The sequence below is a fragment of the Bacillus rossius genome, chromosome 16 (genome assembly GCF_032445375.1).
Source record: "Bacillus rossius redtenbacheri isolate Brsri chromosome 16, Brsri_v3, whole genome shotgun sequence".
In the NCBI taxonomy this organism is placed as follows: domain Eukaryota; kingdom Metazoa; phylum Arthropoda; class Insecta; order Phasmatodea; family Bacillidae; genus Bacillus; species Bacillus rossius.
Window position 1 is genome coordinate 24,918,491 of NC_086343.1, and position 265,609 is coordinate 25,184,099.

General features: G+C 37.3%; 2 protein-coding genes across 2 annotated transcripts; both read left to right on the forward strand.

Moving 5' to 3' along the window:
• The first annotated feature begins 81,348 nt into the window (after nucleotides 1-81,348).
• Nucleotides 81,349-144,219, forward strand: LOC134540063 (uncharacterized). The gene is made up of 11 exons (XM_063382522.1): nucleotides 81,349-81,457; nucleotides 103,529-103,628; nucleotides 109,346-109,466; nucleotides 118,621-118,831; nucleotides 121,581-121,795; nucleotides 126,038-126,242; nucleotides 131,261-131,454; nucleotides 135,335-135,509; nucleotides 136,411-136,629; nucleotides 139,462-139,686; nucleotides 141,033-144,219. The coding sequence occupies exons 1-11, from the start codon at nucleotides 81,358-81,360 to the stop codon at nucleotides 141,182-141,184; spliced, it is 1,917 nt and encodes a 638-aa protein (XP_063238592.1). The 5' UTR covers nucleotides 81,349-81,357; the 3' UTR covers nucleotides 141,185-144,219.
• A 16,858-nt stretch (nucleotides 144,220-161,077) lies between these two features.
• On the forward strand, nucleotides 161,078-231,594 carry LOC134540332 (uncharacterized). Its single transcript, XM_063382994.1, has 13 exons — nucleotides 161,078-161,144; nucleotides 162,290-162,456; nucleotides 179,126-179,282; nucleotides 181,731-181,824; nucleotides 184,814-184,928; nucleotides 187,169-187,379; nucleotides 190,092-190,264; nucleotides 194,034-194,220; nucleotides 198,491-198,660; nucleotides 201,159-201,366; nucleotides 219,650-219,862; nucleotides 225,516-225,731; nucleotides 230,649-231,594. The coding sequence occupies exons 1-13, from the start codon at nucleotides 161,078-161,080 to the stop codon at nucleotides 230,816-230,818; spliced, it is 2,148 nt and encodes a 715-aa protein (XP_063239064.1). The 3' UTR covers nucleotides 230,819-231,594.
• The last annotated feature ends 34,015 nt before the right edge of the window (nucleotides 231,595-265,609 follow it).

Sequence of the window (265,609 nt, forward strand, 5' to 3'; positions counted from 1 at the left end):
CGTAAGTGATCCTGTAGTAGAATAGAAATTATGTAATAAATATTATGTTTGTAAAAGAACTTGCGGTGTTTAATTCCTCGAACCTGTTACTATTATGTTAAATTGATGTTATATTTAATTTTTTTGCATCATCCTAGATCGTACCAAGGACCTTAGTCGATCTAATTAATCAGTATATTGATCGGAAATTTATTTAATGATTTCTGAACTTTTTCCCGGATATCTAGCATTAAAATTACACATTTCCAATATGGTGGTCTTGATGTCTGATAGGATGGTGGTCGTAGAGGATTTAGAGTCTCTTTACGAATGTTAAACATGGTTTATTTAAATTATTTTTTTTTACATAAGATTTAACATTATTGCAATGATCGGGTATCAAACCGAGGACGGGAACCGATCGAATCAATATGTAAATTAATGAGTGATTTATTTAATGAATTTTGGAACTTTTCCCGAATTTCTAGCTAAATAATAACGGATTTTCAAGATAGCGGCCAAATGACAAGATGGCGGGTGTCACAGTAATAAATGATTACTGCACTCTAGCGGATACGAATTAAACTAACATGTATCGGCGCACTCTAGCCAACGATACAATGATGATGGCTTCCAGCATCGAAGACAAGATGGCGGCCATGACGTCATACTAGATGATGATAAAAAGTGGTGGGAGTCAGTCTGCCAGCACCCACCACGAGGGAAGGATCGGTCGTCATTTTTATTTTTTTGCACTCGTCGGGTTCGAACCGAGGACTCCGAGCTCCGTGTCGAAAAAGTATGCTTTTTAAATATTTTTATTAAATTTTTTTTAATAAATTTTAATTTTTTTTATTAAAATCGGATAATAAATAAAAAAGTTAAAGATGGCGACCGTAACGAAAATTGCAACGGTGACGACATAATCCAAGATGGCGGTCATGGTATCCTTATTCCTAGAAATGGCTTAACTGAGGCTTGAGTTAAGGATGCTTAAGACAGTTTTAGGAATTTTCAGCCGCTGGGATTTTTAAGGACTAAAAACGGGAATTTTTCCCTCGAAACGGGGAATTTTTCCCTCGAAAAGAGAAATTTTTAATTTGTGGAATTTTTTGAGATTTTTTGGCGGAACTTTTTTCCACAGAAATGGAAATTTTGGCGATTTTTGAGGAATTTTGGGCAAATTTTGCCCAATTTTGGCGGATTTTGGCGATTTTTGAGGATCAAATTCAAGGTCAAGGTCAAAGGTCAAGGTCACAACCATCCAAGATGGCCGCCGTGACGTCACAATCCAAGATGGCGGACACCGACACCACCACCACCGCCTGGCGCCTGCGCTCGGACATACATTCGTATACTACTTTTGAACATTATTAGAACAACTGCTTCTTTCATGTCTGCGAGCATTTGAGGTAATAGTAAATGATGCGCCACAGTATTTGCACTGATGCGAAGTACGCTCTTCATTAATTGAAGTATTCAATGCTGATGAAACTTCAACTGATGGTGGAACAGCACATATCGAAGTCTCCTCCAGTGTTGTCATCGCCGTTGCCAACGGGATCTGCACCTTCTCCGTCGTAGCTGTCGTAAAGGTTCCCGTAGACGATGGTACAACCTCCATCGAGTTCGACGTTAAAGTCGGTAAGGATGCCATCGAGTTCGCAAGAACAGGTAAATACGCAACTTATGCACCAGAAGAAACAAACTAGGTGATCCGTACACCGTCGACGTCAGTAACAAACTGAGCGTCCTGCTGTCTAGTACTTTCTTATATACATGCACCGTATGGAATAATACGCTAGTCAAATCAAGAACAATTTACTAAAATACGAGAGTAAAACAACATTAAAAATAGGAGCACCGACAACGAAAAGGCAGCACATTTGGAAGCACCGACAACTAAAAGACAGCACCGCCAACGAAAAGGCAGCACATTTGGAAGCACCGACAACGAAAAGGCAGCACATTTGGGAGCACCGACAACGAAAAGACAGCACATTTGGAAGCACCGACAACGAAAAGGCAGCACAGTTGGAAGCACCGACAACAAAAAGGCAGCACATTTGGAAGCATCGACAACGAAAAGGCAGCACATTTGTCATTAGCACCAATATTCATTGGCTCCAATATTCATTGGTTCCATCAGTATATTGATTCCATCAGTCTAGTGACTCCATCAGTCTAGTGACTCCATCAGTCATTGGATCCTACAGTCATAGGCTCCAACTGTCTTTTCTATCATCAACTCCAAATATATTCGGCTAGAATTCTACGAGTCTAAGAGACTATGAGGCCACAAGGCTACGAGTCTTAAAAAATTTAGCTGGTTACGAGTTATTCATGGCCGCGAGACTGCATGATTAAACGAGCGCATGGCTACGAAACTACATGTCTATGAAGCTACATGGATACAAGTCTACTCGGCTCCAACACGCAATGTACATACAGTACACACAGGAAACTGAATGTACGCACAATACATGCAATTTACGTGCAATAAATGTAATGATCACACAGTACACACAGGAAACGGAACGTACACACAGTACACACAGGAAACGGAACGTACACACAGTACACACAGGAAACGGAACGTACACACAGTACACACAGGAAACGGAACGTACACACAGTACACACAGGAAACGGAACGTACACACAGGAAACGGAACGTACACACAGTACACACAGGAAACGGAACATACACACAGTACACACAGGAAACGGAACGTACACACAATACACACACAGGAAACGGAACGTACACACAGTACACACAGGAAACTGAACGTACACACAGTACACACACAGGAAACGGAACGTACACACAGAACACACAGGAAATTGAACGTACACACAATACACACAGGAAACTAAACGTACACACAGTACACACAGGAAACGGAACGTACACACAGGAAACGGAACGTACACACAGAAAACGGAACGTACACACAGTACACACACAGGAAATGGAACATACACATACAGTAGCGGAAACACAGGCTTAGTTGGAAATCAGAATACAAGATATAAAAACATTAAATTTTTTTACTTTAAATATTTAATTTATTTCTCAACATTACACAAATACAAGTAAAAGAAGCCATTACTGTATGTAGCCAGCTTTCCTCAGTTCTTTGATTATGACTGATATTTCATTGATGCACGATTTTTTTCCTGCACAAAGCGAGCCATGTAGAAGTCTTAGCCGGTCAACCAATATGTTGGTATCTTTCCATGATGTGTAATCAATCTCTTCTACCATTATCTTACATGCTTGTATATTATACATACTTTTAATATCACATTCGTCCCAGTGATCATAATAAGCATTATCAGATTTATTTATTATAACACGTCGTTTCCATCGTTTCGGTCTCAGGACACCTCCACATTCTTCGATCTTGTCAGCTTTAGGTGCTTCATCACAGTCTATGCCTTTGTCAACAGCCTCAGAGTCACTGTAACAATCACTGTAGAAGACATCCTCTTCACCCAGATTACCGTATGAATTCGCTATCAATGATGTCGAAGCATCTTCATCGTCTTCATGCTTCCTTTTTAGGAGTCTATCGTTTTTACAAAGAATGGAGGATCTACTGAATATAGACTTGAATGTATTCTCACTTTTCACGGTGTTGATACTTCCATTAGTTTCAGTCTAGCGAAGCCAACCTTCCTTTGCGATCGATAGTGAGCATTCCGCATCCCGCATTAATGAAATAGATATTATTTACCTGCAAGTAACACGTGGCGACATCTGTTGATAACAGCCAGAACTACTTGCATCAATTTGCTTTGCATTAGATAACTTAACTCTCGCTGATGAAATAATTAAAAATTTATATTTAAGAAATGGTTCTAATTGGAGAAAACTGACAGTTTGTATCTAACATCAGTCACAAAAGCTACCATGGATCATGGTTTGTTATCTGTAGCTGAATCGGAAGGAAGCCGCTGTAGATACTGTTGCAAGGATTTTGTCATGAGAAGGAATGCTAGACGTCATGAGAAGAATGATTGTGCTAGAAACCCACTACGCAACGTGTTAAGCTGTAATCGTTGTAGCAGGTTGTTAAAACGAATTGACAGCTTAAAAAGACATGGTAGAACATGCAAAGTCAAGACTACTTACGGCATAGAGGACACCGATGGATCCACTAGACTAAATAAGAGTAAACTGCATTACGACGATAATTTTCCTTGTCCTGAGAGTGATGGTATTAGCTCACCCGATCGTGAGGAAGAACATAAATTGAAGGATGCTAATGGCTTCGGGAAGACTGAAACTAATGGAAGTATCAACACCGTGAAAAGTGAGAATACATTCAAGTCTATATTCAGTAGATCCTCCATTCTTTGTAAAAACGATAGACTCCTAAAAAGGAAGCATGAAGACGATGAAGACGATGAAGACGCTTCGACATCATTGATAGCGAATTCATACGGTAATCTGGGTGAAGAGGATGTCTTCTACAGTGATTGTTACAGTGACTCTGAGGCTGGTGACAAAGGCATAGACTCTGATGAAGCACCTAAAGCTGACAAGATCGAAGAATGTGGAGGTGTCCTGAGACCGAAACGATGGAAACGACGTGTTATAATAAATAAATCTGATAATGCTTATTATGATCACTGGGACGAATGTGATATTAAAAGTATGTATAATAAACACGCATGTAAGATGATGGTAGAAGAGATTGATTACACATCATGGAAAGATACAAACATATTGGTTGACCGGCTAAGACTTCTAAATGGCTCGCTTTGTGCAGGAAAAAATTCGTGCATCAATGAAATATCAGTCATACTCAAAGAACTGAGGAAAGCTGGCTACATGCAGTAATGGCTTCTTTTACTTGTATTTGTGTAATGTTGAGAAATAGATTAAATATTGAAAGTAAAAAAAATTAATGTTTTTATTTCTTGTATTCTGATTTCCAACTAAGCCTGTGTTTCCGCTACTGTATGTGTGTACGTTCCGTTTCCTGTGTGTAAGTTCCGTTTCCTGTGTGTACTGTGTGTACGTTCCATTTCCTGTGTGTGTACTATGTGTACGTTCCGTTTCCTATGTGTGTACTGTGTGTACGTTCCGTTTCCTGTGTGTACTGTGTGTACGTTCCGTTTCCTGTGTGTACTGTGTGTACGTTCCGTTTCCTGTGTGTACTGTGTGTACGTTCCGTTTCCTGTGTGTACTGTATGTACGTTTCTGTTCCTGTGTGTACTGTGTATACGTTCCGTTTCCTGTGTGTACTGTGTGTACGTTCCGTTTCCTGTGTGTACTGTGTGTACGTTCCGTTTCCTGTGTGTACTGTGTGTACGTTCCGTTTCCTGTGTGTACTGTGTTATCATTACATTTATTGCACGTAAATTGCATGTATTGTGCGTACATTCAGTTTCCTATGTGTACTGTATGTACATTGCGTGTTGGAGCCGAATAGACTTGTATCCATGTAGCTTCATAGACATGTAGTTTCGTAGCCATGCGCTCGTTTAATCATGCAGTCTCGCGGCCATGATTAACTCGTAACCAGCTAGATTTTTTAAGACTCGTAGCCTTGTGGCCTCATACTCTCTTAGACTCGTAGAATTCTAGCCGAATATATTTGGAGTTCATGATAGAAAAGACAGTTGGAGCCTATGACTGTAGGAGCCAATGACTGATGGAGTCACTAGACTGATGGAGTCACTATACTGATGGAATCAATAGACTGATGGAACCAATAAATATTGGAGCCAATGAACATTGGTGCTAATGACAAATGTGCTGCCTTTTCGTTGTCGGTGCTTCCAAATGTGCTGCCTTTTTGTTGTCGGTGCTTCCAACTGTGCTGCCTTTTCGTTGTCGGTGCTTCCAAATGTGCTGTCTTTTCGTTGTCGGTGCTCCCAAATGTGCTGCCTTTTCGTTGTCGGTGCTTCCAAATGTGCTGCCTTTTCGTTGGCGGTGCTGTCTTTTAGTTGTCGGTGCTTCCAAATGTGCTGCCTTTTCGTTGTCGGTGCTCCTATTTTTAATGTTGTTTTGACTCTCGTATTTTAGTAAATTGTTCTTGATTTGACAAGCGTATTATTCCATACGGTGCATGTATATAAGCGAGTACTAGACAGCAGGACGCTCAGTTTGTTACTGACGTCGACGGTGTACGGATCACCTAGTTTGTTTCTTCTGGTACATAAGTTGCGTAATTACCTGTTCTTGCGAACTCGATGGCATCTTTACCGACTTTAACGTCGAACTCGATGGAGGTTGTACCTTCGTCTACGGGAACCTTTACCACAGCTATGACGGAGAAGGTGCAGATCCCGTTGGTAACGGCGATGAAAACACTGGAGGAGACTTCGATATGTGCTGTTCCACCATCAGTTGAAGTTTCATCAGCATTGAATACTTCAATTAATGAAGAGCGTACTTCGCATCAGTGCAAATACTGTGGCGCATCATTTACTATCGCCTCAAATGCTCGCAGACATGAAAGAAGCGGTTGTTCTAATAATGTTCAAAGAATACAATTTCAGTGCAATAAGTGCAATAAACTAATTTCACGTCTCGATAGCTTACATCGTCATTATAAAAAATGCTCCGAGAAAGCTAAGTGCGAGTATAATTAACATGGTTATTTATTTGACTCTTGTGTTGTACCGGCTAATGAGACTATATAAGTGATATGAACTTCATTCCGTCTCTGGCTGCGGTGATGAACGGATCGTATAGACATTTAAAGTCATGTAAAAGGCTTAGTCCGTACAATAAGAAGACTGTTTGAATCGAGAAGTCCAAAAGGCTTTAGTAATTTGTCTGTGTTTTTTGTACTTGTGGTAGTGTAGTATGTATGTAATAAAAGTTTTTTTTAAAGAACTTGTGGTGTTTTTATTTTCTCAAACCTGCCACTTTAGTGGTACTTTTTTAAAATTAAAGTTGTTTTTTTTATCGGCCAGGGATCGAACCAAGGACCTTAGTCGATCTAATTAATCAGTATATTGATTACAAATTTATTTAATGAATTTTGAACTTTTTCCCGAATCTCTAGCATTACAATTATGAATTACCAAAATGGTGGTCTTGATGTCTGAAAGGATGATGGAAGTAGAGGTTTTAGAGTCTCTTTACGAATGAGAACATGGTTTATTGAAATTATTATTTTTTACATAATATTAAACATTATTGCATCGATCGGGTATATAACCGAGTACAGGAATCCATCGAATCAATATGTGAATTAATGAGTGATTTATTTAATGAATTTTGGAACTTTTCCAGAATTTCTAGCGAAATAATTACGGATTTTCAAGATGGCGGCCAAATTTCAAGATGGCGGGTGTCACAGTAATAAATGTTTACTGCACTCTAGCGGGTAAGAATTAAACTAACATGGCGTCAGCGCACTCTAGCCGATGATACAATGATGATGGCTTCCAGCATCGAAGACAAGATGGCGGACATGACGTCATACTACCTGATGGTATATGTGCATTGAAAAAAAGTGGTGGGAGTCAGTCTGCCTGCATCCACTGTGAGGGAAGGATCGGTCGCCATTTTTAATTTTTTTGCCCTCACCGGGTTCGAACCGAGGAGTCCAAACTCCGTGTCGTTAATGTTTGTTTTTTAAATATTTTTTATTAAAATTTTATTAATTTCATTTTTATAAATTTTAAATTTTTTTTCAATAAAATCGGATAATAAATTTAAAGATGGCGGGCGTAACGGAAACTGCAGCGGTGACGTTATAATCCTATAAATGGCTTAACGGTGGCTTGAGTTAAGGATGCTTAAGCCACTTTTAGGAATTTTCAGCCGCTGGGATTTTTAAGGAATAAAAAAGGAAATTTTCCCTCGAAACGGGAATGTTTCCCTCGAAAAGAGAAATTTTTTATTTTTTTAATTTTTTTTCAGATTTTTTGGTGGAATTTTTTTCCACAAAAATGGAAATGTTGAGGAATTTTGGGCAAATTTTGCCCAATTTTGGAGAATTTTGACACATTTTGAAGGTAAAATTCAAGGTCAAGGTCAAAGGTCAAGGTCAAGGTCATCCAAGATGGCCGCCGTGACGTCACAATCCAAGATGGCGGACAGACAATCACAAACCACGCGCCGGCGCCAGGCGCGAACATACTATCCTATACTACTAACACATTCCACTACATTAACATTAAGACATATACTAATAAAATAAATAAACATATACGTATAATGTTAACACAATTAAGCATTTTTAAATATTTTTTTATATATATGATTGATATAAGAGCATGCTGGAAACTGCGATTATGATTTCCTATACATTCTAGGGTTCGTACCCTCTTGGGCAATAAAAAATTAATGAGTTTTTAAGGACCCCTTTAAAGATTTTAAGGATTTAAGATATAAATGAATAACTACAAATATTTAAGTAAAATAAGGCATTATTTTTGAAGTCTCTAGTACATACAATACATGTGATATTACGAATTACAATTTTGGGAACACGAATAGGTACATTGACCTCATCTTCACATGTAAATGGTATAGTAACTAAAATCTAATTATGATGTTCATTTTCAACACAAATTGCACAAATTTTTCTGATAGAATGCAATGAAAAAAAAATATGTGAAAAATAAAACTTTTTTTTTCCACAAATATCTTATGTTGCCTAGATATTTGACAAAGGTATTAGTTTTTCAATTATTTCACTTTCTCTTCTATTTGTTGCACCAGAGATTCAACTAACAATTTTTTATCTTTTGCAGTTTTTCTTAAACTATTAGACTTGCAGCACAGTGTGATTGATCTTGTAAGCTCTGCTGCTTCACTCAACTCATCAGCTGACTTGATAAGTTCATTAATGTCTGCTTCTAAACAATTCTTTCTTTTGAGACCTTCCAAGTCATCTTGTAATTTTCTCTTTCATTCACAAATGACATCTTTTTTTTTTCATTTCCTTCTCGCTGGCAAGATGAGCCATGTACACTTTAGTCTAGCACTACTTGCAGATGCAATCAATTCATTTGAAATTAAAACCTTCGATAATGACAATAAAAAAGGTATATAATACAGCTAAACTTAAGAGCCGATTTTAGAAATATTTTACACAATCCACACTATAATTAACTTAACTTACAACCACTACAGACTACACCTAGCCTATAAGACAAATAAATTATAGCCTACAAAGTTCCAAGTTAATGTAATGTGAATCGGGTGAAGTTAGGTTAGCTACATTAAAAACTATATGGTGAAATTTTTTAAACATTTTATTTCTCACAAAAGTTTGATCATAACTAAGGTGAAAGGTTGGATTGGTAAAGTACATTATTTTTCAATTCTTAAACCACTGAGTTTGGAAAATGCCTTTCTACTTCAGAATTAATGAATTTTTGAAATTATATTGCTTTGTTTTTATTGAATTTCACTCAACACTCTGCCCTAACTTTGCCTTCACCAATACTGAGGGGTAAAAAACTATGTGTAATATCTCAAAATCCCACAAGAAAATAACATTATTATGGTATGTATATGCTCAAAAATAAATTTTGTGGTTGACTGATTCACCACCTTATAGCTAAGTATATTGTCCATAAAAATATTTATAATCCTAAAATATAATTTGATACCTAATAATCGCTAATTTAACAGTTAAAAGCAAAATGGTGAAACAAGCATTTTAAGTTTGAATGTGAGATGCAAAGTATGAAAAATATTACATACGTTTTTATAAACAAAATTTGGTCATGTGGCTCGAAATTAGTCATTTCCTACATGGCATAGGAAAAATGAGAGTTTCGTGACCAATATCTAGGTAACCTACATAAAAGGGCCTAGCAAGCTTAACTAAGTCGTATACCTTGGTAGAAAATACCAATGTAGGATTTCCAGAGAAATTTTAAAAATCACGTGTGATCGTGTGACAACAATAAAATGAAACAATACTGTTCCATGTAGATATTGGAAACGTATCATCATTTAAACCCACTAATTGAATAAACTAAAAAGACCATAATTCAAATTTAAATATATTATTTCTCAGACATAGAACAAATATAAAGTCTATAAAAAGCTAGCTACAAAAAAAATTTCGTACCTTGCATATGTACTTTCCTAAGCACTTTCACCCATTACACCAACATCCAACACTTTGTTACACCGTGCACACATGGCTTTGTGTTTACACTTTTCGTATTCACGCAACCACTCCTTGTACTCCTTTTTCAAAAGCCATGTGACTCTAAAATCACACTTTCCTCCAGGCATTAGAATTCGTATCATAAACTACGTAATGCTGAACACTGAATGACTTTGACTACGGGGTAAGATGACATTTTTGACACAAGTTTAAACATATTTATTCTTAGAATGCAAACTACTGTAAACTAACTAATTTAACATTGTAACATGCGTTTTTACATATAAGGCATGTTATTAAAGGCTTGGTTTGTTGAAAATTACAATTAATAGTTAACTTACATAACTAATTCAGAGTTGGTGTTTTATAAACAATAATCGCACACAAATTTTCCTCCTTCAAAGTTCGAGCAGTCCTCGTGCCACCATGTGTGGCATTTGCAACACTCGATCCAGTCTTCTGATGGAGGATTGACATAAATCTCATCACACACTGGACACTGCACTTCGGATATTTGAGCTGAAGTCATGCCTGTCGAAAGTTGGAGCTTCTTGGATTTTTCTCGAGAATCGAGCTTCAGTTTCTTAGTAACAGTTCCTTTTTTGGCTTCTCTAGACTCTTGTCTTTGTTGCTTCAAACGTTCTTGTTCTATCCTCTGAGCTCTCCTCTGAACCAGAATCGCTTTCATGGGTGAGCTTGTGATGACACTTGCATTTTGCTTATGAGATTATAAAGCTCAGAAAATCAAACAAAAGTTATAAAAGAGTTGTATGTGGATACCACAAAAACCGTATAAAGCACTTGGGGCAAGATGACGAGTCGTCATCTTGCCCCAGTCAACTTGCCCCGATCAGCAATGTTATTAGTATTGGATTTTTTCGCTAGGAAAAAAAATAAAAGGTTAACAATATATAGTGGTTAAGAAAAGTATATAGTCTAAGGTAATAATGTGTGGCATTGAATATCCAAATATCTTACCTGTTTGTCCATGAGATATTACTTCGAAGTTCTTGAAAATTACAATACGTCAGACCAAATGTACGAACATCATCTAACAAACAACTAAATGGTGGCAGCGGCTTCACTGTGCGATTCTTTAGTGCCCACCAGTGTGGAGCGCTAGTAGTGTCTGTTAGGTGGTGCTATCTAGTGCCATGACGTGGAAATAAGTCATTCGTCATCTTGCCCCGCTCGTCAACTTGCCCCGTCCTCCCCTATTATATTATATTCAACGACATTGTCACATCATAGAATCCATATTTTTTGCCATTTTAAATGCCATATTGGATTCTCTTTTTGTCTACATCTTCTCGATGGACTGAAATGTATGTGTAACATACAGTATGTAATCTACAAAGCCACTGTTGCAGTAATGAGCGTGTAAAGGTATAACCAGTATGAAACTCTTGGTTCCATTACCACATACTTCAGAATTTCCTTCGTCATATTCGGGAAGCTATAACTTATCCTCTAGGCCCCATCTATTCATTTTGGCAGCAGACATTTCATTTGGAGTAATTGAAAGATAGTTTCCCATCGTGGATGGTAAGCCAAATACTCTCGTTTTGTTTAGCTTGACACCATTAAAAAAACACATGTTATGTGATTTATTAGGCGAAGAATGATCTTCGTTAAAGTCAGGTAGCATCCATGTGTCTTCTTCAGCATGCCTTTTATATTTTTAAAAGATGGCAAAGTAAGGATGTAAATATATTGGCGTTTTGGTACACTAAAGCATTGCATACTTCCAGTACTTCTTGTACTTTGAGTACGGTCCAAGAAAATATGTCCGGTATCCGTAAAGTTATATGTTCGTGATGCTACCATCAAAAGTTACCATGTCTTGCAAGTTGGTGATATGGTCATCTATACTTATTCATTGAATGACCTATACTGAGAAAAAAAATCATTCTCTTTCAGGTGCATTTAATAATGGCTAGCACACTTGCTTTTGGACATAGAGATCGCCGATTGTGATTATAGTTGCCATGGCATGAATTTTATTGAAACTTCAAATATACAGCATAGCTACGCAAGCAACTCCTAGCAGAGGAATGTGCAACCTTCTGTGATGTAACCCATAATGCACAAAAATAGCAGTCGACACTGTAGTTGACAGTCTGCGGAATTTACAATAAACATGGCGTCCATAATGCACCAACCGTGGCTTTTGGCATCAGACAATAAAAATAGATAAAACTTTATATTATGTGGGGAGAACTTTGGAAAGGGAAAGGGTTGAAAAGAATGGCGTCCCTCTTCACGAGTACACACTGATGTAAATTGTTTTACTGCTGCTGAACCGTAAAATTTGTATGCCCATCGCTTCAAGTTCAGAAGTAAATTGGTGTTCATGTGCCTAAAATCCACAATCGAAATCGCTGGTGAACCACTCTGACGAAGACACAATTTGCGCTCTTTATGATGACAGGAAAGTAAACCAATCTTTGTGGCACTCCCATCATTGTAAATACTGGTCGAATTATTAGTGCAAACTTATTTAGAAAGCTTTTAGGCCCTTTCGTTGAAATATATTCCACTTGCCAAATTGCAGTTTAATAAAATTACATTTAAAAATAATATTTTTAAGGCTAGTGTAGATAATTGTTTTTTTTTTTTTCATGCTGCATTGACATTCAGTTAGAGCCCTAGCATCGTACCTATGGGCCCTGGTTTATTAATTCGAACTTTCATAGCATGTAAGAGAAATTTTTTTTCCGTGTAGGAGACAGTACACATATAGTGTAAAAATTTATTTTATGTATTTTTTATTAATTTAATAAAACCCAACTCGTAACTGTATCTCTGGAACAGTCTCGTCATTTTATGGAAGCTGATATTTCAGTTGTTTTCATCAATAATCGGTGTCGCGTTGTATGTTTGAACATGTACAACATCGACATTGCATATTCCAACTAAACTCCAGAGGCATAACATAGACAGCCTGCAGCTCCAAACTTTGACTTGTCATAGGAAGTTTTTAAACATAACATAATAATTTTATAAAATATATTTTTTTAAATTTATCTTAAACACAAAGTCCGCTATTGATATCTATCAGCAAATGTGCAATTTTTGGAAATTAAGTACAAAGTAGTCTCTTTAAGGTCGTCTACTGGAGGCGGCCAGTTTGTTCCTCATGGATGTAAGGTCAAAGTTGCTTGGATATAATTAAAAAATTATAATTTTCTTAACACGTACACTTTTAAAACCATTATTGTTTAATGTAAAACCTTAAAATATTATATTAAACTTTTGTCCGAAATAATTTTTATATGACAAACAATTATAGCAAGGGGTGGTTAAAACAAGGGATAAAAGAGAAAAAAAATTCATTACTCATTTATTAGGCAAGCTATTAAATACATTAAAATTGTTTGTTAACCTCGAAAATATAATCAAAAACGTTTGCCTAAAACATTTTTTGATACAACCAACCATTGCTACAAAGGGTGGAATAAACAGGGATAAAAACTAGAAAACAATACTTAACTTCCTTAGTAGGCATACCATCAAATCTGTTCAAATAGTTTTAAAATATTGTAATTTTAATCTAATACTTTTGTCGGAAACTATTTTTATAAGAATATAATTTCTACAAGAGGTTCGAAAAGAAACCATAGGTGAAAATAAAACAAATATAATTTCTGAACCATGTAAACTAATAAATCCATTTGTATTTCTTATGAAACCTTAAAATTTTATCTACAACTTTTGTTTGAAATAAATTTTCATACGACAAATAATTATTGCAATAGGTGGAAATAATAGGTGTTGAATAACACAAAAATTCATAATTCTGAAGGCAAAATATAAAATACGATCATATTGTTTGCAAACCGTAAATTGTTATCCCAAACTTTTGTTTGAACAATTTTATAATACAACCAAATATTGTTGTAAAGGGTTAAAAAAAAAAAGGATAGTGACAAATCTAATTCATGACTCCCTTATTAGGTAAACTATAGAATATGTAAAAATTGATTGTAAATCGTCGAAAAATTATCCAAAACTTGGTTAAAAAACAATGGGGTTGTAAAAAATATAAATTAAATTTCCGTACCATGTGCACAATTAAATCATTTTTTTTTTAACTTCATAAATTTGGTCTAAAATTTTGTGTCTAAAGAAGTATTAAATCGTCATCAAGAAACACTAATTTAAATACAATTTGTTTATTTTAGGACACCGAAAATGAAATAAAATTGTTACATTCCAAATACATATATAATTGCAAAATAAAGACCAGCAACACCAAATAATACTTTAAATTATTAATACCTTAAATTGTATTTGATTTTTAATATTACTTTAATTGTTAATAATTTTATTTAACTTATGATTTTATTTTTTGTTTATTATTTATTTGACTTAATTTTTTATAATTTTAACTTTAATTTACTTTAATTTGTTTATGATTTTTTACTTTAATGTACTAACCATTACTGGAAGGGGTGAAAATAACAGTGCCTAAAAGACCAAGAATAAATTTTTTTTTTTAAATGTACACTTCCTAATCAGTATAGCTTTTTTGTATAAAGCCTACACATTTTCTTCAAATATTTTGAATAGACGAAATATTACAGTTGTATTTAAAATTATTTAAACATATTTACTATTGAATTTGTTTCCATTTATTCTAAACAGTTTAAATAATATCCTAAGCCTTGGTCCATAATGTTTGTAATAATGTTTGATGATCAAAAAAATTCACTACTACCTTAGTATGAAAAATCGTTATAAGCTATCCATGCGGGATGATTTTGAGTTAGATACATTCGAAATATTTTCGCTGCATGTAATATGGAAAATATACAGTAAGTTTTTAAAAATATTCCAGAAGTTTTTATAAGTTTGCAGAACATTTCCACAATAAGTTGGTACTTCGAACTCTACCTACGCCTGTAGGCTGTCCCGAAAGGTTTTTTTTTTTTTTGCAAATGCAGTATTTACTTTAATGAACTTATAATCACTGAAATTACCACAGATAGCAAAGATTATTTGCTAATGGAAAGACTGCGATCGATATCGGATAAAAGCTTTTACTAAAGCGCCTATTGATATAAACGATTGGTCTGTCAAGTAACAATGCACTTGGTTAAATATCGTGGGACTGAACTGTGAACTAACATTCAAGTTGGATCTTGTGGTGTCTCGCTGCATGTGTGGAAGGCTAAGGTGGTTTTTGAGTTTTTTTTAATGGTGACATTTTAATAAATGTAACTGTTAGTGTCAAAAAAAGTAAAAATCATAAACTAATATGTTTTAAGGAAGTAATAACTGAAAGTATTATTAGGTATTGCTGGAATTTATTTTGCAATTATATTTGTTTTTGGAATAGAAAAAAAATTTTAACGTTGTCCTTAAACAAATAAATGTTATTTCATTTCGAATTTCTTGATGACGATTTAATGCTTCCTTAAAGTTTTTAGCTTAGAGTGATCCTGCAAAATTTTCTACACCAGTAAATTTATGTAGTTAAAATATTTTTTAAAAAATAGTTGAACAAATGGTATAGTAAAACAATGTTTTGTTAATCATTAAACCTAAGATTAAATTATATTACTGAATATATTACCTTCTTGTGGCAATAAACTTATTAATGGTTTGTATTATTACTTAATTAATAATTATTTATGCTTGGTCAAAACTTTAATAATATAATTATAACCTATGGGATTGAATATTCGGGAAGAAATATAGTAACTTTTATTTCGTATTTGTGTCAGCAGGATTCAATTACGGTAATTAGCAAGAAAAGATTTTTAAGTTTAAAAATGTGAAAAAATTCTACAAAATAGCTTTGACAATGATTAAAATATATAAAGTAATAAAAAATAAAAATTTAAATATTTTGTAGTAGTAAGAAGCAGTATTCAACTCGAATAGGCAACTTTTTATTATTGTATCTGTGCCTGCAAATCTATTCCCTGGACTGAATTATGCAAACAATATTTTAAACTTATAACCATTTATAAATTGGTGGTCTTTATATTAACTACTTTCAATTAAGTTCATTATCTCCTGTAATGTGCATATTATTTGACAACTTATAGACTCTTGCCACTGTGTAGATATTTGGTGTTTGGTGGTTATATATCTAGACAACGCCTCTTTACAAGTTTGGCAGCAGTTTTGGGGTAAACCTTTCCACTGAGATGGTTACGATACTAACCACCACCTGTTCAAGACAGCCAAGTTTGTTATGTTTTTTCCCATTTTTTTAAATTTTATCTATGTCTGTTTTTAAAAAATATTAATATATTAGTGCTAATTGAATTAATGTATTGCTTAATTGGCGACAAGTCAGGATACATTCACTACGGTACAACAGTATATGACAGGTTAATACATCTGTAGTGTAAAAATTGTATAATCATTTGTCAAGAGATGTATTTTTACGTAACTGCTTCATGTTTTTAATGCCTTTCATCTATCAGTTCATTCCAACATAATACATACCTAATGATACACGAGAACATTGATAGAAAATAGCGCTTAGTAAGGTTTGCCATAAATTATATTAGTCTTATAAATACCTATGTTTATTTGTGGTGTCTTTAGTATCAACAATACTTTCAGTACATTTACGTTTTTATATAAAAATTTGAAGGTTATTATATAATTGGTAAGAAGCATACTACTAAACAAAATCCAAAATTACAACTGTTTTTTTGTGGGTGAGTCAGAAGAGTTCTGAATTTATAGATACCTACTAATTTTTGTGTTCATGGGTACAAATCCCACCATTGACAATTTTTCTGCAAATTAATTATGCGCGACATTGTGCATTTATTACGGAAATATGAACAATTTTACAATATCTACATTAATTTAAAAAAAAATAAAGTTTTCCTTTTGGTGCAGTTAGGTCTGCTATTTTTGTTTTTCGTAAAGTTATTTTTGTGCCTTAAACCTATTTTCCAAACAAAAAACCAGTTATTATTGCTACCGTGGATACATTAGTTCGAAATTTTCCTTGGAATTACACTTCACAGTAACTGTAAACTCGCATTTGACATAGGTTGCAAGTAAACTGGTGTTGGTACCAAAGAAGACATGTAATTGAACAAATCAGTACAAAAAGCTGGTACACATTTTTTACAGAAGTATTATATTCAAACATACCAATAATATACGCGTTTACAAAATATCTTTAGATACAATGTTGGAAGTGATGATGTGATCATCGTTAACTTTTTGGTTGTACGTATCTTCAATACTAACTGATGCTATGACCAGTAAATGTAAGAGGTTATGTTTGTAGATTAAGTTTGTGATACAAAATATCAACAGTAATTTCAAAAGTACTTACTTATAAGAAAAGTCTGACGTGCCAGAAGTTTTGGCTAAGTGGTTTTTTGGTGGAATTTTTTGGTTAAGTTGAAGAATCCTCTAAGATTTCTTTATCATAAGTTCGGTTTATTATGACGGAAGTACAATTTAAAAACTAAATATGTAAACGCTGATGTTTCAAGTGGATATCCGATTCGATATTTATGGAATCCGATTCGATATCAATAGAAAAATCGACGCATCCATTAAATGACCTCTTCTTAAATGATTTTAAATCTCAAATTTAAGAGAAGCGCTATATTTTTAAAATGTGGGTCTGTTTTTCGTTATTAGCCGGCACCATAAGGTTTAAAATGAGGGGTAAATAATGAAGTTTGATGACGGAATAAGGAAGATCTCGCGGACCAACAGAAAAACAGGCTAGAGAAATAATATATAAGATATAATGCAGCCAGCTGAATACAGGTGGCTCAAACAGTATTTTCACTTACACGTAAAAACCAGTGCAATTGTGAGACTTCTGAATTTCGATTCTAAAAATAATAATAGTAAGATAATATATGAATGTCGGTAACAAAATCCAAACAAAACTTACGTTAATATTGTTATGATCACCTAGACCTTCAATAAGAACAAATGGACGCAGTGTTGCAAAAAGGAACCATCCTCAGTTTTATATAAAGTGGGTTTTTTTTAATGTTGGAGTCATCAGCTCACCTGGATTTATTTTATGCTAAATAGAACCAAGACTCATGGCAACTTGTTTCTCTTACAATAATGCCTTAAATTTTATGTTTTGTTGGGTTTTCTCCCATGTTCAATTTTACAAGATACACCGAAGGATCTTAGTCATTTTATGATTTTTTTACAAAGCTAAACATTAAACCCTGATTTTTTTTGCAGTTAAGATTTTGGCAATGTGAAAGTTGAACCATGTCATGTGGTTCTTTCTTGTCAAAAATTCATTCATTAATTCGGGGTCTATGTAACATTTGTTTTGCAGTATTGTTTATTTTTGTTATTTATAATACCACGTATCTTGGTTTCTTTTTTCCATTTTTGATGGAAAATTGCAAATAAGAACCATTCCACTTTTTATTAATGTGTCTGAGAATATAATTTTTTAAAATAAAAATAATTGCACACAAAAATTTAAAAACTACAAATTCTTACTTTTAACAAAATTGTACCTCTAACCCATACAGTGCTTCTGAAAATAAAAGTAAACTTATCATTTGAACATCTACATTCCAATATGACGTGGCATGGTTCCTTATTGCATAACTACGTCCGAATAATATATTCTTAAACAGCGAAATATGGGATGATAAATAAAAATGTGTGTATCATAAGGTACTCGCGAAAAACATTGTAACTTTTTTGGTTTCATCTGCTAAAAGTAACTGAAAACATGGCATTTAAATCTTTTTAGCACAATGATATGATTTATACATTTTAACCATGTTAAATAAATCGATTTGTTATATTTTATGGTAAATACATATCGTAAAGATCGAAAAGATAAAGAATATATTTAGAAGGGAGGCACAACAAAGTCGCTAGTATCTACACTTAAGAGTAGACTTACACAACACAATGTTTTTGCTAGGTAAAGAAAGATTAATATTTTATATTAGCCGTTACCAGTAATCAATTGTGCGTACTGTGATAAAAAAATTGGTTGTCTGTAAAGTCAGTTTACGGACGATAGTTCAAAGTGACAACGTCATAACAAAACATTGATGAAATGATTACATACTTTTATGAATAAAATTGAATTATTTTTATTTTAATAATAAAATAATCAATACTTGAAATTATACTAGTAATCAGATTTTTAAAATGCAAGAATAATTCACCTTTTTGCCGAAATTGTTGTTCCAATAAGCAATGAAAACCACATTAACTTTTCACTTCACTTTATAAACAGTCGACGAATCAGTTCAGGTGTAGATGACTTGTAATTAATTTTGAAAACTGGCGTTTAGCTATAAAGTTTAAATATAATTATGAACAAGTTTTCATATAAATAATCTGTAATTAAATATCTATCCTCAATTATATGAATCACCATAATTTTGTAGTCAATTGTAACATAACCTATTATTACTGCATTCGCCGACAGCGTAACGGAACACAGCGTAACGAAACAATGTGCGTAACGGGACACTTTTTCGTGCGTGCAGCCGGTTTTCATTGATTCATTAGACGTTGTCACGTCAAAAATGGAATCAATTCGAAATTTTTTAATTAAAAAAAATATTTATATATTTTGATTCAAATGAATTTGTTTCACACAAAAAATCAAATTATTATTGGTAATTACACGTTAAGCTTAATTTAATCTCAGGTGCGTTTTTTATGTTTCAGCATGAGGTAAAATATGGAACATATATTGACGTGGCAACGTCTAATAAATCGATGAACGTCGACTGCACGCACGAAAAAGTGTCCCATTACGCACATTTTCCCGTTACGTTGAGTCCCGTTACGCTCATTGTACGCTTGCGCCGCATCTATCTCTCTTCCACTCGATTGGAACAACCATCGATTTGACTTTTTCGAGGCACATTAAACTTAAAACACTTCCATTCGTTTCCTACTTTTCCTATCATCGTCCTTTCCTTAACAGAATAACACAGATTGGAAGAAGTTAAATAGCAAACATGTATAAAAGTTATAGTTTAAATAATCTCTTCGATAAAGTAATAAACATATTTGAATTAATGAGTGCAAATAAAAGTAAATTTATCAATTAAATTGTAGATTTCATTTCACTCCTTCTTTGAATCCATACAAAATAGTGAGAATTCAATAAAAATAATTCAATTTTATTCATAAAATTATGCAATCATTAATCAGTGTTTTGTTATGACGTCACGTTAAACTTTCGTCGATAAACCGACTTTGCAGACAACCAATTTTTTTTTACAATAAACCAGTTGTTCATCTCCAACTTCAAAGGCATTGGAAAGCACTGGAGACCATAAGGTGTTTTTACTTTATTTTATTTATTTAAGTACATTTGGTTACAAATAATTTTATTTGTATTGTATCAAATGATTTTGTTTGATGTATTAGTTTTCCGACTCATTTCGGTATGTATGTATAGGTATATTTAATTTCCATTTGCATCGTTTCAGGTTATTTCGGTTATTTCACATTAACATGTTCAAGTAGATAACATTTCCACACATTTCAGTCCTTTCCATTGATTTATTTCGTTACAATTTATGCATTTAATCATTGAAATTCGTTTGTATTAAATTACACTTATTTCGTTATAAATGAGTTCTTTTGATGCTTTTTTTATCTAAGATTTTAATTTAGAAAACTATTTATTTACATAAATGTATTTTTGTTTGCAGATACTTGGTTGGTGTCACAGCAAGATGCAAAAGTACAAATATGTGAAAGTAATTATTTGGATGTGCGTGTTAATTCTTCAGTCTACAGGACATAATATATCTTCGTACATACACCGCACTATAGAGCAAGTTAACCCAGACGTTATATCAGCAGCAGGGGCAGTGTTAAATAATATTTGTGACCGTAATTTTAGATTTATTCAGCTCAAAATAAACAATAAATCTGCAAGCTTTACAGACAATGTAATACGCCAAATAGGAGAGTATTCATCTAATATCACATATTCCCTAAACACAATTATAATAAGCAACCAAATTTTAACTATAAAGACAAATACATTTGGCTCTAGTTCGTTTGTAATTATATCTGATAACGAAAAAGATGACTTCTACAGGATTTCTGGGATTGAAATTAAACATTCAATATATTGGAATAGTAAAGCTTACGTTTTACTCTTTTTAACAAATCGGGTGAAAGGTTCCACCAAGAATATCGAAAATATTCTGAGAATGTTTTGGACGAAACTGGAAATGATTCGCAGCTTCTTTATATACAGTTATTTAAATCAAATGTCACCTAACGCAATTAGTGAGGAAGTGCAGATACTAAGTTTCAACCCATTTGATAAAGGAGGTACGTTTATGCGAAGATCATTAAGAAAAACTGCTAATTGTGTAGATTTATTTGTTAAAACAATGCATGATGCAAATGGATTCCCCATAACTGTTCAAATTCCCGATTTTGCCCCTTATGTGTACAAAAACGTGAATAAAAATGGTGATGTAGTGTATACGGGCGTTTACCACGATGCATTCCAAGTATTAACTAAAAGACACAACTTTACGTTAGTTAAAGAACTTGGAACCAATTCAATAGACGTAACTCAGTGGTCCTTGCCTGACACATATGGAGAGACATATGATTTGTATATGTATCCCGATATTCTGTTTGAAAAGGAGTATTTGAAAAAGGCAACGTATCCTTTTTTGATCAGTCCTTTAGTGTTCGTAGTGCCGGCTGCAGAAAGATTACCTCGCTGGAAAAACGCCATACTACCTTTTTCTTATCCCACCTGGTTAGCATATATATCGTTTATTATTGTTATCATATTTGTCTGCAAGCTAGCGCAAATTATCTTTCATATAACAGAAATTCCACATTTTGACAGCCTTGAAATATATCGCACTATTCAGGTAGGAACATTATTGAACAATCCTCAAACTAGCTCATTGCGCTTATTTCTAACATGCATAATATTTTTTAACATAGTGTTTAATAATGCTTATACTGGTTCATTTCATAGTTACATGATGGTTCCTCAGTATCAACCCGATATTAACACATTCGATGACCTTTTCGCAAAGGACATTATGTTTACTCTTTCATTACGCCAGAATAAAGACATTCAGTACAATACAGATATCATTATTGACTCATTGGAAGAGAATGAACCTCTTAAAAAGTTCATTTTGGAAACAATGGTACCAGTAGAAATGGCAGCTGATGCTATTTACATGGTTAGGGCCCACAGAAATGTTTGCACTGTCACAGAGGCTACTCTTGCTGCATACTATGCAACTCGAGAAGAAAATCTTAAAGATAACCATCCACTTCTTCACATCATGGACGAAAAAATGATGAGTATCTTACTGGCCTTTCCTACCAGAGACATGTTTCCGTTTCTAGAGGAAATTAGTTCAGTCTCTTCGCTGATGTTGGAAATAGGTTTGATCGAAAAGTTCGTTGGAGACTTAATGTCTAGCATAGAAACCCAAAAACAGAAATTTACGAAGGTAGACAATGCAATAGCGCTAAAATGGAAACATTTAGAGTATTATTTTTGTGTTCTTTTATTTGGTACATTTGTTAGTACTGCCGTATTAATAATTGAATTTATTTATCATTTGACTAGTAAACAATGACCAAAAAAATTTCAAAATATTATTTTCATAAATTTGTATATCATCGTAAACTAAATAAAGGTCAAAGAAATACTTAAATTGACATACATATATTTAAAATTAGATATTTAATATTACATAAGTAAAACCTCAATTATCCGTGAACCGATTAACCAGGAATTCGGTTAACCAGGTTCTCAGTTAAAAAATAATAATAATTTGGTGGGAGGGGAGTTGTGGACTAAGCCTGTGAAGTGTAATTCGTAAGTGAAGGGACAAGAAAGGAGTAAAACTAAAACCTACGTATTAAAAGAAATAAAAAACGAATGGACAAAGAAACTGACACACATACATATGTACATATTTCCAGTATTGTCTGTTGATTCAAGGCAAGTTATTCGCTAAACTGCACGTTCCTATGCACATCAAATTAAATAATAAATATTTTATATCGAAAATGTGTTTATGTCTTTACAAATAATTTCATTCATATGTATTTATGGAAAATTAAAAATTGTCAGTAATAGTTGTATATTTGTTTTGTATAAATTACTTAACATATTTTTTGTATTTAAAACCTACATACATTTGAATTCATTTATCTGTGATTTTCTCTCATCCGTGGTGTCCTTCCCCCTAGTGCCCCGGTTAATCAAGGTTCTACTGTAGTAGTCGTACTTTAACACATATATATTTTCATCACAATTAATAGGTTATTTCGAAGGTACATAGAAGACACTTTATTTTTACAAAACGGTTTATAAAATATGATATTGCTTGTCTTTATATTTCTGTCGTCTAAAGAAAAAGTTATTATTATTTTAAAAATATTGTATTCGTAGATTATAACATTTCCACTTGCAAAAATAATGACTTTAACGAGTGTTTATCTAAACTTAAAAATATTGTCCGGAAGAGTAAGAAAAAATTATTTTAATGTGTTTTGATATATTGTTCATTCCAAAGTGAAAATGTACACAATTATTCTATAATACTAGAAAATTTCAGTACGCGTTGGTTTGTTTGAAAGACATCGCTCACACACACCAAATGTTATGTAAAATTTTGTGAAATAAGAATTGTAAATAAAATAACAATTACTTTATAACTGTGCAGTTATATTCTTTATTTTTTGTTTTACATATTTTTTTTATATCATCCCGCCAACATAACGATTTCCTAAATGTAACCATACTCTACGAAATTAATTGCATATACAGTTTAGTGAACGAGCGGCAAATTAATGATTTTATTTACATACTTACAAAATAAACTTATTATTTTCATAGGATTAACAAAAAAAACGCGAACGTATCATCTTGTGTTACTAAAGTAGAATATAAGAGTAATCGCTGGCACAGAAAGCAAGGTCAGGGGTTGGCTTCAGAAGGTGGCCACCTGAGAAGAACACTATATTGTCCTACGAAGAACTCCGATGTCTTGACGCAAAACACAATCTCATGTTCTCGAAAATCCCGCCATTTGGGTTTACACAAAATTCCACTTTTTTTTTTCACCACCATTTTGTTTTCATCTCCAATTGGCCTGCGTCATGTTTTCTTCTGCTAGGAATTCACATGTATTTATTTATGGTTTGTGTTCCTAAGGTGCGCTACTGTCTCTCTACCTTGTGCACGTAAGGTTGATGTTTAAGATTACCTACATGACCGTATTGATATAAATATGTTAAGTACACAGTATTTTTTTTCAAGTTCTGTCATGAGTGAATTAGTTTGAACCATGACAGTTTGAACCTCTGGCTGGAAAACGCCATTCACCACACTGCCGTTGAGACTTACACTAGTATAATATATAAATTACGTATATATAAAGTTAATACATATGTAGACATATAAATATTTTTAATGTGGACGATGGATATAAGTGCATGTTGGTAGCTGCGATCTTGGTTTCCAATAATTGCCACTTAAGAATGTTAAGTGTCGCATATTGAAAATGCCGTCTGCTGAAGTGCACAATCTCCCTATTTGTTACTATAAGGCTTATGTTGCATAAAGGCCTGGCATATATAATCTGCTAGTGTTTATTGTAATATTTTTATTGGTTACCCTTGGACTGCATTAGTATCAATCATCTGTAATGTCAGCCATCTTGTTTACCATACTGAGAATCTATAGGTATGTAAATAACCTAATAAATTCGGAAAAATTCTAAACTTGAGACTTTTATCTACACAAAAACTAAAAAAATTGATCGATTTCGTCCCTTTGATCGATCCTTGGTTGGTAATAAAAATTAAGTTTTGGTAAAACCTATAATTATTTATTGTTTGATTTAAAAAAACTCCTCATTTAATTATTATAGAAATTTAACTTTATAAAGGTGTTTGGGATCAATCACAGATATAAAAAGAAAATAAGATTTTGAAAAATAATTGTTTGATATTCAAAATTCTATGCTGTTAAATGTTTAAAGTATTGCCCATTAGCATTTCTCGATTTCCGCACCTGCTACCTACGAACTAAAGTGAGAAATTGAGATGTGAACCTTTATATTTGACACAAGACCCATAAATGTTTGATTGGGCTTTATCTATGAAATAAAATTTAAAAAAAAGCTTGGAAATAAATTTCAGGCTGCATGTATTCAACAAACAAGTCATTGGAAATTAGCTTGTGGTCCAAATATTTGAGTTAGTAGGTCCTAGGAGTAGGAGGAGTAGGCTGGCTCTGTGACAATGTAAACATTGACTAAGCAAAGATGACAGCCCCCAGGAGACGCTGTCTGCTGGGGGCCGCCATCTTGTCGGCCTGGGAAAGTGTAAACATTGATAATGTAACTTTGACAACCAAACAGCTTCTGCTGGAGGCCACCATTGTTGTTGAAGTTTGTCACCTTAGTTCTATCTTTGGTTGCCAGAGCGCGCCACCGTCGCTTCGAAGGCAGGAGTTGTGTAAAAAAAAAAAGCTGTGCGGCTGGGGTTTGATCCGGGGGACGCAAGAACATCGAAGTTAGAAAGCAGACACCTTACCAACCAGACCACGAGATCAGCTGAGGAGTAGATATATAAATAAGGTATATAAGCTTACATTCTCAGAAGATAAAGTTGGCTTAAAACAAATGTCGCCATACTAGTTGTAAATTGCTTATTTAAATATTATATTTAATACATATATGTTTATTTTATGGGAAGAGAGATAGTATTATTTTTCTTACTAAATGAGCAAGCTTCCAGCTCAGAGAGAATCTTTCCTACACAGCATTTGTATAATAATTTTTTAAATATTATAATTAATGCACATATGCTTATTTTACTTGACGTAGTGGAAGGGAAATTAATAGTCTTTGAACTTTTACTGTTTTTTAATTAACATGAAAAAATATTGTTATGCTTTTTTTGTATATATAATATGTGGGGAATTATAATTGCCCATTGTGTGCCTGGAGTCTCAGCGAACAACACCTGGATGACGCTCTCCTCTGTGGCATTAAAGATGATGGCGTAAGTATGTGGCGCTCCCCCTGGAAACTGTATTTAGACATATCAGTATGGCAGCATTTGTTTTAAGCATACTTGGGGTGGTTTTTTTAGACATAGCAAGTATGAAGTAGTTTTTTTAAGCATACTTTTTCTTTTGGGATTTAGACATAGCTAGTATGACATCGTTTGTTTTAAGCATACTTGGAGTGGGGGGATTTTTAAACATAACTAATATGGCAGCATTTGTTTTAAGCATATTCGGGGTGGGTGGGTTTTTAGACATAGCTAGTATGATGACGTTTGTTTTAAACATACTTTATCTTTTGAGATTTGGACATAGCAGTATGGCAGCATTTGTTTTAAGAATACTTTATCTTTTGAGAACGTAAGCATATATTCCTTATTTATTTCTCTACTCCTTAACTTATCTGGTGGTCTAGTTGGTAGGTGTCTGCTTTCTAACCTCGACGTTCTTACATCCCCCGGATCAAACTCCAACTGCCCAGCTTTTTTGTACACAACTCCTGCCTTCGAACCGACGGTGGCGCACTCTGGCAACCAAAGATAGAACTAAAGTGACAGCCGTCAACTACAATAGTGGCCTCCAGCAGACGCTGTTTGGTAGTCAAGGTTATGTAATCAATGTTTACACTTTCCCAGGCCGACAAGATGGCGGACCTCAGCAGACAGCATCTCCTGGAGACCGCCATCTTTGCTTAGTCAATATATACATTGTCACAGAGCCAGCCTATTCCTCCTTCTCCTAGGATTCGAAAAAAATACCGATAAAACTACCACATCACAAAAAAGACTTTGTTAAGCGGCGGATGACATGACTTGTATTTCAGGGCACGATTTTAGATCACGGCTGGCCATGCTGTATTTGGTTTTGCATTGTCTCCGATAAACACTTGACCGATTCCAGGATAAATAATTACAAATAAAAGCATACCTAATTTTTTCCCTAAATATTTTAATTTGAATTGATGCCTGAGTAGTATGACTTAATTTTGAAAGAATACTTATGTTATAATAAAAAACAATTTAAATAATTAACAGCATTAATAGTCACATGAAAAAATACAAGAATAAAAACTGCAGGCCATGAAAATGCCAGAAAAACATTTTTAAATAAAACTTCCTGCTTGTATACGAGTAGTATGTAATAGCCAGTACTGGCACAGGGTTCAGGGTGAGGTGCCGAGGTGCCGACCACCATATTGGATTGTGACGTCATGGTGGCCATCTTTGATGGTTATGACCTTGACCTTGACCTCGGCAGCCATTTTGGATCTGCCATCTTGGATCTGCCATTTTGTATGACGTCATTTTGTTTTCTCGAACATTCCGGCATTTTGTTTTCCGCCATTTTGAATTATGACGTCACCGTTGCAATTTCCGTTATGGCCACAATCTTTAAAATCTTTCTTTATTATCCGATTTTAATGAAAAAATTTAATAATTTATAAAAAATTTTAATATTAAATTTGAATAAAAACTATTTAAAAAGCATACTTTTTCGACATGGAGCTCTGAGTCCTCGGTTCAAACCCGGTGAGGAAAAAAAACAGATGATGACCGATCCTTCCCTCACAGTGGGTACTGGCAGACTGGCCCCCACCACTTTGTTAATAGCATATATATCGTCAGGTAACATGACATCACATCCGCCATCTTGTCTTCGTTTGCAGGAAGCCATCATCATTGTATTGTCGGCTAGAGTGCGCTGACGCCATGTTAGTTTAATTCTTATCCGCTAGAGTGCAGTAATCATTTATTATTACTGTGACACCTGCCATCTTGTCATTTGGAGTGCCATATTGAAAATCCGTAATTTTAATGCTAGAGATGCGGGAAAAAGTTCAAAATTCATTAAATAAATTGGCAATAAATATAATGATTGATTATTACGACTAAAGTCCTTGGTTAGATCCCTGGCCGATGCAAAACATTTAATTGTATATAAAAAATAATAATTTCAAAAAATCATGATCAAAATCCTAAAAGAGGCTTAAAATCAACTACTACCATCATTCTATAAGCCATTACGACCATCATCTTGGATATTTGTATTTATTGTCTCTTAAATTTATAAAAAATCAATCTTTAATCTACCTATAGGATCGATACTTGGTTCGATCCCTGGCCGATACAAAACAACTTTAATTTAAAAAATACCACAATAATGGCAGGTTTGAGAAAATAAAAACACAGTAAGTTCTATTAAAAAAATTATTACATAAATTATATTCTACTACTACTACGAAAAAAACACAGACAAATTACTAAAGTCTTGAGGTTTTCTCAATTTATTCATCTGCCACCCATGAATTAAAGCTAGGTGGAAAGTCCCACCACTTGACGTAGGACCGCCCATTTCTTCGTTTTATAATAATCTCCACCAAGTTTGTATCGGGATACAACGTAGACTGAATCTCTTCGGCATAGAAGCCACCATGTGGTCCAAATCTTCGAGGTAGTAGGTCCTAGGCTCTGATTCACGAACATGTGTCACACGGAAAAGTTCAGGACTCCAGTACGCAGTGAAACCTTTCTCGAAGATACCTTTCTGCTTGGAGATTCGCATAATGTCACCGACGTTAACTTTACACTTTCGTGGATCTTTCTTCTTCGTGTTGGAAAACACTGTTTGAAGCAGGCGATTGTCCGATATGTCCTTTGGCTTCATTTTCGTAGTAGAATGCACCGTGGAATTATACTCGCTTATTAGTTTCGGCAAGATGTCAAGCCACTTGTAATTTCCGTTAGCCGTGAACTGCCGCCACATCTTGGAACGCAAAGTTCTGTTAAACCTTTCGACAACAGAGGCTTTGACGTTACTAAATGTAGAGTAGTGTCTGATGCCATACTTCTTCATCAAAGCCTTGAAGGTTGCATTGTAGAATTCTTTCCCGAGGTCCGTTTGCAGGTGCGACGGTACATGTCCACCCTGCAAAATATTGTTCATGGCCTTGCCTACATCAGTTGCAGTCTTTGATTTGACAGGTCTAGCCCAAGCGAACTTGCTATAAACATCGATGACTGTCAACATGTACTTGAAACCTTTATTCAATCGGGAATATGGTATCATCTCAACAAGGTCCGCCTGGAATAAATCATCAATTCTACGAACTATGACTTTGCGATGAAGGTATTTCCGTCTAACAGGAGCATGAAGTTCGCAAGCGATTCCGGTTCGACTCATTGTATGTATCCGGCTTCCCTCAGGTCTTCAAGTATGGAGACTATTTCGTTGATGTGCAAATAGTTTCCTACACTAAACTAAGCATGTAGAATTCTAAGGCGATCAACTAATTCATTAGGGTCGTCCCAATATACATAGTCAAATATCTGACCACTTTATAGCTTTTTTAAACCTTCTCCATGTATTGTTAGTTCACTGAAGAAATTAGCGAGAATGTCGACTTTTTCATAATCTTCGTCTTTGTATACACCACTATCTGGATCGTTATCGCGAAAATGTGCATTGGTTAGCATTAGCAGTTTTTGTAATCTTGTAAGTCTTTGTCAGAATATCCTTTTGGCTCCCTGCGAAACAGCAATTCGTACAGACCCGGAGTCCCGCGCGTTTTGAACTCTTCTAGGCGCACAATATTTCCTGGTAGAAAGTCTATTTCTTTAGCACCGAGGAACCACTAATTATGTTTTCTGTACACTCCGTAGGTCGTGTCATTATTCCGGCTCGTAAACGACATCAGGTATGGTCGGACCATTGCATTAACTGGATGTCCCTTTTTCGGTATTTTTTTCTTGTGCATGGACTCTGTACTCGTTAAGTCCTCTTCTTCTCGATCTGGTTCATACTTTCTCTTCTTTACAGTTGGCATTACATCTTCAACTTCTGTCTTCACAATGATGGCTGGTTCTTCCTTGTTTTTAAGTTCGTCGAGTTGACTAGTGATTGATTTAAATATCTCCTAGTTTTCCATCTCACGTGCAAGTCTGGTTCGTCTAGCAAGTAAATATTTTTCACGAACAGACTGTATAGCTCGATGAAGGTCACTGGCCAGGTCCGACATTGTACTGGCTGAAAACTTATTGCAAGACCTCCTTTTATACTTTTTCATTCGTTCGCAGAAACTTCTTGCTTGTGTTTGGCCAAATCCGAATTTGTTGACAAGTGAGATAGTGATGCTTTTAGACTACTTTGAAAAGTCCTCAAATTGTCACGTCTTTGTGCATTCGATACTTCGATCATGTCGCGAAAGCGAGAATCCGAGGCTTCCACACGCTGGTCGATGGCAATGAGATACTCCAGTAATTCCTTTTTCACACTTTCTACCTTTTGAGCCAGTAGTATAATGTATTTGCGGATATCGGAGTCGTGACATACAGTATGTCTGCTCCTAAGACCGAATTTTGAAAGGCTATGACTCATGTTTGATGATAAACTGATCGAAACCTCGTCTGTACCTGCCCTTATATAGAGGCCAGTATTTGACTATAACTAGGAATCCATGTTCGTGTTTTTGCAACACAAGGAGCTGATGTCTTTGGATTCCTGGAATGTCATGTCGGTGTTTACGTGATCGTCATAAGCATGCCGTAAAATAAGTTCGTCCATGCGAAAAAGCACTATGATATTTAAGTTGTCTCGTAGCAGATGTTTTGGAATACGACTGTATGTCTGACCCAGGTAAACGCAGTCTACCTTGGAGTGTCTGCCCATGGAAAAGTACTCTTTTATTATGCCTTGCTTCTCACACATTACATCGTCGAAAACAAACATGGAATTGGCTTTTGTTTCGCTTAGAGGTACCACATCTGCATTATCATTAAATGGAAAATACTCCAGACCATCCACCGATTGTAGAGCCGTAGCAAGGCGCTGGTACTTTGGCTGTTGCAAAGACTTGGAATACAAGTACGTTTTCGATCCTAAGTCCATTTGGTTCCTCCAGTAAACTCAGCAGAACGCACGTTTTGCCGCAGTTAGACGGACCCGCCATTATACAATGTACGGCAGAAAGCAACAGTAAGCCATGTCGTGATTCACGCTCACTAAATACATCGTCTTGCATAACGTGCACGGGCAAACACTTCTTGCTTGACGACTTGCATTGTACTGAAGAAATTGTATAAAATCGAACACATTTATACTTTCTGGTCACTTGTGCATAATGACTCGAAGAGGTAAACACAAAAAACACATCGGTGCAGGACTCGTGAACTCGTTGATAAACAATCTAACATTCGAGCTACTCATTCCCAGCTACAGATTCTGCGGTCCCGGCAATAAACTAGCGAAAATGTTAGCTCGCGGTGATGTGGGCATTAATTATCTCGACGAAAAGTGCAAGCAGCACGATATCGCATATTCATTAAGCAAAGATCTGGAATCCAGACTACGGGCCGACGAGATATTGGCACAGGAAGCCGAAGATATAAGTAAATCGTCGAACGCGGGACTAGGAGAGAAAATCGCAGCCTGGGGCATTTCCAAAATCATGAAGGAAAAGACAAAATTAGGACTGGTTGCTCGTCGAGCCAGCTCCATCGAGTCAAAGACTAACTCACGCCAAGACCAAACGCAGGCGTGCAAAAAGCCAAGCAAAAATTACAGACTCTCGACAAGAAGATTATAGGAGGATTTCCTTCATTGGGTGCTCTCGGCGGCCTCATCGGTGCAATGAGCGGTATAGTGCGGGCAGTCAACACTTCGAAGAATGAGCACAAGCAGTTAAAAGAAGCACAGCGACACAATGCCAGCATGGAAGCCATTGCCATGGGTAAAAAAAGTGGCGCAGGACTCTACTTGCAACCTCAAAAATCAGGTCGAGGCATGATGAAGAAACAAATGATAAAAAATCCTAAGTTATTTGCCGAAACGTTCTCTCACCAATATAGATTTGATCAGGTACGCTCGAAAACTGAAAATAGCACATTTCCGAGGCGTGTTTAAGCGAGATACTTTACCCAGCAAGCCAAAGACATGTGAGCGCACCATAATTAATTTAGATACTTCGGCGGTCGCAGTACTCACTGGGTGGCTTATGTAAAGACTGGAAAAATGGCCGAGTACTACGATAGTTTTGGAAATTTTTATGGACTCCACCAGAACTTAGGTGGTATCTGGGTCAAACCACTACATTGTTCTACAATTACGAAACCGAACAGAAGCCTAATCAAACAAACTGCGGACACTTGTGTCTTCGCTTTTTAACAAACAAAAATTAGCTGACAAATAAAAATTGCTACTTAAAGGTTGTGCAGTGATGATAATTTATTAGTCATGTCGATAACACTTACCTTGACAAGTCACAAATCTGAGCTGCGGGTGGTTCATTTCCCGCCTCTGGATTTAGACGGAGAATGGTGTATCGGACTCGTAGATTTTCAAACGTATAATGCCATACCTAATATCGACGAAGAAAATTGCAAGATCTGCTTCCTGAAAAGCGATGGGACCGCTCATGAAATACAGTTACCTGTTGGCTCTTACGAATTTGACGACATTGCAAATTACATCAGGGATATGTTACCACAGGATGTAGACTTTCAACTGCGTGGAAATCCAAACACTCAAAAAAGCATTCTAACATGCAGTGAAAATGTCGACTTTACGAAACCTGGGACCATAGGTACGATGCTCGGATTCGAATCAAAGGTGTATGATGCAGGAAGAACATACGAATCTACACGTGCAGTAAACATTTTGCCTGTGAATGTCATAAGAATAAACTGTAATTTGGCAAGTGGAACGTATCTCAACGGAAGACTAAGCAACTTGCTGCACGAGTTTTCGCCGATGGTCCCGCCAGGATATAAACTGGTCGAAGTACTGCAAAGTATCATTTACATTCCAGTCGTCGTGAAGTGCGCACACGAAGTCGTCGTCAGAATCGTTGACCAGCGAGAACGATTAGTGAATTTTCAAGACGAAGAAATTACATTACGTCTGCACTTGAAGCGATGAGCATAAAGTTCATAACACCGAACAGTTATAAAAGAAATTGTATTGTCGTGAATAAGAACAGTTCTCTACCAGACATCGGTGCATTAACACCTGACAGCATAAAGTATCTTCTCAGTATTGGACAAGTGCTGAATAAATATGGAAGGCGAAATCCTCAACGTGGAAGATCCGGTCATTTTTGATGACAGCATTACGAAAATGGAATTGCACGAGTACCAGCCTTTCCTGCTCGGACCGTACGCACTACCATCGGAAGTACGCATTGCAGTACAGCAGCAAGATATTTGTACTTTACCTTCGCAGTCATTTCTACGTATAAGAAGCGCGCTGACAAAAGCGGATGGTACGCACCCGACAACGACGTCAATATCCTGCAATGGTATTCTTCACCTAATCGAGCGCATTACATATGTACTCAATGGCGTCGAGGTAGACCAAACGAGAGATGTAGGCATAACATCTGCTATGAAAAATTACCTTTCGCTCACGCCAAATGAACTGTCTGCTGCAATGATGGCCGGTTGGGCTCTCGAGGATGAATATACGCTTCCGGTTTATGCCGAAGGGAAGTTCGAAGTTTGTGTTCCTCTGTCCATGCTTCTTGGATTCGCTGAGGACTACAAGCATATAATCATTAATTCGAAACAAGAGCTCGTACTGCTTCTAGCCAACACGCACATTAATGCAATTGTCGCCGCTGCAGAACACCCTCAAGATGTCTCGCTCACACTACAGTCTATCGAGTGGATGCTGCCCCACATCCAAGTGAGCACCGTTGAACGAGTCAAGATGTTGAAGAACATAGAAAATGGCAAGAACTTCGATGTGCCATTCCGATTCTGGAGCCTGGAAACTTATCCTGGCTTGCCTCATAGTCAGGTATCAATTGGATAGTAAAGTCCAGCTTCGCTACGGATAAACCAAGATACATCATCGTCGGGCTTCAGACCGGAAGACAGCTCAATGCAGGAGTAAGTCGCTCCGTATTCTATAACTGCCAAATACGTAATGTAAAAATATTTTCAAACAGTGAAAGTTATCCGTACGTTGACTTGAACATCAACTTTGAAAGTAGAAGATTTCTTCTCGCATATCAAATGTACACCAAGTTTCAGAAAGCTTACTATGGGCGGAGACAGTCACCGATACTTAGTCCCGTCAGTTTCAAGAACAAGGCTCCGTTAATGGTGTTTGATGTTTCCAAACAGGATGATCGAATAAATCAAACGTTATCGACTGTATGATCGAGATAACGACTAGCGGAAATATTCCACAAAACACCTATGCTTTTTGTCTGATACTTCACGATCGGCTTTAATCGTACAATTGTCAAAACAAACTTGTGAAAATTCTGTCATAAAGACAGTTTCGTTTTCGATGTTAATTTAGTTATGACCAAGCATTGCTAGCGACAAATTGTATTGCAACCTGCAAGGTTTCCAGAGTCAAAATGGATTCGTGCTCAAGGAAATTAGCGTCACCTCCGGAGACAAGACTCGAACTCGCACATTACGACCTCCGTATCCTTGGAAACTACTAGACGAAAAAAGTGAACGTTCGAATGAATGGCTATGTAAATATTATCACGGACTAGAGTGGGACAAAGGTAAAATCCTGTACCACCAAATGAAAAACACACTGCAAGATTTATTATTTAAAAACGAAATAATTTACGTTGCCGGACCTGAACAAAAGAAATGGCTGAGAAAGTTGTGTGATGCACCTGTTGAAATTGTAGACCTACAGACAGACTACAGCTGTCCTTCCCTGCGCAAGCTTAGTGCATTATACGACGTGCAGCCACGTGACAAGTTTGAATGTGTGTGTGCCTGTACAAACTCGCAGTTAATGCAGAAATGGCACACACAGTGTTAGTAGGAGCCTGCATATATAAATGGTGTACATTTGTACATGCCTTCAGTTGACGTTCGACCTGCAAGAATATGTTTACGTTTCATCCTGCTAACGTGTATGTGAGCGTACGACCTAGCTTCAGCAGTGTCGAGTACAGCTACTGGGATTCTGGGTATATACGTACATATACAAAAACCTGTGATGGAGGCGCTCAGCATTGGCGGTTTGCGCACTTTCCTGTGTCCTACGAACCGACTCAGCAGCTGTTAGACTGTTGCGAACCTGGAAACTGTGCCGTCTATCACATGAGACCACACACAACCCTTCCTGCTAGCATCGCTGAGGTAGTCGCCTCGTCTGCACGTGCAACACTAAACATAAGTGTGTTGCAACCTGTTGCGATCTGTGATACTTCTACGCAGACATCCAAACAACGTGTGTCTCGTCGTCGCAATTCAGGCAGTGAATCTGAGACAAAGCCTAGATGCAGACGTGGTCACAGACGTCATCGACCATGTCTTGCCGGAGTTGTCGACGTCGCAGAAGATGACCAGCTGGAAACCTGTGTTCCTGATCCAGTGACCTACAAACCAGTTGGAACCGGAGTCGACGAGGCGGTGCGTGCGGCATTAAAGACTTTGCTTGTGAAAATGCTTGATTCTTTAACCTAATGTGTATTTGTGTAATTTTTTTATAAATAAATGTGTAAAACTTGAACTTGTGTTTATTTTTTCTACAATTTTTAGGTACCTAATAAAAATCATTTTAAATACAAACAATATTTTGACTCATGTAGTATACCAGCAGACCGCGGGTATATAAGCGAGGTTCAGACGACTGTCCCCTCAGATCACCTCTGGCCGCGGTGCAGTACGGACTTGCTCTCTTCAGTAAGTTTCGTGAGATTTAGTTACTGCTCCTATGTCGACCAGGATAGACTGTTTACCATCAGCGGCAGGGACCTCGATGGTAGCAACGATGATGGAGTCGGAGATCCCGATACCGACTGCAGAGGAGACCACGAAACGTGTTGTTCCATCATCAGCTGATGTTTCACCATCTGCATTCCAGACTTCAATCAATGAAGAGCATACATCGCATTAATGCAAATATTGTAGCGCATCTTTTACTATACCTACAAATGCGTGCAGACATGAAAGAAGCAATTGTCAGAATAATGCTCAAAGAATACTGTTTTAGTGTATTAAATGTAATAAACTAATTTCACGTCTTGATAGCTTACATCGTCATTATAAAAATGCTCCGAGAATGTTAAGTGCGAGTATAATGAACATGGTTATTGTTTTGACTCATGTGTTGTACCAGCTAATGAGAATATATAAGTGAGACCCTGGTGATATGAACTTCAGTCTGTCTCCAGCTGCAGTGATGAATGGGTCGGTTAGTTAGACTTGTATAACATAAAAGACCAGTATCTAGCTATTATTGAGAACTTGATGGCATCATTACCACTAAATACACCAACCTGGATGGAAGGTCCACCATCAACAGTGCAGAGCTCGATGACAACGTCGTCTACAGCTCCACCCACTCTCTCAGCACAACAGGGGATTTCGACATGTGCAACATCTTTCGCAGAGCAGAGCTCAAAGGCTTCAGAAGTTAACATTTCAGCAGTGTTACAATGGTTGTCAACAGTGTCATTGCTGAAGGAAGGAGCATCCAACGGTGATCATTCGCCCAACTGCACGTACTGTGAGAAGATCAAAAACTTGAAATTAGGGATTATGTAATACACAATTGTAATAATAATCCTGAACGCATTAAATATCAGTGCAACAGATGTTTAAGCAAGTTTATACTCTATGGAAGTTTAAAACAGCACCTCAGGAATTGTGATAGACTGGCTGTACATTCATCAGAAACAAGCTGTATATTTTGTAACAAAACATTAGCAAATATTCAAAGTGCACAATGACATGAAATATATCACAGTCCTTTTAATGAAGTCGATAATCCGTCTTTGTGTGAAAATTGTGGTGTACCAATATGTCAACCTGATAAACTGAATAGACATTTACGGACATGTAAGGGACTTACTTCGTCCATTGAGAAGACTGTTTGAATGGAGAAATCAACAAAACATTAGTAATTTGTCTGTGTATTTTTTTGTACTTGTAGTAGTAGAATATAATTTATGTAATACTTTTTTTAAATAGAACTTGCTGTGTTTTTATTTTTTCAAACCTGCCACTTTTGTGGTATTTTTTTAAATTAAAGTTGTTTTGTATCGGCCAGGGATCGAACCAAGTATCGATTCTATAGGTATTATAAAGATTGATTTTTTATAAATTTAAGAAACAATAAATACAAATATCCAAGATGATGGTCGTAATGGCTTATAGAATGATGGTAGTAGTTGATTTTAAGCCTCTTTTAGGATTCTGATCATGATTTATTGAAATTATAATTTTTTTTATAAACTTAAATGTTTTGCATCGGCCAGGGATCTAACCAAGGACTTTAGTCGTAATAATCAATCATTATATTTATTGCCAATTTATTTAATGAATTTTGAACTTTTTCCCGCATATCTAGCATTAAAATTACGGATTTTCAAGATGGCGCTCCAAATGACAAGATGGCGGGTGTCACAGTAATTATAAATGATTACTGCACTCTAGCGGATAAGAATTAAACTAACATGGCGTCAGCGCACTCCAGCCGTTGATACAATGATGATGGCTTCCTGCAAACGAAGACAAGATGGTGGACGTGACCTCATGTTACCTGACGATATATGCTTTTAACAAAGTGGTGGGGGCCATTCTGCCAGCACCCACTGTGAGGGAAGGTTCGGTCACCATTTGTTTTTTTGCCCTCACCAGGTTCGAACCGAGGACTCCGAGCTCCGTGTCGAATAAGTATGCTTTTTAAATAGTTTTTATTCAAATTTAATAATTATTTTTTTATAAATTTTAATTTTTTTTCCATTAAAATCGGATAATAAATAAAGATTTTAAAGATGGCGGCCATAACGGAAATTGCGACGGTAACATCATAATTCAAAATGGTGGAGAACAAAATGCCGGAATGTTCGAGAAAACAAAATGACGTCATCCAAGATGGCGGATCCAAGATGGCAGATCCAAAACGGCTGCCGAGGTCAAGGTCAAGGTCACAACCATCCAATATGGGCGCCGTGACATCACAATCCAATATGGTGGTCGGCACCTCGGCCCTCACCCTGAACCCTGTGCCAGTACCGGCTATTACATACTACTTATACGGCATTTTAACTATAGTTTCATCCTGACGATATCCAAACCAGAATCGCCGTAGTAGAAAGTGAATATTCTTGATACCACGATTAATAAGTAGTTATGGTAATAGTTATGATTTAGAAATATTTATTTAACCTAAGTCAATTAAAGCGGTTATAAATTCTCAATTTGGATATTTGCAGTTATTATTTTTATCTTTAATTTTTATAAGGTGAAAGTACATTTTATTGTATTTTAAATGACAATTTAGTGTGTTGATAATATTACTGAATGTTACAATAGTTTATCTTTAAAATAAATCCCAATAATAAAAAAGGGCAAATACTACACGATGTACATTACTATCTATTAACGTTGTAAATATTTTTTTACCTATGATAAACCTTTCATAAATTACTATGTATTATAATAACTTATAATATGCTTGTTTCTTTCACCCTCTCTCATCAGCTTTACCTCACTGACCTCGCACTAAGTAATCATTTTAAAGAAGAAAAGTACAATATAACCTTTCCAATATCTTTGAAATAACCGGAAGTCATATCGATATCAATTACGTGAATTGCTTCTTAAATAAACGGTTGATTATTGTATATGAGGCAATAAAAACTTTATCGCAATCTGTTTTCTAAAATAATATTTTTTTTTATAATTGACACCGAAATATTTAATTCACAAAAATTTGATAACTAGGTAAAACAATTTATTTCTGTAAAGCAGATATAAACTAATGCCAGAAGTATCTTAGATAATATTACATATACTTTCAACTGCCTCATGCTGTTTTTTTCTACATCGAAAACATTTTAAAACATTTTTACGAGTTTAAATACGAAATAAAATTATTCCGCACCCCAATAATAAAATGAAGCAGCTCAGACCTAAACACCTAACTTTTTAAGTTACATTGTTTGGATTGTATCAAAATCAGAAATAAGTTAACACTCATTAAAAAATATCAAAGTATGGGGAACACAAATGCACACAACGCATGAACTCACATGTGCACAAAGACAGCGAACTTATAATCCTAGTTTTTCAGAAAATTCTCAAAAATTCTTTCTGTTTTGGCTCTTATACACAGTTTAAACTCGAAATTTTTGACGTGACATCGTCTAATAAATCGATGAACGCCGGCTGCACGCACAAAAAAGTGTACCGTAACGCACATTGTCCCGTTACGCTGTCCCGTTACGCTCATTGTACGCTTGCGCCGCATCTATATCTCTTCCACTCGATTGGAACAAGTATCGGATTTGACTTTTTCGAGACACATGAAACTTGAAACACTCCCATTCGTTTCCTGCTTTTCCTATCATCGTCCTATCCTTAACAGAATAACACAGATTGGAAGAAGTTAAATAGCAAACATGTATAAAAGTTATAGTTAAAATAATCTGTTCGTTAAAATAATAAACATATTTGAATTAATGAGTGGAAATAAAAGTAAATTTATCAATTAAATTGTAGATTTCATTTCACTCCTTTGTATCCATACAAAATATTGATAATTCAATAAAAATGATTCAATTTTATTCATAAAATTATGCAATTATTTCATCAATGTTTTGTTATGACGTCACGTTAAACTATCGTCCGTAAACCAACTTTACAGACAACCAATTTTTACACGCTTTATATTAGCTTCACCTGTATGTTTGTTTGTATGTTTGTTTGTTTGTATGTATGTTTGTAACCGACTCCTTTGGGTGCGATTTTGACCCACTTTAAACGGCCAGATTTCATTCAAACTTTGTAGATTTATCGAGTACCGATGACAATACACTAATTTGATAAGATAATTCCATTAATCTATTTGCAAAATAATATAATTTGTCAATTTATTGGTAAAATGAAACAAAGATATATATGTAAAGAAAACCATTTCGCTAATGTGTGAACTCTTTTCTTTCAGTTTGTCTTTGGCGCGATATAAACAAAGCCTACTAAATATTGTGACATTTAATTAAATGAACAGTGAGAGTGGGTTATGATTATTGTGAACAATATACTTTCTTGAAGAGAATATTATCTATATTTGTAAAAACACCATATGCATAACCTCAATAGCTACACCTGATAAGCAGATTTTTGAAATTCCACTCGAACACCAACCTGCAAATCTACACCAAGCAGTTACAAATACTCCATACTATGCCAAGGTCAGTAAATCATTAAATAAAATACATCAAACACGGAAAATATGGATAAGTTTGACAGATGATATATCAAAAAACATATTTGGATAGAGAGCAAAACTTACAGTTTAAGTATTTTTACCTGGAAGAAATTGAGGAAAAAAAACACTTTTATAAATAAACCATACTAAAAAGTAGAAAATAAATAATAGTTTAAAAAAACTAAAAAACACGCTTTATATAGAAAACCAAACTAAAAAATAGAAAATAAATTTTAATAAATTTGAATTAAGAATAGTGTAAAATTGTTTTTATGAATATAAATTAATAATGATGTAAATAAGAAAAAAATGTATTTAATTTAAAAAAAAGCGTGGGGTGCTTTTTAAGATATTATAGAAATGATAATCCTTCTACCCATATCTGTTAATAAAATATTTATAACTATTGACACCATGCACCCCAGGCTTTTTTTTTTTAAATTAAATACATTATTTTCTTATTTACATTATTATTAATTTATATTTATAAAAAAAAATTTACACTATTCTTAATTTAAATTTATCAAAATTTATTTTCTATTTTTTAGTTTGGTTTTCTATATAAAGCGTGTTTTTTAGTTTTTTAAACTATTATTTATTTACACTTGGCCTTAGAACAATTGATGGGAAAATTCCGTCTGGGCAGCCCAATTAACTGCCTAACTTTCTGCCCAGCGCGTCAATAGACAGCTGAACTTTTCCCCTGTAACCAAAATTATCCTGGTCAAATCGTCGTCGATTTGCAAACTTTCACTTCCAACATCATCCAACAAAACTGCTCAAATATGTTGGAGGGTTAAAACATTATCTAAAACGTTATAAAATCAGACATTATTGTTTGATGATTCGGATTGTTCGAGTTTCTATCAAATATTTTGTAATTATGCATAGGTAGTGAAGAAGTCCGTTTGACGTTTAATTTTTGATGGAATTTATCAGCCATGATTGTGGCAGCCAAAACGGAAATCGTTTGTGTTTCCAACTCAAGAAATTTTTGTGATGGCCAAGAACACATATAAATACATAATAAGAGATACAAGTGTTTATAAAGGTAAAATAAATTTAATATTGTTAGAATGAATATCATATGTAACAAAGTTTACACGTAAAGAGTACCTAAGTCATGTTGCTTGAAACTTATAAATATCACAGATAAAGATCAATGGATAAAATTTCAAATGTTATTTTGGGCCACCCATGAAAAGCACCCCGTACAAAATAAATAAATTTTCACTGTGGTTTGCCCTTTTTTCAAAAAAGAGAGGTGGAACACGTAACCATACGCTAGGACAGCATCTCTTCACCATAATTGTAATGCTCAATTAATTGTTTTGTAAAAAAAACATTATGCCTATTTATTTTTAAGTTATCCTTCAGTGTATGAGTAACAACCTACCTATATTTATTTTACTAAACTTCAGGCAGAAACGTTAAAAAAAAAATTGCAGGCATGCAAAAAGAAGTAAATTTGGTAAATATGTATTGTACGGATTAGCGCCAAAAAAATCGTACAAATATGAAATAACTTTCATTATGTGCTATCTTACGTCCTCTTTTCAGAACCGCCTGCGGAGATAAAAAATTCCAATTACTTTTGGAGATATCGAATTTTTTAATATTCATTTTTTGGCGATTTTTTTAAAAAAATTTTAAAAATCCGAAAATATCTTTATTCTATGCTCTTTAACTTCCTCTTTTCATTAAAACCGGCGGAGATCAGAAATTCCAAATACTTTAGGAGATATGGATTTTTTTAATTTTCATGTTGTGCACTGATGCGGCGTATAGCGGGAAGCCTACGATTCACACATCCTTCTGGACATACCCGAATACTCACGTTGGCAAGCCTTCTTTTCTTAAAATTAGCAAGAAGTAATTAAAAATACTTTAAAACACTGTGGATGGTTGGTTATATTAGGTAAGTATCGCTACATTAAAAAAACCGTAAAATCATTTTATGGTTGCTTAGCAAATAACTTTTTAATATGTAGCTATCCAGCGCTAGGAAACCGTTTACATGATTTCACAGTATTTTTAATGTAGCTATCCTAACCAAATCAACCATCCACAATGTTTTGAAGTATTTATAATGTAGCTAACATAACCTAATTGACCATTAGTTTTCATGAGTTGCATATTTATTTACAATAAAAAAAAAAACCGAAGATGCACGATCGGGCGTTCGCCTGTTGTCTGTTGAAAGAAGGCTTGCCAACGTGAGTATTCGGGTATGTCCAGAAAGATGAGTGAATCGTAGGCTTCCCGCGTTCACCATTGTTGCTTGTTTACAAGTATGATTTTTTTTTTTTTTTCGCGACGTAGTTGAACGACTACATCACGTAAAAAGAAAATTACGTGAGTTCCTACTGTTCATTCTTTTTCCCGGTTTGTTAGGTCAGATCAGCTACATTATAAATACTTTAAAACTAAACAACCATTAAAATTAATTTTTATTATTTTTAATGTCCGTTCAGTTTCAAAGTATTTATACTGTAGCTGACCTCACCTAATCTACCTTTGTCCCGTTTTGTTAGGTCAGGTCAGTTACATTATAAATACTTAAAACTATACAAGTAAAATTAATTGATATTATTTTTAATTTCCGTTTATTTTGAAGTATTTATCATGTAACTAGCCTTACCTAATGGAAAATTTCCGTTTTTTAAGGCCTTTTCACAATACCGCGATGCGACGCGATCTGGCGACGCGATGTAGCGAAGGCAGCGACGTAAATATATGTCGCCAGCTAGCGCACTTCAAAATAGCGCGACGCGATCGCCATGCAGCTGGCGAAAAAAACCGAACCAGCCTGCACTCTGCTGGGGATATTTTACAACATTGTTGTAAACAAAAGGCTTTTTGCGGCAGTATTCATAATGTTATTATATTTGTACACTGACTGACTGACTGGTAGAAGCATTTAATTATGAATAGGAATCGCGAAGCCCATAATATATTTCTAGCCAAGCATTATTTTTCTCTGTCTGATTACAATGTTTGTTACTAGAAACATCGTACAAACACGGATTTTTCTGAACTTCATCAATCAGACGCTCTTCAATACTCATTTCAATTGAACAAAATCCACGTGTTGTTTACTAACATTACTTAGATGCATCAATACAGCGTTTCTTACCTCTTGTTTTCAGTACTTCTTCTTCTTTACCACAATCTTGTTTCTGATTGGCTGTTATTTCTGACGTCATTAGCGACATCGCCGAAGCGACGAAACAGCCTCGTCTCCAAGTGAGCTGTCGCGCATCGCGGGCGATGTAGTTGTGATTGGCTGGTTTGGTATGACGTCACGTCACGTCGCGTCGCGTCGCGTAGCATCGCGGTATTGTGAAAAGGGCTTTAGGCATTCACGCACACACGGCAAAATATAAAATGGCGTCTGTTGAATGATTACATAGGGCTTGTATTGCAAAATAAGAACGGCGATATCTCCAAAAGTAATTGGAATTTTTTATCTCCGCAGGCGGTTTTGAAAAGAGGACGTAAAAGAGCATATAATGAAAGTTATTTCATATTTGTACGATTTTTTTGGCGCTAATCCGTACAATACATATTTACCGTAAATTTTACTAACATAGTTTCACGTGACCTTTACTAGATTTTAGCAAACTTTAACTTCTTTTAAAAAGAGGCTGAGCTGTAATTTTATATCCATTTAATCAAAAAGCTGATATACCAACAAAAAGAATACTACCTACCCTTATAATATTTTTTTTTTTCACAAGAATCAAACTTACGCTCGTAAGAAATTGCTTTTACTAAATGCCTTAAATACTTTACAAATTTCTTTTTAAAATATTAAAAAAATGATATTATTTAAAAGCATAATTGTATACATTCTAAAAAATATATATTCTAAAGGTCGTGTAAACAATTTCTCCCCGACGTCTCTGGGCGAATCATGACGTCACGAGTATGAATCCTACTATCGTTGAATTGGTGGGAGGGGCGGTGGCAACGCTGACACTTACTTGCATTTTCTGCTGGTGAGCCATTACCTCCTGGCACTGCACGCGACCTCGAACCGAGCGCTTGCAAGCTCGGACCCCAGGCGTAGTGAGGAAGCAGCGGGCTCCAACTTCGAACACACTCGAAACGAAGCGAACACCGATTCTCACCGCAATCCTGCGCGCCATTAAACACTCCCGAACCTCGCAACAGCCATTCGCGGCTGTAGCTTAACTCCCGCGCTACGCCAGACGGTTATCAACTTAAAATTGAGCACGTTACACTTGAAAACGCGGCCTGGAACGGTATTTACGGCACGTGCGCGCACAATCTCCCCCTAGCCCCTGGCGAGCGAGACCAACCGTCTTCTACGCCGCCCGTCTTTGTTTACCTCGCGCGCACAACACACGCAGACAAGTCCAGACACGTCCGCGGAGAGCACGGCTGCCCGGCTGCTAGTCCCCCCGCCCCCGCCGCAACGTGTGTACTGCCACGTCACCGGCGTGGGCGGTCAAACGCAAGTTCAACCTATTTACCTGACTAAAAAATTCACATGAAAACACGTGGCTATAAACACGTCCAACATAAAATAAATACCTATATTTGCGAAAATACATACACAGTCTAAAAGTTCACGAATTAAAAAAAAAATATATATATATATATATATAAATTGATATACTTCCGTTTAACACTTACTAGATCGTTACAGAAAGTCTCTTTATCAGTGTTACCAACTTATACACGAAATATCAAGGTAAAAGTAACTGCCAAAACGTTAAAAAAAAAAAATCTAAATTAAGGAAATACTTACAAAACGATAGAAATGAAATTACATTAAACGCAATTAAAATTAGATTAATTACAGCAAAATTTTAAAAATGCTTCAAAAGAAAAAAAAATAAAGAATGAACTAGTGGACATTAGGTCACAGCTCAAAAGTCTTACCTACAAAGTGTGGACATAGTTACTAGATGGTGTTCGGTGGGACTCCTCCAACGGCACCGTTTCTTAGGGGCCTGCTTCTTGATGTGTGTTGAAGATATCTCGATGACTGTGTTGAATGCTGGTAAGGGTTCAGGGGCGTAGCCAGGAGGGGGGGGGGGGGGGGAGGAATTAGGGGTTCAAACCCTTTATTAATTTCTTATTCATCACTCAAACAAATTTCATATTAAAATTAATACAATTTTTACCATTACAATATTTAAATTTAAGTACCGAAAACTGCTAAAATAGCACTATTTTACACCTTAAAATCCAAATTTTCCCGGGGGAGGACCCCCCGAACCCCCCACTTTAATACGAGAGTGGGGGGGATGCTTCTTAGCACCCCCCATACAAAAATCCTGGCTACGCCACTGTAAGGGTTATTTGGCGAGTGTGCTTGTATCGATGGCTAGGCACAATAGTTTTTGAAAGTAGCATAGAATAGGTGATACTGGCACAGGATTAATGCTGAGGAGCCGAGGAACCAGTGAGCCGATATTCGCCATCTTGGATTGTGCCATTACGGTGGCCATATTGGTGTAAAATTTCTTCAAATTTACTCAAAAATGACTCAAAAATCCTCAAAATTCCTAGAAATTTCCCTATTTTGAGGAAAAAAATCCCATTTTGAGGGAATAATCCCCCCTTTTTTTTTCTCGGAAAATTCTGGAGGCTTAATTTTCCTCACGGAAAGTAAACTTTCCTTTGGGAGGCTTACATTCTTTAAAATGCCAATAAACCAAGCCTCCAAGTCAAGACCTTTGACCCTGACCTTTGACATTAAAAACTCGCCAAAATTGCCAAAACACTCAATATTGGCCAAACATTGGATCAAAATTAGCAAAAACTTCCAGGTTTTAGGAAAACACCCCGTCAAAACTAAAATATCCCTTTTTCGGGGGGAAAAATATTGAGAAACAATTTCCCGTTTAGTCTTCAAATAATGACACAGGCTTGAAATTTCCCCAAAGTGGCTAAAATTCCCCGTTTACTAACCGATATAAGCCGCCGAGTTCATGACCTTGACCATTAGGATGTCAAGACCTTTTTTTAAATTGGTATTTCATCGTTGCAGTTGTTAAGGCCACCATCTTGAAAATCATTAATTATGTTAGAAATACAGGAAAAATTTAAAAAAATTATAAAAAAATAATTATTAAAATTTTAATAAAAATGTTCCGCTGTTTTAATTGTGTTATAAATGTTGCAATTTTCGATACGGTCGCCATCTTAAAAATCTGTACTTATTATGCTAGAAAATGGGGGAAATGTTAAATTAATAAAAATTTATAATTTATAAAATTATAACGAAATAAATTTCGGCATTTTGTAATAATGGAAATTCGTAATTATTATCAGAAAATTTCGGGAAAATTTTTAAAAATTGATTTAAAAATTTAATTAGTAAAATTGTAATAAAAACTATCATGGAGACCTCGGTTCGAACTCGGCGAGCGCAGTCGTGTAAAAATGGCGACGGATCCTTCCTCTACGAAAGTCACAAGCAGACTGACGTCCCACCACTTATGCCAAGGCAAATATTACGTCAGCCATTATGACATGACGGCCATCTTGTTTACATCTGCTTTAAGCAGCCATATTCAATTTGTCTGCTGGATGGGAAAGCCTCCATATTAGGTTAATTTTTACCCGCTAGAGTGCAGCAGTAATTATTTTCCAGGGCATCCACCATCTTGTTGTACGTCTTGACCACCATTGTGAAAAATTGTATTCTTAAAGGTAGAAAATCGGGAACAATTCAAAAAAAAAAAAAATTATCGAAAATTAATTCGTTAATTTACTAATTGACTCGATCAATTGCAGTACTTGCTTCGATCCTTGACTGATGCAAAAATGCTTATTCTAGGTAAAAACCACTTATTTAATAAAAATGTTCAAAATCCTAAAAGCTGTATAAGTTCCTCATCTACCAGCCTCCAGTAAGCCGATATGGACACCATCTTGGAATTTCGTATTTATTGACCTAGAAATGCGAAAAAAATTCCCAAATTTATAAAACAGATCGCTTGTTATATAAATAATGATTCATTAAATTATTTTCATTGGTTATATTCTCGGCCAGTAATAGGACTAAAATTAAAATAAAATCGGTTTTATATTACATTTCGTGGAGTTTATTAATCAATATAACCTACTATAAACCACCCGATAAAATATAACTGTACAACGAAATAAATATGTGTTGTTGCTGTGCCTGCAAAGAAAATATAATTTTTCGATGCATGAAATACCTCCCAACCGGTATGTACAGTATTTACAAAAAGGCTACATGACTACAATACTACGAAGCTACAAGTCTACTAGGCTTCAAGGCTCCAAGGTTAAGAAACTACGAGGCTATAGGACTAAAATACTAACAGACTACGAGGCTACTTACAACGAGTCTTCAGGACTACAAGCATAAGAGGCAACAGGACTATGAGACTACAAGTCTACAAGGCCACAACAAGCTACAAGATTACGAGAATACGACACTACGATACTACGAGAAAACGAAGCTACGAGCCTACGTGGCTAAAGGATTAAAAGACTAAACGTCTACGAAGCTACATGTCTATGAGGCTACATGGCTACGGGGCTACCGAAGACGAGTCTACAAGGGTACAACAGTCTACGAGGCTGAATAGTTATAAGGCATTATGGCTACGAGGTTACACGGCTTAGAGGCTTCAAGGATACGTGTCTACAAGACTGCAACTGGTTACAATATCTCTATTAAACAGCGATAGCTAATTTATCCTACACCAATATCTTATTGCGAGTAGTCCCGATTCTTGCAACAGTTGGAACCACATGCTGTGTTGTTTAGGCAGTCGGTCTTTTATGTGGGATGCGGGATGCTCACCCACGATCGCAAGAGAAGGAGAGCTTCGCTAGACATTAATATGAAGGAAATTCGCCTCACATTTAAATGTTTCTCAGCTTCTGTTCATTCATGGCGACGCTTCTGTTGGTTTTCTCCGTGTGCTCCTAGTTATTCCGGGTCAGACTTCTGCTGACGTTCTCAGAGTGCTTCTGGTTATTTCTAAGAAATAAATATCTGAATGAAAAATGTTTTACCTAGGGAGATAACTAATTTTATTCATGGAGATATTAATAAGTGAATTGCTGTTACTAATTCAACACTAATATAATTCTATCACGTGGAATTTAAAAAAAAATTGGTTGTCTGTAAAGTCGGTTTACGGACGATAGTTTAACGTGACAACGTCATAACAAAACATCATTGAAATGATTGATCCAGAAGAAAAGGAAATATCATATTCGGTCTGAGACTGAGCCGTAATAGGTTTTTGCAACCAAACCATTTAGGCATTAAAAATATTATATTCTTTGAGGAAGAATTTTTTTTTTATTTTTTTTTATCTTACAAAACATTATTGAAATGATTGATCCAGAAGAAAAGGAAATATCATATTCGGTCTGAGACTGAGCCGTAATAGGTTTTTGCAACCAAACCATTTAGGCATTAAAAATATTATATTCTTTGAGGAAGAATTTTTTTTAATTTTTTTTATCTTTTGCATGATAAAATCTACCTCTGCATATTTTTATGAATAAAATTGAATCATTTTTATTGAATTATCACTATTTTTTATGGATACAAAGGAGTGAAATGAAATGTGCAATTGAATTAATAAATTTACTTTTATTTGCATTCATTAATTCAAATATATTTATTACTTTTGAAATGTTGCGTGCGCCGTATTTATTTTTACAAATACAAAAAAAATTTCGCAGCAGCTGGATTTCGAACCCACAATCTTTAGTTCAAGAAATAGGTACGGTAAGCACACGCCCACGAGGCCATGCTAAAGAAATGTAGTTTCAGATGTTATATATATGTTTATCAATTTTTTTCACGGTAGGGGAATAATATTAACACGATTTTATAACAAATACCCATCCCAAATACACCAAACTTATTTATAATGTGTTACAATATTTTTTAAAACATTGTGCAAAAGAACCCGGGTGTAATTTGAATTATTGTGTGTAACTGTAAAACACCATTGCTGGTTCAAAACGTATTTGAATTTTCAACATAAACTTTAAATAACCGTACCGATTGTGCTGAAAATCGGTGGACGATCGTTAAATTACATAATATTAATAATTTCAATGACGAAAATATGATTGAAAAGTCAAATCGATGGTTGTTCCGATCGAGTGGAAGAGAAATGCCACGCATGCGTACAATGAGAAAGAAGAGAGATGCCACGCATGCGTACAATGAGCAAACAGGATACATCCGTAGTGGGACATCCGTAGTGGGACACTTTTTCGTGCGTGCAGCCGGCGTTCATCGATTTATTAGAAGTTGTCACGTCAAAAATAATTACTCAGTAAATTATAATGACTTAAGATGACTAAGAATCTCAATCATGCAAGACGAACTTGCTTCTCCTTGGTGTCTAGCGAAACCCTCCTTTCTATTGCAAACGTGAGTGAGAATCTCGCATTCCACATGTAAAAGCGACTGCCTGCACAACACAGCATGTTGCGCCAACTTTTTCAAGAATGGGGACTACTTGCAACAAGTTATTTGCATGAGATAAATTACCTATCACCACTGAATGGAGATATTCAAGCCAGTTACAGCCTTGTAGACACGTATCCTCGAAGCCTCTTAGCCTTGTAACCTCGTAACCATGTAGTCTCATTGAATTCAGCCTCGTAGACTTGGAGCCATGTAGACTCGTATTCGGTAGCCTCGTAGGCTTGTAACCTCGTAGCCAGGTGGAACCTTTTCGTTGATTGTGCTTCCTCTTTGTCGAATGTGCTTACAATTGTGATTCCTTTACGTTGATAGTGTTTCCAAATATGAATAATCTTCTATGATTTTTCTTCCAATTGTGCTTCCTTTTCTGTGATTGTGCTTCCAATTGTGCTTCCTTTTCTGTGATTGTGCTTCCAATTGTGCTTCCTTTTCGTTGATTGTGCTTTCTTTTCTTTGATTGTGCTTCCGATGTGATTCCTTTTCGTTGATAGTGTTTCCAAATATGAATCATCTTCTATGATTTTTCTTCCAATTGTGCTTCCTTTTCTGTGATTGTGCCTCCAATTGTGCTTCCTTTTCGTTGATTGTGCTTCCATAAGTGCGTCCTTTGGGTAAATTTGTGTTCCTGTGTGTTCATTGTGTGTCCAGTGTGTGTATTATGTGTCTGATATGTGTCTGGTGTGTAATGTGTGTCAATTGTGTATCCGGTGTGACAAATGTGTGTGTGTTCTTGTTTTGTTGAATGTTTGTGTGTGTTATTTTTTTAATTTAATGTATGTGTCGTTTCGTTAAATGTGCATTGCAAAATCTGTAGTTACTGATTTAAAACCTCTTGGTCTTGATAGAAACATTTTTCAGGGTTTATTTTTCCTTTCGTAAGCGTAAAACATGTTACGTTGATCTAATTTAATGTGATTGATTTTATGATAATTTAGGTCTGACAATTCGAAGAGTTTGTCTTAACCTTTTGAAATATGTTATTTTAGGTATCGACGAAGAAGGTCATAAGGCTTGGAAATGTCTGGTCTATAAGACTGACCATGTTATTGACCTGGTCTCGTAATCCGAAGACACTTGGTCTATGCGTATAGTATTTTACATGAACTGGTCGAATGTATTCTAATTATCAAAAAAATTAGACTTCCATGATAAGCATAGCGACAACGTATTTAAATCTTCGGATAGGTATTATGTCTACAGTGGTTTTTCTTAGAGTGAGTGATTAATAAACTCCAGGAAAAGTAGTGGGAAAAATAATATAACATTTATTTTAAGCGTTAGTTATCCTTATCACTGCTCGAGAAACAAACAACGCACGGAAATCTAACACGCCAATAATTTTTTTTAATAAGTGCATTTTTTTGATGAATTTTGGAATATTTGCAAATTTCTAGGTCAATAAATACACATTCTCTTGATGGTGGCGATATCGACTTATTGGAGGCTGATATTTGAGAAACTTAAGCCTCTTTTAGGATTTTCAGCAATTTTTTTTTCAAATTACATTCTTTTATATAATTTTTTTTTACATCGCTCAGTGATCGAAACAAGAATAGGAACCGATCGAATGAATCAGTGTATTAATTGCATAGTTATTGACTGAATTTTGGAATTTTTCACGTATTTATAGTTAATAATTACAAATTTCCAAGATCGCATCCAAATGTCAGGATAATGGGTACATACTACAGTAATAATACATAATCATTGTACTAAAGTAGCTAAATCTTAAACTAACATGGTGGTAATTCTTTCTAGCAGATGAAAACAATATGGTTGCCTCCAGCAGACAGAAACAAGATGGCGGACATGACGTCAGACTAGCTGACGATATATATATACTAGCTGCCCGACACGGCTTCGCATGGTAGTATTAATGGGGGGGAAAATGAGACCAAATCTCTTATTTACAGTTATAATAAATGTCATAAAATGAAAATTAATTAATAGCACCGATGGTTGCCCGACTGTCGAGCACGCAACGTTGTCATGGAGACGAAGTGCCCACTGTTTCCCGGGCTTAAACACCAATCAACATTGATAATCAGTTTATTATTAATTATAAATTATTAAGACCATTAATCGAAATAAAAACTACCCTATCTCTCAAGTTGGAAAAAATTACACATAAATGCCCATTTTCATCGAAATCAGTTGACTTGGTGAAGGGGACCTTTTTAGAAATCATTAAGACCATTAATCGAAATAAAAACTACACTATCTCTCAAGTTGGAAAAAATTACACCTAAATGCCCATTTTCATCGAAATCAGTTGACTTGGTGAAGGGGACCTTTTTAGAAATCAGATGAAGTTAGTAATTGTCTTCTTAATTTGAATAATTTATATCACTTTCAAATCCCGACCGACTTTGTTCTACCAGTGTATAGTTATTTACCTGTATATATCTAAAAATTGGTGGTCTGTATTTAATGATTGATGAGGACTACACTAACAATGAAATAGTCGTTGCCATGGAGACGAATGAAGCATCAACAATGCTACAGCCGTTGCCGTGGTGATTTTCTGCTAACTCATACATACATCACATTAGAAAACTCTAAAATTATCAGATTAAGACCATTAATCGAAATAAAAACTATCCTATCTCTCAAGTTGGAAAAAATTACACATAAATGCCAATTTTCATCGAAATCGGTTAAGTGGTTTAGGAGTACATTGAGGACAAACATTGTGACACGAGATTTATATATATTAAGATATATATATATTGTAACGCCCCTCAAAATTTAATTATTTTAAATTAATTAAAAAGAGCCTCGGAAACTTGCTGGGTAAGAAAAATAAGAAAAATAAAAAAAATTAAGTTATTGACCAGAGTTGGCACGAGGTGGAGAACAAGACAATTTGGAACTCCCTGACACAAGCAACTTGGGAGCTGGTGGATCGTTTAAGGGGAGAAGGTATAGCCTATCATAAATAAATTAACTCTACACAAGTAGCTTGGTCTATAGGTTCCATGTTTTATTTAAAAATGTAAATAATGAATTCTGTTTTCCATTTGATTTGGCATTTATAAGTTTCCCAATTAATGATATTAACAATATACTTAAGTTTTTCGAGAAAGGGCCGGCCCTATATTAGTATAACAACACATACTCAACTTTAACAACAAACAATTACATAAACAAAAATTTATAAGTATCACACCAAAATTTGATTCTTCCAATTATTACATCGATGATTAGTTTTATTCATTCTACATATTCTTGAGGAAAGCACTGTTCGCTGGTAAGCTATTCATTCGATTAATGTAGTTCGTAGCTAGAAAATGGGGGGGAGGGGGGATGTTGATTTTACATTACCACCCGGGTCTTCAAAAGATAACGTCGGTTCGCGGAAACATCTCTTCTAACGTGACCCGCAGTGGAGGTGCAGGACCACGAGCTGGGAGCAATTTGTCTCTCCAGCACTTCGACCCTGTCTGAAACCCAAATCAAATTCAAAACGAATTAGACTTGCTTCCAGACAGTCCTACACCGTCGGCGCAAAAGGCCAACCAACGGGAATGTGGGAAAAAAGGCCGGATAACTCACCAAACAGGGTGTAGAGTTCGGAGCTCACTAGGTGTCTCGCGCCGGCATCAGGATGCCACGCACCGAGAAGACGCGGATGCGCGAACGAAGCCGAAAATTTAAAAAAAAAAATAATTAAAAAAAAAATACTAAAACTTAAAAATTAGAGACATGACTTGAACTAATTACTACTACTGACCGACTACTGAACAAATGGGATCACATCCCTTAGAGCAACTGACTACATCTCTTCTGCACCCGAATTCGCAATTCCCGCGAAAAACCTCCTAGCGCAGAGGACGTCGAGAAGACGTGGTCAGTAGCCGCGATCAGAGGACTGAGTCCACGAGGGCGGACGAGGCTTCTAATTAAAACAGGCGCTAAAGCCCTAGGGAGGAGGGGGGAAGGTTCGGTTCTAAGCCGAAAATCTCCGACGGAGTCCGAGGCGTGCGTGACAAGAACACGACATGCGCGCTCTCTACCGGACCGAAACGAAGGCAACGAACAATCGACTTCTACAGGTCGGGAGGAAGAAGCATAGGGCCATAAGGCGTAGCGGCGCTGCGCTCTGGCGGTGTAAAGGGGAACTAACGGAGGCGGTGAACTGACTCGCCGCCAGGTGTCACGAGCGTAGTCTCAGCTCGCTGGCCACCATGGGTGAAGTTGCTTTTTTCTGCCGCTAGGTTTCGCGGAGGTCTCTTTAGGTCTCTTGGCTAAGTTCATGTCAGGTCACTGCTCCTGGATTTCTCAGAACTAAGGGGGAAGGGTGGGGAAAACAAAAGGCGCAACGAAGCTGGGAACAACCGTCCATGGGCTACGCGTTCGTGACAAGATTTACTACTCTCAGCAGCTCTCTGAGACATAGCAGTTTGCAGCCCAGAAGCTGCTCTATGCAGTTTTGGTCATGCAGGGAATTAAAATTACAAACTCAGGACGTGACTGCAGGCGAGAGAAATTTCAACCGGGCTGACCATGTCCACATTAGACAGCAAAATATCAGATTGGCCCCATGGGAAGGGGCTTCGGTCCACTGGCACAAAGTTTAAATCCGTGGCGTACACCGGCCTAACAAAAAGTAAATCACCCCCATTAACAACCAGATTAATTAAAAAATTTTTAAAATTATAGAAAAAATTAAAAAGGTGACGAAATGCCTAATTTCCGGCAATATATATATATATATATATATATATATATATATACATACACATATATACACCTTGGCATTAGTGGTGGTAAGTCAGTCAGCCGGATGCTTCTGTGGAGGAAGTCTGGTCACTATTTTTTTATATATATATTTACCCTCACCGGGTTCAAACCTAGCACTCAATGATATGAGTGCTCTTTGTAATAATTACTTATTAAATTTAAATTAATTTGTTATTAAATTTTTAATTTTTTCCGAATTTCTAACATAACAATTAAATATTTTCAAAATGGCGACAGTAAAAAAATTGCAACTTTCTAGAATCCAAGATAGCGCCATAACGAAAAATGTAACGATGATGTGAATCACATCCAAGATGGCGGGCATTATGTAACATGCAACATTTCTATAATTAAATATGGCGACCGTAACGAAATGAGCAACAGTGTTTTTTAGTTTATTTATAATAAAATTTTATTCAATAATTTTTTTTATTAATTTTAAAATTTTCCCAATTTCTAAGCAAAAAAATACGGATTTTTCCAAGTTTGTAACGAAAAATGCAACGTTAGTGAGTGGGGCAATTGATTTCACGAGGGTGGAAAGTTCGAGAAAACGAAATGGCTGAATTCAAAATAACGCAATTCAAAATCGCAGAAAGTTCTAGAAAACAAAATGGCGGATTGAAGAGGTCCGCCGGGGCCGTCAAAGTCAAGTTAAAATGTCAAGGTCATCCAAGATGGTCACCGTGACGTAAAAATCCAATATGGCGGACCCCGGTATTGCCACCTCAAGCCAATGCCAGTCCCAAAAAAGGCTTCTCTATACTTCTATGGTCCTTTAGTTATGAACGGGTCCAAACTTCCCGAGATAGTTTCCATACACAAGTATGAAAGGTGTATAAAAATAGGAATGGAATGGTTTTTGAAATTTTAAAGTGGAGGATTTATTTACGTGGGTTATCAAACTGATCGTAAGGATATAAATGTGAAGGAGGGGGAAAGGAAGACGAAGGAGCAAGCAGGAAGAAGTTGGGGGAGGGATGATGAAATATTCATGTATAAAATTAATGGTTTGGATATCGCTGGCATGGTATAGTGTTGCGGTGGAGGGTGGTGAAGTTAGGATTGGGGACCTCTCAGAGGGTGAGAGAGAAAAAGAACAAATGATTTATGACTGTCATTAGCGGGGCAATGCAGAGTAATTACGTAATTGGCACATCCTTTGTAGGTCCAGAATGTAAATTTTCTCAGACTTTCACGGTCTTTGTAGCTTGGTGAATTTATCGTCAAGGACGCGGCTACAACCCAGAAGCCAAGCTACTCCAGAATGTAAATGCTATCAATGTTATCAATGCTACCAAGCATCGAAAAAGATCTGTATTCTGGGCTTTGTCAAGGTTTATTTCGGATTACCATGCAAAACTGAAATTAGCATGGTTAGACCAGGTTCTCACCGGATCTTTGCCACTAGACAACGTATTTCCGTGGCTAGGTCGTTTTGATGGTATTGTCCATCGGAACCTAGGACATGCTACATCGAAAATTTGCACCACATACTTATTCTCAATGGCTTCTGTGCTCAAAAAATGCCATCTGCGATGTATTTCTACACGTATTTTGTGGAGAAGAAGCCCAATCGAATAAATGGAGGAACCCATGTCAAATTGTAAGGTTTTTCAAATTGCTTTATTTCATGGATAACAGGTGTAGAAATAGAAAAAACCCATTATTTGCATTACTTTTGATTTTAATAGAATAGAATTTTAATAAATAATATTATTTTTTATCTGGAAGTTATTACAACCTCACTGATATGTTAAAAGTTTTTAACAATTAAATGGGTAACTATTTAATTCAACCAATTATTAATAAAATATTTTAGATAATGTTTCCTATTTTTACCAACCAAAAATAAAATATAAATACTAAATCAATTTAAATGTTGAATTTATTAAAACTGTAAATTTATGTATAATGTTTGGAATGTTTTGGTTTTTGGATTATTTATAAAATTTCCACTATGGTGTACAAAATTGCCGACCATATAGGTGATTAATAACAGGTCACTCTTGCGGATAACAAACGAAGCAATATTACTAATTTCAGATGAGGTAAGTTAGACTTATATAAAACAACAGTGTCTATAGTAACAAGCATTCAAAACAAATAGGGTGACCGGTGCTCTTAGAAAATGACATGTGCTATATGCAACACTAGTGTTTTATTATCAAGCATTGAAATATAATTTGCAGTTTCCAAAATGCCCTGATAACCATCGCTTATATTTACAAATAATTATAAGTACACATATGTATTAAATTTATACATAGCTTTTTATTTCTTTGACTAGTGTATGCCACAACGGCAGTGCGACGAGAGTTTTTTCCATGCCAGAGGTTCAAACTCTCATGGTTCAAATTAATTCGCTTCTAACACATATAAAAAAAACGTTTAAATACCGTGTTCTTACAAGTTAAATTTCAATACTTTTATGTAGATAATATAGCATAAACCTTACGTGCACAAGTTACACAGACACTAGGACACCTTAGAAACACAGATCACAAAAAGTCCTACATATAACAGAATTCCCAGCAAAATAAAAGAAGATGCTGGCTCCTAGCAGATCAATACAGGATGGTGTTCAAGATGGGGGAATTTTTTGAAATTCAAAATGGCGGAATTTTATAGAGAAAAATTGTGTCTTGAAATAAGGATATCGGAGATAATTTTTTTATTTTTATTTTTTAGTTCGAGGTCGTGTTCGTCCAAGATAACAAACTTCCGAAACCAAAATTGATTAATGACTCCTGTGCCAGAAATTGCAGTTTTATATTTCTTTCCTTATCAATGCTATTTGCGTTTTTTTTTTCTTCGGAATTCCTGCACAGATATAAATATTTTTTTTTTTCAAATTTAAAGAACCACCCATTACACTAAAAATAAGGATATTTATTTAAGAAATCGTGAAGTTGTCCTGTAAATAAAAAGAGAATATGAAAAACAACAACATATAAAGTAATATATATATCATAGTTGTATAGTAATTTTTCTTTTATTTACATGTAATATTAAGCAAAATATATATTTTTAACTACATTTAGTGATGTGCTCTTCGTAACAAAATTTTCTAATAACCTTTGTGTTTGCCTAGAAGATGTTTGCAAACTTTGACATTGGAAAAAATTAATACATCAAAAGAAACATAACATTTCTTAAAAATTAAAATTATAATAATTTTATTAGTTATGTAATCACTCCTTCTAGTCTATCATTTTGCAAGCATAAATACTATAGATTATTTTTAATACATACACTCGTTGATTACTGCAAGTATACAAGGTCTTAACAAAAAACAAAGACTACTTCGTGATATAATATATGTTTGATTAATTAGGTGGGAACCTAATGAAAACAAAAAAAAATATATTGTAAAACAAATGGACATTATTTTAGCAGAAAATGACAACAGTTTCCTATCTGTATATTTCTGCGAACACAAAATAAATTACGAATAACAATAAAGTGCCAAAAATTACATCAACATATATAAATAGTATGTATAATATAATAGCATACTGGCACAACGTTAATCTTATGGGACCACAATTTTGGGTATATTAGTGTGGTGGCTTGTCAATCGTCAGGATCCAGCCAAATTCGGACGTTTTTCCGGAGCTGAAAACTTAAGCAAGCGACACTAGCACAACTGCAACCCAGGGCGCAGAATAGCGGATAAAAAAAAGGTGACAATCCCGAAGATAGTAGAGAACTTCCGATCTTAGGCATCCAGCAAATGAAACTGCCGATCATGGCCAAATCCTGAAGCTTGACAAGCTACTATAAGAATCCTTCTCAAAATCGTGGTAACATAATAATAGCACTGTGCCAGTATGAACTACAATAGACTTCTCATATATTTATACATATGATTGTTTAGGCATAAGAACTTCTAAACAATTACGTTCATCGAGGGCAGACACAAAACAATTCAGTCGCCAAAATCAATTTTTAGAATTACAAATTCTCAATTTACTTGTCTCATTTAAAAACAATAATCAATAAAATATGAATGCAATTTTTCAGAAAATAAATCCCAATAAAATATTAACTGATGATTAAAGAAGACACTAAGAAGAAATAGGCCTTACATAAATCTATAAATTTGAGACTTTACAGAATTAAAAGGAGTATTAAAATTCTACAATATTATTTGAAACCACAGCCAAAGGCGATGTGGTAAGGAGTTCATCTACTCAAATAACACTACGTTAGTCCCCTCCGAAAGACGAGGTCGTGTAGAGTAGTGTTACTCGTCTAGCATGATTCCAGGTCCATTGTTCGCCTCGTTAAAGTAATCGACCAGCGGGTAGGTGGTACTCGCTTAGCTGTCCGGGGCTAAAGTGGCAAGGATCCAAGATGGTCCCCACTCTTCGCTAGTTTCTCAGGGGACGGCTGCAACCCGCACCACTCGTGGCCTAAAGACACACACGCACTAGCGACCACAATCTCAGTGCTGAATAAATCGTTGGCCGAATCCCCAGCAAAACTAAACGCAAAGCTGCGTCGGAATCCAGGTGAAAGAAAGAAATGCCTGTCACGTTATAACAGTTCAGTCACTATGGTAATAATCAGTGACATAGATTCATTACTTCAATAATCAAATGCAATCCACTCCTTGGTCACTCCATGCCTGCCTCACACCCACGCTCGCTCTGACTCTTATTGCCCTTGTCTTCAAACTGTCACTCGCTCAGCGACTCCACCAAGCTGCCTAATAAAAATATACTAAGCGATACGCCACGAAAAATACTACTTGCTCAGCTAGTTAGCCACTCACTACTCGCTCAGTAGCTTAAAGTAGTTTCTCTAAGACTTTACTTCATACGTCGGTCAGCAGCGAAAAAAATTAATTCAACATTCACTAGTATTGTCTGAAGAGCGGCGGGCTCACCAAAATATCACCAAGTTCGACGAGGTGGGCGGCGGGTAGCGTGACGTCAGCTGTGTTGGTGGGAGAGGCGGCGCCTTGTTGCATGTCGTCGTGGCTCCGGGTTGGCTGCCTCGGTGGATGGCCGCGTGTACCCACTCCGCTCGGGAACTGGTCTACTGCAGGCGGCCTCCACGTGGCCAGCACCCGGCCACTGAGCGGTCAAACCGCCTGGACTGTTGTCCCGGGCCTGTCTGGCGCTGAGTGGATGTGCCGCATCAGGCGTACAAGAGGCGCACTGTCCGAGCTAAACTCCTCCAGAGACAGCCGGTGGTATCAGCACGGAGATCAGGCGTGGAACACGAATGTTATAGGAGGATGAAAATCACTTAGCATCAGTATGGAAAAAAACTTTATTTGTAAGTACTTATTATTATTAAATTGTAAAGTCGAACAATGTGTTTATTTATTAAGCTATTTATGATAAAATTACAGTGAAATTAATTTACCCTCAAGAGAGTCTACTACATATAAGAGATATATAAAATGTGCTAATACTTATAAACCTTTAAGTATATAATAAAAAACAGACATTATGAAAACTTAAAGAAGTGTAAAAATTGATTAAATAGAAGAGGTTTTAAAAGTCTGTGAAATCATTATTTTCACATTATATCAACAGTTATGTCGATAAATCATGTCATGAATTAATTCCATTAAAAATATAGCAATACTAACAAATATACCAAATAAAAGAACACAAAAGTAATATTCTAAATGTTTCCATTCAAGCGGAATGGCATTATCCACCTTCATGAATTTCTGTTTTTGGGTGTCTATGCTGGACATTAATTCTCCAATGAACTTATCAAATAAACCGGTTTCCATCACCAGTGTAGCTACTGAGCTAACATCCTCCAGAAACGGAAACTTATCTCTGATTGGAAAGACAAATAACACCGTTAAAATTTTTTCATCCATGATGTGAAGAAGTGGACGGTTATCTTTGAAGTTTTCTTCTCGAGTTGCATAGTATGCCGCAAGATTAGCCTCTGTGGCAGTACATACATTTCTGTGGGCCCTAACCATGTAAATAGCATCAGCTGCCATTTCTACTGGAAACAATGATTCAAAAGCAAACATTTTAAGGGGGTCTTCGTCTTCCATTGAGTAAATAATTTCATTTGCATCGTAATTAATGTCTTTATTATGGCGTATAGCAATAGCAGTCTTCAAGTTAGAAGCAATAAGTTCATCAAAAGTGTTGATATCGGGATAATACTGAGGAACCATCATGTAACTGTGAAATGAACCGGTATATGCGTTATTTAACACTATGTTAAATATTATCAAACCTGTTAAAAACAGACGCAATGAGTTAGTTCGGGGATTGTTCAAAAATGTTCCTACCTGAATAGTGCGGTATATTTCAAGGCTATCAAAATTTTGAATTTCTATAATATGAAAGATAATTTGCACAAGCTTGCAGATACAGATCATAAATATAATAAACGATATATATGCTATCCAGGTGGAAAAAGAAAAAGGTAAAATGGCATTTTTCCATCGAGGCATTCTTTCTGCAGCCGGCACTACGAACACTAATGGACTGTTAACAAAAGGATAAATAGACTTGTGCAACTTCTCTTCAAACAGAAGTTCTAGATACAAATACGAATCATATTTTTCTCCATATGTATCAGGAAGGGACCATTGAGTTTTGTCTATTGAATCTGTTTCAAGATTTTCAACTAACGTAAAGTTGTGTCTTTTAGTAAATACTTTGAATGCATCGTGGAAAACGCCCCCCCAGACAACATCTCCGTTGTCTTCCACTTTTTTGTATACGAAAGGAAACATATCGGTGATTTTAACTGTGATGGGGAATCCCTTTGCATCATGTATTGTCTTTCCAAACACATCTGCACAATCATCAGCAGTATTCAGCGATCTTCGCGTAAATGTACCTCCTTTATCAAATGGATTGAAACTTAGTATTTGAACTTTCTCAATAAGGTCGTTTAGTGATTCATGATTTACATAACTGAATATGAAGAAGCAGTGAATGATTTCCAGTTTTGTCCAGAACATTCTCAGAATATTTTCGATCTTCTTGGTGGAACCTTGCACCCGACTGGTTAAGAAGAGCAAGACGTAAGATTTACTATTCCAAAACTTTGACTCTTTTATTTCAGTTCCAGATACTTTGTAGAAGTCATCTTCATCGTTTTCAGAGATAACAACATATGCACTAGTTCCGAATATGTTTATATTCATATTAAGAAAATGGTTGCTAGTTAAAATAGTGTTAAGGACATAAGTGGAGTTATATGAATACTCTTCTATGTGGCGTATTACATTGTCTGTAATGTTTGTGTATTTATTGTTTATCCTTATCTGAATATTTCTAAAATTACGGTCACAAACGTTATTTAACACTGCCCCTGCTGCTGATATAACGTCTGAGTTAACCGGCTGTAATGTCTGTTGTAAGTATGAAGATATATTTTGTCCTGTTGACTGAAGGATTGACACGCACATCCAAATAATTACTCTCAGATAATTATACTTTTGCATCTTGTTGTGGCTCCAACCAATATCTGCAAACATAAAAACATTTAACAAAAAAAAAAACAATTAACGTAACTTTATTATCTAAATATACACAATGCTAATCCATATTAATATTCTGGCTATGAAAGTATCTATATTTTTATAGTTATAAAATATTTTCATGATTTTTATGTTATCTATGTCATTTGAATTATTAATAATCTATTTTAAATAAATAATGATTTTTTAATGATTTGTATTATTTTATTTCACAGTATTCCTAATTTAATGCTTGTAACTTAAATAAATCAAATTTCATTATATTTACTTTCTAGTCATAACATTGTGTTTTTAAGCGTTATTTATGTGTTCTATCGATTGTAACAAGTGTCTTTTTTTAAATATCTTACTTTCTCATTCGATTTATATATCATGAAATGATTTAATCCAAATATTTAACATATTTTTAATTGTATAAAGTGAATATTTGGTGTTTCAGATAGTTTATTAGTTGTTGAAAAAAATAAATACCCCGTTTAAGTTAACTTTTAGCCGATGAAACCAAATTCCTAATATGTTTTCAGCGAGTAACCTAAACTGTTCCATTTTCATATATAAGCTTAAATTTCACAATTTCGTAATTAATAATTTGTTGTCACTGCAGTTATAGGTTATCATAAATGGAAATAGGTAAATTTTTGTTCTATTCAGTCACCGAAAATAATATCTTAACAAAATGTTATCCTCTCAGGAACAAATTTCAGAATTTACACAGTTGCTGTTGTTTCGGACGTGTGAGGATGCTTAATATACCACTTTTTTTTGGAGGGCTCTGATATGTGAATAGATATTTTACATGCAATGTTTTGCATATGTACACAAATTTTTTCCTTCAATTATTGTTAGAATTTGTCTGGTTTTTTTATTAAATGATCAATAATAAAATAATCAAGTCAAACGAAATAATATTTCTGATACAAACAAAGACCAATTAAATTTAAAAAATAAAATAAACTTCAATAGTTCTACCTCTAAAATTTATAACAAAAAATGTGTATTTTATACATATAAAACTATTGATAGCTAGCAATACATATGTAAATATATCTGTCTCATTCCCTTTACATGTATGGAAATGTTATCCGCTTGGATTTTAAAATAAAACTCTTCATGCGAGGACTTTCAACTACCTAGCACAAGATAAAGTACGGAAGACTACTTGTATGCATTTGTTTGGTCAGACAAGCTGTGAAATCACCTAATAGTTTTTGAGAAAAGGTAATATTTTACAGAAAAAAATTTCTACGTTTCAAAATAACTAGGTACTACATATGAATAACAACTAAATAAATTTAAGTCTCAGTCAGTGGTTTTTAAATACTTACATATTGAAGTTATTTTTTTTACAAATTTAAACATGAAGCAAAATGGTATTTAAATATATTTTGTGTGTAAGTAGGTATTTAACTCAACAAAGGTCTATGGTATGAATTATAGTCTACTGACAAATTCAGCTGCAGTTTAATCACATAAAAATAAGGCGAAAAAAGTGCAGACGTACTGTTCTAAGTGCTTTCCAAGACTGATGTACACCATGTTGCAGTTTAATCAGACATTTTAAGGAAATAAATTTTTTTTATACTTATGTACGCGCGTGAGAAATTACACTGACTTGGCGCATTAAAAAACTAACCATAAATTTGCAAGAAAAATATACTAGGAACCAAATATTAAGATGACTGAATATTATAAACACTGATGGTATTATATAAATTATATCAAATACTTTTTTATAAATACTAAGTATTCAATCCTACATACAGTTAAACCCATCACTGACTTAATGATAGCGTAACGCTGTGAGATAGCGCCTACCCGCAGAATGCAGGGTGTGGCAGAAAGTCTACCACCAGGCGTCTAAGGCCGGGACTCTAAATATAGCCGCACTTGCTGGCTTACACACAGCAACACTTTCATATGTTTTATATCTTTTAAGAAGTAAATTTGAGCTTTTCTTCAAACGATGGCGTTAGAAAATGAGACCTTTTATTTATATTTAATTTGTTAGATTTAATCATTATTTTACTTATATAATTTTAATAATTAACTTCGCAAATCAAGCACATGTTCAACTTATCGCTGAAAATCAGTTTTGATTACGCGAATATGTGTAATGATTCCTTAAAGATTACTAAATGAGAAGATTCACACGCAATGTGGTTTTTCAAGAGAATCTTTATTATAATTTTTTTTAACAAATAGTTTTTATCATTACATATATCAGAAATAGTTTTCATTTCCACTTTTAGAAAAGTTTATTATATTCATCATTTTTCAACGGGCGCCTTACAGATAGTATTAATATAAACACGTTAAAAAAGTATATTATTAATTTTGTAAAAATAGTGATAAATATAAATAAATAAAAAATATTAATAATTCATCCTTTATAAATTTGTTGCAAGGTGAGAGTGCATTGTAAAAATTATCTCTCATAATTTATTTTTCATAACATTCTAAAAGTAGTATAACTTTAATATATACTCTTTTTTTGTATAATTCCGCCCTGTAAACAAAGTCGTAGGCACAGATAGTGTAATGAATAAAAATCTTATTTATATTCAAAGCACCTTCTGACTACTAAACCAAATTAAAACTTTCTTCTCCGATAATTATATTTATTTAAGATAGATTTAAAAGCTGTTTTTTAATTTTAATCTCACTCTAAATCATTTATTAAATCCTGCCAACAAGAGAACAACATAAAAGTTATAGGCTTTCTTCCTATATAATCAATAGTTTAGGGTTTAGAGTAAAGCATTATAGATTATTCCAAACATAAAAAATTACTGTTGTAAAGTCTGAATGAAAATATCTGCTAGTTTTATAACCTTAAAGAGTAAATACTGAAGAAAAACAAATTGTTTATTGAATATAATTTTATATCAAGTTAGATAATACAACAAAACCTGTTTATTCTATACCATTATTTAATCTATCGTTAATAAATATAAAATACCACTATGGCTTTTTTTAACATTGAATACTTTGGGGATTTATTTGTGTAGTTAATTTCAAAACGATCAGTACGTTTAAATTAATAAGAAAGTATAAACACATTATCTAGAAACGCAAATTGAAAAGGAATTTTTTTTCAGAAACCATTAAAATAATTAAATACGTTTTATATTTGACAAAGGAATAAAATTGTAAAACAATACCTAAAAGATATAATAGTAGGACAACACTGTTAAAAATAGTAATGCTTTAAAATGTTTTATGTAAACTTCACTCTTTACTTTTAGACTTTATTAAACTATGTTTAAGCAAATAATTCTATTTAAACAAGTCAAAAGTCACCTTAGCCCTCCACGCATGCAGCGAGAAACCACAAGATCCAACAGGAATGTTAGTTCTCTGTTCAATCCAACTGTATTTAGCGAAGTGCATTGCTGCGTGACATATCATTAATATCAAGAAGCTTTTATATTTATTAAAAACTTTTTTTACCGATATCGATCGCAATACTTTCATTTGAAAATACTCTTAGCCAATAAATTGGAGTAATTGAGCTGCATTTCAGATGAGTAAATACTGCATTCCTAAAATAAATAAAAATAAATAATGCAAACAAGAATTTCACTTGCTCAATTCTGTTTGTACGTATATTTTAAGGACATGATAAATAATAGTTTAGAAAATTTTCAGTATCAAAAACTTTATTAAGTTAACTGAAAGCTTTTAGTTTTCTTTGTATAATTTGTGAGATTAAAACTTTTATTTTATATATTAAAAATATTTTTACAATTTTGTTTTACGTTCCCCCAAAATTGCGATCATTTAAGTAAGATATATAATACAGATTTACAATTACTAACATATTTTAACTCCTAATGAGCTACCTAATTCCGCTGGTATATGGCGGCTGCAGATGAAGGCCGAGACACACTCAACCGCACCACTCAGTACCACTCGGCACCACTCGGCACCACTCGGCACCACTCGGCACCACTCGGCACCACTCGGCACCACTCGGCACTGTCGGTGACGTCGACGATAAACCACTCTTCTCCGCCCCTGATCCGCGTGTCAGCCATGCGGTTCGTCTCACGATTGCATTCAGGATTCTTTCAGAAACTTACGGAGCTGTTTAGTGGAGACGAAATGTTGAAAAGGTTCACAGATAGTGAATTAGGAAAGCAAGCATTTGCTCCAGAAATAGAAAAAAAAAAATGTTAGTTGGAGAAGAAATCATCGCAGAAATCGGCGAAGAATTTGGGTTCACAACGCGTGGAAGAAAAGATGTGTTAAAGAGGATATTTTCTCGCTGGTGCCTCATCTAAAGTGTGATGAGATGAAGATTACTAATATTTTATAATGTCTTTGTCCACATTCTACCAACTGGAACTTAATATTTTAGTGAAACCGAAGAAAAAAGATATAATAACTTTGAGAGTACCATGGGCGATATGTTTAAGGTAAGAGAAAATTCTTGAAATAAAACGTTGGATTACATTAAATCACTGTTCATTTTACACGTGTTACCTAATTATTTAAAAGTAAAAGTACACAAATTCAAGTCCTTATAAAAACCAATATTATTATTTTATTGATTATACTTTTACTTTATCATATTTGTATATATTTACAAAGAATGTTATAAAAATGATTGTTCAGTATTACTTGTTATTTTCCGTTGTAAAAATTATATGACCAGAAGAAGTATAGAAGGTATTAAAACTGATAATATGAATGTTCATTATGATTTGTGGTTTTATCTGCTACTGTAATTTGTGAAGTTGTTAAGGGTGATCGCTGCTGTGCTGATACTCGTGAAGACAACGTCAAGTGTTCAGTGTTGTCATATGTTTAAGTATTGGGGATGTAAAACACTGTGATGATGATAGTGAAGTAGACGTTGAGTAAATCGGCAAAAAAAAATCTTGCTTCGCTACCCGCATTTAAATGTAACTGTCTCAATTCTAATACTTGCACTATATCAACAATCTTTCCGTTTGCTTCTTTCAGAAGAATAGCTTTGCGTGATAAGAGAGTAAGCATGATACACACAAACATTTTTCAAAGCAATCATGAGGACTGCCAACGGAAGTAAAAACAGTTTTTGTCAATTTTTACGAAAAAATATTTTCACGTTAGTAAAATAACTCCTAAATTACTATAAAATTAGGACGAAATGGAAACGCACATTATACTAAGAAATTTTTACCTATGAAATAAAATAATTATGTACAAATAGTTATGTTTTGTTAATCGAATCATCAAGATCAACCGTTCTTGCCACTCTACACTACCTTCTGGGGAATTAAACAAATGTTGGAACTGCTTTCGCACAGCAAATTCTTCTTCTGTAAATCTACCGAGACGGCGGTTAACATTTGAAGATTATGTGTATTCTCCTGTGTCGAAACAGTTATTTAAGTATCTTGAAGAAAATTATAGCTTTCGTTCTTTTGAATGAAGTTGTGCAAGATACATGTTGCTAGTACAGACCTTGCTATGTTATCACGTGATCCTTGAAGCACTCTGCCTAACCGATAGATAAAAATTATATTATCATAAGACAGTTCTCTCCCAGGAAATAACCTCCCGGTGAACTTGTGAGAGAATAAGCTTCATTGCCGACTATAATCATTGGGAGTTCAGTATATGATCCAGGTAATATTTATTTCTCAAACTATTAAGTTTATTTTTTGAGTAGTACTCTTCTAATGTTATAATTAGACCAAATACCACGATCTGAAATTGTTCCAAGGATCAACCAGAGACAGATCACAATACAGTTAGTTTTTTTTTGTAGTTCCAGTAGATACATCCCGACAATTATGGTGATTTTTTATTATAGACTCCTCCTCCAATACCTTGATAGATTGAGGAAATTGACCACTTTACCTATATTCGTTAGCTATAGCGTCCCACCTGTATTCGTTTAGAATTGACATCGCTTTGTATAAAAGTATCTCCACTATTGCCCTGTAGGTATAGCGATCAATAGAAGCAACGAAGTTTTTTTTTCAAATATATATAAAATTTATGGTCTCGAAGTTATCTTCATTAGAATATACGTGAAACAAACATTTTATTTTATGATACATTTCTATTGGTACAGGTAGAGTATTTGAATGTAAAATAAATGTGCTTCTATTTAAGATTAGGTACGTAGGATTCTTCGGAAAAGGAAAACCAAATCTGGACAGACTGGTGCGGAAATCCGAAAGTTTAAGTAAAAAGACACTCTCACATTCTTATTACCTTATCTCAGTGAAAGGTAGGGCCTAACTAGTGTGCCAAAAATAGGCAATGAAGATGTTGAATTAGAGTTTGGTGATGACTCGCAAGACATTTCTATTCAAGGAACATTTCAAGAAAAATTTTCAACAATGTAGAACAGCACACGGAAGGAGAAACATGCTAACATATACTAGTATGGACACAACAATGTGGTCAAACGAATCATCGAATGACCAAACAATTGTCCAAGTACCGGGTAAGAACCTATTGTCTGCAAAAAAAGATATGTTTGCCACACCTTCAGAAACCAAAAGGAAGATTTTTGGTTGTGAAGTGAAACCAAAAGAATTGCCAGCAAGCCAGCTAATGGCCTACATACGAGCAGAGAAACGAGCCTAGAAACAAGAGGCCCCCAGGTCAAAAACAGGTCAACAAGATTCAGAGTTTATGGTTTTTTGTGTGTAATCACGTCTAATCTGAAATCACTCGACGCTTTTCTTCTGAAAGAAGCATACGCTTAGATTTTTGATATAGTAAAAGTATTAGAACAGTGACAGTTACAATTAAATGAGGGTAGCCAAGCAAGATATTTTGTGCCGAACTACTCAACGCCTCCTTCGCTATCATTATCAGAGTTGTTACCATCCTCATTACTTAATCATATGACAATACTATACAGTTGACGTTGCCTACAAGAGTATCACTGCAGTCGCCTTCACCGTTAACAACTTCACAATTTACAACAGCAGATCAAACCACAAACATTATGAACATTCATATTATCAGTTCTAATACCTTCTATACGTCTTCTGGTCACATAACTTTAACAACTAAAAATAACAATTTATACCAAACTCTCTTTGTAAATATATACCAATAGGATAGAGTAAAAGTTAATGTTTAAAATGAGAAATAGTTTACTTTCTAAGGGCTTGGAGAATTTGTGTACCATAAACTTTTAATAATTAGGTCTCCACGTGGAAAATGAACAGTTTATTAGTGTTATCGAACGTTTTATTTCATGTATATTCTTTAACCTTTAACATATTGCCAAAAGTTCTCTTGAAGTTATTTTATCTTCTTCCTTCGGTTTCTCTGAAAGATTAAGTTCCAATTTGTTAGAATGTGGATGATATTATAAAATATTAGTTAATCTTCTTCTCATCGCACTTTAGATGAGGCAGCAGCGAGAAAATCTCCCCTTTAACACATATTTTATTCCACTCGTTGTGTACCCACATTCTTCTCCGATTTCTGCGATGATTTCTTCTCCAACTAACATTTTTTCTATTTCTGGAGCTAATCCTTGCTTTCATAATTTACTATTTGTGAACCTTTTCAACATTTCGTCTCCACGAAACCGCTCCGTAAGTTTCTGAAAGAATCCTGAATGCAATCGTGAGACGGACCGCATGGCTGACACGCGGATCAGGGGCGGACAAGTGTGGTTTCTCGTCTACGTCACCGACAGTAGGCAGACTTGCGGTGCTGAGTGGTGCTGAGTGGTGCTGAGTGGTGCTGAGTTGTGCGGAGTGGTGCGGCGGTGTGTGACTTGGCTTTCACCTGCAGCCGCGTGAGATACAGCACTGAGAATGCGGAAGGAAGCACGCATTCACAGAGTGTTCTCCTAGTAAATTTATATAAACAGCGGAATTTAAGACGATCTTTAGTTGTTAAAATATGTTTTTATTTGTAAAGTGTGCATTATTTTACTTAAATTATTTCAATTCTGGAGGAACGTAAATGAAAATTGAAAAAAAAAAATTGTTCAATTTATAAATAAAAATGAGAATTTCACAAATTATTTTAAAAAATAATTAACTAAACTTAATCACTGTTTTTAAATCTTAGTTATTTCTCAACGATCGTTTTTTCATGTCCTTAAAACATACATACAAACCGAATTAAATAAATGAAATTCTTGGTAGGGTTATTAATATTTCTTTTTTTAATATAAGTAATGTAGACTCAATTACCATAGGTGGCAAAGACTATTTTCAAATGGAAGAATTGCGATAGATATCTGAATAAAATATTTTAATAAAAATAAAAGATTTTTGATATTAATGATACGTCACGCAAAATGCACTTGACTTAATACAGTGGCATTGAACAGAGAAATAACATTCAAGTGGGATCTTGTGGTGTCTCGCTGCATACGTAGAGTGATAAGGTGAATTTTTTTAAATATAATATATTATCCAAACGTTGTTTAATAAAGTCTAAAAATAAAAAAATTAAAGGTTACATAAAAATCTTTAGAAACAGTATTTTTTTTAAGAATTATTAAGTTTTGTTAGATTTTTTTTAAAAAAATTATTTCTTTTTCGAATAGAAAAAAATATTTAATTTTATTTCAAGTAGATATGAAAGATTAATAATTTGCATTTCGATTTGGGTTACTTGATAATACTTTCTTACTGGTTTGCACGAAGTGATCGTTTTGGAATTAATTACACAAATATATCCCCAAAGTATTTAATGTTAAGAAAACCGTAGAGATATTTTATATTTATTAACGGTACCCTAAATAATGGTCTAGTGAAAGCATGTTTTGTTGTATTATTTAACTTGAGATAAAATTATATTAAATAAACATTTGGTTTTTACTTATATCTTTACTCCTTGTGGTAATATACATATCAGTTATTTACATTCTTTCTTTTTCAGAATATTTATTTATGATTGGTATAATCGATGATGTTTTACTTTAAACCTAACCGATTGATTACTTAGAAAGACAGCTTATAACATTTATGTCGTTCACTTGTGAGATACGTTATTTATGTTGTAATTAAAATACTACAAAAAAATATTTGATGTCTATTATGAATAAATATACTTATAAAAGAGTTAAGTTTTGATTTGGTTTAGTAGTGAAAAGGCACTTTTAAATTAAATAGCTATTTTATTCATTATAGTACTATCTGTGCCTGCGATTTTGTTTGCAAAGCGGAAATAAACAAAACAATTTGTTTGTATTAAAATAAAACATATTGAAGTTAAACTAATTTAAGCATGTAATGCAAAAAAATATGAGAGGGAATTTTTACGATGTGCGCTTACCACCTAACGAATATTTAAAGGGTAAAATATTAAAAAATTTGTAGTAATATAATTTTAAACTTGTTTACATTAATACTCGCCGTAAGACACACGTATTAAAATGATTAAACCAATAAACATTTAAGAAACTCGAAATATTTATTAAAATATGAATTTTTTAAAAAAATATTCAAATACAATAATTGAACGAGAAAGGAATATATTTAAAACAGACACACAATACAATTTTTAGAACTCTTATAAAAACGCTTAAAAAACACAATGTTATGACTAGGTAGGAAATGATATAACATTTAATTGATTTAAGTTACAAGTCTGCAATTATGAATACTGTGAAATAAAATAATCCAATCCATTAAAAAACCTTATTTATCAAAATTAATGATTAATAATTCAAATGACATCGATCACAAAACAAAAACACGAAAATGATTTTATAACTTTGAAAAATATAAATACTAACATAGGCGGGCTATTTTTTTGGATTAGCATTGTGTATATTTAGATAATAAAGTTAGGTTGATTGTTTTTTTTTAATGTTTTTATGTTTGCAGATATTGGTTGGAGCCATAACAAGATGCAAAAGTATAAATATCTGAGCGTAATTATTTGGATGTGCGTGTCAATCCTTCAGTCAACAGGACAAAATATATCTTCATACTTACAACAGACACTACAGCCGGTTAACCCAGACGTTATATCAGCAGCAGGGGCAGTGTTAAATAACCTTTGTGACCGTAATTTTAGATATATTCAGATAAGGATAAACAATAAATACACAAACATTACAGATAATGTAATACGCCACATAGAAGAGTATTCATATAACACCAATTATGTCCTTAACACTGTTTTAATTAGCAAACATTTTCTTAATATGAAAAGAAACATATTCGGAACTAGTGCATATGTTGTTATCTCTGGAAACTATGAAGATGACTTCTACAAAGTATCTGGAACTGAAATAAAAGAGTCAAAGTTTTGGAATAGCAAATCTTACGTCTTGCTCTTCTTAACCAGTCGGGTGCAAGGTTCCACCAAGAAGATCGAAAATATTCTGAGAATGTTCTGGACAAAACTAGAAGTCTTTCACTGCTTCTTCATATTCAGATATGTAAATCATGAAATAGATAACGCTCCTATTGAGGAAGTGCAAATACTAAGTTTCAATCCATTTGATAAAGGAGGTACATTTACGCGAAGATCGCTGAATACAGCTGATGATTGTGCAGATGTGTTTGATAAGACAATACATGATGCAAAGGGATTCCCCATTACAATTAAAATCCCCAATATGTTTCCTTTCGTATACAAAAAAGTTGAAGAAAACGGTGATGTTGTGCTTGGGGGCATTTACCAAGACGCATTTAAAGTATTTACTGAAAAATACAACTTTACGTTAGTTGAAGATCTTGGAACCGATTCAATAGACAAAACTCAATGGTCCCTTCCTGATACATATGGGGAGAAATATGATATATATATTTATCCAGACATTCTGTTTGAAGACAAGTTACACAAATCAATTTATCCATTTATTAACAGTGTTTTAGTGTTCGTAGTACCGGCTGCAGAAAAACTGCCTCGCTGGAAAATTGGCATATTACCTTTTTCATATTCCACCTGGATAGCATACATATCATTTATTATATTTATGATCTGTATCTGCAAGCTTGTGCAAATTATCTTTCATACTATAGAAATTCGAAATTTTGATAGCCTTGAAATATACCGCACTATTCAGGTAGGAACATTTTTGAACTATCCCCGAACGAACTCATTGCGTCTGTTTTTAACATGTTTGATAATATTTAACATAGTGTTAAATAACGCATATACCGGTTCATTTCACAGTTACATGATGGTTCCTCAGTATTATTCCGATATCAACACTTTTGATGAACTTATTGCTTCGAACTTGATGACTGCTATTGGTATACGCCAAAATAAAGACATCGAGTACGATGCAAATGAAATTATTTACTCAATGGAAGACGAAGACCCCCTTAAAATGTTTATTTTTGAATCATTGTTTACAGTAGAAATGGAAGCTGATGCTATTTACATGGTTAGGGCCCACAGAAATGTCTGTACTGCCACAGAGGTCACTCTGGCCTCATACTATGCAACTCGAGAAGAAAACTTTAAAGATAACCGTCCACTTCTTCACATCATGGACGAAATAATTTTAAGCATTTTATTAGTCTTTCCAATCAGAGAAAAGTTTCCGTTTCTAGAGGAACTTAGCTCAGTAGCTTCGCTGATGGCGGAAACAGGTTTATCTGATAAGTGCATTGTAGATTTTATGTCCAGCATAGACACCCAAAAACAAAAATTCTTAAAGGTGGATAATGCAATACCGCTTGAATGGAAACATTTAGAATATTATTTTTGTGTCCTGTTAATTGGTATGTTCGTTAGTATTGCCATATTTTTAACGGAATTAATTCATTACTTCATTTTTCGACATAACTTTTAAAATTATTTGATAATTATTATTTTGGCAAATTTTTATAACCTCGTCAGTTCAATCATTTTTTACAATATGTCTATCTTTATAAATATATTTCTTGTGTGCGTGTGTATGTCACTGAACTCCTCCTAGACGGCTGGACCGATTTTGATGAAATTTTTTGTGTGAGTTCATGGGGATTCGAGGATGGTTTAGATTCACAATTGGATATTTTATCTCAATTCTGAGTTAAGAAAAAACTAAAAAAAAAACACGCTTTAAAAGCAAAAAAACTAAGCATTGTTGATAATTAGCCTCCATGACAACGGGCTTTTGCATTGTTGTTGCCTTCTGTGTAAACATGGGAAACGTTTTTGGTAACGGCAGTGGCGTGCCCAAGAGGAGGGGTATGTATAATGAGAAGATAAAAAATGTCCAGCGTAGAAATACTTACCGCCATATCCATATCTCACAAAAAGTACATTTGGGCAGAACAATGTCTGTCAGGTCCGCTAGAAAGATATATAGAGATATATATGTAGAAATATATATAGAGAGATAGAGATATAAATAGAAAGATAGAGAGAGTTATAGAGATATACATAGAGAGATAGAGAATTAGAGAGATAAAGAGAGATGCTTAGTATACGTTTAAAAAATTAAAAAATTGATTGAGGCATTGCAACGCATGCCGGGCATTATCTAGTTTTATATAAAATTGTTAAAAGTTTATAAGTTTTAGCACATTTCTATATAGCTGCTATATGTAGTAGTGACTCTTAGGGTAAATTGAAGTCACTGTAATTTTTAAAAAAATACTGTAATAAATTAACACATTGTTCGACTTTACGATTAAATAATAATAAGTACATAATAATAATAATAATAATAATAATAATAATAATAATAATAATAATAATAATAATAATAATAATTTTTTTTCATATTGATGCTGAGTGATTTTTCATCCTCATATAACTTTCGTGTTCCACGCCTGATCTCCGTGCTGATACCACCGGCTGTCTCTGGAGGAGTTTAGCTCGGACAGTGCGCCTCTTGTACGCCTGATGCGGCACATCCACTCAGCGCCAGACAGGCCCGGGACAACAGTCCAGGCGGTTTGACCGCTCAGTGGCCGGGTGCTGGCCACGTGGAGGCCGCCTGCAGTAGAACAGTTCTCGAGCGGAGTGGGTACAAGCGCCCATCCACCGAGGCAGCCAACCCGGAGCCACGACGACATGCAACAAGGCGCCGCCTCTCCCGCCAACACAGCTGACGTCACGCTACCCGCCGCCCACCTCGTCGGACTGAGTGATATTTTGGTGAGCCCGCCGCTCTTCAGACAATACTAGTGAATTTAGAATTAATGTTCTTCGCTGCTGACCGACGTATGAAGTGAAGTCTTATAGAAACTACTTTAAGCTTCTAAGCGAGTAGTGAGTTGCTAACTAGCTGAGCGAGTAGTATTTTTCGTGCAGTAGTTTAGTGACCAGTTAGGTATTTTTATGAGTCTACTTGGTGAAGTCGCCGAGCGAGTGACCGTTTGAAGACAAGGACTAGTAAGAGTCGGAATGAGAGCTGCTGTGAGGCAGGCATTGAGTGACGAAGGAGTGCATGGCAGTTGATTCTTGACGTAATGAATCTGTGTCACTGATTATTACCATAGTGACTGAACTGTTATTATGCGACAAGCATTTCTTTCTTTCACCAGAACTACGACGCAGCCTTGCGTGAAGTTTTGCTGGGGATTCGGCCAATGAGTTTATTCAGCACTGAGATTGTGGTCGCTAGTGTGTGTGTGTCTTCAGGCCACGGCGCGAGTGGTGCGGGTTGCAGCCGTCCCCTGAGAAACTAGCGAAGAGCGGGGACCATTTTGGATCCTTGCCACTTTAGCCCCGGACAGCTAAGCGAGTACCACCTTCCCGCTTGCCGATTACATCAACGAGGCGAACCACGGACCTTGAATCATGCTAGACGAGTAACATTACTCTACACGGCCTCGTCTTTTGGTGGTGACTAACGTAGTGTTATTTGAGTAGATGAACTCCTTATCACATCGTCTTTGGCGGTGGTTAAAAATAATATTGTAGAATTTTAATACTTTTTCTAATTTTGTATTAAGCCTCAAGTTTATAGGTTTATGTAAGGCCTATTTCGTCTTTGTTTCTTCTTTAATTAACAATTAATATTTGTTTAGGATTTATTCTGAATATTTTCTGAAAATATGCTTTCTATTTAATTTATTATTGTTTTTAAATGAGACAAGTAAAACGAGAATTTGTAACTCTAAATATTGTTTTTGGAGGCTGAATTGTTTTGTGTCTGCCCTCGATGAACGTATTTGTTAATATATTCTTATGCTAAAACAATCATATGTATAAATATATGAGTAGTATATAGTAGTTCGCACTGGCACAACGCTATTCTTATGTTACCACGATTTTGAGGTGGATTCTTGTAGTATCTTGTCAAGCTTCAGGATTTGGCCGTGATGGAACTTTCCATTGCTGGATGCCCAAGATCTTCGGGTTTGACATTTATTTTATCCGTAATCCTGCACAGTTGGGTCTCGGTTGTGATAGTGTCACCTGCTAGGTTCACTACCATCGTGGATAGTCATAATTTTATATTCTTCCCAGTATTGGCTACTTTCACTGTAAAAATCGTTCTATGTTTGTTCTTATGGTGGTTCCTTAACATATATAAAGAAGTTTAGAATACTTTGGAGCTGGGCGGATTCGAACCTACGACCTTCAGATTATCAACTCAGTTCTACGCCCGCTCGGTAACTGTGTCTAAGAATAAATAATTACAACTGTATACCAGAACTAATTTCGAACTTTGATAGTTTGGATCTCGGGACTGAAATACATACTCCTTTGACTGCACGGCACTGGAGAAATTTACTAGACCGAAAATTAAATAAGGTATATATCAAAAAATAACACACATATTTGGACTTGTATGATTTTTTTTAGTTTCATGGAATAATAGTTTTTCTCAGTTTTTTTAAAGACATAGTATTCGAATGAGTAATAAATGCGTTTTGTTTGAAATGTACCTGATTAAAATGAATTATTTTAATTGCATATTTGGTTACAGGTAATCACTAAGTACGGGAAACTCTTAATAAAATTACTTGTCTCATTACGAATCACATGCAGGGAATTTGTTTCTCAGGAATAACCAGAACACTCGGAGAATATCAGCAGAAGTGACGCCAGACATAATCAAGAGCACACGGAGAACATCAATAGCAATCTTGTCAGTGTTAAACTGAAGCACAAGGAGAAAATACGAATATTAAAAAGGAATAATCAAGAGCACATGGAGAAAACCAACATAGATGTTGACAGGAATATTCAAAATCACACGAAGAACATCAACATAAGTCTTGCCAAGAACATAATTGTGAAGAACTAAATTTTTTAGAATAATTTGAGTGATATGTAAGAGTAAATGTGTTTTTTATTATACTGCTTCTAAATATACGCTCTTGAAGACCAGTATGGTCTTAAACCAGTATGCATTGACATCCCTTAATTTAATTCATGCCATTAAAATTAAATTTCGATCTAAGTTTGATTGGATGCTAGCTATCAATAATATTTATGTCGTGTAAATAACTGTGTGATAGATTCCTACATGCTGAGTCAGAAGCTGTTACGTGTCTAATGTTACCATCGGGAGTATATTATCATGAGTAAAAATTATTATTGATATATGCTTACCCTGTAATATAATAAGAAGTTAGTGAAATTTGTGTGGTTCATAAGTAGTATATATATTTTTTCTATTAACATCAATTTAATTTTCATTAAAGTATAATATTTTTAAGTATTTTTATACACATACACATAAAAAATTACAAATATCACAAGAAAGTTTGTGTGTTGTACCACTGTTAATTTAAATGAACACAAACACAATTTACAAGAACATATGACAACCACTTATTGAGATCAATAAAAACATATTTAAAATTATGTTTGTGTTATTCTTACGAGATATAATAACTGTTAGTGGATTCAATATTTACCTTATTAAGTAACTCATCGAATTATTTTATTTTTTTCGAAAAACTTTCCCCACATAAATCCCTTGGTTCGATTTTGCCTACTAACTTAATCCACCTATATTTTATCAGCCTGGAGTTATTTTCCTCAATATTAGGAATATTTTGGTCCTAAAAAAATATATATATAATATTTTTAGGGTCTACTAACCACTAAACGACAAAAAAATAAGTTCAAATTTTTTAGAAGATTTACCATGGTAATGACTGCCATAGGTAATGTTCATACTTATGCTTTGTTAGGCACGTGATTAGAAAAACTTCCGCCACCTAATAAAGCATTAACATACATGCATGTTCTGTACATAGGTTGTTTAACAGTGCAATAAACTAATTTATAAATGGTATTACGTGAAGCATTAAAAATTTTTTTTCATATAGAAAGCATAACAAATCATTCTTCAATTCTCACATTATTGGTAAAATACTTAGATGCATGTTAGGCTTAAGTTAACTATTGATTGTATTTCTTTTTTATATCAAATTACTTCATTAGTTCTGGAATAACTAAATAAACATTAATGCAATTGGAAACTATTTATTTTATAAAAAATGTTCCTGTATAAATGTAACTACAAATATCAAATGCTTTCGATTAGTCACAAAAAATCTAATGATAAAGTTTTACTACCGTACGCCTTTACAACAGAATTTATGAAGTCATTCACGAATACCTGCAGACGCAACATATTTGTTGAAACGGTTCTGATGACAAGCCATTATTTTGATTGAAATATGAAAAAAATAATTTTTTCATTAATGATGCCATAAAATATTTTTGCCATAAAAAGTGCTCATTATAGTGAGTCTTTATTAATGGTTGGAATATTATTAATGTTGTACGTCCGTAAATTGTCAGAAATAATGCCAACCAGGACATTGTTTTCTGCTTGTTACGAAAGTTATTGCTTGTTCTTCGCCAAACAAAAAAAAAGTGCTATACATAGACAAGAGTACTTTCGGAACCTCAAAACACTCCTAGCTAAGCATCGTTTTATTATGGTCTTAGCAGGGTGGATCCAAATAACTACGGTATAATCACAACTTAATTAATGCGTGAAATTTTCGTATCTCTAGCTATATTAATTCTTATAAGGATAGTGTATAGTAAGTACAAAAATATTCATTCATTAAAGATGGTGGACGTAACAAAACATGCAATGTTCAAATTCAAAAATTGTGGAACCCAAGATGGAAGACGAGGTCAAGAACAAAGGTCCAAGGTTTAGGACAAAGGTCAATGTCATCCAATATGGCCGTCGTGGCGTCATAGTTTGTTCGGTCATTGACCCCACTACACACGACACCTTGCTCTTGATCTCTAACCTCCTATTATACACTACTGACCAATTTCAGAGGATAACAAAGGAATAATAGTATATTAAAAACAACCTCTATAGGGTACAAAATTCTGTTTTTTAATTTATAACCCTTTCAAATTCGTGATATCAGCCGAATTCCGTTTAAATGTGCCAAGTTCGAAGGCTTCTAAAATGAATACAAACCTGTGTAAACCCTAAAGCAGATATGCTGAATTGCACACAACAGAGCGAAATTCAAGGTGACGTGTACAATGTTTCTTTAAATGTACAAAATCATTTTAGGTACAGTCATTTGGGGTAACTTTGTACTACTAAATCAACATTATTAATTTAAGTAACAATGTTAAGACACAAAGTTTATTCATGTTTCCTTTAAAATTTCATACATGTTTTGAATACCTACATAACTTCATACATAGTTTAGCAATACTAGATTATGATACAAATAAATAAATAATTTGTGGTACAAAGTTACACTGTCGTTATGGGTATCTTTGTACCACTCTATGAAAAGACATTATAATTATTATTTTTTTTTTAGGTTTTCTAAATTGATTATACATCAAATAAAAATCGAACATATCTATATTGAATACAAAAAATCCAAATGCACACCATTTTAATTTATTCACCCAATGCACTTCAAAATGAAGTACTAACCGAACATGTGCAAAATTAAATTGACAAACCAAGTGTAATAGGAATAAATGACAATGGAATCATTACAAAACTTTAAAAAAAAATTGAGAAACAGGTACTGTGCAAAAGTGTATACTTTAGAACAGATTTTATACATAAAAAAAATTCTTTAAGCCACATTACAAGTCAGCCATCTTTATCGGAGTAAAGGAATTAATGACTGATTTACATCATTCCTCTTTTATTAACCATTTTATTGACAATTTATCAGATTTCTTAACCAAATTCTGTTCCTCAAACCAGATTTTGTCTTCCTTTTTCGTGCCACATTCATGAATTTCCCTATTTCACCATACAGTTAAATTGAAGTGTAGTTGCATCTCCTCGTATTTCTACAGCTGTGACCTTTCCAGGAAAGTAATCTCCTTGATATGAAACAATTACATAATTATATGAAACAATTAAATAATTACTGACAGCAAATTCTTTACCAGCTGCCAGCATTTTGGCAAAATCAGAATCGTCATTATTTGACCCACTTGCACTCGTAATATTAATTAGTAAATCCTCATCTAACTCAATGCCTATGTCAGCGATGCACAATCAGTTAAATGTCAACTTTTATGTATTGTCTTCACAGTTGATCCATAGGTATTACTTCTCCCCCCTCGTGTTTGGGGTCCTTATCTTTGTCACTCTGTACTAGGTTGAGATATTCCTGGTTTCTGGCAGCTTCTCTGTATGGAATAAAATTTTCTGACTTCTCTGACTTTCAGTAGGCACGATAATCCGAAGATAATATTTTTACTCGATGTAATTTACCTTTTTCTTAACGCATTTCTGAAAACGTATTTTTTTTTCATCATTGCTAGTTTTTTTTTCCGTGTCATTCAAAGGAAAAAAACAAAATCCCGAAGTTCGCCGAAGGTGAATATTCGGGCTTGATCGGTTATGGTATTGTACGGGGACGCACCACAACGCCGAAATACCACAACGCCGAAATGCCAAATTGACCACAACGCCGACAGCTAGAAAACTGCTGTGTACCACAACATCGAATCACCACAACGCCGAAATGCACTAACGCCGAAAAATGTCATTGCAGGACTGCCACAAAGGTTAGGTTAGGTTAGACTAGGTTAGGTTAGGCTAGGTTAGGTTAGGCTAGGCTAGGATAGGCTAGGTTAAGTTAGGTTAGGTTATACTACGCTAGGTTAGGTTAGGTTAGGTTTGATTGTGGTATTTCGGCATTCAGGTACATTTAAGAAACACACACACATTCATTCAGTTGTTATTTTGGCGTTGTGGTACACAGCAGTTTTCTAGCTGTCGGCGTTGTGGTCAATTTTTGACATTCGGCGTTATGGTATTTCGGCGTTGTGGTAACGACCCGTATTGTACATAGTAGGCTTGGAGGTCTCGAGAGAGAGGCGCTCGTAGTTCCCTGGACGGCCGCCTAGTTGCGCTGCGTGGCGAGGCGAGGAGTAAGTACACTTCTCCGCCGAGCCGCCAGGAGCGCTGGCGCGCAGTGCTAGTGCGCCAGACCGCCGCCAGGAGCGCTGGCGCCTCCCAGCCCGGAGGAGAGCGCCAGTGGGTCAACAGAGGCCGAACATGGCGGCAGAGGCGGGGCGCACCTGCGCTCTGCGCAGCGCCGTGCTGGTGGCGCTGGTGTCCGTCGTCACCACCATCATCTACCTGACGCCCGTGCCTGGTGAGCGCCCAGCGGGCAGCCAAACATGTAGGGTTACCAGACGTCCGGCAAAAAGGGAAAACATGTCCTCCTTTTTATGTATTTTTTTGCGTCCGGCCGGATTTTCCTTAATGCTCCAAAATGTCCGGCTTTTTTTTTAAAAAGTGAGATAATTCCTGCAGTTACACCCTGAGTAAAGGGCGCGGTGCGCGCTAATACGCTGTCCGCAGAAGTCACCCCACTAGTAAGTAGTTCTATGACAGCTTGACAGGTAGCAGCACATGCAGAAGCACGTGTTTTTAATATGCTGTATTTGCGTAGTTTGTTTGATTCTTTATACTGAAACTGTATTAAATGCCAAAACATTGTAAAATATCGTACTCCATTGTAATTAATTCATGGCTTTTTTAAAAAAAAAAATATTGTCCTCCTTTTTTGTTATCAGTGTCTGGTGACCCTACTAAGATGTACATCAAGCTCTGTCCCTGCCCGAACACGCCCGAATATTCACCTTCGGCCAACCTCGGGTTTATTTATATATATTTATATTTCTCTGTTTATTTTAATGTGGCTATACTAACCTAACTAACCGTCCATAGTGTTTTAAAGTGTTTTAGTGTAGATAACCTAACCGACCACTTTTAATATTTGAATTCATTTTTTCCTGCGCAAAAATAAATAAAATCCCGAGGTTGGCCGAAGGTGAATATTCGGGCGTGTTCGGGCAGGGACAGAACTTGATGTACATCTTAGGATTCTCAGCGCCCAGCGGGCAGCCTGGCCTGCCAAATAACGTGTTAACGCGCCATTTACAAACCACCCGTAGTATTCAAGTGCCATTGCCCTTGTCTGTGCAAGTTTAATTATTTCTTCTGCAACATGCATTTTTTTGGACAGTTTAAATCTTGTATTTTCACGGACGTATTATAAAAACAAAATTGTAGATACAGTATTGTAAGTGGTACAGAGAGTGAAAGGAGTCTTTAAACGTAATATTCCACCAATTTTTTTTTCCTAACCTAAGCTAAAAACTAAGTGTATTGGGAGGGGTCCGGGTTAGGGAGAGACTCTAAGTGCGTCTCAGGCTGAAGCCTATACGCTCTAATCATGCAGAAAGGGGAACATGCATATGTGCTAAGGAGGGGGATTGGCCAGCCATGGCAGCAATTGGCGCCATGACTAACTCCCCTCACTTGTCTATTCTAGACTAAACTAGATAAGTTGGGCCCAGATAAAACCTGCATAGACACAGGGAAAACCCTGGGCACTGACATGCGGGATGCAAAAATTCATGCATCCATAGAAATATACATACCGCTTGAAGTCCCATAGAGGGCCAGTTCGGTGCCTGGCGCGTAGAGGCGAATATACTTGCGATGCGCCAGCCAGCGTCGATCTCTGCGCCTCCGTGCTTTTGCTTGCGCCCTTTGCAGGCGGTCCCCGAACATAAGATTCACTTATCCCGAGTCAGACGCTCGAAAGATCCGCGTCCATTAAGTTGTGAAAATTGCGTTACGTGTGTTACACAAGTAACATTTTCAAATAATTATTATTTTTATTTTCTGCACGTCAAGGGGACCGAAAATAAAATGAAACTTTTGGAATAATACGTAAAATCGTTTTAAGATCATTAAAATTTTATCAACAAATCGATATACATATATATATGTGTATGTGTGAGTGTGAGAATGTCTTTGAAATAATATTGAAGATTTAACTAATATCCCGCGGCTTAGCTCGCACAATTTCTGAGTACGCTAAAATCTCACCATTAAAAATTAAGTTATGTGATTAATTCCAAATATTTTTACTGAATAAATAGACCAAATGAATTTCAGGTGCATACCATATTTATTTCATAAAATACCGTTTAAGAATTAAATTTTTGGATAAGTTATGCGTAGCCCCCCCCCCCCCCCCCATTTTTTAGTATAGATTACTATCTGATTGCAAAACTTCTATTTCAGAGTGTTCGAAGATATATTTTACCTCGATGAAATCACACTTTCCTCCTTTTCATTTCATGAGATAGACAAAAAAATTCTTAAAATCGCACCTAAATTATAATAAACAAAGTTTATGCCATCGTTTACACTGAAACTTTCATGTAATATGGTTAGAGATATTCTTAGAATTAGGAAATAATTTCACCTCATTACAAATACTTTACAATATTGAAGGATATTTGATGCAATCACATCTTTAATTGAAATATAATATACAGATATAAAATTTATTATATACAACGTATTAGTTGACTCTTAGTTTACTTAGTATTACTTAAAATAAATCTCCAAATTTGTTATCCCTTTTATCTTTTCCACAGGGATACCAATGTAAAAATTATGAATTAAGTAAATTAGGCAATGTCTATTAACTAAACAAAAACCAAACGTAACACATTTCTTTCTTTAAACTGCAGATGTTAAATCCAAAACAATTATCATAAAATTATATTAATATAGAGTTAAAAATAATATGGACAATGATTTAATAGATTCCATAACATTCTTATTTTTTAAATAATATTAACCTCTGTTACAACATAAGAGGTGATATTTCGGAAAATGTCGAATAAGAGATGATAGTTTGAGGTACATATATTCATTAAACATTTCCTAGTCTTAAATTATGTTTGATTGGATCAGAATATATTTTTTTTAAATATTGAAAACTATTTTCAAAATGTCATTTTTAAAACGTAGAATTTTGCATGAATGATTTGGTAGGTGTTTCATGTCTGTAAATAATATCACATAACGTTTTTTCAATAAAAAAATCAACAACCATTTCACCCCTTTTACGTCGAATATAAAAATGTTTATAAGGTTAAAACTAATATTAAATCATAATTTATACCTTATTCTGTCTCAGTTTTTTACATTCATCTTATTTTTCTTTGATATATGATTTACTACTTTAAAAACTAATGTGTACCCGTTTCACTGTTTAGGGTCCAAAATAGAAACAATAATAATAGTTTAAAAAACTGAAAAACACGCTTTTATAGAAAATCCAACTAAAAAATAAAAAATAAAATTTAATAAATTTCAATAAAGAATAGCGTAATATTTTATAATAAATATAAATTAAGAATAGTGTAAATTAAAAAAAAAAATATTTTATTTTCAAAAAAGCATAGGGTGCTTCTTAAGATATTATCAAAAAGATAATACTTGTACTCATATATGTCCATGAAATATTTATAACTATTGACACCGTGCACCCCACGTTTTTTTACAATACTTTTTTTTATTTACACTAATCTTAATTCAAATATGTAAAAATTTATTTTATTTTTTTAGTTGGATTTTCTATAAAAGCGTTTTTTTAGTTTTTTAAAACTATTATTTATTATGTAGATTGTTTGGTTGATTCATGGCGAGGTTTTTGTTTTTGAAATAAAATCCAAACATCTAGGCTCCTAAATAACATATATATATATATATATATATATATATATATATAAGATTAAAAGTCACTCTGAAAATAATTTGCTTAATTTTTAGGTTATAATTCAGTTATTGTTTAGAATTAGGTAACTGGAAGAAACTGGCGACAGAATATTATCGCAAAAAATAAAAAATAATAAATTTACTAGTCATTTCTACGTTTGTGTCTACACTAAACAAAAATGGCAATTGGTAATTTCGTGATACCTTGGTTATTTCGTGATATCCTAAATTTATGTGAAAATATGTTCAAAGTGTAACTCATATGCATCAGTTTCGGTACAATTATTTAAATAATTAGAATTAGTGTTTACATAATCGTCACAAAATATGAAACAATACACTGCTTAACCATTCAAAATTATCTCCTCCTAAAACCTTAAATTATTCTTCGTGTTGCTAAGGCTATATAAGTTTTAGGTTAGAAAGAACAAATATGTTTTAAGGTGCTAAAAAATAGCTTAAGATATTTGCTATAAATTCACCAAATTTCAATCTCTTACCTGTTTTGTTAGTTTGTCAAATATTTTTCAAAAACACACTTAGATAGCCTTCCGTAAAACATTAGAAAAATTCATCAACTAACAAAACAACTCACAGAAAACAAATGAACTATTATGGGGAATCCTACGTGAGTTAGTCCGGACACAGACATACCGCGCTATCTAGTCTAGGAAAACAAAAAATCTCTAATCTTGATTATCCTAGTTAGGATAACGGGTCTAACTGTTTAAAATATTAAATTGCCATCGGTCCTTATAAAGTATGCCAAATTTCGAGTTAATCCGACGTTTTGAAGAGGGTCAAAATCATGTTCAAAGTTTCCGTTACATAATATCATATATACGTATGAAGCTAAGAAAAGCGTGTTTAAAAGGTGAAAGAACTCTTCATAATTCATTATTTACGTTATTTATGCTAAGTTTCTTACATACAGCTTTATTTTTATGGAGCTAAGAAATTTTTATGATTAAACATTACTTACTTCCCTTTTCCCGTCCTTAAAAGTAGAAATCCGGAAGAACTTAAAAAAAAAAATACAATTCGTAACTTCATGTGGTTGTTGTTCATTCTACATTTCTAACCCTTAGATCAAGTAAATTCGGAAATATTAATTTTTTATTTACTCCTAACGTTACCCCTTTACACCGCTTAGAGGATGAATCTTGCAATTAAGTGAACTAATATATATATTTTTTTAGTTTATTATTTTTACTATTTATTAACAAAAAACTCTCCAAAACCTTAAAGCGCATCGTGCCCTCTCAGGCTGCCAATGTTGTATCGGAATCGGAATTCTATCTTTACACCCTGCCTTAACTGATAAAAATTCGATTATATACTCCCAACAATCCGTCTCCCTTCCCTACTATTGTCCCTCGATCATCAGGAAATTCGGAACGTCGGTGAAGCAACTGAATACTTCTGGCATATTCTTCACTAGTCTGTACCTGACTCGGCACAATCGATATCCAGACGATGCAAACGCCTTCATTCTTTTTCTTTCTCAGCTCTCGACCTGTCTGGTTAGTACCTGTGAGTTTATTCGGGCATGCTGAATAGAAAAAAAGTTTACTCAACCCCTACTTAGTCCGTGGTTGCTCTAAATGTTTACCATTTTTTGCAGCATACGGCAGTACTTGTTGGTAATGTTTATGACGACGCATTTATTCATTTTCCCCACACTGATTCCCAGCTAGAGTAATAGCATTTATTTATAATGTCCTCAAATATATTTTTGGTCTATGAAAAAACAAACGAAGTATCTTAAGTGTAAGTACATTAATTAACCGTACTTTACGCAATTTAAAGGAAAGATTATTAAATATTATGTGTTATGAAATTAAATAACTAGGACTTGTTTTGCATAATAAAGTCAACGTGTTGGTTAAATTACGATGATATTTGAGGCTTTATCAAGGCGTACTGATGTTCGTTGAACATGAAACATCTACGGCAGAGAGTCGCATGTGTCGTAATGAATTAGAAATGAAACTTTCACCTCTAACATTTTTATTTTACTTTTACACAAGACATACCGTGATAGGACAATCACAAACTAAGACAGACCAAAAGGATGGGTTCTCCGCGTTTAAGAGTTCATCTGCTGCCTGCTAACGTTCCTGGGTCGTGTCAGTTCAACTTACGTCGACGTCCATCGGGTCATAGGCGTCTTAGAAAGATGCGATAGGCGTCCATCGGGTCGTAGGCGTCTTAGAAAGATGCGATAGGCGTCCATCGGGTCGTAGGCGTCTTAGAAAGATGCGATTGGCGTCCATCGGGTCGTAGGCGTCTTAGAAAGACGCGATAGGCGTCCATCGGGTCGTAGGCGTCTTAGAAAGATGCGATAGGCGTCTATAGGGTCGTAGGCGTCTTAGAAAGATGCGATAGGCGTCCATCGGGTCGTAGGCGTCTTAGAAAGATGCGACAGGAGTCCATCGGGTCGTAGGCGTCTTCGAAAGATGCGATAGGCATCCATCGGGTCGTAGGCGTCTTAGAAAGATGCGACAGGAGTCCATCGGGTCGTAGGCGTCTTAGAAAGATGCGACAGGAGTCCATCGGGTCGTAGGCGTCTTAGAAAGATGCAATAGGCGTCCATCGGGTCATAGGCGTCTTAGAAATATGCGATAGGCGTCCATCGGGTCGTAGGCGTCTTAGAAAGATGCGACAGGAGTCCATCGGGTCGTAGGCTTCTTAGAAAGATGCGATAGGCGTCCATCGGGTCGTAGGCGTCTTAGAAAGATGCGATAGGCGTCCATCGGGTCGTAGGCGTCTTAGAAAGATGCGATTGGCGTCCATCGGGTCGTAGGCGTCTTAGAAAGACGCGATAGGCGTCCATCGGGTCGTAGGCGTCTTAGAAAGATGCGATAGGCGTCTATAGGGTCGTAGGCGTCTTAGAAAGATGCGATAGGCGTCCATCGGGTCGTAGGCGTCTTAGAAAGATGCGACAGGAGTCCATCGGGTCGTAGGCGTCTTCGAAAGATGCGATAGGCATCCATCGGGTCGTAGGCGTCTTAGAAAGATGCGACAGGAGTCCATCGGGTCGTAGGCGTCTTCGAAAGATGCGATAGGCGTCCATCGGGTCGTAGGCGTCTTAGAAAGATGCAATAGGCGTCCATCGGGTCGTAGGCGTCTTAGAAAGATGCGATAGGCGTCCATCGGGTCGTAGGCGTCTTAGAAGGATGGAATAGGCGTCCATCGGGTCGTAGGCGTCTTAGAAAGATGCGATAGGCGTCCATCGGGTCGTAGGCGTCTTAGAAAGATGCAATAGGCGTCCATCGGGTCGTAGGCGTCTTAGAAAGATGCGATAGGCGTCCATCGGGTCGTAGGCGTCTTAGAAAGATGCGATAGGCGTCCATCGGGTCGTAGGCGTCTTAGAAAGATGCAATAGGCGTCCATCGGGTCGTAGGCGTCTTAGAAAGATGCGATAGGCGTCCATCGGGTCGTAGGCGTCTTAGAAAGATGCAATAGGCGTCCATCGGGTCATAGGCGTCTTAGAAATATGCGATAGGCGTCCATCGGGTCGTAGGCGTCTTAGAAAGATGCGATAGGCGTCCATCGGGTCGTAGGCGTCTTAGAAAGATGCAATAGGCGTCCATCGGGTCGTAGGCGTCTTAGAAAAATGCGATAGGAGTCCATCGGGTCGTAGGCGTCTTAGAAAGATGCGATAGGTGTCCATCGGGTCGTAGGCGTTTTAGAAAGATGCGATAGGCGTCCATCGGATAGTAGGCGGCTTAGAAAGACGTCTATCGGGTTGGGCACAGTGGCGGCTGAAAAAAGAAAGACGCCGCGTCGAATTTGCGCCGCGTCGAATTTGTCGGTACACGTCTCGCTCGCTCGGCGCCGGACATTGGAGTCCCTGTGTGTGGTCCAGAGCCGCCCCTTCCGAGGACATGAGAGATCTCTTATTCTCAGCCGGCCATGGCGTGAACTGAGGTTGATGCATCATTATTTCAAGCTTTTTTTTTTCTTCCCTTTCGAGGACATGAGAGATCTCTTATTCTCAGCCGGCCATGGCGTGAACTGAGGTTGACGCATCATTATTTCAAGCTTTTTTTTTTTCCATGCGCACTTAGTCTAATTTTTTTAAAAACGAAACGTTATAGGATGTCGACAATTTTGATACACATACACCCCAATCACAGCTCTGCCAGGGCTAAGTCGTGCAGTGTTAGAAATTTTCGCCTTTAACTTACGAAGAGCGCTGGTTACAAGTTATCAAGGAATCTTCCTAATTTACGGCCATTTCCGCGAATTCTTCGGACAATGACTTCACTTACTTTGGACATGAATCCTTACACCAATTTTTTGGTATGTTGGCGAATAATTCAAAAATTTGGTTATTCTATAGGAAGAACCTCTTCTTTTGTCGAAGCGTGTGTTCAACTTTGTTTAGAACGAAACATACAACTCGAAAGTGGAAATACGGCTTAGTTTCTATGAAAATCCTTTTATTTGAGATTACGAATAACTTTTTATTTGAGTTAAATACTTCGTGGAAAAGTCGGTTGTTTTATTGTATTTCTAATGGAAAGCCCCGAGAGCTGACGTTTCGATGGGTTAACGTTGCCTACTCCCATCATTCTTCTGATAACCCCATCAGCGAACTCAAGATTGTATTAGTAAGCTGACTATGCGGTTGGGAGTAGATCATTTGGGTGGGGATGCAAGGGGGCTCCGGGCTCCCTTAGAATTAAGAAACTCCTCACTGAGGGAGGCCTACTTACATTTCCAAAATCGCGACTGTGAAACGGGATTGATACACGTAAACGTCAAAACTATGTTTTATGGCAAACTTTCTTTATATTATAAAGTTTTCTGCTTCTTGCGTGCATATAGGCCAAAATATGGGCAGTATACAGCATAAAAGCACCCTATATAGAAATTACTTGAATCGGTTAAAACCCGCGCGCACAAAATTTCCCCCCCCCCCCTTCCCCCGCGAATTTTCGCGACAAACACTTGCGAATCCTACCGATTTGCACCTTTTACTGTAAGTATATGCTAAGATATGACTGTATACTTGTATATCTGAGAATAATATAGTCAGGAAGTTTTTAAGGCCAGACGGTAGAGACATTTCCTTATGGTCAAACTTCCATCCAAATGTTTCGGTCATGTTTTAGCAAAATTTCTATATTAAAAATAATCGTGATTCATAGTTATGATAGGTTATTTCTCTTCTCCCTTAAAGCTCCTTTAACCTCATAAGTAAATAATTTATATATCGTAACTAAAATATTTACAAAATGTTTTATGGAAATACGCCATTGATTAATTACTCTGTTATAGGGAAAACATTAAATGAATGGATAATAAATATGAGTAGAAAGACCACACACAAATACAAGCCAAATTTAGCCGATGTCAAATTTCAAATGTATAGACAGCACAGAAAATAATGTGGAAGGAATTTTTCGGGTAAAAAAATATCGTGGCACAGGCAAACAAAGTGGACTGACAACGAAAAACTTTTAACGAGAACAGTAGCCTAAATGTAGACAAACAACAACTTTTGATAACAGCGAAAAAACCAACGATGATACAAAAAAAAAAGGAATCTGGACAGCATGATGACGAACACAGTAGACTTGGGAAGCCTTCTTTTCACAGACGAGAGAGCCAAACGCCCGATCGTGCATGTTCGGTTTTTTTTGTTCATTGTAAATAAATATGGCGGTGTTGATAAAATGATACTAATGGTCAATTAGGTTAGGTTAGCTACATTATAAATACTTTAAAACATTGTGGACGGTTGATTTGGTTAGGATAGCTACATTAAAGATACGGGGGAAAAAGCGAGCATGAACTTCGGGGAACTTCGGGTGTGGCTCTCTCGTCTGTGAAACGATGGCTTCCCCAGTAGACTTACCAAGACAAAACAAAGGTGGTTGGTCTATGACATACAGTGAAAACCCACTATCTTCATTAAATTATTTTAATTCGATCTTCCCTAACGCAGGAATCTTTCAAAGAACTTAACTAAAGTACCTAGTTATAATAACCTCACTTAGTGTCTAATGAATGCTTACCCTGCGTTCAGCCATAAAACAAATTGTTCTTAGTAGTATATAAAAGTATGTGCTACGGCAGTGTTCCAGGAGAGGAGCTGAAGAGCAGACCACCATTTTGGATTGTGACATCACGGCAGAAATCTTGGATGAACTTGAAATTTAAAATTTCCCAAAAATTACTCAAATTTGTCAAAATTTTCCCAAAATTCACCAAATTCGTTAAAAATTTCCAGTTTTTAAGGAAAAATTCCCCCAAATATTCTCAAAAATATCAGGAAAATAAAAAATTCTCTATTAAGAGAGAAATATTCACGTTTTGAAGGAAAATTTCCCATATTAGTCCTCAAAAATGCCAGAGACTTGAAAAGTCCGCCATGCGGCTTGAAGGTGGTGGGAAAGTGATTCGGCCAATACATAAAGTAAGGAACCATCGGGATAACAAGGCTGTGAAGACTTAATTTTGGTATCAAGGTGTTATTTATTTCTATTCCAGTGCGTCACCTTGCTCTATCAACATCTGAACTATTCTTATAGTCCGTCATTTTTTATTTTTTTTTTTATTTTTTTTAAGGCAATGGTTTGCGAGCTGTTACACACTAAAATATCATGCAGTGAGCTGAAGTTTTCCAGCCACAAAATGGTGGTCATAACTGTTCTTTCTTGTCGTGAGTTTAAATTTCTTTTCCAACCTTAATTACACTAACGGTTTCTTAGCTTTCGGCGGCAACCAGGAACCGCCAACAAGTTACAAAAAAAAAAGTGTGAAGATATTTACAGCCATTTCACGGCGACAATCATCTTACGAAACCTTGATATTTCCTTAACTTGAAATAACGTTTTTCTAAAGACGGTCAAATTTTCGTCTCCCAACTATATTTGAAATCATGTTTGAGGGATAAAAATTAGACAAAAAAATGGCTTCCAATTTTCTCCATGAACTAAAATTGGTCATGTAACCTCAAATTTATTTTGAATTGTGTCCTATTCTCTGAATTCATTAATTGACTGAGAAAGCTTAAACATCTCAAATTAAATTTTTTTAAATTTAATAATGCTTTACAGAAGGCTGCTGGATGAAAATCTTTGACTTAATACAATCATAATAAATGCATTAACTTTCAAAACGATTGCAAGCTTAAATCACATTCGGTAATTCTCGTTGCACTATAAAATAATTGTTCTACAATATTTAAAAGTAACACACACATCGGTCGTTTTTTCTTTACTTACGCGATTCATTATACCATTTTACCCATATTTTATAACTTGTTTAAACTTCTATGTACTTTCGCCATTGTTATGATTGGTTATGAAAAATGACCGCTATTTCCGTTTCCGCTGGGCACGATTCTGATTGGATGATTCTGTTAACATTTAACCTGAATTAGAAGCTGTACTATTACACGAAATATTTTACAAAAACTCGGGTCATCCAAATCATATATAAAAAAAAACACGGCAGTGCTAATGACGTTTTCGGGGTCGTCATAACACTAAAATTATATTTAACCAACATTATTGGAAAGTTTTTAAAGCATAAGTTTGACAGTATAACAGGACTTCAATATTTCGTTCTGCCCATTTGTATTTTTTTTTTTTTTTTAACTCAGGTATCCATGAGCTTGAATCTACAATTTATTATTTATTCTCTATATATTTACTTTTCGAATTTGCTTGGTTATAGTAGTTTTTGCTTCCCATTTTTTATCGTCTTTTTTATCAACCTAAAAATATTTTATTGCCGATATACCTAATTGTGTCTTCAGTGATATGTGACTTAGTAGTATTTAGAGTAAAGATACTAGTAGCTTATTAGATATACAAGAATAAATTTTACCAGCGGTATAGGTAATTTTTCCTGGCAACCACTGATGTTTTATATGGTTTAAATGATTTTCCAACTTTTTTTACTATTGCTCTGCAGCACAGCTATTCCACGAAAAGTGAAACCAAAGGACTAAACGTAAAATAATTTTGCTCAATATAAACTTATATGTTCTGTGTAAGATAAAAGTACAAAGTTGATACAACTAATCACAAACATTATTGTATATATTTCTCGAGGGTTTTGTTACGTTACTACGTTATGCGACATATTATCTGCATGAAACTTCTCTGTCACCATCATATGTTATTAGCTGTAATGTCTACGCATTGGTTAGCTGTGAAAGAATAGGTTATGTTTCAGGTAGCATGAATCGAGTAGTTTTCTGTGGGACTAAATACAAGAAGAAAAAGCAAAGTTTACGTATCTCTTTTGAGCGTCATTTGTAAACCACTTTCATGTCACGTTCGTTACAATAAACTTGTGAAATTTTTTCTTTTGGCTACTTCATTAGGTTTCCATTATTATAATTTAGATATATAATCGTCTCAAAACTTATAGATAAAATTTTATAAAAATTTTAGATGCTGTTTTTTTAATATAAAAATGTTGGTAACGAACGTGACATATTGCAATTGGTAACTTATATGAAAAGTGTTTATAAGTCAAAACAATTCCAGTTAAAAAATAAAACAATCTTAAAACCGTTGTTATGATTGGTATCTTGTGCTACGCGTTCATAAGTTAATACAAAGCCCCTTTGTTTTGGTTTAAGAAGCATTTATTTGAAAATACATTAATGATAGGTTTGAAAATTACAATTTTTATTTCTAACAAGAGCTTGAATAAGGATCTTAAGTTTTCAGGAAGTTGAGTGTCTCATTGTTCTGTATCATCTTGAATTTGGGTGTTACATTGGACCAATCTCTTTTGTTCCAAAAATGACATTCGTTTCTGCTTCTGTTACTAAATCACAGGCTAGTGTTGTAGCCATGCAGTAATTACCTTTCTCACCAGAATTTTTCGAAGTCACTATTAGATTCTTACATTTAGACAGCAAGTACCATCCAATTACTTATTTCCTCTCTTATTTCAAGCAGTGGGACCACTAAAAGGTTTACTCATGGCAGAGTATGGGAAGAGGTAAATTGAGGATCCAGAAAATTGGGCCTTATACTTTCAGAAAGATCTTGATAGGAAAAAGGAAACTAGAAGAAAATAAAACTTGTCACGTCATACATTTGACAAAAAAAAAATCAAATAGGAAAGAAGAGGGCAGAGGACAGAGCACGGCAGCTAAGTGCACATCACGAAAAAAGATTAGCAGCTACTGCGTGTGATTCTCCGATTTCCAAGTTTAGAATTTGTAAACGACCGCGAATTCTTAATAAGTGAAGACGGCGGTTTCAGCACTGCCATCAAGTCCACGGAAACGCACGGCAGTAGTTAAAGAGCTAGCCAGAAGTACATTTAGCCCTGAAGTATGCAAGATGGTTTTTCCAATACACCCAGATAGCACATCTTTAGTGAGAGACTTTTACAGTTCTTATGAAATAAGTCCCCAAGCTTCTGGAAAAAGAGAATTACTTCCCACATGTCACATTCTTATGAATATAGGTGAAGCATACGCTGAATTTACTGAAAAATACTAAGAAATAAAGTACAAAGGTGTTTACAGCAGCACAGATAATAATTCTGAGGACATCCACATCACGGCAGTTTACCTTCATTAAGCATCCAATATTGTGACATTAAAGTGAATGATATCCAATATATTTATGTTTTAACGGAACTAAAATGTGAAACTGGATAACATCTAAAAAAAAATATGTGGCAGTAACACAAAGTGAGGTTTCTGAGGAGGAGGTTCTAGAAATGTTTATGAAACCATATGGCAAGGGCAAAAAAAAAATACACCATGAATACTCTGGATAAAAAATACATTGCTTTCGAACAAATAAAGAAAAGTTTACCTGCTTCTAACATAACAGCAAGTGAAGGCCGTGTATTTTATGACTTGAAAAATGCAGTGATTTTGTTATAATTTAGTGAACTTTCAACATTCATGAAACATGCCTATGTTATATGTATTTACATGAAATCAAGAGGTTTTTTCAATGATACAAAAATAATATTTAATAATTTATAAGCACAATTAAAAATAATAGTTACATTAACTTGCACCAGATTAGACAAATTTGAAGTAGTTTGTGTAAGTCTCATGACTTTTATTTTTGTGAGTCACGTCCGTTACCAAACACATTAATACATTTTATATATATGTACCTATTTTGTTTTGTTTTAAAAGTTACAAGAGAGATATAAAACTCTGAAATATACATAATCCTCAAATTAAAAATACAATAATATTATTATTTTATAATTTTAATGATAGTAAACCTGTCACGTCCCTTACTTTGGAATGGCTGATTAGTGTTAAATTTTATACCATCTGATCTCCATTTTTCCACCTATTGATACCTCAATAAATTGGTTTCTAAGTATATATCCATTGTTGGACAATAAATTGGTTTCTAAGTATATATCCATTGTTGGATTAATCACTGAAAGATTTTAAATTATGAGTGCTGGTGAAAATTGATTTTGCAAAAGCAAGAAAATTATCCCCGCACATTTCGTGAAAAATTAAAAAATGTTGTATAATTCATACTTATACTTTTTTCTTTGAGTCTGGGTAAAGATGTTCAAACATAAATAACTGCTTTACGCAATTGATCCAAATAGTTTCTGCTATATTTTAGATTGTAACTGACCAACCTTTTACAATTATTAAAGAAATAATAATATTAATTTGGCTAAGTGAGCAAATAATTAGCCAAGGCTCAAACTCAAGGCTTAAGTTATTTTTTTAAAATATATATTATTTACTACTTTTATGTACTTGGCTTTGAAGTGGAAGACTATCTTTAAGATATTAATTGAAAATTTTATTTATTTTAAATTTTACGTAAAAACAATGAAAACGTTAAGTATGTGTCAAAATAATTATTTAGGAAATTTATACCCGACGCCGAAATTTGTAGCGTGAGGTGCACTACACGTAAAAAAAAAAATAATTTCTAACCAATCACATTCGGAACATCTGTGACTTCATCTCGTTAAATTTTCCTATTAGAAAGTTTTCTATTTATTCATGAAAACGAGTGACAAAATATTGTTTTCTATACATGGCTGAACTGTTGCATTAGTAAAAAACCAAAATCATTGTTTGTTAACTTTTTTAGTTTTGGTTTACCAAATTAATTTGTGATATCTGTTAAAACATTTTGTGTACAATTGTTTTCTGAATTAAAGACTAATTTTTATCAAAAGAATCTATTATATGTATAGGAAAATGAAGGGGAAGAAACATTTTACATTTACTTTTGTTTTATTAATTTTCCTTTGTTAGATAATTGCAAGTTCACAGCTAAGCTATATTAGTTTTATTAATGTGTGACACCTTCGTTCTCGGTAGATGGCGATTGGTAAGAGTAATCACGTTAATGGAACGGAAGTCGCATGGAACGTAAATTTGTAACCACGGTGCTGCCATCTGTGGAGGACGGCGCGGAACAAATTTCGCAAAGCCAAAGGAAACTGTAAAGTATTAACTGTTTGGCAAATTAAAAAAAAATATGGGCAGTATTTTAAGAAATTGTCTTTGTTGAAAATCAGGTCCAAAGCCGGGGTTTAATATGTTTCATATTATTTTTATTTTCCCACTTTCATCGGTACTGTTTCATTATATATTTTAAAATTTCGCTCTGAAAATCGAATGACAGTCGATGTAGCTGATCCAGCAACGAATTCTAACGGCGGGTGCGGAAATGCCGCGCGATTCGCGTCAATAAATGTGGTTGAAGACACAATGTGCATACATTAATAACGCTCGGCATCGATTCTAAGAATTAAAAAAATCGAGTTTCGCGTCCGGGTACTGGAAACACGTGAATTCGCTCGTTACCGAGGTTGAATGTTGGCACATCTCTGACGAGTAGTTGAAAAGACTCGCTCGCATATGTTTTTTGACGTGACAACGTCTAATAAATTGATGAACGCCGGCTGCACGCACGAAAACGATGACTCATTGTCCCGTTGCGCTTTGTCCCGTTACGCTCATTGTACGCTTGCGCCGCATCTCTCTCTCTTCCACTCGATTGGAACAACCATCGATTTGACTTTTTCGAGGCACATTAAACTTTGAAACACTCCCATCCGTTTCCTACTTTTCCTATCATCGTCCTATCCTTAACAGAATAACACAGATTGGAAGAAGTTAAATAGCAAACATGTATAAAAGTTATAGTTAAGATAATCTGTTCGTTAAAGTAATAAACATATTTGAATAAATGAGTGCAAATAAAAGTAAATTTATCAATTAAATTGTAAGATTTAATTTCACTCCTTCTTTGTATCCAAAATACAAAATAGTGATAATTCAATAAAAATGATTCAATTTTATTCATAAAAGTATGCAATCATTTCATCAATGTTTTGTAATGACGTTGTCACGTTAAACTATCGTCCGTAAACCGACTTTACAGACAACCAATTTTTTTATATTCATAAACACTGTCGCATCGCGTCTTTCGGCGCAGAGCCGTGTCACGTCAACGTTCACGTAACTTTCAAGTGTCATATGGGAGGTCTCGAGGATAGCCGGCGGCTTCCTACAAGAGAGTGAAAGTACGCGGAAGAAAGTTTGGATATGATGGATCCTTCCCCACTCTTTTCCACTCCTTTTTTTTTTTTTAGAGGTCCAGCGGGTAGGGTACGACTGACTACCCCTTCTCCTTGCCCTTAGCCGTAGTCTGGTAGTTCTACCCCTTCTACCCTCTCCTACGGTCGCCCCCACCACCACTCCTCCCCCCGCCGGACGTAATCGGGCGTGGTCGGACGGCTCGGGGTTTCCGCTCGGACGGACGCAGAGAGTCCACTCGCCCGCCATGGCCAGCTTCAGAACCTGCGCCTTGCGGTCCTCCGTGGTGCTGGCGCTACTGTCGCTCGTCTGCACCGTGCTGTGGTTCACGCCGCTGCCGGGTGAGTGCGCTGCTACCGCCCCGAGCCCAGGGGGGCACCTCCTTAAGGCCCCCCGCCTCGTCAGGGGTGTGTGTGTGTGTCGGCGAGGCGGGATGATAAGCGCGACGCTCGCTGGTGCTTCTAGCGCGGTGTCTCCTCTGGACTGGCGCGCTGTCTTCTCCCAGTGCACAGGACAACTGTGACATTTGAGCGGTGACCGTAACATTATATGGCCGATAAATGAAGATAAAGGTGTAATGCAAGTCCCTTGAGTGCTTTCAAGAATCTGTACCGGTTGTTTTACATCTAAAAATTACTCTGAAAACATGCGTTTTAGCCATTTTAACTCTTCTAGAAATACAGTTTAAAAACATGATCCAAAATTAAAAGTACTTTTCAGCCCTCAGCGAACTCTTAAATGCTTTTCGTAAGCAGACCCCTCTCGGATATCTTGAGTACTTAGTTTTGAAATCGTGTTGTTTTTCCTGAAGCTCTGCGCACCGTGTGTGTGTTCCCGGGTAGGCGGGGCCCTTAAGGCCCCCTGCCTACCCGGGCACACACACGGTGCGCAGAGCTTCAGGAAAAAAAAAGGGGGGGGGGGGGTGTTTTTTCTGTAAAGTCAGTTTACGGACGATAATTTTACGTGATAACGTTATAAGAAAATATTGATGAAAAATTGCATACATTTTAATTTTCAAATATTATTTACAGTTTTTGCAAATATTTGTTTAAATATAATCACGAACAATTAGTTATAAAGCCCGCCTTAACCTGTTTGATGTTATAGAATATTTTCTCGCACGGAGGTTGGCCGGTTCTTGCACGCTCGGCTCAGGCGAAACGTGACAATTTTTCGTGCGTGCAGCCTGGTGTTCATCGATTTATAAGACGTTATTACGTCAAAAACTACGCGATTTCAAAACCACTCAAGATATTCGAGTGGGAGTCTGCTTACGAATAGCATTTGAAGAGTTCGCCAAAAGCCGATTAAGTTTTTTAAACTGTATTTTTAGAAGAGCTGAAATGGCCAAGAACGCATGTTTTCAGGGTAATTTTTAGGCGTGAAACAACAAGTACAGATTCTTGAAAGCACTTAAGGGACTTGCATTACACCTTTACCTTCATTTCTCGGCCATATAATGTTACGGTCACCGCTCAAATTTTACAGTTATCCTGTGCCGACGAGAAAACTGCGTGCCAGTTCAGAGCTTTGCTCTTAGAGGCGATACCTCGCTATAAATACCATCAAGCGTCGCGCTTATCATCCCACCTCACTGACACACAAACACCTCTGATGAGGCGGGCCCCTTAACCCTTCCAGGCTGTTCGTCCGCTAAAGTCGATCATTTAGACACCTCGGTGATTCATGGAGTTCATCAAATCTTGAATGCGTGGGTTAACGTGTGCCTGGTGGGCATCGTACTTCATGGCTATGAAATAAATATACTTTATTTAATTTTTATTAATTATCAAAAAAATGTTATAATTACAGCGTAAGAATAACCCCATACAAAAAACAATAGTAAAGTTAAAATAAAATAATTAAAATAATAGGTATGTCACAGGAATTTACAAACTATGACTGCAAGGTGGTAATATACTAAATTATTTTAATTCTCATATTCAGTCATTCTTTTGCACACAATTTTAAATAAATTCATAATAAAATTGTGTTTTTATGGTTTTTGTAACTTACACTCAAGTATTTTGTGTCAGCCCTAGCATCTACTTGAAAGAATGAAATAATATGGTGTACAGTTTTGGAATAATGATTCGCATTAAGCCTTCCTTTTCAAACTGTTTATTTTTAGTACATCACCAATATAAATTAATAAAAATGAGGTTTTCCTAAAACCATTAGGTTTTGGGAGAACATAACTTGTATTGATTTAACGAATAATGTACTAAAAATTAATAACTTTAACGTGAAGGCTACATACGAGCTCTCAATCCGAAACGGCGTACCATATGATTTCATTATTTCAATTCATGTTAGCACTGACAAAAAATGTTTTATCAAGGTAATAATTTTTTTTTACTAAGATTTGTTTTGTAAAATAACTTTGATATAAACAGTACGTTTACATGACAAATTAAAAAAATTGCAAAAAAAAGGCAATATTAGAATTACATAATTTAGGATACTAACCGCTTTAAGGGTCACGCCTTCCGGGGCACTCATACGGTGCGCAGAGCTTCAGGAAAAACAACGCGATTTGAAAACAGATCAAGATATCCGAGTGGTGTCTGCTTACGAAAATCACTTAATATTACCATGAGATTAGATAAATATATCTTTTTTCCGGGGTTTATTTAAAAATTATAATATTTATAAGAGTATGAATGGCTAAAACGCGTTTTTCGCAAGATAATTTTAAAGTATGAATCTCCCGGTAGAGACCACTAAAGTGACTTGCATTACACATATGATGTTACTGATACAGCTCAGATCTCATAACTAACATGTGCGCGATGTAAATATTGTATGCCATTTCACAGCCATGCGCTTAGAGGCGACACCGCGCTAGAAGCACCAGCGAGTGTTGCACTTAACATCACGCTTCACCGACATAAATACACCCATATTAATCTGTGTGGCGAGAACCGGATAATTTACTGGCCCCAATGGTGTACTGAAACAGATAGGATATTTATCGGCATTTACATGTATAATAAATCCATCGTAAAATTTTGCAAAAAAAAAATAATGAACAGCAGCAATAAATTGTTACAATTAATTAATTAAACAATTGTGGCATTCTATGTTTTACGGTTATTTTGTGAATTAAGATCGTTATATGTGTATTTATTGGTTAAAACATCCTTATAAACTTGTGAAGATATAAAGATTTTTTCCTTGTGATATAGAAATTCTGTTTAATAATAAAATAAAAATTATTTTACAAGTTAGATCATAGTGTTGTAACATTTAACCTTCAAAATAATTTTAAATTTGGCAACATTACTTCACCTTAAACTGAACGCGAGTATTGCACAGCCCTTCAAGTGCTGTCGCTTCTGGGGAAAACTATGAACTTCAGGAGAATTCAAACTTTGCCTTTGTTTCAGGACTGCATGTGTATGCCCACTTGTCGAGATTTTAATACTTTTAACAGCGGAAAACTTAGGAAATGTTTCGTGACTTACCGGGAAACTTGTGAATCTAAGTGCTCCTGGTAACATGATACAGGTCGCAAGTAACTACACAGCATAAAACTTACATAAAGGGCGTAATGTTAAAAAAATAGTTCAGTAAACATTTTCTGCAATAACACCTTATAGGTACATACAGCATAAAATATAATAGATTACATGTAATTTGTTCTTCTTAGAACAAATATTCAATCAATAATATTAAAGTATTAGAAAACTACAAATGTTGTTAGTTCTCAAAAATTATTCATGGATATCAGACATTTAATACGTAATTTAAAAAAACATTGCTCATTTAAATAAAATACTTTTTTTTCTAATCTATTTCCGTTTCTAGAGATTCGTATTTAATTTCAATTTATTAGTAAGAGCTTATATTTGAATTAGGTACATTAATGAAATGATACTTCAGAAATACTGAATTTAAAAAAAATAAAACAATTGAATCATTGATTACTTTCACGTTACTATTGGACAGCACAGTAGCCATTTTAGGAATGGTCATTTGACCATAACTAGGGCCATGCACATTTCGCGAAAAGATTTCCAGACTAGATGAAAGTAAAAAAAAAAAAAAAAAACTGTAGCATCGTCTGAGTTTGGCGATTGGGCGAATTTCTTTCAGGCGCATGTCGATTGGTACAACACCAATCACAGTAGTTCAGCGGGGAAGCAAACACGTCCTGAGTGGCTCGGTCAAACGAGGCAACGACTTCTCTCGCAGACGGCCGCCAATCACAAGGAAGAACCCGCTGGTGCTGGTATACCTTGTTGCAGTCTAACAGGCGGTCAGTTATTTTTTTTTTTCCGCGAAAAATGCCTGCCCCTAACGATAACATTTGTGAACTTAAGTAAAAGAAATAATTTCTCATTACGGCAGCACAAAGCAGTCAGCGTGACCGTGTGAGGCTTGCGGTGTCTCGTCGTTGTTGTTTCCGCACTTGAACCGTTCGAGACAACAGCGAGCACGCGACCTCGGCGCGCGTGTGTTCCAATATGGCGACTTCCTGTCGCGCGGGACGTCTGACGTAACCATCGACCTCTCGAAGAGCGCGCCGTCACAAGCGCATGGCCCTCGGAAGCGGCTGCCCAGCTACGAAGCTGTAGTTGCTTTCACTTTCGCCGGGGAGAAAGTCTCTCACCCGCGCCGCCATGAAGCGGCAAAAAAAACTAAAACCATCGCCCTTTAAACCTTTACGATTACTCTAACACTCCTTGTGTGTGTGTCATTTCCTCTTTGTACTGAAACGCGTGTTCTGCCGCCATGTTGTTTTGTTGGCAAGCAGTAAGCGGTAGTATATATATGAAGAGCGATGGGAACAGGGGGAGTCACCTTTCAACCCTCCACAAAATTCAATTTAAAACATCCTAAAAACACATAAAAATGGAGGAATAACAAAAAAAAATATTATCTGGTCATTGAACGCTTTAAATTTATGTAAAATAAAAATACAATTTTAACCTTTTTTTTTTTTAGCGCTTTTGTGTATTGTGTGTAATTTTTTTTCAACTTTAGTAGGTACTCATACCAACAAAAAAAACTATAGTTTTTTATACTGGCTTTTTAAAACATAAAAAAAAATTTATATTGTATTTTCATTTTTTGTTTGTTTTTGATTTCCAAAATACCGAATCCTCTATTCAACTAAGAGTTATTTAGTACCTTAAATTACAGCATATTTTACATTTTTAAAAATTCAAAATATTCGTGAACAAAACATGTAGAAGTCGATGTAATTTAAAATTTTTTGTATTTGGTTGCTTTCATGTCTCACATAGTCTTGCTATACATACAGATTAAACATAAAGATAAAAGTACTAACTTTGCAAAGCTTAATAAAAACATAATTTAAATAAATTAACGTAATTAGACATATTGTCAATAGAAGGATACAGTTCAGCTTTTAAAACTGAAAAATCTCATTCTGCAGCTCTTTACTAAGTACGTAATTTAAATAACGTAAACATTTATTTGAATACAAGTAATTTATTTGTTTCTATTTTTCCGAAATAATTTATTGAATATTCCTTATTATTTACTTAATACAAACAAGTTTGTTTTAAATTGTGCCCTGACATTTAAAACAAAGTACAGTAATTTTATCAAATTTTCTTGTGCTGGGGATTGATTTAGGTTTTACTAAAAGTACTCATATTCTTATATTCAGACGCTAAGTTAATTTTTATTTTCACATGCTCGTCATTACTGTTATTAAGGTCTATTTCCGTTACTTCTAACCTGAAACTTTCCTTGAATTTGTTTTCCTCCAAAATTTTATTAAATATATTCACTTAGTTTTATATGACGAGTGTAAAAATACAGAACGTTTTTGTAATTATTACCTTTTTTATCACTTGCACTACATTTACACGTATTTTATTACACTTAGATATTAGCTATTGGAATTATTTGTGATGTGATATCATGTAGGTATCGTTTTAAGGTTTACATAAATATTTGTACTAAATAATTTTACATAAATAATTTTACTAAAAACTAGAAAAAAAAATCATTATGACGTGTAAGACCCAGCATTACCTGTTGTAGGTTATTACCAAGTTTTCGCAGACAATTAGGAAGTTACCTGTTTTTCTGTTTTATTTCTTCTATATTTATTGTTTTCAGATGTGGAGTTCGCCTCGTGTGAGAGAACTTGCAAGGACATGGACCTTCCAATGATTTGCAGGATCAAGCTGACGTTTGAAGTCTACCAGACATTAAGCAGGTGAGCGCACAATACTTCACCCTTAAAGTCCATAAAAGGACACGGGCAAGAACCATAATTTCCGGGAATGGTTTTGGAAAAAATATGTCAGATTATTTCGGAAAATATGTTTGAAGAAATGCAACAAAGAATGAATTATATTTTTGTTTATAGATTGTACCTTGCTTTAAAAAAAATGTTTGGAGATTAAATATTTTAAAACATAAAGATACAGAAATATTTTAAGAAGTGTCGAAACAAAAAACCCTAATTATTAAGTCATTATTTCATCAGGATTAAAGTTAAAGGTAAATTGGTTTGTGGATGTCTTTTTTTAAAACATACCCACCTGTTTTGGCGTGTAGATAAAACAATAGTGAGAAAGTTTGTGTCACATGTAAATAACCCGAAAAAATGTAACAGCACAGATGTAAGTTACTCCAAAGAAACAATATCCTTCTTTTAAGGAAGCTGTAAGGAGAAGTCTTTAAAAATATTAAAATTCTTGGAAACGTTTTAAGAGAAAATAATATTTCTACAATGGGTAAATCACAATTGAAAATGTTTAAATGAAATAGATGATCATAAAGACACCCTCATAAGTATGAATCTTAGCGAATACGTATGATTCCAGTATTTTTTTTTATTTTGGACTAATAGAAATTTTATAATTTGGAAATACTCAGATATGTTAAAAAATAAAACCCATCTTAGTTGTAAGGTGCAACTCTAATGCATCATCTAAGAAATTTACAAAACTTTTGAGGTGGGCAACTTAGGTGGTAAATAACCTTGAACACGACATGAAATGAGACTCTAAAGCCTTAGTTATATTGTGAAATTTTACGAATTAGCTCTTTGAGACCATACTCACACAGCGTAGTCACAAGGGCGACTTAATCACAGTTCGCTTGGAGCCAGCGAGTGAACTGTAAGATTCCACTCATTTTATGTTTTCTCGTTTTCCCTGAGTATTCGTAGTTTCGAAAGACCATTGCGACGTAAAAATTTTAAGTAGTAAACAGTTCTGGAATGCATTCATTAGTTTTACAATAAAACTTAAAAATGACCAGTAAAACATAAAATAAGACGCATAAAAATACAACCTCGAGAGAAAAACTAGCGAGTAAGTCAGTGTGACATACTGTGCGTAATCCACACTCACTAACCTAATGAAAAAATGCAAATTTTAGAGAGAATAGTTTTCCAAAGGCTAGTTTCTTTTAATCAAAATTTATTTTTAGTGTTGCATTCCTTCAGATCTAATGCTGAAAATTTTAACGTCATTAATGACACTTGAAAGACTCTTGTGTGAAAATTGGTAGGTTTTCGGAATATTGGAAAATATCTTTTTATATAATACACTGTATGCAAATAAAATTGTTATATTTCTTCAGTTGGTAGTCAGGCAGAAAAAATTTTAATTGACTCTTTTCCAAAAATATATATTTTTTGTTAATATTTTGCGAGAATTCCTAGTTATTTCTGTTTTAAATCGTAGGCGAGTAGCCGAAAGAGTTTGAAAAAAAAAATGTGTTTAGCAACTACTTCTATAATATGGCGGTGCGCACACTTAAATTAATTAATCAAACTTTATAGCATGTTATCATAAAACAGTGAAAACTTTAAACAAGTCATTTCGCACTGTTCTGCTTCTCGTTATTGTGTACTAGTGCTGTTACGAAGCGTGGCTATTGTTTCTTGAGTTGTGAACAGTAAAGATAAATTCAGCGATAATGACAAACAAAAAAAAAAAACAATTGCAGTCAAGTCTATTTACGCTTAGGTGTCGCATGAATTGACTCGTAAAGTTGAAAACCTATTCTACAAGATCGGACATTGTTCCGAGCAACCGCTGGGAAAAATGCAAACAACCGAAGACTGTTTGAGAAAAGCCATATTCAGTTTGTGTTCAACTCGTCAGAGACACATTCACATGCTGAATACGACGCGTGCGAACGTGAATTGGAAGAGTCCCACTATCCCAAGCTGCCGAACCACGTACTGCATTCAATGGTTACGAAACCTATATGCGGATTTTTGTGTCGTTAAAATCTGTGAAACTTGTAAGCCACGTTAGAAATATACGAAGTTCAATATTTGATTGTAATTTGTTTAGTGCATAAACTATATAATCGTTAAAACAAGAGAGCTTTATTTTAATGACATATAATATATTTTTAGATTTTTAGATATTTTTATTTATGTTAAGATTTTATTCTGCCCGATACGTTTCGTAAATATTAAAAGAGAGGTTGCAGTAAAACATTTGGTATTTTCGTAGTTACCGAATGTGTACACTACCACATAAAAAATACGTTATGTTTAGAAATATATAAATTACTAAGTTGTTGTTAGTTTGATTATTGTTAACTTTAAACTATAGTTTAATAAGTTAGACTTACTTAAGAAAATCGTCGGGTATAAAAATTTTATGCTTATTATGATGAAATCACATTATACAATTTTTATTTACCTACTACATTCATATGAATCAAAACTATTTGTGTATAATGGACTAACGGTGCGATAAATACTTTCCGAAAGTGTGTTCATACTTTATGGTTACTGTGTATACCTTAAAAATGTCATGAATATCCGGAATTAAAAAAATCTCATTGTTTTAAATGTAATGAATTTTTTTTTGATATGCGTATGTTATCACTGCAAGTGATCATATGAACACGTGCATGACTTTTAACGTCTATTAAATAATATTCAGCAAATATCTGTGGGCCGAATTTCAGACGAAATATGAAATACGAGAAAGCTATTGCGATTAAATAAAAGTAGAATACTATAATCAATGTCACTTAAAAAAAAAAAAACAATGAAAATTCCAATTTAGGCTGAGTTTTGATCCCTCGAAACTCCTAAGAAAAAATTGCATCGGAAATATTTTTATAGCGACAGATATTAACGTAAACTTTTCGGTGGTTCGGTGGTTTTTTCGGTCGTCCCAATGCCCCGAGAAAGCGTTCTTACTCTCATAACCCCCTCCACTATCCCCACAAACTACACAACAAACCATCACTAAAAGTCGCCCCTAAAAATAAAACAAATTAATAATAATAATTACGCGAATCACACACAAAAACATTTAACTAGTTAAACAATATAATGGTAGTTTTCTATCAGTTATTGTTTATTCGCCTAATTATTGTTATTAATGTGGTTAATATATTTGGGAAAACACATATGGTACTAAATGTATTTGATAAGCTTTCGTAATCAGAGTTACTAACGGCTTCTTGACTTCTGGGCTGTTTAACTGTTATAGTACATCATGCTAGAATTATGGCACTATGTGGTGAAGAGTATGGTACGAAGACGGAGTTCAAGAAGGGAAATTGTAGTACGCTGTAAGTATGTGTTCAAGGGAGAAGTTGTCGATCACCGTTTAATATGGTTACAACAAGGCGCGCCGAAACGTCGTGCAAAACCATTGATTGCACAGACACGTGGCCTTGACTCAGAATCCAAGTTCAACCTAGCAAGTTCAGCCTTTGCTCGGTCTACAGCTGGGTTTATTAACCACGCAACCAACGCAACAGCACAACGACGCTACACGAAACCAACGCAAGAAAATCACAGTCGTTTCTAAAGCACGCAAGACGTCACAACCCTGAAACTTAACATTGAGAAACCGTAGAAAACTAATAATGTCTGCCCTGGGATTCATTCGATAATTCATATTTATCATCAAAACAAAATAGAATAAAAAATTTTTATTGTTGAAAAAGTGTTATTAATTTTTTCACTATGTGAAAGATTAACAAGACTTGTAGACATGAGGTGAATAAGTTTTTAGAACATATCCCTTCAATAAAGGCAGTCAGAGACACCAGCCGAGACGTAAGAAAATAAAGTTGAAAAATCGTTGTGTTGAATTATTCCGTCTTGCGTTGTTTTTAAACCGGTGTTCTAATTTGCGGTTGCTATACATGTTGTGTTGTTGCGGCCTTGCTGTCTTGCTGGTTTGTAAGCCAGGCGCAACGCACACCCTTGGTTGCCCGAATGTTCCCGACAGGTCCTGTGGCTGGACATGTTGTGTTGTTACGGCCTTGCTGTCTTGCAGGTTTGTAAGCCAAGCCCAACGACAACCCTTGGTTTCCCGAATGTTCCTGACAGGTCCTGTGGCTGGACATGTTGTGTTGTTGCGGCCTTGCTGTGTTGCTGGTCTGTAAGCCAGGCCCAACGCGCACCCTCGGTTGCCCGAATGTTCCCAACAGGTCATGCAGCTAGACATGTGTTGTTGCGGCCTTGCTGTCTTGCTGGTTTGTAAGCCAGGCGCAACGCACACCCTTGGTTCCCGAATGTTCCCGACAGGTCGTGCGGCTGGACATGCTGTGTTGTTGCGGCCTTGCTGTCTTGCTGGTTTGTAAGCCAGGCGCAACGCACACCCTTGGTTGCCCGAATGTTCCCGACAGGTCGTGCGGCTGGACATGCTGTGTTGTTGCGGCCTTGCTGTCTTGCTGGTTTGTAAGCCAGGCGCAACGCACACCCTTGGTTGCCCGAATGTTCCCGACAGGTCGTGCGGCTGGACATGCTGTGTTGTTGCGGCCTTGCTGTCTTGCTGGTTTGTAAGCCAGGCGCAACACACACCCTTGGTTGCCCGAATGTTCCCGACAGGTCGTGCGGCTGGACATGCTGTGTTGTTGCGGCCTTGCTGTCTTGCTGGTTTGTAAGCCAGGTGCAACGCACACCCTTGGTTGCCCGAATGTTCCCGACAGGTCGTGCGGCTGGACATGCTGTGTTGTTGCGGCCTTGCTGTCTTGCTGGTTTGTAAGCCAGGCGCAATGCACACCCTTGGTTGCCCTAATGTTCCCGACAGGTCGTGCGGCTGGACATGCTGTGTTGTTGCGACCTTACTGTCTTGCAGGTTTGTAAGCCAAGCCCAACGACAACCCTTGGTTTCCCGAATGTTCCCGACAGGTCCTGCGGCTGGACACGTTGTGTTGTTACGGCCTTGCTGTCTTGCTGGTTTGTAAGCCAGGTCCAACGCACACCCTTGGTTGCCCGAATGTTCCCGACAGGTCCTGTGGCTGGACATGTTGTGTTGTTGCGGCCTTGCTGTCTGCTGGTTTGTAAGCCAGGTCCAACGCACACCCTTGGTTGCCCGAATGTTCCCGATAGGTCCTGCAGCTAGACATGTGTTGTTGTGGCCTTGCTGTCTTGCTGGTTTGCAAGCCAGGCCCAACGCGCACCTTTAGTTGCCCGAATGTTCCTGACAAGTCCTGCGGCGGGACATGTTGTGTTGTTGCGGCCTTGCTGTCTTGCTGGTTTGTAAGCCAGGCCCAACGCGCACCCTCGGTTGCCCGAATGTTCCCGACAGGTCATGCGGCTGGACATGTTGTGTTGTTGTGGCCTTGCTGTCTTGCTGGCTAGTAAGCCAGGCCCAACGCGCGCCCTTGGTTGCCCGAATGTTCCCGACAGGACCTGCGGCTGGACATGTTGTGTTGTTGTGGCCTTGCTGTCTTGCTGGCTAGTAAGCCAGGCCCAACGCGCGCCCTCGGTTGCCCGAATGTTCCCGACAGGACCTGCGGCTGGACATGTTGTGTTGTTGTGGCCTTGCTGTCTTACTGGTTTGTAAGCCAGACAAAACGCGCACACGACTGTTCCCGACGGCTGGACATGTTGTGTTGTTGCGGCCTTGCTGTCTTGCTGGTTTGTAAGCCAGGCCCAACGCACACCATTGGTTGCCCGAATGTTCCGAATGTTCTGAATGTTGCCGGCAGGTCCTGCGGCGACTGCCCGCGCAACTCCAGCGACTGCGACCGCAGATTCTGCATCGCGGCGGACGGGGTGCGCCGGGGGATGCTGGCCGTCAATCGCCAGCTGCCAGGGCCGACCATTCAGGTGAGGCACTCGCCTTCGCCTCAGGTTAACAATAGTCGTGCTCCAACCATCTCTTCATAACTGTTATTCTGCAGGCTGGCCGTCAAGTTAAAATCACTCACTCCTGCGATAAGTCCGGCTCTCAGTTTGGACTGCTCAGCCAGAACTGACAATTTTTGATTGAGCTAAGATCCTCTGCACACACGATCAGTCTAGTTGCTCAGTACGAACCTAACCTAACTTTGCGAACTGACAGTTTGGACTGAACTGAAGCCTCCCCTAAACTCGATCATTCTTGCGGTTGCTACTACTGTTGGATGTGTCGTTTCATCGTGGAATGTCAAATAAACTTTGGGTTGTTGCAATTGCAATGCATGTTTAGTTAGAAAAGGAAAATATGTAGCAAAGTAACCAAAGAGCATGGACAGAGGATATCTACCACGAAGCTCAGCTGATGAACTGGTAGACTGATGGTTTGGACCGCCAGTGTGGACTGGCGAGACGCCGTTCCCACACGCTGCAGTTCGGACTGAGGGTTCTCGAGCCCACAGTTCGGATTAGATTAAAATCCATAAGGATCGTCAGTCCGTCAGTTAAGACTGTTAGTACATCGTCCTTGCTCACACACGTCAGTTCAAACTGATAAGTAGGGGCAAGCATTTTTCGCGAAAAGATCTGAACAATTATTAAACTGCAACAAGGTGTACCCGCACCTGTGGTTTCTTCCTTGTGATTGGCGGCCGTCTGCGAGAGAAGTCGTTGCCTTATCTAGCCGAGCCACTCAGAACGCGTTTGCTTCCGCAATGAATCACTGTGATTGGTTTTGTTACAATAGATATGTACCTGGGAGTAACTCACCCAATCACGAAACACAGACGGTGTTACAGTGTTTTAACTTTCATCTAGTCTCGAAATCTTTTCGCGAAATCTGCATGCCCCTACTGATAAGTTCTAATTGACAGTTCGGACTGATCGTGTATGGGGGCTTAAAGATACTTAATTTTTAATCATGAGTTGTTTGTTAGATCCTACTTTAGGTCACTGGGATTAAAGGAAGCATTACTTGATCATTAAAAGGCGATAAAATAAAAAAGATATATAAAAATTGAAATGGCTCCGGTAAAATTTTAAAAAAAATATTCAAAAAAATACTTAGTCCGAAAAAAATACTTAGTCCGGCTTTGGGCTTGATTTCAGACAGGGAATTTTATAAAAAATACTTCCCATCTTCTTAAAATTAACCAAACAGTTAATATCATTAAGTTTCCATTTGGTTTTGTTAACTTTGGTTCGCGCCATCCGCCACAGAGGTTAGCACCGTTGTTGTTACACTTTTCCGTTCCGTTCGACTTCCGTCACTTTCAAGATTTCACCCACCCACCAAATACCGTATACCGAGGGCTAGGATGTCACACATAAAAAATCTCGATCGATTGCACTCACGGGAAGCCTAAAATGTACATCAAGTTCTGTCCCCGCCCGAACACGCCCGAATATTCACCTTCGGCCAACCTCGGGTTTATTTATATATATATTTATATTTCTCTGTTTATTTTAATGTAGCTATACTAACCTAACTAACCGTCCATAGTGGTTTAAAGTGTTTTAATGTAGCTAACTTAACCGACCACTTTTAATATTTGAATTCATTTTTCCTGCGCAAAAATAAAACAAATCCCGAGGTTGGCCGAAGGTGAATATTCGGGCGTGTTCGGGCAGGGACAGAACTTGATTTACATCTTAGGCTGCTCTTGCACTCACAGTTCGGGTGGCTTCTTCGACGACACCAGGTGAGCGTTCCTTTCCCGACCGCGGGCACTATCTCGTGCAGGAGCTGCAACTACGAGACCAAGGTGCAACCACTTGCAAAGAAGCAATTTGGCGTTATTCAAATAGTTTGAAGCGAAAACAACAGCAGGGCCAACCAACGAAAAGACCGAACGAACCCTCCGTTAAAGCCCCGAAAGGAATTAAAGAAATTAGTGAAAGCATAACTTCCCCGAACCGAATTTTCTAGAGCGGGACCGAAACCAAAAAAATTCAACCGATGTGAGTTTTAAGTTCATGCCCGACTACCAACATCGCCCGTCACACCTCACGCACTGACCTGTAACTCAACTGTCCGAACTCGTATCGACGAAGAAGGAATTAAACTCCTGATCGCGAAAACACAACTCGCTGAACTACCAAAGCGCCTGCGCGAAGAGTGTCGGGGGGCAAAAGGGGTGGAAGGAAGTTGACAAGCGGCGAGGGGAGGTAATTCACGTGGCCGGAAATCGCGGCGAAGCGAGGCGCGCAGTTCAAACAGTTTCTCCCGCCGACGCTGCCGACGGCACAACGCGAACAACCCACATGAACTCAAGTTATCAAGTACATTCCTTAACACGCCCAAAAAATATTTAAAGTTACATATGACTTATTTGCCAATAATTGAATATTCAGCTGAAAACCTCTTTCTTAAATGTAACCTTAACATATTTTCAATCTTAATGCATAAAATTTAAAAAAAGGTAAAAATATATATATATATATATTCAAGAATATTTAAGAAAAAAAGATCTAGAATTTATCAAGCGTAGCCCTTGGCCACAATAGTGATATAAAGAGTATAAATTTTATTCAAATTTGGTTTTAATTTTTTTTTATTTCTGCTGAATACATGCTTCTTTGTTTATTTTGCCAGTTAGAATCCAAACAATTCGCATTTTTTACGTAAGAATTTTTTTTATGGAAGAAAGTATTATTTCATCATAGATTTTATTAAATGTTCATATACCTCTACTACACCTGTTTGAACTCATTTTCATCTGAATATGCTGCTCGCAGAAAACTCTACATTATGGTTCATATTTAAGGCTCGTTCTCACAAAGAATATTTATATACCAGGCGACGGGCCCACCGCACACCTAGTGCAGGGGAATATTAAAATGTATACTATGCTTGCTAAGCCATAGAAGACACACATCACAAGCAGCACAATCCACAATACGTACCGGCTGCGAAAATTATTCCAAGTCCAATTTTCAATTTTGGGGGGTTGCACCTCCCCAATAATAATAGGGAGGCTGTCACGGAACACAATTTAACCCATTGACACTTACAAATTGTCCCGGAGGGGGGGGGGGGTTTGGTCCTCTGGTAATTCCCTGGGACGAGTTGGAATTACGAGCGAAACTTTCATTTTTGATTAACGAGTATGATTCATTCATATGAAATTTCTTTCCTCTAAGCGCTACCGTATATTTTTTTTACAAAGATAACATTCTTGCGTGTTTTGTTTTGGTTTTGATGGAAAGTTTTGTCACCGTTTAGTTACCACATTATTGTGGGGAGCTGTAAAATGCCACACAAGTGAACGACAAACACTTGCTATTCTTTTATACCCATTAAATTACAGTAAGTGAAATTCCGGTTTAAAAAAATTTACCACAGAACAATAATAAAAATTATGCAAGAAAGCTTTCTGGTAGAATTTAAAACGAAAATGCCTTAAATAAGAATGACAGTAAAATAAAATAACCAACATAACGTGTGATACCGAAGCCTTAAACTGATGTAGTTATTTAAACATACTTTTTAACAGGAACGAACCGGATGCCGTTATTAGTGTCAAGAGTCCCTCCATTAGAGTGGCGAAAGTTTCGGACACATTTTACGCAACGTTTTCCTTGTTTTTTTCCTCCTCATTTATCGCGTGACATAAACACCATTGTTTTTGAAGCTCTTATACTTTCTTTGACAGTAGAAAGTTCCTCTCGATATTTATCTCCAAAAAGTTTCACTCAGCACAATATACTAGCAATAACAAAGTGAACTAAGTATTCGTTATAAATCACATTTTGCACCAAATTGAAAAGAGATCTAAAAATAATGTTCCAAACTGGACATAATTTTGCAAACATGCTTAAGTTTAATGAATGGTTAGGTTGATAAATTTGACAGTAGTTATCATCATAAGTCTTGCATTGTACGAGCTTCTTAGCTAAAGTTAATACAAACATTACGTGGCTTGATCCCCAGGATGTCATACCTAAATAAATAAATAAAACAAACTGTTTATAAGTTTAAAAATAATAGAATTTTCTTGCCTGAATCATATTGTTTATATTAAATTATTTTTTTGGTAATTCTATTGTTTTGGCCTTGTTATGTCATTACTGGAGAGAAATCATTTCAATATGGATGAATCCCATTATATATATGTATATATATGTGTATATGTGTATATATATATATATATATATATATATAGAGAGAGAGAGAGAGAGAGAGAGAGAGAGAGAGAGAGATGATTTGTAGAGGGTTAGACAAAATCAATGCGCGTGTTGGTGCATATATTTAGAAAATACATTTAGAGCAAAGAGGCCCTAGTGTTTCCAATTTTTTGTTATTATTATTTTTTAATTTTTCTGAACTTTTACCGAAATTTTACCTCATAACACCTATAGCTCTTTGGTCGCATGTTTTAGACTTGATATTTTTATTTACGCTTGGTCCCTGATGTATCCTTCTTCTAGGGCAAGGCAGCGTTAGATGTAAAAAAAAACTACTAAAGAAGTAGTTATGAACTCATAAAGTCAGAAAAATGGAAACAATAGGCAAAATGCCAACTTAACTTAAATAAAAATAACTAAAAACTTTCAAGGAGGTCAAATGCTTTTGAAAATTACCTTATTGACGTGACGTCTAATAAATCGATGAACGCTGGCCGCACGCACGAAAAAGTGTCCCGTAACGAACATTGTCCCGTTACGCTGTGTCCCGTTACGCACATTGTACGCTTGCGCCGCATCTATCTCTCTTCCACTCGATTGGAACAAGCATCGATTTTACTTTTTCGAGGCACATTAAACTTGAAACACTCCCATTCGTTTCCTACTTTTCCTATCATCGTCCTGTCCTTAACAGAATAAAACAGATTGAAAGAAGTTAAATAGCAAACATGTATAAACGTAATAGTTAAAATAATCTCTTCGTTAAAGTAATAAACATATTTGAATAAATTAGTGCAAATAAAATTAAATTTATCAATTAAATTGTAGATTTTATTTCACTCATTCTTTGTATCCATACAAAATAGTGATAATTCAATAAAAATGATTCAATTTTATTCATAAAAGTATGCAATCATTTCATCAATGTTTTGTTATGACGTTGTCACGTTAAACTATCGTCCGTAAACCGACTTTACAGACAAACAATTTTTGTGGTTTATTAAAACAGTGTACTAAATAAGTATAACACTTATCAGCTTGTGAGTGTGAAACGGAGTTGATGAACGTAAACGTCAAAACCATGTTTTATGGAAATGTTTCTATATATAATTTTTTAAGTTTTCTACTTAGAGAATGCATATAGGCCAACAAGTACCCCATTCAGAGATGACTTTTGTCTGTGAAAATCCACGCGCGAAATACTAGGGAACAACCCCCTTTTTTTCCTCAAGGAATCCTAAAGATTGCGCAAAAATGGCAGACATCCTTAAAAAAATTGGTTGTCTGTAAAGTCGGTTTACGGACGATAGTTTAACGTGAGAACGTCATAACAAAACATTGATGAAATGATTGCATACTTTTATGAATAAAATTGAATCTATTTTTTTGAATTATCACTATTTTGTATGGATACAAAGAAGGAGTGAAATGAAATCTACAATTTAATTGATAATTTTACTTTTATTTGCACTCATTAATTCAAATATGTTTATTACCTTAACGAATAGATATTTTTTAACTATAACTTTTATACATGTTTGCTATTTAATTTCTTCCAATCTGTGTTATTCTGTTAAGGATAGGACGATGATTGGAAAAGTAGGAAACGAATGGGAGTGTTTCAAGTTTAATTTGCCTCGACAAAGTCAAATCGATGGTTGTTCCAATCGAGCGGAAGAGAGATAGATGCGGCGCAAGCGTGCAAGGAGCGTAACGGGACACAGCGTAACGGGACAATGTGCGTTACGGGACACTTTTTCGTGCGTGCAGCCTGCGTTCATCGATTTATTAGACAGTCACGTCAAAATGAACTTATCTTAGACCGCTTAGACTTGGGAGTTATTTGGAAACAGTCTTAGTTTCAGACAGAGAATAATTTAATTAATTGTTAAGTTACGGGTGTGTAGAACATTTCTCCGGCAGTGTACTCCCGACAGTTCGGTTCTGCTGTGTCACCTCGCCTGCTTACACCGCTCTCTCTCTCTCTCTCTCTCGCGATCCGAGGAACAACGGCTGTTTTTCTCCCCTTGCTCTCGTCGACTCTCCTGTTGCCTGCCAGGGGCACACTTCGCCCGTGAAGTGTGTCAGTGTGCCGACTTTAAGCCCGTCAGCATCCGCGCTGGTGCAGAAACCACAGGGCTTCGGCGACGCAGACGCAGTCTTCGCATCGCGTCCGTAGCATCGACGACGACAGTCTGAACTTTCCTGGAGCAGAGTTTTCCCCAAACACCGTGTCACGTGAAGCCTTTGTTGGCAAGATGCAAGAATTCGGCTAGTAAAAAAAAAATTCACAATTTTATTTTTCTATTGAAATACTACGTCAAGGCGTTAAACGTAAGCGGAAGATTAAAAATAAGCCTAAGAGGTAAAAAGTCAAGCAAAGTTTAAGGTCCTTTTTTTTTTTTTTTTGGTAAAGCTGTACGCAAGTACAGGGTATCCATAAAAAGAACGTCCAAGTTTAAATGGTATATTATAACGGTTCAATTTAGACTATTTACAACAACTCATGCACCAAATGTTCAATATGTGCACCTTTAGTTTTGCGGCACACATCCAACCTTAAGTTTGATTCTTCGCCCAATTTGGTTAACACGTCCAGAGTAATGGAAGAAATAGCCTCTTCAATTCTGATTCGCAACTCTGGCAAATCATTAGATAGCGGCGGAACGTACATATAAAAGATCTCCTACAAAGCCCCGAAGAAAAAAAATCGCATGGCGTTATGTCAGGTGAACGTGGAGGCCAGAAAAAAAAGCTCTGTCGTCTCGACCATTACGACCAAACCAACTGTCAGGGACTTCGACGTTCAACCACTCTTATGCAGAGAGGTTTTCCATTCTGTTTCTAAATAAAGTGTTTACATGTTCACCCTCTCTAATGGGGAAAAGAGCCATTCTTTCCCCCTGCAAGTGAGAAAAACAAAGCAGTATTCGCGCATGCGATTATCTAAAACTGTTTGAGTTACTCTGTAATTGTGAGCCAACACTCTTCAACATTATTTCATGTACACACTGTATTTGTTATAAATGTTCAGCACGGTAATTATTTAAACTATGGTGGAATGAATATAGCATTACAGTGTAAAGTTTCTACAAATTAAAAAAAACTACAAGAAAATAAAAACTGATGAGTAACAAAAAAGTGTTAAATTGTAAAAGTGTGGCACCTATTTCAGTAATTTAAGAATTTGGTATCGAGAAAAAATTTTTTGGGAACTTAGTTCTAGTGGAAAAGTGCAAAAACGATTCTGGGCTTTAAAATCAAACTGAAATGCACTAGCAACAAGCAAAGCTCATCATTTAAGATTTTCAAGATGTAACAACTCGACCACAGGGTGAGTGTGAAGCGTGTGTCGGTCGCCCGACCACAGGGTAAGTGTGAAGCGGATGCCGGTCGCCCGACCACAGGGTGAGTGTGAAGCGGATGCCGGTCGCCCGACCACAGGGTGAGTGTGAAGCGTGTGTCGGTCGCCCGACCACAGGGTAAGTGTGAAGCGGATGCCGGTCGCCCGACCAAAGGGTGAGTGTGAAGCGGATGCCGGTCGCCCGACCACAGGGTGAGTGTGAAGCGGGTATCCTGTCGACCGACCACAGGGTGAGTGTGAAGCGGGTATTCTGTCGCCCGACCACAGGGTGAGTGTGAAGCGGGTGTTCTGTCGCTCGACCACAGGGTGTGTGTGAAGCGTGTGTCGGTCGCCCGACCACAGGGTGAGTGTGAAGCGGGTGCCGGTCGCCCGACCACAGGGTGAGTTTCAAGCGGGTGTCGGTCGCCCGACCACAGGGTGAGTGTGAAGCGGGTATCCTGTTGACCGACCACAGGGTGAGTGTTAAGCGGGTGTCGGTCGCTCAACCACAGGGTGAGTATGAAGCGGGTGTCGGTCGCCCGACCACACGGTGAGTGTGAAGCAGGTATTCGGTCGCCCGACCACAGGGTGAGTGTGAAGCGGGTGCCGGTCGCCCGACCACAGGGTGTGTGTGAAGCGGGTGTCGGTCGCCCGACCACAGGGTGAGTGTGAAGCGGGTGTTCGTTCGCCCGACCACAGGGTGAGTGTAAAGCGGGTGTCGGTCGCTCGACCACAGGGTGAGTTTGAAGCGGGTGTCGGTCGCCCGACCAAAGGGTGAGTGTGAAGCGGGTGTCGGTCGCCCGACCACAGGGTGAGTGTGAAGCGGGTGCCGGTCGCCCGACCACAGGGTGAGTGTGAAGCGGGTGTCGGTCGCCCGACCACAGGGTGAGTGTGAAGCGGGTGCCGGTCGCCCGACCACAGGGTGAGTGTAAAGCGGGTGTCGGTATCTCGACCACAGGGTGAGTTTGAAGCGGGTGTCGGTCGCCCGACCACAGGGTGAGTGCGAAGCGGGTGTCGGTCGCCCGACCACAGGGTGAGTTTCAAGCGGGTGCCGGTCGCCCGACCACAGGGTGAGTGTGAAGCGGGTGCCGGTCGCCCGACCACAGGGTGAGTTTCAAGCGGGTGCCGGTCGCTCGACCACAGGGTGAGTGCGAAGCGGGTGTCGGTCGCCCGACCACAGGGTGAGTGTGAAGCGGGTGTTCGTTCGCCCGACCACAGGGTGAGTGTAAAGCGGGTGTCGGTCGCTCGACCACAGGGTGAGTTTGAAGCGGGTGTCGGTCGCCCGACCAAAGGGTGAGTGTGAAGCGGGTGTCGGTCGCCCGACCACAGGGTGAGTGTGAAGCGGGTGTCGGTCGCCCGACCACAGGGTGAGTGCGAAGCGGGTGTTGGTCGCCCGACCACAGGGTGAGTGTGAAGCAGGTGTTCGGTCGCCCGACCACAGGGTGAGTGTGAAGCGGGTGTCGGTCGCCCGACCACAGGGTGAGTGTGAAGCGGGTGCCGGTCGCCCGACCACAGGGTGAGTGTGAAGCGGATGTCGGTCACCCGACCACAGGGTGAGTGTTAAGCGGGTGCCGGTCAGGCTGCGGGCGTGAAGTAGCGGGGGTTTCCGCCCCGCAGGTGTGCCAGAACGACATCCTGCTGGTGGACGTGGTGAACCGCATCCCGGGCCAGGAGCTGGCGGTGCACTGGCGCGGCCAGCCGCAGCGGGAGACGCCGGTGATGGACGGTGTGCCCATGGTGACGCAGTGCCCCATCCCCAGCTACACCACCTTCCAGTACCGCTTCCGCGCCTCGCAGCCCGGCACGCACCTCTGGCACGCCCACACCAGTGAGTGCCGCGAGCCGTCCGTCCATCAGCGGAGACCTTCTGGCCGACCTTCAGTCAGTGGCGTAGCCAGGATTTGTGTATGGGGGGTGTTAAGAAGCATTTCCCTACCCCCCCGCCGTATTAAAGCGGGGTGTCCGGGGGGTCCTCCCCCGCGAAAATTTAGATTTTAAGGTGTAAAATAGTGCTTTTTAAGCAGTTTTGGTACTTAAATTTAAATATTGTAATGGTAAAAATTCTATTAATTTTTAATATGAAATTTGTTTCAGTGATGAATATGAAATTTAATTTAAAGATTTGGTGCTAAGGGGGGGGGGGGGTTGAACCCCTAACCCCCCCCCCCCCCCTGGGTACGCCTCTGCCTTCAGTACCAAGTCCCTGATGCTGAGTTCCTGTATCTGCACCTTCTCACTACGTCACACTTTTTTTGTACAGAAATGCACTTTCAACCGTAAACTTGACCACCGTTTGACGTTCTTTCTAGTGGCATACCAACACTTAGATCTACGACATGTCCAAAAATTCACATATTTTTGGGTGAAAAGTAGTTTAATGAAGAAGTGAGGTACCATTTAAATTTTTTTTAAAACTGCTGTCATGAAAAAATATGGTTCATGAAACACGGTGCTTATGCCTCAGAGATACAGACAGATATACAACGACAGTCCCTTGGAAATAATCGCTGAGAAGGTTAGTTTGAAATGAGATATTCATTTCGGGAAGAGCTTGGGGGATCAACCTATGCTTTAAAACATTATTTCTTTTTTTGTGATTGATAGATTCTAATAATTTATTTTTACTGGGAAAGTTATGTCCCACCATCCTCGTGTTTATGCACTCAAAAATTCAGAATGAGTTAAAACATTTGAACTGATTTAACAAATTCTACCGTGGACTAATATTGATCAAATCATGCTAAGAGATCAGTTGCGACGAGTCACTAATTCCCTTATTGACGTTTCTGCGATATCAAAGGTAAACTCATATGCAAGCCTGAAGATGGAATTTATTTTTAGAACTTTTTTGCCTTATTGTAACTTACTATGCTTCCTTTCTTCTTCTCTCTCTCTCTCCTTTATGCATTTGCCCCTGTAACCACTGGTGTATCGACCTCCTTGGAGTAGTTTCACTTCTCGGTGGGGAAGCCTACATTTCACAGACGGGAGAGCCACATCCGAAGTTCCCCGAAGTTCATGCTCGCTTTTTTTTCCGTTCTATCTCATTGTATAAACCGGTGTGGCATTAAATTTTGCAGTCGATTAGGATAGATTAGCTACATTATAAATACTTTAAAACATTGTGGATGGTTGGTTACATTAGGTAAGTATAGCTACTTTAAAAATACTGTAAAATCATTTTATGATTGCTTAGCAAATAACTTTTTAATATGTAGCTATCCAGCGCTAGGAAACCGTTTACATGATTTCACAGTATTTTTAATGTAGCTATCCTAACCAAATCAACCGTCCACAATGTTTTAAAGTATTTACAATGTAGCTAACCTAACCAAACTGACCATTAGTTACCATGAGTAGAGACATGCAAAATTCGCTGATTCATTTCGCGATAGGCTAGCATCAAACAACTATACCTTCGTACCGCTTCTGCGACTGGCCCACATTTTATCCGGGGAACTGTGAGCCAATGGGAAAACACTAAACCAAGAAAGTGCCTAATTACGGACAGCCTATAGTTGAGACGTCTCACGCGTCAGTAGCCGATGAACAGGTGTCATTTCCGCGAGTATCTAAAGGACCGTGGAGTCTATCCTGGAGGTCAATGAATCCGCGAATTTTGCAGGTTTGTAATCATGAGTTACAATAAACCCGAAGATGCATGATCGGGCGCTTGGCTCTCTCGTCTGCGAAAAGAAGGCTTCCCTACTCGGCGCTAAAAAAAAAAAAAAAAAAATTCAATGAGTTAAAACCTTTCGACTGATTTAACAAATTCTACAATGGACTAAAATTGGTCAAATCATGTTAAGAGATAATTTGCGACGACTCACCGATTCTCTTATTGACATTTCTACGATGTCAAAGGTAGACTCATATTCAAGCCAAAATAGGGATGGTTCCTCAGGACGTTTTTGCCTTATTGAAACTTACTATGCTTCCTTTCTTCTTCTTCTCTCCCTCTCTCTCCTTTATGCATTTGCCCTTGTAACCACTGGTGTATCGACCTCCTTGGAGTAGTTGCACTACTGTTTTCCTTTATTTTTCCTGACATCACTCTCAGTAAAATGTTCGGATGGTTCCTAAACACAGGTCAAGACCGAGAGTCCTCCTGCAGCTTGCTTGAACTGTGACCTCGATCTATCCACCACTGTCTAATCACCTCGCTGTCGAAGAGACGATAAGCCAGGGGCGCAACCATAAGGGGGGGGGATTAGGGGTTCAATCCCCCCCCCCTTAGCACAAAATCTTTAATTAAATTTTTCATGTTAACAATTAATAAAATTTTTACCATTACAATATTTAAATATAAGTACCGGAAACTGCTAAAATAACACTATTTTACACCTTAAAATCCAAATTTTCACGGGGGAGGACCCCCGGACCCCGCCGCTTTAATACGTGTGTGGGGGGGGGGGGGGGGGGCACTCTTCTTAACACCTCCCATACACAAATCCTGGCTACGCCACTGCGATAATCCTAAGTGAAAAAAATTTTCCCCCCATGGATTATTATTGGTACATCAATTTTTTATACATATAAACTTTTTTTTTGTATGGTTCGGGTGTGGTCGCTTGCAGGCTCGCAGATGGTGGACGGGCTGTTCGGGGCGCTGGTGGTGAGGCGACCGCCGACCACGGACCCGCTGAGGCACCTCTACGACGTGGACGACGAGCGCCACCTGGTGGTGATCAGCGACTGGGGGCGCGGCCCCGCGGTGCAGTCTCTCACCGGGGCGCCCGACGACCCCCCTGCCCCTGCCGTCTTGCTGGTCAACGGCCGAGCCGCCGGCCAGGTACGAGTGCCCGGGGTTCGACTCCCAGCTGTGCGACACTTTGCATGGATGTGTGTGGTCAAGTGTAACACAAGGCGGTGCGGCGCGCCTTAACTTCTCCACTTAAAATAAGGCAATAAAAAAAAATTTGTTTGTCCGTAAAGTCGTTTTACGGACGATAGTTTAACGTGACGAAACGTCATAACAAAGCATTGATGAAACGATTGCATACTTTCATGAATAAAAATTCAATCATTTTTTTTATTGAATTATCACTATTTTGTACGGATACAAAGAAGGACTGAAATGAAATCTTACAATTTAATTGATAAATTTACTATTATTCGCACTCATTAATTCAAATATGTTTGTTACTTTAACGAACAGATTATTTTAACTATTTAACTTTTATACATGTTTGCTATTTAACTTCTTCCAATCTGTGTTTATTCTGTTAAGGATAGGACGATGATAGGAAAAGTAGGAAACGAATGGGAGTGTTTCAAGTTTAATGTGCCTCGAAAAAGTCAAACCGTTTGTTGTTCCAATCGAGTGGAAGAGAGATATATGCGGAGCAAGCGTACAATGAGCGTAACGGGACACAACGTAACGGGACAATGTGAGTAACGGGACTTTTTTCATGCTTGCAGTGATTTATTAGACGATTTATTAGACGTTGTCACGTCAAAAAAAATTGAATGCATTTATTAAACTGATGATATGATAAAGAGATACGAATAAATAAAAAAATGGCATATGGCTGTTGGGCGCAAGCACATAGCACTTAAATAAACTTATACATACCGTATTAGGTAGTTTATATTTATGGTATTCATATCTTTCAACGTTCATTATAAATAATGTTGACTGTAGCAAATTCATTTTCTTCAGAGGGTTATTGAAGTTGCAGAAGATTTATTGAAGTGAAACACTTATAACAGATGGTAGAGTGATATCACAATTTTTAAGAGTAATGGAAGTGAAAAGGTAATGGAGTTAACGTATGCTCGAAAGGGGGAAGGGTTTACACAATTAGGAAAACAACTAAGAGAATAGAATAGAGACCTCCAAGTGCGCTAGGAGTAAAAATACGCAGATAGAGTAATATTAAATTTTTATGTCACACAAAATATTTGAAACACGCGAAAAAATGTGCGGGAACAGAATCGAACGGAAAAGTGAATATGTATTTGGTAGAACAAGACTGTATAAAATTTTCAGAGTGCGGAAGGATGTGTATGTGTAGGTAGGAGAGTAAGCAAGTATGTTAGTATGCAAGTATGCTACAGTGGTATTGTGCAAATATGCCGTCGAGCGCATGTGCTGCCATCTTTTGCCGTATAGTAAAGTGAACACTAGAGGTTAACACTCAAGGTTAACTATTGCAAATTAAAAAAAAAACATGGTTTAAAAAGCATGCACTTAGGTTTGTTTGACATACTTTATTTTATTGGCCCATTCTCAAATCTTTTCCTGGACAGTCCTCCTTTGCTATGTAGGTACTTAACTTTTTTTTTGCTTAATACATGCCCCGTATGATAGCCAAGTGTTTTCCCCGCGTATATGCAAGTTTTACCTGGGCCCAACTTGAAATTGTTTTACTGTAGAGGAGAGTTAGTCATGGCATTAATCGCTGCCATGACTGGCCTATGCCCACGATGCATGCTATCCTTCCTGCGTGGTTTGGTAAGGGGCATAAGCCTCAGCCTGAGACGCATTTTTTTTCCCGATCCATACCCTTCCAAACCCTGTACACTCAGAATATGTTAATATAGAAAAAAATCTGTTGTATAGAAGTTTGATTCCAAATAGATCTGTGAGCGCGTCTTTCAGTATAAGCCAGTTATGTGTAAACATCCAACCTGAGTAACATGCAAATTCATGTGCTTATAATATGAAATCCATTCAGGAAATTTAATGTAGAATTATTTAAGATAATCCCGAGGGTAAAAGTTATACTGATGAATTAAATATTTGCTTTTCCAGTAAAATACCAAAGTTCCTAGACACGAATCACACACTTTCTACGCTCGCCGATAGAATTCGCTGCCTGAACCGTAAATGTTCCAGACCACCATCACCAACAAATGGCAGCACGAAGCAAATAGAAATTTTAAACAATTAGGAACAGCTCTGTTAATAGCGAAAAAGAAAAAAAAAAAACTTGAAATTACCTAACTCTGGTATTGGACCTGATTTTCGACCAGTAATTTTATTGAAATACCATCAAACTTGTTTAAATTCATTGAACAGTTATTACTTTAATTTTTTGTCGCACTTTAGAACTTATACTTCAATAGAATTTCTGAGTCATCAACTTGAACCATTTTGAAACACATAATATAACACTAAATATGTTTGTATATATATATTTTTTTACTGAAATCAGTCTGTAAATAAGTGTTACGAACAAACAATGATATTATTTAGCTAATTAAATATTATATGACGATTTAAAAAAATTTATAAAATTCAGTTGCGAGATTTTAAGAAGCGCTCGCTCTACCGCTGTGTACCGAGCCTGTTGATAATTGCAAGAATAATATCTATTATAAACATTGCGATGCTATTTTCTCTTGGGTTATTTGAAAATTTAAAATAATTTTTGCTATGACTATTTTCGTGTACCAAATGTATTCCAGGGTAGTTTCACTATCACAAGTTTCACTAGGCGCACCAATAAGTTTTGGTTTGTACTATGTTGATGAAAGTGACTATATATGGGTGTGTACGTTGCTATACGTGGGTCCGCCATCTTGGGTTACATCCCCGTTCATCGACCTCCATACAATACAATTTTCACGAAATTATTCCTGGTGATCGCCGTAAAAAGAGAGCTAAGTGGGCGTCCATTAAATACGTGAGCCAATCATGGCAATTTTTGGACACCCCCCCCCCCCCCCATCCACACAGAATAAAACGTGTGGTTTTTCAAAATGCATGTTTTCAGTGTAAATACGTAAATTTGTGCTTAATTGCGTTGGATTTATTTATAAAAATCAATCATAATTATCTTGATTATTTTTATTTAAGACAAATTTAGACAAGTATTTAAAGGCAGAACATAGTCTAGAATAATAGTGAGAAAAAATAAATAACACTAAAATACTTAAATAGGAAATACTACTAAAACTCCGTAAAAGAATATTCATTCTAACTCAATCCACGGGGGGGGGGGGGGGGGGGGGAACTCATGTGCGGTCTCGAGAGTGACTCTGTGGCGTTCGCATAAACGCAGATAAAATAATTTAGTGTGGAGAAACATGTTTCACTTAATTCAACCCGGTTTCTCTCGCAATTTTACGCTGTTTCTTATGGAAAAAATAATGTCACCTGGTATTTTTTTGAGATAACCCCTCCCCACTCCCCGGGCTCGTCATCTTGTGTGATTGGTAGAGAGGTGCAAAATTCGCGGATTCATTTCGCGATAGGCAAGCATCAAAAACAACTATACCTTCGTACCGCTTCTGCGATTGGCCCACATTTTATCCGGGGGAACTGTGCGCCAATGGAAAACACTAAACCAAGAAAGTGCCGAATTACGGACAGCATAGTTGAGACGTCTCGCGCGTCAGTAGCCAATGAACAAGTGTCATTTCCGCGAGTATTATTAAAGGACTGTGCAGTCTATCCTGAACGCCTCCTAGCGTGATTTACGGACGCCCTCTGAGGTCTGTACTATCCATGTCTGATGGGAAGATCCCTGGAAGGAATGCGGTTGCCGAGGCTAGCTCTGACGTCTCAACGTCAGACAGACAAGGGAATATGCGCTACTACGGAGAGCGAAAACATTTACTCGCCTCGTACGCAACGTTAAATTTTCCAGTTACACGAAACACGAATCTTATAGAAGAAAACCTGAACAATTATTTACTACCAACGTTAAAAAAGTTATTTTTTGTAAAAGATTAAAAAGAGCGCCGACCAAACTACGGAGCGCTGCTATTTTCATGCTATTGAAACCAAAAAATCGTCATATTGTCTAAAAACTGAGTGCGTTCCGAAGAAGCTGTTATTTTTATACATATGTTTAACTTATCTCTTTTTTTCCCGGTAGAAGCCATTGCTAAAATGAGGTTTATTATTACTATTTAAATTTATCTGTACACTGCTCAGGCGACAAGCGATAACTGGCGCCCACCCCCCTTGTTTCCGGGTAGGGACCGGTTCCTAACCCCAACTCCAACACACCAGTCTTCCCATAAGTCACGTAGGTACTGTACACGTGTAGTAATATCGGATGGTCGTGACGCCTGGATCCAGGGGGCGGAGGACAGCGGCACCACCACCCCGCATGCCAGCTTCAGCGTGCGACAAGGGCTGCGCTACCGCCTGCGCCTCGCCTACACGGGCGGCACCACCGCCTGCCCCGTCGCCGTGACCTTGGACGGCCACCAGCTGCTGGTGGTGGCGCTGGACGGCTCCCCCGTCGCGCCGCGCGCCTTCGCCGAGGTCACCCTGTCCCCGGGTATGCCATACCCTACACACGCTATATCCAACCCATCCACGGCTCTCTGCACAATTACTTCCCTTCCACAATCCCGCATTAAATATCAGTTACATCGATATCGTTTATCGTTCATAAAGCCCTCCCTCAAACTACCCTACACACGCTATATCCAACCCATCCACGGCTCTCTGCACAATTACTTCCCTTCCACAATCCCGCATTAAATATCAGTTACATCGATATCGTTTATCGTTCATAAAGCCCTCCCTCAAACTACCCTACACACGCTATATCCAACCCATCCACGGCTCTCTGCACAATTACTTCCCTTCCACAATCCCGCATTAAATATCAGTTACATCGATATCGTTTATCGTTCATAAAGCCCTCCCTCAAACTACCCTACACACGCTATATCCAACCCATCCACGGCTCTCTGCACAATTACTTCCCTTCCACAATCCCGCATTAAATATCAGTTACATCGATATCGTTTATCGTTCATAAAGCCCTCCCTCAAACTACCCTACACACGCTATATCCAACCCATCCACGGCTCTCTGCACAATTACTTCCCTTCCACAATCCCGCATTAAATATCAGTTACATCGATATCGTTTATCGTTCATAAAGCCCTCCCTCAAACTACCCTACACACGCTATATCCAACCCATCCACGGCTCTCTGCACAATTACTTCCCTTCCACAATCCCGCATTAAATATCAGTTACATCGATATCGTTTATCGTTCATAAAGCCCTCCCTCAAACTACCCTACACACGCTATATCCAACCCATCCACGGCTCTCTGCACAATTACTTCCCTTCCACAATCCCGCATAAAATATCAGTTACATCGATATCGTTTATCGTTCATAAAGCCCTCCCTCAAACTACCCTACACACGCTATATCCAACCCATCCACGGCTCTCTGCACAATTACTTCCCTTCCACAATCCCGCATTAAATATCAGTTACATCGATATCGTTTATCGTTCATAAAGCCCTCCCTCAAACTACCCTACACACGCTATATCCAACCCATCCACGGCTCTCTGCACAATTACTTCCCTTCCACAATCCCGCATTAAATATCAGTTACATCGATATCGTTTATCGTTCATAAAGCCCTCCCTCAAACTACCCTACACACGCTATATCCAACCCATCCACGGCTCTCTGCACAATTACTTACCTTCCACAATCCCGCATTAAATATCAGTTACATCGATATCGTTTATCGTTCATAAAGCCCTCCCTCAAACTACCCTACACACGCTATATCCAACCCATCCACGGCTCTCTGCACAATTACTTCCCTTCCACAATCCCGCATTAAATATCAGTTACATCGATATCGTTTATCGTTCATAAAGCCCTCCCTCAAACTACCCTACACACGCTATATCCAACCCATCCACGGCTCTCTGCACAATTACTTCCCTTCCACAATCCCGCATTAAATATCAGTTACATCGATATCGTTTATCGTTCATAAAGCCCTCCCTCAAACTACCCTACACACGCTATATCCAACCCATCCACGGCTCTCTGCACAATTACTTCCCTTCCACAATCCCGCATTAAATATCAGTTACATCGATATCGTTTATCGTTCATAAAGCCCTCCCTCAAACTACCCTACACACGCTATATCCAACCCATCCACGGCTCTCTGCACAATTACTTCCCTTCCACAATCCCGCATTAAATATCAGTTACATCGATATCGTTTATCGTTCATAAAGCCCTCCCTCAAACTACCCTACACACGCTATATCCAACCCATCCACGGCTCTCTGCACAATTACTTCCCTTCCACAATCCCGCATTAAATATCAGTTACATCGATATCGTTTATCGTTCATAAAGCCCTCCCTCAAACTACCCTACACACGCTATATCCAACCCATCCACGGCTCTCTGCACAATTACTTCCCTTCCACAATCCCGCATTAAATATCAGTTACATCGATATCGTTTATCGTTCATAAAGCCCTCCCTCAAACTACCCTACACACGCTATATCCAACCCATCCACGGCTCTCTGCACAATTACTTCCCTTCCACAATCCCGCATTAAATATCAGTTACATCGATATCGTTTATCGTTCATAAAGCCCTCCCTCAAACTACCCTACACACGCTATATCCAACCCATCCACGGCTCTCTGCACAATTACTTCCCTTCCACAATCCCGCATTAAATATCAGTTACATCGATATCGTTTATCGTTCATAAAGCCCTCCCTCAAACTACCCTACACACGCTATATCCAACCCATCCACGGCTCTCTGCACAATTACTTCCCTTCCACAATCCCGCATTAAATATCAGTTACATCGATATCGTTTATCGTTCATAAAGCCCTCCCTCAAACTACCCTACACACGCTATATCCAACCCATCCACGGCTCTCTGCACAATTACTTCCCTTCCACAATCCCGCATTAAATATCAGTTACATCGATATCGTTTATCGTTCATAAAGCCCTCCCTCAAACTACCCTACACACGCTATATCCAACCCATCCACGGCTCTCTGCACAATTACTTCCCTTCCACAATCCCGCATTAAATATCAGTTACATCGATATCGTTTATCGTTCATAAAGCCCTCCCTCAAACTACCCTACACACACTATCTCCAAAACATCCACCGCTCTCTGCACTATTGCTTCGCTTCCGCAATCCCGTGTCGCAGATCATTTACATCTAAATCGTTTATCGTTCATATAGCCCTCCCTCAAACTACCCTACACAAACTATCTCCAAAACATCCACTGCTCTCTGCACAATTACTTCCTTTCCGCAAACCCGTGTCGCAGATCAGTTACATCGATATAGTTTATCGTTCATATAGCCTTCCTTCAAAATACCCTACACACACTATCTCCAACCCATCCACCGCTCTCTGCACAATTACTTCCCTTCCGCAAACCCGTGTCGCAGATCAGTTACATCGATATAGTTTATCATTCATATAGCCCTCCCTCAAACTACCCTACACACACTATCTCAAACCCATCCACCGCTCTCTGCACAATTACTTCCCTTCCGCAAACCCGTGTCGCAGATCAGTTACATCGATATAGTTTATCATTCATATAGCCCTCCCTCAAACTACCCTACACACACTATCTCCAACCCATCCACCGCTCTCTGCACAATTACTTCCCTTCCGCAAACCCGTGTCGCAGATCAGTTACATCGATATAGTTTATCGTTCATATAGCCCTCCTTCAAACTACCCTACACACACTATCTCCAACCCATCCACCGCTCTCTGCACAATTACTTCCCTTCCACAATCCCGTATTGCAGATAAGTTACATCGATATCTTTTATCGATCATATAACCCTCCCTCCAACTACCCTACACACACTATCTCCAAAACATCCACCGCTCTCTGCACAATTAATTCCCTTCCGCAATCCCGTGTCGCATATCAGTTACATCGATATCTTTTATTGATCATATATCCCTCCCTCAAACTACCATACACACTATCTCCAACCCATCCACCGCTCTCTGCACAATTACTTCCCTTCCACAACCCCGTGTCGCAGATCAGTTACATCGATATCGTTTATCGTTCGTATAACCTCAACACTCCGTGAATTTAACACGTTTACTTCAAGGCCAATTTTGATGTCGTCCGTAGCATGAACTAGGAATATGTAATCATTTTGTATAGGCACAGTTTTAAATTAATCGCTATTTTTTATATCATTTATACATAAGTTTCTTTTTTTTTTGTTGTCCCACATTTTGGCTTTGGTAAAACCTATTTTATGTGTATTTAAGAATTAAGTACAAACAATTAAACTTTTAAAAATTTAATACTACCTACATCACATATTACGTGCATTAGTTCATGTTTTGTTTTGTCATAATAATTGGCACTTCCAGTACTAATTCGCACATATTTATAATCTAAATGTGTTCAATAACCCACCAAAGAGTTCTTTTTGGGTTAATGTTCAATTTACTTTCATCTTAGCTCGAATTCACGTATTTATACAAGTATTAAAAATCAAATCTATGAATAGAAACATTTTTTCCTTCAGGAGAACTCAGTGGTGAATTCTCGATTGTCATATTTTAAAATATAAAATAAACCTCACAAAGCTATCCATATAAACTGAATATTTAACTATTATTGTAACATAGGCTATTACAACCTTAATACGTTGTTTAATGTCTTTCCTTGTGATAACTTATAGAGACAAATGAAATACTTCACGTGTTTAAAAGTCCTCGTTTAGCCGCCAAACAACTAATTACCTGAGTTTAAATGGATTATGTCCTAAATAGTATGTTTTAGACATTTTGTGTTTTTCTAATGAATATAATATAAATTCATAGTTTAACCATAGGTACTTTTTTTTAAATAGTTTACTAAATCTATTAACTATGCATAATGACTTTCAAGAAATTAAAAGCCCATTTAATATTTATGCTCTAGCATGAACTGAAGGCATGTAGCTGTATAATAAACATTTCCGAATTAAACATTTGCATTCGGCCTTTGAATAAAAACTCTTTATTTCCACGATATCATCATTAAATCATTTAAAAATTTGATTTTCCACAAAGACCTGATTTTTTTTTTTATGAATTTAGATAAAAACTATTTTTTATACATGTATGAATTTCATTCTGAAAATAAGAGTTTTAAGACAAACATTACAAACAAGGTAATTCAAGAAAACTTTTAAAAAGTCATTTTATGCCCACATTTTGTACTGAATTAAAATAAAAATCTTGTTTAAGATATTACAAAATTATTAAATATAATTATTGTCGTAAAATGTTTTATAATTTTTTTATATACATATTTATATTTAAAATATTATTTTTATATATTATTTTTTAATCTATTATTTTTATTAAATAATATTAATTACGGGTAAAATAAATACTTATTAATGCATAATGAATTTTTTTAAAAGCCTCATTACTAAACAGATGGGTTAAAAATGTAATTTGCACGCGTGTTTCGAACGCTGAGGTTGGTGTTACTGCGACAGGCGAGCGACTGGACGCCGTGCTCCACGCAAACCAGCCGAACGCCTCCTATTGGCTGAGGGCGAGCACCAATGAGAGGTGCGCGTCCCCGGCGCTGCGCGGGAAAGCCGTCGTGACGTACGAAGGCGCCGACCCAGCGCCGCCCGCCGACATACAGTCCAACTCCGTGGACCAATCAGAGGAGGAAGGGCTCAAGGTAAACAAATAAAAAATCTGTATTCACACAGTTTGAAACTTTTTACGTAATGGAAAGGATGCTTTCCTGTCTCTGTTAATCATAACATGTATTCACGCTAAACACCGTTAAACGTAACACTTTTAAACGGCTTGATTTTTATATTTAAAAAAATAGTTATAGGCATATGCATATATACACAGAATGTCACAGAGTTCAACATCAAGTCGAAAGCCGTTAATACGCCAATTAGTTGCTGGTCTTAATCAAAATGTCAAACTTAAAAAAAATTGTCTCATATTTTGAGATACAGTTATTTTATATAAAAAAATTAAATACATACTTTGTACAAATTTATTATATACTGTACTACAGATTTTAAAAATATGACTCATTTAACAAAATTAGTTGTTTGTAAGCTATTTAAGTTTTTACAATACGAACGATAAATAAAAATATATCATATAACAAAAAGTATAGTAACTTATGTTTGATTTTCTTTTGGAATTATTATCAATATTAGGTGTATATAGTATTGCGCACCAAAAATGTGTCGTTAATAACTTATAACTTGGGTCGGGTTTGGAATTTCGTAGCTTTTAATAAATACCTATAACTCGAAAACTACAATACTATTTTAATTTAGGAGTGTTTGATTTAGAAACGTAATTAATTGACCAAACAACTGATCTTGGATTTACGTTGAGTTTTAGTACTTTATGTATTAATATATTTATTTATATATTTATGTGCACCAGAAGTAAAGGACACTACATCACAAAATAGTAAATTTTTCAGAACACTTTTTTTTAGTTTTTTTTCAAATTTTTCTAAGCATATTTTTTATGAATATGAATTGGTTTACAACATTTTAACAAATTATCTTGGAACTCTAATTAGACTAAGTTTTTGTGTTTCAATCATGCCCATTTTATTTCATAACTTTCGGGTTACAGATGTATATTCATTTCGTAGAAAAATAGACTCCAAGAGCAATTACATCAGTTTTAGTTTTCTGATTAGCCAACAGTTATTTTGAACGCACTAAATTATTAAATTTGCAGGATTTGAAGACCATTGTCTGAATTGTCTATGTTTGTGGACTTAGCCACTTCGGTGTTAAATAAATAATATTAATTTGGGTGCTTACTTTACAAAAGAATATGCATAGGTATAAATTTAAAAAATACAAAAAAAATATATGTATAAAACATTGACGTACCAATAATAATCCAATGGGGAAAAAAAATTTTCACTTGGGCTTATCGTCTCTTCGACAGCGTGGTGATTAGACAGTGGTGGATAGATCGAGGTCACAGTTCAACCAAGCTGCAGAAGGACTCTCGGTCTTGACCTGTATTAAGAAACGATCTCAGCATTTTACTAAGAGTGATGTCAGGAAAAATAAAGGAAAACCGTAATCAAGATGGTCTGACCAGAATCACATCCCAGGTTGCAATTGAAATGCTGTTATAGTTATGTATAACCATTGCTCTGACGTTTATCTCCATCTAAATAATCTTCGTGGTTCTTTGATATCAGGAGCGTACGCATAATTTCATATTTCACATCGGGAAATGTGAAGGTGGGTGTTTAAACCACTTCCTTCGCCCGCGGTTCGCTTCCAAGGTCTGTACATTTGTTGGTGTCAATTCAATGATATATATTTTCAAGGATTTTTTAAAGGGGTAGGGGATTTACTACGCTATTTCTCCCTATGCGTACTCCACTTCTGTTTGTTGAAAGATATACTCAAGAGTTTCGCTCGCCTAAACATGGTTCATGCTTTATAACTAAGGTATGGACAAAAATTGTGAAAAAAATAAGCCAATAAGCCAATAAGAGCCGATGTCAAATGTCACTTGCTTAGACGAAACTGAGAATTCCAAAGAAGGAATTTTGCGAGAGAAAAAATTACAGCAAAGACGAATAATGTGCTTTGGCAACGACGAAAATGTGACAACTAGAACAGTAAATTACAATAAAAAGAAGGAAAAAAGTGAGCCTTTCAGTACTCGACAATGATAATGTAAACATCTGAACACGGTAACGAGCTAACTCATGTGTTCTCATGTTGATCATGATGCAGATAAACTTATAATACGAAACTCGGACAAGAAATTAAACGTAGAATTCTTTAAAATCATGATGAGCGTGATTAATAAACTAATAAATAAAAGTCACTTTTCAATTATATATAAAAAAAACCTGGATGCTAATTAAACACATATTTTCTGCGCCTGCCGCTAAATTTCGCTGCCTGAATCGTGAACGTTGCTGCCATTATCAAACACAGACAGCAATTAGCCACACGAAACAACCGGAAATGTTATACAATTGGAAACAGCTCCGCTAAAACTCCGGCTTACCTTATTTCAGGGAAGGAAATTTATTAAAATACTGTCCATCATGTTAAAATTCACTTAACAGTACTTTGAAGTTTCCGTACACGTTAGAAGTTCACCTTCTATGGCAATACTAAACTATCTTTAAACATTTTAAATAACATATTATTACACTAAGTATATGTTTGTATTTTAGTTTTTGCTTAATCGACTGAAGTCAATCTTTAAATACTTCCAACAAACAAAATTAACCTAAATGATCAGATTCAAAATTTTTATTAATGTATTATTATATTATGATGTTATCTAAAAAAGTAAAACTAGTGACGAGATTTTAACCTCGCCCTTTAGGGCTACTAATCGCACGCTCTACCTCTGTGGTAGAAAGCCTCATGGGAATATGGAAGGATAATACTTAGCCTATTTAGAATCATTGTAGTGCTAGTTTTTTTTAGGTATATTTACCCACACTTGTGATTACTTAATTTTACTATGGCTAATTTAGTTTACCAAATATATTCCAGCGTAGTTTTCACTATCATAAAGTTTTTTTTTTTTATATTCGGCACAGCAATACGATTGTTATGGCCTCCAACGTTAACGAAAGTGACTATATATGGGTTTTGTTTTGCCACACGTGGTTCCACAATATTTGTTTTTAACACATTTCCGTTCATCGACTTACATACCATTCTTTTTTACAACATTACTCCTATCAGACGCTGACTAACGAGAACTTAAGATGTTTACATATCAAAAAAACTACGGACAACACAGCCACACACAGTTACGAAACCAATGGCTTAACCAATAGTTTGGCCGTTGGGTGGAGCGGTTGGTTTAATTTGTAGGAAAATAAAAAATTGTTTAAAAAAATATATAAAAAAATTGTAAATTTTTTGGTTTTAATACTTTGTAATAAAATTATAACTTTAAAGAAGTACTGCGTCATCTTTGGGAACTCATCGTATCCTTCTTCCCCACGACAGGATGAGTTCCGAAAATGTGTTTTCCAGGGCAGGTGCAAAGTAAATTGGCGCCCTAGGCGAAAAACCTTAATTCCCCCCCCCCCCCCCCCCTGGGCACCACAAAAATTTTTTCCTTGCCTCAAAATACATCACGTAACCCTAAGATTTTGTCAACAATCAAATGTAAGCAGGCTTGAGGATTTTTTTTTACTTTTTTTACTTATTACAAATCATAAACAGGTCACCGTTGACTTTAAATAATTACTTATATCAATATAAACATTCCAAACTGTTACAAAAATCCATTTTCATCTAGTTTCAATAATCGTTAAACATATGATATCAGTTGTTACGTGTCGTGCTGCGCCGCCCCCAGCTACTTGGCGCCCTAGGCGGTTTGCCTAGTTCGCCTGTATGGACGCGCCGGCCCTGGTGTTTCCCCCCTTTTTCTTTCCTTTCTGAGCCTAGCACACGCCCTCGGACGAAACCTAACCGACCACCCGGACGACACGATGACGACGGCACGGACGAACGCCGACGACAGTGGAGAGAACGGACAGGTACCTGGACGCGGTGTCCGGCATGCAGTTCCAGAACTCCGTGGACGCGAGCTGCCGGTCGTCCTCGGGAGGCAAGCTGTGCCTGGACGAGATCAAGTCGACGGTCGAGATGCCGGAGGAGCTGTCGGCGCCCCAAGTGGACACCCGGCTCTACCTGTCCTTCGGCTTCAAGCACGTGGTCTCCGTGAGTCCGTCACTGGCCGGTGAGGAACTAGTCTAGCTACCTTACACCGACATACCGAAACTCGAGGTTTTGATGATTGCACAATAAAACTATATCAAATATAAATTTCATATTAAAAATATATATATAGAACAACAATCTGCATTTTGATGAAAAAAAAATATTTTAATCAAAAATAAAAATACTAGTAGGGGAAACAAGGCAGTTTTGCGACTAACACAAAAGGATATTGAAATGAAGTCCAACCCCTGTCTCTCCCAAACCTTCAATTTTAAATTGAAATGGAAAAGAAATCTGGGTAGAAAACAGTTTTGACCCTGGCCGTACAGTACTCTAATTAAAGTTTCTCTTTATTTTTTTTTTAAATTCTCAACTACGCTCTACTTTTAGAGCCCGTCCTACATGAAACCTAACTTATGTTACATATTATGTTATACCCATGTGTATAAACATGAGCACGAAAGTTTGTATAGCAGAAAAAAAATTCGTTTCTCCAAACACACAATAGCCTAGAATGCTAGCGTCGTATGAATAAAATTGTACCTGTCAAATTAACCAAATACTGAAATTATACTGAAATATTCACTTTTGCACCATAACACATAATTTATTTTAATATATTACAGTATAATACAACTGGATGCGCAAACACGAAAAAAAAATTGATTTTTAAAATATTAATAAAACTTTGAGGAACATTTCTCCCGGAAGCAATTTTTCGGTAAAAAAAAAATTAGAGTCTCCAGTTAAATGTAATTGTTATGAAAAACTTTACCATAGAAATATATTTCGTTTTGAATGTTAAGAAATTTTAAACCTCGATACAAACTGGACGCGCAGTAAGGGACAATTACCAGGGGTAGTTTCCTGGAAGTCGCGGCTCGCGCCGCGCGTGACCGTCCCGCCGTCTCTGCTTGCAGTGGCCGCGGGACTGCCAGTGCCGCACGTGAACAACATCAGCTTCACGTACCCGCCGCAGCCACTGGTGTCGCAGCCGCGCGACGCGGCGGCCTCGGGCCTGCTGTGCGACGAGGCCAGCGCGCCGGCCAGCTGCCACGAGCCGTCGGCCGCCTGCGAGTGCGCGCACGTGATCGCCGTCCCCCTGGGCCACTCGGTCGAGATCGTGCTGCTGCACCTGGGTCGGTATATATATCTCTCTCTCTTTCACACACACATGCAGCCGCTGTTTTTTTTTAGGCACACGAACATTGGTTCAAACATGGTATATCAAAATTTTTCACTTGATGCAAGTAGTAAAGTATAGCAGTTCCGGGGCCAAGTTGGGAGCCGGTGTTCGCCATCTTGGATTTTGACCAAAGCGGCCATCTTGGATGACTGTATTTCGACACCCCAATAAAACTTTTGTCTAAAAATTAAAAAAAAAATATAATCGAAATTTTTTTTAAATTATTAAATTATTGTTCTTTAGAGGCAAAAAACACATTTTGAGCTACCATGTGACTGGAACAGCATTGCTAGTATTCCAGGATTAAGCCTTTCACCATTTACGGTGGTTTCTTGTGAAAACCAAGATATTTTCAAATCGTGGACCAAGATTTTTATCGCATTCCAAAAGCGGATGTGTCCACGAATTTTATTTTGGTCAGTTTATTCACAAAATTTGCAATGTAGTGCAGCATTCTAAAAATTGTGAAGTTCTTATTATAACCACAGCATGAGTCACAGAATATTGTCAGTGTCAGTTCTGTTACATCAGGTTCCATGTGGTTGAAAATAATATCCCATAACTTTGAGCAAATGTCATCGGCTCCTTTCTTCCCATGCACTTCTGCATAAGTGTAGAAGATAGCATGACATGTAGAGAGAACATGTATTTTGAACATATAAGATGACAGCTGTCTGACGTAATACACGTCATTCGTTGTTATGTTGAGGACATGCATTTTTTTTAACCAAAATCCATGACAATCACTTCCATTGTCTTATGCTTTTGTGATTCGATTCTTACTACCTTTTCCCGTTTGTAAAATGTGTCTGCCTTCTTGAGATGAAGTTCTTTTTCAAAATTTAACTTCCGAAATTCTAATGTGAGCTGGATGTTGATAGATTCCTTTGAACTCTGTTGGATGCTTTCAATTCTCACAACTAGTTCATTGCATGTACTGCACATATCACACCTAGGACAGACAAAAGCAATGTTGAACTTAGTGTTAAAGATTTATCGATATTTCTCATTAAAATTCTTTTTTATTGGGAAATTGTTCTAGGTACATGGTATTAATTTTTGTCACATTAAGGTCACTAGGTAAATATAAGTTCTAATTTTCTTAAGGCTATAGTGAAAATGTCTTCTTTTGAATGGTTGGATGTGCTTCACGATACAGCTCACTGTCTCTTCCGATAGTCTGTTAGCCTTTATACAATGTTTTCCTCTCTTATCTCAAGGAGCTGAACCTGTTTTTTTAAAGTCCACTTTGCAAAGTTTGCAGACGTTTTAATGTGATTCCATGTAATCGATAAAAAGGCTTTGTAGCAAACCAGCACTTCACTCACCTCGTAATTTCTGACAACTCGCACTTTATATGAGTATGAAAAAGAATGGAAAGCCGCCTCTTCCTCCACTTTTCTTGGACGTTGAACCGGCTTGTATGCAATCAACACACATAGATACAGTGATTTTTCGTCATATGACTTAAATCCATTAAATTTCGTAGCAATACCTTTTCTCTCATCAGTTGTGAGTGTTTTGAAACATTCTAGCTTTTCACAATGACAATCCTCACCTGTTTCGTGGCTACATAACCTCAATTGTTTCTACTACAACTTGCATTCGCCCATATGACTGTCTTTTCCTTGTACAAGTCGATGTTGACGCCTCTCACAACTCATACATATTGTAGGCGACCACAGTAATATCAAAAGATATGTACTGGTACACATAAACTTTTAACTTGCTTCAATAGTGTTGTTTTATGCAGCCCTGAAGAAATGTAAATAAACAATATTTATAGTACCAAGAGCATCCACTTGAGAGCTTAGGTCACTTTGTGCAGTGTTACCAACTTTCATTGACTCATCTTTATACCCTACAACACTGGGACCCTCATCTTTCTTGCTCAGTGCAACAAAACCTTAACTGCCCATAAAGTAAAACACTCACCCTTTTATCCCAATGTGTAACATCGGTCGGAGTGAACATAACTCAAACAGTTCAAAACTTCAGCTATCTGAATTTCATGTAAAAGTGGACCCCTCATACTTTTATTTCTGGACTCTTCATATTTTATTACATTTGTAACGAATGAAAAAAGTGCTTATGTCGAAGACATACCAATGTCATATGAGTACATTAATATTAATATATTTTTGAAAAAGTTTATAAACAATTTTGAAAGTTATTGTTAGTATATTTATTAATATTATAGGTAGGGGTACAGTCTAAAGACATACTTATGTCATAAGATATTAGTCAGTTAAAAATATTATTTAAAAGTGTTTTAGTATAATTAGTTACGATATACAAATGAAAAGTACATATGTTATAGAAACACCAATGCAAAATTATATATAAATACTTTTTTATTAGAGATTATATGGAAATATGGCATAAGGTTACATAATAATTTTTATTTAAACTGCTTTTTTTATAAAATTCTTAATTCATATATATATTTATAAGACTTAAATTTAATTCATTATGTCATGGTGGCCGAGGGTAGAGGCGTATACTTTAAGGCAGAATATTGTCAAAGTTAAGTGCCATCGAGTGAGGTTGTTACTTTAATGGGTGGCCATGAATTTTATAAAACTATAAAAAAATATATTTACGAGAGTTTACTAATCACGAGACTCCCGCTTGGACGCAGCACCGTTGTTAGGTATTTCCGTTCCACACTCACCAAATTACTCCCACGGAATGCGTCATGCCGAGAGCTAAGATGATGATGTTGATAAAGCACGACCCGTGGTGTTGTGTGTTGTGTGCGAGACAGCGTGGCGTGAATGCGCAGGGGACGAGACGAAGCAAGGCCACGTGTTTCACCTGCATGGGCACTCGTTCCGCGTGGTGGGGGCGGCGCAGCTGGCGGCGGCCACCTCGCTGGAGGCGGCCAAGGAGATGGACGCCGCGGGCCAGCTGCTGCGGAGGAACCTGGACGGCAGCCCTGTGCTCAAGGACACAATCACCGTGCCCGAAAAGGGCGTCGTGGCACTGCGGTTCAAGGCCGACAACCCAGGTGACCGCCGATGACATCGCAAGCTTGCTCCATAGATTGGTGATGAATAAAAATCTGTCCCTAGAGAGTCGGTTGGGTGGCTTGATCACCCGCCTCCCACTAAGGCGATAATCCAGGTGACCCTTGATTTGAAAGACATCGCAAGCTTGTTCCATAGATCTTAGAGAAGTGGTTGGGGGCATTTTTACCCGCCTCCCACTAAGATGATAACCCCTGTGACCGCTGATTGATTTTAAAGACATCTGTTCTTAGAGAGGTGGATGGGTGGCTTGTTCATCCGCCTCCCACTAAGACGATAACCCAAGTGGCCGTTTGTTTTAAAGACATCGCGAGCTTGCTCCATAGATTGGTTTTTGATGCAGAGTGATTCTTCTTAAAAGCCCACTTACAAAGTTATGTACATGTGAATGGTGGAAAAAAAATTGAAATTTCAGTAGAAATAAATAATGAATTTCTATTTGCTGGCCCACACACTTATAGAGGTTAATGAAAATCGTATTATCATGGAAAGAACACTTTTTTTACTTTTGTAATGTTGCCCTACTGGCACAAACTATGGTTTTGCTTTCAAAGATACAGATTTCAGTATTATGCAGGTTCAACATTTGTCGTGTTTTAACAGAGCACCAAAATTATTGCTGAAATGTGACAATGAAAATATTACAGCTCACTATAGCACACTACTTTAGAGAGAAATAATATTAAAATTTGAATGAAAGAGAGTAATTTAAAAAATTATTTTTAGTAAGAGTACTTAAATATATATATTATATTTTGTATTATTAAAATTATTATTATACCAGAAAATAAACATTATACACAAAGTGTACATTTTATAAATTGTTAACATTTTCATAAACTGGTTGGATGTTAAAATCACTCGTCTTCTCGGGTACTCGGTGTCTATAGTAACAAACACATCCCACTCGTGTGGTGAGGGTTATGTATTAGTTTCCAACATCATTTCATGACTCAGAATAATGAGCACTGAGTCGATACCTTGTGGTTCGATGTTCAATTTCATGTTATAAGTCCCGCCACCTTAAGCCTCTGTGCCATAACTGTGCAGGGTTTGACACTATGAATCACATACAATTTAACCAAGAAAATTTGGAATTCATGTACCTTTATGGTCACACATATTATGTTCAGTTTTTACAAAATAAAATATTACAAACTGATTTAATATGGTAGCCTTATTTGTGAAACAACTGTTCTTAAAAAAACTGCAATCAGTGGAAAGTCAAAATCCCAAAGTTGCAGTTGCGGCCTAGCCTCGTTGCTGGCTTCTCCCGGCTTGATGCGGCAGGGCCAATGGGAGCATGTTGGGGATGTGGTGTCCGCAGGCTACTGGCTGCTGCACGAGGAGCGCGTGTCCTACTGGATGAACGGCCTGAGCGTGGTCCTGCACGTGGGCCAGGACTGGGACCTGCCTTCGCTGCCCAGCGACTTCCCCACGTGCGGCAGCTGGGTGCTGCCCGATATGTCGCTGATCTGAGGAAACCCGCCATGCCTGTCGTCCCGTCGCCAAGAGGACCCACAGTGGCAGATGGGCCCTGGTCAGGAATGTCTCTCGTGTGAAACGACCCACACCAAAGTCATCCTAGTTCGAGGAATATCAATGGCAGCAGCAGAATCTTGCCCAAGACATCAGTCATAAGACAGAATCCACCATCGGTGTCATCACAACAGAAATAGTTATAAAGGAATATGTGTCCTATCAGATATGTTTCTCATTTTCCCCTATGTTGTCCAGGTTTGAGAAAGTGCTGCCCAAAATATAAGTCATATAAAATAATACATAATTAGGGTTCTTATTGGGACCAGGTGGACAAGTAGTGGCAGATGGGTCCAGTCAGATATATTTTTCACGGGGAGGGACCCTCAGCCAAGTCTTCCTGCCTCGAAAAGTTTTCACCAGGGCAGTTCAATCGTGTTCGAGATGTCCGCTATGTGAGAGAATTCATCATCGGTGTCTTTCGGAAACAGGTGGACCATAATAGCAGATAGTTGGTGTCAGAAATATATCTCATATAAAACTACCGTCAGCAAAGTCTTTGTGCCACATAGAAGTCTCATCGGCGTTCAGTTGGGCCAGAGATGTCCATCATGGGAGAGAATCTATTATCCTCGTCGTCTTGGCATTAGGTGAACTCCATTGTAAATCGTCATCTTGGCATTAAGTGGCATTATTAATTGGCATATAGGTCCTGTGCTTGTATCTCATGTGAAAGGTCCCTCGCCCAAGTTGTCCTAGTTCTAGGAGGATCCAAAGTGGACACTGCGTCCAGTTCGAAATGTTGCTCTTGTTAAAGGACCCAGCTTTCGAGTCATCTCGACATTAGGAGGACTTACAGTTTATAAATATGTCAACAGGGAGATTCAAGTCCTCGCACATGTGTGCTTTAAATATGTTGTTGCCACTGAGAAAATTTTTTATGGTAGTAGTAGACATAATTGCCCTGAAAACTTTACTTCACTTTATACACACCCAGATAAACTGGGCCGAAGGCATAATATGAAACTGTTATAAGTTTTGACTTAGAATTTTTTAATACATATAATTTATTCTGTTACTGAAGTAGATTTCGTGGTCCCTTGTGAACTTTTCTGTTTTATATTTTGCTGGCTATCGTCTGTTCATCTTTTCAGTTGATATAAAATCAGTATTCTGCAACCCATAACCCATCTTTAGTTTATCTTGCAAAATTACAAAGTTATATTGATGATCATCATGGATGATGTTAATAAGAGTATTTTTACAGCTCATTGGTGCGGAAATTAAGTATTTACTGTCAGTGAAAAAATATGGTTCAAATAATAGGTAGCATTGACACATTTTGAAGAGTACAAGGTCTTCGTTTTGTTTGCGACACATTGCAGCAAGTGAATGTTAGCCAATCCATTAATATACAATCATGGATTGCACGAAAAGACGGAGGGACATTTATGAGTCAGATTTTATTGCAATCGTTTAATTAAAATATAAGTAATATTTTGTACCACTCATGTTGGAATTACATAATATTCTAACTTTCCATATCTTTATTCATTCCAGTTTATTTGCTCATCAAAATATTACTTTTTAATTACATAAGTGAACTTCGCAAGACTGAAAAAACATAAAAAAATTATACTTTTTGGTTCTAATACAAACTTAGTTGTCATTTTGTATTTTATGCCGAAACTTTTTTAACATTCCATCTGAATCACTCACTGACATATCGAGTTTATTTATATACATTTATAGATTTATGTTTATGCATTTAGACAAGTTATAGGTAATGTCATCCCGGGGATAACATTACACTGTAATATTTTTTGTAATTTACAAGTAAAGTCCTTAAAAACTCAGTTGCCAACGATATCACTTGTAAAACTTCAATGCAAAGCGTTGAATTTGTAATTTTACAAGACTCTGCCTTGCAGTCTCACAAGTGATATCGTTCGGAACTAAATTTCAAAGAATTTTCCTTGTAGAAGTGCAGAAAATTTTGCCGTGTATAATATATTATGGATAGTTCCACCTAAAAAAAATATGTTGAGATTTCTTAGCACCAGACACACCCACCTCTGGAGTTAATTTTCAATAATTTCGAATCAAACGTTTAGCGAATTCAGCATGTACATGCGTGAAGATTTGGCGAATCGAATTTCCCCTCTAATAATTCTTCCCTTTAAAAAGGGAGATGGTAAAATGCACATTTAAAGTTGCCAGAACTTTAGTGTGTATGTTAAGAAATGTTGTTTAGATTTTACACTTTTGTCATTCCATTTAAATAATCACAGCCTCAAATGTTAAAATTAGGATGAGAGGTATGTTTATTATTTATTCGTAAATTTTGGCATTTATTTTATTGATGGGATCAATTATTGTATGTGCTTAACATGTGTCTTGTACTTGTTCAAAAACATTTATTTAATTACTTTTTATGAACATAAACTTTTTTAAAGTTTCCATAAACATATATTTTAAAATAAGAGAATAAAATATGGAGAAATATTTCCTACGGTTTAAATAATACCATGGATGGTTTGACATTGAAATTTTTTTTTGTGTTAGGGTAAATTGAAAAAAAAAATTTTTCTCTGTGAATTAAGATTTCCCACGTGTCTCTTCTCGTGAATATTTCCCTAAAGTTTCGAAAAATATCGTGGTTTTAAGCGAATGTGATAATGATGTGTAAATTTGTATTAATAAAGTTTTAATTACATTTAAAGGTTCTAAAGTCTTCAGAGAAGTAGATATGTATGAGTTATTTGTTAAACAATGTCCTATATTAATACTATTAGTATAATAATTATGAATTTTCACTTTAAAATAATTGTATTTAAGTTACTTTAGATTTAATATATAATGCTTAAAATTTTATAAGTAGGTTAAACGTGAAATTTTTATAGCTACACATCGTTGTTAATTTTTGAGAATGTTATTATGTATCAAAGGAAGACTGAATTTTTTTAAACTTTAGATGCTGTTGACAGAGTATTTGTTTGGGTCAAATTGACTTTAAATAAATTGTTTACAATAAATGTATTTTTATTTACGTCTGTATAATTATTTTAATTTGTTTGTACTCCTTTTGCAATTTAGTCTTTATCTTATGCGATATTTTTATAAGAAAACAATCACGTAGTAACTGCATGACATAGAAATTGTGTCTTGGAACTAGGAATTGTATGTTTTTTTCCGTTTAAGACAGTGTGCCTACGGAGGTGAGAGGTTTGGCTAGGATTTTTTTTAATGACATGCGGTCCAGGCTAATTAATGTCTAAAAAAAAGTTGCTGGTTGAGGTGGAAATCAGCACAGAGCTTTGAGCTGTGAGTAATTACTCTAATTGTGCCCTCAGGCATGTTATTACCGGGAGGTTGAATGACCTAGCTCTTCCTGAGTCTCTTGACCGTGCTAGAGTGGTTGCGACATAGCTTCTGCTTTTCCTGGGCCTAATGATTAACAAATTTCAAGCATTACAGTTAAAGTATTGTCGTAATCCTAATGATGAACAAATTTCAAGCATTACAGTTAAAGTATTGTCGTAATCCTAATGATGAAAAAATTTCAAGCATTACAGTTAAAGTATTGTCGTAATCCTAATGATGAACAAATTTCAAGCATTACAGTTAAAGTATTGTCGGAACAATATGCAAATAAAATTAACATATCTATTCAAACAAAAGCTTAAACCACCTCAACAAATGTCACATTACACGGTATTTTTTTTATAAACTGAACAGAATTATTCATGTTAAAATACAGACATTTGTAAATTAACACGTTTACCTGAAAACAACTATAACGACAAAATAATATTCCCAGTAGTACTGGGTTCGGATTCGTACTAACGGATATCTGATTTGTGTTCTCCCAGAACCTCCAATAGTTAAAGTTATTTGTAAACTGTTTCCTGAATAGCTTTTCAATGGTAACTGCGCACATTAATAAGACCAACTATATTCCAATTATTCTATATTCGATTATCTCTTCCATGGTTGAAAATTTTTTTTATTTTAATTAAAAATCAATTAAAATATAGAATCATCTGCCAATTTTCGTACGAAATTCTCAGTACTATCTTGAAAACCCTATTTCATATAATCAAAATAGTACTGTGTTTTAGCGAATACAAACTATTTCTTGATGACTGATCCAAAGGAGCCTTTTGTAAAAGTACAGAATTTTTTTCTGTTTATAGTAATTTTACCGACATACTTTTCTTGGAAATCTTTGGACTGGTTTTTTTTGCGTGTTTCGGCGAAGTTCCTAATTATTTTAATATTGTGTTTAAGAGAGTTTATATGCAGGTGTCAATTTCGCTGGGAGTTAACACTGAGAATAATGTATGGTTGTTGGAACAATAGCTAGTAATGCAATTATTGATGTTCATGTTTCTAAACCACCGAGGTTTTAGGCGACACAGGCTGTGGTATAAAGAAAGAACATTGAAAACTACATCACCGCCACTAATTCACAAAAAATACTTGCCTCAAAAATTCTGAATTGATATCACATGGGATACGTTTAAAAAAAGTTTAAATCTTCTAGTGCTTGCATTAACAACTTCACTCACAAGCTTTCATACGGGAAATGGCGTCTTAGCTTTGAATAAAAAATGTGGAATTTTTCTCATTATTTTGATCCAAAAAGCCTCATGGCCCAAAAAGTTCCACCCTTCTACTTAGAATGTACGAAAAATAACTGGGAAATAACGGAAAATTCAAAGATTATAATTTATTTAATTTCATAAATAAATGTGACTGATTTTAAGGTTCAGCAAAAATACAGTAGTGGCAATCAAATACAGGGATCACCACCGCCCCGCCAATAATGAAGGCACATTTTCCCTTTCTCCCCTTTAAATCAACAGTCTCTCTACCCTCAACCCCTCAAAACACACACAAAAAATCGTGTTTTAGTGTCAATATAAAATATAAAATATAAAATACTAAGTTAAATATTGAACTTTATGGATAATTTGAATCACCTAAAAAATTTTTTTTAGATTTTTTATTTATTTTTTCTTATTAAACACCCCCCCTCCCCCACAAGGTTTTTTAAATCCCTCTTCCCCTCCCCTTAAAATTATCAATGGCGCAACTCTTGCCATATATCCCACCATGTGGACGGCTATGGTCGAAAGAGTGGACCATCGCTCATTGACGGACAGAAAGAAGACTTGGAGGAGGTCAGTGCCCGTTTTCCTAACGGTATTATTATTATTTTTTATTTCTCTCCACCTCATGCAGATGCGAGTGTCTGCCGGAGAAAGTAGAACGTTGACGCACTTGCTTTCTTCGTGGTCGTCGACGCCTGTTCCTCGCCATCAGCAGTCGCGTGCACGCGCGTTCTCTACAGTCCGTGCCACGCAACTTGTCTCCAACTCGACACTTCTGGAAAGAAGCAACAACGATCCACGTAGCCTGTGTCTGGTGACGGCCCTGGACTCGGCGGGAAAATTTGAAAAAAAAATAGCTCTTTCAAACATTTTCATCCCAACCTGAAACTTAAAATTTCAACGAAGGTTTTGCTAATTCATCATTACGATATTTTGATGTTCTTTCCTGATAAATCATCCCTCGATTCAGTTTTATAAATGATTGAGATCAAATTTCTGGTACAATCACGTCATTGTACGTGGCAGCGAACCTTTTTAAATTTTTTCAAATACGAAATCATTAATTGAAAACAGGCACTGACCAGCAGATTAAGATGCAAGAAAATAAAACTTTAACTTTCCTTTTCCCATTCATTTCCATATTTTCAGCAGGACACTTGTAGGACAAGTAAAATGAAAATGATAAAACATCTGCACGGGCCCCAATACGCGCGGGACAATGGGAGATTGTCCGTCTTGCCCTGCCCTTTTTCTACCACTTTTTTTTCGGCCAAAATTTATTGCAAGCAACTTAACGTTGTCAGTTTCACAAACAAACCTCACAACTTGCTCCAGGAGTGATGTTTTTGGAATATGGTCAAATTTCTGACTTTTAAAATGAAAAAACAAGACTAAAGAACTTGATAGAAAGTACATTTTTTTATGCCGTTTCAAAATACGGTCACGCTTATAATAATTAATTACGAACAAGAAAACGTCAAACATATGTAGAAGGAGTTGGAATACTATTTTTCCTTACTTTAGTAAACTATAATTTCATAAATTTTAAGATATTTATTTATATACATGTACATCGATGATATTAACGTTAAAATAATTATGAAATGATCTTAACGGTTAATCATTACAGCAAATTCACTAGTTTTATTAAATTCTTTGTTAATTTTTTTAAAAATATATTTATTCATACCACCAGCCTGGTTTAAATTTCCAAATTAAGTCGAAAAACCACAATTTATTTTTATAATTCAGGCTTAAATCAGCATGGTGAATTTATTATTTTGTGTTTCATTACTTAGCGACTTTTCGTTGCATAGAAAGTACGTAAAATTATATTTCTGAAAAAAAAAAAAAAAATGTTATTTCTATGTAACGAAATCAAGTGACTATTGCGACAAAAATAAAAATTGTTTTTCGATCTCGACACGACCTTGCTGCACTGGCTTGCATAGAGGTCTTGGTTGTCTTGGTTCGAAAGGAAAGTTATCTTGCGGCTCTCGAGATGTATGTTAGAGGGTTCCCCCTTCCCCTCCCACCAGCCAATACACCACTCAAGGTGGCCGAGGATGGAGGATGGTGCACGGACCCAATAGCTGACCTCCTTCTCGGAGACGAATAGGCCTTGACATTGTCCCCCTTTAGGCCGTCGCGCGATACCAGTAAGGTGGGAGGCACAGCCGAACAACAGCTGAGGACGAGAGAAGATGGGGAGAGACTACTTCTTTCCGTCTATCCGAACTCTGAAGCTTCCTGTTCAGGACATGACATTACGAAACGGGCAGAAGTAACGATGAGCTACCACCATTTATAAAGCGTATTCCTTACATCGTTTGCAGGAAAATGGCATACCAATTGGTAGAGACCGGAAAAATTCGCGGATTAATTTCGCGATAGGCTAGAATCCAAAAACGTTTGCCTTTTTACCGCATCAGTGATTGGGCAACAGTTTATCTGAATGACGCTCGGCCAATGAAAAACCTTAAACAAAAGAAGTATCGAATCACTAGCGTCCCAGTTAACAGGTATCACGAGTCAGTATCCAATGAGCAGATGTCATTTTCCCGCATGCATAGAGGATCATGGAGTTTATCCTACAGGTCATTTAAATCGCGAATTTTTCCGGTCTCTACTAATTGGTGCCCTGTTCCCAATATTAAAGAGGGGTCAGGCCCAGCCCTCTAGAATTTTTCAGTTTTTTTTTTGCTATAATTATAATCTTTAACTGTTCACCTCAAATTTTGGCATGTCAAGACATAAACCGTATCTCCCAGACATTCTAAACATTTATTTTTTAAATAACACAATTAATAACAGTCTCTAGTCTGTAAGCGCCACGAAGAAAAAAAATTTTTTCTCGCGGGCGAATACGGTTATCACGATAATCACATCAGTTCTCTAGTGTTGAATTCAACGAGTAGCCAAAGCTGAGTCATATGGCATGTCAAACCCACCAAAAAATACCACGGAAGATTTATTGCAAGCAGTACCAAAATAATTGAAATTTCAAGATGTCGAGGCATAATCCCTCTTAATGGAGTAATTTGTAACATAAAAAATCTATAGGTCTACAAAAATTACCCATTCAGAGTTTAATAATATGAAGTATTATCATAACGCATTATTTACATATCATAATTTCCATTTTTTTTAAAAAGCTTACAAAGCATGTTCGTTAATGTTTTCCGTATATTTCCTCACTCTTGGCCGCACTTTCATGTACCTCACATGTTGCTCGTACATGACACGTGTTAATGCAATCCTTTAGGGAACAATGTCCTTTATCCATCCCCTCACGAAAGAAGCTTTTCGTTGTAACCCATTTACAACTGGTCTAATTATTCTGTCAATGTATAAAATAGGACACATTCTGTTAAAAATTTTACATTCAATTTACGACGAACGCTAGTCACAAATTGTCCAGGAATCTTCGTAAATGTACGGTTATCTTCGTAAATTTACGGACACGGATACTTTGAACGTGAATCCAAAAGAAATTTTTTGGTATATTAACAAAATCTTCAAAAAACGTTTTAGTTTACAGCAAGAACTCTCTTCTCTAGACAACGTGTGTGTTCACCTTTGTTTGGAACGAAACGTACAACTCAGGAGTCAAAATATGGCGTAATTTTACCCGAACAATCAGTCAAATTACGACGAACATTTTTGACGTGACGTCTAATAAATTTATCAACGCCGGCTGCACGCACGAAAAAGGATAACTCATTGTCCCGTTACGCACATTGTCCCGCTACGCTCATTGTACGCTTGCGCCGCGTCTATCTCTCTTGCACTCGATTGGAACAACCATCGATTTGACTTTTTCGAGGCACATTAAACTTGAAACACTCCCATTCGTTTCCTACTTTTCCTATCATCGTCCTATTCTTAACAGAATAACACAGATTGGAAGAAGTTAAATAGCAAACATGTTTAAAAGTTATAGTTAAAATAATCTGTTCGTTAAAGTAATAAACATATTAGAATTAATGAGTGCAAATAAAAGTAAATTTATCAATTAAATTGTGGATTTCATTTCACTCCTTCTTTGTATACATACAAAATAGTGATAATTCAATAAAAATGATTCAATTTTATTCATAAAAGTATGCAATCATTTCATCAATTTTTTGTTATGACGTTGTCACGTTAACTATCGTCCGTAAAGATACTTTAGAGACAACCAATTTTTTTTTAGTTAAATTCTTAATGAAAAGTTGTTGAATTTTCTGTAATTTATAACAATGCAAATTTATGAGATGGTTTTCACGCAGAAGATGAATTTTAAGGGTCGTTAACTCCTCGTGAATCATGCTGCATGTTATTAGGTTTTATGGAATTTCCCACTTTTTTTTAATGTACCACGACGTGAATTTTTGTGAACCAATTTTCCTGTGTGATAACTGTGAATTTTGGACTTCCCGATTATTGTTCACACTAAAGGTTTTTCTCGAATAGTGAGGACATGCATGACCTTTACCGATGCAGCCCAGCCAAGGATTGTTGAATTTTATGGCTGCGTTTAGAGATAAACTAGCTGTGAAAGGATGTTTGGAAATTTTCTTTTAAACGTTAACACATCCTGGCAAATCAACCAAAAAATACTTTTTCGGGAGTCATTTGTTTGCGGTTAAAAATTCTTCCAATTTAACTTTATGGTAATTTTCCATAGTTAAACTTTTAATTATTTTACAGTATTGAAAGAATAACTTATATAGAGTTTATAGAGAGTATAAAAATAGCGTCTCGAAAATCTCAAAGGCTAGAGGATGCATAAAAGGACGCTAGCGACTCGTCCTTCCACTAAAGTCTTCATAAACGAATCTGTGAGGCTCCTTAAAACAATTTAAAAAATCAACAAAAATCTGAAAACATTTAGGATGCATGTTTTAAGGATCCTTTAGGGTAAACATAACTTATAACCTTCATAAACTATATCGACCATAACTTAGAATAACTTTCAACCATCATGGCTTACCAAATCACAGCGTACAAATGTAGTAACTTAAAAATTACAAATTAGAGATATAACTTAGAAATGCCACAGCTTAGAAACTCATTACTTAAATTTATCACAAGTGAGAATTAAATTTCTTAGAACTATCAAAAATTATAACCACAAGATTAGAAAATTCTGTATTTCTGGTTTCTAAGTTACATGTTCCTTTTTTTTTAGTTTATAAATTATGACAGCACTCCTATCTCTCTCAGCGCTGTTTGGGCATTTGGCGTCAAGAATTTGGCTGCCACTAAGATCATAAAAATATTTAAAATAAATTTACATAAAAATTCCTATTCTTGCTTTGTTGAGTGTCTTCATGGTAATATTTGTGAAATTATGGTTAAGGATACTGCCGTAAGTATACCTAGTCGTAAAAGTTAATTTGATTTTAATCCCAGAATTTTTTCAATTTGGTCCTCGTACACTGTTAGTAGTAACAGTTTCTTTACGAAATTTTCAATTAAGTATTTACCTAAAATAGACAAAGTGTATTTCATAGATCCATATAACAGTTCCTTCGTGGAAACTGAGCTAGGTTACGACTTCCGAGTATGTTCTGTGGTAAAAAGGTGAAATTCCTTGAAAGGAAGGACAAATATTTTTCTGCAGAATGGCCAGCAATTTTAATTTTTTTTTAATACTCTAATATGATTATCGAGAAAACAAAAATGTTCTGAGTTAGTTAACTAATAAACTTTAGGTAACGAATACTACCGTGAATAACATTTATTTTTCGTGTGACTATGGAGAAAAATTTTGGTATGTATACTTGGCGGTTATAGTTTGAAGTGGCTCGTCTAATAGTTTCAAGGTACACTAGTATTGACGGAATATATTCTACTTGGTTGAAACTGAAAACCAAAACTTATTCACAGTTATATGTAGGGACCGGAAAAATTCGCGGGTTCAATGACCTGTAGGATGAACTCCATTGTTCTACGTACATCGGTAAAATGCCACCCACTCATTGGCTGCTGTCTTGTGAGACGTCCCAACGTAGCAGCCTGTGATTCGATACAGCTTTGGTTGGGTGTTTCTCATTGTCCCAGAGTCCTCTAGGTGAGTTGTGGGCCAATAGCAGAGGCAGCACTGAGGTATAACTATTTGAATTTTGGTCTATCGTTAAATGAATCCGCGAATTTTTCCAGTCTCTAGTTTTATGTTTTAATATGTCAGTTTTAATCACTCTCACATTAAAGATGGGAAGGCCAATTGAGCAGGAAGAGGCAAGCGGTGCCTTAGAGATTACGTGACACGTGGTTTTCAAATAGAGTTGCGTTTGTGAACAGCGCGGAAAACGCAATTCACGACCAGCGCAACACCGTTGCATGTAAAGTGATCTTTCCCCGTGACTGGCAGAGCTGCAGTTGCACAAGCCATCGAGAGCGAGGGACTCTGGACAGTCACGTGACGCGGACAAAGGACCATGAGCGCGCAGGTAACAACAGCAGCGATGGTTCGATAGTTGCCCTCGACTCGGTGACGACGGATCTGCTGAGCTTGTACTTTCTCATTATCTTTGAAAGATTTGTGCAATGGGAGTGTATGACTTGATGTAAGCTTTTGGACATACGCCATTGCTAAGCACATGTACGTCTGTAGAAGAAAACTACAAAAAACCTAAAAGACAAAAACAAAAACACAAATTAAGCAAAAAAATTGCTGTTGTTAATAGGATATAAACACCATATAATATTCCATAACAGGAATATGGTCAACAAACAAAGAAAAACAAAGCAAATTGGACTAAAGGAACGAAAACACCCCCACAAATGATGGCAGCACAAAAATATTGAACCCAAAAAAATTCAGCACAACAGTTGAAACGAGACAAAAAATGACAAAACGAAAAGACGAAACGAACACAATAGTTTTCCAAAACAGAAACAAGCGACGTTTCGGGAACTGCTATCTGCTCCCGTCCTCAGGCAGGTCTCTATCCCATTGACAACAGCAATAATTTTTTTACTTAATTTGTGTTTTTGGTTTTGTCTTTTTGGTTTTTTGTAGTTTTCTTCTACAGACATACATGTGCTTAGCGATGGCGTATGTCCAAAAGCTTACATCAAGTCTTGTACTTTCTCGCTCTCGAATTCGACAACGCATCGTAAAACGCGAAACGCCATCCCGCGTCACATTTTGGACGCCGCAACGTAAACTGCAACATCGTCAACACATTTGCGTGTTTGCGTGTGTTTGCGTGGGTGTTGCGCTATCGCTCTGCGCATGCTACTGGCATTACTTTCAGGGGCTGCGTCACAGTGACTCAGTTTCGAACACAGAGCGGACGGAACAACGTACGGTGCAATTTATCCAAGTTCATCGCCGTAAGGAAGTGTTTTGGGTCTTAAAACAACATAGATATCATGATATAATATTAAAAAAAATTGGTTGAGGCTGTGTCATGGACACGACCGTGTGTTGTTCGTGAATGCGTGTACGTAACAGGTCATACTTTCTATACAAAATATAAAATACGCTATTTTTTATTTTAACACCATATATATTGACTATATTACATTAATGTTATAAATATGCAATCGATAGATTTTGATGAGAACTGACGACTAAAACTCAAAATAACGTCGTAGCTTCTCCGAGTCAAAAGTTATACTAAATGGGAATCTCTAAACGCAAACAAATGACCTCAAAATGGCGGCGCTTCCCCCTCCACCGCGCGCAATGCGTCACATCCTCACTTAGAGTAACGAATTCTTTGATCCTTTAGATATCCAGTGGAGATAATAGATATGTAGCTGCAACACCAAACTGTATCCCCCGATTTTTTTATCATTCGTTTTTCGAATTGACTCCAAATATGGAAGCAATTTTAAAGACGTATTCACGTCCAAAATAAACTAAATATATTCTTGGGACGAACTTGCGGGACATTTTCAAACTACGGCATTCGAATGCAAAAGAAATGTTGACAATATATTTTCAACGTTCAGAAGGAAAAATTGGTTGTCTGTAAAGTCGGTTTACGGACGATAGTTTAACGTGACAACGTCATAAAAAAACATCGATGAAATGATTGCATAGTTTAATGAATAAAATTGAATCATTTTTATTGAATTATCACTATTTTGTATGGATACAAAGAAGGAGTAAAATGAAATCTACAATTTAATTGATAAATATACTTTTATTTGCACTCATTAATTCAAATATGTTTATTACTTTAACGAAGAAGTTAATAAAACTTAAACTTTTATACATGTTTGCTATTTAACTTCTTCCAATCTGTGTTATTCTGTTAAGAATATGACGATGATAGGAAAAGTAGGAAACGAATGGGATTGTTTCAAGTTTAATGTGCCTCGAAAAAGTCAAATCGATGGTTGTTCCAATCGAGTGGAAGAAAGATAGATGCGGCCCAAGCGCACAATGATCGTAACGGGACACAGCGTAACGGAACAATGTGCGTAACGGGACACAGCGTAACGGAACAATGTGCGTAACGGGACATAGCGTAACGGAACAATGTGCGTAACGGGACACGTTTTCGTGCGTGCAGCCGGAGTTCATCGATTTATTAGACGTTGTCACGTCAAAAACGAAAAATTAAAAAGACGCGAGCGTACAGGACCGGGTAAACACAAGTAAGAAATAAGTTGTAATTATAAACTGTGCATTGCCATCACTACACGTACTTATATCACGCCTGTACACCGACACGTTTTCACAAGAACTGAATTGCGAAACTGCGCCTGGTGTTGCAGACGTCTGTTAATTGTCGATGCCCTGTTGCACGAACAGTGTGTGTCACAATCATGTCCTGTTACGATGACAGGTTGCGCTCCGGTGCTGCGTTACGATACGTTTTCGCACGTCTGGACCTACCTTAACAAAGCAGCGTCGCTTGCCGAGAAAAATAAATGCCTTCTCGGAGCGCAGCTTCTTCTCTGACGTACATGCAACAGGGTGTGTCGCAAACTTCATTGCCGTCAAGGAAGTTACGGGCCATGTGGTCCGACTGACACATCCGGGCATAGAACGGCGGGCACAAGGAGAATTCAAAATGTTGGACTTCCGCCCACTACGTCAATATGCAAGGCAGAAAATTCGTAAGCGCATTGGGGTGGAAAATAAATTATTTTACATAACAGCTTCTGTTGACCGAATTAAGAAAAGAAAAAAAAATACAAAATCGGTAGGGTACGTATTGAAACATTACCCACACAATGCTGAATACTTTTCGAAAACCAATTTACAGGGAAAGCAGATTAGCAATATTTGGGAACGTGGTTTACAGGGTAAAATATAAACCGTGTAAATTTACACCGATGTAGTCAGCAACTGCATCGCCATTGATATGGATGTTTTCTTACCACACCATTTATGAGTGTATTTAAACTCGCACAGGTCTGTGTGGTAATCTGTTAGTGGAGGATTTTAAGGGTTATTAAATTTTTTTCAAACAGAAGCTTATAACCAGAAAAAATTGGTTGTCTGTAAGGTCGGTTTACGGACGATAGTTTAACGTGACAACGTCATAACAAAACATTGATGAAATGATTGCATACTTTTATGAATAAAATTGAATCATTTTTATTGAATTATCACTATTTTGTATGGATACAAAGAAGGAGTGAAATGAAATCTACAATTTAATTGATAAATTTACTTTTATTTGCACACATTAATTCAAATATGTTTATTACCTTAACTTAAAGATGATTTTAACTATAACTTTTATACATGTTTGCTATTTAACTTCTTCCAATCTGTGTTATTCTGTTAAGGATAAGACGATGATAGGAAAAGTAGGAAACGAATGGGGGTGTTTCAAGTTTAATTTGCCTCGAAAAAGTCAAATCGATGGTTGTTCCAATCGAGTGGAAGAGAGATAGGTGCGGCGCAAGCGTACAATGAGCGTAACGGGACAATGAGTCATTCTTTTTCGTGCGTGCAGCCGGCGTTCATCGTTTTATTAGACGTTGTAATGTCAAAAATGATCATTTTGAATGGCCTGATGGTGTAAAAGGTTTCGTCGGCGCCTGCAGGGCAGCAGCAAGTCGACCTACATCGCGGCTCGACCCCGCGGCGCGCGGACCGCCGAAGACCGCCCGAAGAACTGGACTGCCTTGGAGCGCCGGCTTTCCCCTTCTGGAGGCGACGACCGCCGCGCCTGGGTCGTTACCACAACGCCGAAATACCATAGCGCCGAATGTCAACATTGACCACAACGCCGACAGCTGGAAAACTGCTGTGTACCACAACGCCGAAATACCATAACGCCGTATGTCAAAATTGACCACAACGCCGACAGCTGGAAAACTGCTGTGTACCACAACGCCGAAATACCATAATGCCGAATGTCAAAATTGACCACAATGCCGACAGATAGAAAAAATACTGTGCACCAAAACGCCGAAATAACAACTGAATGAATTTGTGTGGGTTTCTTGAATGTAACTTAACGCCGAAATACCACAACAAACCAAACCTAACCTAACCTAACCTAACCTAGCGTAATATAACCTAACCTAACTTAACATAGCCTATCCTGGCCTAACCTAACCTGGCCTAACCTAACCTAGTCTAACCTAACCTAGTCTAACCTAACCTAGTCTAACCTAACCTAGTCTAACCTAACCTAGTCTAACCTAACCTAGTTTAACCTAACCTAGTCTAACCTAACCTAGTCTAACCTAACCTAACCTTTGTGGCAGTCTTGCAATGACATTTTTCGGCGTTAGTGTATTTCGGCGTTGTGGTACACAGCATTTTTCTAGCTGTCGGCGTTGTAGTCAATTTGGCATTTCGGCGTTGTGGTATTTCGGCCGCGCCTTCTGCAGCATCGGGTTTTAGCTGACGGGGTTGGTGCTTCCGACGAGCTGTTGAATCGATAGTAGCAATAACAGTCAACAATGGCTCGCACATATGCAAGGTATTCGCCTCTCAAACTGTTAAAATATTGTCACCCATAAATTTACAAAGAAAGAAGTTTACCATTGGATCTTCATAAATTAAACCTTAGCGGGAGCAAAGTTCTCCTTCTTGTGTTATGAATCCACAAGAATAATCTTGGTATAAAAATAATTTATAACGTTCAAAAACTGGTTAATACTCACGCAAAAATAAAAATAATATTTATTTATTTCACGTAACGCGTATTAGAATTCGGTAGATGAATTACGGTGTAGATCCTTTGAAGACCCAGTTATTGGAAATAACTGAGAATTCTTAGTTTATTTGAGGTTAATTCTCAGTTGGAAAGTCCGCAGAGTTACTGTAATGTATGATAGTTAGAGACCGGAAAATTTCGTGAATTCATTTCACGATAGGCTAAAATACAAATCAATATACCTCAGTGCTGCCTCTGTTATTGGTTCACAACTCAGCACCTGGATGACTCTGGGCCAATGAGAAACACCCAACCAAAGCTTTATCGAATCACAGGCTGCTACGCTGGAACGTCTCACAAGAAAGCAGCCAATGAGTGGGTGGCATTTGACCGAGTGTACGTAGAACTATGGAGTTCATCCTACAGGTCATTGAACCCGCATATTTCCGGTCCCTAATGAGTGTACGCGCCAGGTATAGAACTGGCATGTGGTCTCGTCTCGGGTAACGGCGAACCTATTATACTTACAATACTATAGGTTTACAACTTTTCATAACCTAAGAAGTCAATGAAAACTAGCACTTGTCTTAAAAATTTTCCGCTGTCAAAGAAAAAAACACGTGGAAAGCGAAACCATAGAGCGTAACTTGTAAAGAAAACTGCAATGACACTTATATGCAGGGACTTACAATAAATATGGCGACGTTTATGAATGGCGTGATGACACCCTTTACGTGTTGTATAAAACTCAGTTCTATTTTTTTAGGTCATACATTTTTTATACATATTCCACTGCTCATCTACGACTAGGGACCGGAAAATTTCGCGGATTCAATGACCTCTAGGATAGCCTCCATTATCCTCTGCACATCTCAAGTAAACACGCGTGTTCATTGGATACTAAATCGTGAGGCGTCTCCACTGGGTAGCTTGTGATTCGACGCTTCTTTGGTCGATAGTCTCTCATTGGCCCAGAGAGCTCCAGTTAAATTGCGAGCCAATAGAAGAACCAGCAGAATTGTACACATGTTTGAATTTCAGCCTATTACGAAATGAATCCGCGAATATTTCCGGTCTCTATCTATGACTAGAGACCTGCAAAATTCGCGGATTCATTGACCTCTAGGATAGACTCCACAGTCCTTTAAATACTCGCCGAAATGACACCTGTTTATTGGCTACTGACGCGTGAGACGTCTCAACTAGGCTGTCTGTAATTCGGCACTTTCTTGTTTTAGTGTTTCCCATTGGCTCACAGTTCCCCGGATGAAATGTGGGCCAATCGCAGAAGCGGTACGAAGGTATAATTGTTTTGATGCTAGCCTATCGCGAAATGAATCCGCGAAATTTGCATGTCTCTATCTATGACATATTAAAAATAATTTTCTGCAACTGCATCCTGGCTTCGTACGAAGTTAAGTTTCTTAAAAAAAAATTTCCAACTGTCAATATTGACAGAGAAGTTTACCCGCTGACGTCGAATGGTCCGTTCTACAATGGCACGGAAACGGAAACGGAAACGGAGACGGAGACGGATCTCACGAAAGAGACTTCCTACAATTGAAAGCAGACGTAGACCGACCCACACAGATCAGCTCGGCAACGCTGAGCTCTTACGTTTACGTTGCTCCGTGCGGCCAATGGAAGCAGAGTGCACTTGGCGGCCGTGGTAGCCATGTTTGCATACGTTCTAAATACGTTAAGAAATTGTTTCAAGTACAATAATATTTAGTTTCTATTGTTTATTAGTCGTTTATTTTTATTACACACATAAATTCTGACAGTGGTATGCTCTCTAAGCATAGCGTAAATAAATAATATGAATATATTTTAATTAATATTTCATAAACTTTAAAATGCATTCTCATTGGTCGCCATAAGTTTCGTTCCCGTTTATTGTGGAAGCAGCAAACGAGGGGAAGCCTTCTTTTCACATACGAGAGAGCCAAACGCCCGATCGTGCATCTTCGAGTTTTTTTTGTTCATTGTAAATAAATGTGGCGGTGTTGATAAAAGGATTATAATGGTCAATTAGGTTAGGTTAGCTACATTATAAACACTTTAAAACATTGTGGACGGTTGATTTGGTTAGGATAGCTACATTAAAGATACGGAAAAAAACATGAACTTCGGGGAACTTCGGGTTTTGGCTCTCTCGTCTGTGAAAAGAAGGAGACGGTGAAATGGTCCGGGGGATCCGTTTCCGTTTGCGTGATCCGCCTCCTTAATTCCCGCGCCATTATGGAACGGATCTAAGTGCAAGTCTCCCGCCTGATTTTCAGTCTCCTCGAAGCGCGCACGGCGCAACTGCAGGTTTGTGTGAGGGCTAGCCATGACATGTTGCCGCCTGGAAATGAGTTAAAAGTTGTAGGCCCGTAAATACGGTGCTTTCCAGAAAATAATCAAAACCGGGAGTTTTATGTGTATAAATAACACACAGCTTTATTCCTAGCCCCTTTCATTGTTTAAAAAAAAAATTTAAAAAAATCCGGAAACAGAACAAACCATTTTAACTTAAACCTTTTTTCAAACAAATATTTTAATTCCACGGATTTATATTAAGTTCTGTAGACAGTACGTGATCATAGGGAGGCGGAATACTAAACGGGGATCATTGCCTTTAATAATAGATCCACAAATTCCTTCCTATAATCATACCAATTACTGGCATAAAAATATTTAAAAATAATCAATTCTTGATCCTCTGTTATAGCATTTTATAATGATCACGCTCCAATGTGGTACCTCCGAAATGTATAAACTAATTGTACCACTTGGGCGATCGAATATGACCTTGTTTTAACCCTGGGCCATGAACATCAACAACTCTAAGCGTCTACAGTTAGGTATCGTGATTTTGTTGAGCCGAAATAATATTTATTTCTGCAAGCTGTGGCTAGGCCTTAAGCGAGTTTTATTTCCCGCAAGCAAGTAATTTGTAAAGACCTAGACTTCACTGTTTAATTTCGCTGTTGTAACCACCATTATGTTTTTATGTAGAGCTAATACACAGAGAATATACAGCATGTTCCATAATTCAACTTCAAGCCAAGAACCATAGGAAGGCCTATTAATAACGGTTCTGAATCAAAATACCAAAATTCAATAATTGTCATTGTTTTTGAGTTTCAGTAATTTTTTCAAAAGCTTTAAAATTTCCACTTGCACCAAATTATTAGATCGTGCGACTAAAAATTTTTGTTACGGAATCATCTGCCACTAACAATTATAAATATTATCGAAAATAAAACCTATTCATGACTTGTGCGGCCATAATTTTTCAATCGGGTAATACTGACCATACATAGGTGAAACAATACACTATCATGACTTAGTAGTTTTTTGCTTTAATGAGCAATTTTTTTTTAATTCTAATTTATAATAGTAATATTTTTACAGCATGAATATTCAAAGTAATCAGTTAAAAAAAAATTTGCTGCATAAGTCATGCAAAAGATTTGTTTTTTCTAGAAATTTATAGCTTTTTATATTATTATCAACAGTAGGGTAATTCATGATGGCGAAACAAAGATTTTTATTCAGAGTATACTCGCCAGAGATATGTAACATCTAACCTCTGTAATGAACAAATTCATCCGTTCTCATACTGCAAATACACTTATAATATTTTTACGGTATTTAATCCGGGGGAAAACTGGGTTCGTAAGGGATAGACCAATTAGGTTTCTTAAAAGTTTTATAAGTTACTAGTATTTACATTACTAGTAAATAATTGTTCTTAATGTCCGATAACCATTCACTGGACCTTTAGAACTTTACAGACATCGAATGACTTGCGGATAAATATTTTACAGTTCGCACTCATCACTGAAGCTAGGCTCAACAGTGGTTCGCCCCTTACCTCTCGCCTGTCCACACACACAGTCTCGCGCCACTCAGCCGCACTCTCTCGATTCCCGTCGTTCCTCGTCACGCCACTCTTGAGGGAGTTTTCTCACCCTCTTCGCCGATGTCTTGATTCCCTTTCGCTCGCGGAACTCTCCGAACTCTCGGAACTCACTCGGAACTCCAGCGAAGGCCGGAGTCGCCCTTTCATACTAGTTCAGTCGTCTTTCCAGAACCAATGAGAGCGGTAGTGACGAGTCGCGCCATCGTGGGCCGACCCAAACCCCGAACACTCCCGAAAGGTGGCGTCCATTCACGCCACTTCGTGCGGCGGTTCACAGAATTCCCAAGGCCGCTCAGCGATGGATAACAGCGCCGAGGAAGAAGGTTGCGTGGGGGAGTGGGGGAACGGGGGTATCGACGACCCTTGTAATCCGGCCAGGGGACGCGTGTCATGCCTTACGTCATTGCACGGCACGTGACACGGCGCGTGACGTCAGTGGCCGTGCAGGGCCGCCAGCCGGATCCGAACCTGGCGCGTGTGGCGGTCCTGTCTGCGTTAGTAACAGTACGAAACTCTACACAAAATGTAACGTGTTAAATACCAGCGATTTTATTTTTCAATCACATTCCCTGACGCTTATCGCACGTAATTTACGCATCCGCCTCTAGAATGCGTTGCAGGAGCAGATACCTAAATTATTGAATCATTTCATTAGCAGACCGAAATTTTCAAATATTTAATGAAACTCACCGATAAAACAAAAAATAATATTTAAACATTTTTTAAAACCCTTCTCTAAACCTGATTCTCGACGAGGAGTTTCATCTGGTAACAATTCATCAAACAGTAAAAATACTTTAATGTTACCCTTTGGCTTTGTGAACTTGGGTTCGCGCCATGCGCCTAAGATGGCAGCACCGTTCCACGCGAATTCCTCGCGTTCACTAAGATCACTCCTACCAAATGCCGGGAGCTAAGACGTTACACGTCGGAAAGATAATGCACTTTTTTTTCAAAGATGCCAATAATCATATCAGTTTAGTAGGGATCCAGCGCACCCAGAAGGTCAAGTTAAGCGTGCGAGGTCGCTGGTACTCTTCTGGTTGTTACCACAACGCCGAAAGTACAAAAACGCCGAATACCATAACTTCGAATGCCAAACTGACCGCAACGCCGACAGCTAGAAAACTGCAGTGTACCACAACGCCGAAATACAGTAACGCCAAAAAATGTTGCTGCTTGGTGGGGGAGGGGGGGGGGGTGCACAGGAGCAAAATGAAAAACATATGAATGAATTTGTGTGCTAACCTCACCTAACCTTACCTTTGTGGCAGTCCTGCAATGACATTTTTCGGGGTTAATGTATTTCGACGTTGTGGTATTTTGGCTTTGTGGTACACAGCAGTTTTCTAGCTGTCGGCGTTGTAGTCAATTTGGCATTCGGGGTTATTGTACGTTCGGCGTTGTGGTATTTCGGTGTTGTGGTGCATCCCTGTACACTTCTACCACGACTGCGTGGCGACCATCGATCTCGGCGCAGAGCTGCAGACGTGACGTGCGGGTAACGCAGACTTTCCCCGCCAGGATCGCTGGTGTGCGGCGGCTGGAGGAGGGGGTACAGCCAGCAGGGGAGGGGGTACGAGAGACAGAGAAGCAGCAGACGTCACACAGCCGCTAGACGTACCACCAGTGGAACCAGCAGCTACGCCGGAGATTCCGCCAGCTCCGAGCGAGAAGGTGAGTCGATGCAAGGAGAATCGATTTTTTTTTTACGTGTCTCGAATCGGCCGGTTAAAAAAAAAAGTTGCAGTACCACTGGTACCCTTTTTCCCCAGCTGTCACTTGCAAGGTAACGCACATGGTGTTTGTTTACGAAACACTGACAATTACATGAAGTGGTTTACGTCGGTAACGCATCTCTGTGGGACTAATCTGTGACCGCACCGTTCTTATAGTGCTGCGTACTAAATAATGTGTTTTCTAAATGAGAGATAAATACACATTCGTTCTATTTTTTTTGTATTGTTCGAAAAATATATGTTTTAGAACATTGCTGTAAAATTCTTTTTTTCGTACTGTGACATTTAAAAATTTTTATTTGTCTTTTTTTTTTGCCTTTGGAGGTGTGCGAACGAAGACACTTAATTAAGTATTTAATATATCCAAAGTTTGTTCCAAAAAAATATTTTGGCTTGAAGGAGTAATCAAAATGTACTCTATTAGAAATTTATGTTATATTTCAATAACCCACCTGTTTAAGATTTCAAAATAGTAGACTAGGCAGGTAATCGCTTATCTTTATCTTAGTATGTGGAGATGTCAGCAACATTCTTATATTTCTACACGATATTCTGAGAGCAATTGACACTGAATAAGGCGTCCGTTTCACCATCTTAGTCGCAGAAATATGCAAGATAACTTGCATGATATACCTAGCATCCTATTACTAATAAAATCATATTTGGGCCTGTTATTAAAAATATTAGGTCAATATTTGGTAGACATTATAAAATATAACATGCCCACAATTCGGAAATCTTCTTGGTTATTTATGAATTAAAAACATTCAACATATACAATGTTTTTACTTGAGTGATAGCCTTAAACATTCAAGATCAGAAATGTTTTTAACAAATATTTCGTTTTTAATTTATTTTATACACCGTAATATCATGACAAAATTTCACAAAAAAAGCTCTGTGCTCAAAAACCATTCAATTTTTCCGCAAACGACCCAAACTTTACTAAACGTATTAGCCAGTCAGTCAAAATTCCTAAGCTATGTTTTATAATAGTTTTACTCTAAAATTGAGTCACCTTAAACTGATTAAAATTTACTGCTAACACACAAAAAAAGTGTCTAGTGAATTCCATTAGTAGTGTAAACATCTCAATATTTGTAGAGACGCTGTCCATGAAAATGCCCAATGTTTCGGCAAGAGTTGTTGCAGCAGCCACATCCAAGGGTAACTAATTAGTTAATCGCTTCTGAAGATGGCTATATTAAGGCACGCAGAAAAGTCGCTTACACATTCATTTCTACGCATGGAGACCCCATTTCGGAAGCAAAATTACAAAGTCACTATGACCATACTATCTCTCTTACACTGTCTATTGGAGAGGCAAATTTATGTAAACTATAAACGGCGCATATCATCTTAATAAGCATGGTAAAATAAAACAAGATCCAATTATTTCACATTCGATTACCTGTCCGCGGTTTAAAATAAATTATGCTTAAATGAAATATCAGTTGAAATAATTAAAAAAATAAATTGCACAAATTTTCGTAAGAAGCACCCAGTATTGTCTCGGAAAACTTATTTCATGTGTGCAAAAATAATCATAGTCGTGTATTGTACGAAAATTACGATATCTTTCCGGCAGTAACAGCGACGAACTATTTCTCTCGGCAGCTGGTTTCCGAAGGAATATTTTATTTTTTGTGAAAGTAAATTATTTATTTATCTGTTTCATTTGTGTTTAGCTAAGTGTGTAGCAAGGGCCGGAGGGAAGTTGCGCTTGAAAGCGTGTCGAGACGGGGAAGCATTCTTTTCACAGACGAGAGAGCCAAACGCCCGATCGTGCATCTTCGGTTTTTTTTGTTCATTGTAATTAAATATGGTGGTGTTGATAAAAGGAAAGACCATAAACAAGGTAACGGTATTTATTTGTACGCCGCCATATTTTTAGTTTGCCGTGTGTCCGTGAATGTTTATTTTGGACAACTCATGATAACTAATGGTCAATTAGGTTAGGTTAGCTGCATTATAAATACTTAAAAATATTGTGGAAGGTTCATTTGGTTAGGATAGCTACATTAAAGATACTCTGAAATCATGTAAACGTTTTCCTAGCCCTGGATAGCTACAATTTTAAAAAGTTATTTGCTAAGCAACCATAAAATTGTTTTACAGTATTTTTAATGTAGCTATACTTACCTAGTATAACCAACCATCCTTAATGTTTTAAAGTATTTATAATGCAGCTAACCTATCCTAATCGACCGCAAAATTTAATGCCACACCGGTTTATACAATGGGATAGACCGGGGACAAAAAAACGAGCATGAACTTCGGGGAACTTCGGGTGTGGCTCTCTCGTCTGTGAAATAAAGGTTTCCCATCTCGCACGCACGCGACACCGTGTGCGCTCCAGGACATCTTTCTCCGTGTTCACCTCCGCAGCTCGCTTCTCGTTGTGACCTCCTTGGTCGCCAAGGCCATCTGGGCGCAGGGAGAGGGAAAAGTTGAGGGGGGGGGGGGGGGGGGACTAATGGCGAGCTCACGAACACGCGCGGCAAAATATTCTCGCCGCGAAAACTAAAGCATTCGTCAGTTCCAAAGAGAGAAAATATTGATGCGTGTGCTTGTGCGCGCTCGCGCGCTTTAGATGTTACCACTTACTCGACGTAACACAAAACTAACTGTAATGATTATATAGAGACCTGCAAAATTTGTGGATTCATTCGGTGATAGGCTAGAATTCAAACACATATACCTCTTAGATAATTTTGCTATTGGCTTACTCTTCATCTGGACGAATCTCAACCAGTCATAAACCCTCAAGCAAAGAAGGATGAAATCACAGACAAACAAGTTGAAACGTCTTACAAGTCGGCAGCCAATGAACTTGCGTTATTTGCCCAAGTGTGCAGGGGTATGTGCAGTCTATCCTGAAGGCCATCGAAACCGCGAATTTTGCAGGTCTCTAATGATTAATAAAATGACTGGAGTCATATTATAGATACTGTTGATAAATATAAATTAAATTATTAAAAAAAATAATGAATAATCAGTGTTAATTATTTATACAAACACGTGTCCAGTAAAATAATCTAGATTAATTTTAATTAATAATGAAAATAAATAATACACACGGCAACATTTCCTTGCTTATATAAATACACTCGAAAATACACTTAAAATTTTATGAACACAATGTTTATAACTTATACTAAGAATATCAACCACTTTAATATACGATTTAAAAGCAAAATAATTTTGATTTCTGTGTAGCCTTTTCATCTTATAAATTTTTGGTGCATACTAGTCGTGTATCGTGCAAATTAATTCTTATCATGTCTTCATAACACGCTGAAGAAGTATAACCTCACTTTTATGTAAATACACTTGAAAATACACAATCGCAGTTTATTTCACTAATATTCACAATAGTATTTTTCATGGTATGGGCCAATATTCCACATCAATCACTAAAGTTAAAGATCTAGAAGCACATGTATAAATTTTATTTATCGGTATCCGGCTTTTCATTCTGTAAAAATTTCGTTGCATGGTTGGCGCGCATCGTAAAAATTCACCCTTAGCATATTTGTTTCCATAACTCGTCTAAAGAAGTATAAACTTAAAAAAAACAAAATGTTGGGCCAGATCCAAATTTTCTCGAATTCGTATCCAAGAGTCCTACATTTACTATACCTCTCGAACCTGAATCTAGATATAAAGGGTTAAAAAAATAAAATAATGCACAAGAAATAAAAATGTTGACTATGGAGTTGAAACATTCAAACATTTAATATTTGTTTCACAAACAAAGTTTCCATAACTAAAACGTATTGTAAATTAAAATATACAGTTGCAAGTTAAATTACAATATTTTGGGTGTAACAGGATAGATATCAAGGTAAAAAAATCACGAAATAAACTTCAAAGGTTATCAGTTTTGAATGTTTTAATTTACTTTAGTTCCTCTAAGATGTTTCTTCGAATCATTTCCCTCGACTATCAAAATCTTTGAATTTTAAAGTTTGGATTGTATTTGAGAATTTTATGATTTGATTGGGCATTAAAAAACATAATGTCGCTAATTCATAAATAGTGTAAAACGAAGTCGAAATACGCATCCGTCTATTCGCTTCCTTCTTCTAAGCAACACAGTGGATTTAATGCGGTTTTCACCATCATTTAGAGAATTCTTTTTAAGAAATGTAATATGTAGAATACATTCATATAGATGTTATCGAAATCTTAAAGGTTTTTTAAAGTAAGTCCTATAATGACACTTCTAGGGTACTTACATGGCTTACACTGATTTAGAAATTACTGTTTTAACAAATTCATATTCTAATGAGTTGTAAGTTTGAGAAAGGCCTACATGAAAGTACGCGATATCGTACGTCTCTCTTTGAAGGATGACCTACAGTAACGATTTTTTATTTTGTCAAAATTGATTAACATAAAATAATAAATTTTTTCCACATTGACAGCTGTCACGTTTTAATGTTGGTTCATGATAAAAAAAAATTGTCAACGTTATTAACAAATATATTCTTTAGCTTTTACAATACGTGTTTGTATGCAAGTAATTTTTGAAAGAAACCTGGACACTTACCAGCACTTTATACTTACAAGTACTTATATATTATATCTTAATAACGTCACATCTGTAGATCACATCTGTGTGAAGCCGGGGCGATTCACTAGTGAATTAATAATAATTAATATCTTTTAATTTTTTACATACGGTTTTATTTCTCTAATGCCAAATTTTATTTCTGTATTTATAATTTTACACTTTTGTCAGTGGAACAAACTTTTTTACATCGAAGTGTTAAAAAAGTTGACTCATACGTTGCATTCGTTATATTTGTTTTTACATTATTCCCGTTTGATAAAGTAAACAAAAAAAACTTAATATTTTTAATGAGGATTTAATAAATACATTAATAAAATTTTAGTTTGCTTATAGTGGTTTCGAAATTGATAACATGGTTGTTACAAATTACTAATTGACACATAACATCGTTAATTTTTTACTTTAACGTTTGGTTAAGTATTAGTAAAAATGTTAAGTCAGTTTTTTTGCAGAAAGTTGCCTTATATATAGGCGCATCTTCCTGCTTTACTGTCGATTATGCAACACATTGCAAGCGGACCTGGTGGGTTCTAAGACTCGCGAAGATGTAAGAAGAATGGTGACGTCACAAAAGCAAACAGTTATGTCAGAGAGAAGCAGCCAAGCAACGCAAGTAGTGACCCACCAAAAACACACACAGTCTCTCTCTCTCTCTCACCCACACATATAGTCTCTATCTCGCACAGTCTCTCTCTCGCAAACACACAGTCTCTCTCTCGCAAACACACAGTCTCTCTCACCCACACACACAGTATCTCTCTCTCACCCACACACACAGTCTCTCTCTCTCACCCACACACACAGTCTCTCTCTCTCACCGACACACACAGTCTCTCTCTCTCTCACCGACACACACAGTCTCTCTCTCTCACCAACACACACAGTCTCTCTCTCACCCACACACACAGTCTCTCTCTCTCACCGACACACACAGTCTCTCTCTCTCAAACACACAGTCTCTCTCTCTCACCCACACACACAGTCTCTCTCTCTCACCGACACACACAGTCTCTCTCTCTCTCACCGACACACACAGTCTCTCTCTCTCTCACCGACACACACAGTCTCTCTCTCTCTCTCACCGACACACACAGTCTCTCTCTCTCACCAACACACACAGTCTCTCTCTCACCCACACACACAGTCTCTCTCTCACCCACACACACAGTCTCTCTCTCACTCACCGACACACACAGTCTCTCTCTCACCCACACACACAGTCTCTCTCTCTCACCCACACACACAGTCTCTCTCTCTCACCGACACACACAATCTCTCTCTCTCAAACACACAGTCTCTCTCTCTCACCCACACACATAGTCTCTCTCTCGCACAGTCTCTCTCTCAAACACACACAGCGAGCGAGGCGCACGTAACGATTCTGCGTGGCGTGCGCTATAAGTAATTGGAAGGCTAAGAAAACAAATCACGAAGTCACGAGCGAGCGTCAACGTGATGCTGAAGCGATGCTCGTCTGTCGAAACACTCGTTAACATGTCACGTGTTACAACCATAGACTTCAGATATGATTAAGACGGTTTCTTTTTCTGCTGCGCCCGAGACCTTCATTGGCATACGATTAGATGTCATAACTGACAATATCAGACGTTTTAGAAATTATTAACACGTGGGTTTGTTTATGAACAAATATTATACTTTTTTGTTATTAAATACCAAATGTAAAACATAAATTTTTAGGCAGAACAATTTAAAACGCCTTAGTAATGATATACCAAACACTTGCTGCAACACACACTTTGAGAAACAGAGCTGGAAACATTTTATAATAATCTAAAAAACCTCTTGTCATGACATCCGTTATTGAAAGATCTTTTGGCAATTAGGACTTTTAATTTTGGACACAAATTTTATCTACTTCATAGCTTGCGCCGGTGGTCCATATTTACGTTATTTAAGTCAATTATATTTTAGAATTTAAATATTATTTTAAATACTTAGCTATTGGATATCTTTAAACGGTTTGATTTTAAAAGACAAGTAACAAAGAGGCAGAAGAAATATTGATAAATAATCACTGACAGTCACGCTTTAGTTTACGTATTTGCTGGACTACGACAGTTAGTTGGCAGAAAAACACGTTGCAACAAATCTTAACTGCGAGGATCTGAGACTTAGACAAGACGTCACACCACGTACACCAGGTATACTAAAAAAAAAATCAGGATCGCTTTGCAGTAAGAAACTCGAATAAGCTGTTTTAGTCACGACCCGTCTGACTTCACTTTCTTCCCAATCGTCGACAACTTCCGCCGCAAATAAAACCAGCAAACAACTTTCACTGGTAACTTTTATTACTAGCTGTGCCTGCGACTCCACGTAGAATGAAAACTCCGCAAAGTATATTTACAGGTATATACAAAAAGTTTGATGCTTAGTGTTTAGCAATATGTATAGTTAAAACTATATAAAAATTTTCCAATTAAATTTTATTTTATAGATATATTGTTTGTATAAATAAGACACAAAGAAGTTATAACTCTGTGTTAAAATTCATTAAATAATATATTTTAAATATACATATAATCATCGTACGGAAACGTTTGAAATATAATGAAACGAACAATAAATTAATAATGGGTACTCTGTTAAGTGGTTTAAATTTTGAACCAGTAGAATCAGAACATTTGGGTTGAAAATTTTCGTACATACAGACAAAAGTGTTTTTAGAGTTACAGTTAGTTTAAGTATTGCAAAAATCGTATACAGACACTTACACCTGGGTAAATATTTCACTTAGTTTTATTTTTGTTTTGTTTAGTAATGCTTGTGGTTAGTTACAATGATTAGGTACGGCTAAGTTAAATCAAGAGATTTTTTGTTATTTTATCCTAAACGAAAGCAAAAGAATACCTAAATTTATCCCAGTTGGTTGCTTTGGAAAAGCAAGGAAAGTATTTTTTTTTACTCTTCCTCTGAAGATTTTTCTACTATGCTATTTTTCTTTTCTTTTTTTTAACGTTTTTTTACTGAAGTTAATCATTTATGATCTGAATTCAGCAAATTTTAAGTATTTTTGTTGTTTTAGAAAACACTTTAAAATGCATATATAAGTACCTATACTTGCGATTTTTTCTTAAAGTATGCAGGCAATTTTAATTCACAAAAAAATTTAACCAAATTCTTTTTCGAACCCGGCTATCTACTTTCTATGAAATTATATTTATTTCTTCCCCTCAAATTATTATAACATTTTTAATAGATACATAAAGTGTGTAAGGATCTTTCAAATTCAAAATTAAATAAGACTGCCCCCATTTCCCTTTAACTGTTTTCAATACGTTATTTTTAAACTTCAATGTAAACAAGACAAACATTCTAAACAAAAGTTTAAAAAAATAATTATAATCAGCCAAGTCTACATACAGAATACAGTTGTTGGATTCTCATCACTCTTGAATCATTGCTTTGAAGCTAACAGCAAGATTATAATTATATGTATTTAAATAAGTTGAAACTAATAATTGGTACACACTTTCAAGTTAAAAAACCTTAAAAAATATTATGAAAAACTTAATTAATTAAAATAAAAATTACGCCTTAATTTTAATAAGTCTATAAAATTGCAAATCTGACTCACCACGTTGTTAAGAGGTCTTCACGTACTTGTTGAAAAGCAATATTGTAGCACTATGAAACCAATATGCCAAATGATATTTGTTTATACACTTTGCAAATTAAAAACACTTAATATTTAATTTCACATTATACAACTCGTCCTTAGCTCTAGCGTTTTTTTTTTGTGTATTTCATATAATTCAGTAAGGAGTGTACACTCAAATAAAAAAAAAGTCTCAGCAAAGCAAATTAATCGTATTAAAACTTACATCGAGAGAAAATCCACTAGAATACGTTCACTGTCTATGAAACCAAACATTCGAGAAAAACCAATCCAAGACCAAGCTGAGAAGAGTAAGTCATAATTCGATTAACAATTTTTGGCTGAAGGTTCGTCATGGAAAAAAAAAAGTTAAAAAAATATATACGACTTATAGACAAAAATTCTTCCTAAGACTTTTGTACTTTTTGAAATGAGAGAAAAAGAACTGATTTCAAATTTGAATGAATTAAAGATAAAAAAAACTATCTGGAAACTGTTTTAATGAAAAACAGTCCTAAAAACTACACCAAAATTCATAATCTCTGACGTAATGTTACTTTTTAAATATTATTTGAAGAAACAAACGTCAGAAAAATTAAATTCAATTTAAAGGTATAACCAAAACTGTTTTGATGGAAATTTTTTTATGAAAGTGACAAATGTTGCGGTAGTTTTATAGTTTTATTTTATAAATTACTATTCGGACGCTCAGTGTACAGTTTTAAATACTTTCTCTAAACATTGGTTAAGCCTAAACTTAAAGGAGTATATTAGCTTTTAAGACACGTTTTATACCTATAAGTCATCTGCATGTTTCTAACCAATTTATTTATTTTTCATTATAGACCTGCAGCAGAAAATTTCCAGTTGAAATCTGGTAAGCTCACCATATATTTTCTCACATTTTATATAAAAAAAATGGAACTACACTTAGCTGCAGTTTGGCGGTCACGGTTTGCAAAAGCACGACCTCAGGCGTCGCGAGGAAAACCCGGGGTTGCGAAACCGGTTTTGTAAGAAGAAGAAGGAAAAAAAGAACTTTCAATCGCGAGAGAGTAAGAGTGGCGCCGTAGGGGAAAACTTGACCCACAAGCACTCTTGAACGCAAGACTATCTTTCTTGCACGCCCGGTACGGGCCCAAGCAACCAACGGAGTCCCACAATTTTTTTTCTTCTTCTCGCCAATCCTGGTCAGGGTCAGCATGCATTATACGAGATTACACTGTTGTTGGTAATTACGGTAAACTTAGTGTTTTTTTTTTTAAACGAAATGTGACACTTAAAACAAATTAAGAAATCGTCGTAGTTCCACTAAACTGTACATAGTTTTGCGTTTCGTTGCTGACAATGCGAGCATGAACGTGGTAGAAAGGAGAGGGTTTACTGTTGTAGACGTTAAAAGTTTTTTTAAAGTTTTGTTAACGCTTGTAATATTTCAATTTTTTTTTTAATCTTCAAAGCAAGTTAAATCCACGGAGTTACGAAATGTCAGAAGACGGTGTGCTGCGACGTAGTTGAAGTCACTTTTAGAACTAACCATCACCATATTTTCCCGCTCAAAAAAATAAATTGCCAAATTGTTGTTAATTATGCTGCTGGTTAGTAGGTAGGAATTCGATTCTGCGCCATTAAACACTGTTAAATTTAAAAATCTCATTTAAACTGTTTTTACAATGCAAAAACTACACTTTACATAAATGTTTTGGGCGTCTAACCAATAGCTGAAGGAAAAACAAACAACTTTACATACTTACCGTTGCAAGCGTGGCTACCCACTGGTAAAATCAGTTCATGTAAATTTACAAAGATATTAGAAAATTTGAAAAAAAATAATATATAAATTATTATCAGCGTTATTTGTAAACTGAAGGTTAAGAAATTGCTGGAATAATTTGAAGGTGATAAATTAAGGAGAAAATACAGTGGCGGAATGCAACGTACCTCCAAAATTTATTATATTTTAGAATATTTTTTATAGCTTAAGGTATTGTTGACATTTACGTCAATTGGGAGGGGGGGGGGGGGTTAAGAAGGATAGGTAATCACCTTGCTGAGTTCTCGCCGTTGTTTATAATCGTGTTTTCAAACTGATTACGTATGATCAACAAAGTAATATAGGTATTTTTATATTTTGAAAAAGAATTATAAGTCCTTTCCGTCCAGTTCCACGTTAAACATTTTTCTAGTGTTCCAGTTAATAAAAATATACTGATATTTACATATCTAATCATGCATTGAAAACTTTATTGATATCAATGTATTTATTTATTTTAAAGTATTTTAATCTATTTTTTTGCGTCGTTGGCTATTAAATTCACCATTTATTATTTTTACCTTTTATTAATTAAAATCAGTTGAAAATCTTATCCTGAAATTCACAAAAAATTTGGTGTGCTTTCTGTATACAGATTCACGCACCTACAGCATCCTTAAACTCAGTGTAACATGTCATCATAAATATTTCGTTTTTCTTGTGAGTGGTCTTTGGCAGTTTATTTATCGTCACAATGTTTTTGTCAGATATACTGAGAGTTCTTTCTATTAACGTTGAAATTCACATAAATGTTCATAATTATTATTTGGGTTAAATATTACACCTAACAAGCACCGTTTTGCATATATCTAATAAAAACGCAACAAATCTACAAAAACAAAAAAAATATCGTGATAAACTTACAGGAATAACTCTTAACTAATGTCATCCCATAAAAAAGGTAATCAACGAATGTGGACTAGCATTAACAATGAAGCAAACTGAAGAATATTTATTATATATTTTTTATATATTATATAACTTGCACTTAGTTTGACCTATTTTTTTTCTAAGAAAAACACATGTTTGAGATAATATTTGGTCTAACGGTAAAGATTTTTGACCAACATTGTTAAATATTTAACAATTTTGTAAAATAGTGTTGCAAGTTTCAGTAATACTATAGTGTTTTGTTCCAGAGTTTTGCTTCTTATATAACTAAAATTATTTTTTTTTAACATATCAAATAACTTATGTCTTATGCCGCAGCTGACCTTGATTGACACAAATATTTTTGGAAAAAATTTAATTTTAGACACACCTTATTTTGTTGAAGTACATAGCCGAACACAAAACAAGTACCTGTTATAAAAGTATTTAGCTTGAAGTTAATATCAAGCACTACGGTTAGTTAACGTGCAATCTGTTTCTAGTCCGGTCAATTTAGACATCCGAGGTTACAAAAATTCGCACCCAGCTGAAAATTGGTAGGATTGTTCAAAACACCATTATAAATGAAATGTGAAAAGTCCTCATCTATCTGACATCTGACACCTGGAAAAAAAATTTACTCGGGGTCAAAGGTCACAAAAACAAGTTTTTCGCGATTTTTAGAAGAAAAAAAACGGTAAGTTTTATCATAAAACTAGCCCAGACAACAATTGTGGATCAGATAATTATGTATAACAAATGTATAAATACTTTTTTTCCTAAGAGCCACCGTGTTTGAGATTAAACGATTCAAAAAGTTGAAAGAGTTGTAATCGTCAAAATATGCACACGTTCCACGCCACCTTTGAGGTAATGTACTTAGCACGTTTTTTTAATGTGGTTTCCCCGGTAGGCCTATTCCACCGATCTGTTGTGATTCTGTTTAGTTTGAAACTATTGAATAATTAAAGATTGGCAAGGGTTGAAAATGATAAAAGCTGTGTAAATTAAATAAAAAATAAAAAATAGGGCAATTTATCCATTGGAATCGTAATTCTCCTATATTTATACTTCCTATTCTCCTTGTTCTTCTTTTCCTTGTTTATATCCTTCATCCCGGGTGCAAGTATATTGCCCCAATAATGACACATCACATGTCTCTTCGTTAGCATCAAATGAATCCTCAATTGTTGGTGATTCAACATTGGAGCATGACCGGCCTTGACAATTTGTACATGCTACAGAACAAAACAGTCCAACTTTTTTGCAACCATATTTAGCACTACATCCCTTTTTACAGTTGCGGAAAATTGTGTTTAGCAGTTTTTCCGGTGCAGGTGGGAGTAAAGTTTGAATTGGCTCTAATGTATTGTCGACCAACTTCCAACCCGTCTTTTGGTTCTAGCTGATAACCAAGCCACACTTGAACTTGATAATATACCCGAAAAAGATGTTTATGAGCAGCCACTGAGGTTGGAGGAAGACAAGCTAACTGCACTTGTTTTTTATTTCGAGTATTTTTTAACGAAACTTGCATATCGCAACTTATCTAAGCACGTATTTTTTAGGAGCTCCATACATAGAGAGAAGAAAGCGAATTCCGTTGGTGAAAACTTCTTGTGGAATTTAATTACTCTTTTTAAAAACTTCAGCACATTGAACTAAATCTTGTTTTTCAAACATTTTAAAAACAGTTGTTTTACACCTCCTGAAAAATGCAGATGTATCACAGCCAGTTATTGCATGTAAAAATAGTGCATGATTTTGTCATTCTCATATTTATAATATATAATAACTGACCGATAGAACGATAGTTTTACTTGTATTACAACTTCAGTGATGTATATACGTGGTGTACTTATACATATTATGACGATTACAACTCTTTCAACTTTTTGAATCTTTATATCTAAAAAACGGCGGCTTTTAGGAAAATAAGTATTAAGAAATTTTTTACAGATAATTATCTGATCTACAATTTCAGTCAGGGCTAATTTTGTGATAAAATTTACCGTTTTTCTGAAAATCTCGAAAAACCAGTGTTTGTGACCCTCGACCCCGAGTAATCCTTTTCCAGGTGTCGGATCGATGAGGAATTTTCACATTTAATTTATAATGGTGTTTTGAACAATCCTACAAATTTTCAGCTGGGTGCGAATTTTTGTAACCTCACCCCTATTTTTTCGTCTAATTTGACCGGACTATTCTGTCGATACCCGTGAAGATACGCAAGGGAATTTGTTAGGTAAAGTCAATGGTTTACTTTCGATTAAAAACTCCCATATTTCGGATATCGTACACTCTACTCGTAATAAGTTTGTGGCTACATGTAAAACGCGCCAAGCCGTTTCATACTGGCTGAAAATAATTATTTTTTATCCAAACTAAAAACATACGTCGTTCATTACATACAGACTTCCAATTTTTAATGTTGGTAGTTGATGTGATTTTCTATATTCCGTTTCTTTAGCTTTAAATACAAACATTATTTGCACTTAGTTGACACATTCATCTATGAAATAATCGTTTTCACGTATTTTATTTTTTAATACTTTAAAAATAATTTATTTTGAGAAATAAGTTGTAGGATTGTAAAAACAAAAAAAGAAAATAAAAATCGGTTTATAATAAATTATTCTTTATTCTATTTCTTTAATTTTAACGTTGTGATAACATGTATAGAACCGAACCTGCAAATGCAGAATAAACCAAGAAGATATTACGAAGGAAATAAGTAATTTTGTATTAGTTATATGAACGTTTAAGCATTGTTTGATTTGATATCTAATTAAATTTTGGTTCCGTCTTCACATATTTTTGCAATTAAATTTTTTTTCAACCACTGAATGACTTGCATTCCATCCTACCCTTACGTAATGCTACGTGACTTCCTCAAAGAATATCTACGGAAGAGATAGTACAGAAATTTAAAAACGACCAAAGCGGGTTATCGAACCATAACGAACAATTTATTTGTTACACTAGATGTTACATAAGTCGAAGGCAGCAATTTTTTAAGCCACTTCACTACTATTATTACTTTTTTTTTTGCAATGTTGTCAACGACAGCGTGACGGTATGGCCATCATTTCCTGCCTTACTGACTTAACATCCGCGGATTTTACAACGACACACTTCTACCTTCCTTCTTCCTGATGATTATAAAATTTACTTCGATCAATATTGTCCATATTTTCGGTTATTATAATTTTTTTTCGAAATGATGTTTGAAATTAGAAATCAAAATTTATACTTCTTACTAACTTTATACTATTTAAAAAACTTTAAGGCTATGAATAAACAGATTCTTGCAGACAAAATGGTTTTGTATGAAATACAATAAATTTGGAACGAATTACATTTCAAAACTGGCTTGGCACATGTACTTATTTCTCTTCATGCGCACATTTTTTTAAAAATTTTGTTATGTAGCTGCAGTTAGAAATGTAAAATAAAAATCTTTTAAACATCGTAACAGAGAAAAAAATTAATTGAAAATAAATATGGCATTTTATTTTTTAATTGTATAAATTATGTTGCCTTATATATATATTCAATTCATAAGACCAAAATTTCAAATTTTTTTTTACTTATTGATTTTTATAATTTTGTGAAGGTAATTTTTTCGCACATATTTTTTTAGCAAATGCTAGAAATATTTCGTAAACAGGGCTTAATGTTTTTTTTTAATTTTTAAGACAAATTTGTGTTTCAGTCTCAGCGTGTTCTGAAAGTGTGTAGTATTCAGTTGTGGGTTACCTGTTTGTTTGTAGTTTTGGTCCACAAAACACTTTAGGTATGATTCATAAATCAATAACGAATAGGTTTCTCCAAAACCCTGAAAAACTTAAGTGTTCTGTGGTTCTGGAAAAATTAAGTGTTATTAATTTAATTAATGATTTACTAATATAATTATTGAAGTCAAAAACTTTATACAACTGTAACCCCAAAACGGTATACCATATACTTAAACGCTATCAATGCATACTAGGACTAAAATAACAATTTTCCTCTAAGTATATAAAAACCTTACATACATTCTTTAGGAGAAACGTTTTTGGAAAACATCTAAAAATATTTATCTTTTGAAGTTATTTTTCAAACTTGTTTAAAAGCATTAAATACTAGAAGAAAAATTGATTTAAGATGCTGCACCCTTAAACAGATTTTCCCAGATTGCAAAACAAAAGGACTGATGACAGAAGTGAAAAGTTAAAACTTTGTTTTTAAATGTGTAATATGACATCATTTCTACGTCAAATGTACGTAAGAAAATGATTTTGATATTCTATCACTAGCATGTCGGTGACGCGAACTCACAAGATCTTACCCATCCAAAAAGAGTCCAACACGCACATGATACAGCCGAGTATATACAATTTATTAGTGTATACATGCGTATTCCTTTCAGCGTCAGAAATCATTTCACAACAATGTTCCACGAAAACGTAGCATTAAAACTCGACCTGAAATATTACTGCTATCGCGTCGAAAGAAATTTCACTCAAAAAATTCCAATCGTAATTTAATTAATGATAGTCTAATATAGAAAAATCTTTTTATGTATATATCTTTAAGTTATATGTATATTTATTAAGGATTTAACATCTCATAGTAATGACCATTTATAGCCTGTGCCCAAGTAAGTAGATCGACTTTGTCCTTTTAAAGTGTTAAAGCGTCCCTATTGTTTTATAGTAATGCTGGTGTTTTGTTAAACTCTTTTTTTTTTCGCTTTTATCAGACGTTCCATTTTATAGTTTAAAATTTCGGTCTGCTAGTGAAATCATTCAACAGTTGACGTAGCTGCTTCAGCAACGAAACCACAATTTGCGTATATTTATAACACTAAGCGTTATTTTAAATAATTCTAGGTTTTATTTGGCGTCAGAGCTTCGTATTGTAAGGGTATTTGCCACGTGAGAACTCGCGAATTTTCACGCTACCGAAGGTCACACCAATGCTTTTTTTTATGTCCCCTAATGTTTACGAAAGTGACTATATACGTGTTTATGTTCACTACACTTGGGTCTGTCCTCTATGTGAAACTTCTCAGTTATATTTTAAAGAAATTACTCCTACCAAATGTGTGTACTGAGAGATAATTAAGGACACCTGTATTTCGCGAATAAATTTCGTGTCAAGGTATTTCACAATATACTGTAGCTTTTCTCCTGTAGTTATTGGCTGAGGTCGGTAAGAGGTGTCGTCCCGCTCTTGACGGGGCCAATGAGAATGTGGTCACCGTACTGCTGCACCCTCACAATGACTAGAGACCTGTAAAATTCGCGGATTCATTTCGCGATAGGATAGAGTCCAAATACTTTTGAAATTATTTTGCTTCAGTGATTGGGCCACAGTTTATCTGAAGGACTCTGGGCCAAGAAAAAACCTTTAACAGAAGAATTAGCGAATCACGATCATTCCAGTTAACAGGTGCTACGAGTCGGTAACCAATCAGCAGATGTAATTTGCACGAGTGTGTAGAGGATCATGGAGTCTATCCTTTAGGGATTTGAAATCGCGAATTTTACAGGTCCCTAGCCATGACTCTTAGAAAAAGCTACAGTGTTTTGTGAAATACCTTGACATGAAATGAAATCGCGAAATTCAGGTGTCCCTAGAGATAAGGATGTTATTTTTTTCTTCTCGTTGACAGTTTATTTTGTTGGTGTGTGGAATATGTAGGTGGTAAAGATAGGTGAGGTGTGTTCTCCCTCTGGCAGGACGCGCGGGCAGCCATGTGGGGCCGCCACGCCGCCCTAGTGGTGTGGGCCAACCTGCTGGCGGCGGGACTACTGCTCGCCGTGCTGGTCTACTGCTGGCCGCGCGCCCACGGGCCGTCCAGCCCGCTCTACGAGGTCCCGGCCAGCCGGCGCCCCGGTGAGTCCGTGACCGCCCCCGGGCGAGTCCGTGACCGCCCCCGGGCGAGTCCGTGCCCGCCCCCGGGCGAGTCCGTGCCCGCCCCCGGGCGAGTCCGTGCCCGCCCCCGGGCGAGTCCGTGCCCGCCCCCGGGCGAGTCCGTGCCCGCCCCCGGGCGAGTCCGTGCCCGCCCCCGGGCGAGTCCGTGCCCGCCCCCGGGCGAGTCCGTGCCCGCCCCCGGGCGAGTCCGTGCCCGCCCCCGGGCGAGTCCGTGCCCGCCCCCGGGCGAGTTCGTGCCCGCCCCCGGGCGAGTCCGTGACCGCCCCCGGGCGAGTCCGTGCCCGCCCCCGGGCGAGTCCGTGCCCGCCCCCGGGCGAGTCCGTGCCCGCCCCCGGGCGAGTCCGTGCCCGCCCCCGGGCGAGTCCGTGCCCGCCCCCGGGCGAGTCCGTGACCGCCCCCGGGCGAGTCCGTGACCGCCCCCGGGCGAGTCCGTGCCCGCCCCCTGGCGAGTCCGTGACCGCCCCCGGGCGAGTCCGTGACCGCCCCCGGGCGAGTCCGTGACCGCCCCCGGGCGAGTCCGTGACAGCCCCCTGGTCAGTCCGTGACAGCCCCCTGGTCAGTCCGTGACAGCCCCCTGGTCAGTCCGTGACCGCCCCCCTAGGTCCGTCCACCCGTCCAGCTATGTCGCCTGATCTCATTCCCTGTTGACACACCGTGTCACGAGCAGCGAACGAAGATCGTTGGCAACTTCGAGATGGAACCGGACAACAGAACAAATGTTAATTTTTGAAGTTTTACTTTTTTAGTTGCATTATAAAAATTTTTACTATAGAACAAAAACCACATAAAAATAAATTTACATTTGTGCTATTAAATTTTCTATTTTTGTTCCTCCCTGAGAGGGGAAACAAGGGGAAACAAGTTGATTAGAGCGAACACTAAAAGTGCGTTGTGAGAAACACACGAAATTTTTGTTGAAATAATTACAAAGTCCAACAAGCGAACACTCATACATGCTTGAAACACATTCACAGCAGCGCTTTTACTGGGAGAACTCCACAAAGCGTAACTACAAACAAAGAAGGCAACGTCATATTTAACATGAAACAAATATCAAAGCTATTATCATTGCAAACACTATACATCTACTATAAAACAAACATAAAAAAATTAAATCACAACTCGGTTTACAAAATTACAAATGACCGCAAATGGTTTTATTGAGCCTAACTATAACCTTTTTAATATGGCTCTGAAACAACGTATTTTTACAGTAAGAATATTTACAAGAAAATTACTATAAACTTAACTATTAAATGATAGACCATGGAAAACATTAAAATATTGAACACGTTGCAGCTAATCAAACTGTTTTATTAAACGGTTGTATTAGGTGTGTCCGATGCTAAACATAAGTGACACTGAGGTTAAACCCCTCGGTTATTGCGGTGATGACTCTTACGACACTCGCCCTAGAGATCGTTGAAAGTGAGGGTCTCCGAAGACAATTACAACAGCTGGGCGTAAGTGCAGCCACACCTCGCTCTTACGACTCGTGACCTGTGACACTCGTAAAGCAGAATTACCATCAAGCCAACTTCTCCACTTTCTTCCCGTTGCGATGTTCCATCAGTTGTGTAGACTCGTCACTCTTCATTTACAACTTCTTTGAGCACCAAAGTACAGTGTCTGCAAGTCAAAGTCAGGTGATTATTGCTCTGCCGTAATATGTGAGCCACTTCACCTTTTATACACACACACTTAGGCCTCTTTATAGCCTCTAAAGACATGTGCCCTTCTAGCATCAATACGCTCTTCCACTCGCTCTCACTCGACGAGTCAACAAAACAAAGTCGTCAGCGAGTAATTCTATACCTTGGTGGCGACTTGACCATATCCAAAGGTCGTAAATCAACTGAGCGGTTCTTTTCAAGAATGTACTCTCTCAGCGAGGAGCCACTCGCTCCACGAGTGGCGTCGACGAGTATCTTAACGAGATACATCTTCTGCTGCTATCTCCTGCTGGAAACTCGGCGCTGAACGGCAAAGTCCAAAATCATTTGAAAAAAAAAAATAGAGTCCATCTTACTGACTTCCGAGGCTAAGTCCAATGTGCAGGTCGTTGTGATGTCGGGCAGAGTGACGTTGCTAGATGACGTGGTGACGGGCAGAGTGACGACAGGGTGACGTAGCCGGTGGTGATAGCTTCCTCCTCAGTCGCGAAGAATCTAAGCTAAGCCTGTATGCAGTATACGTTTGCGTAACACCATTTACAAATCCCTGAATAATTAAGGCTTTAGAAATGATATTTATATTTAATTTTTAAACAAACATTTTTTAAGTTTTGAATCCCTTGGTTTAAAAAACTGTTGTATTATGTATATTTTTTTCTACGACTTATTTATTGAGATGTATTTTCTCTCATTTTGTTCGATTATTTTAAAGCAGCACATTTGTTTGTTTTTTCAGAACGAGGAAACTGTGCGCGGATGTGTGTGAAAAATGAGCCCCCTAGAGAGTGTTACTTCGAGTTCGTCGTCAGACCGCACTTCGTTGTGGATATGTGAGTACTATTCGTTACATTTTCTCAAAGCTCTATATCACTTTGTTGGCATCAAGAAATGCAGATGTTTCCTAATTTTTTTTCTTCCGAATTTTCTTTGGAACATCTAAGAAACATACGATTAGGATAATTTAAGGGATTACACGTAACAAACAGACACATTTGTTTTGCAAACGTTTGTTAGGATACATTATAAAGAAATAAATTCAAGTATATTGAATGCAATGTCTTTATGCCCTAACTATGTCACTTCGTAAGATCAGCATCCTTTAAAAAGTAATGCCTTTTTATAATAATGTTGTTTTTGCACAAATTCTACAGTATCACACAAACAATAAATTTTGTACATTTACAAGGAAATTTCTTGGAAACTCAAGTTGCCAAAGGTATAATTTAAAAAAACTGCAAGGTAGTACCATTTGTTTGTACCGGAATAGATTTTCTGACCAAGCCTTAGTTTGTTGGTTCCTGTTTGCGATATTATCTCCTTGTTCAATGAAACTCTGCGTTTCAGCTTTCTTCAGCACCACATTGTAAAAACACGTGATTGTTATTAAAAAAATCTTCTTTATTAGACCAAATTACCACATTTATTATTTATGCAAGCGAAAATAAAAAAGAATCATATGCACTATTGATTTAAAATATATATTTTTACGATTAAGATAATATACTTTATCAAAAATGAAAAAAAAGAAGCTTAAACAATAAAACAGTTGATACAAGCATAAAACAAAAAAATAATATAGTAAGTAACCTTTAATAAATTAAGAACAACTGGAACTAGAAATGTTATTGAATGTTTCTATTGTTTTAATGATACGTTTTTTTTAATAAAATGGTTCATTTATAGGTGTTATAAACTGGGAAAAAATGAACACCTTAAAGTTACACATGAAAGTCACCATACACATCTTAGATTAACCTGGATCTACTAAAACGCGTAACGTTATATTAAATTTCCACATCCCACTAGCATTTGCTTAACTCGAAATTAGACATATTTTGCCATCAACTGTATTAATAATATTTTCCTTACCATATAGAACCAACAACTGTTTTTCAACGTTTGCAACACACAATCTCACAGTATTTTACTGAAAATGATGTGTTCACTTTATTAGTTTTTTCAGGCTTGTTTAATTTGAATTGCTTGTAAAATAATCTAATAGCTTAAATTTGTGTAAAAATCTATTTGAAATTAAATGAATGGATTTCATTAGCTTTAGAAGTATTTAAAATTATTCCAAACTGAATAAATTGTTGTTAATAATAAGTCTCTCTCATTGAATTTATTTTATATTTGGTATATACTAACCTACAGAATTAATTTTGGCGCGAAACCAAAAATGTATTAGGTGACGTAGGTTGTTTATTTTTAAAATGTATCTTGGAGGAAAAATATATCAGCAGTTATTTTCGTTTCCTGAAATTCAATAAGTTTTCTTTAGAAATAATTTTGTTTAATCGATTATATTATTCACAAACTAATATATTTAGGGAATGGGATCATGTTTTTTTTTCAGTTTTCTCAAATAATGATTAACTTTACAGTCTAATTCAATGTTCTTTTAACACATTCTCACTAAGAGTAAAAATAACTATTATGTAAAAATAATTAATTAGCTTTACCTAATTAAATACTAATTTTAAATATTACTTTAACTAGATTATGTTTCCCTCTGTAATCTTTTTGAAACCATTAACAAAATTAATGATTTTCAGTAGCTTAAAACGCAGCCTACCATTTATAACGTAAGGTAAGCAAATTTTTTGTACAGAAATATCACTTATATAATGAACATTACGTGTGAATGTTTGTGTTTGTTTAATTTTGGGTAAAATTGGTCTTTAATTAATGTTCATCAGACTCCGGTAAGTAATGTGCGCTTCTGTATATTAATATTTATTTTTTTGGAAATCGTTAAAAAAAATAACTCGCATATAAAGAATAAACTTTTAACTTATCTTGATTTTTCTAAATAACGTATTTTATTTTACTTCCGAGTGTATATTTGTTAATATTTCCTGTTTTGTTGTCATCTTAAAAACTCTGGAAATATTATTATCAATACTTATATTAAAAGTTAAAAACCTCCACAAGCAAACAAATTAAAAATATTATATAGCGACGCTTTACTAATTTTTCTTCTAGCATGAAAATCAATCTACTATTCTTTCATACTGTCTGTACAATCTACTTTTAACTGTAACGCAAAGGTTTTGAAGGTCATTTTGTTTCCGAATAACTTCTTTAAGGACCCTTCCGTCAAAAGGATCACTGAAAATGCATCTTAACCCTTCCAGTATATTTGTCCACTGAACTGAAAAATTTATATCTTAATGATATACGTACTTTATCACACCCTGCATGTGTTTGTTAGTGTACCTGCATTCTGGTGGAAATCATACTTAATTGCTATTGAATAAATAAACCTTATTTGACTTTTATTAAATATTATAAAATAATTATAGACTTCAATTATAATTATGGATTACGATTATTACCACACAAAAAAATAAAAATAATTGTTGAGTTACAATAAAAATATAAAATTATTTGTCTTACGAATTGATAAATTCTGACTGAAAAAGTAAAATAACTTAAGCCAATTTTAAATATGCGAGTAGGTTTCAGAATGATCTTTTCCGAATTTATGTTGCAGCTCTTCATGAACTGGGTTTTAAACGATAACCTTTCGCTAAAATTGAAACGATAGTTGAGCGCGGTCTACACACTTTATGTTTATCTTTTACCGGCAAGTGATTCACTTTAAATTTATAAACATTAAAAATATATTTAAAATACGAGTGTGAAAAATTTATAAACACCAGGTTGTGTTTGCATAAAAAAGGATTGTCGTACCATTTTCAAACCAGCCTTAGATTTTAATTTGAGATATTTTAGTTCAGGCCGCATTGGTAGATAAAACTTCCGTACTTCTTGTAAACAATATTTTTGTTGACTGCAATCGCTCCTTTCCTGCAGACCCTGTGAGGCAGATGTTGGACGGAACACCTCCAACTGCGACCCTGAGATTAAGGCAACCTCTCGTCGGTTGACCTTCGCCATTAACGGGCAGCTACCAGGCCCACCCATACAGGTGAGAAAAGTGGCAGAAAATTTGGTGTTAGCAAATATATGTTGCAACAATATTACAGTAAACTATCTCTTTCCATTATTTTTTATTAAAAAATATAGTTAAATGAACTAGTTCCAAACATATTGTTAGAATTTACTGCGGGTTCGTAAAGGATAGCCCAATTAAAGATTTTATTACAGACACAGTTTTATTTATTGCCACTATTTACATTACTAACAAATAAGCTAAAAATGCCAATTAATCAATTGTACTTAAAAATGTTGCTTCCTCAGTCACTCGATTCTTACAATCCACATCGCACACCTCGCTGGGCCGCACCTCTGGCGCAACTCTCGCCGCAGCACCCCTCGTGGATCTCAGCCGCGGGACTCCGTCGCCGTACTCCGCCGCCGCCGACGCACTTGCCTTCGCCGAGGATCCACTCGACGCCTCGCTCGGAACTTCGCTCGGGACTTGGCCGCGCCCGCGACACTCCCGCGGCGGATATTCCGGGCGATAAAGTTCCCGACTCCACTCACTCACTCCACTCCACTTCCTGCCCTGAAACCTTCGTCCAAGGACTTCGCCACTCTGCCGCACCCGCGGCACTATCGCCCCGGAAGCTCCGCCGCGGGAAGAATCCCGCCTGAATTATTTCTCTGAACTCCCACCCCGAGGCCGCCGTCCTCGTTATATATATCAGCCGTAATTTCCAGAACTCACGAGCGCGGCTGGGGCCATTCGCGTCATTCCGTGCCGACCACACGGCATAAATCTCTCGAAACACGTGTCGGTGACTCGCATAACTCCGCGCAGCTGTCAGGTTTTGGATGTCAAACTAATAGCGCCGCGCGGGGAGCGGAGGGCTGGAGGAAGGGGAAGCGGCGACCCAGTTGCGCACGGCACATCTCATGTTACGGCGGCATGTTATATTAGCCCAGCTAGCTCTGCACCCGCGAATGACGCGGCCCTGTTTACGTTTGTAACAATATCTTTTTGCAATCTCCAAATCTATAACCTATGAACAAAAAAAAAATTAAAAAAATAATATTGGGCAAATTTGGTTTCATTGCAAAATTAATTATTTAAATTTGCTTTCCTGTCGAACTATACCATTGTAAATCTTTTCAAGTAATTTCCTAAGCATTTAGTGAGAGTAGGCCTAATAAGAGCCTTGGTAAATAAGGCTATTTAGTTTTAACCAGACACATGCAAGTCATATGTTTGTTGGGAATAATGGTATTTCAAAGTTATATGGATTTTGTGAAAATTATAAGCTGTGTGTTTCTAAGTTGCGTGTTTCTAAGTTGCGTGTTTCTAAGTTGCGTGTTTCTAAGCTGCGCGTTTCTAAGCTGCGTGTTTATAAGCTGCGTGTTTCTAAGCTGCGTGTTTCTAAGCTGCGTGTTTCTAAGCTGCATGTTTCTAAGCTGCGTGTTTCTAAGTTGCGTGTTTCTAAGTTGCGTGTTTCTAAGTTGTGTGTTTCTAAGCTGCGTGTTTATAAGTTGTGTGTTTCTAAGCTGCGTGTTTCTAAGTTGTGTGTTTCTAAGCTGCGTGTTTCTAAGTTGTGTGTTTCTAAGCTGCGTGTTTCTAAGTTGTGTGTTTCTAAGCTGCGTGTTTCTAAGCTGCGTGTTTCTAAGCTGCGTGTTTCTAAGCTGCGTGTTTCTAAGTTGTGTGTTTCTAAGTTGTGTGTTTCTAAGTTGCGTGTTTCTAAGCTGCGTGTTTCTAAGCTGCGTGTTTCTAAGTTGCGTGTTTCTAAGCTGCGTGTTTATAAGTTGTGTGTTTCTAAGCTGCGTGTTTCTAAGTTGTGTGTTTCTAAGCTGCGTGTTTCTAAGTTGTGTGTTTCTAAGCTGCGTGTTTCTAAGCTGCGTGTTTCTGAGTTGTGTGTTTCTAAGCTGCGTATTTCTAAGTTGTGTGTTTCTAAGCTGCATGTTTCTAAGTTGTGTGTTTCTAAGCTGCGTGTTTATAAGTTGTGTGTTTCTAAGCTGCGTGTTTCTAAGTTGTGTGTTTCTAAGCTGCGTGTTTCTAAGTTGTGTGTTTCTAAGCTGCGTGTTTCTAACTTGTGTGTTTCTAAGCTGCGTGTTTCTAAGCTGCGTGCTTCTAAGCTGCGTGTTTCTAAGCTGCGTGTTTCTAAGCTGCGTGTTTCTAAGTTGTGTGTTTCTAAGCTGCGTGTTTCTAAGTTGTGTGTTTCTAAGTTGTGTGTTTCTAAGTTGTGTGTTTCTAAGTTGCGTGTTCCTGAGTGACGTGCGGATGCCGTGCGGCAGGTGTGCGCGGGCGACGCGGTGCTGGTGGACGTGCTGAACCGCCTGCCGGGCCGCCAGCTCGCGCTGCACTGGCACGGCGCGCGCCAGAAGGGCACTCCCCACATGGACGGCGTCGCCATGGTCACGCAGTGCCCCATCCCCTCCTCGGGCCGCTTCACGTACTCATTCCGCGCCACCGAGCCGGGCACGCACTTCTACCGCGCGCACGCCGGTGAGTGCGCGAGTGCGTGAGTGCGTGTGCTTTACTCTTTCATTTCAAGTCATTCTTCTTTAAGCCCCTTATCGAAGAAAAAACATTACGAGAATGCATTTTCCCGATGCGTGCCCACCACGCAACGAATTTTTTCATAGTAAGATGGAGGATCCACGTGTATGAACTTAAACCCATGTAAAGTCACTTTAACGGGACACTCCAAACGTATTGATATGCCAAATAAAATTATCGTTGAAATATTTGTGCAATGGGAGTGCATGACTTGATGTAGGCTTTTGGACATACGCCATTGCTTAGCACATGTATGTCTGCAGAAGAAAACTACAAAAAAACACAAATTAAGCAAAAATTGCTGTTGTCAGGATTTAACGCCACACAATATTCCACAACAGGAATATGGTTAACAAACAAGGAAAAAAAGAAAAAAAAAGAAAAATGGACTAACAGGTTTTTTTTTCGTTCTGTTAGTCCATTTTTCTTTGTTTTTTCCTTGTTTGTTGACCATATTCCTGTTGTGGAATATTGTGTGGCGTTAAATCCTGACAACAGCAATTTTTGCTTAATTTGTGTTTTTTTGTAGTTTTCTTCTGCAGACATGTATGTGCTAAGCAATGGCGTATGTCCAAAAGCCTACATCAAGTCATGCCAAATAAAGCTTTATGATAGTGAAACTACCCTTAAATAAATTTTGGTAGACTAAAATAGTCATATTAAAGAGTAAGTAAAGGTTTTTAAAAAAAAATCTTTGGATGCTAGTATTACAACTAAATAATACATATTATTCTCCTTCTAATTTTCTGTCAGGAATCGTAATAGCGACCACCGTAGCGTAGTCGGGTGCACACTGGCTTGCGGTGTGATTGGTTCTGGTTTCGAGTCCCGGTTAAGTCATGAGTGTAAATTTGTAAACGTTTAACTTTGTCATCAATTTGTCAAAGTCAATAAATCTGTCACACTAAAAATAACTATAAGAAGTAATAAGTAAATAACGGGGGGATGGTTGGCTGGTTGGCTATGATTATCACCAGCCAGCCAAACATTTATATATAAATATAACAATTTAACAAAAAAGTTTTTGTCGTTAATGTGCGTGATTAATAAACTAAAGGACCGTGGTTCCGGACTCGGCAGTAGAGTTGATTTTATTTGTTTATCGTATTGCTATTATATTATACACATGTTTATATTAATATTTACTAATGACTACCTATTTAATTAATATATAGTAAGGAATCTAAAAAAATCAGTGTCTTAAATCAAAATATAGTATAACTTATAATTTGCGTACATAAAAAAAATGTGTGTGTTTTCTTCAGTGTTAAAATCTCAGATCTCGGTATATATGGCGTTCGGTGGGAGTAATTTCGTTAATGCGACGGAAATGTGTAACAGGAAATTGTTGTCAACAATGATGCTTTCTATGGCGGATGGCAAGAAACAAAGTTCACAATGACGAAGGGAAATGATAGTATAAAATGTTTCATGAATTTAAACAAGATTGGCAGTATTTTAATGAAGTACCTTTTAGGAAATCAGGTCCAAAGCCGGGATTTTGTATTTTTTTTTTTTACTTTCCTATCATAAATAAACCTTAGTGTATTTGAAGGGATTCCAACAAAAAATTTCCTAGTCCCAAAACATTAATTTGGTATATTTTGGTTCTATCATGTAGTGATCCATGGTGGGGCAGCAGAGAACCAAATTTTAAAGCAAAAACAACCATACTCTGTACGATACGAGGTTCTGAATTATGACGCGTTCAGTTAATTAAAAGAACCACTTTCCACATTATTTTTAGAAAAACATTATCACTGCCCAAAGTGTTAAAAAAAAAAAAAAACATTGTCAAAGAATTTTTAGTAACTAATAATTATCCACTAAATTTTAAACAAAAACAACCAAAACAACCACTGTCCTTATTAATTCATGTTTTATCTGCAAATTTATTAAACTCATTCAATCTTTTATTGTTTTTAACACACTAATTCATTTTTGATTGATTCGTTTTGACTTAACTAGCTTTGACAAATTTTTCGAGACTCTTGTTTTTAAGTTATTATTTTTGTGAAAATTTCGCAGTAAAAATTTTTAGTTTCATTTTTTTTTTTTTTACATCCTAAACACATACAACCAGCGTTTGTATATATAAAAAATATCTCTCACATGGTTGTGGATGTTTGTTGACAGTCATGATCCAATGCCTTGCAAGTGTCGTTTGGGGGAAATGGGCAGCAACGTGGTTTCCTTTGAGTTATGTTCATGTCCCCCCCCCCCCACAAGGGTCCAGGGCCCGGGCCCAGCCCCGTCTATTTTTAAATATTTAACTATCATAATTTTTTTACAAAATAAAAAAAAATTTGAATATTTTTTTATCTAATAAAATTTTCAGAAGATTTCACACACCTACAGCTATTTTTTTTCTGTAACTATTGTCATTTTTTTTTATCTTAAGTGTGTGAAATATAAATATAAATACTAGCTGCGGTTATTTTTAAGTAAAATAATTTTATGAAAAAAAAAGAAGCTTAGTTTGGACTTGTAAAAAAGTAAACTAATAATTATACCTTGTATTTTCAGGTTAAATGACATTCTGAAAAAGAGTGCAGGTAAGAGACAGCCATTGCAATTGTAATGTAGCACGTGAGGGGAGGGGGGGGTCCAGGGGCTGGGGTGGTGACGGAAGGCGTCGCGACGCCTGCCGTGTTGCAGCGTCGCAGCACGCGGCGGGAGTGTTCGGCGCCCTGGTGGTGCGGCAGCCGCCGGAAGACGACCCCCACTCCGGTCTCCGGGACCACGACCTGCCCGAGCACACCTTGCTGCTCCACTCCCGCCGGAGTGGCCGGGGCGAGGCGGGACCCGCGACCTTGGACGTCTCCTCCTTGGTAACTAACTCCCTTCCCCCGCAGCCCGACCCTCAACAGGTTCAACTATGTACTTTGGCGTTAAGGCTCCCCGCCCAAACGGGCACACACACACGGCGCGCAGAGCTTCAGGAGAAACAACGCTATTTCAAAACTACTCAAGATATCCGAGTGGGGCATATTTACGAATAGCATTTAAGAGTTCGCTGAGGGCCGAAAACTACTTTTAATTTCGGATTAAGTTTTTAAACTGTATTTTTAGAAGCGTTAAAATGCCTAAAACGCGTGTTTTCAGAGTAATTTTTAGGCATAAAACAATCAATACAGATTCTTGAAAGCACTTAAGGGGCTTGCATAACACCTTTATCTTCATTTCTCCGCCATATAATGTTACGGTCACCGCTCAAATTTCACAGTTATCCTGTGACGACGAGACGAATGCGCGCCAGTTCAGAGCCTTGCGCTTAGAGGCTATACCGCGCTGGAAGCACCAACGAGCGTCGCGCTTATCATCCCGCCTCACTAACACACATACACCCCTGACGAGGCGGGCCCCTTAAGGCTCCCCGCCCAAACGGGCACACACACACGGCGCGCAGAGCTTCAGGAGAAAACAACGCGATTTCAAAACTACTCAAGACATCCCAGTGGGGTCTGTTTACAAAAAAAAAAAAAAGCATCTAAGGGTGCGGTTACACGGGAGTCTGAACTACTTCAGGTGAACATGTTCAGCTGTTGATTGCGGTTACACGCAGTCTGAACATGTTTCGTTCGAGGCCATTTCCCATTTAACTTAAACAGGTCGGCAAAGTAGTTCAGATCGACATATCTTCTACATTAGCCTCTGACTGGCTGTTTAGAATATAAACAGTCCTTTGCAGAAATTAAGATGGGAAGTGTTACTGGCACAAGTTCGATTAATATTTTACCGAATGCAACAAAAAAAAATCAACAGGTGATTATATATATATTTTAAATTGACCCTGACCTTAATTTTCTTAAAACTGAGATAGGTACTCTCGCTCAAAAAATAATAAAAAATAAATTTAAAACATTTATGTGCATGTTGTTTGAATTCCCGATTTGTAAAAAAATATTGAGCAATATGAAAACACATTCCATTTCTGCTGATAGTACTGTACAAACAAGTGAGAAAATACTGCGTTTTCTGGATACAAAATAGAGAAGATCAACAACACAGCCATTCGTTGACAGCAGACAATCGGTTTAAGAGCTGAACACACTTTTCAGCAACTACTGTGTAAGCGTACACTTTCGCGTTTGTAAACGTGTTTACTTAAACATGTTCACCTGAAGTAGTTCAGGGTCCCGTGCAACCGCGCCCTAAGAATACGCCCAAGGCAGATGGATAGTTCCGTATCCGTACTTCAGGTTTTTAATTGTGATTTCATATGATTGAAAAAAATGGCTAAAACACAGATCTTCAGACATTACAAACACTGCTTCGACATTTCACCTGTTCATCATTTATATATGATGGACCAATAGTGGGTAGTAGCCCCAGCCGAAGATGTATGGCGGCGATATACTCCCTCCCTGACTACCATTTACCCCCTTGGGGTGCCATGAAATTAAGGCCACTACCCAAGTAGGTGTCGTTATGCAATAGTGATGTCCAGTATTTTGGCATGAAACTTCCGCTAGAGATGTTTAAAATAACTAGAAGGAATCGAAATACGCATTTATTTTAATTTATAAAACATATATGCAAAGAAAAAAATTCTTTACTTGTTCAAAAGATGCATTTGGAAATCAGTTGACAAAAATCCAGTTTTAAATACTTCAAGAAAGATATTGAAACTTTGTACAACTCCTAGTTATGGTAATTTTTTTTTTTAATATGTGAAATACGATTTTAGAAAAATTCTGAGATTTCCTTACAAACAACTAGTGGTTAATTTTATATTTCAATTGATGTTTTACTCAAGCATAATATTTTTTTTTCCATAGAAACGATAATATAATATTCAGTAGTTGAACTTTATTTATTTATGCGTGTTAATTGGCGCAGTTGATACCGTAATGCTTTTCAGCGAGTGGTTTACACATCACTTTTAACTATTGGAGGTACTATTCCGGGTAAGAATCAGAAACCGGTATTACTGTGAACACTTTTTTTTATAGTGGTACAGTTGTTTTCATGTAAAATGTAAAAATTTTGGAAATATATTTGTAATTTAACATGGGATATTTCTGTTGCGTATACAAACAAAAATGGGGTGTGTCTGTGTCATGGACACGGCCGTGTTTTGTACGTGAATGTGTGTAGGTAACAGGTAATATTTTCTACAAAAAAATAAAACACGCTATTTTATGTTTGTTATAATAATGTTTTAACACTATGAAGTCGCGTATAGGCCGGCATTATTATTATATTATTATTTTTTATTTTAACCACACACACACATATATTCACTGTAACTATTTTTCATTAAAGTTTTATAAATGCAATCGAAAGATTTTGACGAGAGCTACGATTGTTAGTCAAAACGAACGTCGTAGCTTCTCTGAGTCAAAAGTTATACTAAATGGAAATCTCGAAACGCAGGAAAATGACCTCAAAATGGCGGCGCTTCCCCCTCCGTCGCGCGCGATGCGTCACAGTCCTCACTTAGCGGAACGAATTCTTTGATCTTTTAGCCATCCAGTGGTGTAATTAAAATTTTGGATGGAGATGATAGATGTGTAGCTGCAACACCAAACTGTATCTCCCGATTTTGTCATAGTTCGTTTTTTTTAATTGCCTCCCACCATGGAAGCAATTTTTAAAGACGTATTCATGTCAAAAAAAAAAGACGGTGTGTTGTAGTTAGTTGACGAGAAGCCCAAGATGTACATCAAGTTCTGTCCCTGCCCGAACACGCCCGAATATTCACCTTCGGCCAACCTCGGGATTTGTTTTATTTTTTCGCAGGAAAAAATGAATTCAAATATTAAAAGTGGTCGGTTAGGTTAGCTACATTGAAACACTTTAAAACACCAAGGACGGTTAGTCAGGTTAGTATAGATACATTAAAATAAACAGAGAAATATAAATATATATAAATAAACCCGAGGTTGGCCGAAGGTGAATGTTCGGGCGTGTTCGGTCAGAGACTGAGCTTGATGTTCATCTCAGGCTTCCCTTGGTTGACGAGGGGGAAGCCTACGATTCACGCCGAGTATTCGACATGCCCGAACATTACCGAATGTTTTGTTTGTTATTTGGATATTGTTGCGCAAGTAATAAGTAAAAAAAAATTATATGAGTTCCTTCTGTTCATCCTTTGTCCCGGTTTGCTAGGTCAGGTCAAGTTACATTATAAATACATCTACTTTAAAACTAAACAACCGCTAAAATTAATTAATATTATTTTCAATGTCCGCTTAGTTCGAAAGTATTTATTATGTAACTGACCTGACCTAATCGACCATTTTAATTAATACTTAACTGAAGATTTTAAGTTAATTACATCGCATTTTAATTTGATGACTTTACAAGACGAATGTAAAATATAAGAATGTTCGTATATTTACTCAAATGTAAGTCTTGGTTTTAATGGCTTAATTTGTATTACTGTTATGAAACTTCTCTGCCTTTATTTGTTTATGTCCGGCATTTAAAACAAATATTTTTTTTTCCACCTAAAAAGATAATTCTTAAGACACCCGGAGGTGAATATTCGGGCGTATTCGGGCAAGGACAGAGCTTGGTGTACATCTTAGTCTTCCCTAGGTTGACGGGCGAGGCACCAGAGACGGTGGTGTGTGTGTGTGTGTGTGTCCGCAGACGGCGGCCGGGGCCCGCGCCAGACCGCGGCTGGCCCCGGGGTCCAGACACCTGCTACGGCTGGTGAACGCCGCGGCGGCCGACTGCCCGGCGCTGCTGGGGCTCGACTACCACCCGCTGCTCGTCGTGGCCAAGGACGGCGGCTCCTGCGAGCCCCTGGCCGTGCGGCGCCTCGTCCTGCTGCCCGGTGGGTACCACAACGCCGAAATACCATAGCGCCAGAGTGTCAAAACTGGCAAAACGCCGAAATACCATAGCGCCAGAATGTCAAAATTGACCACAACGTCGAAATACCATAGCGCCAGAATGTTAAAATTGACAACAACACCGAAATACCATAGCGCCAGAATGTCAAAATTGACCACAATGCCTAATACCATAGCGCCAGAATGTCAAAATTGACCACAACGCCAAAATACCATAGCGCCAGAATGTCAAAACTGACCACAACGCCGAAATACCATAGCGCCAGAATGTTAAAATTGACCACAACACCGAAATACCATAGCGCCAGAATGTCAAAATTGACCACAACACCGAAATACCATAGCGCCAGAATGTCAAAATACACCACAACGCCGAAATACCATAGCGCCGAATGTCAAAATTAACCACAATGCTGACAGCTAGAAAACTGCTGTGTACCACAACGCCGAAATAACTGAATGATTTGTGTGTGTTTGTTAAATGTAACTTAACGCCGAAATACCACAATCTAACCTAACCTAACCTAACCTAACCTAACCTAACCTAACCTAACCTAACCTAACCTAACCTAACCTAACCTAACCTAACCTAACCTAACCTAACCTAACCTAACCTAACCTAACCTAGTCTAACCTAACCTAACCTAACCTTTGTGGCAGTCCTGCAATGACATTTTTCGGCGTTGGTGTATTTCGGCGTTATGGTATTTCGGCGTTGTGGTGCGTCCCCGTGCCGTCGTCGCCCCGTCGAGGTCCGCCCTCGAGGTCTTCAGCCCTGGTTCGCTTCTTCACTCCCGCGACCACACGCTCATTTGTTCTTTGACGCGATAACGTCTTATAAATCGACGAACGCCGGCTGCACGCAAGAAAAAAAAACACGGCTCATTGTCACGTTCCGCCTGAGCTGAGCGTGCAAGCGAGAGCGCGGAACAAGCGGTAGAGAGGCAATGACAAGTTGAACCGGCCAAACACCGTGCGAGAAAATCTTCTATAATATCAAACAGGTTAAGCCGGGCTTTTTAAAAGCAGAAATTTATAAATTTTGATTTATTTGTCCAATTTCGTCATTTTAAATTAACAGTTTATTGACATTGATTCGATCTCAGTTTATTTCAGTAACTAATTGTTCGTGATTATATTTAAACAATTTATTTAAATTAAATTTGCAAGAACTGTAAATAATATTTGAAAATTAAAAAGTATGAAATTTTTCATCAATGTTTTCTTATGATGTTATCACGTAAAATTATCTTCCGTAAACCGACTTTACAGACAACCAAATTTTTTTTCTTTCAGAATTACAACCAGTCAATGACAAGTAAACAAAACAGCAATTCGCAGATAAAATCCTCATCGCTTTTATTTTAACACTACGTAGCCCGGCATGCTTTGCTACGCCCCATTCATTTTTTTTTGTTATTTGTTAGAAGTAGGTATACATATACAAAACATCTCTCTTTATCTCTCTCTCCAGATCTCTATATCTCTCTCTGATTATATCTTCCCATCTACAAACCTATCTTTACAAAACCAAATACGAACACGCAGACATTCATGCATATATATGTAAATAAATATATTTTTTAAACCATATTTTTACCTGTAGATAAAATTACGCGCGTGTTTGAATGCAACGTTGTGTCAAAATTACAAAATCAATCGGTGAAGAACTTTCGGGGATTTAAGATTTCGAACCAACTATCGTTTTATTTTATTTATGTAAATACATATATCAAAATGGCAAACAGTTAAAACATTAATATAATTTTTTTTAAAAGACTAATTGTGGTTAAGAAGCAAGTCTTACCAAAGCTTTAGAACCAAATGTTAATATATTAAAATTTTTAATGTTGTTCTACTTTTAGTGGAACCTTTTTTGTATATCAAATTTAACAATTTTCAAAAGTAGCACCAGTAGTTACCTTTTCCCAACGGTCACTTGCAAAGCGGTGTTTGTTTACAAACGCTGACACTAACATGAGGTTGTTTACAAACACATTTACATGAAGTTATTGGTAAACACGACCAACAGAAGGATATGTAGACCATTGGTGGTACTTTTGAGAAAAGTAAAATAAGATACGAAGGACATGATACAGAATGCGACCTTTCTTTTAATTACTCACGAAAAATAATTCTTTTTTGGGTATTTATTAAGAAATTATTTGCTGGGTGGAGCAATGTTGTTTTGGAACTAAATACCCGTTTGAAAAGTTTAAAGTTAATAAATTTGTGTTTTGTAGCCTCAATATAAGATATTAACATAATTCCTGACCAATTTTTACTCTAACTGTACGAAACCTTCAAATAAAACCATACCATGCATTATTTTTTTTGTACATCATGGACCTTTTTTTAAAATGTTGGTTAAGTTGTACATTTATATTAAACTCTAATTTCAATACAATATAACTAATAAAGTTATAACTTAATCATGCAGATGGTTGGGCAGACATACATAATTTCCAGATAATATTGGATGTTGTGTGGGAGCAGTTAAAGGGCTCAGTATCTTTCTGCATGAGTCTAGTCCTGTTTGTGAATTCCCCTTGTGGTGGCTTTAGGCTTCCTTTTATAAAGTTGCTATATGTTGAATGCAATTATCGGATTACTTTCTGTAGAGTGATTGAGTGATTACGAAGCAAGAGTTGGATCACGCTCGTGCAGAATACAGGCGTACTCTTAACTACACACGAAGTCTGTTAGAGAAACTATTATGTTGTTTCCTATGAAGTATTGCTTTCCTTAGTAATAATGGTTTAGCATATTTGTGGTTTTGTTTATGGTTTTCATTGAATACGCACAAAAAAAGCAAGTTTGTAAGTAGTGTTATCAATTAACGATGTGCCTTATTATTTAAGAATGAAAATAATTTTTAATTCCAAATTTTATTATTAACGTAGCTGGCAATGACATTTTGTTTTAGTGAGCTTTTAAGTTTGATTAACCGTTGTAAATGGGGTTTTGGTAAAAGCAATTAATTTTAGGATGTCATTGATAAGTAATTTAACTGAAATTCTAGAAAAAATCACGGTTCCAGGATTTTTAAAAAAAATTATAAATAAACAAAATAGAATACAGGGTTAAAAAAACCACTACTGCTGCTATTTCTTCTTAACGTAGTGTGTAGGCAACCAGCAACTGTTGCTGGTATCGCAGTTTGCTGGGTTGGCAGGAGTAATATCCTGTTAGATAAATACTCCTTACTTCTCAGTGAGTCATTAGAAGTATAAATGTTTTTTTTTCTTGTAAAGATGAACAAACTATAGGTGTTATATGTTTGGTCACAATATCGTGATGGTATCAACAGTATTTTTTACTGACTTAATATCTCTTTTGTGTGGCTAATACAATGAGAGTCTAAATTCGATCGAAAAATTTTACAGTTTCATTCCGAAAGAAAAAAATAAGTTGAAAACCTATACATTTGTCTAAAGTGCCTTAAGAGTCTGATATACGTCTTTTTAGTTGAATCTGAACGAATAGTTTATTTTAAAACCAGAATGCAAGCGTCCGGATGATAATTAATTCAATAAAGTTTTATAACTACCACGCGAAATACCTGCACTGTTTTGAATTATTTATGCCAAACTTCCACACTACTATAAAGTATTGTGACGTGCAAGGACCTCGAATTATTTCAATGAAATTATTTTACGATAGCGACACGTCTTGCGGTGAATTAGAAACTCAAACGAACGTCGTAGCTTCTCCGAGTGAAAAGTTATACTAAATGGAAATCTCGAAACGCAGCAAAATGACCTCAAAATGGCGGCACTTCCCCCTCCACCGCGCGTGATGCGTCACAGTCTTCACTTAGTGTAACCAATTATTTGATTATTTAGCTATCCATTGGTGTAATTAAATTTTGGATGGAGGTGATCGATATTGTTACGATTTACTGCGGGTTCGTAAAGGATAGCCCAATTAAAGATTTTTATCACAAACAGTTTTATTGATAGCTTCTATTTATGTCACTTACAAATAATCCTGCAAAATGGCAAATATGAATTGCACTTTAAAAATAATGTTGCTTCCCCAGTCACTCGTTTTCACAACCAGCTCTGCACCTGCACATGTCCCGGCCTTGCTCACATTCGTAAAATTATGTAGCTGCAACACCAACATGTATCCCCCGATTTTATCATTCGTTATTTTGAATTGCCTCCCACTACTGAAGCAATTTTGAAGACGTATACAGTAAAAGGTTTTATTCATAAAATTACTGGATTGCTTGTGTGTGTGTCGCAGGCGAAAGGTACGACGTCGTAGTCAACGCGAACCAGACGGCTTCTTCTTCGTACAAGTTGAGGATCAAAGGCTACAACGCCTGCTCGGGCAGCTACGAAGAGACTGACCTCGTGTACCTCGCAGCCAGCGCCAATGAATCGGCCGAGGACCAACAGCGGCCCGCAGACAAGGTGAGGTCACGAGTGTACAGGTATGCTTATAGATAGTTCTCTGGCACTGGGACGTCACCTTTTGCAAAGATGTTGGTGTAATTAATGGCCTGTTTTTTTTTCCTGGCGACGGTATTTGTGTCGGGGGAGTTTTTCCGTTACTTATTTTAGTATAAACTATAGTTGCAGTTCTACAGAAATTTTCTATGGTAATTTTTTTTGGTGCTTTGTCCACGTGAAATTTAATATGTAACCTATGAAATTATATTTTTAAAAAATTACTATGTAGAAAATGCAAACCAGTTCCTTGGTGATTTCACAAATACAGAAACTTTTGAAATTTATTAATACAGACAGTTTAAATTTAGATGGTTTGTATTAATTTTTTAACATTTACAATTATTTTCATCTATAATTTATTTTTTTCTTTTTTAGAGTATTAGCCTTGCAAATAATAAACGTTAACTTCATTTTACAAAGTAAAGTGTTGAGAAATATTGTAACAGAGTACTTTATCACATAATATGTAGTAAGAGAATCGTGAACTAATTACATTACGGATCCTGATGTTATGAGTGTTTTCATTATTTTGTATTGAAAAAAACATTCCGCCTGTAATATGGTAAACAGTAGGTATACATTTCTCCGTGACTGTGAAGTGATAATTAGGTTAAGGTTGCCTTCTATAGCAGTACCTAAAAAATGTTTTCTGATTATTTTAATCAATTTGCATGCTTGGTTTCTCTTTCGAGCTTGTAAATAAATGTTAGATTATATATTTTATTTCATTTTAATTGAATAATTTTAATAACAAAATTTAGCTGCCGTGCAAGAAACGTGTCATTGTCTATGCATGAATGTGCCTGAGATTACCTAATTTAATGTGCAAATATTTTAAAAATGGTTATAATTTTAGGTTTATGAAATTTAACACGTTAAAATACATTTTATTAAATATATAGACTCAAGTAATGGAAAAATCCTTCAAATAAATGTTTAATTATTAAATATCAGTAAATGTTTTTTTCTCATTCGTTACAAATATGTATTATTTAACTACCTGTATTTATTTATTTCTTATCATACTACAGTCTTATCGATATATAATCTAAAAAAAATATCTTGTGTTTTTCACTTCATCTAAGTTTTATTTTGTACACTTTTGTATAGTTAAGTAGTAGACATGCCTTAAGGGCTACGCCTACCTGGTTACACAGACGGTGCGCAGAGCTTCAGGAAAAACAACGCGATTTCAAAACTACTCAAGATATCCGAGTGGGGTGTGTTTACGAAAAGCATTTAAGAGTTCGCTGAGGCCCGAAAAGTACTTTTAATTTTGGATCATGTTTTTAAACTGTTTTTCTAGAAGAGTTAAAATGGCTAAAACGCATGTTTTCAGAGTAATTTTTAGGCGTAAAAAAACCAGTACAGATTCTTGAAAGCACTTAAGGGACTTGCATTACACCTTTATCTTCATTTATCGGCCATATAATGTTACGGTCACCGGTCAAATTTCACAGTTATCCTGTGACTACGAGAAGACTACGCGTCAATTCAGAGCCTTGCGCTTAGAGGGGATACCGCGCTAGAAATACCATCGAGCGTCGCACTTATCATCCCGCCTCACTAACACACATACACCCCTGACGAGGCGGGCCCCTTAACTGAGCTACATAAAATACAAACCCTAAAAAAATTAAACAAAAAAAAACACAAGCGAATCTTTAAGTACTCTCCAGAGACGTCTATATAATTCATATGTTCACGTTGCAAATACTCTTATATCACCAAAAAAAAAAAAAAAAAAAAAAAAGGGACGACATTTAACCCTAGAATTCATTAAATTAGTGCCGAAGCAAATTGAGTTTTCAAATAATTTTCTGAACGCGAATCACCAGTAGTTTCCGCACCCGCCGCTAGAACTGCCCATCAAACAGTTGATACCAGGGACGTCAGAACGTTTTAATGAGGTTGGAGGGGGGGGGGGGGCGAAAAGATGTCACACTTACCTCAGTCCTAGAGTGGGGGGTCCGGGGACCCTCCCCCGGAAAAATTTGGAATTTTAGATGCAAAATTGTGCTATTTAATGATTTTCCGAACCAAAATATTAAATATACCATTCCAAGAATTTGATAACGTAGTATGTATTAAATACTACTCTGACAGTAGATGTAGTACAATTTAAATAAAGTACCATATAGGAATTTGCAATCATTTTACAGTACATTGACAATCATAAATTTGATTTTCTAATCAATGTGATCACCAATGCAACGTTTGTAACTACTGGTTGAGAAAAATACTACTAGGACCAAAAATTTATTCTGGGAAAAGGAGGGGGGGAGGCGAAATGCTACTCTCACCCCCCTCCCCCATGCATACCAGCACGGGGGCGACTCGCCCCTGCTGCCCTCCCCCCCCCCTGTTCCGACGTCCCTGGTTGATACTGTGAAGTTGACCTTTGGCTTTGTGAACCTCGGTTCGGCACCACCGTGGTCACACTGGACTTGTCCGCGCAGGACGAGAAGCGCTCCTTCCTGGAGGCGTGCCCTGACGCCCTGGCGTGCCGGCCGCCCCTGCAGGCACTCGGCGCGGCGGGACTGCGCCCCCGGCCCGCCGACGTGAGGCTGTACCTGCCCTTCGACGTGAACCCGGCGGGCGACTTCGACGGCCGCGTCGACTTCCGCTACCTGCACGACGGCGCGCCCTACTACCCGGCATACCTGAGTGAGTCAAGTCGCAGCGACAGGGTCGAGTCGCAGCGACAGGATCGTGTCGCAGCGACAGGGTCGAGTTGCAGCGACAGGGTCGAGTCACAGCGACAAGATCAAGTTGCCACGACAGGATCGCAGCGACAAGGCCGAGTCGCAAGGGAAGCCTTCATTAAATCAAATTTTGACAGACGATAGAGCCACACCCGAAGTTCCCCGAAGTTCATACTCGCTTTTTTTTCCCGTTCTATCTCATTGTATAAACCGGTGTGGCATTGAATTTTGCAGTCGATTAGGATAGGTTAACTACAAGTAGTATAGGAATGTATTTCCTGCGCCAGGGTCCTGGGTGAGGAGCGAGGAGCTGACCGAGCTCTGAGGTCACGTCCATCTCTGACGTCACGGTGGCCATCTTGGATGAGTGTAACGGGACACAGCGTAACGAGATACAGTATAACGGGACATAACGTGAGGGGACAAGTAGATCATGGCGGCCATCTTGGATCCGCCATTTTGGATGACGTCATTGTGTTCTCGAACATTCCGGCTATGTGTTTTCCGCCATATTGGATGATGATGTCACAGTTGCAATTTTCGTTACGGTCGCCATCGTTAACTTTTTTATTTATTATCCGATTTTAATGAAATTTTTTTTAAAAATTATAAAAAAATTAAATAATAAAATTTAATAAAGTTTTTATAAAAAATCAAACATTTACGACACGGAGTTCGGAGTCCTCGGTTCGAACCCGGTGAGGGCAAAAAAAAATAAAAATGACGACCGTTCCTTCCCCCTGCGGTGGCTGCAGGCATACTGACTCCCACCACTTTTTTTCAAATCATATATATCGTCACCTAGTATGACGTCATGTCCGCCATCTTGAAAATCCGTAATTTAAATGCTAGAGATTCGGGAAAAAATTAAAAAAAATCATTAAAAAATAATTAACCTAATTAAATAATAAAAAAATCCTTAAAACCACCGTTGCATGTTTCGTGACGACCGCCATCTTAAAACCACCTGCTGGAGGTCACTATCTTGTTTTCGTCCGCTAGAGTGTGCTGATACCATGTTAGTATAATTAACTGGTCACCACACCTTTGACCTTGACCTTGAAATCAAACCTTGACCTTGAACTTTGACCTTGAAGTGTGACCTTGAAATTTGACCTTGGCCTTGAAATTTGACCTTGACCTTGAAATTTGACCTTGACCTTGAAATTTGACTTTGACCTTAAAATTTGACTTTGTCCTTGAAATTTGACATAGTCCTTGTCGAACATCATGGATCCGACATTTTATGATCAGTACATGCTACCATGAGCTACCACCTGCTGGAGTACGCCATTTTGTGTGTGTGTACTCGTATTATAGAGTACATTTCCATCTGGTTAATTTTATTCTAACCCGCTACAGTGCAGTAATCATTTATTACGGAGGTGCCCCCGCCATCTTGAAATTCGGCCGCCATCTTGAAATCATGTAATAATGTAGCTAGAAAGTGGGAAAAAATCAAAAATTCATTTAATAAATCACTCATTAACTTACATAACGATTCGATCCGCTCCAGTTCTTGGTTCGATCCTCGATCGATGCAATAATGTTTAATTTTATGAAAAAAAAAATAATTTCAATAAACCATGTTCAACATTCTTAAAGAGACTTTAAATCCTCTACTACCATCAGACTATCAGACATCAAGACCACCATATTGGAAATTCGTAATTGTAATGCTAGAGAATCGGGAAAGAGTTCAAAATTCATTAAATAAATTTGTAATCTATATACTGATTGATTAGATCGACTAAGGTCCTTGGTTCGATCCCTGGCCGATACAAAACAACTTTAATTTTAAAAAAGTACCAGAAAAGTGTAAGGTTCGAGAAATAAAACACCACAAAGTCTTTTATAAACATAATATTTATAACACAATTTCTAACCTACTACAGAATAACTTGCGAAAGCCAGCAATCTTATAAACATTTAGCCCTGCATAGACGTGCAACGACTACTTCTTAGCTCCAAATGGCTCCAAATGCTCCAAACGGCCTCAAAATGGCTGCAACAGCTCCAACAGCTCCAAATGCTCCAACTGCCTTTTCTTTCAACAGCTCCAAATGACTCCAAATGCTTGACGTCTCCACTTGGCTCCAAATGCTCCAAACGGCCTCCAAATGGCTCCAACAGCTCCAACAGCTCCAACAGCCTCCAAATGCTTAACACAGCTCCAAAAGCTACAAAAGGCTCCAAATGCTCCAAAAGGCTCCAAATGCTTTAAAAGGCTCAAAATGCTCCAACAGCTCCAAATGCTCCAACAGCCTCCAAATGCTTAAAACAGCTCCAAATGCTTCAAAAGGCTCCAAAATGGCTCCAAAAAAAGCTCCAAATGCTTCAACATTCTCTAAATGCTTAACACAGCTCCAAATGACTCCAAAAGGCGCCAAATGCTTCAAAAGGCTCCAAATGCTTAACACAGCTCCAAGTGCTTCAAAAGGCTCCAAATGCTTCAAGAGGCTCTAAATGCTCCAACAGCTTCAAATGCTCCAACAGCTCCAAATGCTCCAACAGCCTCCAAATGCTTAACACAGCTCCAAATGCTTCAGAGGCTCCAAATGTTCCAAAAGGCTCCAAATGCTCCAACAGCTCCAAATGCTCCAACAGCCTCCAAATGCTTAACACAGCTCTAAATGCTACAAAAGGCTCCAAATGCTCCAAAAGGCTCCAAATGCTCCAACAGCTACAAATGCTCCAACAGCTACAAATGCTCCAACAGCCTCCAAATGCTAAACACAGCTCCTAAATGCTTCAAAAGGCTCCAAATGCTACAACAGCCTCCAAATGCTCCAAAGGCTCCAAATGCTCCAAATGGTTCCAACAGCTCCAAAAGGCTCCAAATGCTTCAAAAGGCTCCAATTGCTCCAACTGCTCCATCATCAATTGGTTCAAACCGATTCCAATTACTTTTCTTATCGAACTTGACATGATTACTAACATGTCTTTATTAGTATACATTTTGACTGGCAGTGGTAACGTAATTCACACCTTTAAGTTATAAGTTTTATTTAGAAATCAGATTTAGATAAATGGTAGATACCATTTGGAAAGAAAATATATTAATTTATCTTCAAGTTTATACACATACATTCAATTTAAGCCATTATTGTATGTAGCCAGCTGCCCTCAGTTCTTTGAGTATGAAGGATATTTCTTTAATGTTCGAATACCTTCCTGCACAAAGCGATCCATGTAGTAGTCGTAGCCTGTCAACCAAAATGTTAGGATCTTCCCTAGAGGTTTAATCAATCTCTTCTGCTGCATTCATCATCATCCTTGCATGTTTATAATAAATATTATGATCTCTGCTGTCCTCCGTTTTAACACCAACCACAAGGTCACTTTCGTCATCGTGCCAGTGATTATCACAAGCTTGATCAGGATAATTTATTTTATTACGACATTTCCAACGTTTTGGTCTCAAACCACCATTACAGTCTTCGCTCTTGCATGCTTTTGGTGCTTCAGCACAGTACTCAATCATGTCAGCCTTAGATGTGTCAGCACAGTCTTCGTTCATGCCAGCTTCTGATGTGTCACCACAATCTTCAATCATGCCAGCTTCAGATGATTCATCAAAGTCTTCGACCTTGTAAGCTTCAGGTGGTTCTCCATCTTTCACATTTTCATGGAGACGACTAGATATTGGAGTAAATATATTTTCATTTCTAATGCGGTTACAACTTCCTTCGTTTGTTTTAAATTTTAAATTATTATCTTGATCTAGATCAGTAATTTTAGCATTAGCTTTTTCGCCTTCGTTCCTCTTCCGCGATGTTGTAGCCCAGTCTTCGTTATCTTTATTCATCTTAATTGTACAGGTCTTGTAATGTCTATCCAAGTAATATCTTCTACCAAAGGATTTCTGACACTGACTGCAATGAAATGGTTTTTGACAAGGACCCAAATTACACTCGCTTCTCTCATGTCGTTTAGCATTCTTTCTCGAGGTAAACACCTTGTTACAGTATCTACAGTGATGACGTTTTGATACAGCAACTAATCCCGAATCAGGATTCATATTAGTTACTGAGACTAATTCCAGACGCAAACCAAGAGTTTTAAATTGGATATATTACTTAAATATAATTTTTTAATTATTTCATCAGCGAGAATTAATTTATCTCATTCAAAGGTACTTGTTGTAAGTAGTTCTGCTTTTCAACAACAGATGTCGCCACATGTTACTTGCAGGTAAATAATATTTAGTTATTTTATGCGGGATGTGGGATGCTTACTACGATCGCAAAAGAAGGATGGCTTCGCTAGACTCCAAGGAGAAGGAAGTTCGTTCTTCCTGTTAGTGCTTCTTAGTTTTCTCAGAGATTATTATTTGACTGAGTAATGATATATTTTTTTAATTTCCACCTGATAAAAATATTACAAGTGTTAATAAAGTAGCAGAAATTCACTAATTACATGTAACCTTGAAAAGAAAATGACATGCCTCATTAAGTAAAAAAATCCTTTATGCAGAGATCAATTTCTCGTCTGTAACCAGAAGCACTCGGAGAAAACCATCAAAATATTGACAATAATAATCAGGAGCACACGAAGAAAACCACCATAATATTGACAAGAATAATCAGGAGCACACGAAGAAAACCACCATAATATTGACAAGAATAATCAGGAGCACTCGGAGAAAACCATCAGATGTCTAGTCAGGAATAATCAGAAGCACCCAGAGAAAACCACCATAATATTGACAAGAATAATCGGAAGCACATGGAGAAAACCGCCACAAGTTTTCATAAAATTACAAAAAAAAAAATCAAAAAAAATTAAAAATAAAAACGAAATAAATTCAAAAACTGATTCTGGCTTGTACTAGAACTCTAACTTTGCACATCAAAGAGAAGTTCACAAGCTAGCAGAAAAAGTTTTTAAATTTTTTTCGTTTTTATTTTTAATTTTTTATTATTTTTTTTTGTAATTTTATGAAAACTTGTGGCGGTTTTCTCCGTGTGCTTCTGATTATTCCTGTCAATATTATGGTGGTTTTCTCTGGGTGCTTCTGATTATTCCTGACTAGACATCTGATGGTTTTCTCCGAGTGCTCCTGATTATTCTTGTCAATATTATGGTGGTTTTCATCGTGTGCTCCTGATTATTATTGTCAATATTTTGATGGTTTTCTCCGAGTGCTTCTGATTATTCCTGATTAGACATCTGATGGTTTTCTCCGAGTGCTTCTGGTTACAGATGAGAAATTGATCTCTGCATGAAGGATTTTTTTACTTAATGAGGCATGTCATTTTCTTTTCAAGGTTACATGTAATTAGTGAATTTCTGCTACTTAATCAACACTTGTAATATTTTTATCAGGTGGAAATTAAAAAAATATATCATTACTCAGTCAAATAATAATCTCTGAGAAAACTAAGAAGCACTAACAGGGAGAACGAACTTCCTTCTCCTTGGAGTCTAGCGAAGCCATCCTTCTTTTGCGATCGTTAGTGAGCATCCCGCATCCCGCATAAAATAATTAAATATTATTTACCTGCCATTAACATGTGGCGACATCTGTTGTTGAAAAGCAGAACTACTTGCAACAAGTACCTTTGAATGAGATAAATTAATTCTCGCTGATGAAATAATTACAAAATTATATTTAAGTAATATATCTAATTTAAAACTCTTAGTTTGCGTCTGGAATTAGTCTCAGTAACTAATATGAATCCTGATTCGGGATTAGTTGCTGTATCAAAACGTCATCACTGTAGATACTGTACTAAGGTGTTTACCTCGAGAAAGAATGCTAAACGACATGAGAGAAGCAAGTGTAATTTGGGTCCTTGTCAAAAACCATTTCATTGCAGTCAGTGTCAGAAATCCTTTGGTAGAAGATATTACTTGGATAGACATTACAAGACCTGTACAATTAAGATGAATAAAGATAACGAAGACTGGGCTACAACATCGCGGAAGAGGAACGAAGGCGAAAAAGCTAATGCTAAAATTACTGATCTAGATCAAGATAATAATTTAAAATTTAAAACAAACGAAGGAAGTTGTAACCGCATTAGAAATGAAAATATATTTACTCCAATATCTAGTCGTCTCCATGAAAATATGAAAGATGGAGAACCACCTGAAGCTTACAAGGTCGAAGACTTTTATGAATCATCTGAAGCTGGCATGATTGAAGATTGTGGTGACACATCTGAGGCTGACATGATTGAGTACTGTACTGAAGCACCTAAAGCAGGCAAGATCGAAGACTGTGATGGCGGTCTGAGACCAAAACGATGGAAACGTCGTAATAAAATAAATTATCCTCATCAAGTTTGTGATGCTGACATGATTGAAGACTGTGGTGACACATCAGAAGCTGGCATGAACGAAGACTGTGCTGACACATCTAAGGCTGACATGATTGAGTACTGTGCTGAAGCACCAAAAGCATGCAAGAGCGAAGACTGTGATAGTGGTTTGAGACCAAAACGTTGGAAACGTCGTAATAAAATAACTTATCCTGATCAAGCTTGTGATAATCACTGGCACGATGACGAAAGTGACCTTGTGGTTGGTGTTAAAACGGAGGACAGCAGAGATCATAATATTTATTATAAACATGCAAGGATGATGATGAATGCAGCAGAAGAGAATGATTATACCTCATGGGAAGATCCTAACATATTGGTTGACAGGATACGACTACTACATGGATCGCTTTCTGCAGGAAACTATTCGAACATTAAAGAAATATCCTTCATACTCAAAGAACTGAGGGAAGCTGGCTACATACAATAATGGCTTAAATTGAATGTATGTGTATAAACTTGAAGATAAATTAATATATATATTTTTTTTCCAAATGGTATCTACCATTTATCTAAATCTGATTTCTAAATAAAACTTATAACTTAAAGGTGTAAAATACGTTACCACTGCCAGTCAAAATGTATACTAATAAAGACATGTTAGAAATCATGTCAGGTTCGATAAGAAAAGTAATTGGAATCAGTTGGAACCAATTGAAGATGGAGCAGTTGGAGCAATTGGAGCCTTTTGGAGCCATTTGGAGCATTTGGAGCTTTGGAGCCTTTGGAGGCTGTTGTAGCATTTGGAGCCTTTTGGAGCATTTAGGGCCTTTTGAAGCATTTGGAGCTGTGTTAAGCATTTGGAGCTGTGTTAAGCATTTGGAGGCTGTTGGAGCTTTTGTAGCTGTTGGAGCATTTGGAGCCTTTTGGAGCATTTGGAGCCTTTTGAAGCATTTGGAGCCTTTTGAACCATTTGGCGCCTTTTGGAGTCATTTGGAGCTGTGTTAAGCATTTGGAGGCTGTTTGAGCATTTGGAGCCTTTTTTGGAGCCATTTTGGAGCCTTTTGAAGCATTTGGAGCTGTGTTAAGCATTTGGAGGCTGTTGGAACATTTGGAGCTGTTGGAGCATTTTGAGCCTATTGAAGCATTTGGAGCTTTTTGGAGCATTTGGAGCCATATGAAGCATTTGGAGCTGTGTTAAGCATTTGGAGGCTGTTGGAGCATTGGGAGCCTTTTGGAGCATTTAGGGCCTTTTGAAGCATTTGGAGCTGTGTTAAGCATTTGGAGCTGTGTTAAGCATTTGGAGGCTGTTGGAGCTTTTGTAGCTGTTGGAGCATTTGGAGCCTTTTGGAGCATTTGGAGCCTTTTGAAGCATTTGGAGCCTTTTGAAGCATTTGGAGCCTTTTGAACCATTTGGCGCCTTTTGGAGTCATTTGGAGCTGTGTTAAGCATTTGGAGGCTGTTTGAGCATATGGAGCCTTTTTTGGAGCCATTTTGGAGCCTTTTGAAGCATTTGGAGCTGTGTTAAGCATTTGGAGGCTGTTGGAACATTTGGAGCTGTTGGAGCATTTTGAGCCTATTGAAGCATTTGGAGCCTTTTGGAGCATTTGGAGCCATATGAAGCATTTGGAGCTGTGTTAAGCATTTGGAGGCTGTTGGAGCATTTGGAGCTGTTGGAGCATTTGGAGCCTTTTAAAGCATTTAGAGCCTTTTAAAGCATTTGGAGCCTTTTGGAGTCATTTGGAGCTGTTTTTAAGCATTTGGTGGTTGTTTGGAGCATTTGGAGCCATTTGGAGCTGTGTTAAGCATTTGGAGGCTGTTGGAGCTGTTGGAGCCATTTGGAGTCATTTAGAGCTGTTGAAAGAAAAGGCAGTTGGAGCATTTGGGGCTGTTGGAGCTGTTGGAGCCATTTTGAGGCCGTTTGGAGCATTTGGAGCCATTTGGAGCTGAGAAGTAGTCGTTGCACGTCTATGCAGGGCTAAATGTTTATAAGATTGCTGGCTTTCGCAAGTGATTCTGTAGTAAGATAGAAATTGTGTATTAAATATTATGTTTGTAAAATACTTTGCGGTGTTTTATTTCTCGAACATTACACTTTTCTGTTTTTTTTTTAAATTAAAGTAGTTTTGTATCGGCCAGGGATCGAACCAAGGACCTTAGTCGATCTAATCAATCAGTATATAGATTAAACATTTATTTAATGAATTTTGAACTCTTTCCCGATTCTCTAGCATTACAATTACGAATTTCCAATATGGTGGTCTTGATGTCTGATAGGCTGATGGTAGTAGAGGATTTAAAGTCTCTTTAAGAATGTTGAACATGGTTTATTGAAATTATTTTTTTTTTCATAAAATTAAACATTATTGCATCGATCGTGGATTGAACCAAGGACTGGAGCGGATAGAATCGATATGTAAGTTAATGAGTGATTTATTAAATGAATTTTGGATTTTTTCCCACTTTTCTAGCTACATTATTACATGATTTCAAGATGGCGGCCGAATTTCAAGATGGCGGGGCACCTCCATAATAAATGATTACTGCACTGTAGCGGGTTAGAATAAAATTAACCAGATGGAAATGTACTCTATAATACGAGTACACACACACAAAATGGCGTACTCCAGCAGGTGGTAGCTCATGGTAGCATGTACTGAACATAAAATGTCGGATCCATGATGTTCGACAAGGACAATGTCAAATTTCAAGGACAAAGTCAAATTTCAAGGTCAAGGTCAAATTTCAAGGTCAAGGTCAAATTTCAAGGTCTAGGTCAAATTTAAAGGTCTAGGTCAAATTTCAAGGTCAAGGTCAAAGTTCAAGGTCAAGGTTGGTTTTCAAGGTCAAGGTTGGATTTCAAGGTCAACATCAAAGGTGTGGTGACCAGTTAATTATACTAACATGGTATCAGCACACTCTAGCGGACGAAAACAAGATGGTGACCTCCAGCGGGTGATTTCAAGATGGCGGTCGTCACGAAAAGTGCAATGGTGGTTTTAAGGATTTTTTTATTATTTAATTAAGTTGATTAATTTTTTAATGATTTTTAAATTTTATTCCCGAATCTCTAGCATTAAAATTACGGATTTTCAAGATGGCGGACATGACGTCATACTAGGTGACGATATATATGCTTTGAAAAAAAGTGGTGGGAGTCAGTATGCCTGCAGCCACCGCGGGGAGAAGGATCGGTCGTCATTTTTATTTTTTTTGCCCTTACCGGGTTCGAACCGAGGACTTCGAACTCCGTGTCGTAAATGTTTGTTTTTTTTATAAAAACTTTATTAAATTTTATTATTTAATTTTTTTATAATGTTTACAAAAATTTCATTAAAATCGGATAATAAATAAAAAAGTTAAAGATGGCGACCGTAACGAAAATTGCAACGGTGACATCATCATCCAATATGGCGGAAAACACATTGCCGGAATGTTCGAGAACACATTGACGTCATCCAAAATGGCGGATCCAAGATGGCGGATGTCACAGTAATAAATGATTACTGCACTCTAGCGGGTAAGAATTAAACTAACATGGCGTCAGCGCACTCTAGCCGACGATAACGTAATGATGGCTTGCAGCATCGAAGACAAGATGGCGGACATGACGTCATACTATGTGACGATATATGTGCTTTTGAAAAAAAGTGGTGGGAGTCAGTATGCCAGCACCCACCACAGGGGAAGGATCGGTCGCCATTTTTGTTTTTTTTTGCCCTCACCAGGTTCGAACCGAGGACTCCGAGCTCCGTGTCATAAATGTATGTTTTTAAAATAGTTTTATTAAAATTTTATTAATTGAATTTTTTTATAAGTTTTAAATTTTTTTTCGTTAAAATCGGATAATAAATAAAAAAATTAAAGATGGCGGCCGTAACGAAAATTGCAACGGTGACATCATCATCCAATATAGCTGCCATGGCATCCTAGTTTTCAAGGTCATGACCTCGGCGGCTTAGAGCTTCTAGCTCTTAGAATTAGGGTTCTTTCTAGGGCAAAACGACTTTTGAGGATTTTCGAAATTGTAATTTTTGGATTGTGGAATTTTTTGAGAATTTTTGGTGGAATTTATTTTCACAAAAATGGAGATTTTGGCGAATTTTGAGGAATTTTGGGCAAATTTTGCCCCATTTTGGCGAATTTTGAGGGTCAAAGGCCAATGTCCTACTTGTCCCATTACACTCATCCAAGATGGCCGCCGTGACATCACAATCCAAGATGGCCGCCGTACACACAGCTCCACACCCAGGACCCTGGCGCAGGAAATACATTCCTATACTACTACTACTACATTATAAATATTTAAAAAAAAAAATGTGGATGGTTGGTTATATTAGGTAAGTATAGCAACATTAAAAAAACTGTAAAATCATTTTATGGTTGCTTATCAAATAACTTTTTAAATATGTAGCTATCCAGGGCTAGGAAACCGTTTACAAGATTTCACAGTATCTTTAATGTAGCTATCCTAACCAAATAAACCGTCCACAATGTTTTAAAGTAATTATGACGTAGCTAACCTAACCTAATTGACCATTAGTTATCATGAGTTACAATGAACAAAAAAAAAAAAAACGCAGATGCACGAGCGGGCGTTTGGCTCTCTCGTCTGTGAAAAGAAGGCTTCCCGAGTCGTAACGACAGGGTCGAGTCGCAGCGACCGGGTCGAGTCACAGCGACAAGATCAAGTCGTTGCGATAGGATCGAGTCGCCGCGACAGGGTGAAGTCGCAGCGATAGGGTCGAGTCGCAACGACAGGGTCGAGTCACCGCGACACCGGGAAACCCGGAAGTTTCTGAAAGGCGCATTACTGAGCGATTTCAAAACAGTACCTTGCTTGTAATGTATGGAGGTGCGAGAAATAAAAAAAGATATTTAACTTTTATTTAATGCAGTTATTTGGACATACTCGATTGCAGTTTTGCCATGGAAAAAATTCCGAAAATCAAAAATATGAAGATAAAAATTTCACATAAAACAAGACTGAATCAGCTGATGTCGGACAAACGGAAACAACGATGAAAATAAACAAGTTTTATGGACATCAGGACGACGACAGCACGGACAGAAAATGTTCAACCTCTCAATATCAGACAGCACAAGAATCCCGCTTTAGGAACCTAGTCACGAAAAATAATACAACAATACAGACGAACACAGTGGGCTAACAACGACGAGACAGATTAAATGCAGGCAGACAACAAACCTGGTCAACGCAGCAAACACATAAAAACAGCGATGAAGATAAACAAGTAGGACTATAGACAACACAATGACGATAGCACTTACGAACACACAGAATATTTCCCAATGACAACAGTTGCAAAACTGCAATGGCGTTCGTCCAAAAAATTGCATTAAATCAAAATTCCCCATTACATGAATCATTAAAGATTATATTTAACTATTGTGTTTTTGTATATAGAAATGGACTAATGAAGTTTTTAATTTTTTTAATGAAAATATTGTGTTATTGGGTTATTTTCATCTCGATATTCAAGTTACTTATTAAACAGTTTTTTAACATTTGTGCACAGAGAAACGAAATATGCTCTTATTGTATTTGCAAAGATTGATTTTATTTTTCTCTAAATAAGCAAAATGAATTCTGTGATATTTAAATTTTTTTTTTTTAAAAATGTATCTTGTTTTTTTAAAAAAATATATTCTGCACATTAATATTATAAAGTTGAATACACACATTACATGAATGCAATAAAAATAGACTGGTATCCGAAATAATTTAATACCCTTAATAAATTGGGAGATTATAGTTGTTAATTGAAAATACATACCTATTTTTCATCCCGTAAGGGTTGAATGTTGCAAACTATAAAAAACGTGGTTGGTAGTTTTGGAAAGTTTATTATTGGTACTCAAAATCATTTATTATGCTTTGGAGATATAATTATTAATCTTAAAATCATACTTAACCCTTTATCAACCCGTAGGTTTTGAATTTCGCAAAATATAAACATCGTGGTTGTTTGTATTCTTATGTTCAATATTGGTACCCAGTATAGTTTATTAAACTTAATTAAGATCGGAGAAATTATTATTATTGATCTTTAGAAAATACTTAACCTTTATCACCCCTTAAGGTTAAATCGCCACAATATATAACATTTCTGGTTAGATGTTTATGTATTTTTCTTTATTGGTACCGAATATCTTTTTTGACGTGACAAAGTCTAATAAATCGATGAACTTCGGCTTCACGCACGAAAAAGTGTCCCATTACGCACATTGCCCCGTTACACTATGTCCCGTTACGCTCATTGTACGCTTGCGCCGCATCTATCTCTCTTCCACTCGATTGGAACAAGTATCGGAATTGACTTTTTCGAGGCACATTAAACTTGAAACACTCCCATTCGTTTCCTGCTTTTCCTATCATCGTCCTATCCTTAACAGAATAACACAGATTGGAAGAAGTTAAATAGCAAACATGTATAAAAGTTAGAGTTAAAATAATCTCTTCTTTAAAGTAATAATTAAATTTGAATGAATGAGTGCAAATAAAAGTAAAATTATCAATTAAATTTTAGATTTCATTTCACTCCTTCTCTGTATCCATACAAAATAGTGATAATTCAATAAAAATGATTCAATTTTATTCATAAAAGTATGCAATCATTTCATTAATGTTTTGTTTGACGTTGTCACGTTAAATTATCGTCCGTAAACCGACTTTATTATAGACAACCAATTTTTTTGGTTTGATTAGTTTCAGAAATATAATTATTTATCTTAAAATCATATTTACATCTTTTTCATACCCTCAGGGGTAGACTTCTGTAATTATACCTAAATATCATAAGTTAGACAAAGACCTTTCTAATAAAAATGTCCATCGAAATCCGACGAGTAGTTTTAAATTTAATGCTCGAAAAAACAGACAGATAAAAATAAAAATAACTAATTTGCATTTCTCAATATTGTAAGAAGCTATTTCCATCATTTCATTCAATGTAAAGTTCATTTGTTTCGAACAGTTTTATTATCAGTAGATAAAAAATGTAAAATATTTCCTCTTTCAGTAGCTTTTCAATCACATCCTAAATGCTTATATTAAAAGTGTTTTAAATATTTTGGTTTAATACTTTGAGAAGATTTTTGCTGTATTGTTGTACCTACTATCTGTTCATTGAAGGTAACCCAACTGAACACCCTACTGGTTTTACTGAAACAGAATTTAAAACTAACTCCAACCTGATACCAAAAATACGCGCATGAACCCAGCCGGAGTGTTAAGAAAAATAATGTTAAAAATAATCCTTAAAAGGCAGAGCAAATACATTACGGTGCCGAAGTGGGCATTTTATAGAATAAAAAAAATGAGGTGTGGCTGTGTCATGAACGTGGCCGTGTGTTGTACGTGAATACGTGTACGTAACAGGTAACATTTTTTTATACAAAATATAAAATACGCTATTTTATGTATGTTATAATCATGTTTGAACACTAAGAAGTCATCATCCACTTGCATAATTTCAACCACCCCAGTTGCATCGTCGTTGATCCACTCGGCCGCATTCATTATTTTACGTTCCCGGCACTGCTTCACTCGGTCATATGGTGATTAAATGGTATCACCTGATTGCTTTTAGGCAGCCCTTTCCAACCGTATACGATCTCTGTGTTTGGCATTTGCCGCGTATAGGCCAACATTACATATTTTTGATTATATTTTATATTTTTTAATTTTAACACCATATAGTCCTATAGGTTTTTACTGTAACTATTTTACACTGTTTTACATATGTAATCGATAGAGTTTGATGAGAGCTGACGATTGAAACTCAAAAGAACGTCGTAGCTTCTCCGAATCAAAAGTTATAAAAAATGTAAATCTCAAAACGCAGCAAAGTGACACCAAAATGGTGGAACTCCCCAATCCATCCTCACTTAGCGTAACGAATTCTTTGATCCTTTAGCTATCCAGTGGTGTAATTAAAATTTGGATGGAGATGATATATATGTAGCTGCAACACCAAAATGTATCCCCTGATTTTATCATTCTTTTTTTTTAATTGCCTCCCACTATGGAAGCAATTTTAAAGACGTATTCACGTCAAACCAATTTTATTATTCATAATAGCTTCTTGAAATATAAACTTGAAATTGTTATACCTTCCCAAAAAAAAGTTTATGTTCGCCCGCTGAGGTACAAGCAATACTGTAACGGAGATTATGGCCCACCACCACACCAGCAGAAATTCAGTTTATCCAAACCAACAACATCTACACTCAGATCAGCTGTACTCACAATTTCTCTGGTTGCTGCAGCAAAAAACACTCGTAGCTAATCTCAAAACAGGGCATTTAAATTTCTTCGTGCCTTTAAATAAATAAATATGTCCTGGCCTGTCCCCGAAAGCCAAACAAACGTGCTCGAGGCTCAACGTGTTTAAATTCAAAGTCTCATGAAAAGTTCTGCGCCGCGTCCGCGCATGGCCTGTGCACTCCAACAGTCACCCGGCCAATTTGACTCCCCGCGCGCGCGAGGCGTTAATACGAGGTCTCGCCTCGGCTAGCAGCGGACTCTCAATGTCTTGTCACTGCGCATCACATAACAGCCAACGTCTTTATTACAGGGCAGCCAACTCACACTTCCTATTGCCAACTGTCACCTAAATTCTGTACACGATGAAACTGATTCCGCACTCACGCGCAACTCTCTAGCGATACAATAAAATTAAAAACAACAAGAAATTATTAAAAAGCCTAGGATAAATAACTTTTTATTAAAAAAAATAAACCATCAGTTAAATAAAACAACATTTAAATATTTAAATAAAGATATAAAAAAGCAAACAAATATTATATGTATGTTTCAAAGGCAAAAAAGGATTTTCGCCAGAGACCTAGTCACACAATTTCATAAGAATAACATTACATTTGAAATAGTGGAATTTAAGACAAGCCAATTCATATTTCAGAATTTTAGATTTTTCTATTGCTTTCAAATACCGGTGTGTGTCGTTCACCTAAGGAAGAATCACCAGAGAAAAATCTGCGACCACACCGTGAGTTGTCATCTTGTGGCAATGTTATCAGTTATTTACTTGCAATGACACAATCGATCACAACTATTCAAAATTATTCTAGCTAATGAATAGAAATACACCTTATATTTCTTCGAAAACGTTGCCGCTGGTTGCAAGAGAAATCAAGTTTTATGAACTTTGTTTCGCGTGAGCGAAAATCGTTTAGCCCTAGATGTGTTGGCTCGACGTTTAGGGAATCTTCCCTGGACCATTCTCTCATTAAGATCACTGGATCGCGAATTGAAGATAAGAATGGTGAAAATGACCATAAGTGTTATGTTTGTCCCCAGTCGTTTGATAAGTTTGAAACCTCTCGAATGTATACACTAAAAATTTTTTTTACGTTTGCGAACATGCGTGGCGATATAATTTATTGGGAATAATGAGGTTATTAAATTATCCTGGACGTGTAGAAGACACAGTCTTTAATGATTCATGTAATGTAAATTTTCATTTAATAAAATTTTTTGGACGTACGCCTGTGCAGTTTTGCACTGTTTGTCAATGAAAAAAAAATTAAATAGTGGAAAATAAGATATAAAAAGGAAAACTTAAGTAAGTTTATGTCGAACAGATGGATCAAACTGTGAAACTACACATGTATTAAGGACATATTTAGTTCCATTGTTGGGCCCATCTGTTCGAAAACAGTGTGTTTAGGCTTGTTCTCTGTGGTTTTAAATTTATTTTGCTCTTGAATTTATTTTAAAAGCCAAAAATTTAATGGCGTGTGTCCAAAAAAATTGTATTAGATCATGTCGGTGACAGCGGACTCTAGTACGAAGCGAAAATGATGCTTGGAAGAATTTTATTTCTACCAGAATTCGATGCCACGGGTTATCCAGGCGTCCCTGATTGAAACTGACCTAGGTCACAAGAGCTGGTAAAGGACAATGACGGGGGAGTAAACGTTGAGTGTACGGGCAACGTCTGCCGCTTTTCCAAACTGCGAACTCTTTTTTTTTTTTTTGCGAGAGATGAGTGCTCTAGCTAATCGACGACCGTGGCATCGCCCTCCACAACTCATCAGTTCTGATGTCTTTTACTTGCCCATCGTTCGTCATTTAAACGAGAAAAAACCAAGACTGCTTACTTACAGTCACTGAGAAAAAATTAATAACGAAACATGGCAGTACTCTTCTGAGGAGTGTGTATTTTTTATACGCTTGAAGTCATTCTGTTTAGGCAACCGGTATTCAAAACTAACACTTTAGGAAAAATCTCAACAAAGTCACCATGAAGCTAGTATTGTTAAAGATTTAACAACACAAAAACAAATGATATGCATTACAATGTATTACATACAAAAAAAGTGTTTTGCACAACTGAAATTTTGACTTAATTATTAACACGACAAAGATTGCTCAGACCCACTTCTTGATTTATTAACTTCCATACATGGATAGAAGAAATGGACAGTTATGTAGAAGTTATTAGCAGTTGAACACAACTACATTTTTGTAGGAATTGAGCTGTATACCGGCATTTTAAATCTGTGTCCTGTTGTAGAAAAGGTTAACGTTATTCGAATGATTCTCGCAATGAGTTAAGATATCTGTGGTTTCATCACCAGCTGATTTTCTCTTGTTCTCCTTGTAGTCGTTTATTCGTCTTCGTTGTCCATTCTTGAGGTCATTATGCAACAACTCGGTGATGAAGTATGCCCTTTTAAATGTTACGAAAACTTTTTGTGAATGATTTTTTTTCATTGGAGGATATTCATCCCAAAATTTTTTTAACAGCAGCTCATATTGGCTTGCATTGTCGGCCATTGTCGAGATTCTTCTTGAATGACCGGCGTGAGCCAACTGTTCTCAGACTCAAGGATTGCACCTCCACCACTCCTCCCAAATAGGGTAGATTGGGATTCGACTTACAGAACAGTTTGAAAACTTCCGGAGGAAGTAAAATGGAGACTGAACTGACATGGGGATTACTCCCCTCTTGTGATCGGGAAGGTGTTAGAGCCTTTGCCCCCTGCCTCACCCAGCTATGTGAGCCAGATATGTTCAGACCTTTTGGTCGGAATCCTCTACCAGTCCTCCCAAATACGCGCCTTTCAAGGGTAGGTTGGGAGTCGGCTTACAGATCCTTTTGTTTACATTCCAGAGCAAGTAATACTACGACAGAGATGTCTTCGTTAAAATGTCCATAAATTGTCTGTAGTTTAAAATAAAACATAATACAATGGGGAAAAATGCAGAGAGTGGACGATATAACAGTTGAAGGTAGCATTTACCAAGCTTAGGTACCAGCAACAGCATTATTTGTGTACACGTTATCAGCAACAGAATAAAGATCTGTTAGAAGTTGGCATTTGCTAAGAGTGAATCTTTAATTTCAGTTCAAATGATGATCCCCAATGTAACAAGTGATTACTCCCGCCCTTTGATCAGAAAGGTGTCATAGCTTCCGCCATGACCAGGCTAGGACAGCCCAGCACAGTCACCACCTTAGCCCCCTGCTTCCATTCAGCTAACCAGACAGTTGGCCGTGTCCTGAGCCCTAAGACTTCATCAGCACTGCTGGCGCCTACCCCGATTTCCCACATCACACCGGGACCCCCTCAAAAACACCCGGTGAACCCGTGGTCCGGTCAGTGGCGTAGCCAGGATTTGTGTATGGGGTGTGTGTTTAGAAGCATGACCCCCCCCCCCCCCCGGATTAAAGTGCGGGGGGGTCCGGGAGTCCTCCCATGGGAAAATTTGGATTTTGAGGTGTAAAATAGTGCTATTTTAGCAGTTTTCGGTTCTTAAAATTAAATATTGTAACGGTAAAACTTTTATTAAATTTTAATATGAAATTTGTTTGAGTGATGAAGAAGAAACCCCCCCCCCCCCCCGGCTACGTCCATGGGTCCGGTGAAGGACTATCCAACTTCTGCTAGCTGCGAGCCATCAGTGCCGGGACGTGGTTGTTCCAGCAGGCGCCGCCGCCGCCGTGCCGCAGTTCGGCCGAGTGTCGTTCCTGCCCCCCTCCTCGCCGCTGCTGAGCCAGCTGCGCGACGTGGACCCGGCCACGCTGTGCTCCGAGGGCCCCGAGTGCGACGCGCGGGCCTTAACCAAGGGCTTCTGCGAGTGCACGCACGTGGTGGCCGTCCCTCTGGGCGCCAGCGTCGAGATCCTGCTCGTCGACCTGGGTGAGGGGCACCAGAGACTCATCTTCGTCGACCTGGGGGAGGGGCACCGGAGACCCATCTTCGTCGACCTGGGGGAGGGGCACCAGAGACCCATCTTCGTCGACCTGGGTGAGGGGCGCCGGAGACCCATCTTCGTCGACCTGGGTGAGGGACACCGGGGACCCATCTTCGTCGACCTGGGTGAGGGACACCGGGGACCCATCTTCGTCGACCTGGGGGAGGGGCACCGGAGACTCATCTTCGTCGACCTGGGTGAGGGACACCGGGGACCCATCTTCGTCGACCTGGGGGAGGGGCACCGGAGACCCATCTTCGTCGACCTGGGTGAGGGACACCGGGGACCCATCTTCGTCGACCCGGGGGAGGGACACCGGGGACCCATCTTCGTCGACCCGGGGGAGGGGCACCAGAGACACATCTTCGTCGACCTGGGGGAGGGGCACCGGAGACCCATCTTCGTCGACCTGGGGGAGGGGCACCAGAGACACATCTTCGTCGACCTGGGGGAGGGGCACCGGAGACCCATCTTCGTCGACCTGGGGGAGGGGCACCGGAGACCCATCTTCGTCGACATGGGGGAGGGGCACCGGAGACCCATCTTCGTCGACCTGGGTGAGGGGCGCCGGAGACCCATCTTCGTCGACCTGGGTGAGGGACACCGGGGACCCATCTTCGTCGACCTGGGTGAGGGACACCGGGGACCCATCTTCGTCGACCTGGGTGAGGGACACCGGGGACCCATCTTCGTCGACCTGGGGGAGGGGCACCGGAGACCCATCTTCGTCGACCTGGGGGAGGGGCACCAGAGACCCATCTTCGTCGACCTGGGTGAGGGGCGCCGGAGACCCATCTTCGTCGACCTGGGTGAGGGACACCGGGGACCCATCTTCGTCGACCTGGGTGAGGGACACCGGGGACCCATCTTCGTCGACCTGGGTGAGGGACACCGGGGACCCATCTTCGTCGACCCGGGGGAGGGACACCGGGGACCCATCTTCGTCGACCCGGGTGAGGGGCACCAGAGACCCATCTTCGTCGACCTGGGGGAGGGGCACCGGAGACCCATCTTCGTCGACCTGGGTGAGGGGCACCAGAGACCCATCTTCGTCGACCTGGGGGAGGGGCACCGGAGACCCATCTTCGTCGACCTGGGGGAGGGGCACCAGAGACCCATCTTCGTCGACCTGGGTGAGGGGCGCCGGAGACCCATCTTCGTCGACCTGGGTGAGGGACACCGGGGACCCATCTTCGTCGACCTGGGTGAGGGACACCGGGGACCCATCTTCGTCGACCTGGGTGAGGGACACCGGGGACCCATCTTCGTCGACCTGGGTGAGGGGCACCGGGGACCCATCTTCGTCGACCTGGGTGAGGGACACCGGGGACCCATCTTCGTCGACCTAGGTGAGGGACACCAGAGACCCATCTTCGTCGACCTGGGTGAGGGGCGCCGGAGACCCATCTTCGTCGACCTGGGTGAGGGACACCGGGGACCCATCTTCGTCGACCTGGGTGAGGGACACCGGGGACCCATCTTCGTCGACCTGGGTGAGGGACACCGGGGACCCATCTTCGTCGACCTGGGTGAGGGACACCGGGGACCCATCTTCGTCGACCTGGGTGAGGGGCACCGGGGACCCATCTTCGTCGACCTGGGTGAGGGACACCGGGGACCCATCTTCGTCGACCTGGGTGAGGGACACCGGGGACCCATCTTCGTCGACCTGGGTGAGGGACACCGGGGACCCATCTTCGTCGACCTGGGTGAGGGGCACCGGGGACCCATCTTCGTCGACCTGGGTGAGGGGCACCGGGGACCCATCTTCGTCGACCTGGGTGAGGGACACCGGGGACCCATCTTCGTCGACCTGGGTGAGGGACACCGGGGACCCATCTTCGTCGACCTGGGTGAGGGACACCGGGGACCCATCTTCGTCGACCTGGGTGAGGGACACCGGGGACCCATCTTCGTCGACCTGGGTGAGGGACACCGGGGACCCATCTTCGTCGACCTGGGTGAGGGACACCGGGGACCCATCTTCGTCGACCTGGGTGAGGGGCACCGGGGACCCATCTTCGTCGACCTGGGTGAGGGACACCGGGGACCCATCTTCGTCGACCTGGGTGAGGGACACCGGGGACCCATCTTCGTCGACCTGGGTGAGGGACACCGGGGACCCATCTTCGTCGACCTGGGTGAGGGGCACCGGGGACCCATCTTCGTCGACCTGGGTGAGGGACACCGGGGACCCATCTTCGTCGACCTGGGTGAGGGACACCGGGGACCCATCTTCGTCGACCTGGGTGAGGGACACCGGGGACCCATCTTCGTCGACCTGGGTGAGGGACACCGGAGACCCATCTTCGTCGACCTGGGTGAGGGACACCGGGGACCCATCTTCGTCGACCTGGGTGAGGGACACCGGGGACCCATCTTCGTCGACCTGGGTGAGGGACACCAGAGACCCATCTTCGTCGACCTGGGTGAGGGACACCGGGGACCCATCTTCGACGACCTGGGTGAGGGGCACCGGGGACCCATCTTCGTCGACCTGGGTGAGGGACACCGGGGACCCATCTTCGTCGACCTGGGTGAGGGACACCAGAGACCCATCTTCGTCGACCTGGGTGAGGGACACCGGGGACCCATCTTCGTCGACCTGGGTGAGGGGCACCGGGGACCCATCTTCGTCGACCTGGGTGAGGGACACCGGGGACCCATCTTCGTCGACCTGGGTGAGGGACACCGGGGACCCATCTTCGTCGACCTGGGTGAGGGGCACCGGGGACCCATCTTCGTCGACCTGGGTGAGGGACACCGGGGACCCATCTTCGTCGACCTGGGCGAGGGACACCGGGGACCCATCTTCGTCGACCTGGGTGAGGGACACCGGGGACCCATCTTCGTCGACCTGGGTGAGGGGCACCGGAGACCCATCTTCGTCGACCTGGGTGAGGGACACCGGGGACCCATCTTCGTCGACCTGGGTGAGGGACACCGGGGACCCATCTTCGTCGACCTGGGTGAGGGACACCGGGGACCCATCTTCGTCGACCTGGGTGAGGGGCACCGGAGACCCATCTTCGTCGACCTGGGTGAGGGGCACCGGAGACCCATCTTCGTCGACCTAGGTGAGGGACACCAGAGACTCATCTTCGTCGACCTAGGTGAGGGACACCAGAGACCCATCTTCGTCGACCTGGGTGAGGGACACCAGAGACCCATCTTCGTCGACCTGGGTGAGGGACACCAGAGACCCATCTTCGTCGACCTGGGTGAGGGGCGCCGGAGACCCATCTTCGTCGACCTGGGTGAGGGGCGCCGCTGCCACGGTCCTCCGCTTCCACGTCTAACAGATGTCAGATGCGCAACGCCTCTCGGTGCACGGCATTCGGTAATGGGAGACCTAAAGATGCACATCAGGTTCTGCACATTCCCGACTACACCCGAACAAGTCACCTTCGGCCAACTTCGGGATTTTTTTTTTATTTTTGCGCAGGAAAAATAAATGAATTCAAATATATTAAAAGTGGTCGGTTAGGTTAGCTACATTAAAAACACTTTAAAACACTATGGACGGTTAGTTAGGTTAGTATAACTTGATGTAAGTTTTTGGACATACGCCATTGCTAAGTACGTCTGTAGAAGAAAACTGAAAAAAAAACTAAAAAAAATTCCCTAAAGACAAAAAACACAAATTAAGCAAAAAATTGATGTTTCAACAGGATATAAACACCACATAATATTCGATAACAGGAATATGGTCAACAAACAAAGAAAAATGGACTAAGAGAACAAAAAAAACCCACAAATGACAGCACAACAATATCGAACCCAAAAAAATTCAGCACAACAATAGTTCAAACGAGACAAAAACACGACCAAACGAAAAGACAAAACTAACAAAATAGTTTTCTAAAACAGAAACAAGATAATAGGTTAATGTAGCTACATTAAAATAAACAGAGATATATAAATATATATAAATAAACCCGAGGTTGGCCGAAGGTGAATATTGTTCGGGTGTAATCGGGCAGGGACAGAACTTGATGGACATCTTAGGCTTCCCTTCGGGAATGTGTAACGGAAATGTGCAACAACGTTATATTAACCATTTAGTGAACGTTATCAATATAGGCAGTATTTTTATAAATATCACGGTCCTGGTCACAGTTCATTTTTACCGGAGCCGCTTCATTACATAGTTAAAAAAATCTCGGTCCGCAGATGAAATAATTCGATAGTCGACGTAGCTGCGCTCCGGGAACGAATTCTAGCGGCGGGTGCTGAAACTACGTGAGATTCGCGTCCAGAAATTTAGTTTGAAAACTGAATTTTGCGTAGGTTTATCACGCTGATTATTGCTTTTAAGAATTTTGAGTTAATTTTTTCGTGTCCAAGTTTTTTTTATATGTACTTGCGACATGAGAACACCTAATTCGCTCTTTACCAAGGTTACAGGTTATCTTTCTCCGGCGAGAAGGAACTGAAATATTCGCTCACATTTCCCCCCCTTCTTTTACGCCACGGATATGCGGTAACGTGTGGCTGCTATCGGGTTCATGAACTTGAAGGGGAAAGATAGAAATGACGCAGCAGTGATTTAACGGAATTCTCGTAACGCTGCGAGTGTTTGTCTACTCCTCAATTTTTCGTGAAGGCTAACTAACGATTGACGCTACCATATCTCTTTTATTTTCTTTAACGTAACTTTAATTAATTAATTCGTGTGGAAAAGAGTTATTGATTTGTGAAATTAATTTTAATGTGAACAGTGTGTTTTATCCATAAACCTAAAAAAAAATTTAAAAAAATAGTTTCACTTCTTTCGCACGTAGACTTCACGCACACACATGTTTATTACAGTAATTTTTGGACGGTCTTATGTAAAAATGGTTCAACCCACAAACATTTTCAACTGAGTAAATTGAGCTCAAAGTTAAACACACAATAACCGGTATTGTGGCAGTGTGTTTAATGTTTGGTCGCAATATGGCATAGTAGCAAGGAATGTCGGTTGAAAAAATTTAGCTCAATTAAAAGTGTCATTTTTACCTACACAATTATTTCAATAACTTTTATTTTTCCTTTTGTTGGTTAACTCATTTGTGCATAACACCATCCATTTGAGATAAAAACAGATTACACCCTATCTTTAATATGTTTAAAATGTTTTAAAAAAAATTGGTTGTCTGTAAAGTCGGTTTACGAACGATAGTTTAACATGACAACGTCATAACAAAACATTGATGTAATGATTGCATACTTTATGAATAAAATTGAATCATTTTTATTTTAATAATAAAAATATAAATACTTGAAATTATACTAGTAATCAGATTTTTGAAATGCAAGACTAATTAACCTTTATTGCCGAAATTGTTGTTGTAATAAGCAATGAAAACCACATTAACTTTTCACTTCACTTTATATAAACAGTCGAGTGGAAGAGAGATAGATGCGGCGCAAGCGTACAATGAGCGTAACGGGACACAGCGTAACGGAAAAATGTGCGAAACGGGACACTTTTTCGTGCGTGCGGGCGGCGTTCATCGATTTATTAGACGTTGTCACGACAAGAAATGTATCTCTGTCGTAAGGGACTTGTGATCAGTGTTGTGACGATGTGTCTGGGTGTCTGGATGATTGCAGGCCACGGCAGCAACGAGTCCCGGACCTTCCACCTGCACGGGCTGGGGTTCCGGGAGCTGGGGTCGCGGGCTCTCGGCCGGGCCCTGGGACACTCGGAGGTGCTGCTGATGGACTCCCGGGAGCTGCCCCTCGCCGCGGCCCCGTCGCCCTTAGTGGACACCGCCGCGGTGCCCAACAAGGGCTACTCCGTCTGGCGACTGCGCGCTGACAACCCGGGTGAGCCACCCTCCCTGTCCGCGTCCGCACCGCATCCTCGAGATAGGCAACAAGCTTTTATAGGCCTGTCCAAACACGTCTACGTTTCGGCGTTGTGGTAACGACCCCCCTGATGGGGACGCACCACAACGCCGAACGTACAATAACGCTGAAAACCATAACGCCGAATGCCAAATTGACTACAACGCCGACAGCTAGAAAACTACAACTGTACTACAACGCCGAATTACCACAACACCGAAATACATTAACACCGAACAATGTCATTGCAGGACTGCCACAAAGGTTAGGTTAGGTAAGGTTAGCACACAAATTCATTCAGTTGTTTTTCATTTTGCTCCTGTGCCCCCCCCCCCCCCCCTCACCGCAGCAACATTTTTCGGCGTTACTGTATTTCGACGTTGTGGTACACAGCAGTTTCCTAGCTGTCGGCGTTGCGATCAATTTGGCATTCGGCGTTATGGTACGTTCGGCGTTGTGGTAACGACCCTTCCCTGATTCCACCTTTGAGGTGCCGGTGCAGGGAGGGAGGAGGTGCGGAAAGCCGGACATGTTCCGGAAAACATGTCTACGCCTGCACGCGTGGTCGAGAAGCGAGGCTTCATGGAATTGGGGGGAAGGGGGGGAGGGGTTAAGCCACTTCATAGCCCGAGTTTCATTGTTCATTTCATTTTATAGGGTATATTCATGTTAAATTTAAATTCTTAAAATATCGCGTGTTACAACTTTTCTTTACATGAAAAGTTGAAACTATCAAATAACTGTGTTCGAGACCATACATGTTGGAAACACTCAAAAGCCTTTTTCTGACAGATTTTTGGCTCATTTCGCACTAGGAAAACTCAAAACGCGCCACTCTGCAACATTTACAATTGTTAGATCAAAAAAATTTTTCGGAGGAACTAGTGCCATGTCAAACATTTTTTTTAAAATCTCTATTAGTATTCCTTTCCAAGCATGTCCCAGTTTGCGATTTCCTTCTTGCGCTTCTAAAATAAACCTATTGGTGTGGAATCTTGATTCCGCCATAACTTGAAGAAATGGCAGTACCTATATCAGGGAAGTAGTGATGATTATAAACGCGCCAGTGTGTGCACACACCCCGGGGCCACTGCTGGCGTAAATGCGCCACTCGGCGAGAATAGTTCTGTTTGGTGCACTAGCGGCGGCCTACCCGGGCACACATACGAAAAACAATTAAGAGTTCGCCAAGGGCCGAAAGGTACTTTTGATTTCGTATTAAATTTTTAAACTGTATTTTTAGAAGAGTTAAAATGACTAAAACGCGTGTTTTCAAAGTAATTTTTTGGCGTAAAAGAACCGGTAAAGATGCTTGAAAGCACTTAAGGGACTTGCATGACACCTTTATCTTCATTTATCGACCATATAACGCTACGGTCACCGCTCAAGTTTCACAGTTATCCTGTGACGACGAGAAGACCGCGCGCCAGTCCAGAGGAGACACCGCGCTAGAAGCACCAGCGAGCGTCGCGCTTATCATCCCGCCTCACTAACACACATACACCCCTGACGAGGCAGGCCCCTTGACGGGGTTCCTCCCATTTCAGGTCATGATTTTATATTTATATTAATTACTGATCAACTTGTAGTATTTTTCAATTGTTTAATTTTCACGAAATTAAAAATATATACAGCGCATACTTTTTGCATATTTATCTGCCAAATTTACATTTTTAATGGTTTTTGTGTTGTACAAATAAGGAGAATTTAATTTATTGCAGAACTGAAACTTTTTAGGTTTAACTGCAATGCCACTGGCTACTTCATGATATGGTTAGCATTTCTATCACAGAAACTCATTTCATGTTTCTTGGCTGTCAAAATCGTAACAAATTTGAGAATTTTGAAATGCCAGGTAAAATTAATTAATATTTTCTGATAGAAATTCAAACTATTTGTTGAAGTAGCCAGTGGCATTGCAGTTATACCTAAACTGTTTCAGTTCTGCAATAAATTAAATTCTCCTTATTTGTACAACCTAAAAACATTAAAATTGTAAGTTTAGAAGATAATTATGCAAAAAGTATGCGCTGTATATATTTTTCATTTCGTGAAAGTTAAACAATTGAAAAAACTGCAAATTTATATATGGTTACTGTAAATATAAAATCTTTACCTGAAATGGGAGGCACCCCCTTAACGTCTTGGTTTGCAACCACATCCTTTATTTGTATGACGGCTTCTCCCGAGAAGTCTCGCTGGATGCGTCCCTGCAGGCAGATGTCAGTAAACTGAGAGTCATTTCAACAGGAATGTTTGAGAAATGACAGTCGGTCAAATTACTTCTCTGTTAAATTACTTTCGGCAGTGTGACTTTCGTTCCAGTGCCTCTGTCAACTACATGTTACCAGGAAGCAATAGTTCCTTATTGCGTATCTAAGTTTATATAAAAAAAATGAATGATTCACATTTTAAAAAATTAACTATATTTTGCCTGTTGTACAGTTTCGCATTAAAAAATATTCAACCGCTTAATTTATTTTAATTTTTTATGTTAAAAACTATTGTATACGTTGCACGGAACAACTGCTCTCTAAAGACAACGTTCCTTATTGGGTATTCAGTTTATTTCAAAGCCTATAGAAAAAAATTATTTTACAATATCAAATCATCAACACATTAAACAACTAACTCTGTTTTAATTTTTCACATTAAACTACAAACTCTGATTTTTTTACTTTAAAATACAAATGAATTAGTTACACAGAACAATTTCTTCTAGAAACAATGTTCCTCAAAGTTTTATACATAATTTTCAAAATAAAATATATTTTGGTAACTTCATCACAAATAGAACCCTTTCGTTTCTTTATTTTTTTAACTTAATATATAATTTTTTAAAATAAAACTTATGCCCAATAAGGAAAAATTAACTCACACTTTCGATCTAGTGCCTGTCATTCAAAAGATTGTTCTCAGAGATAACTGTTTTTTCCGTAAAGATTAACATTCGGGTTGTCGGTCAAATACTGTCTGTAAAACGAATTTCGTTCAAATAATATTTAAAGTGTAATTGTTTTCGCAGATCGACCTTTGATCTAGTTCATGTTAGACTGTTGACAGTTCTCTGAAAGATAAATATTTTCATTTTTGATAAAATAACTTGCTAGGTAAATGATTGCTGACCAGAGGATTGTCGGTAAAATGACTTTGCGGTTTATTTAACTTACAGCAAAATGACTTTCGGTTTAGAGCCTGCAAGTCAACTGCCTGTAATATTAATTAATATAAGTAAAAGACTCATGCTTTTAAATAATTAGAATTTAATTTTCCAAAATATTGGTTACATTTCGTAAGCCAAATATTCGATGGAAGGTCAAGCTACTAAACTTGTTGAAAAATGATTTAAATCAGCAGTATTTGTTTAAGCATTGCTAGTTTGAATTTAATGTCCGAAGAACGGACAAAGAAAGATGAATAGACAAATACACAGAAAAGAAGACAAAATCAGACAATGACAAATGTTCGACGCTGTTTGATGTTTTTTTTTGTCCAGAATATCTGCGTATTGCTGTGTTGTCCAAAGTTGTTGTTCACTGTATTACACTTTTTTTTGTGCCTCAAACTGTCTCGTAATCAGTCCAATGTGTTTGCCGATGCAGTGACATTGTACTGACTCATTCCTTACAACGGAATTTTCTGTTCTGTCTTTGCATTTAGCATTTGAAATGGGCTATTTTTTGGCTCGTGTTTTATTTGCGTGTTTGCGAGTTCAAATTTCTCTGTCCGCTCCTCGGGAATTTTCTCTATGACGTATCAGTGTAATGTCCAAAATAATGATTTGATCAATTTTCCCCATTGTAATAATCGTTTAGAGAACTGAGCTAGTGATGTTTAGGAGGTTTTTGTTGGTGGATATGGAATATAGGGGTAACTGATTGGTGATGATGGCTGATAGAGGCACCTGGTGGGTGTTAACAGTGGATTAGATGCACATGACTCTCACGGGGTTGTAATGTAGCAACCTGGCACGCCTCTCATTCATATGTAATATATTTCATAAACTGTATTTCATGCTTGAACGTCATGGGTTGTTTTCTGGCTTGTTTTTTTCTGCGTGTTTAAAAAATTCGATTTTCTTTGTCCGCTCTTCGGTTTTTTTCTCTCTATCACGTATCAGTGTAATGTCCAAAATAATGATTTCATCGATCTTCTCCATTGTAATAATCATTTAGAGAACTGAGCTAGTGACGTCGAAACCTCCAAAATTATTTCATAAACTGTATTTTAAGCTTGAACAGTATGGGCTGTTTTCTGGCTTGTTTTTCTGTGTAAGTGAATTCAATTTTCTTTGGCCGCTCTTCCGGTTTTTTTCCTCTCTATCGCGTATCAGTGCAATGTCCAAGATAATGATTCAATCGATCTTCCCCGTCGTAGGAATCATTCAGAGAACTGATCTAGTGACGTCATAACCCTCCAACATTATTTCATAAACTGTATTGTAAGCTTGAACAGTATGGGCTGTTATATGGCTTGTTTTTCTGCGTGTTTGAAAATGCGACTTTCTTTGTCCGCACTTCGGGTTTTTTTCTCTATCACGTATCAGTGCAATGTCCAAAATAATGACTTGATCGATATTCTCCGTCATAGGAATCATTCAGAGAACTGATCTAGTGACGTCATAACCCTCCAACATTATTTCATAAACTGTATTGTAAGCTTGAACGGCATGGGCTGTTTTCTGGTTTGTTTTTCTGCGTGTTTGAAAATTCGATTTTCTTTGTCCGCTCTTCGGTTTTTTTTCTCTATCACGTATCAGTGCAATGTCCAAAATAATGCTTTAATCGATCTTCCCCATCGTAGGAATCATTCAGAGAACTGAGATAGTGACGTCGAAACCTCCAGAATTACTCCATGTACTGTCTTGTGAGCTCGAACGGCGTGGCGCGGCCGCAGGTTTCTGGCTGCTGGAGTCGCGGGGCCGCGGCGGCGGAGACGTGGCGGACGACTCCGGCGCCGGCCCGCAGCTGGTCCTGCGGGTCGGCCGAGACGAGGACATCCCTGCCGCCCCTGCCGGCTTCCCGCGCTGCGGCACCTTCAAGGGCCCCGACTTCCTGTTCACGTGACTTCCGCGCCTGCACGGGGGCCGCGAGGCACCGCCTCCCGGAAGCCTACCACTCACGTAGTTTCGGTTCCTCACCTCCCCCTAACCTAATGATGCGCCCCCCCCCCCCCCGCAATTTTTTATGCCATTTTCTCAATGGATTACTCAATTATTTTATAATATACTTTTTTAGTATTATATTTTATCACATTTTGCATTAATAAAAACTGATTTTCTAATAATAATTTTGGTCATATCAGGTAATATTTCCATCCTGAACCGACAGATGCCAAACTGCTTTTGTTGAGGAAAGTGTGCGGGGTTGCCAATTTGATTTGCAAGATCCCTTTCAATTATCAAAGCACCAGAAACGTATTTTCACATTAGAAGCTATAATTATGTAAATCATATATACTTTTTCTCGTCTTTTAAACACCCCCCCCCCCCCTGAAATTTTAATGACGCAGTCTGCATCGTTACCCCCCTTGTGGGCACCCCTGGGTTCCCTACCACGTTCGTGCAACTTCGGACTTCTCTCAAAAATTGAAATTTAAAAAAAAAATCGAAGGGTTAGGTTAGGTCAGGTCAGTCACAACATGCTTGTTTTCATTGGAAACTTCTGGTTTAGCGGCTGAAGTGGCGTTAATACCAAAACGCAAAACTTCGGAAATCTTCGGAAATTCTTTCTGGGAACCGAAAATACGTGAGTTGTAGGCTTCCCACCGCCTCCACCGCTTGTACATACCAACCTCTCGAAATAAAACTGTTTGTTTTTTTATTTATTGTTACAAAAAAAAACTGCCTCTGTTTTATTTCAGTGCATTTCCCTGTCAGTTTTTAACACACACAAACTTGAGAAAACCAAAGTGTGCATACTTACATAAAGCACACTCAAATGAAGTCAATACCCTGCACTGAGAGAAAGGTTTGTTTCCCTCAACAAAATATTTGTTTATATATGGTGAAATAAATGTATTTTCTTGATTCAAACAAATATTTTGTAGCAGGGAGGATTCTGTTGACCCAACAAAATGATTTTCTCGACTCAAATGTGTATTTTGTTAGGTGTAACAAATCATTTTTGTTTCTAACCGAGTTTGGTTAAACTAACAAAATGTTTGTTTCACCAAGTAAATATTTGTTTCGCCATATATAAACAAATATTTTTTTGATCCAAACAAACCCTTTGTCTCTGTGTGCGATGTCAAATTTTACGTGTCCAGACAGCACAGATAGATGCGTGGAATAAATAAATAATTGTCACGAAAATAATTACAGCACAGATAGATGCGTGGAATAAATAAATAATTGTCACGAAAATAATTACAGCACAGATAGATGCGTGGAATAAATAAATAATTGTCACGAAAATAATTACAGCACAGACGAACGCTGGGCTGACGACGAGAGAGTTGTAAAAATTAACACCAAAAACAGTTCAGTTTCATCTCTGTCTATCAAATGTGTTGTCGATAGTTGATTTTTTTTTTCAAGTTGTTTGGTTGATGATCCCATACCGATTCTACCAGCCAGAGGGGGAAAAAAACTGCCTTGCGAATATCTAACTTTATTCTTTAGAGTAGAGCGAAATTTTATGTATTATAGTCAGCACCATATCTTGATCTTAAAGCCGCAAGTTTATATTTGGTTTTTGGAAAGAGTTATTTCACTCCAATCCTAAGCAGGATTTTTTTATAACCGTTTACGAAGATTATGTTTATGTGTAGTCATGTGTTTTTTTTTTTTTTTTTTTTCACAATTTGAGCATAGACTACATGTTCCGTACGTTCACTCACAGTTGAGAATGACAAATTACTCTAAGCATGTACTGAAAATCGGTACGTATGATTTAATGAGATTACGCAGTAGCACGCCTATATTATTAAATTATAGTGGTGTCTTACGAAAAACTAGGCTTATAATGACTATAAAGTCTTATATTTCAGAGAGTTATGCTTTAAACGAAAAACGTTGAATAAATTTCCCATTTTGGAAATATACATTTGCATTACTGGGAATATTTTGATGATTTTTCGAATTTTTTAATTATGCCCTTTCGAACATCTTTGTTTTGTAATTTTTTAATAATGTGCTTATCTTACAGTTTATAATTTTATTTCTTTTCTTTTCTTTTATAAATATGTTTCTTGGCGGATTTGCTGTTTTGTAGTTACGCCTTCTTGAATTTTTAAATTATATTCTTCTTTTGTGATCACTCAATATCTTGCTGCTAAAATTACAGATAAATAGCACAGATGCACTTACAAAAATAATTTTTTGTAAACTTTTTTTAATCAAAAATTAATTTCGTGTGTACGAATTGAAAGCAATTGAAATTTTTTTAAAACCTTTCGTGTATATTATATTTAAGTGTTTGTTATATTCAGCATTCTGAAACGGGTGCCTTGGGCACCTTTCAACCTCCTGGTATTCTATGTTTCACTTTTTAAACCACGTCTAATCAGTAATCACGTGTTATCGTCGGGCTGGGTCGATGCAGACGACTGCAGCTGGAGGCGACGTGTTTCGACCTGCGCGCCTATGTCTGTTTGCCGCCTAGGCCGAGTGCGGTGTGTGTCTCTGGGCTTCCTTCTTTCTTGGTCGAGAGAGCAGACATCTCTCCACGTCGGGCAGTCCAGGTGTCCGGCTAGAAATGGGGTGTCACTTAGTGCCTCTTCGAATTATTCACTTTTTGACGTGACAACGTCTAATAAATCGATGAACGCCGGCTGCACGCACGAAAAAGGATGACTCATTGTCCCGTTACGCACATTGACCCGTTACGCTCATTGTACGCTGGCGCCGCATCTATCTCTCTTCCATCGATTTGACTTTGTCGAGGCACATTAAACTTCAAACACTCCCATTCGTTTCCTACTTTTCCTATCATCGTCCTATCCTTAACAGAATAATACAGATTGGAAGAAGTTAAAAAGCAAACTTGTATAAAACTTGTAGTTAAAATAATCTCTTCGTTAAAGTAATAAACATATTTGAATGAATGTAAATAAAAGTAAATTTATCAATTAAATTGTAGATATCATTTCACTCCTTCTTTGTATCCATACAAAATAGTGATAATTCAATAAATTAGATTCAATTTTATTCATAAAAGTATGGAATCATTTCATTTATGTTTTGTTATGACGTTGTCACGTTAAACTATCGTCCGTAAACCGACTTTACAGACAACCGATTTTTTTTTGTTTGGACATAATTTCTTGCTGCAATCGTACAACATCCGTATAATTTCGTTCGTCCACAAATTCGTGTTAAAAAAAATATTAAAACATTAAAATTACTTTGCTAATACTCTGAAAGTTACAACGAATATATTCGTATTTTTTTTTTACTTCGAAACCTATCTAACTTATTCAGCAAAACAATTCAATTAAAATTTTGTTTGAAAAATATTAAAAAAAATTTCTTTTATATAATTTGTAATACTAATGTGACCCCGTGGCTCTAGACGTGTGGCGAAGAACGGACAATACGCCGGCGGTTGTGTCTGCCAAAATACCGTTTCACGGTTTGCTAGCAGTTAAGGGGGGAGGGGAATTGGAAACAGTCACGTGATACATGACGTCCAAGTCCCCTCCCTGACCCCTTCCAACCCCTCCCCCCCTTCCTTTTCCCAACCGAGACTGTTCACCACGAATACAACCGCTTGTGCCCACGTGATAACACGCTACCCCGTATTCCACTTCTTCAGGCCCTGACACGGCGTCAAAATTTCTCTTCCGAAACCTTCCGATATGTTGTGTCGAATAAACTTTTGAGGATTATGACGTCACCGGATACGTCACTATCACAGCTTGGTTTGTTTGACGATTTGGGTGACTCGAGTGTCCAGAAATTATTTTTCATATAAGATGGGTTCTGAAATTTTTTAAATGTTGAATGCAATCAGCAAATCGAATTCGTGCCTAACGAAAACGGAAACGACATCCGTTTCCGTCACAGCGGATCTTTGAAACGGCGATGTACACATGGGAAATTTAAGTCGATATATAAGTGAAATAACAAAATAATGTTATTATGAAAATTGTGTGCGAAATTATTTTATGTTTGAATAATGAAATTACTCATCTGCAATGTTGAAAAAAACACTGAACACTTATTTTATTACGTAACTAATATTATTGTAGGTTAATTTCAAGCATGTTGGAAGTTTTATAAGAGCACAAATCGCATAACACGTTCCAAAATTCCATCCAGCATTGCGATAAATTATTTCGTATTACAATTGAAAAGTCTTAAACAGCTCAGACCAAAAGTTAACTTCAGTAGTGTGACATGATTTAAAACACATCGTAGGTTATCTGTCTAAATTTATTTGGTGTAGAAAATTGGAATATTTTTTTCGATCCGATACTACCTCTCCAAATCTACTGTCTAATATAGTTAGGGACAAATATCTGAAAGTGTGACAGGGCCTTAAAGCCTTTTTTTCGCGTAATCTCCTTTCCTCATCAGCCTTCTCCTTGGAGCATTCTTCCCTTTACCGTTCATTGAACTGTTGTCCATATGCTTTAACAGTACGACCAGGACAGAAGAAAAACTATTGCTTTCAGCCTGAAACAATGCCATGCCTGCAACTTTTAAAACCTTTCCATTCAATTTCATTCTAAAAGAGATGCCTATTCTAACCACATTTATAAACACTTTCTCGATCAAACGAATCAAGTGACAGACACAAGAATAAATACTCTACTTCAAGGAAATGATTGCTGGAAATTAAAAACATTTAAATATTCGTTATAAACCACTTCATGGAGTTTTTCCTATTTAAAACAAATGTTTTATTAAATAAAAACGAAAACACTTAGTAAATTTATGTCAGCAGCCTACATTAAAATCAGCCTCTAACATTCTGCTTCAACGGGAACGATACTAAGAAACTGATCAAACGTAATAAAGTTCATTTCAGTATGCCTTTATCACACCTGTTTACATTGATGTAACTGGTACAGCAGGAAACTATGCTCTCTAAATTCAATAAAACCTAATAATACTGAAGTGAAATTGTTACATTCTATAAATGTATGATTATAAGTTTAGGCACGATCAGTTATAATTACGCATATAGTATAGTTAAGAATAAAAAACGAATCTATTTTGTTTTATATTTACTAACCAAAAGATAATGGTATTAAAATGTGAGGACAAAAATAGTATATTGCCCACCTAACAAAATTTATAGTTTGCCAAGTTACAAATACACCTTTCGCCACCTAAAGTAAAATGTATATTTTTTTATAACCAATACTACTGCAGTTCATACAATTTGGTAGTTTGACTGCGTTCTTAAGTTAAGGATACACTCCATAATCCCTGTTGCTTTTCGATCGGGTATCGGTGAATGAAGTAAATTTAATATCCCTAAGCTAACTGCGTTTGGCTTTCGCATATTAAATAACCCAGCTTTACCTACACGTCCTATTTTAAGGTATACTGGTAATCATTTCACATGAATATGTCACAGTAATTTGCTAAGAAACAATCTTATTGATGATCTAATAAACATAAGTGGCTAGACAATTCTCACTTTATTAACTACCAAATACAGTTTGCGTGTGGATGCAATTACACTGAGCATAAAAAAATATTCAAAATAGTAGCATGGTCGGCTATATTGTTTACAACAGCGACGTGAACTTAATAAATGATTTCAAAATGTTTTCTCTTTCAAAATGCCAATTTAAATATCTGTTAACAGAAACCAAATGTTCAATATGATTAATTTGTATTGTTTGATTATTGATAGTTTCAAAATTTAAAGATTAGCGATTGTAACTTAATAAAGCTGTAGTATTTCAAGTATTAGCTAATGATATAAATATTTATTTCTTTTAAAATACATTTCACATGTATGGATTTCTGCTTAGGTTAACTCAGTTTGCTAATATTATCCTGTTCAGTGGCGGTTGTAGTTAAATATGCTAAGGTTTTGAATTTTTTTTGAAACGTTAAAACCACCGAAAAAATTACTTTTAATAAGATAGCTTGATTTAAACGATCCGCAAAATATTTGAAAGCTGCTGAAAGTGGAATTTTGAAATGTAAACAAAGGGAATTCAATGCTACTTTTCTAGACATAAGTTATTAAACTCCTGACATTATGAAAAAAAAAAAAAACCACTCGTGGAATTAAAAGCTACTATACGTTCTTTGTATGATTCGAGCAATGGGAAATTTTGATTTAATACAATTTCGTGGACATACGAAATTGCATTTTGCTATGTTTGTCATGGGAAAAATTAATAAATGCAATAAGACAATTGGAAACAAACACAGACTAAGAACAGTTATTAAGTCAAATTCCTCTAAAAAGGCATAATTACCAGAAATCCCCTGTGAATGTGTTTGCATGTACATCGGAGAAAGAGGCAGGTCCCTTTCAAAACGCATAACAGAACACAAAAACCAGCATAAATAAGGGTGAAACTCAAAATTTTATACTTGCCGAATATGCCTGGGCAACAGCCATAAAATACTTTGGGACAATGCTGCACCACTAAAAGGAAACTAAAGGAATCAGCATTTACTGTCAGCAATTATAATAAAATCTGTCAACGTTTTATTGGATTAAAAGTATATGGATTATTTTAATTAAAAAATTAAACAATTTATCACAAAAGTCTCTTGTCAAACAAACAACCATAGCAGCAATACACCAGCCAATAATATCAGCCCTTAAATGCGCGGTTAATCAGGGGTGCCCTCGCCTACCATTGGCTGTGCTAGGGGAAGAGGTCAAACATATATCAACCCTCTGGTTTTTTGATCGGTGTTGTAGTTGTGCTGTCCATAATATCTTTATATTCATCGTTGTGCTGCGTTGTCCAGGTTTTGTTGTCTTTCTGCGTTATCTGTCTCTTTTGAAACTGTCTCGTAGTTTTTAGACCACTGTGTTCGTCTATGCTGTTATTATTTTTTCATTAAAAAAAATTCTTCCACGGAATTCTTTTGCTGTATGATATTTAATATTGAATGTGTTAGTATGTGTTGTCGTCGTTGTGTTGTCTATAATACTTGTTTAGGTGCATCACTAGATTTGACTGTTTTATATAAGTTAATTTAGGAAATTTTTTTGTTTCATATATTTTAATTTTGTTCATTTTTTATTTATTATTTTGCATTTATGAGTTTTTCCATGACAAACAGTGCAAAACTGCAATGGCGTATGGCCAAGAAATTGTATTAAATTAAAATCTAAAAACTTGCCATTATTCAAGGTCTATTTCAGCTTCATGTTAAATGTTACTTTAATTACATAAAAACGCAAGAGACTCAAGAGAACCAACAAGAAAGAATGTATCGGACGCCACTAACAAAAGCAAGATTCGAATTTTTTTTTTAGCCGAGGTGTGGAAATTTGTACGCCCCTGGCCTGGCTCCGGGGATTTTTATAGTACGTCGTTTTCGTCCCCGCTAACTGTGATTCTATTCGCCCCCTTCCCCTCCCCCCTTCCCTGACCGAGAAAAAATTCTTTCCCCATCTACCACTCCTCTTCTTGGCCGCGACCTCTCTGTGTCTTTTCCTTGGCCCGCTTCGATTGTCGTTGCCGTCTGCCAGCGTCCGAGACGGCGCCTTCTGCTGCGGAAAACGGTTATAATACGTCCCTCTCTCTCTCTCTCCCCCCCCCCCCCTTCCCCAGGAGCTCCGAGCCCTGCCCTAACCCTTTTGTGACGTCACAGCTTGGCAGGCGTGGACGATGCAGATCTGGCTGCGGCCAGAAATAGCCGTAGGTTTCCACACACACACGCGCGCACACACGCAAGTCTGAGTTACTTACGAGACAACGCTGACAGAACACCAGACGCTTTCCCCGCGGTTTTTTTTTCTTCTTCCTCGCTTTGGAGTTAAGGAACTGTCTGGAGACGGCATTTTGTGACGTAGTTTAAGGGGATGGTATAATTAATTATTTTGTGTTTCTGAACATTATTAATATTGGTTTTTCAATTCACAATATATGGATTTTTTTATCGTTTGTAAGTTTTTTTTCCCTACTGAACAAGTCCTTATTTAATTGTTTTTACTGGCTTAAAGACGATTTTTTTTACGTCAGTTCTTGCATGCCCTGAAAGCGTTAAATTGTGTGGCATAAAGATTTGGATTCAAAGTCCGTATGAAATCTTCATCTTAAAACTCAAAATTTTAATACATACATATCATTCGTGTATCAATAAAAAATATGTTTCTCCAAAAAACCCTTGAAAACTCAGGTTACTTTGGTTTTGAGGTTTAAATTTGTATTTAATTTATTAAGGACACATTAAAAATAATAATTTTTAAGACGAATGCTACATGCGAACATAACCGTTGATCCTAAACTATACACCACACGATTTCATGCTTTCAGTACATGCTCGGACTGACATAAAAATTTGGCTTTAAGTTTACGAAAACCGTTATACAAGAACTTGTTTAAGGGCTCCGCCTACCTGGTCACACAGACGGTGCGCAGAGCTTCAGGAAAAACAACGCGATTTCAAAACTACTCAAAATATCCGAGTGGGGTATGTTTACGAAAAGCATTTAAAAGTTCGCTGAGGCCCCAAAAATAGTTTTAATTTTTGATCATGTTTTAAACTGTATTTCTAGAAGACTTAAAATGGCTAAAACGCATGTTTTCAGGGTAATGTTTAGGCGTAAAACAACCGGTACAGATTATTAAAAGCACTTAAGGGACTTGCATTACATCTTTATCTTCATTTCTCCGCCATATAATGTTGCGGTCACCGCTAAAATTTCACAGTTATCCTGTGACGACGAGAAGACTACGCGTCAATTCAGAGCCTTGCGCTTAGAGGCGATACCGCGCTAGAAGCACCATCGAGCGTCGCTCTTATCATCCCGCCTCACTAACACACATACATACATCCCTGACGAGGCGGGCCCCTTAATAGGTAAAATTTGTACAAACATTTAAGTATATTTTTATAACTAATTTATGTATAATGAAATGAAAAAAACACCTTAAATTAAATTTTAAACTAACCATCACAATATTGCCACACTCAAAACTTTGCGGAAATAGTTATTTAAGACGTCTGATGGTTGTTAATAAGACAGTCCCTTCCATAAAAATACAGTACTTTTCGAACTGTATCCAAAATGCAAACAATGCTCTTTGGTTTTTGCTGGCCTGCAGACCATCAGATGGAAAAACGGTCGGCACTAGGTAGTATCCATGTGGGAATTAATACATGTTTGGCCTTTCATTGGTTGTTAACCGGATCCCGAGTTTCCGATTGGCTTAGAAGAAACTATTCAATATGGTTCTCGATGCGTAACATCTTAGCTCCCGTTGCACGGCATTTGGTAGGAGTGACTTCTTTAATGGAACGGAAGTTCTCAGGGAACGGGAATGTGTTACCACGGTGCTGCCATCTGTGGCGGATGGCGTGAACTGAAGTTCTCAAAGCCAAAGTTAAATTTTATGGTACTGAATTTTTGGTGAATTTTTAACAAGATGGGCAGTGATTTTTATAATATTCCTCGTCGAATATCAGGCCCGAAGCTGAGGTTTAGTTTTAATTTTCCGAGTCTTTATTTTTTCACTTTAATAGGAGCATTTTCATTACAAAGTTTAAAATTTCACTCTGTAATATCGAATGATTTAGATACTCGACGAGGCTGCTCGGGCAACGAATTCCAGCCGTGGGTGCGGAAGCTACTTGTGATTCGCGTCAAGGATTCTATTCGAAAATTCGATTCGCGTATGTCTGTCACGGTCGGCGTACCTCCTTAAACACGACAGACGTCCCGGACAGAATTCTGTGTGGCTAATGGGGCTGAGATCGCGGCTGGTGGTATCTCCTAGTCTCCTTGGTGCAGTACCGTAACAACAGGAACCGACTAGCACCCGGGAGACGTCTTGCCTGGTGCTTGATCCCAAATAAAGTAAAAATAAATAATAATAATTATTATTTATTTCCCATATTTTTACACTTTGTCAACAATATTCACTTAATTAACCAGAAAATTTAGCACTCACGAAAGCAAGCTTGCATGTGAGTGCATCTAGTCACTTCAAATTAGTACATTCGGTATTTTGACGATTGTAAACATTTGTAAATGTATAACAACTGAGAAATAAATATATAAAATATAACCTAATAAAATTTTCATTAGTTATATAAAGATGAAAGTTAAAAAGAGCAATTTATTAAAATTCAATATAATTATAAACAAAACAAAAAGACGTATAATTCAACATAATTATAAATAAAAAACGTATAAATTGTAATAAATTATAACATTGTTACACGAATAAATAAAAATATAATTAAATAAAAATTAGTATTTAAGTAAAGTACTTCACTTTTTTTTTGGGAATATGCTATTTCGATTTTCTGTTCCACCAAGAAGCTTAACGGTTCCAAGAGAAAGACTTCATTACAATATTTATACCTGGAAAGCTTTGTAAAGATGTAATTTATCGATGAATGTGTATTTACTGAAAATATTTATCAAAAAGGAATAGTCATGTACAAAAGTATGGACGCAATGACAATTTCATAGTAAAGTAAATTTAAAACTATGATGAAATGACACTGTTAATGACGAGTTCCTCACTCTTAATCTTTAAAATTCTTTTAAAAAAAATTAATTTGTAATTTTGATTGATTCAAAATTTAGCATACATCTTCTCAAAATTGCAATGCTCACAACAGTGATAAAAGGTACGTAATCTATATAATATTGAGAGAGCGAGAGAGAGAGAGAGTGTGTGTGTGTGTGTGTGTGTGTGGTAAAGCTACGCACACTACTGTTTTTCCTTCCCACCTGAAATTATTTTTTCCTGTGCGTTTGACGTCTCATGATAAATTCATCGTCTACTGCGCGTCACTACCTCGATTCCGCCCTATAGCTCTTTGCCATATGGAAAAACTGAGTGATAAATACGCCGACGGCATTTGGCGTCGCGCCCAGCTGTCAAAAACATTCCGAGCACGACGCTGCCAGAAGTTATTTACTTTTCCTTTTCCCAGCAATCAACGTGTCTTCTTACCGGCACGTGCTTTCGTTCCCTTTAAGATGACGTCAGTGTTCATTTCACTTTGGCTTTACGTCTCAAGGACAGCGTGGTCGTTATAAACTCTGAAGCTTGCCGACATAACCCATGGATGTAAAAAAATAGGTTCTAGCCTACCTATCCCACCACAAGTTTAATGCTATTAAAAATTTTATAAAATTTTTCTCATGACAACGTCTAATAAATCAAAAGTACCATTTAATTCCTTTTGATACCTTAGCAGCCAATTTGATAAAAGACAAAATACAGACGGTAAACAATTTTTCTCTGACATGCTGTTCATTTAAGTAACTTTCTTTACTTGATACGATTTAAAAAAATTTAATTAAGGGGAGACCGGGGCACCATGAGTCATGGGGTACCATGGGTCAGCAATTGTTTAGAGCAATCCAGAATGTTTAGGTTGGCGAAACTTGCATTAAATATTTTCCATTTAGTGGCCCACATATTTTATCTATATATCTGTGATCAGTCTCTGTTTTCTCAGTGTGTGTTTTGTGTTTATTATCTACATGATGATAAACTTTTTTGCTAACCAGTTATTATTGTTTTATTAATCTGTTTGCATTATAAGATACAAATACTGACTGAGCAGCACAAATGTATATGTATCTTATCGCATCTACATAAATTGCAGGTAATTTCATTTCATTTATTTTAGGTTATGTTTCAACAATTTGATTTGTTACAAGCATTTTGGGGGACGATGGGTCAGGCAACCTTGGGGCACCATGGGTCGCCACTAAATGTTTAGGTTAGCTATACTAGAAAGGATCAAATACAAAACAGTTAGGCCTTTTTTTTTGTTTTAGATCATGGTTCGAACATACAAACGTAAGACTACAAAGGGCTTATTCAGCGAAGCTGATCTTCAAAAAGCACTTAATTTGGTCGCAGAAGGAAGGAGCATTCGAAGTGCAGCTGACGAGTGTGGTGTCAAAAGAGAGACTCTAAGACACAAGAGTAAGTTAATGAACTCACAAACTCCAATAGAATTTGAACTTAAACCAAACTACAGCCATCGAAAAGTTTTTAGTGATGACGAAGAACTTTTAATTGTTGAATATTTAAAAAAGTGCTGCAAAATGTTCTATGGACTTACAACAAAAGACTGTCGCAAACTGGCATATGAAACTGCTGTTGTTAATGGTGTAAAATGTCCTGAGTCATGGCATGCAAAATAAATGGCAGGTGAAGATTGGTTAGCAGGATTTTTTAAAAGACACAAAGATATGTCACTGCGGTCTCCAGAGGGCTGTAGTCTTGCTCGCACTACTGCTTTTAATCGTCATAATGTAGAGGCATTTTTTAACAATTACCTACCATATTCTGGCATAATGTATTTTTTTTACTAGACAAAACTTGCTTCAATATTCAAAAAATCATAAAAACTGCATTATTTAAAAAAACCTGAAGGAATAATCGAACTTAATATTTTTTGGCCCTTTATACTTGGATTTATGTAACAAATAAATCTTCAATTAGGAAGGAATAATTTTTATTTTAAAATCAATCAAGTTCATTTTCAAGGAATAATTTAAATTCTTTATTAACCACACATGATAACATTTAATGTACCGATGATGGTCTTTAACCTTTTGCAGGACTTGTATAGTAAAGAATCGAACCAGCGTTTGCTAGAGTGGTTTTATTGAACAACTCGTGAGTTTTAGCCAGCATTGCCAGACCGGTTTTCGAAACCCACGTCATCTCGAACACGAACGCAGTGTTTTGCCGCTGTTCCCTCCAGCTGCGTTTCTGACGTCATGCAAGAGGGTGATCAGCATGACTTCACCGTGTTTTATCCTGCATGAGTTTCCTCGTGATGTCGCTAGGGGAAAGCCATCTTTTCCCAGACGAGAGAGCCAAACGGCCGATCGTGTATCTTCGGTTTTTTTTGTTCATTGCAAATAAATATGGCGGTGTTGATAAAAGGAAAGACCATAAACAAGGCAAGGGTATTTATTTGTAATTGTTTTTAGAGGATTGTCCGTGAATGTTTATTTTGGACAACTCATGATAACTAATGGTCAATTAGGTTAGGTTAGCTGCATTATAAATACTTTAAAACATTTTGGACGTTTGATTTGGTTAGGATAGCTACATTAAATATACTGTGAAATCATGTAAACTGTTTCCTAGCGCTGGATAGCTACATATTAAAAATTTATATGCTAAGCAACCATAAAATTATTTTACATTATTTTTAATGTAGCTATACTTACCTAATACAACCAAACATCCACAATATTTTAAAGTATTTATAATGTAGATAACCTATGATGTATGTAATGCATAATTTTAAGAATGACATTTTATAAGTTAAACCCGCCGATTTGGAGAATAAATGCCCGCGAATTTTTTTCGCCCAAAATAAATACACCTGTTGTGGTACGAAAAAAAAAAGTGATCATGAACTTCGGGGAACTTCGGGTGTGGCTCTCTCGTCTGTGAAATGAAGACTTCCCTTCTCTACGCTGCACAAAAAAGAATAATTGGGGCACTACAATAGCTACAGGTGGCCTGCCTTTTGTTCCAGAGGTAAAGATTCCTTCGTCGGGAGCCACTATTCCCTGGTTCGAGTCCCATTCCAAAAGAGATTTTTTATGTGAAACACCTGAACTCTCGCTTATACAGCATTTGGTAGTAGTAGTTTCCTGGATGTAACGGAAATTACATGGAATGGAAATAAGTACCACGGTGCTGCCATCTGTGGAGGATGGTGCAAACAAAAGTTCACAAAGCCAAAGGTAAACTTCAAATTTTAAGATTTTAATGAGTTACAAGATGGGTAGTATTTTTAAATCACTTTTGGCACAGCCTACAGGAGTGGAGATTTCAAGATATCTATTTCTTCTGGAAATATTTAGGAAACTTCTATAAACTTCTGTAACATTTAAATAACCTAAAGTAAATAACATATTTGAGTTCTCCAATATTACAGAATGATCGATTAAATATTTGTTCATTACCAATGCCAAGAAAATATTACGACGGTTTTTAACTCAATGTATCCACCATTGAATAACTAAGAACGAACTTCATGTTATATGCCAAATAAGGTAATTATTTAATTGCTTGCAGTAATAGCTTGGCCATCCAAAAATTTGATATGCATCAATGTTTAAGAAAATATTTAATTGTTTTAAAATAAATTCGAAAGAATTTGATACTAAAAATATTGATTTTTTTAAATATCAAGCACCTTTTTAAGGTAATAATTCATTTTATAAAAAATTATTTTTGATAAAGTTTAGAATATTTAGGAATTTTCCATCCCTTTCAGTCATTGTAGGTGGTATTTCAGACAAAGTTTTATATGATAAATAAAGGTTTTACAATAAAATAGAACAAATTTAATAGTTTAAATGGTACGAAATTTATATATTTTTAGAATTCTGCTCTTTTTTTCAACCCCTTTGCTGCAATGGCTCATCTTATCAATAATTGTTTCAGAAAAAAGGTTTTAAGTTAAAATTATAAGATTTACAAACAATTCTAACGAATTCTATCGTGTCCTTACTAAGGAAGTTATGGTTGGTCGTATAAAATAATATTTAAGAAAAAAAATTTACATAAAGTTTACAAACCATTAGAACGGATTCAATAGTGTGCATATTAAGGGAGTTATTTTTTTTTGTCTTTCAAACTCTGTATTTTCCACCCCTTGCAATAATGGTTGGTCACGTAAAAAATATTTTAGGACGAAAACTGTAGAAAATATTTTTATGTTTTATAATAAAAAGAAACATTTAATAGTGCGTAATGAATTTTTGTTTATGTTAAAAACTTTACTTTAAACCCCTTGAAGCAATGGTTCGTCTTAATAAAATATGTAAATTATATCATTTTTATCTAAAACTTTTGTCTGAAACAAACACTTTGAAAGAATTCAGAGGGGTACCTACGAACAGAGTTATAGTTACTTTTGTCCTCCAACCATTGTTATTTCATTACTATCACTAAAATTACTGCTCAGTCGTAATTTCAGTGACGTATACCAACCTCGATTTGCAGTTTAAACCATAAGTCGTATTATACGTTTTCAACTTATTTTTTGTTGAACCTGCAGCAGAATAACCCCGCATAGCGAAGCCTAAATATTTCAGGAGCACCTGTCGGAATATGTCTCACGTCGTCCTGGACGGAGTGTATGTTAGCCCAGCTGCGCTCTGCTGCTTCCTGCCTGCTTCGTCCTGAAACGGAACAGGCGACAAGTGAAGAGTGCCACTCCCCCGGCCACCCGCGGGCTGTTTGAAAGCCTGTCCCTGTTCGGGTAAACAGGCCGAAGTTGCTCGTCCCTTTGTTCTTCGGCCGTCTTCGCGTTCTCTCGGCTCCTGACATACCTCCGCCTCTCGGCTCCAATTGAATTGGGATTTTGAATTGCAAGCTCGCAACAAATACCAAAATGCGAATAGGTCTTGACGTAATTCACCTGTAATTTTATACGCCGACAGTTCCTCTATATTTAACTAGTAGTATAGTAGTAGATATTAGAGATTTGTAAATTTGTAATAAGTCCTAGCTACTAATTAATAGTCATCGAAAATATATATTTCTAAAATAATAATAAAAAAAATTAAAAACAAAATTAAAAAATAATATTATAGTTATTATTTAAGTTTTATCTTAAGCACTGCACGTCCATCCCTGAGTTGGGTGTTTGCATATTTCGTAACGAAATGCCTAGTTTGCAAGTCATTTATCTTTTTTCTGTCTTAGTTTCTTAGTTTTTTAGGTGCTGACTGGCGGCGGAGTGAGTGGTCAGTGCAACCACTCACCGCCAGGGGCGCTTGCGTCCCTGGTCAAATATTCCAGATACAAATAAAATTCAAAGCGGACCGCGAGTCCAAGTGCGCCCAACCCCCGCATGGTAGACTCTTTTCTACTCTGTCCGACACTTCATCCAGACCATACTCTTGTCTCCTGTAAATTCCTACACGTAATGCATGCCAATTGTCATCCCGCATGAATGTGCCCAGGGTTTTTCCCTGTGTCTGTGCAGGTTTTACCTGGGCCCAACCTATCTCTAGTTATAGCCTAGATTTAAGAGTGAGGGGAGTTATTCATGGCATTAATCGCTGCCATGGCTGGCCAATTCCCTCCTAGCACATGATGCATGCGACCCTCTCCCTGCATGGCTAATCCCAGCATGACCAGGCGTATAGGCTTCGGCCTGAGACGCACCTAGGTCCCTCCCTAACCCGGACCCCTCCAAAATACACTTATTTTTAGTTAGGTTAGAAAAAAAATACAAGGGGCGATGTCGTCCATGCGTCCCTCCCCTGTCGTAGGTGCGATTCTGGCTCGCGCTTCTAGCGCGGAGTCGCCTCTAGACGCATGCCTCTCGTCTCATGCACGTGGGCAGTAACCATGGCATTAAAATGGCAGGGAAACATCACGATGGAGGTGCTATGCAAGTACACTGATTCTCTATCGGATGTTTTATGAAAAAAAAAAATATTCTGAAAATACGCGTTTTAGCACTTTTTACTCCTTTTAAAAAGACAGTTTAAAAACAAAATACGGTAGCTTAATTGACTCATTCGCTATCGGTACACTCATAAATGCTTTTCGTAAAGACACCGTCATGAGAATTTTGTAAATCACGTGGTTTCCTCTGAAGCTGGCCCACTTGGGAGTAAAGAAAAATTATAAATGTTAGAAATTTTTCTTTCTAAAACCCTACATGTTTGTAAAGTCTTCCGTATGGTTACAAGAAACTTAACAAGAGTTGTCTTAATTTGAATGATTATTGTATTTTACGTTTTAATAAATTTTATGGTATACTTTTGTATGGGTATTATGTTTAGTGTCTTTGTAGGTTTAAAGACAATCAGTAATATTTTTGCTATGCAGGCGGAACTTAGCCAGGGAACTTTGCTGGCATTAGTAGGCGGCGGTGTTTGTTGTGGAAAGACATAAAAATGCTTTGTTGAACTTGTGCGCGATGTACGATGGCCCGCGCTAATTGAAGCTGGGAGTCCGGACGTACAAGACTGACGAAGTGCGGTGGCGTGCACTGCGATGGCTCGCGCTAAGCACTGCGATGGCTCGCGCTAAGCACTGCTCGAGGCGACCACATTCACGCATGCACGCGTGTAGCCGTGGCCGCGTGCGTGCAAGTAACGTCTCGAGTGTATGGCTTTGTGACGTCAGAAATCGGAGGAAGGTGGGCTTGCGAACAGACAGGCAAGCATTCAGTTAAAGATAATCGCTAATCGGCTGCGGCGGAAGTCGGACTGTATAAGTCCGCGAGAATGTCTGTGAACGATGCGGGGCGACTGAAATGCTGCCCCTTGGAAGGGCAGCCCTTCAGGATTTTTCTGACAGTGATTAGTTTGTAAAGTGACCTAACCTAACCTAACCTAACCTTATCTAACCTAACCTAAACTAACCACTATCAGAAAAATCCTGAAGGGCTGCCCATCCAAGGGGCAACAATTCAGCTCCCCCAACGATGCGGAGGTCTGGGAGCCCAAAGGCTCGGCCTGTGGGACAAGAACTTTGACTGACAAGACTCGCTATCGACGATCCTGGACTGGTTCACGAACACATTTCGCAAACTGCGACGCACCAATTTGAGAGTACATCCTCGTCCGATATTGTTCGTGGGACTCGGCCGGTGTTGGTTTTTGCATGGGCATGGATTAGCTCCGGAATTATATCACTGTAGACTATGGAAAGAAAAATCGTTGGTTGGAATACGTTTCGTGCATACTCCCAGAACAAGTCGTCAGCAAGTAATTTGGCTTTTATTTCGCGCGAAGAAACATATTTGTAATGTTGGTCAGCGACACCGCCTGCTAAAGGAGTAATTTTAAAGAATGAACTATGAACTTGAGTTTTGACATAATACTTTATAATAAATTATTATTATTATCTTAATTTTAGTAATATTTATATTAACTATAAATATTGGGTTATAATGATTTATTTTAATCGCTTTTCAGTTAAGTTGATATGTATCCATTTTGGTATATACACAATTATTTTTAAATTTTCGATTTTTTGTAGCATCGTAAAAATGTGTACCGAAATAATGGACAGTATTTTTATAATATTTTTATCAGTATATAGCCTTGTTAGGGAATGCTATTTGTCAAATATCCTATTCACAGCTTGATGGTTTTGAGTACGAGAATTTGTATTTTTACGAGCGTGCCTATAAAATGAACAGTATATATGTAAATTAACAATGGTTTTATTTGTACAGTCGGCCCAATGCGAATGCATAACTCTTGTTTGATACTTTTAGCTCTCCTTTTTGATCCGACCCCCATCGGAGATATTTTCTTTAAAAAATTGGTAATATAATTGAGGATATTTATGATGCTTCGCGCGAGGTGTACGGATTGTGGTTTCGTCCTCCAAGAAGGAGAACACACAACACGCGCCCCTCTGCTTGCGTTCGAATTGTGCATAAAGTTTTGATCATACTTTTAATAACAAGGGCGGTGAATTGGATTTATATTTTGCAGAGAAACGAAGTTATTACTAAACTTAAAGCTGCTGGTTTATCAACGAGTAAGGAGATGGACGATGAAATTTTTCAATTACGATTAGTTGAACATATTAAGGGGCTTAGAGATGTACAGGGGATAGGCGACTGTCCGAGTAATGGGACAGACCAATTAGGTAGGAAGGTAGAGGCAAATTTGATTTTGCAAATAAATAAAGGAAATCCCGAGGTTAAACAATGCTGATGGTAATAATACATACATTTTTTTAATTTTCTTTCGAGAGGTAGACTAAATTAGTGAACAGAACTTTTTTGCAAATGATACTGAACTAATCAGATGCATTGTTGGAAGTTGCGACGCAGTTTCCCGGTGGATTGTGCTATGGGAAATACAAGAGCATGAACATTGGGAAGAGGTGAAGGAGATTCTGTGGCATAGGTACTTTATGCCACAGGCTGGTTAAGTAATGGGTGTATAGAGATTCCAGAAATTAACTAGAAGAATTTGTGAATTTTTGGAGGATATCATTACTTGTGCTAAGGTGTTTGGGGGTAAATTACACCGGTCAGGATTTTATCATTTGTTTGGTTGAAAATATGAGAGCTGAGGTCAAGGAAGAATGTGTTTTTATAAACAGGCCAGTTAACATCGATGAAGTTATGTCGTGGGCAGTTCAGGGGAATTACATCTGGTCTATAAGCCAAGAGTATGATTCTAAGAAGGAGCAACAGTTAGAGAAAATGGAGAAGCAAATTTTAAACTTTAGGCATTCCCCTAGATTATAAACCATAATTTTAAAATAATTTGGAAACGAAACGATAGGATATTGTTCTAGCAAAAATAAATTATTGCAATAAATTTACTGATCAACAGTTGTTGAACTGTCACCAGGAGATTATTGCCAGTTGCAAATAAACAGTAAAAAAAGTAATGACTTTAGTTAGCAAGGTCTGCGATCATTGCGTGGAAGAATATTAATTCGTTTTGAAAACACTTAGCATAATTTATCAAGTAATTTAAATGAGGTGTTATTAATTTAATTAATTGTTTATATTCATTTCCTTGCCAGGAAAGTAATTGTTTGTTATTGCTACATTTGATTTAAGAATTATATTTTTAATATTTTTAACACTTAAAGAAAAATGTTTTCAATATCATGTCTGTAACATGTAATTGGAATATATGTTTAATTTTTATGGAAGCAATAAATTAAGATATTCAATATGCTGATCCGTAGGTAAGACACTGAAATGCACTCCAGAGGACCCCGTTTCGTATGGCTTCAGGGGAATTCTATGATGGTTCTTTTAAATAGGCTATTATCAGTTCATTCTTGACTTCTTTTGTGTGAGACGGATAGACTACATTTCACAGGGATGAAAGCCGCTACCATAATCTGAACAGTTCCAAAGTTTACCGAAGTATAATGTTGGGTTAGGTTCAGGCAGTTGTTATGACTCGCTCTGAGCACTCTGGCAAGCGGCTTCGAGGCTCGCCCTGAGTCAAACACGAGGTGTCAGCAATTTCAACACCGCCAGCGAAACAGCGACGCGGGTCGCCGCTGCGAGAGAAAAGGGGACAACACGGAACATCAACACGGACGCGGACAGAAGGATAAAAACGACAGCCACTGTCGAGAAGGGGCTTCTTCTGGTCACCGGCGACTGGACGGCTGAAGTCGTGACATCGGAACCACGGAGCGCCGTGGTCCTCGGCCGCCGCAGTCCGTCGTCGAGATCCTGCCGCGAGCGCGACCCAGCACAGCGCGGGTCAGGAACCTGCCGAGGTGTGGTAGCGAGGCTCCCCGATCATTGTCGGAATTCAGTGACCGCTAAAACTGTAATAGTACGGGTCAGTAAATCAAGTCTCTATATTGAATTGTCTTTCTTTCTTAGTCTTGAGCCCCCTATCACCCTGTCTTATAATAGTAAATAATTGAGATCATCTATAGATGAATCATAACAATGGTGAAGGCGCCTTAAGTTTCCCACCTCTTGCTGCGAGCTACGAGTTTATCACCTCACCACCCACCCTTTTCCGTAATATTTTGTTTTACGGGTGTAGCCAGACCTATCACACCTATTAAATAGACATAGTGCTTATATAAAAATTGCATGCAAACTAACCATTTTTAATGCTGCCTTGCTTATACTAACTCTAGTATTAAGAGTGTAATTTGTTAGTAATATTAATATATGGCGAATGACGAGGGACCACGACCTATTAAAAGTGCAGCAAAACGATGGTTTGAAACACTGTCAGCAAGCTCCGGCTCCAAGGCTAGCGCCTCGCAAGTATGGCTGAATCAGGATACAAACACAAATGCCACACAGGATTTTAACTCGTTAGTCGCACGAGCAGAGCAGCTTGTTACCACTAATCCAGAGTTGGTACAACAGTTGATCACACAGGGAGATGTTTCACTCGAGCATTCCTCAGTAAACTTGTTTCACAAGGAGTAGAACCAACACAGAACACTGAAATAGAGTATGACGACGTTCTTAACCAGATAGATTCAGGAAAGTCAACCGGGGAAGACAACGGTAGGATCGCTGTAGACAAACACATTGAAACACACACATACGATAATAACATGGCACAGCAACCAATTGAAGTTTTCCTAGAGTCTCAAATACCTATAGGTACATTCAAAGGCAAAGCATTCGAAGATATAGAAGAGTTCCTACACAATTACAATACAATTGGAGAAATCAACGGATGGACAGACCAGGACCGACTACAGTGGCTAGGACTATATCTACGAGGTACAGCCAAGAGGGCGTATGAAAACTTACAGACTGCACAGGACTCAAACAAGACGTGGCAACAGACGGTCGAAAGATTAAAAGCCTTGTTTACGCCGCCAGACAAACTTAATAGACGCAGACAAGAATTGCTCTCTCGAAGACAACAGACAGACGAGAGCAGTCTCTTGCATGTCGAAAATATAGTGTACCTAGCAAAACGCTATAAGGCAGATATGAAGGACGAAGAGATTTTGGACATTTTGTGGAAGTCACTTTTACCATCTGTCGTGGACAAGTTGATTTTGCAAAACATTCATACGTTAGATGACATGAAATCATGCTTGAGAAAAATTGAAATGGGAAATAGTAGATACAAAGCCAACATTGAAAACACAACACTTAATACAGAATCATTAGAAAAGGAAATAAGTAATTTAAAAGAAGAAATACGTAGTCTAACAGTCAACAATGCTAGCATGAAACACAACATACAGCAACAAGACAACCACGAAAAAACAAGAAAACCACGCTCTGCTACCAGGAAAGTGAGATTCAAACAACCATTGCTAAACAAATCCACAAAAACTGGAGTGATTACAAAACATTTTACGAAAACCCTGGGTAGCCCTATATTGAACAAAGAAAAAATTCTACTAATAAACATGAGTAAGGACGAGGTATTAAGTGAACCTATATTACACGCAGCCGTGGAAATTTATCAGATCAATATTAAGATAATTGATATCGAAACAGGTCAAGAGAAAACATTCGAAACTACAATACCTACTCAAACAATAGTGCTACTCAAACATAACAAACATGATAAACAAGTATTCGAAACAGTAGTGTTGAACTCCAGGTACGATATAGGTATTGAACGAGATGAAGATTTACTATTTTCAGTGAACGACATTGTAAACACATCACCCTTCCAAGGAGAATATAGTGAAGACCCTCATATTCAAAAATTAAAAGTAGCCCTTACAGACCCGGAACATGCGGAGGGAAAATACATCAAATTAGCTCGGCGTTATGGATTGAAAAATAATGGGGAAATATATTATAAATTAAATACACCGGGAGGAGAAATTCATCTGACACTAGTCCATAAAAATTTTCAACGGGAAATTATACTAGCCCACCATGATGCACTTTTAGGAGGCAGCCATTTTGACATATTTAAGACAATTGCAAAAATACGCCAGGCATATTATTGGGATACAATGAGTAAGGACGTAACAAATTATGTCAAATCATGTGAAATTTGTCAAAGAGCTAAACAAGGGCGTGAAAAACCATCGGGTCAATTGCAACCAATTGAACCGCTACCAATATTTAAACAGTGGGCACTGGATGCCAAAGGTCCACTTACTTGTACCAGTAATGGCAACAAGTATATTCTTGTTATGACAGAATATGCGTCAAGATTTGTAGTTGCTAAGGCAGTACCAAGAATCGACGCCGAGACTTGTGCAGAATTTATCAAGGACGTTATTCTACGTTTTGGATGTCCAGACAGGCTGCTGACGGACAGAGGAACGTCATTTAATAACAAAACTTTTACAAAAACTGCAGATCAAGACGCTCCAGACAACAAGTTTCAATCCCTGTTGTAATGGATTGGTGGAATCTATTAACCGTGTAAGTGGAGAACAGCTGACAATATGGGCAGCTGAAGACCCCCGCGGATGGGATGAATATCTCCAATACATAATTTTTAATTATAACACGACAGTAAATTCCAGCAGTAAATACACACCCTTTTTCCTTGTACACGGGGTTGAGGCCATGCAACCATCACACGTTGTGCTTGGGAAATTTCCACGTCGGCCGGTAGATTGGGAAAAAAACTTACGTAGTGATAGAGAGCAGGCAAAAATAAATATCATGCACAGTCAAAAAACACAGGAAACCAATTTTAATAAGAAATTTAAAGTAAATACATACAAGGAAGGTGATTCCGTTTGGCTTAGACGTAAAGCTCGGCATAAGTTATTATCGTTTAAATACATAGGTCCTTTCCAGGTTGTCAAGGTGTTGGGGCCAGCGACAGGAGTGTTGAGAATGAAGAAAGGTAATAAAATGATCAACGACACGGTGTCAACACGTCATTTAAAGCGAGCATACATAAACCGACAGTTCGTACTGTTATCAGAGTGATAATGCTCGGCCTAGTAATAAGAATAACGATAACAATAAGACAGTAAGGCAAGAAAAATATATGGGATACTGATATAGCATAGTAGAGTATGTATGAACCTAATGGCATGTTTTGTATTACATGGGGAGGAGCCAATCATGGAGCTCTTTCAGGGAATTTGGCATCTAGTAATACTTAGCATCTTTGCAGTCAGTGTCGTCAGTAACAATATGCCCTTTCGTGCTCATGCGGTTGTGTATTGGGGAAAAAAAAAAATATATATATATACATATATATATATAAGAGTAGGTAAGTATAAGGATACAACAAGACGGCTGCAAACCCGTCCCAACCTTCTAGGAAACCAGCAGCCAAGGTACAAGTATATATGAAGAAAAAAAAAGCACATATATAGGTGCAGGTCCTATAAAATTCCCTCGCCATGGTACCAATTTTCACTCCCGGGAGTTCACGTTATGTAGCGCTACAGTGGACAAGAGTTAAGGGTCGACCCGTTTTGTACAATAAAATAATGGTATAAATCTTGTAGATAAGTGTCCATGTAAATAAGTTACTGAGACATAGGATATAAGGAGTAGTTAAATAAAATAAATTATAACTTACAGCTTATAATATAGGAGGATGGCATATGCTATAGATAGTACGGAAATTAATAAGATATAAGATAAAAAAAAGGGATATGTATATACATATATAAAACAAGAACGTAATTATGTGGAAATTATTTTTATGTCTCCATACAAAACTTAATTTTATATTCCATATGTTCCTTTTAGATGATATAATTATTTTTCATTACTTTATCAATGTGTCTGTATATTTTTGTTGTCCAAAGCGGTTTGTATTGTAATTTGTATATTTTGTTATAAGTTTGTCTTAATATTTTTTTGTATTTATAATTTATTTCACTTTATTATATGTCTTTTGTATGTAGTAGCTGTCTTGTATGTCGTGCACAACGTTTAGACTCACTTTGAGTATTGCTGTGAATGTAACAATGTATAAATAAATAAATAAATAATAGAGTAAAATTACAAAAAAAAAAAAATCTGGTTACCATACAAATAATTAGAGTATGTTCATATAAATTGTATTGATATATTTATAATTTATAATACAACTAACATGTATTGAGTTGTTAACACGTTGATTTTATTAATTTGTGTTGTGTTATGTTATATCGGTTGTAAAGAATCAATGTAATCACAAATCGGTACCCTCAGTGTATAAAATAGAAATGTTATAACAACTATAGAAAGTCTCGCTGTCACACCACGTCAGGAAAGCGAGTCGATCCGCGTAACCGACCGCGAGAGAAGAAAGGACACGCGGCGCTCCGAGCGTGAAGGCACCTACAGGAAGATCGGGTCCGCGGCCGATGCATCAAGACACCTACGTTCCCGCTCCAAGATGCAGTTACCAGTGTCCTCTTGAACTAGGCTGAGGACAGCCTCTTAATCCAACCAGGGGGAGAGTGTTATGACTCGCTCTGAGCACTCTGGCAAGCGGCTTCGAGGCTCGCCCTGAGTCAAACACGAGGTGTCAGCAATTTCAACACCGCCAGCGAAACAGCGACGCGGGTCGCAGCTGCGAGAGAAAAGAGGGACAACACGGAACATCAACACGGACGCGGACAGAAGGATAAAAACGACAGCCACCGTCGAGAAGGGGCTTCTTCTGGTCACCGGCGACTGGACGGCTGAAGTCGTGACGCCGGAACCACGGAGCGCCGTGGTCCTCGGCCGCCGCAGTCCGTCGTCGAGAACCTGCCACGAGCCCGACCCAGCACAGCGTGGGTAAGGAACCTGCCGAGGTGTGGTAGCGAGGCTCCCTGATCATTGTCGGAGTTAGGTGACCGCTAACACTGTAATAATACGGGTCAGTAAATCAAGTCTCTATATTGAATTGTCTTTATTTCTTAGTCTTGAGCCCCCTATCACCCTGTCTTAGAATAGTGTAAAGAATTGAGATCATCTATAGATGAATCATAACACAGTATTACAAATAATAGTTCTTTGTTTTGTTTCTGGGAGGGAAGGTTATGTTATACTAGGTTATCGTAACTAAAATTAAAGGTTGGTTGGATTACGTTTGCGCTATTTCATTTACTCTATGACCGTATAAAATATATATATAAATTATTGCAATAAGATGTTTTTATGCTAGCGATCGGCCAACTTTGGAGAGCTTCGGAACTGTTCGTGCGAAAAACTGTACTTCCCGCGCGAATCTCTATTGTACTTGTTGCTGACATGGAGCTGTTAGTCTAGACGACTAGACTTAAAACCATATACATGAGAGACTAGTGCCGGATACATTTCTACTAACAACACAGGATATGGTGTTAAAAATAACATAGCGGAAATATGTGTCGCTAGAGAAATCGTTTTATTATATACTATATTTTCTGTTGTCAAACGAATAACTTATTTTTAAGAAATTTGGAGCACTAGAGGTTTATTTCCCTACATATATGTGTATAAATTTTAAATGGGGTTTTCCAAGAGATGAAGAAAGTTATTTTCGATGTCATGATTTTGGTACCATATGTATTAAACAGCAAAATAATACCTCCATGGTTCACACTGAGCATATCCTCTGCCATCTTTTGGACTGTCGTGAGAACAACGCCAGGTATTCACACGAAAAATCTTGGAGCTGTCTAGTATTAGTATTTGCTTAAACCTTTTTGACGTGACAACGTCTAATAAATCGATGAACGCCGGCTGCTCGCACGAAAAAGTGTCCCGTTACGCACATTGTTCCTTTACGCGGTGTACCGTTACGCTCATTGTTACGCTACGCTGTCGGCGAGTGCAGTGATAATAGGTTATGTTACAATTGACTAAAAAATTATGGTGATTCATATAATTGATGATAGATATTTGTTTACAGTTTATTAATATGAAAACATGTTCATAATTATATTTAAACTTTATAGCTAAACGCCACTTTTTAAAATTAATTACAAGTCATCTGCACGTGAACTGTTTCTCCGAATGTGTATAAAGTGAAGTGAAAAGTTAATGTGGTTTTCATTGCTTATTACAACAACAATTTCGGCAATAAAGGTTAATTATTCTTGCATTTTAAAAATATGATTACTAGTATAATTTCAAGTATTTTTTCTTTTATTATTAAAATATAAATGATTCAATTTTATTCATAAAAGTATGCAATCATTTCATCAATGTTTTGTTTTGTCGTTGTCACGTTAAACTATCGTCCGTAAACCGACTTTACAGTCAAACAATTTTTAAAAAATAAATCAGAATAGTGCAAACTAGAATCAAACGGTCAATCCGTCTTCACACAGAAGAACAGTTTGTTTAACGCAGCATTTGCGTGTAAATTACGTTTACAGTGTGTTGTTTCTATTAATAAAATATTATATTGCACAAGATGTTCGTTAGAAAAGAAATCATTATTCTGAAGTTCAGTTAAATTTTCACTTCAACGAAACTTCTGACTTAAATTCCATTTTATATTCGTTTGGTAATAAACAAACAAATGCTTCGTATTGTAAAGCTAACCTTTTTCTAAGTCAACAGAAACGGTTTTCGAAAAAAAAATACACTATTGAAGTCGTCATAAATTTTGCAGGTAATTTTACCTCTTACTAGTGTAAACATCGCATTACAAATTCTCTTACTGAGTAAAAAAAGTTTGAGTTAGCTAAAAGTGAATAGCTGAAATAAAATAAGATCATACCGAAATATTTATTAAGCGAGAAAAAAAATATTTTTTAATGTGTTATGCATACCTATTAACTTACCACATGTTTCGTAGCCTGTAGCTAATAAGCGAATTTTGAAAAAAAAAATTATATATTTAGTTGTTTCCACATAACATTTGTTGAGTAGTTTCTTGGAGATATTTTTCGGTGACCACGCGTGTTTTTTTTTTAATGCGGTTTAATTTGTCACGAGTTTAAGATCATTTTACGACCTCCACGTTTATATCATTCATTTGATTTTATTGTTATCCTGTCACGTGAGGAATTGGTGCTCATCCAGGTGATGGAAGAAAAAAGAGGAAGGGTATCGACAAAGTATCGAAGAACTCTGGGTACTCCGCCCGGGAGTGTTTTGAACCGCAACACTCGGGGCCACGGTGAGAATAGTTACGTCATCGTTATAAAGGACGAGCATGCGGCTACAGGGCAGTCTGCCAGCTAGCAACAGACTATATTCCGTCCGGGCTTCATCTCTCCCCCCCCTTCCCCCTCCTTTCCTTTCTTCCCAACCCCCCCTCGCCGTGGTTCCTTTCCAAATCGCAGAGACTTAGCCTAGCACCCACTTGCAGTCCCTCCGGTTAAAAACCGCACATGTCCGCAGACACTTCACCTAGCACCGACTTGCAGTCCCCCGGTTAACAGGGAAGCCTTCATTTCACAGACGAGAGAGCCACACCCGAAGTTTCCCGAAGTTCATGCTCGCTTTTTTTTTCTTCCGTACCGCAACATGGATGTAGCTTACTCATACGTCATACGTCGTTCTATCTCATTGTATAAACCGGTGTGGCATTAAATTTTGCGGTCAATTAGGATAGGTTAGCTACATTATAAATACTTTAAAACATTGTGGATGGTTGGTTATATTAGGTAAGTATAGCTACATTAAAAAATACTGTTAAATCATTTCATGCTTGCTTATGAACAAAAAAAAAACAAACAGAAGATGCACTATCGCGCGTTTGGCTCTTTCGTCTGTGAAAAGATGGCTTCCCCTGGTTAACAACCGCACATTTCCGCAGAAGGGGAAATATACTAAGGCTTCCGCAACTCAACAGTTTACGGGAACAATGGGAGACACGATCTATTTATTCTCTGCGAGCTGTGTTCATCCGCATGGCTGGCCAACATTCTTAAATTACTGCATTCCCCCTCCCACCACTCCCCATTAAAAAGACTCGCTTCAAATCCTACTAAGTTATTTCAATCAGTGGAAAGTTTTTAAACGCCAACCTTAGCATAGCAGCTGAATGCACGCCGTCTTTCCACACGAGTGGTTGTGGGTTCGAGTCTCGGTTATTGTGTGGGTGTAATTATTGTCTCTTCTTAATTTGTCACCTAAACAAAAATATCAAATCATTCTTTCAAACGGTTTATAATGTCAATGAAGTGATGATATTTGGCTCTTCGGTGATGAAAATCGCCAACAAACCAAGCAATGCTATTTAATAAGAAAGTAAGAATTTTTTTTAACATATTGCAAGGACACTCACCTTCCAAGAAGACGATTCGGGTCTCATAACCAACGGCGAGGTGAAACCTGGAAAAGGTAAACACAACGTATAAATTGTCGTGCGCTTTTTTTTTGGGGGGGGGGGGGGGGAGAAGGTGGTGGTGGTCACTTCCGCTCCCCTATACAATCTCAATCCTCGTCTCTTCATCCCTAATCATCTTTAGTAATCCCTATGTAAAGAGTCATTAAGTTCGTATTCCTTCAATTTTATGTTCCCCACCAGCAAAATATTTTCAACTCATACTTCAGTTAACAAGCCTACGCTACTGACAAACGTGAAGTCCTCGTTGAGAACTGGTGGCTGGGAATTTAAGAATATTGCACTAAAAAAAAAAAAAATAAGGGAATAAGTACGATCAAGCAGTCCACTTCAAACTGCGAGGTATTCCGTCGAAGGTGAGGTGAAGTAGTGGCAGCGCACTGGACCCGAATTCCCGTTTAAAACCGATTTAAACTCTAGTCCTGCCTTTGCAAGTTAGGTTTTCATTGATTTCCTGAAATTACTCCAGGCAAAATTTGGGACAGGTCCTTTTCTATGGACAATGGCTATCCTTATTTTAGTGTATCGCTGTCGACGAACTTTTAGTTAAAGAAAAGGTTTTGACTAATTAAGAGCGGATAAGATATATTTTTAGATCTAGAGTGTATCAAATAGATTTACTTAAGTGTTTTATTGATTAAAAATTGGAGACTTATTTAATTCTTAGCACAATAGATATAAATAACATTACTTTCAGGGTTTTCGCATAAGATAGCAATAAGAGTAGTTCCAAAATAACAATGTTTTATTTTTTTTGTGATGCTAAATAGTCTGCAAAATACAAATTATAATATTTACTTTGGCAAGTATAAGTCAATGGCATCGTTATACCGCGAACGAATATGTCGACATGTTTACAAAATTTGAAAGTAAGAAGTTATATTTTATTGATTTAAAGAATTAAATTATTTTTAATGTTTTAGTTAAGTGGTCGTCTCTTTTTATGCACTAGCGATAGTTCATAGTACGATTCTTCTGCAGAACGTTATTAAGGCACATGATTCAAGTCATACAGTAAAGGAGTACAGCATGTCTTAGTGAAACGCGGACTCCTATCACCAGAGAAATAATAGTCACTAACGATGGAGCAGCAATTATTGCTAAGCTGTTAATAATATACACCAGTTATTTAGATATAAACTATGGACCATTTAGGTTGTATAATATGTTGCCAAAATTAAAAAAATAATATAATGTTAAGTAAAATAAGAAACTTATTTTTTAAATAGCTTTTTATATGTACAAATAGAGTATATATATAAATCAGATGCATTTAAATGATTTAAGAAAATCAAGTTTTGGTAGAAATTTATCATTATATCCACTGAACCGTTAGAGATGCGAAATAAAGTAAAGATAAAAACATTTCTAGGGATAGTATCTAAAAACGTGTTTGAATTTAAAGTGAAAAGCTTCGACAGATCTTGTGTCAAACGTTTTTCATACAGAAAATCTGACAGAAACTGTTTAAACAATAGGTTTTTATTTTTTGGTTTTACTTAATCTTTCAAAAGTAAAATTATTACATGTGGTATTTTATGAATACCGGTATTCGTTAATTATTTTGGACTTTGGTCTGCTTTCAGTGGTTAATGGGATATTTGGTTCCCTTAACGCTTTTCCCTAAAATCTAGTTTTGTTTGACAGAAGGAAGGTGCATTGCTGCCCAGTGGTATGCCATGTTCTTAGAGATCTCCATACACAGTTAGGACGCGACAGACAACAATGTGGAAAAAAAAAGATATCCTTTAATAATCTGTCTTAAATTATTCTTGAACGATCTCTAAAGCGATAAGTCACATACAAATAACCTTTTTCTATTTCCTTTTTACTTTCTCCTGATAAAAATAATTGGTGTTGCACATGTACCTTAATGTTTGTGTCATGAAAACGTCAATGGTTTTGTGTTTACCATGGTATGCGTGTGTTTTATTTTATCAGCCTGACATAAATAACTGAAACGTTTTAATAACTCAAAAAAGCTTAAACAGTAAAATACAATCCCTTTCGGCAAAACCTACTGGCGCAGGTATATTTCGAAGTACCTATTTATTCTGGAGATAGTTTGGAAATTTGAATAAACTTCTGGAACACTTAAAAAACTTAATGTACATAACATATTTATGTTCTCCAATATTGCCAAATGATCGGTTAAATATTTGCTCATTTTCATTCAGCGAAAATATTACAAATATATTTTAACTCAATGTACCCAGTATTTAATAGTTTAGAAAACAGCATTGAAAAATGGATTAGAAATTATTTATATTATATGCCAATCAAGGTAATTATTACATTTTTTACCTACAAACACAATTTTTCATTCTCTGCACTCATAACGTTCGTATCATATTTTATAATATAAATATAATAAAATAAATTCAAAAGAATTTCATACTAACGAAGTTTTGAATATTTGTTAGCTTCAAACAATGATTTTATGGTAATAATTCGTTTTATCAAAAATTAATTTAGCCAAAGTGTTAGATGAAGTTAGGATTCATACACTAAATTGTAACCGATATGATAGTGAATATATATTTTATACATAAATGCTTATTTTCACTTTATTTAAATGATTTATGCAATGAGGAATTTTGATTTAATGCAGTTGTTTTAGACATACGCTATTGCAGTTTTGCACTTTCCCCCCTCCTCCCTAGGGCTTTAGCGCCTGTTTTAATTAGAAGCCTCGTCCGCCCTCGTGGACTCAGTCCTCTGATCGCGGCTACTGACCACGTCTTCTCGACGTCCTCTGCGCTAGGAGGTTTTTCGCGGGAACGGCGATTTTCGGTTGCACTAAAGATGTAGTCAGTTGCTTAAGGGATGTGATCCCATTTGTACAGTAGCCAGGCAGAGTTAGTTTTTAGAAAAGTCATGCGTAGTTAAATTTTTTTTATTTATATTTAATTCTAAAAATTCTGGTTTCCTTCGCGCATCCGCGAATTTTCGGTGCGCGTCATCCTGATGTCGGCGCGAGACACCTCGCGAGCCCTGTGTCCACACCCTGTTTGGTGTGTAATCAGTTTTTTTGTTTTTTTTTTCTCCCCAAATTCCCGTTGTTGGCTTTCGCGCCAACTGTGTAGGACTGTCTGAACGCAGGTCTAATTCGTTTTGAATTTGGGCTGTGTTTCAGACAGGGTCGAAGTTACGGAGGAGAGAAATTGCTCCCCGCATGATCTTCGGGACCTCCAGCTGATCCCCCCTTTTAGAAGAGTTTTCCTCGCAGTCCGATGTCATCCTGGAAAGACCCGGGTGATATGAGATACATATTTTTTTACTTGCATAGAAGGAACTAAATTCATAAAACAAAGATACCAGCGAGCAGTGCTTTAAGGACGTCATCCTCAAGAATCTGTAAAATCGAGGAAACTCATATATAATGTTGGGACATTCAAATTTGGTGCAATTTTAAAATTTTTGATTATGTAATAATTTTTTGTTAAGGTGTAAGATGTATTGTTTTAAATAATCCTGGGGCGCCCCCTTTAACTTTGTTAATTACTAAGATTTTTATTGTCAGGTTTTAATAATGCGAACACAAAATTCCTTAATAATAAACTAGGAAGACCTATAGACCAAGCTACCGAGGTTGTGTATTTATTTATCAAATACCTTCTTCATTGTAACGATCCACGAACTCCCAAGTTACTAGTGTGCAGGGAGTGAAAATTTTCTCTTGTTCACCGTCTCGTGCCCCCTCTGGTAATTAACTTTAATTTTCTTAATATTTTGCCAAGCAGTTTCCAAGGACTCTTTGATTAATTTAAAATAATATAAAAATTGGGCACGAGGGGCGTTTCAGCACTGTTTGAAATGGAAAATTTCCGAAAATCAAAAAATAAATAAAAATATGAAGATAAATAATTCACAGAAAAGAAGACACTCAGCTGATGTCGGACAAACGGGATCAACGATGATACTAAACAACACAACGACGACAGCACGGACAGAAAAGTTTCAACATATAAATATCAGACAGCACGAGAATTCCGTTGAAGGAACTTAATCATTGAAAAAATAATACGAACCCAGTAGGCTAACGACGAGGAGACACATTAAATGCAGGCAGAAAACAAACTTGCTAATCTGAACAACACAGCAATCATATATACACAACGATGAAGATAAACAAGTACAATGGACAACTCAACAGTTGCGATGTTTCGGGAACTGACATCTGTTCCCGTAATCAGGCATAACCAGGCTGATATTGGACACTGGAGAAACATGGGTTTATATATGTTCGAGCTCCTGTCCTTGCACAGCCAATAACAGGCGAGGGCTACCCTGATTGGTCGCGCACAAATGGGATGATATTATTGGCTAATGTATTGCTGTGAGGGTTTTTGGTTAGCAACTGAGTTGTCTAGTAAACTGTATTATTTTTATATTAAAGGTACCCATATATTATTTAATTGAGTACTTTGTTGACTGATAATATTTCTATTACTGACAGTAAATGCCGATTCCTTGTTTCCTTTTGATTGGGTGTTCTTCCTGTATGAGTGGTGCAGCATTGTCGCAGAGTATTCTATGGCTATTGCCCAAGGCATGTTCGGCAAGTCTAGATTTTTTAGTTTCACCGTTCATTATGTTGTTTTTGTGCTCCCTAATGCGTGTTGAAAGAATCCTGCCAGTTTCTCCTATGGAAATAAAACCACATTTGCAGGGGTTCTGATACACACAGTTCTTACATTGAAACTTACCTATGGCTGGTTTTACTTTGGTAATCATGCTTTTGATAGTGAAATTTGACTTGGAAACTGTTCTTAGTCTGTATTTGTTTCCCAAACGTCTTATTTCTTCTGAGAGACCACAAACATAGGTAGGCCTAATAATTAATGTGCTACTTGAATTATTTGTAGTTTTTTGTTGAGTGATTTGGGTTTTTTTTTGATGTCATGTGCTGTTTTATGATGTAAAATTGGTAGCCATTTGCTAGAAATTCATACTTTGAAGTGGTTTTTTTCATGACCAACTGATTTACTGTCGGTAAAAATAACTTCAGCTCAGTTGATTAAAGTGTGAATTATTACCAAAACTGGCACAAAGCGCCGAAGACAATCAAGAAAACAGCAATCAGCAGCAACAGCAGCCAGTCTCTCGGATCGCCTAAGCGAGCATGTGAGTGACGCGCCGGGAAGCGCGGCTTACCGCAGTGCAGACGCGTGAAGCGGGTAAGCCAGCATACAGGGGCATGTATCGTAGCGACGATCAATCCAATGGTATCTTCGCGAGTCCAACACCTGGCAGGCATGGCTAATCGCCAGCGCCGCAGGTTACAAGTCGAGAAAGGTCATCTGTGTGAATACGAGCGTTGTGACTAAACTTTTGCGTGTAGAAGTATCTACACGTCCCTTGGGTGATGCCCCTGTGTGCGGGCATCCCGCTACACTCGTCTGCACTGCGAACAGCCGCGCTTTCTGGCGAATTAATTTTCCAGCCGGCGAGCTTCTATGCAGAGAGGTTAAATTAACTGGTGCAGCGTTACAAAAAGTGCTTGGAACTGAATTACTATAATGTGTAAAAATGAAGGAGATATGTAGTAAATTAAACAGTTAGCAAAAAAAACTTTTATTCACGAGTTTAATATTTAATGGCCATAGGGACCTTAATTTATGAATATTCCTCGTATTAAACAAAATTTTCTCTGGAACTGCTGAGAAGGCTATAAATTTTCAAGCGTTACGAATATTCCGATCGCATGAAGGGAATAGATTGATACTTGGTGGGGAAACCGATATACATAGGAGAGTGCGTCAGCAGCGACGCCACTCCAACGCATGCGCTAGTGGTCGAATGGAAAGACGGAAGAAAGGGTGATAGGTACGTAGCGGAGCATGCTGTATGCTAGTTGTAACGACAGGAAGGGTAGTTTGCAGGGGAGAGGTAGAAATGACGCAGCAGTGAAGCTATAGAATTCTCGTAACGTTGCTTGTGTTTGGCTACTCCTTAGTTTTCGTAACGGCTAAAGATTGACGCTAACATATTTTATTTAAAGCATCTACAATGTATTTATTTGTGTGGAAAAGCTTTATTGGTTTATGCAATTAACTTTATAAGTATCATTCATTTTTATTTAAATAGAGTGGTTGAAAATGTAAAAAA

Bases quoted from the DNA above. Each gene is read 5' to 3' on its own strand.
- LOC134540063 (XM_063382522.1), top strand. From the start codon at position 81,358: ATGGCGGCAGAGGCGGGGCGCACCTGCGCTCTGCGCAGCGCCGTGCTG. The intron at 109,467-118,620 runs GTGAGGCACTCG...TCCGCCCCGCAG, and splicing joins TGCCAGGGCCGACCATTCAG to GTGTGCCAGAACGACATCCT. The intron at 139,687-141,032 runs GTGACCGCCGAT...TGGTGTCCGCAG, and splicing joins GTTCAAGGCCGACAACCCAG to GCTACTGGCTGCTGCACGAG.
- LOC134540332 (XM_063382994.1), top strand. From the start codon at position 161,078: ATGGATAACAGCGCCGAGGAAGAAGGTTGCGTGGGGGAGTGGGGGAAC. The intron at 162,457-179,125 runs GTGAGTCGATGC...TCCCTCTGGCAG, and splicing joins CGCCAGCTCCGAGCGAGAAG to GACGCGCGGGCAGCCATGTG. The intron at 187,380-190,091 runs GTGAGTGCGCGA...GCCGTGTTGCAG, and splicing joins CTTCTACCGCGCGCACGCCG to CGTCGCAGCACGCGGCGGGA.